Consider the following 288,358-nt stretch of genomic DNA (forward strand, 5'->3'; position numbering starts at 1 on the left):
TGAGTTTGTAATTAATCTATTACATCTGATGAATACACAATGGCACATGGTTAGCACTGCTGCTTCATAGCTCCAGAATTCTAGTCTACACATTGCCTGTGCTGAACTTGCACATCTTCCCTGTTTCTGTGTGAATTTTTTCTTTGGTTGCTCCAGTTTTACTCCCACATGCCAAAGACATGTCAATATAAATTAGTGTGTGTATGACCTACAAAGGATTGGCATTTTGTCCAGTGTTGGTTCCTGCTTTATGACAAATTCTTCTGAGATTGGCAACAGGAGTCAGATTTATAAAACTTCTCTGCACACAAATAGAAGCCTGAATCATGCTAATGCAACTTTCCATGCCAATTGGGGATTAATGAAAGAAAACTTGACATGGGAGAACTTGTGTATATTTATGGCAACCCTGTCCCAATCTTACACAGTATTTTGGAGAACAGCACCTTTGACCAAGTAGGTAAGATGTAGCTAAAAGGGCTAAATGATGCATGCACAATAATTCATATCATCAAGCCGTTATTGTAATGTGCGATGATGTGACAAACATATTAAACCTTAAAAGTAATGAAAATAACGTTCAGACTTTATTTTACTTTCCTTGTAAGAGGGCAAATTGTGTGTATCTGCACTAAAGAACATTGTTGGTTTCTCATCTGTTTATATCGGCTACCTGTTGTCATTTCTCACAGAACTGGCCAAAAAGTCAGAGATATCTCAGCCAAGCTTCAGTCCATCCTGCACACTGAGCTAGAAGTCATTAATCAGCCAAAGTGGTGCTATGTTTTATTTTCATACTGTGTGAGTGTACATACATAAAACATAAAATGATTTTGCCAACACAAAAAGGAAATTTGAAGCAGTATCCAGTTTTCCTAATGTAATTGGAGTGAATGAGTGCACTGTCATAAGGGCTGCTTGTGAGAAAGAAGCTGCTTTTGTTTACATTCTATTAATGCACAGGTAATCTGTTATGTCAAGATGAGACTAACAAACATCATGGCTCATGGTGGCCTGGGTCAACATACGATTCAATGATTTGAAGAAATAGTAGCTTTGACAGATGTGATGATACTGTACTTGATGGCTGGCTTGTTGGTAAGGTAACTGCCTGAACCCTGTGTTTTTCATATGGCCTATATTTATTATAACAGAAATAATTTCATTATATGTACCAGGTGAAAGTGGGTAACTGCTTAGATACTGGTGCCTTACGGCATTATCTAACTGTGCATGTTAATGACGTGCTCAGTTCACCTTAGATGCAAGTGGCGCTGACTTGATACAGGGTGGCAACCAGGCGGAGTTCAAGGCACATTCACTTACACACATTTACAAGATGATTATAATTTATAAAGGTAAATTGCATCGAAATATGCATATCTCAGGTTTTTTAAATCAGATTTTTTTGTTGGTGAATGCTTATTTTTGCGCTGAGATCCACCCATAAGACCTCAAAGTAATTGAAGTAGATAAGTGAGTTAGAAAAAGGATTGATATATAGATGTTTTAATTTGGGGGAAACTGTAACTGTGCATTGGAAAAAGGAGCTCTGTGTGATCTGCTTGTTGTGTTTCAGGCCATAGCACTAATAATCACATTTAAAAAGTTCTTTTGTGTATTAATGAAATGAGAAAATTAAGTGGTGTCTCAAACTGCCACTGCACAACCCCTGTCAATTCTGATACAAATCTATGTAGAGATTTTTAAAGCTGTGGTCTGAGGGTGTGTATAGTCTGGTCTGTTTTCTGCACAGCACTTCAGTTTTACCTAGTTGTATGTATATTACAGTGTCCATTACTTTCAGCTAACAATCGCCTTTTTCTTGATCCATTCTCACTCAGATGTTCAACGCTACTAAAAGTCAGACAGACTTTTGCTTGCTTCATGAATATATTAATCAATTTTGAAGTCCAACTGATTGCAATTTAAAGAAACACCATAACTGTTGCTCCCCATGGAGTCTATTTCCCTGCAAGCTGCTGTAACCTGTCTCAGCATAGTTGCCTTCAACTACATGTGGTAGCATGATGTGTTCTCCTGCAAGTGAGATTAATCTGTGGTTAGTGGGATTGCTTGTTTCCTTTAAGTAAATTTTATTGGACTCTTTTCAAATAAAGTTTTATTTGATTAATTTAAATTCAAAAACACTGATATGTTCCTGATGCATAAGGCCCATGTACTTGTAGTAATGCATTCTGTTTCAGTAAAGAATCTTTTACCAGATAGATAGATAGATAGATTTGTACAGAAGCTTTTACACTGTAATGACTATAAAGCAAGAAAATTAAAAAAGGAAGAAAACTTCTGACAGTCAAAAGGTCTTTTCAGACAAGATTCAAGATAGAACTTGCAAAGATGGTGGAGCTTCAGGTTTTTCAGCAATCCTGGTGTGAAGAGGCGGGTCAAGGTGTATGAACACCAGAAGTGATGTCAGAGATGCTACAGCCGCCAGTCATCTGGTTTGCAGAGAGAGGAAAAGAGAATAGCATTAAAACACAGCGCCAACCCCAGGTGTGGCTGTATAATTACAGTCACCAGAGCCCTTCAGCTGTCCCTATGCACACATAATAAATGCAGGTAAAATTCCGTTACAACGAATATCTTTACAACGAACTTTTCATCACAACGAAGTATTTTTGTGGTCCCAACAGTTTCCCCATATGACACGAGTCTGTAGAAATCTCGTTACTACGAAGTAGATTCAGCAGATACTTTCATTACAACGAAGTGCCCAAAACACCTTAAAATGCCTGAATGAATCATCCACAGAGCAATTAGTTCTGTGGTCACAGCTCAGTTGTGCACAACGATCCCCAAACAGAAACATTGTACATTTTTTTTCTTTGTTTGAACTTTCCTCATGCTGTTTTTTTTGCTGTGTTTGTTTTGTATGGTTTTCAGTGATACCTTTTACTTTTTGTTCGTCAACATTTGAAAAACATCCATTGGAATTTAACTCATTGTCACCCTCCTATAGAAATGGTAGACATGAAAAAATGACAACAGTTCACATTAGAAAAAAAAAAACTTTAAATTTTTGCGGCTCTTGATTCTGGCAAAAAGTAAAAAGATGTTGCCAGTGAATTCGGAATTTTGCCATTGACACTGTCAACTTTCTTGAAAGACCGAGCAAAAAAAGAAGAAAAATCTCGGGTTGCAAATGTATGCAAACTGTCAAAAAAAGCAGTTTTTATGTGGTTCAGTGATGCTCATTCAAGAAACATTCCTATTAATGCACCACTCATTCAATAAAAAGCAAAGTCACTGTTGTGAGGTTTCTAAACTCTCTTGGGACCTCCCTCAACTGGGCAACACACCGAAGAGCGTCCCAAAGTGCGATCACTGCATCTGTGGAAGACAGCTTATCCATTGCCGGGGCAACAGCAGGCTCACAGCTCTGCTGCAGTTCGCTGCTAAAGCAAACAGAAAAGATCTCGATGGGTGATGCAAGGAACATTATAAATGCAGGGAACAGTATTACTTGGCCATGACCCTGCCTGACTGCTGTGTCTGTGTATAGGAGAGTGGCAGATCCCGCTACAATAAATAACCTTGTTGTTCCTGTTTCAAGCTGAATAAAGTTGGTTTTGCTAAAGTACTAAGACTCAGCCTCGTGTTTGGGGTGTAAGACAGGGACTTATAGCACGATCCTGATCTTTTAGGATTTGCTTCTGTGGCGCTTTGCTGCAGAGCTGTGAGCCTGCTGTTGTTCATTGCCCCAGAAATGGACAAACAATCTTTCACAGACACGACAGAAGCGCTTCGGGGAGCACTTTGGCGTGTCAGGTGTCTTCACATGAAAAACATGGCTCATGTCATATTTTTAAAAAATCTATTGCACTACTCTACAATGATATGAATGAGAGGCATAAATAGGATTGATTTTACTGATTTGGTACAGATTACATGCTTTACAGTAATCCCTCGCTATATCGCGCTTCGCTTTTCGCAGCTTCACTCCATCGCGGATTTTATATGTAAGCATATTTAAATATATATCGTGGATTTTTTGCTGGTTCGTGGATTTCTGTGGACAATGGATCTCTTAATTTCTGGTACGTGCTTCCTCAGTTGGTTTGCCCAGTTGATTTCATACAAGGGACGCTATTGGCAGATGGCTGAGAAGCTATCCAGCTTACTTTTCTCCGTCTCTGTCTTGCGCTGACTTTCTCTGATCCTGATGTAGGGGGATTGAGCAGGGGGGCTGTTCGCAAACCTAGACGATACGGACGCTCGTCTAAAAATGCTGAAAGATTATCTTCACGTTGCTACCTTCTGTGCAAACTGCTTTCTGAAGCGACATGCTGCACAGTGCTTCGCATACTTAAAAGCTCGAAGGGCACGTATTGATTTGTGCTTGTTTGTTTTTCTCTGGCTCTCTATCTCTCTCTCTCTCTCTCTCTCTCTCTCTGCTCCTGACGGTGGGGGTGTGAGCTGCCGCCTTCAACAGCTTTGTGTCGCGGTGCTTCGCATACTTAAAAGCTAAACAGCCCTATTGATTTGTTTGCTTTTTTTCTCTGTCTCTCTGACATCTGCTCCTGACTTGAAGAGGAAGATATGTTTGCATTCTTTTAATTGTGAGACGGAACTGTCATCTCTGTCTTGTCATGGAGCACAGTTTAAACTTTTGAAAAAGAGACAAATGTTTGTTTGCAGTGTTTGAATAACGTTCCTGTCTCTCTACAACCTCCTGTGTTTCTGCGCAAATCTGTGACCCAAGCATGACAATATAAAAATAACCATATAAACATATGGTTTCTACTTCGTGGATTTTCTTATTTCGCGGGTGGCTCTGGAACGCAACCCCCGCGATGGAGGAGGGATTACTGTACTCAGCTGCAAAAACGAGCACAGGAGAACAGAGAAGTATGAACAAGGCTATAGGAGGAAGTATTCCTTGTTTTTCAATCAAAAATGCCTTTTTAAACACCCAAAAAAACTATTTTTCTCTTTTTTTTTCTCATTTTGCAATTATGAAATCATCTGTGAAAGGAATTTTAGTGTTAGTTTTACGAAACAGTATGTGAATTGAAGCTTGCCTGTTTTGCTCATCATTGGTTACAACTGAATATTCATGTAGATGTTTGAACATTTTTTGGGAATTTTCAAAAACTAACTTCATAGTTTGCTAACACCTTATTGAATGAACCTTCATATTTCCATCAAACTAATTTTTTCATACTGTGTCCATTTTCACTGAAAATAACAGTCTTTGCTAAATCTAACTGTAAATTCTAGCGCAGACTCCAAGTATTACATCCAACATTGATTCCTTAAAAAAAATTGTTTCAGAAGAATATACAGTATTTGACTATTTTTGCTAATATTCTGCATTTACCTCAGATTACTTGACTCAATGGTCAAGTTATCTCAATCAAAGGCATGTTGTTTGTTGCTGCCATATCTACAGTCTGCTCCACAGATACACAAACAAGTGGGCTCTTATGCGTTGGTTCAGCATGCATCTAAAATGTCACTGTACTCATGACAATACCATTATAGCTACTGCTACTACTCCTGCTACTACTACTACTACTACTACAACTTATACTGCCACCTGGAACTTAACATCTAAAACAACACATAAAACAGGAGAAAACTTCATGGTGTGCTAGTACAGTTAAAATAAATTGTAACATGTAAATTCTTGCAGGTCTCACATAGAAAGGTGAGGCTACCCAAAAAGGGAATGGAAAGCATGATAAAGATTAAAAAAGCAAAGTGCTTGCATATTTTCCTTCGTTACACTTTTCATGTAATACTTATTATAGGTTGTCTCAAAAACCTCTACTGTTCTTCTGTTATTAAATAACACAGTTTTCTCTTTTTGCAGCTGAAACATCATGCCTTCATTAGTAAGGTGTGCCTCCTTCAGTCATCTACTTTGCTATGCTCTAGATAGAGTTAACAATTGCCAGATGCTCATGCTTTTTAGGTTTATCCCCCAAAACCATAAGACTCAGCCCAAGAACCATGTTAAAATAAATAGTATTGGAACAGAAAGGCAAAATAAATATGTATGAATTACAATACTTTCAAAGAAATTTTTTTTGTTTTTTGAAAACACATACATTACTAATAAAATAGAGTTAATGTAGTTGGCTATGACTAAAATGAAACCCCTATTTTTTACTCATGTTGACATATAGATCATTATCTACACAAGGGAATGAATAATTCAGGAGCTTTTATTTTAAAATTGTGCTGTATAAGGTAGCAGTCCCATGGCATTTTCAAATAGTTTGCAGCCCTTTTCTAAGAACAGCATTATACCGAAAATAAGACACTAGGTGATTTAATTAGGTTTTTTTTTTCAAAGTTGGTAATCACTAAATAATTACCTTGAATAGCATTTGGCTTTACTGATAATTTAACTCACTTTTAATTATCCTGTGATAATCCTATCTCAAATAACTGCTGCCTAGACAACCTACTTAGCTATTTGAAGTGTAGTGGGTGATACTCACGTCTGTATGTGGTCTACTGTACCTTTAATGTCTAGACTGCTTTTTGCAGGATCAGCCATACATAGCTGGAGACAAAATATCAAGATAATGCACAGCAGAGTATTACGTTACTACCTAATACTAACTTGGCCAGACACATTTTCACCTGTGTTATGAAGGCTAAAAAGTTGGTAAAATGAACAAATGAACCTTAGTCCTAAAACTACCTGATTCTTTATTTTCACTCTTTAGCTTATTTACTCTGTTGTCTTGATATTTTAATTCTGAAATCTAATTTCAGCACAACATTAATTGGTTTAGCATCTTCATATATGTACTATATATTCTTTTTTCTAAAGTACTCTTTTTAACATTTATAACTTGATAGTATGTTTACTTAAATTATTAAATAGATAGATAGATAGATAGATAGATAGATAGATAGATAGATAGATAGATAGATAGATAGATAGATAGATAGATAGATAGATAGATAGATAGATAGATAGATACTTTATTAATCCCAAAAATACTGCAGTACTTACATACCTTTATCTTTAATCTTTATTAAAGTAATTAGATTTGTATATAAGAACTTTATAATCACATCTCTAACTTTATATTATAAATGATTATTTGTATTATTTAATATTGGGATAGTAAATTTGAGCATGTACTTTTCGGTCTTAAATCTTAATCACTAACAGACTTATACCTTTGCATGTGTTTTTCCATTAGAAGGTCAAGAGGAGCCAAGGTTTATTTTGGACACAACAAGAAAACAGCATGAAACAACCCTAGTTGAGGGACCAGTATATCACTAGCAGACACACTTGTCAGTTTGTCAGTTACTGTAATTAAATTTCTTAGATGTCACGGACAGAACATACAAACTCTATATAGGCTACATTTCTGTTGGCAATCAAACTATGATTTGGAGCTTTGCATCATCTTGGCATCTCACCAATGCACAATATTATGCATATTAAGGTTTTATATCTGGTATGGGGACAGACTTTAAATAATTGTTTGGTGTATCTGCCTTCATGTTGTAATAGGCTATTTCACTGGTTTAGTGACAAAGTATGTGCTAAAGAAAAACATTTAAGTTGTAAAAGAAAACTTTGCCTGTATCTTTTTAGTCAATATATAAGAAGAACTTCTTTGCTTGCTCTGCTCACCACTTAACAGGTAAGAAACAATTAAAAGAGGAAAATGGGGTTATCTGAATTGGAACATTAACCACAGGTTGGGGGCTGCAAGACAAAAGGAAACATTTACCTTAGACTAGAGCCATGGTAAAAGGTAGATGGTTCAAGAAAACAGCTTGCGCCTGGCCAGGATTGATCTAGAGGCATGTGGCCAGAACCTGGGAAGAGAGCTAGCCCCTAAACTACAACACCCCATTGGTCCAACGAGTAAAGGAAGCAAGAACACGGCTGGCATAGTTATAAGGCATGCCAATAACTGGTTAACTCTCTCCCTCTTTCTCCCTCTTTCTCCCTTTCTCTCTCTCTCTCTCAATATTTATCCATAGATTAGTCCAAGACCTGTCAGCTCAGAAACACAACACAAGGTTGAAAGAGCGGCCTGCTCTCTAGGCACATTGGGTGTCTAGACTTCTAGCAAGAAAAGGTGCTATCTATCCAGGTAGTAAGATTATGAATTGTCACATTCATTTGCTTTGCTTCTGCATTTGGTATATTAAGAACCGTAGTTTGGAGAATGTTATTTTTTACTCAGTGAATTATAAATTTGAACATAGTTCTCTGCTTTGCTTTGCACTCTTTGTAATAAACTGCCTTGGGTCTAAAGATAAGACAAGGGACGAAGTATATTAACCATACACAAAGTCACCCCAGTTCATCCTAACAGTTACCACAAGTGGAGCTGCAAACTATAGCTGCATCCCCACAACAAGCTGGTAGATGTGACTTAATAGAGCAGGAGTCAAAAATTTAGGATGCTCAAGTCTACATAGAAAGGCCTAAGGCAACAATAGGGTCATCATCGGACCCTACTATGATAAAACATTAGTATTAGATATTAATATTACTCGATATCAAGTTTTTTGTTTTGTGTGCATAGTACAATGAAATTTTTACTTGCATGTATCCACAAAATACTGACATTAATACAATACCAGCAAATGACACAATAAATAAATAAAACAGCATATGAAGAATGTAATTCATATGGTAGTAGAATGAAATTCTTACTTGCATGTATCGTGAAAATAGGGACAATAATACAATACCAGCAAAAGACACCAAAAATAAATACAAGATCATGCAAGGAATGTTTTTATATATAATATATATATATATATCTTATATATATTTCTCTTCTGGTTTGTCCTGCTTCCACTTCAAAACCGGTCCCGCCCACACGCAGCTGACACAGTATATCTCGATTCCTATTCGTCCTCTTTCATGTCATGCACTATACTGGCCTGCTGAGCGTAATACATCCAACAAGTACTCGAGGTGCTGCCACTATGGTAAAGTAGCTTTACCACCTTTGCGGGAGCCACCTGTGTCTTTACAACAGCTTCTTACACAGCAAACATCAGAAGCTAAAAATTATCGTGAACACATTCAAGAATACAACTCTTCTCTAGCGTTTGCTTCCATGGCTGCACAGGTAACTCAACCTCCTGGCCACGGACCATACTGTTTTAAAATACATGGGCAAATTTATCACCAAATCTTTCCACTATACGCTAACACTTCTACCTCTCCAGGATATGGACAGTTGTATGTTTTGGACACAGCGCAAACTACTGAAGTACGCTTACAAAATAAAGCAAACTCTGCATGCAGCGAAAATGTACTTCTCCAGCTAGATTCCATGCTCAGAACCATCAACCCCTTTGCTAAATCATACAAACACATGCAAGAAATCGGCTCAGTCCAATCCAACAGCATCTCTATGAATGGTTTTCAAGGAAAACACTAGGCAGGATTTACGACGATACAATGCCCCGACATGTCACAGCGATGTTGCAGCGATTTTCGTCGGAGAAGATGGCAAAACGCCTGCAGAAAGGGACATTTGCCTCTATGCCATAGGCAACTCCTGTAAACAGTTTCCACGCTCAATGTGAATTGCGATCCTATGGTTTACCCACTTTTATTCCTTACGGAGACATTGGCTGGCACAAAGATATTGATATTACAAGGATTCATTTTATAACAAAGGGAGGTGAACTACAGTATACCAAACTTTACTTGTACTTGTATTATTAGAGTTATTGCATTACAACGGACTAGTATTTGTCCAGAAGTTAAAGAATATTTACAAAAACTGTATTGTTTTGATATGTTTTATGTTTCAGTTAACCAAATAGTATTATTAGCATTTTCACAAATGAACATCTACAATATATTTTACTCATTCCATTCAAGCTGGGCAGGCTTTGGTTACAACGTGAAATATTGTAGATTTAGTGACACCACAGCAAAAATGTAACTCTACAGAATAACAAGAAACAATGTCAAAGAAGCAAACATGTGGAAGAACTTTCAATGTACAATGCAGTATTTTTTCTCACAAGACTTTGCTGCTTGTCAAAAAATAAGAAGATGAATGCTTGGAACCTTGAGAAACCCAGTCTTAAGACAGACGTTTAGACAGACATGGTGAAACAAAAACAGTCAAACTGTGATAATGAAGGCTACAGCTGTATTAATATCTTTCACATCCTGACACCAAATGTGAAAAATCATCCCACAGCTGTTGCAAGGAAGTTTAGTGTACAAGCACAAGGCAGTCTTTTCTCTCACTTTCACATAGTCATTATGTTAGGACACTGTTTGCTGACTAAATCTAAAATTTTCACATGCTAAAGTGAAAAGTGGGGGAGTGTAAAAATATAGCCCTCTGGACGCTACCTAAATTATGATTACTAGTCCCTTTGAGAAGGTAATGTCAATTAAAGCCTATGGAGTATAGCATAATATTTAGTATTTGGCTCACTACCCAAAGATCAGATGGCAGTAATTAACTTTGTAGTTTTATAACCATAACTGAAAGATGTGCATAGTGTAGGTAAATACTTCATAAGGAAATTAGTTCTTTCATAATGTGGCAAACCTGGCTTGAAAAATACTTCTAGACATTAACTTTCCAGAAACTCTCTTGATTGGTAGGTAATTTGTGGTTCACATTTTCTAATATCCTAGCCTTAATGAAATTTCTTATTTTATTGAGTTTATGACTGTCTCAAGAAAAGCACATGTTTAACACTACTGTCTCACAGCTCAAGAGTCCCATGTTCCACATGGTTATTTGGGTCATAACTGTCTTCATTTAGCTCTGTGTGACTTAGTCTGGCTTACTGTATGAGCATGCCCTAGTGCACCTTCCATGGGTAGCTCTTACTTTGCACTTCACAAATAAACTCAGGCACCTGCGACCCTGAACTGAATTGAGTCAGATCGACAAAGGACAGATGAATGTTTCAGATTCTTCTTATTATTGTATCTTTGACTGATCTCTTTATTCAAAGTGACTTACGTTGTACAACATGAAAATGCATTCTAAATATTTACAGATATTTTTTACAGTAGGAGTGTCAAGGTCGTAAAGTGAGGTAGGTAAAGGTGTGAACTGAAATAGCAACTCTGTGGTTTAAAGTTCAGGGCCTTAGCCACTACGCCATTGATGTTAAATAGATCTTAGAAAGTAATTATTGTATTTTGCATTTGTGATTATATGCTAAAACTCTTTGTAGTCTAACCAGCTAGAAGAAATAGTCACATAATATAAGCACCCCAATAAAGTATATTGAAAATTGTCAAGGTGGTATAATATGTATGTAATGGACAATCTGTTAGAAGTAAGTGGCAGAGATCTGTCAGGATCTTTCTTTTATGGATTGTTAGAAGGTGGCATATGTGAGGGCTTGGTGTGACTACTATACTCAGGTGCACACTGTGGGAAGAAGTTGAGTGTGTCACAGCCACATACATATCTTCATCTTCTGTTCTAGATCTGATGAAAAGGTCCAGGATAACAAGCTTCTATCTCCACCTCCTCCAGTTCTCCACTGTAGGAACTCCTAGGAAACAGAACACAGGCGTTCATTTGGAGACAGAGTGCTGAAGGGAAAGCTTTTTTGAAGACTCTGGATGCTGAATTTAACTTAATCTGTTAGACTGCAAAATGGGGCTATTAAATATAGATTCCTTTAGGATCTCCAACCCTTTTTTATATCCTGTTGTGGAATTTTCTTTTCAAATGATAGTCAAGAATCTTGGCAAGGGTCCAAACACACAAAATGACAAAATTTAGAAGACAGAACCAGCAGCTGAAGTCAACATTTTAGAAAAGTCATGAACAAAATATTTTCCTAAACAATTTGTTTTCATTTATTTTTTTGCTTAAGTGCACAACACTCGACAAGATACTGCTTGTGGCCAAGTTTTATAACACAGCCACAATTACATCATACATTGAATAGTGCAGTTTTTCTCAACCACTGGGTTACAACCCACTTTTGGGTCATGAGTTGCTGTGCTCATTGAATAAAACATTATGTAATCCCCTGCTGTTTATGCATGCTGCTCATACAATAATTAACATAATTATCCCAAGTATGGGTCATCAATGAACATATGTAGGTAAAACAATGCCAAAGAGTTTTAGAATATCAGGCATACTAGGCACATAAGAAGCCAAACAACCTTCAAAATAGTTGTACCTACAAAAAACATTTAAAATATAAATTAAAAGTGTGGGGCGGCACGGTGGCGCAGTGGGTAGCGCTGCTGCCTCGCAGTTGGGAGATCTGGGGACCTGGGTTCGATTCCCGAGTCCTCCCTGTGTGGAGTTTGCATGTTCTCCCCGTGTCTGCGTGGGTTTCCTCCTGGCGCTCCGGTTTACTCCCACATTCCAAAGACATGCAGGTTAGGTGGATTGGCGATTCTAAATTGGCCCTAGTGTGTGCTTGGTGTGTGGGTGTGTTTGTGTGTGTCCTGCGGTGGGTTGGCACCCTGCCCAGGATTGTTTCCTGCCCTGTGTTGGCTGGGATTGGCTCCAGCAGACCCCCGTGACCCTGTGTTCGGATTCAGCGGGTTGGAAAATGGATGGATGGATTAAAAGTGTGACCAAAATAAACATAAAGCTTTTGGTAGTGAATTGAACTTTCTGGTTTGTGTCATCTTTCAAGGTTACCTGATCTAAAGGGGTGTGCCATGATTTCCTATATATGAGCTCATTAGGCCAAACAAACACTTTTGGACTTCCAGTTTACTTCTGGGAAAAGTCTTTCTCTAAAATGTTCGTAGTACTAGGGTGTTGTACCGTGTTAGCCATTATGAATGTAGAGAAAAGCCAAGCAAAATGACACCTTTTATTGGCTAACTAAAAAGATTACAATATGCAAGCTTTCGAGGCAACTCAGGCCCTTTCTTCAGGCACCTGCCGCTAATACAGCAGCGAGGCCAGCACATCGGCAAAATGGTATTCCTTTTACTGTTCCTCCCGCTGCTAATACACAAGCAAGGTGAGCACGCCGGCTAAACGAAACCTCCTAAGAGAGAGATGCCCAGAGTAGTTCCTTTCAATTACCTTACATCTCTACATTTCATTTTTTTTTCTGACGACTTCAATAGTTTCTAGGATCCTGGGCTTTTTACAGCACGGGCTTACACAGTTAGTGTATGTATGTATGTATATATATATATATATATTATAAGATAAATTAAACCTTTTCCCCACAAATAAAGGACAGTTACTTTGGCATCCATGTCTCTTAGGAAAGCACTTTTTTGTACCCATCTATTTACAGACTTTGCTTGTTCCCTTACCGTTGGTTACTATGCTCTTACCACTGTCTGTTGCTTACATCAAAATGCCAGCTTCTGAGTTAAGCAATTTATATTAAACAATGAAGTTAGTGTGCTTGATATAAAGTGGTTAGATTAGTAAATTCATTCCAGAGATCTTATTTAAAATTATATTATAATTATCTAATTATATGGGAGTGAAAATAAACTGAAGTGACTGACAAGTTGGGAAATGAACTTGGTAGAGGGATAGCATCAAAAGCTAGAAGAGATGGGTATGTGCTTGAAAATTAGCTGAATCGTTAAAATGTTTGAAATTAATATTTGTTTTCTACCACATAAAAAAGCAAAATGCTAATAAAAGAATGTTGCAGACACAAGTGAACAATTTTTATGAAACACATATACAACATACAAGTGTTTACAAGTTACAAGTTATTTCAGTGCCATGTGTCCTGTTAAAACAAGTTAATTTAGATCTTGGGACAACATATTAGTTGACTATCCAATTGTGTGTGTCGGAGTGAATGGTGTTCTCTTGTTTGTCAGGCCTTTATGTTCTTAAGAGTGTTTATTAAGTTTTGACTGAGTTCAATTTACTTATTTATTTTGGCTCCCTTGTCATAACTTCTTGTGACATGTACTTTTAAAGGTTTGAAATGCAGTTCAGAATGATTATACCAACATTCCTTGATTGTGTTTCCTTTCAATACTTGACTCTATCCATTCACCCATCCATTGATCCATCCATCAATCCATCCATTCATCCATTTTCCAAATCCGCTTATCCTTAGCAGGTCGCTGGAAGCTGGAGCTCCCAATACCTCATTCTGCTTATATCTTGCTGAAATAGTAGGAAGTTAACTATTAAATTGCATCTTGAATTTGTTAGAAATGTACATTTTACAGTTTTTCATACCACATTTATAGGGTAACCAAGAAAAAATACAATTTATGTTTTCACAATTTTCACTATTCATATAAAATCTTTTCACTTCATTTATCTAATATACATCTGCGCAACAGCTAAAACCAGATTTCCCAGATTATTTTTCTGAAAAGGAAGTTAGCAGTTATTTCTTCATGTACCCTTTCAAATGAATCTGCATTGTCTCTTGCACACCTCGGTAAGAATGATTTAATAGGAGAAAAGTCTGACGAGCCATCAACCTTATTTAATTTTATGTTGCATAAAACTGTATTGTTTAAAAAATGTAGGGGCCTTTTAAAAAATTGTAATTATTGAATTTAAAAAAATAATGATGATAAAAAATGATAACATTAGGAATGAAACATGCAAAGGTATTTATTTAGAATGTATTTTATGGTTTTGACAAAGCAAAACATAATCTTGATTTTTTTAACATTCATACCAATGTTTCCAAGGCAACCAATTCAGTTAATATAACACTAACAAAACTAAATTGTACTACACTGTATTCAACGCAATAAGTAAAATGTAGATAAAACATTAGAACATTAGGAAAATGACACAACAAAAACTATGAATATGACATTGATCTAGATAGATTGTTACACTTGTTCTTTTAAATAACTAAGGAAAACTGGGGCAAAATATAGTATCTGAAAATGAACCTCCTAATTTTGCTTACCATAGTTGATAGTTACAGATTTATACAATGTTACTCCTATCTACTCTGTTGGGCCCTTGAGCAAGGCCTTTAACCTGAAAATTTCTCCAGGGGTGCTGTACAGTGGCTAATCCTGCACTCTGACCCCCAAATGTCATGCAAAAAGATAGTTTCCCGTCGGGGATTAATAAATTATATCAAATCAAAACCAAACTATCTCTTGACATTGGTGCAGTCTTGCGTATCACGTACTGTAAATGGACCAAACCATTCCCAGTCTCATTTTAAAAAATTTTGTGACTAACCTTTAGTTTCATGGCTTGGTGTATACAAAAGGTTGTATAACTAGATTTATCATGTCTTTGCAGGTTTTAAAATTAAAGTGAAAAAAACCCTAATGCTCTTAAGCTCAGGTAGCATGGGGTACACTGCTGTCTTGTGGATTTAGATTTCTGGGTTGAAATGAAATGCCTGGGCATTGTCTGTGTGGAATTTTCATGTTCTACCCATGCGTGTGTGTTGTTTTTCCTCTGGGTACTCAGATTTTGTTTCCCCAACCTAAAATGTGTTTGTTAGGTAAATTGGTGAATATAAATGATCTGTGTGTGTGACTGCTCTGTGGCTTTTTCCCGCCTTGCCCCCATTGTTGCTTGGATAGGCTCTGTTTCCTCCTTCAGGTTAGACAATGTTATGTATTAAAATCCATTAATGTCTTAACTCTTTTTGGAAATCTTGGCTTGTCTGTGTTTCCTGTTGATCTTATGTTAAAAGGTTGAGTTATTTAACAGCATTTTTTGAGTGTTTCCCTCTATCAGAATGTTCCTGTTAATGTCTAGTGTATACTTTACCCTTTGTATACATGATCAGTGCTGGCACCAGGGAAAAATCTTTTGTGGGGACAACTAACATTATACAGGTGATGGTGACTTTTAGGTTGAAACTGAGCTGTTGCAATTACCCAAATGAAGCTTTACTTTGAGTTTCAACCACAATAAGAAGTTAAGTAACAACTGATAATCACTACCAAAATGTTTATATTATAAAATCATATTTTTATTTAATTAAATTATCTCTTTTATCATATTAATAACTATCCTGAGAAAATAAAACATGGTTGGTGCTCTGACTTCCTCCAACATATACCTGCCTTAAAAAATTCAATGATCCTCAGGACAATTAATTTTTAAGTGTTAATGAAAGAGAAGCACACTACTCACTTACTAAAAAACAATACATACCATCCATCCATCCATTTTCCAACCCGCTGAATCCGAAGACAGAGTCACGGGGGTATGCTGGACCCAATCCCAGCCAACACAGGGCATAAGGCAGGAACCAATCCCGGGCATGACACACACAAACACACGCACACACACACACACACACACACCAAGCACACACTTGGGACAATTTAGAATCGCCAATGCACCTAACCTGCATGTCTTTGGACTGTGGGAGGAAACCGGAGCACCCGGAGGAAACCCAAGCAGACACGGGGAGAACATGCAAACTCCATGCTGGGAGGAAACAATACATACTTAAAATCAAAATAAAGTTGCCTGAAATGCAATTTACCTCATAACTGATTCACAAATGTTGAGAAATTACTGCAAACGAACATTGAAAAAGTACAGTTGGATGGTTTTATTCTAACTTGCACCAGTTCAATTTACAATGTGTGAACTGGACAGATTAGCACTAACATTGTGCTGTGTCATTTTTGGTGTGAATTAAAGGTCGATGTAATTATATGACCACTAACAACTGTTTTTAAGGCACCCCACAAGCCTGGTAAAGGGAAAAAAGGTTTAATAAAATCCACAGTACCAAATAGTAAAAAGATAAATCCCTGGCAGAAGGATCAAAAAACTCTTAGAGCATCCATTAAATAGCCCCCATTCTTACTGCAGTCATCTTTTGACAGGAAGTGCTGCACTTGCAGTGTGGTGCAGTCGTTGAGGGGTTTGTTCCTGCCTTGCGCCCTGTGTTGGCTCCAGCAGACCCCCATGACCCTGTGTTAGCATATAGCGGGTTGGAAAATGACTGACTGGTTTTAAGAAAGTGATTATTATATTACTGGGCCTACAGCCTAAGTTTTTACTGGGTTATAATTTCCAAAATAGTGTTAGCTTTTGTCCAGCAGATTTGTGCAAATTCACTTTTGGTTTGGTGTCATGTTAAATTCTTTTTTTTCTGTAGAATTTGAAATCAAACCACAACAGACATTATACAGCTGTTTTTGTTTATGGGCACTAACAACTAAGGGTGTGGATAATGGCTGGGATTTAGGAGTCATATAAACATTTTTCTGGTTTCAAGAGCTGGTTGCAAATGAATACTTCAAATAAATATAATTTCAGACAGAGATGTCACATTAATCATGCAATAATGTTATGGCATTACTACTGCAAATCTTAACTATTTACACAATTGTTAAGCTTACTCTTCAAACTTAGCAGTAAGAAGAGATTTTCTTCCTAGGAAATGATGTGGTTACCTAATCATAGGCACTCCTCTATGGGTAGGTAAAATCCTTGGCATCAGAGGCGTAGTTAGGGTTTTCAGCGCCCAGAGAAAACTGAAGATTTCGTGCCCTCTCCTGTTTGCCAAAATGGGGAAGGAAAATTTGGCGCCCCCTGGATGCTGCGCCCGGGGAAAGATGCCACTGCTTGGCATAGGCTGATTTTGGGGGGTTGAGACTGAGGACTTTCTGATCTTTTTCTGTTTTTGATTTACACAAGGTTATATTTTAACGCATACTTTCAATTTCAATCAGGTACTGTATTCTTAAAGGAAAAGCAGCAAGAACACTTGAATTTACCAATAGTATTAACAAGATAGAATATATATACATACATATATATATATATATATATATATATATATATATATATATATATATATATATATATATATATATATATATATACTGCGGTGGGCTGGAGCCCTGCCTGGGGTTTGTTTCCTGCCTTGCGCCCTGTGTTGGCTGGGATTGGCTCCAGCAGACCCCTGTGTCCCCGCAGTTAGGATATAGCGGGTTGGATAATGGATGAATGACTGGATATATATATATATATATTGTCGCAGTAGAGGCGTGGAGCCACCTCTAACACCCTCAGGTACCACTCCAGACACTGGATAAAAGTACAAGACTTCTTTATTTTCTTCAAGTACAGTGCACAAAGCACCCTCCACTCCACACTCATAAATCACAATTCTCTCTCTCTCAAACCAATCCTCCTCGCCCAGACACTTCGCCACCCTACCTCCCAGCTCAGCTCAGTGTCTGGGCTTTCCCACAGTCCTTTTATACACCCTGACCCGGAGGTGTTCCTGCCCAATCAGTCCACAGTTCCTTATCCCTTCCGGGTCAGAGTAAACAGTACTTTTCTTCAACCCGGGAGCACGTCGTTCCTTCCTGTCACGTCCTGTCCTGTTTAAAAATTGGTACATTTGCAGCCAGGATACATTATACAGGTGGCTACCCTAAACCTTCATGATGTCTGGTGTGTTTATTTGTGGCAATATATATATATATACTAGCCAACCCGCAGCGTAGCATACACTGCATAATTTTGTATTGATGGGTTAACACTTCCTGAAAGACACAGTTGTCCAAATGGGGTTGGTTTTGAGGATATGACTGTAGGTGAATGAAAAGATGTAACTCTGGAGAGGGCAACATACAATACAGTGTTTTACACGCTGCATACAGCGATTTATATCGAAGTATAGACACTGCTAAGACCATGGAATACCCCTCGCAAACTGTTTTACACGCTGCATACAGCGATTCACATCTGCGACAAACAAATTGTTTTACACGCTGCATACAGCGATTCACATCCGCGACAAATATGATTCTTCTTAGATGGTGCTGGCACGTCCACCCTCGCTCTCGAAGCATACACACTGCCTGATCATGTGCCTGCTCGCAAGAGCAACTAACAGAGACCCGCCCACCAACTGTAAGACCATGGGATACCCCTCGCAAACTGTTCTATACGCTGCATACAGTGATTCACATCTGTGACAAACAAACTGTTTTACACTCTGCATACAGCGATTCACATCCGCGACATGATTTTTCTTAGATGGTCCTGTCGCGTCCACCCTCGCACTTGAAGCATACACACTGCCTGGTCATGTGCCTGGTCGCAAGAGCAACTGACAGAGACCTGCCCACTAACTCTAAGACCATGGGATACCCCTCGGAAACTGTTTTACACGCTGCATACAGCGATTCACATCCATGACAAACAAACTGTTTTACACGCCGCATACAGCAATTCACATCCGTGACAAGCATGCCTCTTCTTAGATAGTCCTGTCGCGCCCACCCTCGTTCTCGAAGCATACACACCGCCTGGTCATGTGCCCGCTCGCAAGAGAAACTCACGGAGACCCGCCAACCAACTCTAAGACCATGGCGTGTAAAACAGTTTGCGATGGTGGACGCGGTCGTGCGTCATAACCGAAAAGAATACAGTGGAACCTTGAACCGAAGGTTCTACCTTATGAGTCCAGCCCCCTCTCTCTGGCGCTGCCTGTGTGTGTGTGTCTGTCTCTCTCTCGAGCTGCCTGTGTGTGTGCCTCTGTCTCTCTCTGGCTCTGCCTGTGTGTGTGCGCGGCTCTCTCTCTCAGGCTCCCTGTGTGTGTGCGTCTGTCTCTCTCTGGCGCAGCCTGTGTGTGTGCGCGGCTCTCTCTCTGGCGCTGCCTGTGTGTGTGCCTCTGTCTCTCTCTGGCGCTGCCTGTGTGTGTGCGCGGCTCTCTCTCTCGCGCTGCCTGTGTGTGTGCCTCTGTCTCTCTCTGGCGCTGCCTGTGTGTGTGCGCGGCTCTCTCTCTCGGGCTGCCTGTGTGTGTGCGTCTGTCTCTCTCTGGCGCTGCCTATGTGTGTGCGCGGCTCTCCCTCTGGCGCTGCCTGTGTGTGTGCCTCTGTCTCTCTCTGGCGCTGCCTGTGTGTGTGCGCAGCTCTCTCTCGCGCTGCCTGTGTGTGCGCAGCTCTCTCTCTCGGGCTGCCTGTGTGTGTGCGCGGCTCTCTCTCTCGCGCTGCCTATGTGTGTGCCTCTGTCTCTCTCTGGCGCTGCCTGTGTGTGTTCGCGGCTCTCTCTCTCGGGCTGCCTGTGTGTGTGCGTCTGTCTCTCTCTGGCGCTGCCTGTGTGTGTGCGCGGCTTTCTCTCTGGCGCTGCCTATGTGTGTGCGCGGCTCTCTCTCTGGCGCTGCCTGTGTGTGTGCCTCTGTCTCTCTCTGGCGCTGCCTGTGTGTGTGCGCAGCTCTCTCTCGCGCTGCCTGTGTGTGCGCAGCTCTCTCTCTCGGGCTGCCTGTGTGTGTGCGCGGCTCTCTCTCTCGCGCTGCCTATGTGTGTGCCTCTGTCTCTCTCTGGCGCTGCCTGTGTGTGTTCGCAGCTCTCCCTCTCGGGCTGCCTGTGTGTGTGCGTCTGTCTCTCTCTGGCGCTGCCTGTGTGTGTGCGCGGCTTTCTCTCTGGCGCTGCCTGTGTGTGTGCCTCTGTCTCTCTCTGGCGCTGCCTGTGTGTGTGCGTGGCTCTCTCTCGGGCTGCCTGTGTGTGCGCGGCTTTCTCTCTCGGGGTGCCTGTGTGCCTCTGTCTCTCTCTGGTGCTGCCTATGTGTGTGCGCGGCTCTCTCTCGCGCTGTCTCTGTGTGAACCTCCACTGAGGTTGACTAATGAAAAGTCAACGTGGCTCAGAGGTGCATGTGGAGTCTAGCAGAGACGAACGTGAATGACGCCCGGTGTTGTGTCGTCGTATCCAATGGTCTTAGAGTTGGTGGGCGTGGCTGTCTTGCGTGCTTTCCATGGGTGGCTACTTGTCGGCGGCTTAGTGAATTATATACAGTGGGCATGGCTGTCTTGCGTGCTTTCCATGGGTGGCTACTTGTCGGCGGCTTAGTGAATTACATACGGTGGGCGTGGCTGTCTTGCTTGCTTTCCATGGGTGGCTACATGTCGGCGGCTTAGTGAATTATATACGGTGGGCGTGGCTGTCTTGCGTGCTTTCCATGGGTGGCTACTTGTCGGTGCATGCTTTCCATGGGTGGCTACTTGTCGGCGGCTTAGTGAATTATATATATAGATATATATATATATACCCCGTGTCTGCGTGGGTTTCCTCCGGGCGATCCGGTTTCCTCCCACAGTCCAAAGACATGCTGGTTAGGTGGATTGGCGATTCTAAATTGGCCCTAGTGTGTGCTTGGTGTGTGGGTGTGTTTGTGTGTGTCCTGCGGTGGGTTGGCACCCTGCCCAGGATGGGTTCCCTGCCTTGTGCCCTGTGTTGGCTGGGATTGGCTCCAGCAGACCCCCGTGACCCTGTGTTCGGATTCAGCGGGTTGGAAAATGGATGGATGGATGGATATATATATATATATATACAGTATATATATATATACAGTATATATATATATATATATATATATATATATATATATATACAGTAAATCCTTGCTATCTGTGGGTTCTGTTCCCACTGATTTGCTCTGTTATTATAAAAATGTTACCTATTTTGTGACACAATTAGTCTAATCGCACCTATTCAAGAATAAGGTTCCCACTGTGGGCTGAGGGATGGGGTGGGTACAGACATCAGACCACAGCATGAGAAAAAAATTCTGAGAGACCTATTGTGCATAAATGACACTTGAGATTGAGCAATGGCAGATCTCTGATGACCTTAGATGTCCATGTGTGTGCCACACTGAATATATCATGGTGTGTCAACAGTGTGGACAAGCCATTGAACTCCATTTATGATGGGGACCGGGGCTTGCAATTGTTCCTCACAAACAAAGAATTCCCAGTAAATGTGGGTCATAACCTCGCACTGATCAAGTCCCTGCCCAATGTACACAACACCAGTTGCTACTAACAATTAGATGGTTTAGTGAGGTCCTTGGATGGACTTGTGGAGCAACTAGAAGACGATTGAACTTGACTATAGAGGAGGTAACAATGTTTCCAGAGGTGAACCTGTGGAAGAATTATTGCCAAGCAGCCCCCCCACTCAATATCATTGATATTGGCTGACAGCAGAAAGTGCCAACAGATTTGGAAGCATTTCACTTTAAAAGAAAATGCAGTTGTCTGCTAACACCATAAGACTAAAGTAGCTTATCATCTCAGCACTGCAGCAACATCTTAAATTGAGACATCTAGGTTTCACCCAAGATTTGCCTGAGTTCACAAGCTATGGATTGTATGTAATTTTAGTGTGGTACTTAACTAAGAGATGTGTCAGATTATTATACTGGCTTTGGATTCATAATGCCCCTAGATATTTCCAGCTGTGTTTCTTTCTCCTATTTTAAAAGGATCACAAACGCCTTCTGTCAGTCATTTTGGCTAGCCAAGCATATAACATAGTAGCTTGCATGCAAAATGCTGCAGTCTAATAGCACACAGGGCATTTAGCATGGCTGCACCTACTGTATATGCATAAGATTATGCTTATGACCACAGATTAATTTTATCACACTTTTCTGGATCTGTCATTTCCACTTAAAGAATACTTGTTCTCTTCTGAGTTTACAGTGAGTAATGTGTGTGGGGTTTCCATATAGACAAATTGGCATATGAAAAGAGAGTAATGACCCAATTGGAAAACTGCCCTTCATTTTCTCTAAACTCTTCCACTAGCTCAATGTGTTACACAAGACTTTGGTGATATTTTTCATGTGATCTACATATCTAAAATATAAATTCCTGATAATGTTATGACAGCATAACTATTTAAACACAGAGGCCATTTCAGCTTTCAATGATCAAGCGTATAAAACAAATGGAAATAAAAATAAACTAATCAGTCAATATTTACATTTATGAAAACAGGAAAAAAAAAACAATTTGTTCAATCTGCAAAAAAAAAAAAGAAAAAGGGCATTTTTTAGTAAATTAATGAAATGAATCAAAATTAATAATAAATTCAGCATAATGTCATTTATATTGGTTAGTTAATGGCTAAGTTTTCCCATTATCTTATCCAGATGCTTTTTAATGGGTGCTAAGGATTTGGCCTCGGCTATGTTACTTAATGGTTTGTTGACGACTCTTTGTATAAAGAACTGCTATCTAGCTTCAGTATTAAATGGAATTTCTTCTACTTCTTCTTCTTCTTCTTCTAAGACTAATGAGGCTTAATTCCCTTTAGCCTGTCAGAGTAGAACATGTCCTTTATTCCCAGGATGCATTAGGATGTTCTTCTCTGCCCGGCTTCTAGTGCTGCTGTCATATATATGGTGCATTGCAGTAAGGAGACCAGGGTTTGCATCCCAGGTCTTGCCTTTGTGGAGTTTGCATGTTCTCCCCATGTTGGTGAAGGCTGCCTCCTGATGCTCCAGTCCAAAGACATGCATGTTAGGTGGATTGGTGACACTGGCCGTGTGTATGTGTGGTGTGGGCACATGTGTGTTCACTCTGCGAGTGGCTAGTGCCCAGTCCAGGGATTGTTCCTGCCTTGTGCTCTGTGTTTGCTGTTAAAAGGTCCTCCAGCGACTCTGCTTAGGATTAAGTGGGCTTTGAAAATGGTATAGTATGATATATATTTAAAAGCTTCTGCAAATAGCCTAGACCGGGGTCTGTAAATTCAGTCCTGAGGGGCTGTAGTGGCTGCAGGCTTTTGTTCCAGCCTGACTGATTAATTAGAAACCAGTCCTTACCAATAATATATCTTATTTAATTTTATAACTTGTTTGTAGGAGGGCGGCACCGTGGCGCAGTGGTAGCGCTGCTGCCTCGCAGTAAGGAGATCTGGGTTCACTTCCCGGGTCCTCCTTGTGTGGAGTTTGCATGTTCTCCCCGTGTCTGCGTGGGTTTCCTCCAGGTGCTCCGGTTTCCTCCCACAGTCCAAAGACATGCAGGTTAGGTGCATTGGCGATCCTAAATTGTCCTTAGTGTGTGCTTGGTGTGTGTGTGTGTGTGCCCTGCGGTGGACTGGTACTCTGCCCAGGATTTGTTCCTGCCTTGCACCCTGTGTTGGCTGAGATTGGCTCCAGCAGACCCCCATGACCCTGTAGTTAGGATATAGCAGGTTGGATAATGGATGGATGAATGGCTGGAACTTCTTTGTATTTTCAGTCAACCATGTCAGATCATTCTTATATCATAGAGTTTTTTCCTTTCTAAAGTACCATCCAAATGATTTACGGCCTGAAGAGGGTGAAGAATTTTTAGTTTTGAACTGTTTTCTCTTCCAAATATTTTATTAAACTAGATGGTTCATTAAGAATAAACAGGTGTAAACAGAACCAAGTTATATAGAGAACTACTGGTTCCTTTGTATCTTATTGCTCACTAGCCACATTACCTGTCGAGGACATTTAATAAAATAAATGTAAAAATATTTAATATCGTCTTGCCAACATTTATCCTATGCCTTTCTTCTGTATCCGTGTGTGTCTCAGTCTGCCTTGGTTGGTGCTTCCTCTTATGATTGCGTTCACATAAAGTCTACTTCTCAGGCTTTGCCATTTCAGATATGTTGTTTGTCTCATGTCTTTGTTTTGACAATGACCAATAGTAGACAAGCCCCCATTACCTGGTGTGAAAATATTAGCGTTTTCTTGTGAGTAGTTCCCACCTTGAAGATGACTCTCAGCATTCCTTTTAAGCCTTTCCTTGATATCCTTATATATGTCAGCCTCTCTTATCTGCTGCTTCTCATCTTGGTTGTGTTTGACTGAGCAACCAAAATCAAACTGACCAATCAATTTTCTCAAAGGGACTGGGCATACATGCACACACACAGTAGCATTTTATCATATAGTAGATAAGGAGCAATTAAAAACAGTCAATGCAGCTGCTTAAAAATTAAATAAGCAAATAACAGGTGGAGGATCTTAACAAACGAGACCGCTAAGATGAAGTACAAAATGTACGTGGCTTCAGCAGCAATAACTGACTTCTCATTAAGAATGTGGACTGGAACAAAAACCTGCAGCTACTACAGCCCTCGGGGGCTGATTCTGTATACTCCTGGCCTAGACAATACCATGGGACTGGAAAGTGCATCAGCAGAATAAGCCCTTAAAACACTTTTCAGAGGTTGTTTCCACTGTGACTTCAGCAAACATAAGGAATTATTTATTATTTTAACATTTGTTGCTAATGTACTGTAGGTGCATCCATATGGATGATTATCTACAGTGGCCTGCTGACAAAAAATGATTTAGGCTAGAGAAGGATCAGATTTATGGAGCGATATCATTGCTGTTACTACAGATAATGTTGTCCATCTCAGGATTTTTTTCCTTATAGTATCTAAGGCTATCATTATCATTCTCTTATTTCATAAAATGTTTATAAAAGGCATTTACTGGAGCACTGTGCTTTCTTTGTTCTTGTAGTTATAAATATTGGTGTGAATATTTCTGTGCTTATTCTGTTTTTGCACATGTTTGCATTATGTGTATGAAGACCTTCATGTATATTTTGGTGCATTGCTTGGGAGAATTCTTCCACATGGCAAATAAGAAAGATGGCAACAGGTCCAAAATTCACACATGCAGTAAAGAAACACTCTTAATTCTTAATCATGTATAATCTCTTGTGAACTCAACATAGGGTCTTTGTAATTATCTTCCTCTTTATATTTGAGAAAGGTCTGTCGGGGCTTTTAAACAAATCGTGAAGTTTACTTTGTCACCCTTTTGCTGCTAAACTTTTTGTAGATCCAGTAGTGCATATTAATATTATTATTTTTATGTACCTACTGTGTTCAGCAATCTAGCATCAGGTACAGTTGAGCAAAAACCTCAAGGATTGCAAATGATGCAGTAGAAGTTTTAGACAATGGCTACAACTAATATTTAGTGAATCTGGTTTTTCAATTGATATAAACTTGTAAAAGATGCTCCTTATCATAGAACTTCAAAAATCATTGCAAAAATATATATATATTGTAGATGCCATACGGGCTGGACGGACATGCTGGCCAGGAAAGGAAGCAGACCCGGAAGGAAGAGATGGACGGACAGCCCCTACAGAAGTAGAGAGATCACTAGGGAGCATGCTAGATGGCAGCAGTCCCGGATATCCCCACCCAGTGGGAAGCCAGCAGGGCATGCCGGGAAATGTAGTCTGGCAGGGCAGCTCTGCTGGGGTCACGGGGTGCCGCAAGAGGGCATACCAGGGAAACAATATATATAATAATGTATATGTATAGATAAATAGATACACACATGCACATGCATACACTCACACAAATTTATTTATACAATATATACAGTATATTAATGACACAACATAACCATGCATTAAAAGATGCTGTAACATCTGACAATAAAATGCCTATATTTACGATTATAGTCCAGTTACTGACAATTAATACGTTGGGATGCCTAAAGCAGAAAATGCTGTAAGCAAAAAGAGATTCATTCAGAATTGTTTTATAACATGACTGTTTAAGTTTGTTTTCACATTTCTCTGTAACTGATTGTTATTTGGAGTGTGAATTTTACTTTAAAAAAGAAAAACAGATTAAACATCCATGAAATTTTTAACAAAGAAAACACATGCAAAATGTCTGAAAAAACATCAGATTTTTGTCTTGACATTATTATTAAATTCTTGCAACTAAATTGCATTTAGTTTACATGTTAATTATTTGATTGGTCACAGTCTTCTAATACTAACCTTCCACAGCTTTACTTTACAAATGTAATATTTATATAAAATGGCAATACTGGATTTCTGTGTCCATAACTTATCTATCATTTCCACAAATAACAGTCGATGGTTTGTGCTCCCTGTTATAGAACAACATATGAGGTCAATGAATTCAGTGGTCCAGGATTTTACGCATTTATATCACTTCATGAGTGATCAATAAATCTGTATACTTCAAGTTCTCCAAATCAGCTGTGCCTGAGATTTATGAAGACAAATTCTGTGGTGTACAAAACAACTTTTTTATTTTTAATGAAACAAACATTATTATAAACGATAAGTAAAAAAAATCCTAATTTAATGTACCATGACAATAACAAAAGCAGTTCTTAACCACATATATTTATACAACAAATGACACCAACAACAATTCATTGGACATACTAAGAGTGTAGTCGTAATAATAATAATAATAATAATAATAATATTAATGACATTATACATTATAACATATAAAAGTTTTCTTAGCCTATAAAGCCAAGTGTCAGAAAGGATCCTCACATCTTGCAAAAGATGCTGTTCTCTTTACAATTTATTAAAATATTTACATTTTTAATAACAAACATGTGTGAACATACCACTACCTTTACAATGCAGAAAAAATCATATGAAGTGTCCTACCTTGTATTACTTGCAATTAATCCTGTCTAGTAACACATTTTTGAGTATGATTTTTATGCCTCTGCTGAAGGGAACTACACAAAAAATTAGATTAATTTTTAGAAAGAATAAAACATCTAAATTTTATGTATCTGTACCCTCTCCATTCTTTGTTGAGTATTGGCTGTGATGTCTCCGATTTCTGCTTTTCTTCATTTCCTGCATGTGTTTCCATTTGCCGGCTGATCCCTTATTTTTCTGCCGTCGTTTCTCTCTGTGCCACATTTGCTCACAGTAATCATCCAAGGTGAATGAAGGGCTGCTGACAAGCTGGAGATAGTCCTTGTATCTGTAACGGAATTCAGGAGTAAGATCTCTGTGGCGCCCTTCTTCATCTTCTGCTTTACTCTGTGTGTTTTCCATTTGCTCATTTTCAATTACTTTTAAATTAATTTTAATTATAGTATGTGTAAATGTGTGATCTTGGGCTTTGCAGTAATACACCCCGGCATCTTTTTTTTGCAATGTTCGAATCAATAGGCCCAGTTCTACTTTTATAACTCGGTCATCAAGTTTTACCTGGAAGACAAAGAGATAAAAGTAAAAAAAAAACTAAATGCAATAAAATATGTCCTATTTCAAACTTTGACAAAGATTTATTCACTAACAAATAATTTTACAAAATTAGAATGTAATAAGATAAAAGTGAAAAATAAACCAATGTTACATGCACATGCCATAATCTCCAGTATATCATTAAATATCAATTCATTCCTTATACCTGGTTTGCAGTGGCCAGTGATGCACGCAACCACAGCCAGATTCAGAAAAACAATGGTTCAATGTATGATGTAGCTGCACAATAGATTGGAAATTCATCACAGGGCAAAACTACCCAGACATACTCAAATCACTTTGGGGTCACCAGTCAGCCTAACAGTATGTACCTGGACTGGTAAAGGAAACTAGAGAAAAAAAATATCTAAAAGGCATCCTAGCTTTAAAGTGAAGTTCTATGTGCTGTCATTTTTCTCCATATCACTGTGCAACTTTTTTTTTATCTTCTGAACACACTTTATGCAGTGCTGGACAATGACAAATCCAAGCTTGTTTGGCACCATAGGACCGAAACACCCTCAGCAATGCAATTGGGCTTGGGTGCCAACCTTGCTGGTATTTTGATAAAAGAATCTGAACAACATATAAGAAGTGTATAAATTATTAAACAGTAAAACATTAACATTTAAGAAGTAAAGTTACATTAAGTACTACTGCAGTGCCTTCGGGTATACCTCATTTTTTGTTTGCCCATTACATGCTTAAATGTATACATTTTTTGGTGTACCTACCCGAGAACACGCAACATATAACCGACCGTGGGAGAAGCATGGATTTTAAACACGCGTTGAGTTCATCTGCTGGTCTCTCTCGTGGAATAACTGGTAATGTTTGACTAAAATCTACAGCGAGTAAAACGGCATTATCTCCTATTTTTTTTTTTTACGATCTCCGAGATCTTGCTTTCTTCGGTTCAAGGATTCATAAGCTCTTTTATGTTCCATGGTGTACTTATCCCAAACCATCATCTTTGAATGTTGCAAGACTTTCGCCTTGTATGTAGATCGGGGTAATTACATTCATTGCATTCCTAGTCTGAATCACAATCTGATTGTATGGGTGGTTACCTGGCAGGTAACGCTTATGCTTGGTCATCAAGTCGTCTAACATCCGCCACGTGCCCTCTTTTAATTGCGAGAAGCAGATATATATAGCCAAATTCTCGGGCTTCGTTGCGGCGAAGTACTGCTTGTAATTTTTTATTAAGAAGAAAAGAAAACCTTTTTAAACAGATCGAAAATATACCAATAAGTATTTGTTAAGGATTTGTTTTTTTGTGAACCTCCCTTTTCACAGCTGTCGCGCTACGGCGTGTGCTTCGTTTATTTGACAGTATGTGGATCGTGGTAATTACATTCATGGCATTCGTTTTCTGAATCACAATCTGATTGTATGGGTGGTTACCTGCCAGGTTACGCTTGTGGTTGGTCAGCAAGTCGCCTTACGTCCGCACGTGCCCTCTTTCTGTTCCCAGAAGCAGATCATAGAATGGTTTTAATAGTTTACTTTCAAATAATGCAAAGAGTATGCGACACGTGTTTCTCCCTAATTCTGGGCTCATCAGGCATACACACTCACTGCATCCCCTCTCGGGAATCGTTTTAATAGTTTACTTTCAAATAATGCAAAGAGTATGCAACACGTGTTTCTCCCTAATTCTGGGCTCATCAGGCGTACATACTCACTGCATCCCCTCTCGGGAATCGAATCTCTATCGTCAGCGCCAGAGTTGAAGCCCCTAACGTTGCGGTCAGCAAGTCGGCTAACATCCGCCATGTGCCGTCTTTCAGTTGCGAGAAGCAGATCATAGAATGGTTGAAATTGTTTACTTTCAAATTATGCAAAGAGTACGCGACACATGTTTCGCCCTAATTCTGTGCTCTTCATGCGTACACACTCATTGCATCCCCTCTCGGGAATCGAATCTCGAATGTCAGCGCCAGAGGTGAAGCCCCTAACGTTGCGCTACGGCGTGTGGTTCGTTTATACCTCGTGTCTTCTCATTAAACTTTTATCTCGCGAATATGTTATTGCAATCCGCAGCGGGAGCGTTTCTATAAACTTAATTTAAACTTACGTTTTATACCGTGCTTTGTTTCCCTTATGAAGATGCTTGTATGCTTCAGTCGCTCGCTTCTTATTGTTTCGCTCCCTTCTCAATTGTTTAATGAATTTTTTGTTCTTCGCTGTTTGCGGCTCTTCCTTCATTTCTCCCTACTGCGTTCACAGTCTTTTCACGTGATTACGTGGGAGGCGTGATGACGTGAAACTCAACTCCGCCTCCCACGGCCATCGAGCTGCCGTCCATTACAGTATATTGTCAAAAAAGAGGTTCCAGTTATGACCATTACGCGTTGAATTTCGAAATGAAACCTGCCTAACTTTTGTAAGTAAGCTGTAAGGAATGAGCCTGCCAAATTTCAGCCTTCTACCTACACGGGAAGTTGGAGAATTAGTGATGAGTCAGTCAGTCAGTCAGTCAGTGAGTCAGTGAGGGCTTTGCCTTTTATTATTATTATTATATATATATATATATATATATATATATATATATATATATATATATATATATATATATATATATATATATACATACAGTATATATATATAAGATTACTCACTCACTCAGTTTATCACTCACTCACCCATGAACAAAAACACTATTTCCAAATGCTTGAATTTGTACTGGAGAAATGCTCTGCACTCTTTGCTCACAGTAACACATTGGGTACGAGCACTTATGTAAATCCACTTCAAGCACTGCTTCACATATACATTCACATCTGTGGACTTTAAAGGGGAACTACATACTGCCAAAAAAAAAACATGAAAAGAAAAACTGGACTTCATTGCACACCGTAAGCAAATAATAATTGTAAACATCTAATAATGATAGTAACATATATTCAAATTTCACATTATTCCTACTAATTACCCATTTAAATCAAAAGAATACACATTTTCCAGTATAGTTGTGTTTTGCAATGACCATCAACAAAAGTCAACTCATTAGGAAAAGCAGAAAAAAAGCTGGAGTTGATCTAAAGCCGGAATCTTTTACTCACAGACCATTGTGTATAGCTTGTTCAAGAGTAAGTAGCTCCACTGACCTAACCATAATATTATTACTTAACTGACACCTTTATCCATGGTGATTTACAACATACAATCAGTTACATTTCTTTTGTTTTTCCAATTGGAACACAGGCAGGTGAAGTGTCTTGCTCTTAGTCACATAGTGTCAGTAACAAGATTTGAACCCATAACCTCAGGTGTTGAAGTCTAAAGGCTTAACCACAGTACCAAACGGTACTTTGGTATAAAGGATATATATATTGCATGGTACTTCTGCAGACCAAGTTAACCGATGGCTCTATAAACTGATATCCATTGTCTTCTGAAATTTTCTGGACGAAGCCAGGTTACACAGCGACTTTGCAATAAAAGGTTTAAATAATCAGAATATTAAAAAAGAGCAAAATCTTTAAACAAAGCAATAAAGTGAGAAATAATTCACCCAATTTTAGTATACTCAAATGCTTATTTCCTCAAAACATTACAATTTCTGGCTTCATATAAAGATGGCAGAAACTGGGAAATATCTGATTGAGGCAGGTGTCCAGTTTAAAGTAGTAGTAGGTTGGGAAGGAAACCTGCAGTTAAGGTGCTCCACGAGACTGAACCTGAAAACCACTAATTTAAGCCTTTGCTGATTAATTAGCACGCAAATAAGTAAAACAATGAACTTCTGGTTCTGCTTTAGCACTGTGTGTTATACACAGCCGTGTCTGTACTGCTTTTCACTAATCATCAGTATCTGAATACGATTAAAGGAGCAAAGTCCACAGGAAAAAAAATAGTAAACAAAAGTTAGGCTTTTAAAGTAATGGCAAAAAAATTTCAAATTTCTTGTACACCTTTCTGAATGCTAAACTACAGAAGAAAAAATGCCAGATAATCAAACAATAATATCAGTTAGGCACAAGCTGGACACACGTATTTGTGAAACTGGTTGGAATAAAAAAAAAAAAAAAAACTGCAAGAACAGAGGTGCTCCATGACTTCCTAAATTTAAGAACCACTGACTTAGATAACAAATGTGTTTTATAACAGGGAATTTTTTCCATGAAAGCTGTGGGTTTCTGAATGCATGCAAGTAAACTGCTTAAATAAGCCACACACTTTTTGTATGTTCAAGAAAGAAGATGTGATTATAGAGGCCGTCACAAATGCTAAGGAGAAGTGAAACGTGAAACAAATTGAGGAAGCACATCTAATTGCTTTAAGAAGTTCATAGGTTAAAATTAGAGACAAAAATGCCTTTACTTTATCATGGCAGAAGATAGTTGATAAGACAGTGATAGACTTCAGGTGAAGGTCAGAACCTTATGGCCTAAATGAATGACCTGTTTAGATGGCTTCCTCCTTACAGAATGAATTGCATGTCACGGTACTGTCAAAACTAAAATAATACAGCTGTACTGCATGAAAGCAAAAGTCTTCAAAGCATACTTTAGTTTATTATCTGCAGTGAAAAGCTGGGCATAGAAAAAAACTGGAAACAGATAAAAAGATGCATTCCATTTTGAGTCAAAAGATTTCTTTTGTTTGACATAAAATGTAGACACGTTTTTAATAGCAAACACTAATTTTTTTTGTACTAAGAATGAGTGATTTTCCCCATGTCAATTCAGCATCTACTGTATAAAGTTCCAATAGTAGTAGTTTTATTGTCATATGTACAGTGAAATTATTTCTTATACTGTATATCCAACCAACAGGCAACACATCGTGACTCTCTCATGTCATGACAAACAATTATAATTCAAAAAGATGCACCACCTTGGCTTATGTCCAGTCAGCCTCACAAAATGTCATGATGGCTTGCATAAGACACACTGATAATACTGTATTATATTGAAATTGATAAAATAAATTACATTTATGTGATAAATTCTATTAAATGTAAAATAAAACTCACATTTTAAATTTCAAATTTACTAAAAAAATCAGTTTAAACTGTATGGCAATTTTAAAAATGTGGTATGATTTATCCTAAGATTTTTTTATTATTTTAAAATGCAAGACAGTGCAAAAGAATTCAATGAAAGCAGGGAACTGCAATATATGAAGATGCCAGGGTGTTAGGTTTCATGAATATTTTTGTTGTATTAACCAGACTCCAAAATTAAAATTTATTAAGCTTTATTAAAGCTACCTAGACCATGATGGGTTAGCACAGATCTGAGACCCTCAATATTATTATTTCATTATGCAAAACAATGCACAGTATACACTGTATACAAATTAACAGTATATGAAGATTTTAAGTGGTTACACAATTAAGAAACTGGAGCACCCAGAGGAAACCCACGCAGACACGGGGAGAACATGCAAACTCCACACAGGGAGGACCTGGGAAGTGAACCCAGGTGTCCTTACTGCAAGGTCTCTGCACTTTGTCACCGTGCCTCCCCTAATAGCATAGTCAGTTATATAAATGTGAGCTATGCTTTATAATAAGAGATGAACACAAAAGCAACCTCTGCCTAGCTACTTATTGGGTGTCACCAGTGAGAAATCAGTAAGAGCCCTCACCAGCTCTATTTAGCATTCTGACTTGGAGAAGCTGGCTGGCTGCTTGGGTCCTTAGAATCAGAAAGCATCCCTTTACCCAATTGTGCTATATGATGTTCTGGTCAAGGAATGGAACCATAAAATGAAATCAAAAACCAAAAAACAAGTGAAAGTCATAACCAGGAGGTCAACACCATGCTTTTGAGCCTAAACAACAAACAAAACTCATAATTAAGAAAACTTTGAAAACAGGTCCAAATAAAATGAACAAAAACAAAGAGGCACATGCAAAAAGATTTTTAGAATTAAATTCACAATCTTTTTTTACAGGAAAATGGCAATTAAAAAGAGCCATGCTGATACGTCACATGCCATGACTTCCAGGAGCTTGACTCTATTACCTGACGATAGAATAACAAAAATTACAGCACCTATGAAAATTAGAAATGACGTCGCAGGAAAAACAAAAACAAACAAGACATTTTATCTGTTCATTTTTTGTGAATATTCGTTTTGGAACATAACCGTATGTGTGTTTGGGAGGAACTCTTTTGGTTCAGAAAGATATTAATATTGTTATTTAATTTAAAGTGTGTCACACTGATATTTCAGCTTATTTTTTAGTGTTTTGCTAGGACATACTGCACCATTACTACTGAATGCATCATGTTGCAATCCAAGATTATGGATTTATCCCTTGAACAGTGTTAGTCTTGAGCTAAGAGTATTTGGCATTCTGGTAAATGAATGATATTTTTTAGCTTCTTAATATGGTTAATAATGTTACCATTTTTGGTGATATTCTAGTATTCTTACATTTTCTGGTTTTGGTGATATTCTAGTAATGTTGGTAATGACTCTTGGCAACTCTCATTTTGACTTCACTTATAGTTTAACCCTCTGGATTTTGTTTTTGATATCAACACTTCGGTATTCTAGAAAACTTTTTTTACAGCTTCCCAAAAATGTGCACATCTTCCAGTCTATTTTAACAGCATTTTTGTAGTAGCGTATAATCCACTGTGCCAGCAGATTATATGAAGAATTAAAAAAGCAGGAGAAGAAAGTCTGTGCTGTGTAGCTGCTTTGAGAGTTAATGACTGGCATAACAAAACAACAAAACAAATACAAAAAATAATGATATAACTGAAGTGAAAAAAGTTTCCGGGATAAAATAAATAGTTGTACATCAAATACAGGAAACAATTACTAAATCCACATAGAAAACTTCTTTTGCTCAATTAAGCAACCAGGCTTCTGACCTCTAACTGTAACAGCAAGAGTGTAACATTATGCAGCAAGCTCTCTTTTCAGCCTAACAGCCATCATTATATTGGGTCTCCAGAAGGTCCTAAACAAGTCTACATTTTTCTGATTTTAAAAGTTGGATTAGTTTAAAAGAGAACAAATAATTTTATTATTTACCCATACATTTTTAATCCTCTAATTTCAAATCACAAATGTAATCTCAAAAACAGTTCCTGAATAAGCCCCTTATATATAGTCTGTCAGTTCACCGCACAGCTCAGCCCCTTATAGTCTGTGAGTTCATTGCACAGTTCATTCACTTATCCTGGGTAAATTTAAAGCTGCCAATCCACCTAAACTGTATGTCTTTGGAATACATTAGGAAACCTTACAAACTGCACTCATATAGCGATTGGGAAAGTGTTAGGACTTTGCTGGGGACTTATTTGTGCCTTTAGGTTTTCTTTATTAGCACTATTATATTTTCTCTTTCTTTATTAATTATACAGATCACACGTACGTGATAGTCCAGGTCGTCTGCAGCTGCCATGTCCCTTTTGAACTCTTGAACCAGTAACTGTCAATAGCCATGTCTGAGATAAGTCAGGCAATGAGGAAACAAACAAGCAATAGAGTATATTTCATCACAGTGCTTAGTGCTTGTATTTAAACAAAACAAAGTGTTCAAAAAGTGCATTGCAGAAACATCTTCTTATAAATAAACAATAAGTAATTCGATAAAAACAGGTGTGCTGGTGGAGGTACAATCTCCAATAAATTAACAATAATATATTATATATATAATATTTATAAAAATGGTGTTTAAATCACTGGCAGACTCCTGCCCTTTAAAACAACCTCATCTGCATACCCTTTAAGGTGTCTCCGCAAAAAGAGGTGATGTCCACCAACAAGCGCAGTCAACATTTAACCTGCACGGCTCCCTGCCACCATCCCAGACACTCAGTGTAGGTGCTGCACTGAGCCCTGCCCCAATATCCTGCCAATGTTCTTCGGCCTTCAGCCTGGAGATGACCGAAGCAGGCTCTAGTATTGCATTATTTGCAATTCATATTGAGTTTTCAAATCATGTTTCCAAATATGTAAAATAATGATAATGTGAATGCAGGTACAGCCCTGTACAGGAGAAACTTGTGAGGTCCTACGCTCCTCCTTGCCTACTCAGGTCTGCTAATGATATGGTATCTAGTGATGCCACCTCTGTGTGGTATTAAATCTTATGTGTAGCTCCTGTCTGGTGGAACAACCTTCCCACCTCTATTCGAAATGCTCACTCCCTGAATGTGTTTAAGAAGCATTTTAAGACTCTCTTGTTTCATGACTTTCTGTCTAACTGATACTAGCTATTACATAACCTAGGACTTTTAAATTAGCTTGTCTTTTGTTCAGAGGCTCTTAACTTGTGACAATCAATTTTGAATCCTTGTCCTATAACACTAGTTCCTGAACAGTGCCCCAGACTGATGTTTTGTTGATTATATTGACTTCTTTTGTAAGTCACTTTGGATAAAAGTGTCGGCTAAGCAAAAATGTAAATGTACTGTTAGGAATGAAACACATAGCAAGTCAAGAAGATGTGCCAAAAAAGTGAACAAAGAAATTATAGTATTTTAAATCGTTAGTGTTAGGAGTTATCTGTAGTCTCCGATAAAGACAGGGCATTAATGACTTCTTCTCCAGGAATAATTCATTGATTTAGTTCACGAATCAAATGAATGAAAATTGTGTTACTCATTTGTAAATGAAATGAATGAAATTTGTGTAATTTGTTCTTGTTCAAACTAGAAAGAATCGGTTCTTTCAATAAGCCATAAAAAAGTGGGTGCTAAAGTAAAGTTGAAAGCAAATAATTGGTAGAAATTACAATATAATTCTCATATGGTTCAGTTTTGTGTGTATAATTTGTTGAATGTACAAAGAGACATGAATGCATCAGTTTAACATATGATCTATTTAACACAATACCAATAACAAATTTTACAAAAAACATTTAAAATATTCCAATATAAGTGAGTTGTTAATGTAGTTTATTTTTTTAAGGAACGAGAGAATAATCAATTAAGGAGTTCTTGTTCACCAATAATGATTTAGTTCTAACTAGAAAGAAACAAGAATTATTGTGAATGACAATTATTAATCATCTTAACGAATACAGCTGATGGCATCACACATAAGCTTCAGCACTCCTGTTGAGCTCTACTAAATCAATTTCAATGTGTTTGTGAATCGATTCCCATGATTCATTAAAAAGAGCTTCTTCAAAAATAACAAATTGTTTGCATATCGCCCATAACTGTTTACTGTAGACCACCCTTATCTTCCATTATTTTAGTGATACTCTTAATCCTCATTACCTTTTCACAGCCAGTCACTCCATTTTATTAAAAATAATAATCTCAGCACTAAAACTTTGGGGTTGGTGGCAGGTTTGGCACTCCAGCCATCGTAAAAAACCTCACACTGTTCCAGTGTGGTGCTGAGGAGTCTCGTGCTGTACTTGGGTTCAATCAGCAAATATATACCTATACCTTTTTTTATGAATAAACTAATCTAGCTCAAGGTGGTGAGGAGCCAAAGACTATGCAAACAGCAACAGATGGAGGGAAGAAATAAACCCCAAACAGCCATTCACAAAGCACACTCACATATACACCCATACAGTTGCAATTTGGTCTCAGCAGTTAGCCTTATGCACAGTAAATATCTTTGAAGTGTGGCAGGAAAGCTCTCACAGCCACAGAGAACACGTGGACTATGATTTACATGCCATCTCCAGGATGTGTAAGGCAGCATTACTAACCACTGCACCAAAATGCTACCCTCAGCAATAAATAGCAAGATATAATTAATAATCATAATAATTTATCCTGGTATCTTGTTTGAATTAATTTGCAACACATGCAAAATCTATTGGAGATCCTAAGGGATTTACATTCTGGCAAAGGAATCTTCCCAGTACTGCCATGAAAAATGAAACTATGTTATTCCAGAAAGGAAGCTTGTTCATTCAGAGGTTTTAAAGGGCGCTGAAAATAATTTTTTTAACAAAAGAACAAAGCTACTGACCGAATGATGACCTTTATTACAAAAAAAAATCTTTGATGTTTGACGTCCGTTTCATAAATAGTGGGTGGAGGGTACAGTGCCAGTGTTCCAGAGGTGACAGGAAGAAGCCACCCCACTGAGCCAACTGCTTTCAATCCAGCCTTGTGGTTTCCTTCATTTTTTCCGTGAGGAAACACTCCTAAATTTTATGATGAATTTGAGAAATTACATAATTTCATCAGGTCATAAAACTGTGTTAAAAAAATTTCCAAAATAATCTTCACTGAATATGAAAAAAAGATCTTTGCGCTCTGAAGCTTATTTTCCAGTTGGATACATATATTTTCATGCAACTATCTAATAATATGAAATATATTATCACAATTTGTATTTCATTTCAAAGTTGTTAGAATGGAAATGATGTTATAATGTAAGAAGAAATCAGTAGATTCATGGTATTACTAATGAACCATATTTAATAAGTCATATACAGTATTTTGTTGTTTGAACCTAAATTCAGGTAGCAGCATACACAGGCAGCACTGAGTGAAAAACAAAGAGCCACTCTGAATAATCAATGACGAGATGCTCTGATAAGCAATGAATTATTCTGAGAATGAAAGTTCCAGATTTCAAAACAAAAGCAGCAATCTTCATTCTCAGTTTGCTCTCCATCCCTATAGAAAAGCATGAACCAGTTTGATGGATTGTGCAGGTCCATGTTAACTGATAGTTTAAATGGCTAAATATGGCCTACCACCTGTGAATCAGAAATATGCTCAAATGTAGCTGCATAACAATATCCCTGATGCAGCCATTCAGTTGGGTGGACTGAACACTTTTCAAATGGACTAAGTTGCTTCAGCAATGGGTAAGGTGCACAGAGGTGGTCTATTTCTTTATGTGAAAAGCAAATGATGAAAAAACGTTGCAGCAGTGTCAAGCCAGCAGTGCTGGAACATTTAATGGGAAGGTGCCATCCTTTTTACTTGGCACGTTTACCTGTTATTTTTATTCTGACCATTTACATCGCTCGGGGAGTTAATTCTGGTAATTGTAATATACAGAAATGTTACAGAGCTACAAACACTGCATCCTGGTGGTTTAATTATTGTGGTTGGAGATTTTAATCACATGAACTTGAAATCTGTTCTCCCCAGCAATTATCAATATATGAACTTTCCAACCAGGGGAGGGAACAAACTGAAATTTGTGTTTACAAAAGTCTTGTGATGCTTAAATTGCCGTACCTGGCCAATACTTTTGTTTTTCTAGTCATGTTTCCATTGTGCTACTGCCTGCATACAGAACACTTCTCAAATGCTCAAAACAATTGAGACTGTGGCCAGTGGATGCTGTTTCAAATTATCATTATATATTCATTTGCCTATTATTTATTTAGCGTTCTTTACCTCTCTTGCACTTGTCCTGTGTTTATGTATATGTTGCCACGAGGTCCTGGAGAATGTTATTTCGTGACACTGTGTGCTGCAATGCATATGTATGGATAACAGGACAATAAATCCACTTGATTCTACTTGAGTTAATCTTCTATGTCTCTATGTACAACACTTCTGAAATACAAAGATTTCTAAACTAAGTTATATACAGTATATACATACAAACATTTGTAATACACACACTCAGTTTCTCAGGTTCATGGAGAACCAGGTACTATAGCAGTAACATTAAATGGAATGAGGGGATGTGATGGTCTGGGTGAGCTTCATGCTTCATGTCAGGTTTGGGAGCCTCTTGAACCCAAATGGTCAAGAGTCATAACCAAGTTAAGCCAGGCAAATGAGGACATACACTTGCAGCAAGGGGTAGGTGCAAAAACTGGTTCAAGTCCTTTTATTAAAAATCAAATAAAAACCAAACCAGTGTTCAAACAGTGCAGTGTATTCAATTCTTTAATAAATAAATAATCCAATAAAAACACAGTGTCCGTGTGGAGGTTAACCAAGTTCAAATAAATATATCCAGTAAAACTTGGTTAAAAAGAATTAGTTCTAAAATCTCAGTCCCCGGTGCATCTTTTCTAAAACAGACGACTCTTCTGCTTATCCCGTAGCATTAGCCTTACACTTCTCTGAGGGACTCTCCTCCCGGCTGCCTGCTTCCTCTCCTCCGCACCCTAGCATCTCACAATCCTGCCATCATCTCCATCATCCATCCGTTTTTAACCCCTGTCTCTCCTTCTCTCTTTCTTGTTTTTTCTCATGTTCTCTATACTTTTCTGTGTATCCTTTCCTCTCTGCCATGCAGGCTCCTTTTATCATCTGACCTTATTGGGTGCAGGTATGATGTGCCGCTCCTCCGAGATTTGAAGGAGGCACCTGAGTGACGCTCACATTCATATGCACATGCACAACCAGCCAGGTACTCCAACCATCCCCGAAGTAGAGCGCTCACACGTGATTCTGAGCCTGCACATTCTTGGGTGAGATTATTTAAAACCCACACAACACCATGGACCACTTATCACACACCTCCTTGCACAAGTCCGCCAGTCAGCACAGCGCCACGGACCATTTATCACAGGGGACCACCCTAAATGAGGTGCACACACTCACTCACATCAAACAAATTTAAAGTCACCAATAAACCTAACAGGTTGGCTTTGGAATGTGAATGATAAACCTGGGTAATTTAAAATAAACCCATATAGACACCCAGAAATGCAATGTAAACTCCATACGGGCGGTACCTAAGGTTAGTACTCAAAAATGGCTTAGTCAGCAAGGTGGCAGGGCATCTGGACTTGCTGTGGAAACCAGAGAACATTAAAAAAAGAAACTCCATAAAATGCAACTTTTTAAAATGGTATGAGAAGTACAGTATACTGTATACTGTCACAGAAAATTCAGCTATGAAATGGTTATTTCAACACAAATCTACAAGTAGTAAGGTGGTTCTTGGCATTGTAGGTAAACCTCTTCACCTTTTAAAAATGGGAAGGTAAGCTCTGTGGCAATGTAGGTGTTCTCTCTCTTAGTTTTATGGCCTCACTGCATGGTCATCTCTGACCATGAGCTCACAGATTGGAAGAGGGTTGATGTTACAGATTGCTATCGTTCCAAACACTAATCATCCTGGGGGTTGACAAAGCAACACTGAAAATTAGATGAGAACATTAGATGCCTTAAGGACTGTCCTCTTCACATTGCAGGAAGACACAGTGCCAGGACACAGCCAAGAAAGAAAACTGAAAACCTGACAGGTCCAACAGCACAGCCCAGAAAGTTCCATTAAAATATTTTACAGCCACCCATTCTGGTTACACTCCTGATGGGAAATGTAAAAAGCCAAACGTTGAGGTGGATGGCAGTTCACTTGATGTTCACCCTAGGAAAAAACACTCTTTCTGAGAGCTATCTCTGAGTATCCCAGAAGGGAAGACAAATAATATTCCAGAAAAACAAAAACAACAGCATCACAAACCCATTTGTTTTGTGTTTAAATAATGAGACAGTATGTCTGTGATCAAACAAATGTTAAAAAGTCATGTCTGTTGATTTCCAAGTGCCCCTATGTGTATGTGTGTGTCTGGTAGCAGCTGTGCACCAGCGGTAAAAGGAGTCAACAGTTTCAGGATGACATCATAAAACAGATAAATATGGGTGGCATGGCACACAGAAGTAATCTTAAGTGGGAATAAACAACATAAACTGTTTCACCGAAGGAAAGAAGAGATGGCAATAAATTCTATGAGGGTAAACGAATTTCTGGAAATGTATATAATGTGAATGCTTATGAGAAGCAAGCTTGAACAGATTAAGCACAATTGCGTTTCCAACAAAAGTCAAAAGGTTTTGATTATGTGTAATGGAATGGGACAATAAATTGGTGAATATATCTGATATTATCTGAAACAGGTCTGTTTGTTGTCTTATTCCTGGAAACGTTTGGTTAACCTTTACTGAACTCACTCTTGATGACTTTCTGTCCCAAAAAGGTTCTTTGACTCAAATATTTAAAATCAGCAAACATATAAAGTATGGTGCTTTTTTATTGCATTTTTAAAATTAAAATTTTGTATGATTCTGTTTTATTAATGTTATTCTGTATATCACAATTCTGTACCTCTAATTTACTGTTTGTGTTTTGAAGTAGTATGTAGTATGCAGCATAAAATCAAAATTGAGAGATTTTGTGAGATCACTTTGGCATCACATGGATACTGTTCTCTAGCCTGAGACCAATGAAAACAGATTTACCTACACAGTAGAGTAGAATAAACAAAATAATGTTCTCTTTCCATACAGAATGGGGTGCTGTACAATTACCAAGAGACAGAAAGACAAGTTATCCTCTTAAGCCTTACTAGAAGAAGAAATGGGTTTCTGCATTTTTTTACTTTACGAGACCACACATTTACTACAATTTATCTGTACTTTCAATGTATTTTTTTCTTACATAAGGCACCAAGATAGATTAGAAAATTAACAAAGAGAACAAAGAGTACAGAGATGGCTTAAAAAGTTGTCTTGGTTACTAGAAGCAAACATAAAGTACTTACTCGGCAATTGCTGCTTTGTTTGCAATCTTTTTTGTAACCAATATTTTTGTGAAATCCTTTTAAAGAACATTCATCTAAGAGCACACCTTGGCTTACCACACACATACCTCAGAGATAATGAATGTAACACTAATGGCAAGAGTCATTTGAACTTTCTGCCAATATAGTAAATTATTATGCCATACGTTGAAATTACAGGACAAGATCCAAGAATCTAGTAAATAAACACACTGGTGTGATAAGCAGTGCACATACAGTATTAGCTCTTTTTTTGCTTCTAATTGTGGATGGATTGATCCTAAACCACAACAACACTCCTTAGATACAGTAGTTTGATCCCTACAGGAAAGCACACAGTCACTATTAATTAGTTTAGCAATCAATAAAATTGACAACATTTTCTGCAGAAAAAAAAACTTGAACAGGGAGGAAGCTGTTCGACCTCAGGGCTATTTATCATACATGACTGCAGGTCTGCTAGTGCCTCTGTACTCCCCTTTAAATTTGAAGTAGAAGCACATTAATTAAAACATACGAAGCAATATGATTTAGGAGAAGTCATGAAAAAAAAACACCTGGGGGCAAACAACACTCACATACACAACACACACTTCTGTGCCAATACTATGCGGGGAACTTCCAATTGATTCTTACTTTTCATTATTTATGACTCCTCTTTGCCTGAGAAACAAAAATCAAAACATAAAATTTGACACAAACTATTTTTTTTCATTGATTGCCCAATTGATTTATGGGCAATTTTTATGTATGCTTATTTTGTGACATTTTGTCGGCATGCTTCTTTTATCAATGTGTTACAGTGGTTACCCCTGGGCTCAAAACCCACATTTGGTCACTGGTTGTGTTGGGTAGTCATTTTATACCATTGTTCATAAAGCCCAACAATATAGAAATCATTGGAGTAGTATTACAGACACAGGTCTAGATTAAAAAAAGAAGACACTGAATAAAAGCAAAACTGTTTGTGTTAAATGTGTAGTACATATCCATCCAACTGCCTGTAAAATAAGATGTCAGAAGCAAACTTACACTCATTATAGAATAATACAGTTTTATAACTTTAAAAGTTTAAATTTAAAATATTTAATACGCCCCTTTCAGCCAATAAAGTACAACCACCACCTGTCTTTGTTTTCACATTCTTGCAATGCTGTGATTCAGCTGTCATAACAGACCTGTTGACTTCAAGCTGTCATTTTCAAGCAATTGGAAGGAAGCATCTCTGACCTCCAATCAATCATTATTTGTGAGTGAACGCCTGTTTGCTTTTAACACTCTGAATTTAACATGATGTGTAAAAATTTAAGAAAATAGTATTTGTTCTTCTTTTAAGTGGTGAGTAAAAGCAGAAGGAATGCATGTTGGTATCACAAAATACTGTTAGCTGCATTAAACGTGGCTGTACGTCAGGGAGTCCTGTTAATCTGAAAGATGCGAACTTCATCTTTTCCATTTCTGACATGATATACTCTGTCAATTAATATATTTTTTAAGAGAAAATGCTGTTTAAATGTAGGGCAACCTTCTCATCACACAGCCTTGAACAACAAATAATTTTTACGTCATTAACATTTTCACCATATTTTTTACTTTTTTTAATTATTATACAACATTTTTCATGCATCTTCTTAAAAAATAATATTATATTAACTTGAAAAAACAATGATGGATTTTAAACACGTATACTAAAAAATAAGCGTGTTTGACCTACCTGACATGTTTTCTCATCTTATGCGCTGTAATAAGTTTTTTTTGTTCTTTATTTCGCCTTATACAATTTCTTATATTAGGAATTTGTTAGTTTTCGCATACCCCTTGGGGTTAGAACGCAAGGTCAGCCATTGTACAGCGCCCCTGGAGCAATTACAGGTTAAAGGCCTTGCTCAAGGGCCCAGCAGAGTAGGATCTCTGTTGGCAGTGATGGGGATTTGAACTGGCAACCTTCTGGATACCTGCGCAGATCCTTAGCCTCAGAGCCACCACTCCGCATTGAGCAATACATCGCTAAGATTTTCACCTCATAGCTTTTCTAGATATTTTTATCAAATAACTCTCTTGTTGCCAGTTTAGACAAATTGATGAAAACAATGCTGTGTTTACATTTTACATAAACATTCTGAGGCTATCTGAGCCCCTTGGAACAGTCAAATTGATTAGGAGAGATGTTCCAGAAATAACTTTAGATGAGCAGTACATGAGATGCTGAATTTGAAATGCTGTAGTTACTACAAGATTTTGTTCCAATATTTTTATAAATTAGAACCAAATGTATTGTTGGTGATGGGAAATGTCACTTGATTAGATCAATTGGTTCTACTTTCATTCAAAGCAGACTGTATCTGGCATGTATTTCACATTCCCGAGGAGGCAGTAAGACTAAATTTTTATTATATCTGAATGAACTGGAACTTCTGCAACATTTATTTCAAAATACTGTACTTAATTATATCATTTTTTTCACTAAATATTTAGCGACTTGCACTAAAAGGTGTAAAGGCAATATAAATCCTTCAGAATTTCCAATTTGAAATATTGATAATTTCTGCAGTTGCGTATTGAGAGCTAAGACACAGACATCAAATGAATAAAGTACTTGAAAACAAAGTGTACAATAACTGTCACCCAGGGGACCAGGAATGCTTACCCTTATTTGACAAATATATAAAATTTTATCATGTGCCACCAAACAGTGTCTATTTGAAGTATTTTGGACCCTAGATAGCACTTCTTCAGTGAATAGCTGTAGTGGGAGATCACTTGTCATCCACAAAAACAAATAATGACCCAAGAGGCAAAAATTATAAAAAAGGGAGTTTATTAAAAAGAAGGAATAATTAAAAATGGGAGCAAAACAATGTAATGGATAAAGGATAAAATAAATAAGATCTAAGCCATTATTGGCCAATCTATACAAGTATCAATCCTGGACTGCCACATGAGTGGCTGGTCCACTAACCTACTGTTATCAAACTGTACTGCCTGTCCACCATCATTAATCACACACCTTCTCCTACCTTCACTTCTTTTTGCCAATTGTTGAAACTTGCTTTCTAAATTCAAGGTGGCCAGGTACATGGCTGGAAGGGGACAAATAAACTATAATCTAATCTAATCTAATCTGATCTGATCTAAGGGGCTTTTAAATCATTGCCTATTGCCAAGACTGGTGTTTGAAAACTGGTGTCTGGTGTGAGTGAGGGTAATTTTGTGTATGAGTGTACTGTGTGGTTTGTTGGCATCCCACCTAGGGATGTCCTTTCTTATGATATCACTTCTGACAGACTATAACCCTGTATTAGAATAAGCTGCCAATGAAAATGGATAGAGATCTAGCATATCCTAATAAATATAACTATTTTTTATACCATGTAAAATGACAACTGGGTGATTTAACATACATATTAAAAAAGATGCGTCAAGATCAACTATAAAATTCTTGAGAGCATTATGTTTGCCTAAATGAAGCTTGATATTTTAAACAGTTTTCATTAACTTGCACTTCTAGAGGCCAAAAGACCTTAAGCTTTCAAAAATCAAGCTACCACTTAAGCTAATACAAATTAGTACTTCAAACTGTGATGAAATCACATTTTTGACATCCCTTATCCGATTTCATTTTTGTCATTTTTGTACACGTCTTTCAACTGTTTTATTCATTTTATCATTATTCTGGTGATGACATTTTGTGTTCTGTTTTTCTATGGTCTCATCGCTATTTTGTGATTGTCTTTGCAGGGCCATGGACCTGTTGTTTGATAGCTGCTATTCCCGTCGCTTATCATAACACAGAGATCACTTGACATGCTTGTCATAACACTCTGACTATTTAACATGGTGGCACACATGTTCTGTTATTTGAGTTGGGGATTGATTAAAAAAATAATAAATAAACTGCAATATCTTCTAGAGTAAGTTAGAGGCAAGAATTATAAGGTAGTGGCAGAACTTTGAATTTTTTTTTACCTTGATTGTGCCTTTGCATTTTGGTTTTGATGCACGGTTTCTGTAGAATTCTTCTCTCAGAGCATGGTGTTTACTTTTTGGCTAAGATTCTGTCTCGCCCCTTTGTAATATTCCATCTCGGTTATATTTTTTTGCTTCAGGATGTTCATAATATAAACCACATATATAAGTCGATAGAATCTATACGGATGAAGAAAGTTTTCAAAGGATGATTTGCAATTTCAACGTGATAGTGTGTCAACTGTGAGTTTTAGATCAGATTATTAAAGAAATGGTCTTGGTTTTAAAAAGAGAAGTGTTTGAATGTTTGTATCTACAGTATCATAGTCACCTCTGTAACAGTAGATTAATCCACTTCTCAGAGGATAGGCAAGATAATCTCCTGACTTCCCTAGAAACTGCTGTCTGTCCAGTAAACATCTCACTGACATGAAATGAATGCTCAAGCTCAAACATGTTATTTGCTGTCAAACCTGACAGGAGGGTGTCTGCTACTCCTAGTATATTCAGAACATATAGAGTGCATTTATTTAAAAAAATAATGAAAGGAACACTATAGAGTGCCTAACTTGAATAAGAGTTGCAGATAAAAATAATATTTCATGCATGTGTCTATACCAAAACTGAAAGTGGTTGATTACACTAATTCTAACCATATACAGATCCAAGAAACATACCAACAGAGCCAAGAAAATGTACATTTTATATGAAAAAGATTTATTCCAACTACTGTGATTGTATAAAAACTTCTACATTTCTGCAAATTAGTTTACATTCTGTGTTGAGCATTATGGGACTGGCAAAAGGATGCCCACTTACTATATATGTGGAATTACATAAAGACATTATTTTAATATCAAAGGGCTTTGCATGGATTGTGTTCTAATTATGCAATATGTGTTTTGAGATAGAAAAAATATAATTTTATTCATATGAATACTCCAAACCTTTGTAAAATATTGCTGTCTTTGTCAGTTAGTATGTCTGTCCTCTTCTTTAGTATATGTCTAAATTCATTGATCTTGTGAGAAACATAAACCTTATCTTTGAAACCAGTATAAATAAGATTGAACTTATTTATAACAATTAAAACTAGCTTCACGTACAGGTACAATTAAAACAAAAAACTGGATACCTACAGTAAATCCCCATAATTCAATGATATCAGAAAATGTCTTAAATGAGTCAGTCAGTCATTTTCTAACCCACTTAATCTTGAACAGGGCTGCCACATACAGTGCAAGGCAGGAACAAACCTTGGAGAATGTGCCAGTCCTTTCGTCTTTGGACTATGAAAGGAAATTGAAGCAAGCGGAGAAAACACAGGCAGACCCAGGGAGAACATGCAAACTCCATGTGAGTTGAAACATTTATCTGACATGAAGTGTACTAAATAATCATTGACCTATTCTAGAAATATATTTTCTTTTTTTAAGGAACAGCAGTCAAGAAAGTAGTCCCACCAGCTGCAAACTTTTACCAATCTATCTATCATCTTCACCAAAGTGCAGAAACACACTTGACTTTTGTTGTTAACTATATTGTGTTTAATCCATGTATCACTAGAATGCATAATGCTGAGCACTGAATGCCATTACATTGATGAGGATGATTTTGAGCTGTCAGGCACTATTTTTACATGGTTTAGCTCGTACATTGCAAATTGCTTTTAATTTGTACAGAAGCATATTCTTCCCTTATTCCTTAAAGAAGTTGAAAGTGGCATCTATCAAGGCTAATTTCTGGGGTCAGTATTATTTTCATTCTTATACTAGAAGATAAGATCTGAAAGCATACGATACTCACTTATCAAATCAAAGAATGTTTCAACTATTTTGCCATTAGCTATTTTAATGAACAGCAGAATGGTAACTTTTGTAAAACAGAAAATCTTTTAGCTAACAGACATTCTTTAAAATGTAATGCGATACAATCATAGTTAAATGGAGTGAGCCTGAATTAAACTATTGGATCCATATGCAGTTTAGGTATCATCTTTTATACTGAACTTGGCCTTTAGTGCTTCAATTTCGGTCCTCTCTAAAATCTGCTTTTAACAAGAAGAAATAGAGGAAATGTAATACAGGTTTTGGGATTCATTTACAAATATGAATTCAGACCTCAGCTTAAACTGCATCATGTGAAAAAAATATTTATAAAATAATTTTCTGCTTTAATACTTTAAAGTAAATGAATAAATAAAATGAGTATTAAAAGGAAACATTTTAAAATGGCTGGCTCCCACTTCCACTCGCCTAAGGCATCTTTGCAAGTTGCACTGTAGCAGACATTTTAGCACAGCTTTAGTCTCAAACATTAATAGAATATGTGTGAGCTGTTTATGATATAGTGTTTTCTGGAAATCTTACAGTACCTCTTCTTGATGATCAGAACCTGTCTTTTGAAGGAACCACCTTATGTTGGCTTGCTGTGATTTAGGAATGCACTCCAGAAAGGTTGAGTTATATTCTACAGCGAAGAGCAGTTTTTCTTCTGCTTGCTCGTTTTTCAAATCTTAGGAGAAAAACACAGAAACATGCATGTGAATTTTGCTGTATATCCATCTACAACACAGCATCCTTGGGTAGATTTTTAATTCAATTAAGCTACAGCACATAACATACAGGGAAATGATTCAGAATGTGAGCAAGATGGTTATCATGTGTTTTTCTGCCAAAGTCTATAAGGTCAACACATTTTATTCCAGTTAAAGTCAGAATCAGATTCCTAGGGAGAGGCAGAGGGAGAGACAGAGAGAAGGAAACATTTCCTGTTGGCAACTTCTACCATTGACGCATCAGCTGCAATGTTTAGGAAGTAAAGCAGAAAGTCTGCTTAAGAGAAAAACCATTCAATACCAATCATTTTAATGAAGCACATTTTTTAGTGTTCATAAGCATGCTACCATAAATAGTGGTAATTTCTACTTACTTTTGGATTATGAAGTTTTGAACTTTGAAAGTAATTACAATAGTATGATCAATTGTGCACAATCATTTAATCTGTACAGCGTTCACAATGAAACATTTTTCAAACAGTATGTTAATTTCCAAAGATATCACTAGTTCATACTTACTTTCTTCAAAATCCCAGCACTGACTTTCAGGATCTCCATACTTTATGTCTTGCCTTCTTGCTCTTCTAAAAACCCATATTAAAAGAAGACAAACAATAGGTAAAACATGCCTTTGTTATACAAAATGAGCAACCTCATGAGTGTCTTCTTAGAGAGAGTACAAGGTATGACTTTAGGAATTAATAGGAATTCAAATAATTCTTTTACAGAACAAAAGGTGTAAAAGGAATACTCTGCTCTAGTTTGTTATTTTTATATTTTCCTTATCCTGCTAGAGTTGACCCAGAAAAATGTTTAAAGTCATGTGTTAATGGAGAACAAAGATAAAAAAGTTTAAAATATACAGTAATTAAAGCCAATGGTGTCCCATGGCAAATGAGGTTAAAAATGTCAATGGGAGAAAAAAATGATCTCATGTTACTTGTGTTGCATAACGTACTTGAATTGAATATCCACCTCTTTTCCTCATTTATTGGTCAAAAGTCCTGACTTCATTTGGACTCCAAGACAGAGGAACTAGATAACTATATAATAAAGGGCAGAACAGCCCGCAAATTATTAAGCAGAAGTTATCAAGAAATGCTACTTCATACTAATAGTAATACACCTGCATAATACCTCACTGATCTTTTCAATTTTCTTGCTTTTTAGTCATTCTGGGGTGTGTTCAGGCCATAGTGTATGTATTTATTTATTTGTTTGTTTGTTTATCTATCTACCTATTTATGTATTTTTATTTATTTAAATAGCTTCTTTTAAAATTTCCACCAGTAGACAAATAAAGTTCTATCTATCTATCTATCTATCTATCTATCTATCTATCTATCTATCTATCTATCTATCTATCTATCTATCTATCTATCTATCTATCTATCTATCTATCTATCTATCTATCTATCTATCTATCTATCTAGCAATACTTTAGCAAAAGATGCAAGTGTTTTGCACATTGTAAACCTATGACTGGATAACTGAAATGTAGGTAATATAAAAAAGCCTGCTGACAGGATGTAGAAAAATAAAGTTCTAAGAAAATATACTAACTGACTTATAGTCCCTCAACCTTCTATGTTTGATGTTAGAAATACTCTTTTATATAATGTGTTAATTTATTAAAAATATATAAATAAATCTGACGTCTCACACAAGACTTTTTGGACAGGTAATATTAAATTTGTTGTCTTTTGTACTATTGTGAGAGGTGAGGTAATTTTGAGATTCAGTGAGGCAAGCTGATAGTACTTATAATCTGATGAAATAAGAAATGACAGAACAAAAATGTTGAGAGCAAAGGAAAAATGGAGTAACTAAATAGGAAATAAGAGAAATGCCAGAAAGGAAGAAAGTGAGAAGTAAAGACAAGCTATGAGCCTATTCATACGATGGTAAACCAAAAAGTAAAGGCAATTTGAAAAGTATGCAGTAACTACAACAAACAGAAGGTGACACTATAAAAAACATTTGTGTTGGCCTACAAGTAGTTTGAACATGTACAGTACAGCATTCTGCCATTAGTCTAGTTGAGGCCAAGGTCAAATGATGCCGTGCTTTGGGACTGCATCATTTTTGAAGAACGTTCTAAAATAAGATTTTTTCAAGCAGAGGGAGTGAAACCTGCTAAAATTCACAAACGAATGTTGGCTTTTGCAGATCAGTAAGCTGTTTGGGTACCCATTGTGCACAATCTTTACAGTACCCTAAGTCACCATGCACCATGGCATGTGTAGATCCAGAGCTGACATCCAGATAGGCAGCAACAGTGTCAGTGTCTTCTCTGATGAAGGCATTCTTCATGTTGATGTTGTCTTGTGTGCATGATGTTGATGGTCGACCAGACTGAGTCTTTCGATTACATTTGTTCTTCCTACTTTAAACATTTCCACTCATTCATAAAATTTTGTTAAGCCATGCTGTTTACTGAAAATGAGCCAACACCCGTCAGTGAATTTCAGTAGATCAGGTAGATATGGAGAAGCCGTGGACTACTATGCTTTAATTGAATAAAAAACAGCTTTGGAATCACAATGAAACAATACATAAAACAGCTCTGGTACCTTTTGATTTAAGTGGTAGTTAACATATTAAATAGCATACTATAGCATTCTCAAACCCATTTAATACAATTCATGGTCATAAGCAAATGTGGGGTTTTGTTTTAAAATTATACATCCCTATAAACTTCTCAAACTATAACAATTCCAACACAGGTCAACCATTTGGTGGCCTTCTGTTCAGCTAGTGGCACGTCTTAGCATTTTAAATGGCTACATTCTGCTGGAACAGGCTGTAAGTAATTAATGACTCCAATAACTGACAAGATGCAAAAATATCAAACATGGGCCCATAAAGTTTTGTGGTTGCAAGCACTCCTACTAACTGTACAAATATTTCTTTATATGTTAGGTCTAAAGAACATACACAAATTCTTAAAAGAGTTTAATTAAAGGAATACTTGTATTACGTTTAAAAAATGTTTCCTAGCCAGATATATAACAGTACACAGTATATGCACATTCAAGTACTCAGAAAGCTTATTTATACTCTATCTATCTATCTTAGATAGATAGATAGATAGATAGATAGATAGATAGATAGATAGATAGATAGATAGATAGATAGATAGATAGATAGATAGATAGATAGATAGATAGATAGATAGATAGATAGATAGATAGATAGAGTATCTATAAGCTTTCTGTGTACAAGGGGGCAGTTGCTTTCCTCTACTCTATAAAGTACCAGTACAGAGCTCTAGGGTGGAAGGATAGCCCAGACGATACCTAAACGACTTAGCAAAAGAAGACAAAGGGATACCATAGTCTTGAAGTTTCCCAATGGGCACTGTGGCTTGGTTTCCTTTAGAATTTATAGAGTCACACTGGCCACACAATTAATTCTAAATAGAAAATAAATTGCTCAGAACTTTCAGTTTATAATTGACTAAACTATGTTTTATTCACTCACTCAAATCTGAACTGAAGTTTGTACCTAGTGAATGGTATTAAATATTTTTTAATTAGATATAAACACAGCAAACAAAATAGGTTCAAATCTATTACTTTCATATTTTTATACTGATAAAATGATCACAGCCATTAACATAAAGAAAGATACACATGGAAAAATGCTGTGGACATCAAAATATCAGCTTAATTTCAATATGGTTCTTACAAAGGCTCATAAATACCATAAAAATCATGTAGTTAACAAAGAGCAGATGCTGAATCAGTTCCTATTAATGATCGAAGAATCACTGAAGCTGAACAAAACCGTAAGGCATAAAGCAAAGAAAAGAATACATTTAGAGCTTATAAAACTGAAACCAGAAGAATTCCAACAGAATATTGAGGAAGGGTTTGAAAGCAAAGCAGACAGCAGACACAACCAATGTATTAGGTGTAGAAAACTAAAAGAAGTGGAAGGAGCAATATACTGTCGCTATGAGTAAATAAAAAAAGAAAAAAGCAAAAAGAAAGAGAAGACTATGCAATGGAAATAGCAAAAAAAGATATAGTTGACTTGCAAACACCCTTTTCAATAAAAACTCTTTTTAATAAAACCCTTATAATTCCAAACCAAATTGTAATCCTGAGGCTAGGAGCCAATGAGATTGGCAGTAGCTTATGAAACTGTAATGAAAATGAAGCATGCAGCAAGTACTGTAAACTCATTAATTAGTATATGGCTATGATTTACATTTTAGATGGTTAAGCATGGCTGTATACAGAATGTGAGAGGAAATATAAGGTCATAAATAAAGTTTGAATTAATAATGAAAAATACCACTGTGACCCACCACACTTAGCTGCTCTCTTGTTTGACTTGCTTGATTGGTGTCTATCACAATGGTTTAATATTTGAGTACAGTTTCCCTGAACCAATCCACCTGGACAAATTTGAAAAGCCACATCCTCAGCCACAAAAAAGACATTTGCACATGGTCCTGTTGTACCCGAGACTCAAATCTGAGGATGTGCTACTTTCTTGTGAATTAAAAGTCAAGTTAAGTGGTACCTTTTGTAATATTTGAGTGTTTTCTATTTTACTGAATATTTTAAAGTGTTGGTTTGTGCTTTTGGACTAGCACTAGGCTGTAAAAATCCTGTAGCAAGATAATGAACATGATAAAGAGAACAGGTAATGAGAGAACGCTCCACATTGGCCCTAGGTGTCCCTCCTGGATCTGTAATTTTTAAATTTATATTAATTACAAAGATTCAAATATACTGAACAGACAAAGATGTTACAGATTTTGTTTTTGCCAAAGCCAAAATGTACATGAAAAAAAGATGTGTCAATGATTGCTAAGGCAAAAAGCTGTGTTTAAAACTTTGAAAAATCTGTGCTAGATTGAATTATGATACTTGTACATAATAAAGAATTTCTCAGTTTATAGATCTTTTTATTTATTTAATTCTACAGTCACCTGCACCAGTGCTCTCTGGTGGAAAGTGGATTTTATTTGCTTGGAAATTGAAAGGCAGTTTAAGTCAGTAAATTGTTTCCAGCTATATATGAGCTTTACTTTGAGTTCTGCTTTTAGTTTTAGTCACCTCACCACAAGAAACAAAAGGCTCCTATCCCTAGTGAACCATGAAAAAATAAATAAGCCCAGACTGTGAAAGGAAAAATCTGTAAGGAAACATTAAAGCAAGGTATGGCAAAAGAATAAAGAATTGCCTCCCATTTATAAAAGAATATATATTTTTTTAGAGTCTAAATGAATAAGATTGTTGTTTATGAATACTGCAGTGTAAAATAAGAAAGTTAAGTAAATATTGTATGGCACTTCGGGAGTGGTAGGATAAATCACTTGTTAATTATTGCCATTAGCCAGGTAAACTGTGACACAGGAATCGAGAGAGGCACCAATCAAATGTTGTCCACATTTCTGTTTCCTACAGCTCACCATTTCAGAAAGTAATCTGATAAAGCTGGGAGAATTCCTGACCATCCTGAAGTGAGGTCGCACTCAATCACTTAACCAGGACATAACTTTGAATTCATATTACAAAGACAAAAAACCTGCATAATGAACATGTGTCAGCTTATGTCACACCAAATAAATATTTCTGCACATCATTTTAAAATGACATGTGCAAGATAACAAGACTGCCAGAGTGATCCAACTCCAGCAAGCAGCTTGCCTTGAGATCTTAGTCATTTTTTTCTTGCACGTTTCCTGGAAATTCTTCTATTTTATCATTTAAACATTGCTGAGCTGTTTTTCATTCATGTGTTCTTTAGATTTAATCTATTTTCCTTTCTTTTGCATTTACTTTTCCCATGTAAACTTCATGGACAATTGTTTCTTTTAAGAAAATCTCTGAGCTGCAATACTGTAAAGGTGTGCACTGTTGTTAGAGTTTTACTACAGTGTTAGCATGTTCCCTCTAAGATACCACTGAAAGGGCGGAGTGGTGGCTCTGACGCTAAGGATCTGTGCTGGTATCCAGAAGGTTGCCGGTTCGAATCCCCGTCACTGTCAAAAGAGATCCTACTCTATTGGGCCCTTCAGCAAGACCCTTAACCTGTAATTGCTCCAGGGGCACTGTACAATGGCTGACCCTGCGCTCTGACCCCAAGGGGTATGCGAAAACTAACAAATTCCTAATACAAGAAATTGTATAAGGCGAAATAAAGAACAAAAAAAAATGTTGGCGCATAAAGCAATAAACCATTATCAGTTAATTCTGTTTGCTTTGTATAAAGAAAAAACTTTACATCAGTGCCGGATTAACCAATAGTGTAGCATTGAAAAACTGGTTTTTAAAAATATTATCTTTATGTTTTTAAACTGTAAATTTCTTACACAACAAAACTTTAGGGGCCCAACACATAAAATTCACATAAATATTATAAGATTCTTATTATAATCGAGAGTAAAATAATTATTTAGTCCGGTTTGAACTGTTCAGAATCTAAACTTCAGATGATGCAGACCAAAAGGGCCCCCAAATTTGAAATGTGCTACGGGCCCCCAAAGCTCTTAATCCGGCCCTGCTTTACATCCAACTTAATTGTGTATTTAAACACAAGACGTCCAGGTAATTCAAAAGAACATTACCTCATTAAATGTTTCTGTATTTCCCTTACATTGTCACATATGGATTGCCTTGTAAAAATGATGCATTTAAAACAAAAGTCATGTTGTGCCTAGGGCACCATGGTTCTAAACAGAAGGTGCCTGGACTAAGTTAACTGCAGTGTTTAGATGTGTTGCCTTATATTTTCTGCTTTCTGATTTTTAACTCTGAATTCTGACCTTGTTTTTTCATTTTGCACTAAAAAGAAGGCATTTGACCTTGGCTTGCCTGATGATGATTATTCTGTCTCAGCGTAAGTACAATCTTAAGATATTTCATAGTCCTCAGTGAGCACAAAAGGATTAAAACTAATACTAATATCCGCAGCGTCTTATTGATCCATCTTTGGCACAGTTTATAGGTGTGGGTCTGCCACTGAAAACAGATGTACTAAGTGTCACCCTTACTCCTTACATATGAATTTAAATATTTGTTGCCTGGTAGTTCAGAGATATGCTACTTGCTGTACATACTGAACTTGAAGTTAAATTCTATGAACTCTGATGAAATTTCTAACGAGTGACTAGTTTCACTAAACACACAACACAATGTTTAATTAATATGAATCAAATAAAACAGATTATGTTTACCCGACAGAATCTACATTATACAATAATTTTTTGAGAATAGTCCTACATGTCTACCTTCATTCCATCTACTCTCCTTGTGTCGGTACACATCATTTTTTAAACCAAATTGTTTAAAAAATTTTTAAGCCAAATTACCTCTTTTATTTTGGTAATCGTCTTCTCATGATGTTGACGTGTACATCAAGACTTGCAATTTAAGTGGTAAAGTAGACACCTGTGAGTGGGATATTGCTTTGAAGACCCAACTATCCCTAATGCTGTCACTTAAGAATCTCCAAAGAGGTGCCTGAGTCTACTTTGTGTTGAAAGATTCACTTCGGATAAGGCTGGATACTATGCTCCATCTAATAGTTTTTTTTAGACTTTGAAATTGTTTATGAACAAAACAGTTTTCCATTTCAGTGGGAAATACCTGACTAAAGGTTGGCAAGAAACGTAGAGTAGAGGGGGATGTTATAATGTTAAAATTGTCAAAATAGTCTCGGGATAAGATACAGTATATTGGAAGCAAATCACTTACAGTTTAACCTGATGTGATCCCAAAATGTATTTATTTGCAAGTGAAAAAAGAAATACAGAACGAAACAATGCATTCATTGAGTTCATACACAGCAGCCAAACAAAGATGGACATGCTTTTTGTGGTGATGATACAGTTTAAGTGTTGGAAGAGCAGGGGAGTATTGCTAGCAATGTATACAACCTATAACATCATTATTTGTTTTACTTTAAATGAAATGCACAGATTAAGGAATATACAAAAAGATTATTCAAACAAGCATTTATCTAGGTACACAACAAAAGAAAATGTTATCTGTTTCCCTTGGGTTGATATTAGCGTTTGGTTTTGTAATCTGGTAATTGTAAGAAGCTCATAATTTGCTCTAAGCGCTTCACTTGTCGTAATCAATTTTATATCCTTGTTCTGTAATACTTGTTCTCCAAATTGATGTTACTCGATTATGTTGAACTCTTTTGTAAGTAGCTTTAGATAAAAGTGTCTGATAAACAAATAAATGTAAATTTAATGGGTTAAAGCAAGCAACCCAGTCTCTTTTCCCCCATGATCATCTCTGCTTTTATACTAATTTAGCCACACTGGTCCTAAATACGATAATGGTCCTGAGATGTTAGGTTTTGTTTTTTAAAGTCTGATGTATTGTGCTGTGGAAAGTAATGAAACTGCAAACAATGTGAGACCTGGAACTATTGGAATTTTCTACAATGACTATGTGTGTTAATTGACATTAACTTTGGTTTAAAAATATTTAAAGGTAGTAAGAGAAAAAAATTAAGACCAGAGAATCATTTCATGAATCGCTGAGCGATACTGAAATGGCGAGATTTTTGGGAGTAAAAATTTAGTAGACCTAAAGACTATACATGTTGTTTCTCAGGATATTACTTGCTGAAACAAATATAGAAAATAGTAAGTCTTTTTAATCAAGAATTGTTTGGGATCATTGCTAAAGGACAGCATGGGAAAATGTGACTTTTTTCATTGTCGTCTTCTAAAATAATTTAATAAGTGGTGCAATTCTTTCTACTCATGTAGTCTCACTATACCTTTTAGAAGCTGGTATGTATCTTGAACAAGAATATCCATCCCATGCACAATATGGGTCTCGTGCTAAACAGCATTCTGCGCAAACTTTTCCGTAAATATTACATCTGTGAAGTGAAAGTTGTACCAGTCCATCTCTGGAGCCAATGTATAACTGTTGCTACAAAAAAAAAAAAAGTATATTTTCAATATATTTTACTAAGAAACCAGAACAGAGAGAAGGAAATTTGTGCCCACCAAATGCACAGTCTGATATCATACTCAGCTTTTTAAAACTGAAATAACATTTAGAATAGTTGCTCAGCTGATTTTTTAAAAATAGTTTCTATGACAATTTATACTACTTGCTTTGTTAGAATATATTCATTGGCAAAACTGTTAACTGATGACAAAGTTCAGCATTTAACCTTGGCATTTTTTCAAGTATATACCTGAAATACATTTATATCAATGTTTTTCACCATCAATATTCTGATGTAATATACATTACATAAAAATATGCACGCCATGTCTCTAAAAACTCATGTAAAACTCATGAACATCACATTAATATCTGATAGCAGATGGCTATAATAATGGATGGCAAGAGCATGTCTGCAAACCATAAATGCAACCAAAAGTGTGGATGACCTTTGTCTGAACCACAAGATTGCTAATTATCTTGTCCATGTGAAAGATCAATCTGAAGGACTGATGTAGTAGCCTCTGTTGGCCTCTTGAAGCTATCTGTGTATTCTAAATTATGTCTGTTTTTAGAAAGCTTTGATCTGCTGTGCATGTTATTATATTATCAATTAGACACCAAACATGCTTCTAGGAAGGATGTAGTTAATTATATGGCACAGCTTTGCCTTGCTTAGATGGTGACATGTGTTAAAGTTATTTGTCTGAATAAAAGCTAATGAGGAAACCGCCCTTGTGCTCTGTGACCATAAGGTAGAACAAGTGTCAAATATCTGTGAAAAAACAAGATGCTCAGCTATTCATTCTATTAATCTAATACACCATTTCTGTGCATTTTATGTCACAGCAATTCTTATTATTTTTAAATAGACTTAAGCCCCCACAACCCTGAATCAGATTGTCAGTGTTTTGGTTTGGTTCAGTATAGGTATTTTAGGTAAAAAAATCATAAAAATATATATTTATTAAAATACAATGCTGGCTTTTTTTTGAATTTAGTAATTGTTATGACAATTTCATTATCAATATATAATTTTCTATATATTGCATATACTGAAAGTGTTCAATGTGTGTCCTGTTTTGAACCAGTGTCTGCACTACTCCGTACAATAAGAAAGATGCTAGAACACAGAGACATAGATGATTTTCTTTGGTTGAGCCAATGAGAGTATTTTTATCTCTGGTCCGTAGTAGGGCTGGTTTCATTCTTTGGTATAGACAAGCCATAGCAGGTTCTACATTTGTAGTTAACCTTGTACAAAAATTGAACTTCTAAGCATCAATACATACATTTAACACAGATACTGTGAGACAAAATCATTTTACAGTTTTTAGCTATTTTAACTAAATTATTGTATTTCAAAGAGCATATGAGATAGTATACTCTATGATAATGTGTATAAATCTAGGAATTTACCTGTTTAGATGAAATTTCCATTTTGAAAATAGGAGAAGGTGTCTAAAACAGAAACAATTAAAAACAATATTAAAAAATTATACTGTAACAGGAAAAGTTATCTCCTTTAGTTCATTGAATTTCAACTAATTATATAATTATCTGAATCCATTTTTACTCGTATAATAATCATCCCTGTGAAATACTTTCCCTGTGCAGTATTGCAACTACAGTATATTTTAATGAGTGTCATTAACAGGAGATTCTGCAATGAGAGGAGCCAATTGAGGTGGTTCGGGCATCTGATATAGATACCTCTCCGTGGAAGTTTTATGGGCAGAGCATGCTTGGAGGAGAGTCCCGGGGAAAATCCAGGGCTCTCTGGGAGGACTATATCTTCTAGAAGGCTTTGGAATGCCTTGGCATCTCACAGTATGAATTGGCAAGTGTGGCTGGAGAAAGGGATGTGTGGGCCTCATTGCTAAGACTGTTGCCCCCAAGGCCTTGGATAAGAGGTGGAAAATGAATGAATAAATGAATGAATAACCGTAGATGGCTAATGCAATAATCAAATGAATGATTCAACTGCAGTTGAAACAAAAAAAAGAATCCAGTAGCAGAATTATTCCAGTTTCATTATTAAATATCTGTATGCGTTCTGCTGCTATGAAATTAAAATACACTATGTATATATTCAACAATTCTGTATTAAGTCCTTTTAAAAAAAATAGGTACTGTTTTATTGCAGGTATCTGCAACATCAATCCTAGGGGACGTCGTGATTCAAGGTACATCCCTTGTCAATATAATTTTCTGACTTGTTAGTGTGTTCATTTTGCCAATCCAGGTCATTCTTATATCTGAGATTTTTCCCTTTCCATGGATATCTACATGATTTATGCCTGAAATGCTTTGCTGCATTGCATAAAATTCTTCTGCAGCTTCACTGAAGTATATGTTTCTTAGATGAATGAGATATCATTAGGACAACACACATATTTGTTTACCAAGTGAGTCTAATACACAAAATGGTCACCACTTTAATTTGTAAGATGTTCTACACTCTAATGTCTTTATAAAGATTATAAAAGACACATATTATATACTAGGCTTATATCAATGGAGGTTAACAAATACTTTTATGAAGGTTAGGGTGATATTTACAATTGATAAATTTCATAATTTCAGTGTATTTCACTTTAAAGTAAAATTGTGAGAGGAGCATTAATGCTGAGTTAAGAGAAAAGACTTAGTGAGGAGGCAGTGGGTGTTGTGCTGAAGAGAAACAAACTAATGTGGTGTAGGCATATGAAGCAAAAGGTAAGTAGAGAATGATTGGGTGAAGAGGTGTAGCAAGATGCAGGTGGACAGAAAAAGGCCCAGAAGGACACCAAAAACAAAGCGGTTGGAGGTGTTGTTATGCGATAAAAAAATGAGTCTAACTGCAGAGGATGCCTGGATTCATGGACAAAGATTTGGGGGGAAACAATCTAATCTGGGTAAACCCAAAAAATGTCATATAAATTGAGGATAATACAATACATACTTATTAAATGTTTACCGGCATCATTTTCAGCGTCACATTTATTCTTTTAACATCCTCAGAACTTATTTTCATATTGTTGTACACTTCAAAAATAGGCATATGTAGCAACATATTCACCTTGGTATGCCATGTTTATGCACTGAGCACGGTGTAATGCTCATAGTAGTATGCACAGTTCCAATAAAAATTGGAGAACTTTCCCAGCAGACAACATCCAAAGTTTGCAGGAAAAGGAAAGAGTGTTTCACAATATATTTAAGTTCATTATTAAACACCTCAGTAGCCGAATTGGCCTGCAGACGATAGTCCGTACACTCAATACTTTGAATATCTCTTTTCTGCATTGATGAAGACAGCATAGATTAAATGAAGTGAAAGCTATTATCAGAAACCAAGTATTGATGGTTTCCATGATAACTAAAGAAAAGCACTCAGAAAAGAAACTGCAATAGATGAAGTAACTAATGAGGTAAATGGGCCTCTGGCTATGTAGGACACAGGTCTACATACAGTGGATAAGAAAATGCAGAGTCTGAAGAAGGATTTTTGTTGCTTCGGTGTACAAATGTAATTTTATTGAAAGAATTTGCTCCTAAAATTATGTTTTTTGTTGCCACTAAAGGGTTCATGGGGCACTTTTCCCACTTATTCCTCTATACAAGCTTTATTTTGTTTTCTTTTATCTGAACAGAAATAAATTTGGTTTTAACCAGTGTAGAGCATTTGCATGAGTCGGTGGTGCATCTTAAAGAAATAACACCACACAAACGAAGGAAACTAAAACAGAAAAGACAATAGAAAGCAGACAAAGCAAAACACGCTTAAAAGTATTGTTATTAGTGGGTTCATGTGCTTAGAGGGGGTCAGGTGTAAAACAACTGCATTAACTTTCATATCAAGTAAAAAGTGATAATGATTCACAGACGCTTGCTTTTAGGAGGAATACATCTGCTGAAGATGCCAGCTAATCCAGGTAAACTTGTATAGGATGTAGTTGGCCTACTCTGAGGCTAAGGATCTGCTTCTGGTATCCCGAAGGTTGCCGGTTTGAATTCCCGTCACTGCCAAAAGAGATCCTACTCTGCTGGGCCCTTGAGCAAGACCCTTAACCTGTAATTGCTCCAGGGGCGCTGTACAATGGCTGACCCTGCGCTCTGACCCCAAGGGGTATGCGAAAACTAACAAATTCCTAATACGAGAAATCGTATAAGGCGAAATAAAGAACAAAAAAAAAAGTGCCATGAAAGGACTCCAACTGAAGCTGAAACAGTGTAATGGTTGAGCCTAAACAAGTAAGATGTAAACAGTATCCCAGAGGTGACGCAGGAATAATATGTCCCAGCAAATCCAACCCCAAGTAAGAGGAAAGCAGTGATAATCAGGGACTAAATTATGATAGATGCACAGGCTTGTCTTGTGTCTTGTGGTGTGTACCTTTCCTGGTTTGTGTTACTAAGCTCCTGAGCAGAGCTTGGGTGGATCCAACTGCCACTATGTATTATTAGAAGAAATTACATAGATAAGGGTAATTTGACACTTCTTCGGAGCAAATTCAAAAAACTCTGTGCTATGCTTGTGAGTAAAACTGGTAAGGCATCTTCTTTGATGTTTTACCTGTTCTTTGTTCCAATTCAGTTAGATTATGATGAATAAAGAAGTAAAATCCAAAAAAATCTAAAATATAACTCTGTAATTACTTGACACTAGGGAATAAAGCTATGGAGGGTCAGTAATAAACCCAAAAACTGAATTTCTTAATGATAATAAATGTTATGGCATGTCAAACACCAGTATGGGAAAATGCTTGTCTAGCTTTAATTATTCTATAATAATCAAGATAGAATTCATAGTATAGAGTCTGAGAAACCATTAGGATCAATCCATCAATCTCAGAAAATAACCAAATTGTAATAAAAAAACATTTATGGTTTTAGAGAGCCATGATTGTGTACATGGTAGTAACCATCCATGGACAGCGCCACACTAACAATATAGGATATAGTTATCATAATATAATATGTTTCACACTATACACTAATCGGCCACTTCATTAGGTACACCTTGCTAATACTGGATTGGACCCCATTTTGCCTTAAAAACTGTTGTAATTCTTTGTGGCACTAGATTCAACAAGCTTCTGGAAACATTTCTCAGGAATTTTGGTCCATATTGACATGATAGAATCACACAGTTGCAAAAGCTTTTTCAGCTATGTATCCATTATGCAAATCTCCTATTCCACCACGTCCCAAAGGTGCTGCATTCAACTGAGATCTGGTGACTGTGGAGGCCATTTGAGTACAGTGAACTCATTGTCATGTTGAAGAAACCTGTTTGAGATGATTTGAGCTTTGTGACATGGCATGTTATCCTGCTGGAAGTAGCCATTAGAAGATAGATACACTGTGGTCATAAAGGGATGGACATGGTCAGCAACAATACTCAGGTAGGCTGTGGCATTTAAACGATGCTCCGTTGGTATTAAGAGGTCCAACGCTTGCCAAGAAAATGTCCTCAACACCATTGCATCACCAACACCAGCCTGAGCCATTGATACAAGGCAGGATGGATCAATGCTTTCAAATTCTGAACCAATCATTCGAATGTTGCAGCTGAAATCAAAACTCATCAGACTAGGCAACGTTTCTCCAATCTTCTATTGTCCAATTTAGGTGAGCCTGTTAGAATTTTAGCCTGTTCTTAGCTGATAGGAGTGGCACCTGGTGTGGTCTCCTGCTGCTCTAGTCCATCTGCTTCAAGGTTTGACATGTTGTGCATTCAGAGATGTTCTTCGACATACTTTGCTTGTAATGAGGGATTTTTTGATTTAGTGTTGCCTTCCTATCAGCTCAAACCAGTCTGACCATTCTCCTCTGACCTCTGCATCAACAAGGCATTTTCGCCCGGAGAACTGCCACTCACTGGATATTTTCACTTTTCAAGACCATTCTCTGTAAACCCTAGAGATGGATGAACATAATATTCCCAGTAGATTCAGTAGTTTCTGAAAAACTCAGACCAGCCCATCTGGCACCAACAACTATACCACATTCAAAGTCACATAAATTATGTTTTTTCCCCATTCTGATGCTCAGTTTGAACTTGAGCAGGTCATCTTGACAATGTCTACATGCCTAAATGCACTGAGTCTCTGCCATGTGATTGGCTGATTAGATATTCACATTAACAAACAGTTGAACAGGTGTACCTAATACAGTGGCCATTGAGTGTATATACATAAAATTAAAATTAATGATTTCAATTTCAGCAAGCAAATTTTGACTAATGCACCAATGTCTTAAAGAAGCAAACTAAGAAGAACCTTTTGATTCAATGACTGCTGAAGAGCAATGAAGCAGTTGTAATGTATATGTCACACAATACAACAAAGTGAAAGTGTTTGGTAAGTTTTAAGGCTTTTTCTACCATGTATGAATGTGGTGTTCCATAGATCCCAATTGTAAGATGCAATACATACAAAGGAATATAAAAATGTATTCAAAAAGCTTCACATTTGAACACAAGTTTATGTGGCAAAATTCATTTATAGCATGATTGCGAAGAAATAATGTGGGCTTCAAAAATACCAAACTTATCCTTTAAGCATGGAAAGCAATAGCTTATGGTGAGATGAACATTTGCTGAATTAAGCATTGTACTGTGGTTTGTGATCTTTTCAATCTGTATAAAAATATTGCATGAAATTGTAGTTGACAAGCTGGTTAGGTATAAAAACGAAATTAGAGAAATTATCTTAGACAGAATAAGAAATATCCTTGAGTCAGCAAAATTATTACCTATGAGGCTGGATTTGGCGGAAATGTGGCAAACGATTTTTTTTTTAATATACTGTATAGTATAGAAAGTTGGTAAAAAGTTTAATATAGGTAAGCAAAAGGGTTTTGAAACTTAGAAGGCCATCCTATAAGAAAGACACAGACACATGTAAGGAAGTGATATACTATTAGGACTAACTGGCTGTTGTGTTTCTTAATACATTATGTGGAGTACAATTCAAGCAAAGATACACTTAACATGTGCAACACACTTGTAATGCCTCATCTTGAATATTGTGAGCAGCATTTGTTTCCATATTATAAAAATAACATATTGGCACATCACAACGTCCACAGAACTAGACTTAGTCTACAGCTGCAGAATACACTGCAAAATACTTTCTGACCCAGTCTACAATAAATCATAGAATGTCAGTCTACTTCTTCAATCTAAGTGCAGAAATGTCATCTGATTGAAATGAACTCAACAGAATATAACTGCAGTCTACAACGCCGTTTGTGAAACACTCACTCAATGGTGGCATTCTCAACAAGCTCATTCCAAGGCATGTGTACTAAAATGATTTGCATTCCAACAGATGGCATATACTATCCAATCAACACAATAACATAACACAGGAAAATTTAAAATAGAGAAAAATGATAGGGAATAAAAAGAAATGGTAGACAAGGAGTTCATTGGAGTTCATTGATTATCATACAGAGGGAAGTAGCTGATGGTGTGACTACATTGGTCTTATAAAGAGGGTATGCTGGCCTGAGTTTAACTGTTAATGGAATTTGTTGTTTATTTACATGATTTATTACTGCTACATTTGCTTCAATAATGAATGGATATCATCAGAATGTATAATGGATTTCAATTACATTAGCACTCACTCTGTCATTTTTTTTTTAATCCCCAAAGGCCCTTAACCTGTAACTGCTTCGTCCTGGGTATGACATTAATCTGCATCCAGCGCTGCAAGCAGGTCCTCCACTTACAGGGAAAACTTGGGGGCTGGTAGCAGGACTGGCACACTAGGCACTCTGAAAAACCTCACACTGTTCCAGTGTGGTGCTGAGGTGTCACCTGTTGCACGGCTGTACTCGGGTCCCAATCCAGGTGGTTTGTTGAGTGGTGGGTGCGGCAGCACATTATCAGCACTTGCTCCCAACCTTTCTCTCTCTATCTATATTTTTTTCCTATTTAAATTTTCCTTTATTAGGTTATAGTGTCAGTTTGTCATTTGTCATTTGGTATGGTATTCTCAACAGCAGTGCTAAAGTTGCAATGCTCCATTTATTGGAATGAATAATTCAATGCATTTTATTACTACATGCATTACAAGTTATATTGCAATTGATAGCAAGTTACAAATACACCCATATAATCACATCAACAACAACTGAAGTGGTAAAATATTTTTGCTATTAGATGAGAACTTCACGGTTCACGGTAACTGGTATTTGAAAATTAGTCCTTTAGCAAGAACATAGGGGCGTAGATTTAAGCTGGTAAATTTCTCAGAAAGTATTTCTTCATGCAGACATTCATAGTCTCTAAGCTGGAAGAACCAGGGAACAGAGCGTATCCAGAGCATTACCTCACCCGGAACGCTAGGTGGCAGTCCCCCTGGGTCGTAGTGGTGCCTCAGACTCCCACAGGGCTCCATGGGAGTTGGAGTTTGGTGCAGCCCTGTTAGGTTCCGTGGATGCCACCAGCGGGTGCTGCAGCTGCTGTTGAGCCCTTAATTGCAGCACTTCCATCACACCCGGCAGTGCTGCCAGATTTAGGTCAATGAGCATCTGGAGCACTTCCGAGTGCCTTATAAAAGGAGCCAGCAGCACCTACTCGGGGAGCCAGAGTCAGGAGGAGGGAGACGAAGCTTGCCAAGAGGAATGGAGGAAAAGAAAGAAGAAAAGAGAGGAAGAAGAGAAGTGTGCTCTGTGTTTGTGGCTGCGCTGTACATGTGGGAAACAGGTTCCCGTGTTAAAAAATAAAACCCGAACTTGTGTCCCACATCTGTCTGTGTCAGGTTTGGGCGACGGTGTGCCCCCTGGTGGTCCACAATAGATACATGGAGTTACTAAGTAGCATAGAAGATACTAATACTTCTGTTTTAGAATAGTATTATTTTAGGGGACATCAATCTCGACTCGATTTTTGCAAATGTTAGGTGAGTATATTGGACAGAATAACCCTATTCTTGACTAAAGCTTTCTTAATTTACTTGAGGTAATATTTGCAAATGGCTATGCTTTTTTCATTTATGCTCAAAACTAGTATTTCGTAAATGTCCAGGATACTCCTAGCATTATATCTTAAAAGGCAGAGTCACATCCAGAAACAAAATGTATATTTTTTAAAAATTTCTTGCATGTATCCAATGACACATGTAATTCAGGTGTATTTGTGAAGGTCAAGACAAAGGCACCAAGAAAGTACGATGCCTAGAAGTAAAAGTGGCTTTAGTGATATCGGGTAGCGTATGCAGCTTCCCTTGTCACTGCTGGAAAAAGAAATGAATCATGTGCATTGCCTCATCTGAAGTAAGCAGCAAAAACAACCTGTGGTTGATTCATAATGGTCATAGTCTTGAAGCCATCTTGATAGTAAGATCTTGTTTGATCAACTAACTTCTCAACAACACAAGCTTAGAATATTTTTTTCTACTATCTGGTTCAATTTCATTACCTTTACCTGCTAAATTATAGGCAAAAGCAAAGTTGTGGCCTATGGCACCATACTGTATTACTGTTTTGTAGCCTTTAGGTATTAATTGGGATTTTACTACTTTTACTAACTTGTCATGTGTCATCCCACTATTAGGTGAAGTTTAGAAAAGTCTACATCTGTCATTTTCTGGGCAATGCAGTAACAGCACTTTATTAATACCAAGTCCCCATATTAGTATTAATAAAGAAAAGGTAGTTAATTGAATGTTTTAGCCATATGTTAAATGACAGTTACAAGGAGAAAAATATAAATAAAAGTAGAACAGCATCTACAACAATTTTTGAATACAGTAGTTAATATTTAGTGTTACTTCAGTTGCCAAGTTAGCAAATAGCTGCCTGCAAGTCCCTACAGCCCCTTACAAATCAAATGTTACACTGCCATCTACTGGGCATCATTATTAATAAAAGATGATTCTAAAATTAAACTCTTGCTGTTACGAGTTACAGTATTTTTTCTGAGGCAAAGTGAGGTGCCTTATTGTCCCTAAATTATAAATTCTCTATCACAGTGCTGGTCAGCGAATTCCTTTTCATGTTTATTGTGACAACTTTGCTTTGATGTGCACTGGCAATATATATAACTTCACTTTTTCTTAAATAGTTTTTTATATGTAAAGTGCAGAACAACAGTTATGGTTGAAGATTTTGAGTGAATTTATAATATCATAGGAAAGGAAATGAATGCTTTTTAAAACATTCATTTTACAAATAATATTTAAAAAAACATTAATTTTAAAAGACATTATTGAGTAAATCGGGTGACAAAAAAGAAGCAAAGGAAGAAAATCTGAAAAGTATCAAAATAAATGGCTTATGCATGCGCACTAGAAAAGTTTAAATTCCTGCATTTTTTTTGGTGAATTAATTTTGAGAAATATGATGTTTGTTAATACAGCATGATAGGCTATGACTCATTGTGGTATATAATTTCTTGCACATGCTGCATTAAATTCTGACATTTGAGTGCTCTTTCTGTATAACTTGAAAGTCAGTCATCTTGTTAACAGGAAAAGGGGTCTTTATGCGTCAGTTTCACCGAAAAGTGCACCAGCATAAAAGTATATTGGCAGAGTGACAATTTAACAGAATCAGCCCTCCTTAGTTATAGATGGATTGCAACACAGATGGAATGCACAGCAAAAACCCCAGGAGACATAACAAGAATCTAGAAAATACCTAAAGACTTTCTCTGTGCTTTTAGTTAGCATGCCTGGAGGGAAGATGAGCGAATGAACTCTTTGGTCCAGATGAGGTTTATTTTTTATCCCGATTAAGTATTGATTTTTTTCTCTTCTCTGACTATATTTTTTGCCTCAGTATAAGTAAGTAGTGTAAAACTAATATTTGTATTATATTTTTGGACAGTTCATATAATGATATTTTATGTGCCTTCTTCATTATGAAGAGTAACACTGCATAGTATTAATTCTTTTTAAGAAATCTATCTGTCAACAATGCTTTTTGGGACAGTGAACTGAAATATTAATAGCATTTTCGTTTTACAGTGAAAGAGCTTTCTGTCATAAAAAAGAATTAACGAGTAGATGGTGACTGATGTAACACTCTTCTTAATTCCTGTTTATAGGAATTAAAGGAAGTCCGGTTTTAATGACACATACTGTAACTAAAGTGATCTCACATGTTGTATTGGAAGTAGATAAAAGGAAAGCAGTTAATTCTATACCTCCTCTGAAATACCTGTTGGCAAGCTTGTATCTCTTGATACAGGAAAAGATAATCTGGATTTTTTTTTTTTTGCAACGTTTTATTTTTTTCAATAAAAGAAAAAAAATCATGTTGTAACAGTTAAATGTGTTCTTATCCCATTGACAACCTTTTGTTTTAAGTGTAAAGCTTATTAATAGGTCTATTCTGCCAATTTCCTTCAAGAGCCTCTAATGTTTAATATCCTGAAATAAATTAGTTGTGAGTGATAGGTATAGATTCTTTCATCCTTGACAAACTTTATGATAAAATTTGGTTTATTAATATTTTTTGGCTTACCGCAAACACTTGGAGTTCCTCAAGTACAACTTCCTCTGTGACCCAGTTCTCTTTTGTTACACTCACTACCTTCAGAACAGTGCCCACATCTGTAAAATAAAGAATGCTGTATTCTTAGTTTCCAGTTTAAAGTATTACCACACATTTAGCATATACACATGTCTGCAAATGTATTATTATGTGCATAATTTGCTAGGAACTGATAACCAGTACTATATATTCTCTTTTAATGGATGGATCTAATAACTTGAAATACTATTTACTTTGCCTGAGCACTGAGTGAAGCTTAAATCATTAGACTTTTACAGTATATGTGAATATTATTGAAAAGTTTACTGTGTCTTGAGATTAGTAGTTCACAAATAAATTATAATATTAGTATTCCAGTCTCAAGTATACTGTAGGCCAAAGTAAAAACAAAATTATTACATTACCGATTTCACTTAGAACACTTAGAACCCTAACCCTAATTTCACCTAGAACACTTAGAACTTTAACCCTAACCCTAATTTCACTTAGAAATGGTACTGCTAGAGAATCTGGAAGCTGCTTGATTCCTTTTAAAAAACTATTCTAATGCTCAGATTACTAAGATCTTGACGCACCCTCTGCTGGTGAGAACATTATTCACTGTTACTCCATTGACCCTCTTATTATAAAATAGATATTTCAGTAGTAGTAACAGTAGTACTAATAATTATATTGTCGTGTACAGAGTAAAGTGGAATTCCTACTTACAAACAACATATCAACACACCCCTGTGCCATAATTAGCAAAAATGTGTTTACAAAAAAATAAATAAAAATAGGGATTCTCATACTTCATTACTTTCACATGAAATGTGTATTTTATATATTTTGTGATCTCACTTCAGTCTTCCATATTGTCATTTTAGAATTAGAAACTCAGCTATTCAGTTAAAACAAAGAATGCATGAATTGACTTACAAAACAGGCTGTCCTACTGAACAATATTATAACATGTACAGTATCTATTGTGCTGCTGTCTGCATTACTTTTCGTTTGCTTAACATTAAAACAAAATTTAAATCTTTTTTCCTGGTTACGCGGGTAGTGACTAAACAATTGTGTAATTTTAACATACACACTAATCCATTGTCTAAACCTTCTTAATACAATATAGAGTCTCAGTTCAAACCCAAGACGTGAAACCAGTCTGTCACAAACATGCCAAAATTCACTTGTACAGGGAAAACTAACTGATACTACTATTACTACTACTATCAAGTCTCTCTATAAGCTCTGACTTTTCAGGGTAATAGTTTGAAAAGACTGGTCAAGCTAAATATATGCTAGACCAATGCAGCAAAGTTTCAACACCAGAAATGTCATCATTCCTTTAATATTTCAATTAGACAAGGATATTTGTTTTCCTACATTAAAGCATAAAGCAAAGATCTGTAACCTTTTCATAACTTTAAATAACTGACATGTGTTTCATCTTACTACTAAATAATTCTTTTAATGAAGTTATTTTATCTTTCTATCTATCTATCTATCTACAGTATATAAAATGCAAACCTGACTGACGGACTCACTCACACTCAATCACTCATCAACAAAAACACTATTTCCCATGTAGTTCAAAGCTGACACTTGACAGGATGGTACATCTAAGCAAGTACAGAACTGCTTAGAATGGATATTTTGATAAATAAATATTTAGGGGTAACTACCCCCAGTAGAAACAAAAATCTCAAAAATGTTTTGACAGATTTAATTGAAATATGGTGACATTATAGAAAAAAGATATTTAGCTGACACGAGTTTTTTATTTGTTGATCATTTTTTTATTTGTCAATATGTAATAATATTATGCTAACTTACAAGCTTTGTGTTGAGAATAAGCTTTGTGCAAATGATGAACGAAATAGAAGTGACTGATGGGCTAGGCAAAAAACGCCACTAATCAATATGGTGGATGGATGACTGAAGACAGGGCAGTGCCCTGGACCAGCAAAAAGAGACATGGTCATGTTGATAAATAGAAAGAGAAAGTTCAGTGAAGCTCAAGGAAGATGCAAAGCTCAATGGTTAGCAAGCTCTGTTTTTTGCTGTTGGCTACAAGCACTCTTAGATGCATATCAGCTCTCATCTTGGTTATCTGTTTCATTCTGTCGATCTCCAGCCACTGAAAACTACATGGAGCGTCACCCCCTCTCATCTCCCCACTCTTCAATTGATGTGCTGCAAACATCAAGAGAGACCTTGCCCCACCACCCCGGCCCTTCGATTAATTGTGCTTACATAACACAATTTCCTCAACACTGGTCTTAGATTGTGCTACTTATGGGGAAACCACATTGTGTTGCAACCCTCAAAGCTACTGCTCTGCATTCCATGCACTTCACGTTAATACACCAGTGTTTTGCATATATATTTGCATCTGCAGACTTTAAAGGGGAACCACATAAAACTAACAAAGTAGACGAAAAGAAATACTGTACTTTTTGAGTGGAGGATTGAAACTGAAAACATCTAATAATTATAATATATACACGAATTTCACATTATTTCTACTTATTAAACATTTCAGTTCAAAAGAATACATTTTCCTGTAAAATTGTGTTTTTCAATGACCATCAACAAAAACCAAGTCACAAGGAAAAGCTGGAAAAATCAAGAATTTATCTATGGCAGAAATATTTCACTCATGAACATGTTCAAGAGTAAATATGTCCAGAGACCTAATAATTTAGCTAATGCTTTTGTCCAAGGTGGCGAGCAACATTTGAAATTGGTTACATTTCTTTTTTTCTCCAATTGGAGCAAAGGCAGTTGAGGTGACAGTGTCAGTAGCAGGATTTTAAACCGCAAAGTCAGGGTTTGAAGTCTAAAGCCTTAACCACTACACGCCACTGCTCGCCAATAATATTAGCCCTTGATAAAAAAAAATCTAAATATTTTATACAGAAAAGTACTTTGTTACATAGTACAGTGGAACCTCGGGTCACGAACGTCTCGGAACACATACAAATCGGGTTACGACCAAAAAGTTCGCCAAAGTTTTGAACAAGCCAGTTTCCCTTTCGGTTCGTACAGCCAATGATTTCCGCACGTGTTCAGTCTCTCCCTGCACATTCCCTGTGCAGCAAGCAAGAGAGAGAGCATGAGAGAGTGAGTGAGAGAGAGCGAGTGAGAGAGAACGCGAGGAAACGAGCAAGAGAGAGAGAGAGAGAGAGAGAGGGATGGCTGCGTAAGGCAGAGAAGGCAGTTAAAGAATGCACCAGGCTTGTTTTTAAAGAGACTGATTCGAGCATTGTTTTGACCTCGTTGTATTTAATGAAGACTTTTTTCTATTGGAATTTAACCTCCACTTCACTTCTGTTTACAGTGATCGGTTCGTAATGTGCATTGTTGCAATGTTACTTTTCTTGGTTGTTTATTAAATTACGGATTTTTCAAATGTTCATGTTTTTCCCTGTGCTTAAAACTCATTAAAAAAAACGTGTTTACAGTGAGCGGTTCGTAGCGCTATAGTGTGAATTCTTGCAATGTTACTTTTCTCTGTTCAAGGTTTTCTCAGTGTTATTCAATGTTTTTACATTTAGTTTACTATTACGCTGTGCATTCTATGGTGTAATTAACTATTTTTGTGCTTAACACTAGAATTACCAGAGCCTACGAAAAAACTCGTCGATCCGGCCCACCTTAAATCGCTTCTTAAAACCGTTCTCACCTCTCGCCAGCGTCTTTTGTCATCTAAATGTACTGATAAAGACATGCTGACAGCAGCCGGCTATTCCATCCCTCCACCGACGTAGAACGTAAACGAGCTTTTCCCAGCTCATGCCTTGATTGATTATCTGGGAGTGAGTGGAGTTTTAGAATGGAAAGTGTTTTTACTTGATCTTTGGACTTCAGGCTTCATACATTATATAGTGTATGCCTACATTTTGTCATTTACTACTAAAATATGAAAAACGTTTCTGTTTTAAAAATGTGTTTACACAGATTGCTGTAGAAATGGAACACACATGAACTGTGTGTGTTTCAAATAGTGATCTATTATTTCCACACTAAAACTCTAGCAGTTCAGTCACTCCCAGATAATCAAACAAGGCAAGAGCTGGGAAAACTTAGTGAACGCTCTGCGACGGTGGGGGATGGAATAGCCGGCTGCTTGCTGGCTCGTCTTAATCGGCACATTTAGAAGACAAAAGAGAGCTGCGAATGGTTTTAAGGTGGGCCGGATCTACGAGTTTTTTCTAGTGTTATAAAATCTTTAAAAAATATATTTATATACAGTTTGTACGGTCTGGAACGGATTAATTGTATTTACATACAATCCTATGGGGGTTACGACCACAGTTTTGGAATGAATTACGGTCGTGACCCGAGGTTCCACTGTACTTCTGATATATCTGATTAACCGATGGCACTATAACTAAATCCCACTGTCTTACGAAATTTCCTGGACATAGCCAGGTAACGTAGCTAACTTGTTTTTTTTTTATTAAAAAATGGTCACATTAGTCAAAAAATGTAAAAATTAAAAAAAAAAATGTAAACAAAGACAAAAAACACAAAATGTAACTTTCACTATCAAAGGTTTTTCTGTACCTCTAAATCAACCCCCCAAAAAACGATGTACTCTTTTTAGTAGTGTGACAAGTTAGGTAAAAAAAAAAAATGATATTTTTACTGTACACTCAAACATAATTTTTCAGATGGCTGAAAGGCAATAGTATAAAATTCCAGCTTTTGTTTGAGAATATTTCAATATATATAATCATTAACATTTTACAATGATATATTGTTTAGTCCAGAGTATTTCAGATTAGATGAATCGATTGAAATAAATTAAAGTAGTACACAATATAGTTCTATATATCTATTTATTTAGACTCTTCTCAACGGATTGCATATCCTCTGCACACAATAAAGCCACGAAATACATCACTAAAATGTTTACATTTCACAGAGGAACTGATTTTATACACACCCACAATAACAATTTTAATTTCTATGCCAAAATACTTACAGTATAAAGTATACTGCATATGTTTATGAAAAAATTGTATAGTTGAATTGTAATCTCATAAAAAATACACTATACAATTAGACTCATATTCCTTTTTTTCACCATGAAAGTAACTTTCAACTGTATTTTTCCAGATGCATTTTGATCCCTTCCTCTGATTATACATAAATATATTATATACAATATATACAATATACTAAACAACACTTACCTGTTCCCAAAAACATAACATTGTACTGCCCATCTTCTGCTCCAACTCGGTCCACAACAATTTGTGTAAACTTGTAGTCTACATTAGTCCTTGCAAACACAGGCTCTCCTCCCATTGGATAAACAGGTTTATACATCATTGGATGGTATTTTATAAAAGTGATAACATCGTCTGGAAAATCTTTAGTTGTCTTGATAAGTGGGTCATAGGTTCGACTGGGACACTAAAATACAATGAAATCATTGATGTATTGAACACTTAGATTAACAAATTGTAGAATCAATAACAGAAAAAATAAAATACACTCATATAATGCATTAGAAAGTGAGTCAAAAACACAGTTTAATGATCTTAGGTAAAAAAATAGAGGATATGAGCTGTAATGTCCTAAATATTGCACAAGAAAAGAGACTCATTTATGTAAGTCCAAGTAGACATGTGAAACACATTCTACAAAAGCAATGTTTCCCTCTAGTGGCAGCTTAGAATAATGGCACCAATAAACTGTACACTGAACATCATGACCAGTTTCATTGGCACTGTTGTACTTTGTGCATTATTGCTTTGATTCTGTATATATTTTTGTAAATTAGCTTGAGATGTAAAACTATTTAATATAATCAAATGCTTTATATTTATAAAAAAATGCAATTTATTTGCATGACTACCACAAAGGAAGTCTATTGGTACTGTTTAAAAAAATATTAAGTATTTTGTAATTAATTAAGCTTTTAAACCTAACATGATATAAAAATTTTGCCTGCCTACAACTTATACTATCTTGTTAACCTTTTATCATATTAATATTAAAAAGGTATGAATACCAGAGGTACACAGTCTGCCACTTACCCTAAACTGAATGAATGGTAATAAATGACTAAGAAAAGTATGCCAGAATGTGACATTTTTTCAAGAAAATATATGTAATTTACAAATACTCGATGTGCTATGTTGGTCACACAACTATATTTTATGCAATATATCAAAATACCAATAAGACAAACATTAATATATAAGTAGGGCATCCATACAAAATCAACTGAGAGCAAAATCCTTAGAATACTGAATGCTATTTTAATTTGCCCATAAATTGTTTCTCCTGAGTTGTACCTAGCAGTACAGCAAACATTCAAAACACAATTGGGGAGGATAATCCTAAAATTAAATTCATTGTAATGGAGAAATTGGATGCAATAATTATTTTACAAAACAAAACATAACCAAAGAAAGTTCTATCCAAGCATCTTTCTACCAGGCATCTAATAAAACTTGTCAAAATCCTGAGACACTTTTGTTAGCCCATAGAGCTCTCAGAGCACACACTCGTATTCTTCCTCTGTTATTTTCTTCATCAACTGTTGTGCGTGGCAATTTGGACCAGCAGGAAACAAATCAGGATTGCAGTATGCTAATGGTACGCGTGTCCTCGAGTACAGATTATTGCAATTTGGAAACAGTTAAAGACAAAGAATGAATCAATGTTTTCCCCATTAATGGGTCTTTTGTGATTAATTTGTTAATTACGCTGTTCCTGATAGGCACCATGGTGGCACATTAGTTAGCATCACTGCAGTGTTAGGAGACTAGTTTTCTGACCTAGAACTGCACAACAATGTCATTAAATGTGTTTTGTCTTTACCTTTTTCTCCTTGTCATTGTAAATTCTGATTTTCTGTTATAGCTTTTGTAGGTGGCATTGTGGCGCAAATTGTTGTCTCACAGTATGAAGAGGTTTGCATCCCAGGTCCTCACTGCATGGAGTTTGCATGTTCTCCTCGTATTCGTGTGAATTTCCTCTGGGTGTTTTGATTTCCTCCCACTGCCCAAAGACATTCAGGTAAAGTGAACTGGCTATGCTAAATTGGTCCTAGTGTGTGCATTCAACATGAGATGGAATAGTGTCCTGTCAAATGTTTGTTCTTGCCTTACCCCCTATGCCAACTGGGATAGGCTCCCCATGTTGAATAACACATGCAAGTAAGAATTTCACTGTGCTCTGATCCTATAAACCTATACATCCATATACAATATGTACATACTTGTGGTTTAAGTGTATAAGTGTATATTGCATGAAATGTACTGTGTGTTTGAATATGTACATTTTAAAATTTGCATCTATTTTATATCTAGTCATCAGGCATCCAAAGTCTATATTATTCATAAAAGTAAGAAACCAAAGATACTGGCCCCTTAAGCCAAAGGAAAACTCTGTCACCTCAAGCAACTGATCAGATTTCTGACTGCTAGGGTGTTTTCTTTTCCATAGCTGACTCATTTCAGTTGAGCCCTGCTACACACCCATTTAATGTTTCAGTCTTGTATTTTATGTTTGTTTCTTGTAGTGTTTGTGACAGAAGGGAAGCAATGTTAAGGAGGAAATAAAATAAATAACTATTCTTTTGTATTGTTTATTTAAATAAATATTCTTTTGCATTGTTCAATCTCAAAGGGTGACAGGGTCTATGCTTATAACTCTCTCTACAAAGTATCTTCATTTTCCACATACTGTACATAGATTTATTTTATGTATTTCTTCTTTACTCCCACAACCCAAAGTCATGTGCTGGCTTATAGTGTATAATGAGTCAAAACTACACCAGTTTGAGTGGGTGTGGATGTGTGAATCACGATAAAGACTAGCATTCTATTCAGGGAAAATATCTTGCCTCATGCCTGATGTTGCTGGGATAGCCCTGCCTAATGACCTAAACATTGGTCTAAAGTTGAATTAAGCTGTTAGAGTAATGAATGATATAGCACTATTTTTCACTGCTTTACAAATTAGTTGGTAGGTTTTTTCATTTCAGGTACAGAAATGCATTAGGTGTGTGTTAGGGTTGGTTGCATTTTATTAACTTAATTTTGGCTTAATATTTTGATTTAACAAACTTTTACATTCAATACATTCTTGTTTTGTAAATGCTACATTGCCATGTCCCTTACATTTTGGTCACCATTGTCAGGGTGCACTCCGCAGAAGTCGTGTTGTGTGCTGTCATTCCTGAGACGATTTCAAAGCTTGTGCCACAGGTAATCTAACATCCATGATTGTGAATAAAATTTTCAAAGATTACTCCCATGAAAAAATATATTTTACATTTCAGTTTGGAGTGATTTGTGTTCCCTTTGCTTTGATTACTGGATTACATTCTGGGTAAGATAAATTGGCTTTATGGCTTTCCTGGTATTGACTTTGGGTTTAAATACATTTAGGTTTCATTTCCTAGTCCCCTTCTCTTATGCCTTTGTGGCTTAACATTTTAGCATTGTGTGGCATAACAGAGTGTCCTTTGAATTTTATTCACTATTTCTTTACTAGTTTGAGGCACACATGGTAATGATGTTACAGTACTTGGCACAGAAGAAGGAGACTATCAATAGGCAATAGAAAACACTGTTTGGAAATTAGAACTTTTATATACAGTGATCCCTCGCTATATCGCGCTTCGCCTTTCGCAGCTTCACTCTATCGCGGATTTTATATGTAAGCATATTTAAATATATATCGCGGATTTTTTGCTGGTTCGCGGATTTCTGAGGACAATGGGTCTTTTAATTTCTGGTACATGCTTCCTCAGTTGGTTTGCCCAGTTGATTTCATACAAGGGACGCTATTGGCAGATGGCTGAGAAGCTACCCAACTTACTTTTCTTTCTCTCTCTCTTGCGCTGACTATCTGTGATCCTGACGTAGGGGGATTGAGCAGGGGGGCTGTTCGCACACCTAGACGATACGGAGGCTCGTCTAAAAATGCTGAAAGATTATCTTCACGTTGCTACCTTCTGTGTGCAGCTTTTAAGTATGCTGCACGGTGCTTCGCATACTTAAAAGCTCAAAGGGCACGTATTGATTTTTGACTTTGTTTTTCTCTGTCTCTCTCTCTCTCTCTCTCTCCCTGCTCCTGACAGAGGGGGTGTGAGCTGCCGCCTTCAACAGCTTTGTACCGGTGGTGCTTCGCATACTTAAAAGCCAAACAGCCCTATTGATTTGTTTGCTTTCCTCTCTGTTTCCTTTGAAGAGGAAGATATGTTTGCATTCTTTTAATTGTGAGACAGAACTGTCATCTCTGTCTTGTCATGGAGCACACTTTAAACTTTTGAAAAAGAGACAAATGTTTGTTTGCAGTGTTTGAATAACGTTCCTGTCTCTCTACAACCTCCTGTGTTTCTGCGCAAATCTGTGACCCAAGCATGACAATATAAAAATAACCATATAAACATATGATTTCTACTTCGCGGATTTTCTTATTTCGCGGGTGGCTCTGGAACGCAACCCCCGCGATGGAGGAGGGATTACTGTATACCCTGTACATATGTTATGTAGAAAAAACATATACAATACTTTTCAGGAACTGAGTTACTGTACAGTTCAGGTGACCATTCCAGAAAATAAAAAATAAAAAATTATTATATTGAACCTTGTAGCCTAAACCTAGAGCATATCTCTCTGATGGAGATCAGTTTCTTCATTTTTATCATTATGGTATCTTAACCTACATTGTTTCAAAAAAATTAATGAAATTAAATTATTCTACCTAATAAAATATGAACCCAAGGCAAACAATAGAAATAAAAGCTGTGAACTGATATTTGTTCACCTGGAAGCTGATAGATATAAAATAGTAGCTTAATCTTCTGCACTTTAATAGAAAAACTTCTTGAAATCGTGATTTTAATTAATAACTCTGACTCAGATCTAATCCATTTTATCTAAAAGTATTATTTTTTTTCTTTCAGTAAACTGAGCCATTGGAAGTACATGTGAATTATTCTGTCTAAGTGATTCCTTAGATGGAGTGGTGCCCCCTGAAGCTTTCTGGACAGACTCTGTTGCCCCGGAACTGAATGGAATAAGTGAAATCATTAAATGGATGACTAGATCCATTCTACATCTACAAAAAAGATAAATGTTAAGTTGATTGTCGATTCCAAATTGGTGGCATATTCTCTTTATATCTATGTCTGTGTCTATGCCTATGTCAGCTATTTTCAGCTTTTCCTTTCACATCTACAAAAATAATTGGCAATTCCAAATTGATCCTGTTTGAGTGTGAGTGTATGCCCGTGTGGGCTGTATAACGAACTGACACCATGTCCAGAGCTTCTTCCCACCTTGAACTCACTGATGCCAGTTTAAGATCGAGACCTCTGTCACCCTGAATTGGAGTAAAAGTGTTTGAAAATGCTATGTCATGCTTGTCCAATAGTCCAGACCACAACTGTATGTTGTTTTTGTGTGTTTGAATATTTCTTGTCACATCTCTCCCGACTTCTTGTGATAAATGGGTTGGGAGCTCAGTGAAACCACTGGAAAAAAAAGAGAATCCCAGATGTTTCAAAGCCAGTTTTCCTTTTTCAGAAGGAAACTACAAATTTCTTGGAGACACCACAGGAAAGAGTCTAAAGTGCATTGGAATGTGCTCAGTCCAGTAAGGACAATCTAAACACAAAGGAAATGGTACCTGTCTACTGAGAACTGGACGCTATCAAGGAGAGACCAGCTGTGGAAATGCCAGTTCCATTATTTTTACCATGAAGGAAGAAACGTTTACCTGTAACAGGGGTCCAGATACCTTCATTTAAACCTGGCAGAAATATATTTTAGCTGCTATAATGAATCCCTTTCTAGTAACAGGGAAAAAGGCAAAGCAGTGTTCATTAAAAATAGAATTCAAAAGCACTACTCAAAACTATTATTAAGCTCTTTGCATTTTGGTTCCTTTAGTGTCTCTAACAGTCACATTCTTTATCAGCCTCATTAATGAAATGTGCATTTTGGTACAAGGGAGAAATATAAAATGTTTTCTAGAAATTCATTTTTCAAGTATTATATTAATATCTTTTCACTCTACATCATAATGTAGTATTTTCTTTATAATTTACTTACCATACATTCAATCACATCAGTAGTTTGTGAATGCATGACAAAGTACTTGTCAGATAATGGGTGTATAGTATTTGTTATGGTCCAGTAAATTTTAATCAGTATAGTGAACACTTTATGCTACAGTAATCTCTAAAATTAATTAATTTAATGGAGGGGGTTACCTTAAGACAAATGACTTCTTTTCTTTTAAGTTAACATAGCCTAAGTAAAATTTAACATTATCTACTTTAGACATGTCATATCCCATTGACAGCTGCTCTATTTCGAAAACAAGATTTAAAAGGGAAAAAACTGTTCTTCAGTTTTAGAATACTTTGCTGAGCGAAAGGTTCAATAGTAGAATAGATAACATTTTTAACAATTTTATACTAACAGAATTTATTACATGAAAATAAAAATTCTGAAAGAGTTTTCATACTTAATATTGTAAACTTGAAAATGATAAGGATGTGCAAAATACAAATTAAAAAGTGATCTAACTGTCAATGTTATGAAAAAAATATTTATTAAATTAAAATTCTAAAGACTTGCAATAAGCAACGTCTCTTTTAACAACTTACTCGTAGTCTTAATGATATAGCAAAAAAAACAAATTATTCATTCACTTTATTGGAAATCCTATGTTCTACAATATGAAGACAGTAAAAAGTCTATTTTTGGTGCATCTCTCACATTATCTTTTTAGAATAATAATCACAATGAAAAAAGTTTAATAGATTTATGATTATTTGGGGTTTATTTAAAAGGCATTAAATAGTAATAATAGGTTGAAAAGATTTTTAAAAATGTACTATTACTGGGAGTTTCCAATTCATGTACATTTAACATTATTGCATGAGGAAATAAACTTATAATGGGAAAATAAATGGTACTTATAATGCATGACTGATCTGAGCATAAACAGATGACACATTACATTACAATAATTCCCCTGTAATTTTGAAATTTTAATCATAAAACAAATTGCTCTTTGGGAAGAGTCTAAGGTCCACTAGTCAAAGAAGGAGCTTTGAACTCATTTTTCTTTCAGTACTGTTTGAAGTTTAGTCAGTGATTTATTATTATAACAGATTTTTCTGTGGCTTTGAATAAAAAAATAAAATGACTCTGCTCATTCAAATTCCTTAAACAGTTATCAAGCTCACCTAAAGATGTGATCCATCTCTTTAAACTGGAGCCATTTTCATTCTGTGAGTTCCCAGTGCAACACTTATACACTTTAAGAGGAAAATTAACTCCATTAGCTAATGTGGCTAAATTGATTGTTTTCCAATGACAATCCAGTGATGCAACACAACAATTTATTCACAATGTACTCTAAAGCCTAACCGTCCCTTAAGTTTTTCCCACTCATTTAAACACATTTAGCTTCTTCAGCCTTAAATCACCATGACAGGCATGGGTGACCTGAAAGCACAGGGTAAGAACATTGTGTTCTGCACAACACAGTATAAGACTGGGATAGGTAGTCACAACTATCCTAACAAAACTCCACTCCATGGTACAAGGGAAGCACAAATGAGTTTGGTTATTCACCTTCAGCACTTCTATGGATCGCTTGTCACCTTTGTTGTTGTTGTGTATGCCTTTTCTGTCAGTCTTTTATATCTAAGCTAAGGTCCTACATTGTGCTTTCCATTAACCTCATCTAACTATGTTGTAACCCATTTAGCTTTTTGGCACTGTCTCCATTTACAAAACATATGTGAATTGTCTGAATGCTATGCATTGTAAAGATGAAATATTTTACATAAGACTTCTGCCTATAACATCACATATTACCACATTGTACCACTGTGTTATTATTCTGCTTATGAGTGCACTTCTGCTTTGTTGATCTTTTCATTGTGCTAAAAAACTACAATTTCCCATCACTCCAGTCAATGTGGTATTATTGTGAAATCTTTTTCAGCATGCTAAAATTTCTCACAATAAACTTAGTAACTTTATATTGCACATAAAACAATTTAATTAAAAAATACTAATAATAATAAAAATGAAAATAATGCATAATTTTATGAGGTGAAAAATGTGTTTTGTTTTTTTTCTCTTTCATTCACAATAACATGAAGAGCTTATTTAATTCTAATACATTTATTGCATATATAGAAACTGCATAAAAAAGGAAAGAAAATTATATGTTGTGGAATGAATTCTCTGATATTATTATTTCATTTTAAATTTTCTAATAAAATGAATACTTACTGTTCCAGGACGTGGATATGGTATCTTCCCTTCATATTCAATCCATCGATGATTTGGTCCTTCTTTATGAGCATATGGACCATTAAATGCAGCACGAATGTCAGCCATACTATATACACAGACTGCAGAGCCTTTGAAAATAGAGCTGAAAAAGAGACATATTATGTTCATGTGTGAACAAAAAAAAATCCAAAACAAACTATCAGTAAAGCCCCTTTTTGAACATTTGAAAATATAACCAAGCCATTGGGCATATTCAGGTTATTTGAACCCCTGGTATAGTAGTTAAGACACAGTGCAAGTTCAATAAAACAGTTGGCACCTATATAGCTATTGAGCTATTTTCTAAGCCTTCAAATGCAACGCCTGTGCTAAACTGATGATATAAAAGGTAAGCTCTGTGTCTTCTCATAGAAGCTATAAATGTGCTCTGTTAAAAACAGTCAAGTTTCTTATTACAAAGAGTTTTAATATTCTTAACCACTGGGGGGCGTGAAATAACTAAAAGAATAATTTGCAGGCTGCATTATGCAAGCCATTTGGGGTCTGAGCACCCTTATCTTGCAGATCTCCTTTATTTTAATAAAACACAAACTTTAAATAATAGTTTTATTTTATTAACTAAACTTTTTAAATTACCAGACAGACCCTAAAAAGTGAATGTATTCATATTAGCATGATTTTTCTAAAGATCAATTAAATTGTATATGTCTCAACAAACTCTAAATAGACATGAAAATCAGAACATAGAATGCCCTTTGGAATTTTACTTGTCATTCTCTAAGAGATCCCATACAAGCCTTTATTGGATTAAGTGGATTTTGAAGAGAATGGATGTTTAACAGATGATTTAAATTTTATAAAGTTCTGAGTAAATGAATGGTGTTCTGTTGGCTGTTCATGTATCTCTTCCATAATGATGTAATATTTACAAAGTCAATTCAGGCAATTTAATAAATAACTTTAACCGGTTAATTGTCTAATCTATTGTAAACTACTAACTATACTATACTATATACTGTATATATTTATTTATTGTAGGAGGAGACTGGGCACCCTGCCTGAATTGAAGGCTGTTCCATAACCCGGACAGGATGCCAGCACAGCGACACAAGCAGATAGCCTGGAAAATAAATTTGTACCTGGCCAGTATGTTTTAATAAATAAGGATTGGGATACCCCCAGAGGTACTTGGGACTAGGAGATCTGAAGTAAAGCCTTTGTTGGAGTCACTGGGGATCGATATGACCCTGAATTTCTTACTCAAGGGTGCAGCATGACCCTGGAAGAATTCCTGGGTTTGTCATGAAAGGAATTGACTGCCTCACATCAGGGAGTCAGAGTCAGGAGGAAGTGGGCAACAATCAGTGCAGGTAGAGAAGGATGAAGAATTGGTTATTATTGTTATTGTATTGTTTATTGTGGCTGATTACTATAGAAGTGCCTAGTAAGAAGAAAAGTCCTTTATTTTATTCATATAATGTGTGCTGTATTGCTGTGTCTTTGGATTGGGGCTCAATGGTGCCCCCTTGTGGTCACGATAGATAGATAGATAGATAGATAGATAGATAGATAGATAGATAGATAGATAGATAGATAGATAGATAGATAGATAGATAGATAGATATCAGTCAAAAGATTCTGAACACCTCGGTTTTTCTTTAAATTTATTCAGTTGAGATGTATGCATTGAATGACCTAAAATGGTAAAAAGATAAACAGTAAACTGCCAGTGGTTTAAGTTTAGGTTACAGTAGCAAAAGCTGAAAACAAGAAAAGTTCAGAACATTACAAATGGACCTTCTTTAAGGAACAAATAATAAGTTACAACTACAGATGTTCTGCAGCATTTAAAGTAAAGTAAGACTTGCAAGTTGAAGAAACCATTTGCACAAGGGTCCCAACTTCTGTTGATTATTTAAAAGCCCCCTGTCTGTCTTAAAGCAGAGTCGGAACAGACTATGTTACTGCAACCTTTGAAGTACTGCTTACACAATATTCCAGTGATAATGACAAGAAAACAGCAATTAACAAATGAAATGAGACACAGCATTATTAACCTTAGAAGTGTAGGCCTTTCATTTTGAGAAATTGAAAAAAAATCAAAGTATCAGAGAGTACGGTGTCCTTCACAATCCAAAGGCAATTAGAAACTGGAGGGATCTGTCAGATTCAAAGTCACAACCCATTCAGAAGATAAGTTTCTGAGGATCACCAGCTTGCGTGATAGGCACCTCACAGCACAGCACTTCAAGCACAGTTTAACAGTGATAAAAAAGTAAGTCTCCAGTTTCTACTGTAAAGAGGAGACTTTGTCCATTCTGCAGTAGTCCATAGCCAGTACTTCAAGGCCCTATTTTGTCCTTTAGGTAATGGATTTCTTACTGCCATTCACCTTGTCAAACATTCAGCACAAAGTCTTTTTGACAACTTTATACTACTACTTCTGAAAATCAGTTTGCTTTTAATATATGTGTAAACATGATGCAAGTATTCTCTCTATCCTCTCAGAATATTTAGTGTTCTAATTAGTTCGCTGCTCGAACCAATTCTGTTTTCTTTCGATATGTTGACATTAGAAGATATCTTTGGGAATCTTAACTTTTATTTTCACTTCATGATGGTAACTCTCAGCTCTGTCTACTAATAATAGAATATAATGATACATCTTCTCAAAATGTTTATCAAAGAGCTAATTGTCCTAAGGATCAGTGTATGGAAATTTTGCAAAAAGCACTACAATGCAGTCAGTTCTTGTTTTTCATAATCTGCTCAGAATTACAATTTGACCTGAAATGTTCTTCTATGTAGTCATATAACTCCAGTTCTTGCCTGAAAACAATTTATTTCTAACAGGATATCCAACATCTTTGTACTCACCACTGTTATCAAATAATCTTACCTAACCTCATCTGACTTGAAATTACAGGATTAACAATGACCACAAGAAACTGAAAAATGTATTAATGTTTGTATGTATTTTATGTATATCAACATAATTTGCATAATTTTGTCTATGTTATTCCATCAATGCATTAGTTGTATTTCATATTTCAGACAGAGGGTGTCATTGTTGGGTGGAAATTAAACGATTTTTATAAATATTCTACCAAAAAAGCTCTAAAGCTGTAACAATGATGTCAGTGAAATATATCATTGTACTCGAGAATTGCTGTCAATTAAAATGAGTATAGACAGACATCCTGGCTCATCATGTTTGAAATGTAAATATCAGATAACGAAAGAAATGACCAAATGGAACAGTAGAATAAGAGCAAGAGCTCAAAGAATGAGGGAACATCACCAGTTATCTACAAGAAGAAGTTCCTGTAGCATTGGCACAAGCAGCTGCTCAGCAAAACTGTCTCTCATGAGTGTCAGAAACTATGAAACCATCCTCATTTACATTTTCAAAGTTATTCCAATTCAAAACGCAGGAAATATATCCTTCATTGTATTTTTTTTAAGCCTGTCATTTCTTGATGGGTTTTGTACCAGTATGTAGGTGTATGTTATCATATTTTCTTTGTAAATCTGAGCTCTCAACCTCACTAATCAGAATTATACTATAAAAATACATTTAACTAACATTAACTTACCTTGTTGTAGTAAACAATCCATAAACTATAGGATTTCTTTCATCTTTTGTTGACAGAAGAAAAATGTCCTCTGTAAATGGAACAGAAAACATTTATTCAAATTTTTATGAAAAGAACAAAAAAAGGCATTGGCATAACTTGGTATATGCTTACGTAGTTCATCAAAATGTGTATCAACACCGTTTGGTCCAGGAATTGAGCAGATTAATCTAGCTTTTAGAAATGTGGTCCATTTCTGAGTTAGGCTTCTTAGACCTCCTATGTCATTCTGGAAATGAAAACAAGGAAGGAGAAGTAATGTAACTCTGCAAGTTTATAAAATACTGACAAACCAATAGCAGGTTTTCATCATTTCTTTTCAGTGACCATATTGATCCATCTTAGAGCAACTTAAAAAACTGTTATACCCAAATTAACAGTTTATTTTTTGCAATTTATTTTAAATTGTAGCAATTTTTGACATTTTCATAATTGTTACTGAGATTAGTACCATATACTATAAATGCAAAATATTTATTTTTTCCACCCAAAAACACGCAGTGAGACTTAGAAAGATTGCATGATTAAGTTTTTAAATTTTCACTTTGGAGTGATTACTAAATAAGTGCCTAACTGGTAAACCATTGTATATCAGTGCAGGTTTACAGTATACAGACAAAAGAAGTCTGAATAATATGCCATATCGTTTTAACTGTATTGTTGCTTTATACGGTGGAGCCACATTTGATTTTTAAAGTAAGAATAGTCAAAAAATATTGGTAAAAATAAGAAAGCATTGTGAATAATATATGAGAAACAGAACATTTGAACTGTTGGACCAAACAGCATATTGGTAGAAGTAATAAGCACAAAGCAAAAGTAATTAAACAGTTTTTTTGACTTCACTAATTTCAGTTCAGGATTGTGTTGGACCAGATTCTATCCCTGGAGCATCAGACACAAGGTTCTGCCTCAGACTCGATAATCATAACTAATATTTGTACACACATCCTCACTCATCCAAGACTCAATTAAATCAAATCAAATCAAATGTTATTTGTCACATACAAATTATACATACAGGGTACATCACAATATGTATTGAAATGCATAGTTGTTTAACTCAAATGACTGTGACTTTCTGAGGAATATAAAATGACCATAACAATATTACATGGCTTTAAAATATCAAAATTAATTAACAGAATTTTAAATATGTGGTAGTAATACATAGTAACTAAATAAATAGCTTAAAAACTTAAACTAAGAGAGTTAACAATAGGACATCATGTAATTCTAGACACTTTCCTTATTCAAGATGCGTGTGGATTTTGGAAAAAAAGCTCCTCTTCAGTTTCTCTAAACTGGACTTTAGACAGAGTTAATGTTTACCTGATCGCAGTACTAAAAAGAGGCCATTGTTAAGATGGCTAGTTTTGTTGATAATTTTATTTGCTCTGGTCTGGCATCGCTTGGTGTAGATATCCTGGAAGTGTGAGAGTGCACACCCAGTGATGGGTTCAGCTGACCTCACCATCTGTACAGAGCCTTGCGGACTTGCTGCATTCTTTTCCTAAACCAGGCATTAATACTTTCTGTCTGAATACTTTCAATGGTGGATGTGTTTTTAATGGTTGAAAAATGGTGTAAAAGTTCCTTTCTAGCTGATAGTGAAGCCTGAAATCCCTGAGGCATCTGAGGTGGTAAAGATGGTGTTGTGCCTTCTTCACCAAGGTGTCAGTGTGTTAAGATCAGTTTAGGTCCACTGTGATGTGAACAATTAGGTATCTGAAACTGTCCACCCTCCCCACCTGAGTCTTGTTAATACCGATGGGCTTCTTTGTCCTGCTGACATCCAACAACAAACTGTTGTCCTGATACCAGTGTGACAGACTCTCCACTTCATCCAGGTATTCTGCTCACAGCAGTTAGATATCAGCATGGCTCTGACAATGAGTGTGTTCTGCAATAGAACTGTCACCACTTTCACAGCTGTTTGTTGCATTGCTTCTTTCTTCTTTCTGCTGTACCTATGACTAGTAACTGCATTAAGGAAGATTCTAAAATAAAATATCACACAGTACAGTTTTACGCGAAAGTCTGAGCACACTTCCAGGAAACTAGGTTTATTTAAAAATTAAAATACTTTCCTTATATAAGTTTCTTAAATTCCTGTCAATAAAAAAAAGAAAAGAAAAAAGAACTGAGGATACTCACCCGCAACCAGCATTTGGTGACAAAAATGTAATCTTAGTTAACTGTAAGATTACCTAACAATAACAATTTTAAACTTATTTTAGCATGTTTTATACATTTCTGACTTTAACTACTCTGGGTTTCAGACTAAAAATCTGTTTTCTTTGGGTATTCATTTTATTGAAAATGAAAAGTTAACATTATCAATGTAGTTCATTTTTAGTTGCTATATACAGTATGAATAATCATAACATGAAGTGTTTTAGGTATATTTTAACAATTTAAGCTACAGTCAATCACAAAAACATGGATAATCGGGTATGCTCAAACTTTTAACAGGTAGTGAATAATAAATGCAATAATAATTTCAAGTATTCTTGGTATTAGCTTTATTAAACAAAAACCAGGAGTGATGTCCCATAGACTTTCTTGTATACTCAGATATGGGGATCGATATTTGAGGAGTAAACCGCAAGACAAAGATTATATTTTTATGTTATGTACATTAAAGAACCATCAACAACAAATCAAATCAAATTAATAATATATTGAACAATTATTATAAAAATAAACTTGAATAAATTGGACTTGCATGAATAAAAGGTAAAGTACCACTTCCAGTTAACAGAAATAGCCACAAAGTTGATAGAAATCTATGTTTTGTACCTAATACTTGTATGCAAAATTTGGCTGACCTAAGTGAAAGCGTACTCAAGTTATCGTGTTTACATACCAATACACACACACATAGACAGACACACGGGCATGATTCCAAAAATAGTATTTTCGGACTCAGGGAGGTCTAAAACATAGAGATTTGTCTAAATTTTAAAATGGAATTTTTGGAGGATTCTAATAATTTCCCTATAGTTCATATATGAGAACGTCAGGGAGGTCTAAAACGTCGAGATTCATCAAAATATCAACATCAAATCTTTGGACGATTACAATACTTTCCTTATACTTCGTATACCATCCATCCATCCATCCATTGTCTCCCGCTTATCCGAGGTCGGGTCGCGGGGGCAGCAGCTTGAGCAGAGATGCCCAGACTTCCCTCTCCCCGGCCACTTCTTCTAGCTCTTCCGGGAGAATCCCAAGGCGTTCCCAGGCCAGTCGAGAGACATAGTCCCTCCAGCGTGTCCTGGGTCTTCCCCGGGGCCTCCTCCCGGTTAGACGTGCCCGGAACACTTCACCAGGGAGGTGTCCAGGAGGCATCCTGATCAGATGCCCGAGCCACCTCATCTGACTCCTCTCAATGCAGAGGAACAGCGGCTCTACTCTGAGCCCCTCCCGGATGACTGAGCTTCTCACCCTATCTTTAAGGGAAAGCCCAGACACCCTGCGGAGGAAACTCATTTCAGCCGCTTGTATTCGCGATCTCGTTCTTTCGGTCACTACCCATAGCTCATGACCATAGGTGAGGGTAGGAACATAGATCGACTGGTAAATTGAGAGCTTCGCCTTGCAGCTCAACTCCTTTTTCTCCACGACAGACCGATGCAGCGCCCGCATTACTGCGGATGCTGCACCGATCCGCCTGTCGATCTCACGCTCCATTCTTCCCTCACTCGTGAACAAGACCCCGAGATACTTGAACTCCTCCACTTGGGGCAGGATCTCGCTACCAACCCTGAGAGGGCACTCCACCCTTTTCCGGCTGAGGACCATGGTCTCGGATTTGGAGGTGCTGATTCTCATCCCAGCCGCTTCACACTCGGCTGCGAACCGATCCAGAGAGAGCTGAAGACCGCGGCCTGATGAGCAAACAGGACAACATCATCTGCAAAAAGCAGTGACCCAATCCTGAGCCCACCAAACCGGACCCCCTCAACGCCCTGGCTGCGCCTAGAAATTCTGTCCATAAAAGTTATGAACAGAATCGGTGACAAAGGGCAGCCCTGGTGGAGTCCAACTCTCACTGGAAACGGGTTTGACTTACCGCCGGCAATGCGGACCAAGCTCTGGCACCAATCGTACAGGGACCGAACAGCCCTTATCAGGGGGGCCGGTACCCCATACTCTTGGAGTACCCCCCACAGGATTCCCCGAGGGACATGGTCGAATGCCTTTTCCAAGTCCACAAAAGACATGTAGACTGGTTGGGCAAACTCCCATGCACCCTCCAGGACCCTGCTAAGGGTATAGAGCTGGTCCACTGTTCCATGACCAGGACGAAAACCACACTGTTCCTCCTGAATCCGAGGCTCGACTATCCGACGGACCCTCGTCTCCAGGACCCCTGAATAGACTTTTCCAGGGAGGCTGAGGAGTGTGATCCCTCTGAAGTTGGAACACACCCTCCGATTCCCCTTCTTAAAGAGGGGGACCACCACCCCAGTCTGCCAATCCAGAGGCACTGTCCCTGATGTCCATGCGATGTTGCAGAGGTGTGTCAACCAAGACAGTCCTACAACATCCAGTGCCTTGAGGAACTCCGGGCGTATCTCATCCACCACTTCGTATACAAGAAAGTAAAAAAGTTAAACTGTTAATGATCTATGTTCAAGAAATTTTAACTGATCAAGTTAAAAATATTATGACAAAAATCTGAAAAATAATTTGCTAAGGTAAAATTGGGGGAAATGCAAAGTCTAAAGAATGAGGGTGAGCAGAAAAAAAAACAGCAATAAGGAGGAGATAAAGAAACATGGACAAATAAACTGTGTTTATTTTCTTTTATACAAAGCATAAAACAACTGGCCACATGTATTTGGCAGTGGTTGCTTTAGTGGTGTTTCTGATTGTGTCTTACTTGGTTTTGTACCACTGGAGTTAAAGAGTTACTGATAAGTTTTAAAAATATAAAAAGAGGGGCAAGTGGCCTGGGGGCACTGAATTTTAATTCCTGGAAATGTATTTGGTCATGTAACTTTATAATTACTTGGAACTATATGAATACCTCCCTTACTCTAATAATCCATGCACCAAATTAAAGTCAAGTTAATCATTATCATGAAAGAATTCATGGTTGTTGTTAGGATAAGTAATAATATACACTTTCAAGATGTTGGAAAGCCTCTTTTCTTATGAATAAATACTCAGTATTGCTAGATGACCTGATATTGAGTAGATTGCCAAGATAAACTAATTAGTAAATAATTTTGGTGGGTATGATTCTTGTTGAATGCTTAATCAAAACTGCTAACACTACTCCTAACTCTAATTTTACATGTAATGTACTAATATTTTGGTAGTTAAAGAATTGTGAGATTTAAATAAAAGGGAAAAACTAGAAATGCATTAAACAAAGAGTGTATTTCTGTCACTGGTACAAAATGTTTATTTAAAATATCGGGCCAAGTAAATGATAACCAAAAAACATATGGCTTATTCTTTCTTGCTGTTTTTCATTTTATATTTAAAAGAAAAGATGTCATCTTCTGAAAAGTATTAACAGGTGCAGTGTTGAAGATCTGTGTGTGTTCTGCACCAAATTTTATCTTTCATGCTGAAAAGGGTAAAAGAGAGAAATGACCTATTAGAGAGACAAAGAAATCACCCGGCAAACAGTTGACACAATCTTGGATTTCAAACCAGTTATTGTAAGACACTTTCAAGTAGTATATTCAGTTACATATTCTATGCATGTCTTCACATGACAAATGTTATTCTCGTGTAGGCTGCATTTTTTTCTTATGTGTGTAATTTTTAATGCTGTATAATACTGCTTCCAAGTTCTTGTGGTTCAAAACAACATTTCATCAGACATGTATGTACATATATGTAAATAGCTAAAAAATTTAACAGTGAATGTTATGGCCTGTAATCAGTTTTTCTCAGAAAAATGTCTGTAGAATTATTAGTCATAGCATCTGAATTTAAAGGTCAGAAAAGTATATTAAATGTTTTTTGTATGACTATGTTGAAAAAACTATGTGTCGATTTTAATCTTTAATAATTTTAAATTATGAGCTTCTCACATTGACACACTTGAGTGACTTATTTTGGAAAACATGAATTCAGGCCAAGTGAATAACTAAACAATATTTATTTATTTTTTATTATTATTTAATAGTCCTCATTTGTTACAGTAGTAGTAGTGATGGCAATAATAGTAGTAGTATTGTCATGTGTACAGAACACAATAAAATATTTACTTGCACGAAGCTGCAACATATCACCACTCCCTGGCATCATGATAAACACAGCAAACAATAAATTAAGTTTTAGTCTTAGTTTGCAGTAAAATCAACAATCATAAATGTCACTATAATATACATACTCCAATGTGCCTGGCTATGCTTTACAGTTAGAAATGGACCACACTTGTAGTTCACAATACACCATATGCCTTTGTGTGAGGCAGTAATATGTCTGCAGCTCACCGTCACTCAACAAATATTGCCCAGCATTGTGACTTAGTTGATTTTAATTAATCTATTTATTTTTGTTCCCCTGCTTCATTATTTCCTGTCATTGACAGAAATCGTAAAATTATATTTGTGTTATAAAGTTATTATGCTTAACATGTTTTCGTTAGTAAACTCCAGGCAAGTTCTTAAATGAACTTAAATTGTTTCATCACATACTTCACTTTTTTGTCCTATGCTTAACTTCTTCTTTAATAAAAATATATATTACAATATTCTAGTGAAGCACAGAGGGACAACAGTTTTCCAGCTTTGCTGCCTGAAAATATCTAACGTGCACTTCTCATATCTCTCATATGATGTTACATTTAATATATTCTGTTATATTCATTGAGTAAACTGAGTAAACATGGTCAGTAAACTTGAAGTTTAACAAATGCCTGTCAACTCCATTGTAACAAATGCCCCATTAGCCTTCCTTATAAAACACTAGTGAGGGAATGCTGTTTTTAAAAAAATATAGAAAACACTTAATTTTAGAACACAACTTCCCATGGCAACACCATAGTTATGAAGTAATACTAAACATATTCTTTTAAAGGCCAAGCTTCCAAGGCAGCACCTCAGCTGACTGGACTAAAAAGGGCTCCTATATGTTCCCTTCTGGTACCTCTGCAATCATGAGATATTGCCAACTCTGGTGTCCCCCTCTTGGTCTTACTTTGAGAATCAGAAATCTTTACAAGGAGCTGGGTTGCCTGTCTAGTAGCATCCTGGGGGAGTGTTACTTAGTTTGCTCCAGGATTCTTCTCTTGTTCCCTCAGGGTTCTCTCCCTGCTTAAATGCCACCTGCTGGGCAATAGCTTTGTCCTTAGCCTGGAAGGACTAGCTTGGCAGTATTTTCTTCCAGGATCAATGTAATTTATTTCTTGGGAATGAAATATCAGCCATGATAAATATTGACCAGTTAATGTGAAGTGAATCATGAGAAAGCAGAATGAAAGAATTTTAAAATAAAAGTTTAGGACAGAGACAAATGTTTTCAACCGAACAGATTTCATATTACTAATGTTGACTCTTCACTTGTTTATTTACCAGTTTAATTAATGATCATGGATAGCTAAAGCTGCAGCTCTGGGCACAAGATAATAACCAGCCCTTGACGGTGGACACAATCAGGAACACTTGAGTTACCAATTAACTTGGAGAATCATGTTATAGAAGGATTACCATGAGAAGCTAGTTATGAAATTACAAGATGGGGTCCAGGGATCAGAACTGATTATAACAATGAAAACTGCAGGCTCTGGTACAGGAATTTTTTAATTATCTGAGGTTAAAAATTGGATTGTGCAGGAAGTAGTGCTGGTGCTGCTGCTGCTGCACTTGTTAATTTATATAAATGATATATCTAAAAATGCTACTAACAAGTTAGTGCCTTGACAGCACTTTTACACCTTATTCTCTCTTTTCTAAATTCAGGAGTCTTGTGTCTGGGGCTTGATGTATTACATTGGGAAATTTCATTTATCTAGCTATGAAGCAAGGAGGAAGATATTTATCTCTATAGTTATCTTTAAAGGTAAATTAGTAACTGAACAAAACTACAGTCTATTAAAAACTAATGTAATTGTTTAAAGTAAAAATTTTGATGTGAGGAAAATTTAAAAATAGAATTACAAACTTTTAATGATATCATTATTTTACTTAATTTAAACTGTTGTTTTTTTTTTTATTTTCAGTTTGAACATAAGAAAGGATTGCTTGATACCAACCAGTCCGGCTTCAAGAGGAACCACTTGACTGCGACGGCTCTACTAACTGTGGTTAACCAGCTGCAATTTGATAGAGCTACCAACATGTCATTGGTCCTGTTCCTTCTAGAACTCTCCTCGGTCTTTGACACAGTCAACCACGACATTCTTCCCACTCTCTCTGACCTTAGCGTCACTGGGACTGCTCCCAGATGGTTTGAGTCCTACATCTCGGGTAGATCCTACAGTGTGTCCAGGTGAGAAGAGTTGTCAAAGGCGAATCAGATATGAACAGTGGTGCCCCTAGGATCTGCGCTGCTTCCTCTGCTTCTCTTTCTGTACACCACCTCGCTAGGCTCTTATCAGTGCTGTGCTGAATTTACACAGCTATACCTGTCGTTCCGTCCTGAGGACAACACGATATCAGCTACAGTCTCTTTATTTATTACTGATATCTCAACCTGGATGAAAGACCACCATCTACAGCTCAACAAAGCAAGCTTCTTGTGATCCTGACCAGCCAGACTATTCAACTCCCCATCTCTAGACAGCTTGGCTCACTGTCGCTAACACCGGCCAAGTCAGTACACAACTGTGGGGTGGTAATTGATGAGCAGCTGTCTTTATCTGAACACATTTCTACTGTCTCTCATTCATGAAGGTTCAACATCCACAAGATCAGAACTTATCTGACAGAGTATACATTATCTGATAGAGAAATTCTGGTCCAGGCTTTGGTATTGTACTGCAACTCACTTCTGGCAGGAGAATCTGCTGCAGATGGTCCGGAATGTAGCGGCTCATCTTGTATTTAACCAGCTGAGGCAGGCACACATCATTCCTCTCTGTTTAGGTCACTACAGCTTCATGTAGCAGTACACATTAAGTTCAAGTCACTGATGGTTTACTACAGAGTAGTCAGTGGGTCAGCACCGGTGTATATGGAGACACCGGTGGGGTGCTATGCTCCTATTCACCCACTCAGGTCTGCCAGTGGACAGTGTCTGGTGATGTATGGTGATCCTTTGTATGACATCAAGTCTCAATTCAGACTGTTTTCCTGTGTAGTTCCTAGTTGGTGGAATGAGCTGCCTACCTTTATCCAAACTGTTGACTCCCTCAATGTATTTAAGAAGCGTTTGAAGATCCATCTGTTCTGTGAATATTTGTCTAATTGATTAAAAAAATTAACTTCTCTCTGTGATCTTTCGTATTGTTGGTCGACTTGTTGTTACATTGAATTAAATTGCTTTATCGATTGTTAATTTATGCTTGTAATTGTATTAAATATTACATCTTGTTTTTGCTTTGTTGTATTTAATTATCTTTTTTATAAAAAGAAAAATAACTTACATATATGACTGGGATATAAAATAAGATCAAAAATCATATTAGGCAGACCAATAATGCTAACAAATTATAAAACTTGTAAATGTATAGAAGATGGAAGGAACTCAAATAGTAACTTAGAGCAGAACTGAATTTTCTTTAAATCAAAAATAGAAAGCATGACTCAAAGTCTGGAAGAGGTTTGACTTAAAAAAGTAACTATACCAAAAAACACAATTTTATTCATATAAACATATCCAATTCTGATGAAACATAAAAGCCAGAAACATACAATGATTTTACTATACTGCAGAAAAAATCCAGAACATTAAAGTTTTTCCTGGCAAATATTATATGTAATAAAACTAAACCGAGTCCAGGCTCTTCTGACATCTGGGAATGATGCCTGCAAGTTATAACTATGAAATTCTCCAAGAATTTGGTCTGAATTTTTAAAAATGTTTTCCTGTGTTTTAACTTAGTGCTTGTACCTGATATATTTTTAAGTTCAACCTGTACTCAGTAACTTCATGCATCTGAAAGTAATTTGGCTTCTGAGTATTTTTGTTTGAGACAGTGCACATTTGTATAAATACTGAAAGCCTGTAAGTAGATATCACTGTGGTTTGTGCAATTTGAGATTCCCAAATAATTTGACTATTGTAAATAAGTGTCCATCTATCCATCTCTATTCCACACCTGTTAATCCTAATATAGGGTCCATATAGGGAAAATCACTTTCTCCTTGGATAGACTGTAGATCTATTCATATCCTCTTCTCAGTGTCTAATGAATACAGTAATCAGAACTGCTAAATTACACTCACAAGATTATACATACTATGCAATACACTACTGATTTATCTAGTATAATTAACATTTTTTCCAGGACAGCCCTTCATATACTCAGATATATATCAGTTATTACATTACTGAAAATTAATCTGTGAAAAGTTGAGGTGTGCGACATGTCCATTTTGCTCCCTTTTAATGATACAATACAGGTATAAACTTACCTTGCATACTCGACCCACTCTTGAAAAAACAGTCTTGTCAGTTGTACCATCATCTTTGTTGGCTTCCCGAAAAAAGAAGTAGATTTTATCATCATCTGGATTGTATGTGTCTGGTATTGAATATGCCTCAATAAATTTAGCCTCTGTGTAAACAACATAAAACATTTTAAAATAAGGCAACAGTCTTATCTTCTTTAAATTACAATACAGTACAACCTTTCTATAGAAGAAATCATCTTGGGCACCTTTAAAATAGAGATTCACGTTCAAATTATCTACATGTTTTGTTTTACAGGCAGTTTAAGTGACATGTTCATTGTCTCACAATGAGTTAGAAATGGGAGTTGAACTAGCCTGTCTTAGCCTCTCAGCCATATCTGATGCAGTTTGAGATCACAATTTTCTATGACAGTATTAGGTTTTTACTATCAGATAGTCTACAAGTGTTGCAGTTAACATGAAATGTAAAAACAGCAGTCAAGGAGAATCCCATCTATTTCCAAATTAAGATGCTAATTTTTTACTCCCTACAAGGGCTAGAATGTGTGATTTTAAAGGTTCAAGTCCCAGAAGAGAATGATTCACAGTTCATATATTTCAGGCTTAGTAAAATTCAATACTTTAGTGTTTTTTTCAGTTTTTTAATGCAATTCCTTCAGTAGAATAATACATTATTTCATTCTTGTTTTATAATAATTTTTTCAGTGATTAATGGTTAACATAAAAATCTTAACACTGAAATTTCAATACACATACATCATTCAAACAATCAGAAGGAACTGCTTTCTTATATTGTGCCCATATAAACTATATACTATGAATAAAATGTGATGTCTGGCTCTTTGTCACACAATTTTGAAAATAACCAATGGCTGCCTCTTATTAACTGATGTGAGAATCAAAGTCCTAGAGCAATACAATAATTATAAGTTGTTGTCATTATTACTAGAAATGTGGTGAATAAAAAAGGATAAAAGTTTCATTCTTAAACTGCAATACCTTAAAAAATTTAAAACTAAATTTAAATTGTGAAAAAAAGACATTAAATATCTAAAATAAACAAATCACTAAGAAATAAACATAGTTATTTCTAAGACCACATTTGGCAAAGTGTAATTAAGGGTTTATATTCCAAAAAGTAAACTTTGTTACCATAAGCTCTAATTAAAATATTGTATAGCTGCAGCCCTTCATTAAGATCACTCCATGGATTAGAACATGGGTTGTTAAACTTTTTAATTTGAGGACCCAAACAAGAATACTGGGACCCAAGAAGAGGATTCTTGCTATAAGATCAGCAGAGCCATAAATAAAAAATAACAAAGGCCATATAATAATAATAATAATGTTACAAAAACAATACAGTAAAATGTTTTTAACTGCTATTTAAGCGTATTAATCATGTGAATATTACTAAAAAAAAAGTAGAAAGCAAATATTTTGTTAATTAAACAATAATTAAAATTCAAAATGAAATAAATTCCCGAAGTGTATTACTGCCAGTGTAAATGCTTAGTGTAAGCTTTAGTAAAGCTAGGAAAAAAAATTCTTTATAAGGAGAGTGGCACAAGGATATGATAATCTTAATGAATCTGCAGATTTTTCCTCATATCCTGGTTTTTATTTAACAATTCAGCAGACATAAAGTATAAAAAGTGTAAAGTATAAAAGTGGAGTCGTGTAGCTAAATTATTCCTGCAACATTTGTGCACTATTTAAATTTTGTACAAGTGATAGGATAAATATATACTGTGCAAAGAATTTGGCGAATAGTGCAATGTGAAATGTTTAGTGATACTGACTGACCATGTGGTGAATGCAGAGGTCTGCACTCTTCAGCCTGTCTCACCCTTTTTTCTGGTGTTCCCAGTCTTCAATGGTCCAAGAAATACATCCTTCACACTACTGGCAAATTGAAATTTATCGAATTTTATTTTAAAAAAAATATTATAAGATGGAATTCTCCCTTGCTGATAAATCATAAATTTGATACAAAATCTCTGCACCTCAGTTACAGAGGTAGATACACATTCAATGTATACCAAAATGGTGAACAAGAGATGAGGCTCTGAACAGTTCTCTGACTACTTGTCCATTGTTACTGAAACTGCACTTAGCATATAACACTGCTATAACATTATAAATACCTCCACCCTATTGACTAGCCCCTCATAACGCATCCTTGTGCCGCACTCATTATTTTTATTTCAACATTTCAAACTACCACCATCGTACCTTTCAACTCTCTTGCCCTTTCTTATACATGTCTATGTTTGTCAGTCATCTCAGTTTGATTGTTTTACACGTTGTGAGTAGGGATGTGAGGTCACAGGGAATAGTTATTATATTTTCATACCAAAGAAATAAAAGTTCTCTGTGTTGTTTACGGGCTGCATCTCGGATCATGTAATACAACAGTAAACAGTTTGCCAAATAGAGGCCGTGTATTATTCACCACAGAATTTGTACTTGTATGAACCCTGTTAATTTTACTACACCATCATGTGGCAACCAGTCACAAAAATGTCAGCCACCCATAGTTTAAGAAACACTAAGTTAGAGGTAAGAAGTAAAGCAGCAGCCTTGAGGCTTACAATCCATTAGTCATAGCCACAGCCATAGCCATACAGCATACAAAAGACTCAAAGCAGTAATTACTGACAAAGATGCTTCTACAGAGTACTGATTTAAGGACCTCAATACTTATATGAATGAGTGATTTCAGTTTTTTTATTTTTTTTATGTTTGCAAACCTATTTGGTAACATTCTTTCATTTTCACATTATGAGTTATTGAATGTAGATTAATGAGAGCAAATGTATCTGTTTAAAAATAAATCACACTTTTTGAATCTACTGTACAATACCCTCCATAATTTTAACTTTAGTTTTGACCAAATGAAAATGACACTTTTTCTTCTTCTTCTTCATCATGTCCCTGTCTTTCTGTTACATTGTACATAATGACAACTGCATGCCTTTATGGAACAGTGCAAATCATAATGCAGTTTAATGTGAACTATACTGTGTGCTGATTAATGGTCATCATATATGAAGTGTTAACAATCCATCAAGTGTTGAAAAATGGACTTCTGTTGTCTAAATAATGCAGACTTTCTTCATACCATTTATCCAGTTATGTTCAGAAACATCAGTTTTAATATAATGTTGCTGCTGTTGCTGACTTCCTAGAGAGCGGGTAAATGCAGAATCCTTGCCTAAGAAGTCAAATGCTGTTCCAGCGTAAAGAAACTCATCTAAAATACAAAAAACAAAGCAGTTATTCAAGTAAGTGCTAACATTAATAATGATTCAGCCCCCACTGAGTTCAATTGAAAAATACATTGAAAAAACATGCAATATTCTGCTCAATGAGAATAGAACAACAGTTTTTTAATCTTGTGTGAAAAACAGTTGTCACCTGGTGAAGAGTACTTAATTAGTTTGGTTATCCATGTCACAGATTAACCCTGAGCCACCCTTTTTTCAATTTTAAGCTTCCTTGGTATTTCAGCTATTGTTGCAGCTCAAACATAAATCGATTTTAGCCTGAAATCCTCAGTGCTGAAAACATCAGAAACAAAAAGATAATATTGCACTGAAATAAACCCAACAGGAATTGTGACCTTAATCACTGAAGGTCTTGCTTGAGCAAGTCTCACTCATCCTCAGCAACACAAACTCTGGAGAAACCTTTTGATTTAGGATATGCATACTCAATCATACTGGTTCTAGTCTGTCAGCTCTTTGTCATAGGAAACCTTTGCAGGATGTTTTAAAGACATGCTAGGCTTTATGTGGCAGGTATTCAAAAAGAACTGTGATATTTAGCAAAACAAAATGCATGAATATTTAACTTTAATACATTATTACATAAATAATATCCATCCATCCATCCATTTTCCAACCCGCTGAATCCGAACACAGGGTCACGGGGGTCTGCTGGAGCCAATCCCAGCCAACACAGGGCACAAGGCAGGAAACAATCCTGGGCAGGGTGCCAACCCACCGCAGATAAATAATATTAATTATACAAATACAAAAAAGGAACATACAGAGAGAGACACGCACACAAACATATTTATTTATGCTGTATATACAGGGTATCTTCAAAATAATCACATTATGTATATAGGCCTTCATATATAAGTCTACACAAACTTAGAAGAGGATACTGTCCTGTCAGACCTGTTTAAAAACTGTTTTTCATTCCTTTGTTACATATGGGGTGCCCACCACCGAAGCATTAACCAGCTAAGATCCCAGTCTCTCTCTTCCAAGTTAATCAGACATCTCTGCCCCCTTGCCAGTGAAGTCTTACCCCAACTTTCCTTCCAACTTTCAGAGTCAGAGTGTAAAATTACTACACCATTAAAGAGTAATAAAGTTATTTTTGGCCATTTGCCTATCACACTCGTTACCCTGTGTCTGTGCTATGTGCCCTGGGAGACACCACTTAAGGGCAGGCAACTCAGTTACTTATAAGGAGAATAAGACCAAGAAGCAAACGGCAGTGGTGGAAACACCTCCTGGTCAATGGAGGGCACATGTTCCAAAATTTGGGAATGTGTTCTTCCTCGTACAGTGCAGGCAGCTAGGGTTTTTCTTCCATGGATAGCTGTCTCTTGAAGACCAATAGAAAGCTCTGGAAAAAAGGGAGTTCTAACCTTGTATCTCTGACGCAACTGCAGTGAATGAATACTGGAACTTGTCCTGAAGTAAGGGTATTTAAATCTTTCTGCATGCTACCATTCATTTGAGTGCTGAGTTGGAGGAACAGTCGGTGAACACCCAACTGCTGGGAAGAACAGACATCTCTGTCAGAAACAGGTGAATGTGAGAGAGGGAGGTCTTAGAGGTGGTACTGTGGTGGGCAAAGGGTCATGCTACCTCACCAGATAGACAGCAATCTATTTGACAGAAACAGGGGAGCAGCGGGTTTTGCTCTTTCTTAGATTTACTCCCTTTTTTCTTTTTTCTACCTTCCGGAAGAATTTATTTATTCTGCTAATAAAGACTGCACTTTTACTAACATTTTTATCACTGTGTATTGTTGTGGGAGGTGTTTTTTTTCAGATGTTCCTCTTTTTTGTTTGAGCAACATCTTTCCAATAAAACTGCTAGATTTCTGTCACTTCTCCTGTTGTTTTGATATGTCCTGGTGGCTAGATGTCACCAAGTGCACACAGCAAAAGTAGCAAAAAGACCAAGGTAATCAGAGAAATCAAAAGGTGGAAATAGTGGTGTCCATAAAGCTTCACTTATAGTCTTTATGAACTTACAAAAAGCAGTGAACAACTACAATATAAACATGCATGCAAGGTCTGTACCAAAAACAATTTCTAAATCATTATTATAATAAGCAATTATTTAATTGGCCATAGCTTTAGCTCCATATGTTGTGAATATTCTATAAACATAAACAAATATGCTTATAGTAATCGATTTCATCTACATATTAATCTCCAAACAGGCTCAATTTGTTCTCATAAGTTGTTCCAAAAAACATGACACACTTAAAGTCAGAGTGTGGTCCTCATCAAACAGTTACACAAAGCATCAGCAGATTTGGACAGTTTCCAAATGCATCTGCCAGTTTCCTCACACACGCTAAACTTAATAATCACACTGCCCCACAAATGGCTTAAGTATTTTTGCTTTCTGTCTGACGCAGAAGTAGTTTCAATACTTTGCTATCAATCTTCAAAACTGCAATTGCCAAAATTCCAGAATGCTTGTTGCTCCTCACTTTATATAAACCAATTAGATATTTGCTAATGCCAGTATTCTTGCTGCACCAAGGCTCTGGTATGCAACTCTTGGCAAAACAACACTTTTGTGCCTCCAGATTTGTAAAATAATCTCAATTTCATTTAAGTTCATTTTAGAATTACCAATATGCTTAGCATCACATCTTTGGTATGTGAAATGAAGTCAGAGTACTGGGAGAAAGTCAACAGTGGGAGATCATTCAGTCTCCACACAGAGGTGACAAGGCTAGAAAATGAACTGAGGTTTCAAGCACTATGAGGCATTAGTAATAGATGGTGTATTATTATTCTGACATATTCACACTGTATATGCATGATACTCCACTACTGACCACATCTTCCAAGGAAACTGTTTCATACAGTAGAAATTAAAAAGAATTTCATACCATCAAAAATGTATCATTCGGTAACTATGTACATATACATATACATGTACATATAGTATACACCAAACAGTAGCTATCCCTAATTTTTTTTACAGATTTTGGTGATTGAAATTGATATGCATTGCCATGTCAACCATGTGATACAATTATGAATTAAACTACAAGTTTGACCATTTATATGATTAAAAGAAACCGTGAGAGTTCATTTACAAACTGATTTATTCTTTAACATGGCACTACTGAATGTTTGTTTTATAATTTATTTTATATTTTATATTTATTATATTATGCTCTAAAATCATAAGCAATATCTGTAGCATCTGTAATTTAATAAATGAGAGAATCTACTAAAAGAATGATATTTAGTTGGTCAAGTTGAAGCTTATTGTCTTGTGTATATTTTATTAACTACATATGTTAATTTCGATTAGGTTTTTGCAATTTCAGTGTTAAGCACTTCATAATTTTGAATCTTTTTTAGTTTCAAACCCTCTTATCTGGTTTAGGGTCATCGAGGGCCAATGTTCAACCCAAATTGAACACATTGATTGCAAGGCAGGAGCTTGCCTTGTATTGGGCTGCAGTCCATCACAGGGTACATCTACACATCCCAGGCCAATTTAGACATAGCAGATAGACAAACCTGGACACCTCTGAGATGTTTAAGGAAACTCCACATGGGCAGTGGTGGGCTAGATTGAAACCCAGGACTCTGCAGCAGCAATGCTAACCACTGATCTATTGTGTTACCACAATTTGCTATTTTCTGAATTATTTGTGAGAGGAGTTTATAAGAACGAAAAAATGAACTTTTAGAACTTTGGTAATTCTACTTTTCCATAAAAATATTTAAAGGAGTTTAGAAGAAAGGAAAAAAATGAACTTTTAAGACTTTGGTATTTCTATTTTTCCATAAAAATATGTTAGATGTATGAAAAAGTTACTTTTAGTTACAGTTTAATATTAAATATTAAAAATAGCAATATTATATTTTTAAAGATTGCTTTATATATATGGAAGTGGTTAAGTGATCAATTAGTTAACTTTCATCTGAATCTATGGGCACTTAGTTACTGTCCTAGTGTGACTATTTTTGACTTTGACAAAATGCCACTTCTGTTTACAAAGGAATGAACTTGTGCACTACACTGTATAACCCAATACGAGATTAGTAAAAAAAGTACAAATCTATTAATTGTGTCTGTTTTCATTTTTTTTTTTTTTTTGTTTTCAGGTAAATGATTTAACAAAGAACCTTTCAGTAAGAAATGAATTCCAGCTTATTGGTAACATAACATCCTTCAGCCAGCTATTACTAGAAGCATTTATAAATGCATCAATCACTGAGTGACCATGTTCTTCATGGAAGTGACAATAGCACTGACACAGAGCAGGGTGCCATAATGAAGAATGGGCAGTGTAATTAGTATTTGTTTTACTGACAGACAGACAAATGAACATGAACTATCTTAAAGTATCCTCTAGTGAAAGAATTGACTTTCTTCAAGCAGTGTCAGATCTTAAAGTGAGACCTTCAGAGTCACTTTGAGTATCATTTTACATAACTGGAATTTTACCATTAATAATTCTGCTGAAATTGTAACATTATTTTCATATACTTATCTCTTTTCTGTACCTGTCTTCATTGGTTGGAGTTGCAGGAATCTGAAACTAGGCTAAGCAGCAATGAGTGTAAATTATGAAAAAGCCCTGAATGGAATACTACTCTGTAGGAGATAAGTAATTCTCCCTATTAAAAAAAAATATAATATACATTTTCCTCTATAGACATGTATTTATGAGCAAAACTTTGCAGTATGTCTTTAAAATTTATGGAGAAATTTCTGTTTTGTTTTATTTCTGTGCTATTTTTTTGATTTTATGGGGAATCATGATACTGCAGTGGGCTAGCACCCTGTCCAGGGCTGGTTCTTTTCTTGTAACCCGTGGTGCCAGGGTTGGCTTCATTCACAATGACTCTGAACTGGATTAGAAGTTTAAAAGACAAATGAACTGATATACTAAGTATTAATCCATTAATTTTATATTATTAAGGGGAAATTGTGAGACATGCTGCAACTATGTAAAACTCTCTGCCATCCTTGAAACAATGAACCAGCATGGACAGTTTTGTGTGCATACATGGCCATAAATAAAACACATTCACGAGGGGCAATGAAATCCATCAAGGGTACCTCATGTTCACTGTCCTAATTGTGATTTTCACAGATGGTGTCCTCTTACATGTATTTGACTGCGATCCACTGAAGTGGTTCCCAACATTATATGGTACAAATTGGATGAGAATCTGATGTTCCACTCTAGATAAAAGTGTGACTTGCTCTATTCTTAGGGATGATAGAGAACTGCTTTAGATGATGGGGTTCAACTACCTCTTTGAAAGTCAAAAGTGAGGATTAGGTGATCATGAGGCTGGCCAAAAGATATTTAGTGTATCAGGAAGTGGTGTTAAAACAGAAGGTAAGTCCTCAGACAAAGCTTGCCTCATCTTTGGTCATAGGCTTTGGAAATTAACTTAAAATGTTATGTAGGTCATAGGCTTTGGAAATTAACTTAAAATGTTATGTACCTGGGTTTCAAAAACAGTTTTATACATAGGATTGTTTGGCTAACTGACATTCCAGAAGAATGTCAGAGGGCAGCCACTATTTCTCTAAATCAGAGCTTGCATTGTTGCAATGCAGCTTAAAGGGTGTTGTGAATGTAATGCTCTAATCTGTTTTAACCTTTAAATTTCAATTTTGACCTTCAATACAGAAGAATGGGTAGGGCTGTCAAATGACCTAATCATTAAGATTTGACAACATATATCAAAGAAAGTATATATTCAGATATGTTAAAGCATATCTTAAATATTCTTGGTGCTATATGTTTGAACAAAATGTGCTTTAAAATATTTCTTATTATTAATATGTTAATCTTCTTTGCTTGAGGTGCATCTGCAAAGCATGACAGACTTATGACTCATGCAGCCTTTAAATGAATGTGACACTTGAAAGCAGTACTTCACAATAATACTGTGCACAGAAAATAATAAATTTAAAGAGAAAACAGAATGGGCCACAGTTTGCATACATAAAATTCAGACAAAGCCACTCCCGATTGTCCAAACATGTTAAACACAATAAAAACACACGCAACCTGTGAACAATAGATTGGGTGTGTCGGCACAACCTGATTAAATACTTTGCAGCACTGGATGCTAGTTGAGTTCACTAGCAGCTCAACACTGCCATAAACACAGTCTGCACACACAATAAAGCATTGGAACACTGGCCTCAAAGTGGAAACCTGTTTGAAAGACTTAGCACTCAAGCAAACAATAACCTCTTAGGGAAAGATGCTTCTAATTTTAGCTTTTGTTTTTGTGTTGAATTTTATTCTATTAATGTGTTAAAAAATCAAATGACTTCTCTATATCAAATCCTGCAACATATTTGATTACTGTTCTGCTCTGTTGTTAAAGAAAGACCTTTATAATCTCTGCCATAAAAAATAAATACCTCTGTTTGTACGTATACGCTTTGTCCGCCGAGTATCACGTGGGGATTGTGGGTTGATCGTCTCCCATACTCGTTCTCAGTCAGCATGCCTCACTCATATAGTCAACATCCGTATGAGTGTATACTGCTTACTATAGCATTGTGACCACGTGTGTGTGTTGTAACGTGCAAGTCCCTGTCATGCACCCCAAAACACGAGGCTGAGACTCAGTACTTTAGTAAAACCAGCTTTATTCAGCGTGAAACAGGAACAGCACAGTCATTTATTGTAGTGGGATCTACCGCTCTCCTATACAGAGACACAGCAATCAGGCAGGATCGTGACCAAGTAATACTGTGCTCTTGCATTTATAATGTTCCTTGCATCACCCATCGACAGCAGGTGCTTATAGCTTGACTGCAATCTTTTCTGATTCACTTTTACGGCAAACTGCTATAGCGCTGGAAGCTTGCGGTTGCTTGCTTTGGGACGCTTTTACGTGTGTTGTCCCGTTGAGGGGGGGATCCCAAAAGAGTTTAGAAACCTTACAGTGCATAAAGCATTTTTTTTAATTTTGTGTCCAAGTGTAGTGACTCTTCACGCAAAAGCAACAGTCATTGGATAGGTTTCCTTGTTAAAGTCGCAAAAAAAGAAAAAGATTCCAGTGAGCCAACAGATAGCAGTGATTCCATTAGTTAGAGTGAAGATTTTGTATTAATCATTTTTATATAAATATTTGTGGGTTGTGAAACAAATTATCTGAGTTTCCATTATTTCTTATGGGGAAATTTGCTTTGATATACGAGTGCTTTGGATTACAAGCACGTTTCCAGAACAAATTATTATTACACGACCACACACTCGGTATATGAACAAGCCAGTTTCCCTTTCGGTTTGTACATGTTCAGTCTCTCCCTGTGCATTTCCTGTGCAGCGAGCAAGAGAGACAGCGCACGACACACACACACACACACAGAGGCAGCACAAGAGAGAGACAGCCGCGCGCACACAGGCAGCGCAAGAGAGAGACAGACGCACACACACATAGGCAGCGTGAGGCAGAAGGCTGGATGCATAAGGTAGGAAGGCTGTTAAAGAATGGGCTTCATTTTGTTTTCACTTCCGTTTACAGCGATCAGTTCGTAGTGTGCATTGTTGCAATGTTACTTTTCATGGTGGTTTATTAAATTATGGATTTTTTCAAATGTTCATTTTTTTCCCTGTGCTTAAAACTCATTAAAAAAAGTGTTTTTAGCCAGCGGTTGGTAGCGCTATAGCGCGAACTATTGCAGTGTTAGTTTTCTCTGTTGTTCAAGGTTTTCTCAGTGTTATTCAATGTTTTTACATTCAGTTTACTATTACGCTGTGCATTCTATGGTTTAATTAACTATATTTGTGCTTAAAAACTTAAAAAAAATATATATTTACATCTAGTTCGTATGGTCTGGAACGGATTAATTGTATTTACATACAATCTTATAAGGGAAATTGCTTCAGCTTGCGACCAGAGTTTTGGAACGAATTATGGTCGTGAACCGAGGTTCCACTGTATATATATATATGTTACGGCCAAAACCCGAAGTTCAGCCAGTTCCCGAATTGACTGGCCATTTCGCATTTTGGCCGCGAGGTGTGGCCAAAGTCCGAAGTACTAGAAATGACCGGCATATATGCTACTTTGGCCAGCCATTTCGCGAAGTGGCGAGAACTCCCTGGTCAAAATCCGATGTGCTGATATAAGACTGTCCGCTCAAGGTGCGAAGATGCTTAAAAATTGCGAAGATGCTTAAAAATATTCAGATGCAGATTCAGAAGTGAGTTTTCCATTCTGCACGAGAAACTGCTGAAGGCAGGTCTTGTTCAAAGCGGACGCCACTTGAGACGGCCTTCCCCTCGCCCAAACACTAACCTTAAGGTCAATAAAATAGGTCCCTGATGTTAAGTCACTATTTTATTGCTAAAATGATAAATGTGAAATCTACTTATATACCTGATCTTAATTATTGTAAAACAACCAAGTGGCGTCCGCTTTCTGAACATGAGCCGCCAAGGCTACACTCAACGCAATTGCACTACTAAGTGTGCAACAAATCGCTGCTCATGCCTTTTTCCTTCCGACTTTGGCTGATCGCCCCATGCCATTTCGCAAACTGGCTGGCCAAATCCCGAAATCGAGGAAAAGATCGGACATTGGCCGGTCAATTTACAGCGACATTGGCCATTTCCCGATTTGGCCAATTTTAGGTTTTGGCCGTAACATACACACATATATACATATATATATATATATATATATATATATATATATATATATATATATATATATATATATATATATATATATATATATATACACACATATATATATATATATATATATATATATATATATATATATATATATATATATATATATATATATATATATATATATATATATATTTACTATGAAGGGATATCTGGTGCTGCCAGGGTTTGGAGCAACAACTAAATTTTAGAATGAAACATAGCCTACGTCTTCTCCTGTATAAACTGGTAATCTGTGTCAGATATGTCAGAGATAGATTAAATGGTGTGGACTTGAAAACTGGACAAACACATCCACACAACTTTATATATTAGAAATCCATCCATCTTCTTAACCGCTTATCTAGGACAGGTGAGTAGGACAATTGCAGCCTATTCTATTAGGCATCGAGTGCAAGGCAGGAGTAATCCATGGTCAAGGTGCCTGTTCATTACAGGGTGAACTCACACACATGCTAGGGCTAATTTTGCATTTCCAGTTCACCTAACAAGTATGTCTTTTGACTGTGGGAACAAACGGCAGCACCTGGAGGAAACCCATATGGTCATGCAAATTCTATGCAGGGGGCACCTGGGACGTTAACCAGTCTCCTTGATGTGAGGCAGCACTATTAGGCATATACTGTATATACTGTATACAGATTTGGAAATTGCTGCAGTACTCTAACCATCTGAATGGAAGATGTGATTAGGTAGATTTAAATTAAATCATATATCAAGTCAATTCAATTTAATTTTGCTTATACATATACAATCTATATATATATATATATATATATATACACCACAGAAAATTAAATTAAAGTTCATCCATTGTTTTACTCTGTGACTGAATCTCTGGTATTCATAATATGGATAATTACAGCTTTCATTGAAAGTATCCCTTGCCGGTCACAGAGAACTGAAACATAATAAGTTGAACATGAAGATAGGAAAGTTTGGGACCAATGTGGAAAGAAGCACTTTTACTGTTGTAGTGAAACATATCTGGAACTGTTTACAAGCAGATGTTGAGTAAGAGACACTGGAATCTATTAGCAAGAATTTATTCAGTGGATAATATTTAACTTTCTGGGATCATTATAAACCCTCTTCTAGGTTGCCTAGGGGTGGAGTACTATTCAGTAGGTCAAGGACCCCCCAGATGGCATTTTTTTCAACTCTGTCATTTTCATTTACTCTCTTTCTCCCAAGTACTAATGGACTTATATTTCATTAAAGAGATTATACCCTGTAGGCATAAATGTTCCCATTATTCTCAGATCTTTTGAAGTTACTTCTTTAAGATATCCACAGAAATTAATCAAGCTCTAAAAAAAAACTGCCTTCCATTTTTTAAAGACGTGTACTAAACTGCATTTGTATTTAATTTAAATAGGTTTTTTGTTGCCTCTGTTATTGAAGTGGTCATCTTATTTTCAATTGGTTAATTTCATAATTGCATATAAAATAGCTGCATTTAAATTTTGTATTTCTTTACATTTGATTTTGCAGCTGAATAACATGAATGTGAAAACACTGTATATCATATTTTAACATAAATATTTCATTAATGGGTGGCATGGTAACACAAGGGTTAGTGCTTTTAGATCTCTGTGCCAGGCATAATACATTTTTATTGTAGTCCAGTTTTTCCTGGAGTGGAAATCACTTTTTTTTTTCATAATGCCAGTGTACACTTTTTTAGAGTTCATAAATATATCCTCTTAAATGTCAAGGCAGGTTTACTGGCAACCCTAAAATGGCTTTGAATAAGCTAGCATGGGAGTATGATTTTGTAATGAGTAAATTTCGGATTAGAAAAAGAATATGTTTGTTTCAATAATGTTTATTTTTTTAGATGTCTTCCTCTCTCTGCATATTGTACATATACTATATACACAAGCACCAATGGGAGACAACTTCATTGCTTATCTACTGATAATTCTAAGTTGAGGGGTGGCACTGTCATTTACTGCCTCTCCATGCCTTTTGCCCTCAGAGAAAAAGATTGGGATTGTGAGGAGCCCTAATGTAACTTCCACTTCCAGCTTTTGAACTTACCCTTTCCTCTGGAATCAACTTAAATAAGACACCATCACCAAAACAAGCCAGTCATTGAACTCGCGTCTGAGAAGACATCTCATCACAGCACTGGCTATATTTTGTATTTTTGAAAACTTTTCTATCCAGTTACATGGGGTTTATCATCTGATGTCCCAACATTTTATCATTGTCTGCCTTTTCATCTTAAAACTGTTTATAAATTTTGAATTAGTATTTGTGGACAAGCAATTTTTTTGATCAATATTATACTGGAACACTTGGAAAATTGTGTCTAAAATAAATAATGCAATATTTAAATATAATAATTATATTTACACATACGTATGTAATATTTTTATTAAAAACATTCTCACAAATCACAACGGTTTCTACAATTGCTTATTAATTTTAAAGGTAGCCTAGCTATGTGCTTTATAATCCAATAATGCAAACTGCCTTCTTATTATAACAAACTTTTAATTAGTTACAAATCAAAATCTATCATATTAAATCATAATAAAATGTATGCATCTCATTTTATTCTTAAGAGATTTTTAAGCTATTGAACCCATTAATGCACACACGATTTTTCAACATACTGTATGGTTTAACAAGTCTAATTGAATATACTTTTAAACTCATTAATGTAATTTTAAATTAGGAACATGGTAAGAAAAGGAACTTTATTTACCTATCAATACGGAGGCAAAAGGCTGCTTTGGATCGAAAGGACACTTCAGCCTACCAGACTCCAGACTTTCTGCATGTAGGCGAATTATGGATTCCTGCTGTGACAAAAATACAAAGGTTGAAGGTATCCTCTAAATACATATAAGTACATTTTTAATTTACATTGTACAGTATATAGTGAATTTGATGTGCATTTTGGAAGGTATTGGACTTTACTATTTCTTACGTTCAGCAGCAGTTTAATATGTTTAATATAAAAGATAGAAAAAGTTTTTGAAAAAGTCTAATAACTTTTTAAGTATAGCAAATTGAAGCAGATAAAAAACAGCCATTAGTGCATAAATGAAAATAACCAAGGTATTTTAGAATTGTAGTTGAGGTTTATCATTCTCAGTGATTTTTACAATTACTAAAATTATTTAGCATTGACATTTCATTTAAAAAAATACATTTCAAGTAAAACAAAGGGTGACACTATGTTTTTATACGTAGAATAACATCTGATCACAAGGCAGCTTCCTGCCATATTTTGCAAGGACTGGGTTTACTTTACCTCTCCGCGACTTCCAACCTGAACAAACCCACAAACTGGGTGAAATGCTCCTGTGCCACAAGCATAAACGTGAGTCTTGTTATAGTGGTGCAATACCCTGATGAAGTTAGCACATTCTGTCTGTAGAAGGAAAAAAATGGAATATAAAGTTTATATAGTAATGTTTAGTTTTATTGTCCTGCACATGTTGAGCTTGTGGAAATCAAGCTTTCAGTATGCTTAATATTATGTTTTAGTATTATCTTGTATAATAAAACTTGCTCTTATAAACAGATTTACACTCACAGAGAGTGGTACTATTAATTATGTATTTTATTATAAGAAGCCATAAAACACTCTTAAAGTTTGGTTAAAGCAATATTTTCCTAAGGACCTGTGATTTCAAGGCCTTAATGAGTGATGTTTGGCTCAGATGTTGTTTTCACCCAAAACCATCCAAACCACTTTAAATCTCTTTTGACATATAACCCAATGCAGAATATACAGTATATGTACTACAAGTCATTTATAATTTTACATATATATCACCTGAAATAAATCTCAACATACACTTTATTGTATAGTAATAACATCAAAATTTTAAACTTTTTATTCTAGCTCACAATGATGCTGATCAAGAAATGCTATCACACAAGAAATGCTTTCAGACAACTTCACAAATTTTGAGACAGTAATAATTATTTAACCTGGAATTTCTTTAAATTAAATATAAAAAGTTGGAAAGTAGAAATTAACATTCTATTTTCCTGCACTGATCATTTCTGTTTTTCATTACATCACATGTTCAGAGCTTAAGAACCCTAAATACAATAGGGTTTTAAATACAGTTGTATACTGTCAAGCATTTCTCTTTGCTATGTACTGCTTAGTTTTTCAATTGTTTCTGGAAAATATACTGTAGACCAAATAAAGCCTTTGGTCAAGTTTTACATGGCAGTATCTGACTAATACATGCATAAGAATTAGTTTCTATTTTGAAGAATTACTAAAACATTAATACACTAATATAAAATGTTTACTGTTGTGTTTCTTGCTGATGTAAGAAAAGGAAAAGACAAATTCAAAAATAGAAGACTGACGAGGCAGGCTTCAATCACAGTTTCAGTTGTTAAAGAAATGTAATATATGGTCGGTCTATGTAAAAATTTGAGCACTTGGCTGATTCCTTAAAGGAAAAACTTCTACATCAGCAGAATGTACATAATTTCTTTCACGGATAAAAATAACCTTGTTCATAAAAGCTTTTAAAAATCTACTTTTCAACACTTTATACTTACATGTGAATTTTTTCCAGCTAATTTGCACATTTCCACTCTTTCTTTTGATGCAGGCCAGTGTATCTGTAAAATCCATAAATTATTTTCAAGTTGGAATGTTTCACAGCATAAAATCAAAAGTAAAATAAGACATGTAAAGCATTTTTATTGAAAACTATTTCGGGGTGTTTTTGAACAAAATTAATTAAGGAAATGATAGACTAAATTTAAAGTGTATGTTGCTGACTGGTTTTAATAAATGGTTTGACTTTGTGGTTAGTGGCTTGCATCCTTTTCTTTTTCAGCTGTCATTGCTGGTGTCATGTGTGTATTGCATTGTTTATGCTACACTAGTACTTTAGCCTATATGATCTGAATGACTGCATAGGGCCTTTTTCTATTTAATTCTGTATAGCTGACCTATGTGGGTATTAATGTGTAATGTGTAATACAGTAGTGCATTACAATACTAGCATTATAGCAGAGAATTTCAAAATATGCAAATACCTGTATGTACTGCAATTACACATATGGCTTGTTTTGACTTCTTTCACTCAGTTAACAGCAGAAGTAGCCCAGAGTGGTTCTCCCTTCTGTCGTCCACACTGGGACATTAGCAGGTGAGATTTTAGATGGAGCTTACACCTATCAACCCTGTCCAGACAAAAGCAAAGGGAGGCCAAAAACTTCCCATGAAACAGAGTAGTAAACGCTTGCTTGATCTTGAGGTTCAGTATGAGTACACACCATGAAAGCAGGGTCTCATGATCCTTCTGGACATTTGTGTTTTATATAAGAAATATCAACTTATTCCATCCACAGAGAGAACAGCCTTTTGGATGTTAAGCATTCATAACAGCATTGCTTTTCGATCTTTTCAAAGTCAGTGTCCTCATGTCATTGTAAGGCAGAATTCACCACATGTTGGATTGTTCACCTACTAATAAGGAAAGTGAGCTGGGATTATACTGTTGTGAGACAGGTTAGTTTTATCATTTTGATGATGTTTTATAATAACTGTTATGCTCAGTATGTGAAGAATCTTGATCCAGACTGTTAACTTACTTTGAGGTTATGTAGGATTACAGGGGGAGAACCGGGTGTATGATTCAATCCAAAAACACCGTATTTGTGAAGCCATAATGTTAATGACTGCCCCCTCCCATTTTTATTTAGACTGTGGTAAAATACCATAGTTTCACAATAACCTTAGTGCAGGATTTCTCCAACCTGATCCAAACTATCTCTTAAATATATTTGTCTTACATTTATTTAATTAGGGGATGCTTTTATTCAACACATCTTACATATTACTATCCCATATTTGTTTATTTACAGTTTTTAAAGTTGACTTTCAGTCGCACAGTAAATCAGAAATGGGTAATAAACTCATAACTTCTTCCTTTGTGCAACTTACCTATCTAATTTTATTGTTTATGCTTTTCACTGAAAAAAGGTAATTTATTCATTCTCTTTAAATTACGCTGTTTGAGGAAAAAATCTTTCTAAAAATTGTAATTGTGTGAAGAAGGCAGTGATAAGAAAGATAAAGGGCAAAGTTCAAAAGCAGTATGAAATAATGGGCTAAGTACCCTTATAAAGAAAGCCTTAGTGTCTTTGTGTGGTCTGTTATTGTTCAGATATTGTTAGGTTGATTGTTAAAATGGATTAGGCTTTCACACCAGTTTACTCATCTAAATACTACAGGTTTACACCTTTAATCTGTAAGCTTACCAGTTCAACTTTATTTACAAGAAAATCAATATAGATATTTTATTAAATTTGTTTTTTTAATTAAATTACTATTACAGAAACATAAAATTGCCAATGCAATATCCCAATATGCCATTTTCTTAGTGTGTGTTCACAATGGAAATATTAAAACATCAATATACAGAAACTTCAATATAGTTAACTTAAAAAGCACTCCATAAATAATCATTCCTGTTAACAATGTTATATTTTAACTCTGGTAAATTGCTATGTCAACCACTGCCTTCAGATTTTGTAAAGCTAAGCCATGAGGAAAAAGGGACAAAGTAACACACTGGTGCAAATTAAACAGAAGAACATAAACTATTGTAGAACTTTGTGTGTCACCCTGTCAATTATTAAGTGTGAGAATGAGGTTAAAGTACTTTAATTTTGGATTTTGAGAATTAGACAGTTCACTGGGACTGTCACCTCCGATAATCTTATCAAGTATGAGAAAGTAATTGGAAATTGGATTTTAATCTTAGGGTTTAAAGGAATTAGGTTACCAGCTAAGTTTATTATACAATAAAAGTGGTATTGTTGTTCCCTTTATTTTCACTTAAACAAGTGAATAAAACGAAACCATTCAATCTGTAAGTATGGAATTCACAGACAACATTTGTAAATAACTACAGTAAATATATTTAACTTGTTATTTGTTTGAATAATGACATCGCTAAGACTGATTATGTGTCTGTGGCACTTTTTAACCACATGAAACATACTCTATATATGTGCATTCTGGCAAGATTCGGTATTAGTGTACAAGCTAACAGGATATACTGTATATTGAAATATGTGTAGTTTTTCTGGCTAAAAGTTTTAGTGTACATTATTACTAACTTTCTGCAGCTATAATTCATACAATAAAGTGTTTAGAGTGCTGGCATGCGAGCCATACTTTACAGATAAACTGTACTGTACAATTAAAAATACAATGCATTTGTGTTTGAACAAGCTAATTCCAATGTTTTCTTCTGTACTAAAAATGTTATCAAATGGTACCAAAAGAATGACTTGTTCTATTTCAACAAAACTATAATGCTAAGCAAATAACAATGAAGCTCTCAAATTGTAAAATTCACAGATTAATATCGGTAGATATTGAGTCTCTGAGTATTTTATGCTATGCTGTATGATTCCATTTTAGGAGCAGTGTTTTTCAGAATTTAAGGTATAAAAAATGAACAACTATAGAATGTTAACTTTTCTTGTTAAAAACATTCCATTATGATATGTCTAATGTGTTTATGATATGTTTATGTATCTAATTTTGTACTTTATTTGAATGAAAACACTACAAGAAAATACAATCAAATCCACACTTCAATTGTGCAAATAAGATTTTTAGGTTTACTGTGCATGATATCACAAAAAAGTGAGTATATAAAAGCTAAGCATGTTGTAGTGTAAGAACTTTAAATATATATTGGTTTTTAGATAACAAAAACCTGTAAGTAGTGAGTAGTAATGACTTTTAGCATGCTAGCTTCTCAAGGATAGCACTCTAAAGCCAGCATATCCATATTTGTTTCGCAGTTGTGAATGCTTGCGTGTGTTCGTGCATGGGTGACAATGTTTGTATTTCTCCAGAGTGAGGCTGAAATGGAATGGTTTGGAGCAAGGCCAAGACAAACAATGGAAGTATAAATACTACACAGACTCAACACCGCATTTTGTCACTAAATAGCTACTGCCAATTATCCAGCTATGCTGTGGGCTTTCTAAGAGACTGTGGTGTACTTTAATTTTTTCATTGTTATTAATTCAGCAGGCATCTTTATTCAAAGAAGCTTAAAGGCCATCATATACAGCCATATTTCCAAAAATGTTGAGACAGTATGTAAAATGGAAAGAAAACAGTGATTTAAATCTCTTTTTGCTCTTTTATCATATATAACTAAAAACAGTACAAAGTTCAGATATTACATATTTTAACATAAACTTAAATTTGTTAATATACGTTAATTCTGATTTGGATCATTTGAACACATTCTAAAAACATTGAGACAGGTTGCCTATGCATCTGTGTAATGTAATAAATAAAACCTGCTTGGAACCTTTCACAGGTAAAGAGGTGGTTATGCAACAGATGACACTATCGTGATTGGTTATAAAAGGAGCATCAATGAAAGACATTATTGTTCACAAGAAAGGATTGGTCATGGCTGAACTGCGTGACAAAATAGTTGATCAAGTTAGAAACAATATTCCTCAATATTGGATTGCAAACAATTTATAGATTTAACTATCTATGATCCAAAGCTCATGTCTCCTGCCTCTGTGTCTGATATGCCACAAGCAAAAAGTAGGCATCACCATCCAGCTCCTGTGATCCACCCAGAGGTCCTCCTTATGCAGGCTTCTCTTCACCATTAAAATACCAGACATCCTCACCTTCACAACACTCCTGTTTGAATAATCCTTCCCACAGGGTTATCAGTCCATAGACAGTGCTCCCTAGAAAGCCGTCTTCTGGCTGCTACAATCAGTGTTTTACACTTCATTTACTAATGATGTTTAATCTTAAACTCTTTTGACCTACACAAGCACTTTACAGGTGGCCTTTTAAAATTCTGAGATGAGGCTACACTGTACTCAGCTTCACAGAGGCCCTCTTTTTTTTTGAATGTGTTACAAGCATCAAATTTAGAATGAGAGTATATTTACCAAAATAAATTAATTAAATAAGGATAAAAGAACATTTACAAATCACTGCATTTACAAAGAAGATTTACAAATCATTTTACTGTCCCAAATTTTTTGGAAATGGGTTTGGATGTTCTGCTACAGTGATTCGAAAGTACAAAGTTAACATAAAACAGAATCCGAAATTGAAAGTTAAGAACAAGAAGTGTACTATTGTAGCTAGTAGCAAAATTAGATGAAAAACTGAAAATCAAACAGAGTTACTCAAAGTTTTATTGGCACACAGCTGCACATATACAGGAGAAGAGCGAAGGGTTGTAAAGTCTAAACAGTCCAGAAATGTTTTGTAAAGAGTTGTGTAATACTCCATGATGCAGAAATGTAGCTAGGGAGCTCATAGTGTTGTCGTGTATCACACATGTACAGTATAATATGCATTATACACTGAATTTTGTCATTTCATTTACACTAAGAAAAACAAACAATTTTAAATATAATTTGAAACTTACCTTGACACATTAGATACAAACTTAATTCTAAGTTTATTACTATCACATATTACTCCAAAAGGGCGGCACGGTGGCACAGTGGGCAGTTGGTTCACTTCCCGGGTCCTCCCTGCGTGGAGTTTGCATGTTTTCCCCGTGTCTGCGTGGGTTTCCTCCGGGCGCTCCGGTTTCCTCCCACAGTCCAAAGACATGCAGGTTAGGTGGATTGGCGATTCTAAATTGGCCCTAGTGTGTGCTTGGTGTGTGGGTGTGTTTGTGTGTGTGTCCTGCGGTGGGTTGGCACCCTGCCCGGGATTGGTTCCTGCCTTGTGCCCTGTGTTGGCTGGGATTTATCTCCAGCAGACCCCCGTGACCCTGTGTTCGGATTCAGCGGGTTGGAAAATGGATGGATGGATGGATTACTCCAAAAATTGTTCCTTTTTAATTTACATGGCAAAGGTAAAGGTATTACAAGTACATATAACATACTGTAAATGTACATGCCCTTATTGTTTTAAACATTATCAAATAAAAGAGATATTTTGGCCATGTTGACCTGAATTAAATAAGCATATACAGAAAATGCGTCGGTTGAAGAATAATTTCTTTTTTGATTTTTTTGCTAGGAACAGAAATCACTGATATTGTCAAAAAACTGGAATATGCATACCCCTTTTAAAAACCTATTACACTAAAAAACAATATTTAAGAAATGCAAAATAAATACATTTATACACCCTTCCAAACAGTTTAGGTGCGGTATGGAAGCACGGTGGTTAGTCCTGCTGCCTTATAGATCCAGCATTCTAGTCTCAAATTCCACACTTGGTACTTGCTTGTGTACACTTAGCACACTCTCCGCATTCTGAGTGACTTTTTTTCAGGTACTCCCGTATTCTTCTCAAAGACACACATACACACACATTAGGTTAATTGAGAACTACAAATTAGCCCTATGTGGGTCTGTGTGGACTCTGCAATGAACTGCTGCTTTGCCCACAGTTGTTTCCAGCTCTGTGCCCAATATTTGTTTTGAGAGTCTCAGCTTCTCCACAACCCTCTGCTAGATAAACAGGTTTGGAAGGTGGATGGATGGATGCAGGATTAAAAATTTTGTCTTACAAATAGTTTGAGGTTAAATCTTTTGTAAACTTTAATTAGCAGTTTTTTTTCTCTAGTAGATTGTCTTCACTTTGTACTTTGTATTCTCTCTATGATGATTTCTTTCAATGTGTTTCATTAGCACATCATTTTTAACACATATGATTTGGCACTATTCCAGGTTCAAAGAGATGCTGTTAAATAATTCTTGATTTACATATCTGCTGTATATGTGTTTTTTGCTTATCAAATGTTTTGTGTTTTTTTTTTCTAACACATTATAGTGCAGTGATCAGTGCTGTTGCCTCACGGGTCTGGGAGAGCAACAGCAGCAGCCCTGCAGTATTATACTACTCTTAAAAATGTGCTAATCTTCTTGTATGTGCATGGATTTTAGAAGTAGAATTTAGATATCTTCATTTGTCATTACTTGTGTACAACAAAATCTGGTATGACATATCTTAAATAAGCATCAAAATATCAAAGGCAAATAACTCAATTTTACATTTATACAAAATAAAGCAGTAAAATAATAACTAGCAGTAAAAACATTCAACCTTTGGGGGGCTGAATTGTCTGTGTGTATAATAAGAGTCCAATATGGGGTTCAAATCAGTTCTCAGTGGTTGTACAGGGGAGAGACAGAGGCGACAGCTCTGGGGAAAAAAAGCTATTTTTCACTCTGTTTGTGTGGGTTTGGATCACCCTATAGCGCCTACCAGATGTCAGTGAATCAAACAGGATATGCCCGGGGTCTACTGTGTCTGCGCTGATGCTGCTAGCCTTCTTCTTCAGTTGGCTGACATGGAAATTGTCCAAATGTAAGTTGCCCATCACAATAATTCACTGAGCCACCTTCACCACACGATGCAGACAACTCAGCCACACAGTCATACAATGGATGAGGATACTCTAAAATAAATAGATAGATAGATAGATAGATAGATAGATAGATAGATAGATAGATAGATAGATAGATAGATAGATAGATAGATAGATAGATAGATAGATAGATAGATAGATAGATAGATAGATAGATAGATAGATCCTACTGGGATTGTCTCTTAACTGGATTGAGTAGGTCAAAACATTTTTGAAAGGTTATACATTTTAAATTATATTGCATCCTGTAAAGTTAAATAAAATGAAACTGCTTTTTTCCTTGATATTCTTGAAACAAAAAAACATGGCATGATATTAAATTGTGACAGCTACTAATGCTATAGAACCCAGGGGTCTCTGGGGTATAGTTCTAATAATGTATAAGCCATAAATGAAGAGAGAAGCTAATAAAAAGGAAATGTGTTTTAAGTGTAGTATGTAATAATGCATTTCTTCCATTTTAGACAATGTAGTATTAGCACAAGAATCCACATTGTCTAACATAAGACTGATCGTAAATGTGTTTAACTAAATAAAATTGAAAAGAGGTAAACCAAGAAAGCCTACCTTCTGAGGGTTCTTGTTTAGATCATCCAAACTAAGCAAAAAAATGTGATCTTTGGCTCCTAGTAACACACGCCCCCTTTCCTCATCCAGCAGTAGGGTCTGGAAGTAAAGTCCTTCAGCTGATCCCAGAAATGGTACACAACTATTTGAAAACTGCAGTTCTGTGGGAGAAAAAGGAGATCTCTTATTAGATGAAAGCTGCAAATGACTTACCATACTTGTTTTAAAAATGTACTAACAAAGTGGAATGCTTACACTTGTGGAGTAAAATGTTCTTTTTAAATTTAATAAGGTGATTATTGTTAGAAAAGTTAACCAACATAATGAACCATTATACTTGACAAGCACTATAGGAATTCAGATTCTTTCTTTCTTTCTTTCTTTCTTTCTTTCTTTCTTTCTTTCTTTCTTTCTTTCTTTCTTTCTTTCTTTCTTTCTACTTTAAGATCAGAATACACATTTTGGCACTATACTTTTCAAAAACAAGATATTTACTAGAGAAGCCTGAGAGTTTGTGTACCTTAATCAGTCACTCTCCAAATTCGTTTGTCAGCATTTCAGGACAGATCATTTAAACTCAGAGCAACAAGCACAATGAAAGATGTGCCCCAGATGGATCTTCAGTTCACAGCAAAATGCACAAAAATTTTTATTTTCTTATCTGTTTCAATGTTCTTAGAGATATATTTAAATAGAAGTCATTTTAAAATATCAAGAACTGGAATCTCATATCTTTAAGTCTAAATTGTTTTCACCCAGGGGGCGAGGCAGAGATAGTTAAGCCCAGCTGGTCTAATCATGGGCCCCACATGGGAATGCAATTGGGAACAGGTAAGCAAGCACCAAGAGCACTCCCGGGAGGGCCATAAAAGAGGCCAGCAACCACCACTCAGGGCCAGAATCGGGAGGAAGAGGACGAGGTGCCTGAGAGGAGGAGGAGGAGGAGGAGGAGGAGGAGGAGTGGTGGTGGTGGTGCCAACGGAAGGATTGCTGTCTTGAGAAAGAGGTACTTTGGGACTGTGTTATACCTGTGGGGTTCATGGGGAAGACGTGCCCCACAGGTGAAGAAAAAGATTTATTTGTGTTGTGTTAAGTGCTTGTGGGACTGTGTTGGGCCTGTGGGACACAGGTAAGACGTGCCCCACGGCTGAAGAGAGAATAAAAAGATTTGTGTTCAATTTATACGTGCCTCAGTGTGAATCTGTGCCGGGTTGGACGCTTATATAGCGCCTTTATTCACAGTATGTATATATGACGAATTGATAGAAGTAAATTAATTTAGCTGTGCACTATTAAGTAATGATTTCACGTTGATTTTGCATGTTCTCCCCGTGTCTGCGTAGGTTCCAAAGACATTCAGGTTAGGTGCATTGGCAGAGTTATCTTGGCTCTAGTGTGTGTCTGGTGGGGCTGTGTATGTGTGTTCACTCTGCGATGAACTGGTGCTCTGCCTGGGATTTGTTCTTGCCTTGTGCCCTGTATTGGCTGGGATTGGCTCCCATAACCCTGTGTTAGGATATAGCAGGTTGGATAATGGATGGATGGATAATATCTGAACTTCTGTTGAAAGCAGATTGTTTAGGAAGAGAAAAACAATATTGAACAACCTGGAGAAAAAGTTAACTGCAATTCCAGATCTTTGTTTTGTTTGTATTGTACATTCTAGTTGTAGCTGCTGACAAGCAGGCCTGCACTAGGCCTAAGTGGGTAAATACTAGTCATACCATATGAGCAATGGAATTAAACATATTTAACTTTTAATGAATAGATGATTTCACAAGTTATAATTTTTTTAATAACATCTTTTAGTCACCAATGGAAGCAATGCTGCAAGCGATTATGCTTCATATCATTATTTAGAAATAGATAATGCATTAAATCATTAGAGTGACACAAGTGGAAATTAAAATGACAGCAGACGGATGCTTTCTCATCTAGAATAAGAGAAAGAATGAATACAAAATAGAAAATTTTGAAATAGGATTTGGAAAAACACCAATAATTCATTACTAAAACACAACACAAGTTAGTAAGCTCCTGAAAAATAAAAAGTGAAACAACTAAAACCATAAACTGCACATACGGGTTAACAAATACCTGGAACTTTGAGAGAGTAAGTGGAAAAATAATTGCAATGGAAGATAAAACAAACGGCAAAAATCCTTCAATGCTACCCAAGTAAAAATTTCAAGACAATTTAAATAGTCCCAGTGGTATACATGGAAAAAGGTCCCAGACAATCACCAGGAAATTAAGAATGAACTGAATAAACATTTCCCTCAGCCTTTTACAAAGGAAGAAATAAATAGAATGCCTCAGGCAGAATATAAAGAAAAAGCTCAGTGTTTTAAGGATTTTTAAATGCCAGTAATGGTACAAAATATGAATGGTATTATTTATATTATATTACCAGTACTCCGCTAGGTAGTGGAGCATTTATGGTATAGATATACAGTATAACAACAGAAAAAAATACAAGGTAATAAAGGTTTATCTCATTTTTGTAAAATATCGGACAATACAATAAAAATTAAGCAGGAGACTACTTACATAAAAAGAGTCAGTACTTGTTGAGAAGGAGAACCAAACTTGTCAAGATTATGAAATAGTCAACAAAAAAAGAAAAACTTTCATATCTTCTGAAGTCTGGTTAGTAAGCAGGTAAGATGAGAATGCACTTTATATGGCAAAGGTTATCAACAGTAGTTACACAAGGGCACCATTATCTTTTTTCATTTAATGCACAAAGAACAAAATTCTCTGTTTGCTTTACATGAAAAGAAGAATTACACTCCTACATAGAGCAGATTTATAATATTAAGAAGGAAAATACAAAAACTATGAATAGAAACCAACCAATATCTGTCACATGAAATGTAGAATAATCAATAAAGAAGAATGAACAATAAGTTAAAACAACAATATGTTACAGACTCAAAAGCAAAATTTCACCATAAATTACTATACAAAGAAAAAACAAAGAGATGATCCACATTGTCATGTTTGTTCAGTTATAATAACTAATGTGAAACTCATGTACCATAATGTTTCTGAATAGTTAACCATTCATTCATAATTCAGATGTGCATTTCATCTTGCCTGAAGAAGGGGTCTGAGTTGCCTCGAAAGCTTGCATATTGTAATATTTTTAGTTAGCCAATAAAAGGTTTCATTTTGCTTAACTTCTCACCACATCCACAATGGCTAACACGGTACAACACCCTAGTACTACACCCATAATTCAGAATAATATAACTCGCATTTCTTGTACACAGCTCAAGAGTAACTTGGAAAAACAATACACAGAGCAACTCCTCTGCAATGAAACATTCAGAAGATTACCATTGCATACAGATCTGACTGTCTCTGCCTCACCCACAAAAACCCAACAATGGTTTAAAGGCCATTGTGTGGGTTCAGTCAGATTGATTGGTCGCCCCCAAATTTTGTAAAGATTGGCCCAGAGGTTTTTATGCCTGGATGCCCTTTCTGACGCCATCCTCCTTTAGTTGCCTTTTATGACATGCAAGTGGAAAGGCCACCTTTTTCTAACTCCATGTGACAGGGACATTCCACATGGATCTGACTGTGTTAATAAAGCAATAAATAAAAAAAAATCATACACATTTTTTTTATATACACGTTTTTGCCCCTACCTTCTATTTTAGAAAGACATTAAGGCAGTTACAAACAGAATATCAGAAAATAAATCCCGTAGGAATTAAATATGTTTTTTTACAATTAAATATTAAAGCAGAAAGTGAGCAGTATAAAAATGTGTAAGTGAGCAGTCCTTGGAAATCAAAATGGTTTTGCATTCACCCTGGTATTGATGCACATTTAAGGAGAATTTCATTTTATGGGCATACACTGGTGAACTGCAAACAAATTGCTTGTCAAAGCAGCAAAGGCACCAGTAGCCAAACTTTTTTTATATAGTGAACACCATCCCAAGACGCTTCAAACAGCAGATCCTGAGTACTTCACTGTCCACACATTTTGTGCATTTGGAGTACAGGCAGGTTAAGGGACTTGTTCAGGGCTAGTCAAAGGTGGAAACTAAACATGTAGTCTTAGGGTTAAAATTCTAATTTCCTATTCACTATGCCACACTGTCTGCCTAGTAATAAATAGAAAAAGAACATTTGGAGACTTAAACTTGGATTACGGAATGTAAATAATAAAATTACCAATGCCAAAAGATTTATTGTGGCTTTTAAATGAAGAATGCCATGAGAGCAGTGTATGAAATTAACTTGAGGCAACAACAAAAAAGGAAGAATTGATTATCCAGCCTCAAATGAAATTTAGGGACAAAAGCAGCTCCTCTGACACATTAGGAGAGTCCCCACAACAGCTATCATGAAGAAAACTGAATAGCTGCAAAGAGCTAAAGTGCAGAGTCTGGAAATAATGAGGATGTCAGTTTATAGGACATGTTGTTTATGCAGCGGGTCAGCATGACTAAAATATTGAACATTGGGTATAGACGCTCTGGGTTTCTTGATTTCATTTATCTACCTATTTTCTGAACTTTCTTATTCCACTACAGGGTTGTGGATTTTCAGTGTAATTCTACACAATGTTGTCCACAAGATAGCCTGCAATAAATAAGTAATATAAACACGGTGGCGCAGTGGGTAGCGCTGCTGCCTCGCAGTTGGGAGACCTGGGGACCTGGGTTCGCTTCCCGGGTCCTCCCTGCGTGGAGTTTGCATGTTCTCCCCGTGTCTGCGTGGGTTTCCTCCGGGCGCTCCGGTTTCCTCCCACAGTCCAAAGACATGCAGGTTAGGTGGATTGGCGATTCTAAATTGGCCCTAGTGTGTGCTTGGTGTGTGGGTGTGTTTGTGTGTGTGTCCTGCGGTGGGTTGGCACCCTGCCTGGGGTTTGTTTCCTGCCTTGTGCCCTGGGATTGGCTCCAGCAGACCCCTGTGACCCTGTGTTCGGATTCAGCGGGTTGGAAAATGGATGGATGGATGGATGAAAAGTTTTACTACATGATAAAAATTAGCTAAATCTAAAACATACAATTTCAGGATGCTTCATGTGAATTTCCCCTTGGGATTAATAAAGTATCTATCTATCTATCTATCTATCTATCTATCTATCTATCTATCTATCTATCTATCTATCTATCTATCTATCTATCTATCTATCTAAAAAGTTAGTTATGGTAAAAATACTGTACAGCCTTTTGCTAGTGTACTTCGTAAGCTAGCTAAGAATATGTTAATAATATCTTGCAGTATATCTGACCATAAATGAACTGCAATGATAAATAATAATCAGTAAAACAGAAAAATAAAAAGTAGGTGAAAGTTTTAAGACCAACATATATACAAAAATACAGTTTTCATTTTTTTAGGCAAAAACAACATTTATAAAAGCATCAGTGTTAACACATATTAAACACTTTTAATTTCAAAGCACAGCATGACTACATCAAAAATAAGCACTGACCACTGACAGTGTTAAATAAGAAGTATTTGAAATTTAGAATTACTTCCAGGCACATCTATCAGAAGGAAAGGTCTCTGGTTATAATGTGCTGAAAGATTTGGCAGAAATTCAGAACAAAGTAAAATACATGAACCATTGTTTTTTTTTTTCAAAAACAGCCAGATACAAATGGTTCTCTATGAATAACACAAATTTGAATGTACTGAATCATTCGAGTGAAATGTTTTGAAAAGTGATATGAATGTTAACATATTTTAGATATGAGTGACAGAATTAATGAGCCTGTTAACAACAAAAAGAAAATTCTACATTTTTGTATATATAATCATGTTTCTCCTGAAGTAATTACACAAAAAGAAAGCTCTCTTTAAAAAGTGACCCTTTCAGCATTCTTAAAAGTTTGTGAAATACTCTACCGAAATGAATATAAAAATAATGACAATGTCACAACATACTTTACAAGTGTTGTGTCAAAATAAAGGAGAAAGCTAAAAAAGACCCCAACCATCCATTACCTATTCATTTTCAAGGCCTGTTTTCTGAAGTATAGTATAATGGCGTAAGGCAGAAGCAAACTCTGTATGAGGCAACGACCAACTATAGAACAAACATGTTTATACTTAACACTCAGAATCCGTACACGCATGCATCATGGATGCTGTGAGTTCCCAGTGTTCTTTTGATGTGTGCACTGAGCACATCCTCAGAAATTAATGCAACGTGTGCACAAGATGCAGTACCATCAAAAATATGGGTGGCATGCGTGTGCAAGTTTTGGTACGTGACATCAGCATTGTTGTTTACTATTAACATGTGACAAAAAGCCACATTGCCACTCCCACAGGATCAATCTCTGTGCTTCAACGTTTAATGAATGGTTTGATGCGATGAAGCAAATCATTAAACTTAAATGCTGACATGCAAATATCTTCATGGTGCTTTTCTTCATCCATTTCTTGCATAGGCAATGCAAGCGTCACATATTCCCCATCATAATGATGCGATACATTTAAAAGTATTGCACACATTCTTGACATTCATTTTCGCTGTTGCCATCTTTTTTATTTTTAACATCTTTCTTCCCTCAACTCACAGCACAGGGAAACCAGACCTTGTTTTCTCCCAATGATTTGTCACACTGATACCTGGTGGAATCTTCCAGATTTACTTAAAATACAAGTGCAAGTATATACAGTATGCTGCTTGCGTAGCAGCAGCATCCTCAAGCTCATGTGTCATGTAGCGTTAAGTGTACCCCCAGCCTAACACACCCTGGAGCCTCTTGGAGAAACTGAATCTTTTTTGTAAAATAGGATGAAATCAAAGTACCATATAAACTACCATATATAGTCGGGACTTGATTTTACTGTATAATTTCTGGTATTTTATAATGTTGGTTGTATAAGTCGAATGCAGGAAACTCATGCTATTGGTAAAAGGGATTATGATATGGTAGTGCCCACCTGAGAGAGTAACCACGGAGCACACCGCCTTTTTTTTCTATGTGGGTGTGGCAATGCTCTGTATTAGCGTGTGCTCCTAACCTCTCTCTCTCTATTGTGCCTATGTGACAAACACAGTAATACCCAAACTATTCTGAAGTGACGCTTGCACTGTTTTGTGTTTTTTGTATCTCACACGCTCATACTCCTTTATCATAAGAGCATCCCTTATCTACGATGGAGCGTTCGATCAGAAGAAAATATGAAGCTGGTTTTAAATTAAACATCATTGAAGTAGTGAAAGAAATTGGTAACTGTGCTGCTGCAACAAAATTTGATGCATCTGAGAAACTGGTGCGAGACAGGAGAGGGCAAGAAGATGTAAAAAAAAAAATTAAGTGTCGCATTTTTGAACGGGTGTTTAAGTCAGGGTATGATTTTATGAATGATTATTTGGTTTTCAAGACCCAACTTATATGTGATTATATATGGTACTAGTAAATGGGTGTGTGTAATGCATATAGGTATCCATCAAGCATACCTGGAACTGTTAGGGGACCACACTGTGTAACTGTACAAAATTGGTATGCGCAATTGCCATTTGCATACACTTGTTGGTGCAGCAAACCTCCAGATTTATTAGAAAAGGTAAAGTGAATATCAGTGTTAAGGAAAATCAAGAGGAATCACTCCTAGGACCAAGTTATGACCATGAATTGCCTCTCTAAAATACTAAAGATTCATCTTGATGGTTTGCTCATCATTTTCTATTTCTGTTGTTTCATTATTTCGATCTTCACTTGTCCCTATTACACCCCACTTCTTCCATCTCAACACATTATTTGTGGTCAGAGACCTGCTTTATTTTCCTTTGATAATCAATTAACCTTCTATCATAATTTACAAGTGCCTGAAATTAGAACATGCACACTTAATTTCTAAAATAGTTTTCTCTTATTTGTAAAATTTCCCAGTTTTTAAATGAAACAAAACATAAGTTAGTTTGCTAACTTAATTCTATCAGATTACTGTATGTTGCATACTTTTTGACTTTTCCAAATCATTCTCAGTAAAACACATCCTACAGAATTCATTATGTGTCAGTGCATTAACATTCATGTCATTTGTAGGTCCACATTAACAATCCATTTCTTAAATATGTTCAAAATGGATTGTCAATATTCAGTTTTTAACAATTTCAATTTTGCTTGTTTGAACTTGTGGTCATGTAGATGCTGTACAGCATGTTCGGCATATTGGAATTATGTATTTTTATATTTAATATGCAAATTACTAATGGTGGTACAGTGGTAGCAGTGGTGCCTTGCAGTAAGGAGATCAGGGTTCATGTCTTGTCTCCTTCCTGCATGGAGTTCACATGTTCTTCACATGTCTGTGTGGGTTTCCTAAGGGTGCCTCAGTTCCATCCCACTGTCTAAAGAAATTCAGGTGACTTGGCAGAGTTAACCTGGCCCTAGTGTGTGTTTGGTGGGGCTGTGTATGTGTGTTCACTCTACGATGGACTGGTGCTCTGTTCAGGGTTTGTTCCTGCCTTGTGCCCTGTACTAGCTGGAATAGGCTCATGCTCTCAACCCTTATGACCCAAGTCTGGATAAAGCAGGTGAGAAAATGCCATGACATGTCAAATGCTCACTAGGACATAACCTGCAGTCCACATACTGCAGATTAATTCGGTTTTGCTGATGTTTATTCTGCCTCTGCGTAGAAACATTTTGTGACAGTTTATTATGCTTTGTGGTAGTCATTTCTTAAATGTCAAATATCTGTGTTGGGTTCTCAGCAGACACTTTTGTGAAAACTGCTACTATAAATAAAATATACAATAAATTAAAATTAATTGAAAATTCAAAAGTCTTCAAAGTGCTCTAGTCAGTACTTTTTCCATCCACAGTAGTTAGGACTCAGCCTGAATTTTAGGCAGAAGTTCTCCACTTTGTGGTGTCTGCACAGTTCTGACTATGTTCAGAGTCCACTAATTTCCTTTTAAAAATTAAACTGAATCCTGTCAACTAGAATTATTTTATTTTAATAATAAAGAAAAAAAAAGAGTATGTGCTTTTCTGTATATGGTCATGTGTTTGTGCATTTTGGAAAATGATCATTGATCATGTAATCGTATGAAAGAACTATCTATCACATTATTTTTATTTTACTAATTTTACTGAATATTTGGAGGCAATCAGCAATAATACATTTTAGAACAAAAGCTTACATTTTGCTTTGGAGCTATTGACAAAATCTACCAGAATTTATAGATTGAATTAGCCAAGCTTTGCTGACTTTTTCTAGTAGGCAGATTCCTACTCTGTTTTTGCAATATATCATATATGTGTCTTATATAGATTATAATCATGATTAAACTGAATATAGGTTCCTCACCAAGAGATCTAAATTGATATGTAGTAGAAGTAGTATCAGTATTGTCACACGTACAGAGTACAGAAAAAGTCTGATTTGCATGTCTGACCAACAAGTGTAGCACCATGATGAACAAAAATGTATTAGTATACAGGACTCCATGCTATGAAACAGAAAACACAGCTGCTAATTCTGTGCTCCCATTACTTGACAGTATATAGTGCTTTCCAATATGATGTGGCCCTGATGGGGACAATGCACTTAACAAGATGGATAGCTGTCTACACCATACCTACACTACATTACCCCTGTATAAAAACACTGCTGTGCTCAGCTAGTCAACTCTGCGCCTTGAGCATGGAAAAGGCACTATATAAATAAAATGTATTATTATTATTATTATTATTACTATTACTATAAAGTGTGAAGAGCTTTTTCTCGAGATGGCCAATTGTGTAACATGAAAACTTTATCAACTAAACTAAAAGTTTTTTGTTTTTTTTTACCTTTTTGTGTTACTTGTATGAAATCAGTTCTAATCCCCTTGCTGTGTTTAAGAAGAGTCTGAAGACTCTTGTTTGGTGAATTTCGTTCTAACTGATATTAGCTGCTAGGTTTTTCATTATCTAGGCATTGTAAGTAGCTTGTATTTTGCTCTGAGCATTTCACTCGTGGTGATCAATTGTTTTACCCTTCTCCTATAACACTTGATCCTAAACAGTCCACAGATTGATGTTTACTCAGTTATGTTGAGATCTTTTGTAAGTTGCTTTGGATAAAAGTTGGCTAAGCAAAAGAAATACAAATGTAAATTTAAAATTTTTGTTGAACTGATCATTGCATCAAATGGCTAAACATGACATTTTATTCAGATTCAAGGGTTATTTTAATTTGCTTTTAATCAGCACTTCTATGATTTAGCTATTCCTATATTATCAAAAGCATTTTTCATTAATGGCAAAAAAGGAAAAAAATATGCATGATTGCTACATTTAAAACCTCAATTGGTGTACAAATGTTATTGCTGTTATTAAAAAAGTTACACTAATAATCAAGCACACTCAACATACTGCTTTCCTAACTAAAATATATTAAAAGTATTGCACTCTTTGGTGTAAAACATTGTAGTTTATTACATGTTGACAAACTAAGAGACAACACCTGTCAGTTCTTTCACAGTTTTAATGTTTTCAGGTTACACGGTTATTGTCTAGATAATAGTATACTGCTGCAACTTTCCTGTTTTCTTTCACACTGAAAAGGACATTCCCAAGAAAGAAATTGTGAGCATGAATTGTTTGCTCAAATGATCAAGAAGAGTAACATTTGTTTTTGAAGTAACACCCAAGTGTTGAAAATCAACATGGGCTTAATGTGTAACAAACAGACTTGCTTTTATCAGTGCAATGGGATTAACTCGTATGACCAGCACACTTGCATTGAGTTTTTGTTGTGCCAGTGGAGAACTCTCATCGCTCAAGTTATTAATCATGTTTTTAAATGGACATTATCTTTTTATTATCACATTATCAACTCTGTTATAGTATTTATGTTTTCTTTGAAAATATATTGTGGGTCCTGGCCGGGACGCCCCTTTGACATTGGATCTGGGGGAGCTGCCATGGGATGCACACTTTGTGGAACACTTGGTGGCAGCACCCTGGGTTGCATCGGGGCTACAATTGTGTTACACTGGAGCTCATCCCTGTTGGGCTCTGTGGCCACCACCAGGGAGAGCTGCACGGCTTCCTGAGCCCGTGTGAGCTGTAACGCAGCCACACCCGGAAGTGCAGCCTAATTAGACCAATTACCACCTGGAGCACTTCCGGGTGGGCTATAAAAGGAGCCTACAGCCACTACTTAGCCTGCCAGAGTCGGGAGGAGGAGGATGAAGCTGCCTGGGAGGAGTGGAGAAAGAAGAGTGTGGTTTTTGGGTGTTTTCTTTTGTGTGTGTTTTGGGGACTGTGCAGGGCCTGTGGGACACATGGAAGACGTGCCCCATGGCTGAAGAATACAAAAAATAAATCTTTTTGTTTATTTTTACCTGTGCCTCCATTGTCAGTCTGTGTCGGGTCAACACCTATATAGCGCCTTTGTGCCACAATATGTATTTATTAATACAAATATATTGTGATATCACATATACAGCACTTGTTTTATTTAAGGAAATGTTTACTTTGGAAACTTAAATACTTAAGGGTCCATTGAACATTTGTAGCATTTTAATTAAAATCTGCATGGCACCAGTTATCTACCTTCAGTAGGTGACAGAAATCAACAGGTCAGCAAAGCTGTATTTTAAAGTAAATGCAATATTTTGAAAAATGTATCTTGCTCCTGTTTTTGGCAGAGACAACTCTGAAACATATTGAAGCAATCTTACAATAATACATGTTGAGGAACCTACTTTCCTGCTATTTAAAAGATAAATTGGCCCATCGGCTTTTGTAAAATAAATGTTTTAATTAAGCCAAAGGAAAATTGGGTGAACATTAAAAAACAGTCCACTTCCACATGTAATTTTTAAAACGTATGTTTTATCTCATGCATTTACTCCTTAACGCATGCAATTTCCTTTGAGGAATGGTCAAAATGTTTTCGGAATGACAGACTATAATCATGGAAATCCAGATCAGTTACATGGAAAAAAAATGTGAAAGACATTTCACATTTCATAGTGCAATGTGATGAACAGCAGGATTTGCATATTTTGTCTGTAGGAGGTTTCCAGGATGAATCTTACAGGAAGTGAAAACATGCAGATACCTGGGGAAGTGTTTGAGTGTGAATTAAACTAATGGTGCATATGCGATGAAAGATAAACAAACCTTTATTTACAAAGTGCATTTCTGCAGTGAACACAATTGTAAGGCGCTATACAAGAACAGATACTGTAACTGTTTTTTTACACTTGAAGCACAGGCAAGTTAATTGTTGTGTCCGTGGTCACACAGTAATTTGGAGGCCGACGCCTGACCTTGTGGGAGAGTCCAGTTTCTTATCTACTGCAGCATACTGCCCACCATGTAGTCTAAGTTATAAAAATATGGTTAACATTTTGAAATATTTTGATGGATTGCTCAGTATTTTTCAAAACTAAAATCATTCCAAGACCCTTTCGCAATAGGTTTGAACCAAACCTGGGTCCTGGGAAACAGGACCTTTTGGAATGTCTATTATTAATTAAAAGAGCTGTAAATTCCAATGCTGAAAAATATGCAAGTTAAAATAAACCCCATGCTGGTCAGCTTGCTTTGTTCTGTCATTTACTCTAAGTATCATCGTTTTTTTTTGTAGTGATCCTTTTTTTGTGCATAAAGATACATTACCCCAGACATATAATTTATTGAAAAATGCTAATTTTTCTCTTTTTGTGTTTTTGATTGGTTATCTCTGTACTGAATTCTTTTAAATTGGACTGTCTAGATCAGGGGTGGGCAAAGTCATTCCTGGAGGGCCGCAGTGGCTGCAGGTTTTTGTTTCCAACCCAATTGCTTAATAAGAAGCCCTTATTACTCAAGTACTTCTGCTTCATTTTTATTGTGTCACTCGTTAGGATTTTGAACCTTTATTGCTTATTTTAGGCTTAAACAGCTGTAGTCTCGATTTTTAATTGCTCCTTATTAGCAATAAGATTCAAATGACAAAAGAAATCAACAATCCTCAATTTAGCTTTACACCTGTGTGCATTTATCATGTATTATTTGGTTTAATTAAATTAATTATTAAAAATTAATCAACTGGGTTGGAACAAAAACCCACAACCACTGCAGCCCTCCAGGACTGACTTTGCCCACCCCTGGTTTAGATCCACCACATTGATTTATTACTAGTAGTTAGCTACTTCAAGCATTCTTTTAATTCATTTAAAATTCACATGCACTCCTCAGCATCATTCCTCCCATAGTATATGTTGTATTCATCCATCCATCCATTATTAAATCCGCTATATCCTAACACAGGGTCATGGGGGTCTGCTGGAGCCAATCCCAGCCAACACAGGGCGCAAGGCAGGAAACAAACCCCGGACAGGGCGCCAGCCCACCGCAGGGCGCGCGCGCGCGCACACACACACACACACACCAAGCACACAATAGGGACAATTTAGAATCGCCAATGCACCTAAGCTGCATGTCTTTGGACTGTGGGAGGAAACTGGAGCACCCGGAGGAAACCCACGCAGACACTGGGAGAACATGCAAACTCCACACAGGGAGGACCCAGGAAGCAAACCCAGGTCTCCTAACTGTGAGGCAGCAGCGCTAATCATATTTTCAATAAACCTAATTGTAATTTTAATTGTAATCTTATTAGCAAATTTAACCTTCAAAATATTTTTTGTTTTCTTTAAAAGATAAGCTTAAAATGGCATCTATTACAAAATCTGAGCCATGGGTATTACATATTAATCAATTACACACTAGCATGCATTTAGTACACATATAACATACATTTATTTTAAAATATATGGAAATAATGTGATTTGCAAATTCAAAATTGTCATGAATTTTCATTTGATTTATTTGGTATATATTTGATAATTGTCCATATTTTATACAGTATAATGGGAAATAATTTGATGTTCAAAAATGTACATATTATCCAAACATTTTATGTAATTACATACATTTTCTTTCAAGCTAATGAGGTGTAAATAAATGTAGAAAATGTGGCTGAAAAGTCTGTAAAGAAAATCTCTTACATTGTACGTAAAATTTTAAAGGAAAATCTTGTCAGTTCAAAAAGCATCAGAGGATAGAGAAGACTAAGTACTTCATACTTCGAACAAAGGCGTTCATTGTAGCCAAATCAGGGCAGACATAAAGAACCACAAAGCAAGGATTTGAAGTAATTAATGATAATAAAGTTTTGAGAAATACAAGGGATGTTCAAAAAGTTTTCACATTTTTTAAAACTCTAATTATTAAGAATTTCAAAAACAAATTACATCACTTTTCTATGTAGTCACCTTCGTTTGCGATGCAATTTTCCCAGCATCGTACCAACTTTTTAATGCCCAATTACTACTCCTTCCACCTTCACCTTTTTAAAAGCGCAGAAAACTTCTCAACTTCCCTTGTAGTTTAAAATGTATTTGAATAACAACATATCACTTAATTGTATTCTGGAAATATGGTAGGATTATGAAACAGTTTAAGGTTTCAAAAAAGTCAGTGGCAACCAAATCAAATTTGACGTGAGAATGACAACTTGCCCTGTGATGGACTAGCACTCTGTCCAGAGTCAGTTTCAGTTTTGCCTCCAGTGCTACCAGATTTATTTTCTGACTTCTTACATCTATAATTTTGATTTGATAATAACATTATCCCCTTTAATGAACTACTGCTATGTCTGGAGTCAGTTTGTGTTTTGGAATTGTTCTGCCATGATATTCTCTGATTTCAGACAACTGAACACTGGATTATGTAGGTTTGGTAATAATACGGACAGATGTACTATTTTTATTTGTAAAGCATTTGTACATGCAGCGCTGTGTCATCCATCCATCTGTTTAGAGCTCCACTCACTTATTTCATTACATGGTTGTGAGGAGTCATTGCTTTTCTCACCAGCATCAGGTACAATGCAGAAACTGACAGGAGATGGTGTGCTAGTTACTCACTTACACAGAGATGATTTAGAATAGCCGATTAACTCAACTGACACATATTTAGAGCATAGGAGGAGCCAGAATACTTACTTAGAAGTGAGGACACTGCACAGACTGCATTTGAGTAGTGACCAGCCAGATAATCAAAGCCATACTGCAAAGCAGCAGTAGCCAAGACATGTCACTACGGTGCGATTTTGATAGAATATATAAATTGTTTTAATTTGAAGTTTCATTATATATGTGTGAACTGTGCACTGAAAAAATATTATTCAGCAAAAAGAGTAGAAATGCTATATGTGCTTTGTTTGCAATTGTAAAGGCTTTCAAAAATGTTCTTATTTACTTTAAGGCATACTTAAATACACTGTTGCGGCAATCTGTCATCTCTCCTCTTTACATGGGATTTAGATGAATAACATTGTGTACTTGCTTCTAAACAGGAAATATAAACAGCAAGAGAAAAAACACAAAGCAAGCTGATGATTGCTTAAGGAGTAGAAACTCTTAAAATGGTATTTCATTAGCCATGTTGCTTTAGTTTTTTATTCTTCATTTTTGCTACACTGCTTCTTAAAGGGGATCCACAGTTTATTTTTTTCCTGTCACATTTGATCAAAGCCTTGTAAGTCATGTGTTTCTCTCAATTTTGACTTCAGCTTTTGTATTGTTTGAGATAACACTTTGTGACATTTAACTTGTGGCAATCATGCTAACAACAGTGTGAAGGCTGACAGAAGTCAGAACCTCTCAGGATAAACCTTATTCAGGAATGGATTAGTGCATTTAAGCCGATGTCACATTTCCAACATCTAGTTGTTGGGGGGGTATTTCAGACTTGTTGACTGCAGTTGCTAATCTCATCTCCGGACTATGTTAATTTACATGACTGAAACTTGCTGGGCGCAGTTGTGCTCATCCCTTTATCTGACAGGCAATAGTGTGCTGACTGATGGAGCCGGTCTGTGCTGTAAAAAATAGTTAACAGGTACAGCAAGTTTGGCTACAACCTTCTTTTTTCCATTCTGTTGTGGTAAAACATGAGACATCAGACAGATTAGCTTCTCTTCTGTCTGTGAGATTCAAAGCATCCGTTCTCCTTATTCCTCATTGCTGTACTATATGAGCATTCATTGTTTGTCAGCTGTCATATACACAAAGCCAGCACCTATGACTAAATGGAAACCAATCCCGTTTGATTTTATCGGAATGAGTTGCGGACTGTTGGAGTGAGTAGCTGGTTATGTCACGTAATTATAATAATAATAAAACATTTTATTTATATAGCAACTTTTCAATGTTCAAGGCACTTAATATGTGACTGGCTTCATGGGAGGACAACGCCAACTGCCTCTGACAGTCTAAGGTTATGTAAAAAAAAGGCTACAACTGAAATTTGCTTCAGAAGTCATCTAATGGACATGGCCCATATATCTGAATCCTTAAATCCAATTTACAAATTGCATTTATATATACTGTACTTGCAATAAATTACAAATCTTAAAATTATATCTGCTTCTAAATATTTTATAAACAGAAGTATGTGTTCAGAAGTCTGAAGGAATTTAAGAAATTCATTAGGTTAGCTTTAGGCAATGCAATCATTATTGCCTTTCGCTCACCATTATCTAATAGTGAACTACAGATTTTATATGCCATGCTATAAAAGTATTACAATTTTTGATAAATTACAACTAAATACTGACACCAAAATAGAAATGTGTACAATTAGGCAATTTTTAAATAAATGATTAATCTAATATAAACCTTTTTCATTTTGTAACTGTGGCCACCAGGGGGCACACCAGCTCCCCAAACCCAACATAATCAGACACCAGGCACAAGTCCTGCAACACACAAGCTTTATTTAGTGGGAAATGCTTTTCAGTCATTCCCACTTGCTCAGCACAGTACAATAAAGCACAGCTGAACTACTTGTCTTCTCTATCCAATATCTGCAGTTAATGTCCTCAAATGAGTGTCCTCTGTCCTTCAAATGGAGGTACACAGCTGAGTCCGGCCCTGAGGTGTTACTCCTTCTGTGCTGGGCCATCCTGCTGTGTAGTGGCTGTTTGGTCTCTCCAGGACAGCCAGCCAATTATCTTTGGAGTCTTCCCTCGTGAACTGTATGTTGGTGTCCACTGAGTTACTGTGGTCTGTAAAGGCCTGTACCTTCCAGATCTTGATCTTTTCCCAGGTGTCATGAACATATCTGAACCAGTGGGTTGGTGTCGTCCTTGGATTGTGCAGTCATCATTGGGACTGAGGGAAAGCTAAAAATAGAAATCTACAGGAAACCCACCCACACTGACCAGTATCTTTTGTTTGACTCACATCACCCACTACAACACAAACTAGGCGTTATCAGGACTCTACACCAAAGAGCAGAGAACATTCCCACTTCCACAGAAGCTAAGAAGAAGGAAAACAGGCATCTGAAGACAGCCCTTAAGACCTGTGGATATCCCGAGTGGGTCTTTAACAAGGCAGTATCTTGTTCCAGAAGAAGGACAATGGTACAGTCGGTGTCACAGGACCAATGGAAGAACCTGATTATTCCATACATGGCCGGTGTGTCCGAAAAGTTAAAAAGGATTTTTTGAAAGCACCACATACCTGTCCACTTCAAACCCACTAACACACTGAGGCAGAGACTCATACACCCCAAAGACCAGATACCGAAACAGAAGAAGAACAATGTAATATATGCCATTCAATGCAGCGAAGAGTGTCCTGAACTGTACATTGGAGAGACCAAACAGCCGCTACACAGGAGGATGGCCCAGCACAGAAGGAGTAACACCTCGGGGCCGGAATTAGCTGTGTACCTCCATTTGAAGGACATAGGACACTCATTTGAGGACGTTAACGTCCAGATTGGATAGAGAAGACAAGTGGTTTGAGAGAGGGGTGAGGGAAGCTTTGCATGTGCAAATCAACAACCCCTCACTCAACAGAGGTGGAGGCCTTAGGCATAACTTGTCTTCAATTTATCATGCTTCCCTTTCATCCATCCCCAGGAAAATCAGACCCAATTCATACCTCCACCAGGTGGACCACTCTTAACAACCCACTCTATGGGGGTAGGAGGGCCTGTCAAAAGGTGTGACGGTTACATCTACCTACACCTCCCCCGTCCTTTGTTTTACTCAATGAGCCTAATCAGGGCAGGTATGAAGAAAAACTAACCTGGAGGATAAAATTGTGGTCTCTAACAATATTCCTCAGACTGATGAAGTTGCTTGGATGAGCAGTGAAACGTATCTACCTAACAAGAAAGAAGTCCATTTGCCATGACTCAGCTATCAGATAATTTCACCTGGATGACTGAGAATCTTCACAGACAATAAAGCACAGCAATTCATACAGCACTTAGTCTTCTTTGGGTTCTCTTTGTCTTTATGGCTGCTCTCCTCCTCCTCCTCGTCCTCGTCCTCCTCCTCTTCCTCTTCCTCCTGCAAGCGTCATCCTCTCTCTCCTGATTCTGGCTCTCTGAATGAAGGTAGGTAACTCCTTTTATGCTGCACCTGGGAGTACTCCAGGTGGCTTGTTAATGAGGTCCTGGCAGGTGTGGCGGAAGACCCGACAAAGTAGGGCTCTGCAGCTCCCCCTGGCTGTCCCCCCAGAACCTAATAGGGTTGTGCCAAACTCCAACTCCCATGGATCACTGGGATATTCAAGGCACCGCCACAACCCAGGGGGGCTGCCATCTAGCGCTATGGGGGAGGTAGTGCATGTGCATATCTGCTCCCCAGGTCCTTCCTTTAAAAAGGCATTCTGGACAGGTAAGGGCCCAAAGAAAAAAAAAATTAGGTTACAAAGAAACACATGCTTAAAACATTTCTAATAAAACATAATTTATGTTTTAACTTCTTCACAAAAAATATCAACTTGTAAATATAATTTTCTACCACATTTCATTATTGTTCTTGATCTGAGCAGTTATGTTGGAAGACTTTCCATGACCAGCCGAGCAGTGAGGATGAGTAAGGCACATGGCACAGCTCCGCTTGCAGAGTAAGCAGAGTAAAGTACGCAGAGGGACAGAAAATTTCACTTGTTCCTATCAAAAACAGTTTAAGAAGAAAAAAAAACTGCTGCTCACACACATTTTTCACTTTCTGTCCTCCTCTTCTTTCCATTGTGGTGGGAAGCATGAGAAGAAGAAGCAGTGACAGAGAAATGTATCAACACCACTCACTCTGAACCTAAAATAAGTGCTTACATAGAGCTTGCAGTTAACTGTCTCATATAAATACTGAGATTGAAAATATTAAATGTTTAAATCCCCTGCACATTCCGTAAAAACGATTACTAAGCTTTATTCTGTTTTTAAGAATTGTAATATTTTCAAATTCCTAAAATTTTTTTTTAAATGTCTGGTAAGTTCTTTAACATTTCAGCACTCCATTATCATAGTTTTTTGATGTCCCTTCATCTTGAAATAAACAGGGCCTGGACACTATGAATAAAAGCCATACATACTATAGAAAAGTTTTCTTAAGGAATCATGGCTAGTTTGTATAGCCTTCTCAATCACACTGAGCCTCCTTTGTACTAGCTCAGGATGGTGAAAGACTGACTAGGAAGACACCCTCAATTTCTATTCATCTCACTCTCCTGTTGAAAGTCAATTCCTTTCCATGTGATTGTTGCTTAACTTCTCAACTCTTCCTCAGAGTTTTGACATTCTGTGTGATGAAAGCTCAACAGATGCAGTTACACTTATTTATTTTGCTGATGCCTTTATCCAAGGTGACTTACAACATTTATGATACAACTGGTTACATTTCTTTTGGTTTTCCATTTGGAGCAGAGGCAGGTCAAGTGACTCACTCATGGTCACACAGTGTCAGTACCGGGATTTGATCCCACAGCCTCCAGGTTTGAAGTCCAAAGTCTTAACCACTACACCGCATTGCCTTATTGATGCAATATTATGTTTCTAAGTTCATTTTTTCTGGCATGGATTCAAGGTTTATGCTCTTCTTTTAACAGATAGTCAAGTCAAGTTGGGGAGCATGCACTGGTACAGTGCGTTGCCACACCCACTACATGACGAAACAACTCAGGATCCTGGTTGGCAACACCAAAGGCAGACATGTGGTCCAGTCCCACCCTCTGGAAATGACCCTCTATCTGCCGCAGCCAGATGTTACGTGGGCGACCCCTTGGCCTGGTCCAGCCACTCGGGTCCCCAACAATGAGGATCTTACCAGCTGGATCACCCTCGGGGAAACGCTCCACATGGCCGTAGTGCCGTAACTGACGCTCCCTCACAATGCAGGTAATGTGCCTCATTCGGGACTCCATGAGCAACTGCTCATTCAACACAAAGTCAAACCAACAGATACTGCGGTTCTAAAACTTCTGCTGATCACTGAACCTGTAAATAATCATGTTTTATATGTCATCAGTTACAATTGAAGGCAGTGTGGTGTAGTGGTTACAACTTTGAGCCGAGGTCTTCAAACCGTGAGGTTGTGGGTTCCGAGCCTGTTACTGACACAGACCATAAGCAAGACATTTCATCTGCCTGTGCTTCTGTTAGAAAACAAAAAGAAATGTAACCAATTAAATGTCATAACTTACATTATATCCATGTATACGTTCTTCATTTACCACATGCACACATTGACAAATAGAATGAAATTGTCTATTTAATCATTTACTGTGAACTAAGACATACAATATAGTGTGAACCAGAGTGATCGTATTTACTGGTCACAACAGACTAAAAAGCTTATTGAAAAGTGTAAGAAATAATGGCATGTTTAATGGGGTCACAACACAGCTGCTTGCTCTTTCAATGTTTTGTACAATAGCATTACACTGAAACTAATATTTATATGTGCTTGTACTTTCCAAAAACATGAAGAGCCATTCTGATTTATAATATAACCACAAATTTAGTGTCGTTGGTTTGAATTCAGTTCAGTGTCTTTCACTGTAGCAAGATAGAGTACTAATGTAATAAATAGACAGTGACAAAAAATATGGATGTGACATAATACAAATAAAATATATTTTTTTTCATGATAGTTTTATGCCTCGCAGTAAGGAGACCTGGGTTCGCTTCCCAGGTCCTCCCTGCGTGAAGTTTGCATGTTCTCCCTGTGTCTGCGTGGGTTTCCTCTGGGTGCTCTGGTTTCCTCCCACAGTCCAAAAGGCATGCAGTTTAGGTGGATTGACAATTCTAAATTGGCCTTGGTGTGTGTGTGTGTCCTGCGGTGGGTTGGCGCCCTGCCCGGGAATGGTTCCTGCCTTGCACCCTGTGTTGGCTGGGATTGGCTCCAGCAGACCCCCACGACCCTGTGTTCGGATTCAGCGGGTTGGAAAATGGATGGATGGATGATAGCTTTATATATGTCCTTGAGTGAATTATTTATTCTTAATTTGCCATTTTCTTTCATTATACCATGAAATGCCAAAAATTTACTATCTTTACTCACACCACATACATACTACAAAATGATGATCTATCATTCAAGAACATTATTAAAAAAAAAGCCACAATGTAATTTCCAAACATGGAGTGACTAATCTTGAATTTGTACTCAGAACTCAGGAGTTATCATGCAGATAAAAACACAATATCAAGTAAACACACATTTTATCCATTTACCCATTTTCTGAACTTGTTTATTGCAATTTCTGCTTGACAAGGATCACAAATAATCCTGGCTTCAATGGCCGTAAATTAACCTCACACAGGATGCACACACCCATAAAGTAAAATCCAATACATTTCATGGTTGCAGAGGGCAGAATCTAACTCAGCAGCATTGGGCACAAAGCAGGAAGCAACCCTGAATAGGCTGCCAGTCCATGATGGAGACCACTCACACTTACATTCACACAAAAACAACAAATACAAATATAAAAAAGAAACATAGCAATAAGAGAAACTGCCAGTTATTCCAAAAGGACTGAAACTGTGCAAATATACCTATACAATTAGACATCTTGCCTGAAGAAGGGGTCTGAGTTGCCTCGAAAGCTTGCATATAGTAATCTTTTTAGTTAGCCAATAAAAGGTGTCATTTTGCTTGCCTTCTCATTACCAACATAACACTAACAATTAAAATGATGTAAAGGTGGATAGGATGAAGTCTTTCTACAGCAGAGGGTAAGAGTTAGCCTGAAAATATTCTTTTAAAAATGTATCTCTTCGAAAACAGGAGCAAAACTGATCCCACTCAGATACTCACTGTTGTCTACAATGTGGGAAAGGACAGACCTTCACAACTGAGTTTGACAAGCTTCCAGCCTGAGCAACAGAGTCCAGTGGTGATTGTGCACATAAAATTGTAATTTACACTGCAGTGATTTCCAAAGTGAGCAACATCGCAGAGCGTGTTACATTTACGTTATAATTGTTAACATATGTCTGCCACTGGAGCACAGGGCAGGTTATGCCATTTACTCAGGGTCACAGTGAGTCAGGAGTGCAGATTGGACTAGTAACTCTTAGGTTTCCTGCGCAACTCCTTAGCCATGGAGTCACACTTCTCACCACCTAAGGAGGTCAGCATGCATAATAAACTCTAATACAGCATACAAAATTAAACGTTTTTCATCTAGAGATAGTGTGGGACCTGAGAGACAAACAGAACCTGGTAAGAATTGCAAAGAAAGGCACAACAAAGCAGGTGATGAGCAAAATGGAGCATCAAGAACAAATGGGAGAAGAATTTATTCATTTTGATTTATTTTGAAAATAAATACAAGCTTTAAGACGATAGGATTTTTTAGAGAAATATGATGTAACATTAAAAACAGAAATCTGTCTGAAGATGAAATCAGTTCAGCGTGGATTTTTTTGCTCCTTTCTTAATCTGGTAAACATTTGTTTATAAAGAATATTCCTGGCCTAAGATTAATGAATTTACAGTGAGTTGGATCTTTTATACATCCACCATAATAGAGGTTTCTGTGTACAGTAGTAGATATAAGTCTTATTTTAACTGTTACTTCATCTCTGGTATCGTTTTCTGCCATCATTTTATGCTTATTTGATGCTATAGTACTAGTTGATAATGAAGATATTAGAGGTTGCCTTGGCCTGACTAACTGGTGGACTAATTAATATGACTAATAATGCTGACACGTCAAATCTTTTCTTGCTTGGATGGTGGAAGAACTAAACATTGCATTATTTTGTGGATCTTTTTTATCAACTCCTGTTCTTGTATCTCCCTTTCTCTTGGTGGTTTCTTTTTCTATGCCAGGTTCTCCAACTTTCTGAACTCTTAACATTTTGCTAAAACAGTAAAAGCAGATTTGATACAGTGTCCAATCTATATTATAGTGAATGTTTCCAGAAGAATCCACAGCCGTGCCTATGTGGTGTAGGCAATGAAAATTTTAAAAGAAAAACATTTTTAAACCTAGCCAATTAGAGGTCCTTGATTGTTTGAGGTTCCTGGCCTGCAAATCAAATAGCTTGTGCGTGTGACATATTTTGAAGACAATAATGGAAAAATTTCCAGCCACTGAGTGGGCCTGGCTCATTTGGCATTAAATCTTTGGTGGTTGTAGACATGCACAAGACTTGGCAGCATCTTGCTCACCAATATATAATGAGTTCACTCTTTGCAATCAGACAAACAGTAGTACCACCAAATTACCCTAGTATTCACACCTTTGGAATGTGTGAGGAAAACACAGTGACCTGAGCAGACCCATGTAGATACAGAGTGAAAGTAAAAACTCTGCATAGACAATGACCCAGCTAGGAATAAAACATGCACTTCAAAGTTGTGAGGCAGTGACATTAACACTGCCCCCCAAGCTTACAGGATAGACTTACTCTTGTTAAATTGTTACCTGACTACACTAAAAAGATTTTAAGCTGATGTACTATGTATTGTTTTTCTGCTTGGACAAGAATGTAAAACACTCAGCAATTTAAATATCTTTCCTTAACTTAATCCTAAGAAAAATAGTGAAATGTTAGACAAAACCTACAAAACCTGTTCTTTTCAATCCTTCAATCCACTATTGGATTTTGTAGATAACTGTTTCTACTTTCCTGCGGTGGGTTGGCACCCTGCCCAGGATTGGTTCCCTGCCTTGTGCCCTGTGTTGGCTGGGATTGGCTCCAGCAGACCCCCGTGACCCTGTGTTCGGATTCAGCGGGTTGGAAAATGGATGGATGGATGTTTCTACTTTCAGATAATGCTATAATAGCTTTATTCTGTTTGCTAGCATCATACCATTTAGCAGGAATTACTTTAAAGCTGCTTGTCAAAGAAATTTTCAGTAGTCAGTTGACAATGATCTGACAGTATAGGCCCTATTATAATAAAAGGCATTTGGAAGAATACAGTCCTCCACACTTCAAACCATATCTTCATATCTCCAACAGCACCTGCTCTCAATTCCCACAAATAGCTACTATGTTGTCATTATTGAGGCTAAGTTATTTTCCTTAAAAACTTTTCATTTTTAAACAGGCTTTTGACAATGATTAATTTTCAGCACAATTTAGTCTAAAGCATTTCAAGAACACTTTAATTGTTGAAATCTAGATAAACAAAAAATATAAGAAGGAAGCATTTGATGCAGTGCATATAGATAAATCAAAAGGATAAAAATCAAACAATATTATAAAGATGGTTAAGAGTGAGAAATATTTAAAAGAAAAATATATTTTATTTGCTGTAGATTAGAAACATTAGAAACTAATCTAATAACCTCACTTTGAGTGGAAATTTCTCCTTTAATCACTTATCGTTGTCTCTGGCATATTACCCTACCTAGAATTTAATTCTGTAAGTTATCTCTGTTGTATAAAGGCTCCTGGTTTCAAAATTAACCTTCTGAACTGTTCAAGCATATCAAATGCTTTTTGAAGGTCAAAGTAAGTTGTATCACAGACTTTGTTTTGGTCTGACACTTTTGTTGCCATTTAAAAAAAATCTAAAACATTTGCTTTGTCAGGATCTTCCTTTAATGAAACCATCCTGGTTTTTATTTATGGTTCATCATAAGCGGCGTCTTCCGCATCGTCTTCGAAACGTAGTATCTGTGCTTCGCTTTATTGAGCTTTTCACGAGACAGCATCACAAATATCAGGTCGTTCCAGTCCCTTAAGAGGATCTGCTGTGGTAAAGCGGCAAGGCAAACGAATCTGAACACCAGTGACCCGAGATCGATCCCCACAGCTCCCACCCCAAATTTATGCGTAGCTTTTCGTGAGGCAGCAATTCGTGAATAAACAAAGATCAAGATCCAAATGAAGATTATATATAAAGATTGTTTCATAATTAATTTTGAATCTATTCAGATCAGTGGCGTAACTAGGAGCAGGTAGAGGGGGCTGTCTGCCCCAGGCGGCACATTTTTGGGGGCGCCATTATTGGCCAAAAGGCTCAGTACAATTTGTGTGTAAGCAGCAGGGTTTGGAAAGGTATCACTCATGAATGAAAAAAGTCAAAATTCTCTGATTTTTATCCACAAATGCTTCAAAGTAATTTTTAGACTGTCCTTCTGTGACGGCATCAGACACAACAGTAACAAAAATAAACATAAACATTACACCGATAATAATTTTTAGGAAGTTAAACAACTAATTTGCAATTTATAACTTTGTTTCGTTATCAATCCAAATGCGTTCTTGCTCTGCGCAGAAAACATCCCCACCTATCACTTGTACACTACACTGGTTCTGGTTTTCGCAGCATAATTATATTAAACTAATAATTAGAACATGGCTTATCAGTGCATCTATACTATATTCTTGTCTAGCTGATGCTTATAAATAATTATATTTGAAAAATTATTGCTGTTTCTCTATATATGAATAAATCTATGCAAAATTTATCTTAATTTTTCTCTATACGTCATTTTAATTTTCTATTTAAATAGGTTAACATATACAGATATGTTGGAGGGCGGCAAAACTGAAGCACTACCCCGCCCCAAGCGGCACGAATTCGAGGTACGCCACTGATGCAGATGTTCTTATTGTGGACTGAAGGCACATTTGCAAATTTTCAGGCTGCAGGTTCTTCCATAGTGGTATATACTGTACTTACTAAAGTTTTATGAAGAATTTCCTTTGTTTCTTTCTGTTCTTCTGGTAATATCCTGTTAGGCTGGGGGTTTATTTGTCTTAGAGCTCACAGTGTCCCCACATCTGACTCTGATCCTATTAAACTCTACATTTTATTTGACAGTTTAATTTCCTCTGTAAAATATTTATATCTAATAGTTTTCCCTTCTGCACAAAGTTTTAGATTTTTAATAAATTAAATTTAGTTTGCCACACACTATGCCCCTATTTCAGTATTCTGTGCAGTTTCATGCTTACCTGATTAGTCGGTTTAAGCTTATCTACTATATCACCCATACTTATTCATAAGGAGCCAAATTATTATTTTGTTCATTCAGTGAAGAGAATTTTTTCCTCCTTTTTTGGATTATGAAATTGGATTGATTGTTAGCTGAAAAATGAGTAACCTACAACAGTACTTTTTTTGCGAGTTTAAGTATAAACTCATAGGAAATACTTTATATAAAACTAGCCTATCATAAATAGGTATGGGTGTGTGCATAAATATGTCCTGTAATGGACTGACATTCAATTCAGGATTGACTTCAGCCTTATGCCCAGTGCTGCTAGTCTATTTTCAAATTCTTCAAGACTCCAAAAAAGTCTGTTGTGATAAAAAATGACTTCAGAAATTGATGGGAGGCATTCATCTGTGGCCTACTTTAAAAGATGGATGCAGGACTTACACCTTACAATTTACTTTCATTCCTTATTTATATGGATGTTTCACCATGACTGTCACTTTGAACAGACAAGTGACCAGAAACAAATCCTTACCGCAAGAAAAACAGAGCCAAGAATTTGTGATAAAGGTTTATTATGTAAAAACACAGAAGGCATGTTTTACTAAAATTTAAAGCTTTTGTTTTCATGTTTGAACAAGTGTCTATAAATGCTGTTTTAAAGGGCAAAAACAAGCTAAATAATACTTCACTTACAAGGTTGTGTTCAACTCATCTATGATTGTGAAAAAGTAACTTTGATCTGAAAAATACCTGAATATTCACTTAAAAGTTCAGTTTCCAGATCATTGTTGTACAGACTGTTTTATCTGCAAGTGTTTTTTACATCCTTTTCCAGTATTACATGCTGATGAAAGACAACTAATGATTTTTATTTTTGTTTTATTGTTTTTCATTACCATATATGTTGTACCATCTTGTTTTTACACTATACAAATTTAGCATATACACGGTTCAACAGCTTTCAAATACAGTAACAGCTCAGTTGATTTAAAACTGATAGTTCTGACTTGTAGCTTAGCTACAGAAATATATGAAATTGCCTCAAATACTGATAATTGAAAAAAGGTCATTTATAAATGTTGCTATCCTCCATACTAAATATTCCAATAAACATCATGGGCAGCAGTTGTAAAAGACAGTATCCAGACCTGGATGATGATGATGATGATGGTGCAATAAAGGGTCTACTCAGTCACCAAAATCCACATCAAAGTGTTCAGTCCACCTAACCTGCAAGTTGTAATGATGTGGTAGGCAGCCAAAGTAAACACATAAACACCAGGGGGAATGTGAAAAATCCTTGTGGGAAGTATCCCAGCCAAAATTCCAGCCTTCAGCAGCAATACTCACCCTTACTCCAATCTCTAAATGGTAAAGATAAAATAAATAAAATACTGAAATCGAACGAAATTGTTATTACTTCAGAAATTAAAGCTATCTTCTTTCACTTCTATAACTTATAATACAAATGAAAGCTGTAAAAGTAACTTTGCAAGCTTGAAAGTTACATAAATAAGTTGATGAATTAATACTCTGCCTCACAATTCGTTTATAGTTTCCCAACAAGAATTTTGTTCAACTTTTAACCTAATAGAAGGTGAATTTAAGTGCAATCAAGATAGGAGAATCTGAATTTAATCATTCTGTCCTCGCCTTGTGTCTTAAAAATATTTTAAGGATAAGAAGCAACTACCCATAGATATATTGTGTAAGTAAAAAGAAAATTGTAGATTACGTTGCTGTATACTCAGCATTGCTTAAAAGCATTTGATTCCTGTCATAGTATGTAGTACTGTGCTGTTGGTTGCAGATGGACAGAAATTAACCTCATGATCACCCAGGCTGTGCACCAGTGAAATATAAATTTATATTAATTAAGAAACATTTAAAGTGTTTTTTTAAGTAATGGCATTTTGACTTCACCCATGCCATTCTGGTGAGCTATAATACTTCTGTAATTCACAAAGTGTGTCAACTTATCCAGAACATCTTGATTAATATGTATTATTATTTACCTTTAATAAAAAATGCAGGGATATATGATAAATGGGTGTACCATACTGAACATGCAGGCCAGGCCAAATCACTGTACAAACAAGACACCAATATATTAAATAACAAAGAATTAACAGTTAGACAAGTAGCACTTCTGCCTCAATATTCCACTTGGAATCTTCACGACCACCCAATGTCTATGTGGGCTTTTCTCCAGTTACTCTGCCTGTCTTCAAAACCATGTGTGTTAGGCTAACTGGGGACTCTAAACTGGCTCTGTGTGATTGAATGTGTGTGTGTGTGTGTGTGTATCATGCTAGTGCACAATCTCAGGTTGATTGTTGAGTTTTACCTGATGTCACCTGAATAAGCAACTCTAATATTGAATTAAGCAGGTATAGAATGAATGAATAAATGTAGCACCAGAATAGAGGAAGTGAAGAAAAAGTTACAAGAATTGTGCTTTGGAAGATACAGAAGTGAAGATAAATAGGAAGAAGATGGAATATATGATGATCAAGATTCAGAAGCTGGCCTACAGGGAGAGCTATTGAAATGAGTGGATAAATTCAAATATCTAGGATCAGTGGCAGTCCAAGATGGAAATTAGATGCAGGGTAACCCATAAAGTGTTGTGTGGATTGAACAATTGGAAGAAGATATCAGGAGTATTGTGTGATCGAAGAATTAAGGTGATGATTTAAAGGTTGGGTAAGATCATCAGTGATGTATGGAACTGAGACATGGGCAGTAAAGGGAGTGCAGGAAAAAGAAGTTAACTGTGCCAGAAATGAGAATGTTAAGATGGATGTTTGGGACAGAGTAAGGACAGAGTAAGAAATGGAACAATCAGAGGTACAACAATAGTGATAAGAAAGTACATTAAAGTGGGTTGAAGTGGTATAGGTGTGTGATGAGAAGAGACAATGAATATGTGGGTAAAAAGGGTGATGGGAATGGAATTACAAGGGAAGAAAAAACAGGGGAGGCCAAAGTGGAGGTGGAGGAATAAAGTAAAAGAAGATCTGAAGGAAAAGGGTCTAACTGAGGAGGAGCTGCTGAACCGAGCTGAATAGACAAGATTGATCAGGTACATCAACCTTGCACAGAAGTGGAAAAAGATCAATAGAAAGAAGAAGAAGAAGTAAGCCTTATGTGTTGTGATGTACAAAGGTTTAAGTAATTACTATGCTTTAGTAATTGTCCTGGTCTTTTTAATGGTCTGATTATTTGTCTTGCCTGTACAGGCTCTATTTCATTTTTACTGTGCAGTCTTAATATATGCATTGATTCCTGGTCAAAAGAAATCTATTAACTGCTTTGCACAACATTTTCTGAAAGTAAAAGGAAATGTCAAGCATTGAGTGATTCAAATCTAAGGCTTCACACTGGTGGAGACATCTAATTGGCCATCAGGAGACTGTCTGCCTTGTGTGTACTGCTGCAGATTTAGACAATAACTTCCTGGAATCATAAATCAGGTAATTTGGTTGTTAAATCTGATGAATGGGCAAACAAGGCTAAAAACCTGAAGAAGCACATCAGTAGTTTTCATATTTATTTATTAATTCAGCAGATGCTTATATCCAAAATAACAAAGAAATCAAACAAAAACTATATAAAACAAATATTAGCAAAACCGTACAAATCAGTATTTGTTTGAAGGTAGAAGGTAGAATATTAATAATTGTGAAGTGGCTGTTAACTAAGTACTGTATATCACATATTAAACATATCATATTTTTAGGGCAAAATTAGGAAATGTAAATAAAAGGCCTAAACAGAAAACAGTTTTTATTTACTCTTAACACTTAAAATAAATAATAGTTGAACTCAGAGCCACAGATGCAGGATTCTGTAGTTCTAACTGCTATTAAAACAAAGTATTGCTCAAACAACCACCCACTCTTTGATAGTTAAATTCTTAACCTTTTCAACATTCCACCAAACTAACAATGAATTATATAACAGAAGTAGTTTCATATTTTATTATTTAAAAATTAAAGAATTAATTTTGTCATTTTTTGCTTTTCCAGCTTAAAAGCATGCTGATGGCATAAGATCTTTGAGTCATTAATGCATCAGTGTTAAAATACTATGAAAAGATTTAGAATAATGTATACAGTGTTCAATCATAATATTATAACACTGAATTTTAGCAGCAGAGGGTGGCCGCAACAAATGAAAACAGCAGAATTAAAAAGGCAGGAATAGAGAGCATTCTGAGCTGGTAGACTACTATTTAAAAAAGCAGGGGCATGTTCAATGGCAGCTGCTAGGGGAGCCTATAAATACGTAAACCTACAACAGTCATGCAGTACACATCTTAGCATGGTATTTTGAGCAGTCATTCTAAATTATTATCATTGCCTTTATCATATAACTGCATACAACAGACCGTAATATATCAAACATGATTTTACTTCAAGAAGGAAAGAATATTCTGAAGAAATGTGTTCCAAACAGTCTCTTCTCCAGGTAACAGTGGTATTGAATGCTTTTACTTTGTTTCTCTCCTTTATGACTACTGAAGGGTAGAGCAATTTTAAACTTCTGAATCTAGCAGTGGTTAAATGTACATGAATAAGCAGATCCATCCATAACTTCTGAGTATACTCCAAGAAGAGTTTTTGTTTTGTAAGGTGGCTCTATGTGACTAAGGACTTAGAGCTAGAACTTTGACATGAATTTTATGCACTCAGATATGGTTCTCACACTGCCATTGAGAACCATGTTCACTTTTTTGGTGTGTGGGCTGTTTAGCCATACTGCAGTGCAATATTCCGTTACTGAGTATATACTGTACTACTTAGGGCAGTTATAAGCAGAGTCTTTTGACAAATGCTCTTCATGACAGCCCTTCTACCTTTCAAAGAATTGTGTTCCTGGTCTTTAGCTTTGCAAAAATGTATGTATTATGTTTCTTGTTGGATAGTGTTCTATTGAGGGAGAAAAACTCCCTTAGAGGCTACGGTGATGGCTGTATTACCCAACTTATTTTTAAGATACAAGAAGCTTCTCACAGTTCTGGTAGCTCTCAGGGATCACTTGAAAGTTTTTCAAATACTGCCCTAAATTCTATAGATCTTTATTTTTCCAATTTGGCCATTAGAAATAATGGCTATAGTAACCATTATAGTAGTTATAATTGAAATAATGGCTGAGTCATCAAAATGCCAAAAATTTACATGTTGTTACAGCTATATCCAATATGTAGGCATTGAATAAAGTGGAGCAAGAAGTGATCCTTACCGAAGGCCATTATTGAGTACTGTTTGCAAGCTCAGTTGATTGTTAAGTAGAATCTGGAACATCCTACTAAAGAGCATGCCACTTATGAGCCTAACATGATCTTTACATTAGATGGCTTTCAGTAGTTTGTATATAACTCCTTCTCTCCCTACAGCTTGGTCTACTGGGAGATGGTCATTAATTATGTAACTGATTCCTTGGTAGATTAATTGCTCCTGCAATGTATACCCTCTACTTAAATGTACAATGGGCCGATAGCTTCTGGGTTTGTCATTGGCCTTTCGTGGTTTGAGGGTAGAATGCCTAGAAGTGTTTTGGAAGCTTTTTAGCTTTCAGAACATCTGAAAAAAACACAGCAAGCCTTTTTTTTTGCATTTTTACCCAGGTGAATTAGGAATTCATTACAGATTTTGTCAATTCCAGGAACTTATCCCACTTGTATTTAGTTCAGAATCTTGGGTGCAATTCTACCTTGCCTCCTTGTGGTACATCCTGGGTAACATTTAAGGGGCAGAACACCTGGCTGCCAAAAATGCATACATCAGCATCAACACAAGGGGGGAAGACACCCAAAAGACAATTCAATTTTTTGTACAACTTCACATAAGGAGGTATGCCTACCCAGATGCAATGATTAACTGTTGTGGGAGTCTTACCATGTGAAGCTGCACCTAACAGCTCGTTATAATCGATGGAATGAAGAGACAACAGCTGTGGAAATGGGGATTCGATTAGAGGGAGAAGTGGCAAATGCATTGTTAGATGTATGTCTAGAAGACAAGGGTGACTTGACTGCACTGGTGACAGTGCATGAGAATAAGATCGGGACGTGGAAAATACCACACCCAACATTTCACTCAAAAAGGGCTATGAGAAGCTTGGAGGACAACTGTAATTTACGGACACCAGGGATATTCCAAGTCTCATGACCTTCCTAAAAGTGATTGCAACACTGAATGTACAGCTGACATCAGCCTAAAAACTTCTGGGAGCTTCAGGGATGAACTTGTGAAAACTAAGAGGGCTAAAGTTGTCTTGTGCTTACCTGGCAAACCTTACCAGCCATGCTGGGCACTGAGTAAAGGATACATGACACCTAAGAAGGAACCAGAACACCCCAGGCTAAAGAGCTTGGATCTGTCCAGAATCACTACCATAGCCATGGGAATATTTCAGTGGGTCAGGTGAGTGAGGAAAACATCACCCTATTTCGCAAGTCTTTGCTAGAACAAGCATTTAAACTATTGGTCACCAATGTTCCCTATAATTTTTTGCATTGATGAGCACATGTGAATAACGCATGAGTTGTTACTTACTCCTTGTGAAAAATTTCTTTAAAACCCCTTTTGAATTTTGAGAAGGGGTACCATGACATAGGTGGGGACTGTCTCCCCTGTGAAGTATCAAGTGCTGTTAAGCACCAAGACACAAACAATAAGAATTCTAAATGAGATTCAGAAGCCATGGGTGGATGAAGAAATATCTGTGCAGCATTTCTAAATTGCTGCATGGGATGGGGAGTGAATGGCGCCAAAACACCTACCTGGCAGTTACTGAAATTACTGTGTGGCACCCACAAAAAAAGTGCGTTACCACACACTTGTTCAGCTTAAGGGGAACATACAGTAGTAGGTTGCTTGGGTCTTTCTGATTAGCTCCCATTTCTACTGCAAATTCAAGTCTGTTTTCTTTGAAACTCTGGTAGACACTGGTTCCATCTCTCTTGTGCTCGTGGGATATTGGATACTGCATATAACACTGGAGGGCTGGGGAGATGTGTTGGGCAAATTGAAAATGGCCACAGAAGCAGAAATTCAAATGTGGAGTATAAGGTATCCATATGGCACGTTCAGTTTAAACACAAGTTCTGTGCAATTCCATGCACCATAGAAGCAGAATTCTTAGCAGCACAAAAAGCTATCCTAGACATTGAAAAAGGAATAATGTGCAACCAGCAATAGAAAGAAGTGCATGTTGCTGGGATCAAGCTATACCCACATTACTCACATTAACAGGCTGTTAGCAAAAGGTTTTAGCAGCGAAAATCTTTATCTGATATGGGAAGGTTTGGAGATAACACCACTGATGGGCTGACTCCTAATGCCAATCTACACACTGGTAAAGGGCAACAAAAATGACTAAAAATCCATTGGATCACTGACAGCTAGAACTATTTGGTTGCAGTATAATAAAAGCTATTGTTTAACCTTGGGCATGCTATTATTTTACAAATATCTAAAAAAAATTAGAATGTATTCACATTTGCTCTTTAGAATCATGCAAGTATACTTTGTTATAACAACCAAAGGAAATAGCAATAAAAAGCAAAACATAAAAATCAGAATTAATTTGACATTTTATATTTGCCAAGATGGTAGTGCGTTACTTAGTGCTGATGCCAACAAGCTCAGAGTCTAGAGTTCACATCTCAGTCTGGGCACCACTGGTATGGAGTTTTCACATTCTTCCCTTGTTTGTGCACTTCTTCTCCAGGTATTCCAATTTCTGGTTACAGTCTCAAAAACATAGTTTAGGGAGAACTGTGATTTAAAGTAATGGTACAAGTCTGTATGTAGGATGGTATTTGCTTTGCATCCACTGCTGGGAGGAGAGGCTCTGGCTCTCCGCTATTCAATACTGGAATCATCAGGTTCAGAATATGCCTGGATTGATGTATATTTTTTAAAGAAGAAGCCTGAATGACTGTATACATTAAGACTAACATTTGATTTGTTTTGTTTTATGTTTATAGCCAACATCTGCTCAGACTAATAAAATAACCAAAAGAATGTCAAATGAAATGGTAGTACCAGTCATTTTAAACAGTGTGTCTGCTTACAAGCTGGAATGCATGCAGGCTGCATAAACTATGAATAAAACTAAAGACAATACTTTTTTCTGTTTGGCCGGCAATAAATTTCAGCCATTGGCTACACAAGATACCATTAGTAATTAGTAGTACCAGTAACCTTGTTACTACTGCTTGCTACAAATTAAACCAAAGTAGACATTTATTGGGGTCTTTTAGTTTTTTTCCTCATCCTACAAGTAGAAAGATGCTTAGCTGCTTGGCCCTTTTCAACCCTGGACATAAATCATAACCCTAGGAGGGTTCAAAAACCTAAGGTCTTCTTGAGTGTTTAGACATCCACTTATCTCAAAGACATATTTCCCTCTAACATCTCTATTGCAACATCTGTTTTGTGCAACCTCTATTTAACCAATTAACCCGATACCAACCTTTAGTTTAAAAAGCTGTGCTTCAGTAACTCATTGAGAGCTTTGTAATCAAATCCTCTACAACTGCCAACAACCTGAGGCATGAGAGAAAAGTACACCCTGAAGATGGAAGAAGTAATTTCCAAACAAAATGGCTTGAAGTCATTCTTTACCATGTTTGCTTTACATACTTGGGTGATGGAGATTTATTTCTCCTCAGATTAAATAACCAGTCTTTCTCAGGATCGTTAATCTTCTATGCATCCCATTAAGTACAGGTACGTAACCAGAGATTTCAAATTATAATTAAGCAAAGAAATTTGATTAATAAATCAGAGAATGTAAAACTGGTCACTTAACCAATAAACACAAAGTAAGAAAGTAATAAATTTTTTTAAGAAATTAGTAAATTATACATTATGTACTGTAACAATAATCAGCAATTTGAGCCATATCTTAAAAATTAACAGAAGCATTTATTATTTTCACTTACAGCTTAAAAAAATATTTAAAAAAATAAAGTTTATGATGTTTACATAAGAAAAATAAGAATAAAGTAATTGGTCCCCAAGAACAGGTATTTAGATGCTCAGCCCATAGAAAGGATAATCACTTAAAATCTGTTCTTGTATACTTCAGTTACCTTCCTGCATCTTTCAGTTAAAATGTTTCCCCACACTTTATCTGCAGCTTGTTTCAGTTCTTTAATATCTGAAGGATATCTTCAACCCCACTGCTGTTTTCAGATTTAACCATTAGTTGTCAATGAAATTCAGAATTACTGTATGCCCATATTTGTCAAGCGTCTCAGAATTATTCCTAGGAACTGCACTAAAATTCTGACTAGGACAAGAATTTGCCCTACCCCAGAGTAGAACATGAGAAGTAGTTATGAAGTGTCCTACACCCACAACCAGGTACGAGTAAGAATTCATGCTTGTGAATTAACAAAATCATGATTTTATGCCACCTTGAGCTGCAAAATGGCATTCAGGTGAATTTTTGTAGTTTTCTGATACTAATGCTAAGGCTTCACCACAAAGATAACAATAATAATAATCTATATATACAGTATAAAAGTCAATGTATGTGTGTATGTATGCATGTTCCAGCATCACTTCCAAAAAGCTGGAGCGATTTTCATGAAAATAGGTATACAAGTTTCTAATTGGTCAACTAAAAATACTGTAGGGTGAAATCAACCCTAACCCACCCCCTTCTGGGTAGTGTGGGGGTGATCTTGCAGTCTTGTATGCATGTTATCATCCACTTGACACTCAGAACAACCACCAGCGGGCGAACTGGAGGTGACTACCAGCATTCTTTATGTTTGAGCACCACCATGCCCCTGTTGCTTTTGAAATTAAATAGAGTTGGCCAATTCCAAGCTTCAACTGGATGATAACATACAGTACATACAAGACCGCAAGACAAGCAAATTAGTGAGTCTTCATTGTTTCTTCATTTATTCTTATCTTTAAAGTTGTGGGGGGTTTTTTTATTATATTTTTCTCAAACAATTAAAAAGAAAAAAACACTTTATTTTCCTCCCAGGCAACAACGAGTATTTCAGCTATGTTAACTAGTATTAATAATAACAATCAAAGTAGTAAGACAAGGAGAAAAAGGAGAAGGAAAACATAATAAGGTAGAATATTGTGTTAAACTGCATGTAATTGTTGTTGCCATGTCATAACAGCATCAAGAATAATACTGTAACAAGCACCAAGATGTAAAGACTGAGACACATACAATATAAATAAATATATTGTATATATACAATACAATATAAATAAGACAGTGGATCCATTGATGTGGATCATTCATTTATTTAACAATGAATGATCCACAGCCATACTTTCAGAAGAATCACCTTTCTGCTGTTATGAAACACCTTGTAAAATAACAGTTACTGAAACTATCCACAACTATTCTTGCGCTGTTACTGCAGTTGCATTCAGTCTTCCAGTGTGTTCCTGACTGTCATGTGGCATGTCTGTCTCTGTGATACCACATTTATTTTCTGTCAGGCACTGTTTATCTAATGCCCTGGAAGTCTCCGCCTGCCTTCTTGAGCCTTCCTGATCCTATAAATTGTAACGCAAATGTTCCTGGGGTTATTGGAATGTAGAGCTCAGTGTACCTGTGTAATTTTTCACTGCCAATGACAAATCCATTGCGGCCTAAGTTCATTAAAGTATGCTTGCTACTACAATACAGTCTGTATCACCTAGGGGTTGATACTGTGATATTTCTTGTGATTCACATATGTGTGCTCATCCACACCTAGGGCGATGATCTTTATTTGTGTGCCACCAATCACACCAACAACTTCAGGAAAACGAGTGATTTGCATGAATGAGATACTTGATAAATAAGGGCATCTGACACATTGCTGGCCATTTCAGAACAGTCTAGCCTCTTAAACCACTACTGGGTACTTTAGGATTTATGTTTGTATGATTATCCCTTTTGAGAATAGCTTTTATCAAAAGTGTTTGATCCTCCAGTCTAAGAGTTAGACATTGCTCTCATGTCTTCATAGACTCCAGATATGATGATGTCTTCAACAAATTTAAGCCCTTCTGACCATAAATCATCCCCATATTTTCATGCAACAAGCATTGTTTTTTGACTTTAATGAAAGTTTTCATATTTGTAAATTCCTAAATATATGTACTTTTTGTTTAATATGTTCACAGAACATTTTCTAAGAAAGGTTTAGGCCTATTTAAGTATGATTTTTTTTTCAAAGTTTACTGTGTCTGTTCAGGTTTGTGGCACCTGTTATTTTGGTTGGTTTGGTGTCCTATGTACAGGCATAATTGTTCCAGATCTCCTCAGGTCAACCTTTTGATCTTTGAAAGAGTTATTTTAAAATTTTTCACCAACTGACAGAAGATAGAGTGTAGTCAGTTTTCCTCCTACTTCCATTTCCAGTGGAGAGTCCAATACCATGGTGTAGACTGTGTTTTTAATGACATTTTGAACTGTAGGTTTTAGAAATACGTGTTTTGATTTAAAGCTTTAAACATTCATTGAAAATTCTTCTGTCTTTTTCACATTGGAAAGTTGGAGAAGAATAAGGCCTGTTTTGTCACTTTAAAAGTTGATGTACACAAATGGGTGTTTTAAAGCTGCCGACAACTTAACATAAAGTAAGGATGTGTACAGGATAAGGAGAATCAGCTCCTTCTCATCAATACCAACTGAATTCTTGTGAAATGTGCTAATTATTTTCTCAAAACCTTATTTAGAACTCTTTAACTAAAACGCTAAACTTTATAATTGTTTTCGTTATATTTTGTTTTTCTAAGTTAATGTAAGGGAAAGTAATAAAACTGATAAGACCATTATTTTTCTTTTTTCATCAAAGTTTTAAGACCTCTCTGGGACAGTGTAACTCTGTAATATAGGCTTTATGTATCCTGATGACACCCTAGGGAAGTGGAGGAGGCTAGGGAGCAGAAAATGTGTCATGAAATACTACAGTTTGATCATTTTATTACACTTTTGACCTATCACTACTCCTGAACTTTCTGTGTATTTAATTTACTTAAAGTTTGGAATCTATAATATTTTTTTCATCTCTTCAAAATTGTGTTTTGCATTGCAATTAACAATGAAACTGATCAAGACAATGATCTTTACAGGATTGTGATAAAGGAGGATCCATATTTAGTTGCAAATGTCTCTCATCTGGTTAATGTACCTCTTCCATTTTGAAGAGCTGCATGTGACACTGTGATTTGCCATGAAAATAAATAACTTACTAGGCCAGATGCTGTGAATGGCCATCTTACATCCCCAATCAAACAGCTTCTTTCAGTCACAACTGTATGGTGATTGCTCAAGGATTAGCAGCAGCACACATCTGTTTATTTCTGCCTTTGATATATTAAACAAAAATTACTCATTCTTTACAAAGTGGTAGATGGTATTAATGAGAACAAAATTGATAATTCCTAATTAATTCGTTTACCCACAGAGAACCATGAAAAATGATAGGATCTTTATTATATCCTGGACCTCAAAAAAATGTAAAACTTTGCTCCCAAAGGATGTTGGTAGTGGAATCTGAAACAGCTACATTACACGTGTAATTCTATTTATTTGTTTTTCTTTTTTCAGTTTTTAATTTGGTAGTCCAAAATAACATTTATAGCTATGTATAATCCATTTTCATATATATGATCCAGTAAGAATTTTAAGATAGCTTCTGTGCATTACTAGATATATTAAAATATCTTTTTGAGATATCTAAAATTGACTATGTTTTAAATGGGAGTTCCTGTCATTTTAAAGATATCTGGAAATAAATTGGAGATCTCTTTAATTTCACAGGTCATTATCTGAAGATATCTCAAAATGGATATCTTCACATTAACTCACATCTGAAACAGATAAAAATACTTCTTCAGATGTTTCAAATTTCCTTCCTGATATCTTAAAATATGTTTCTGTTCCATTTGAGATATTTGAAAATATATTTCAAGATATTAAATTTTTTTTAATATCTGAAATGCATTTTAAGATATATTGTAAAAGAAAGGAAGCTATTGCCAACTTTCTGATCATTTTCTGATTTCTGAGATACAATCAAAAATACCTGAAATGCATTTGAAGGTATGTAACAATGGATGGGAAGTCTCATTGAAAAAACAGGAAACTTTACATTAAGTGATTTTCAGATATTTTAAAATGAACTTCAGATATCTTAAAACGTATACTGCATTTTGAGTTATCTTATAATTAGTTTCTGATATTTGTAAACTGTATTTACTGTGGCATATATCTGAATTTCAGCAGTAGATATCCATAAATGGTCATTAGTTGTCCTATCTTTGCACAGCTTACATCTAAAGAATATATTTTAAACTATATAAAATCCTTATTGATAAATGAAATATTAAATACCTTTAATAAAAGTGGTGTGTTCTGTTGCAAAAAAATTGAATATTTGGACTTAAGTCTTCTTGCCCTTATTACAAATACATGACAGATAAAGTAGACTGGCCAAATTAACTAACCTGCCAACTTGAATCTACTACATCTTAAAAATCATTCATCCTTTTGACAACTGTAAGGATAACAAACAAATGTTTTACCTAATTGGGTGAATTAAACTAAAATTAACAGCTAGGTTTTCAATTAATACTTGAGCAACACAGGATTACACAACTAGTGATAATAATTATTCAGCTTTTGCAGACACAGTTAAGCCAACATTCCCTTTTTATTTAAACTAAGACATGTCTAACTTCCAAAATGTATTTATTAAATAGAATTTAGAAAAGCATTTTTAAATAGGCAACATTTAAGCATAGCCTACTTAGCTAGCTGGTGTTTATTATAGTGGTTGTATTCCACTTGAGTATAACAAGAAACATTTTAAACTTTCATTCTTTTATTATTAATGGAAGTCACTCATTAAAAGGAAAATCACTACTAATGAAAATAAAATAAAGCATTTAAGTGTTTGAAAATCAGCAGCATAATTAGTCTTGGTGAAGAAAAGAAGATTACAAAATTTTTGATTGCCTGTTGTGTTGCAAAATGTAATCCATTTTTAAGAATTTATCATGAATACTTTCAAGGGAGGCTAGCAGAAGTTAATGGTTTTTTGGACTTGAGCCAAGATAAGGGATAACGATTTATCCATTAGTATATTTATTGAAGTCAAGTCACTGAAGTCATTGAAGTTTAATCCAAATTTAGAGTGGCAAGATGTTTGAACACATCCTAGCAGCATCCAGTGCTTTGCAGAAAATAACCTTTGATGGGACACCCCAGACACTCATATTCACTTACACTGGGCCAATTTAGTACTGTTAATTAAGGTAATTTCTTCAAATAGTCTAATATGAGTATTTACAGACAAAAATGCTTATTAATAATTCTGACAAATTTAAATAGATTACTTAAAGGACAAGAAGCATAATTTTTCTAATTGTTTGCTACTATTTTCCTTTTCTACTGTTAAACAGAATTAGAACAGGCGCACACACTTTCTGACAACTTCAATAGGTAAATCTAATTGTTAACACGGATACAGTAGCTGGCTTCTGCTAATAGCCAATCAAGTGTGATCACTGACTATTTGAAGCGTGCTGGCATGATCAAGAATCTTAGCTATTGTGTGACTAAATATTACAATGGTCAAGATGCACAATTTTCTTTTTTTTAACATTTTATTAATTTTATTAGAATCAAACAACAATCCATACATAAGTCAAGTTTAACAAAACTAGATTCGAAAGTAATCAATCAAGTTACTTTGACTGTGATATGACTATTAGTGCTAGACATGGTGGTTCCAGCACCTCAGAAATATCTGCCCTCTTGGTATAGTATATTCATGCTCTACAGCATAATGAGTTTACAGAGAATAGTGCAGCAAACAAAAAATATCAAGTGAACTGCTGTTTTATGGGTAAAATCACCATATTAATGAGAGAGGTTAGGGTGAATGGTATGACTCAAGTAAAGACAATAATCAAACAATAGTTCTTTACAACAGGGATGTTAAGAAAGGCATCTCTGACAACATAACATGTTGAACCTTGAAGTAGATGGGCTACAGAAGCAGAAGACCATGTTCAGTTCCACTCCATTCAAATATGAATAGGAAAATGAAGGTGTAGTAGACCCAATACAGTATAGATGACTGAAGTTTGGAAAAATGTTTCCTGGTCTGATGAATTTCAGTTTCTGCTGTGACAGAATTTGGCATAAACAGCATGAATGCATGAATACATCCTACTTTGTGTCAAGTGTACTGTGTTTATCTTTCTTAATCTGGTGTATGATGTCTCAGTTCCCAGAACTTCTAATGTCCATGAAAGCATAATCATGAGTTAAATTAATTTCATAATTTTCACAGAACTAACCAAGGTTCCCCAATATTCAAATGCTGTTTTGGAGAACCAATCCCATTTAGTAGTTTTATTTTTGAAATGGCAGCATGGCTGGCAAAATATACCATCCTGCCAATCCAGCCAAGGATACCTATAGTACCGTTTTCAAGAGAAATATACACTTTTTTTAGTTAGCTGTGCTATAACTGGGAATGTGCCTAAATTAGGCCTACATGAAGGCATGTAAGTTTGTCTGTTGCAGAAAGATTCATAACAGTTGCAATGCCATGTAAACCATAGTAGGGGATTAGAAGAATGTCTTTTGGGTGAGAGGGTGCAGAAGTTTGCTTGGCACCAACTTCTGAATTATCATAGCTGGACAAGTCTGTTTTGTCTTCTGCTGTTCTCTCATTACCAAAATGCATGACCTCTTAAAAACCCATATAGAAAATTTTGCTTTGACATTTTTGTGTCCAGATCAGTCCTATATGATCATGAAAATACCAGTGAGCTACTTCCCTTTTTAGCCAGCTTGTGCTCAGTTAGCGTGTAACTACCAAGCTTATTGTGCAAACATATTAGATATGAACTTTATTTAATACATTTTTGATGCCATGCTACATTCATTGTGATGCATCATATTAATTAGCATACTCATTGTTTATTCACAATTAACTAATTAATCCTATGAACATAATTGGTTGTGCCAATAAGCTGTAGATTTAGGTGACAAAGGCACTCTTTGGTACACCTGTGGCTTAACCATTGCTACCCAGTACTAGATTGTCACACTTTGTGTTTACTATGAATACCATACATTTTAACTTGTGCAATTTATTTGAATACCCTTTAAAAATGCTTACTGTGAATGGAGTAAGAATAGACCGATCCTGAGAATGGAGGTTTGAATTCTTCCACTTCTGTCTTTCTTTTTATTATAGACAGAAGAATACTATAATCATTATACATTAGATATTACGTTAATAACCAATATAATAATATTCAAAGAGCAATGCTTAAGAAAAAGAAGCAAAGTCAGCAACATTGTAAACCATAAGACCCAGAAGACTGTTTGAGCTATCTACAGAATAATATCCTATTGCATTTTTTAACATAATACAAATAAGTAAATCAAAATACTGGTTTGCATTATACTCATAATAACTACATTACTGTATACTACAACAATAAGATATGGCTGGTCCTCACATCTTGAAATCTACTGCATTGTTTGTTTTGTTGTAATTAATTTATTACTGTGACATGCAGTAATATTAATAATAACATAAATATGTAGCTGGGCTGGTGTGTGTTGTACATTGCCATGAGGGCAGTTAAAACAGCAGCCCATTTCTTACAGTACAGTTTTGTACGGTTGCAAGTAAAGAGTTTATAGCTTCCTGCTTCTAACATATAAATCATTTGAGGAAGAGAACTGTCACCTACCGACAAGAACAATTCAATTAGCTCACCTTTGTAGGACAGCTTGAGCCTCGGGATGTTTTGCTTCAAGGTGTCTGTAGGCAGAGTGCTAACAAGCAGGAGTCCCAAAAGAAGTTGAAAAATGTGAAACAGCACAACGTGTTTGTTTCTTCCTGCTGCTCTCCTAATGTCTTTATCCATGATGGATTTTGTTTTTCTGCAATACAAAACAAAAATGTATATTTTTAATGTTATTATAATTATCAGTAAAATGACATGTTTTTCTTGTTTTAAATTATTGCAATAAATAGCCAAGAGTACAATCTAAACATTGTTTGATTATCTCTTTTAATTTGTGTCATTTTAAATAGATTATGTAAGAAAATGAAAGAAGGTTTATCGCTTTGTTTATTTATTTTATTTGGCATTGGATATTTAACCTTCAATAAATTCCCCTATCATTTTTTTCTTATTATTCTGCTGGTATTAGATTAATTAAACTGAAAATACTTTATTGAACAAACAAATGTACGTGTTTATATTTCAAGTCCCATGCATCTGATAACATGCACAAAATAGAAACAGATTATTTTTGTGATATAGGTAAGAAACATACAATAGCCAAAACGAAAAATATACAAAAATGTAAAAAAAAAAAAATAATAAGCATTGCAATTTTACATTGTTATATAGGACTGGTATACACAGCAGCACTTGGAACAATTAGCCTGCTTCTCCACACCCTCAGTCTTCTTTTCTTGGCTGATGTTTCTTACTTCACCAAGTTACTTATTATCTAGCAAATAAACTCCCAAGGAGATGTTTAGGCAGTGCCCAGGAGTTATGTAGTGATAAAATGATAGACTAACTTCACTCTAAAATACTATGTGGTGAACAGAAAACATAGCCTCCTGGCAACTCCTAATCTCCAATTACTCAAAGAGTTAGGTGGCTTCCATTTAGGCCTCTTACTTGAAAGCCTCCATCCCTGACCTTATAAAAAGACTTGCATAAGATTATGAGCTCTCTACTTCCCCTCCTAGACAAGATATCGGGACCCACCATTTTTTCAAATGCATGCTTTTTCCCTGATCTATTGGTTCTTTTCTATCTTGCAAGTTCAAACATACAGTAACAATACTTAAAGCATGTTGGTTATGTTAATTTAAAAAAATAGAAATCCAGAATTAGTTGATAAAGTTTTACAATGCACAACAATAAGCACAGCTTTGTAAAGAGTCAGTAAGTAAGACTGATATACTGTACACTAGGTTATATGTTTTTTCTTTTAAATCCTAGACTCCACCCTTCAGTATATTGATTTAAACAATTTCAGGTAGACCAGAAATAAAATTGGTTTATTCTAAACTATACCAATACAATAATAATTCTTGCAGTTGGTAATATATTGGAGACTCTAAATTTATTTAGACAAGAGAGACGGTTTTTAAATCCATAATCATATAAGTATTCAAGAATTTGATTTGGAATTGTTTGTGTTTAGATGAGAGGGAAATGCATCACCATTGTCAGGCTAAACAATTTGCTGCAGGGCATGGGTCATAAAACCCACAGAGGACAGCACAGGACTTAAAACATACAAAAAGTACTTATTGAGCCTACAGCTTGTGAGGTAGAAAATAAAACAAAATAAAGGAAGACAATCCTTGCCCGGGGCGTTATTAGAAGTTTGTGTTTATTAAACAATACATTTGTTTTTGTGTGAGCTTTAATGATCCCTAGACTCAAACTAATTACCTACTACAAAAACTTCAGCTAACTTATTGTTCACTTTCTTCATTTTACACAGACTCCTTTTCAGGCTTCTTCTGCTTTCTTTGCCGTCTCCTGCTTATCCACTTGAACGTATTTGGAGCCTAATTTGCCTTGATTGCAGACATGCCTTTTGAATATGATAACTAATGGGCCAAATAGGGTCATTTTAAACTCAATAGCACTTAACCCTGGAGACAGTGTCAATCTGTGGCAAGTTATAAATGCTCAAGACTTTCTTCTCAAGAAGCTTCAAGAAGAGATCAGGTCAGGAAAATCTCTAGCCATTAACTGTTTTTGAAATATCCATTATATCTTCTTATTCCTATTTTAAAGCTAAAATCTGTTACTGAATAAATAAGTTTAAGATTTTGAAATCAAAGCTTCGCAATTGCATAATCATTGACCCAGTTTGTTATGGTTGCCCTAATCAGTTTAAGATTAGCGTGAAAGGTCATAAGATTACTATTATGGTCTTTGTGTGTAATTTGACTTGACTTCAGGGTATATGCAGCCACCTCTTTGTAAATTTCCTCAAAAGATATTGAATGTCAAAGCATGTTTCCTTTACCCATATGCTTAACCAGCTAAGGCCAAAAGCTTGTTAAGTAAGTAAATGACAAAGAGGTAGTAAGTTATATAAGATAATAGGTTGGGTTTATGAATATTTAAAAGCCAGTGAGACCCTTTTAGGATGGCAATGTAGCACAGGGCCTGGTGTAATTATCTTGATTCCTGGTTTCAAATCATAGCTATGGAATTGTGTTCACTATCTCATTATTCACTATTGTTGTGTCATCAAAGGTACTGTAACCTGTATGGAGCGCCAGTGAGCCCTCAAACCTTCCATGACACCAACGCAAGTATAAATAATGATTTATTTTTACAAATACCTCTACCAGTGATGTACAAAGACCATGCAAACACAATTCCTCTTATTTTCTCTATCTTTTCCTCTCTTTCTCTCCTTTCACTCCTCCAGGCAAGCTTCGACCGCATCCATTCAACTCTGGCTCACCTGAGTGAGGTTGGGCAACTGTTTTAATGCCAAACTCAGAGATATTTCTGGTGTTACCCTGCTACAGGTAGGAGGTACTTCTGGGTTTGGTGGAGGTTCCTTGAAGTTGGGATGATTTGTTCCTGCAGATCCCCATGGTGGCACCCGTGGAACACTACAGGGTTGCACTACTGGACTGCAATTCCCAGCCTGCCTAGCAGGTATCCATGTAGGCACCATAGACAAGGAGGACTGCCAACTATTGTGTTGGGGGAGGGAATAGTCCGTAGAATTGGTCTCCAACTCTCCTTCCATTAAACTGGCCTCCCACCTGGGTAAGGGACATTGACCCATCCCGGCCGGAATGCCAGTCCAAGCCTGGTGACCATCATAGTGTGCATCTTAAGTTAATTTTCAATTCTATGTGGCACCTGTCGGTGAGTATGTGATGATATTTATCAACAAGGTACAATTCTGATAATTTTATGAGACTGAGCTCTGCTCCTAGAGATTGTCTAACAATAACAATGAAGTAACGATAGACTGATGAAATCACCAAAGTTTTATTAATTACTGGATTATTATATTCTCTGCAGTGGTTACTATATTAAGTGATTAATGCTGTACTTTTGTTGATAAATAAATCTTATGGAATCCACAGTGTCTGAAATAGTAATATAAATATTATTATAATATAATAATAAAAAAATTATAAACAATTTTTGTTTTTGACTTTGTGACATATAATAAAGTAACTTAATTATAAGTGCATACATATATATATATATATATATATATATATATATATATATATATATATATATATATATATATATATATATATATATATATACAGTATATATAGGCATGATCTAAAACAATATACAGAATATTTTAGGTATGTGAAATATTTCACCAATAGTCCCATTGAATATTAAAAATAATGGTGAAAACACATTTTTAATTTGGTCTTTATTGCTTTTTAAACTTTTACATTTACTTACAAGTGCTGGCATGGTTGTTTTCATAGTGTACTTCTATTAGATTGTTAAAATGGGTAAACTTAATTTTTTCCAGTTCCTACTCACTGCTTTTTCTTTTTCTATTTCTGGTGTCCTGTGACCAAAGTATGCTGCAGAATCTATAGCCACCTTCAGGGTTGAAAAGAATGAGGGATCCTATAACCAAGATGGCACCTGCTAAATGAAATCTCAAGGATGTTGCATCATATCTAGTTAGTAATGAATAACTTTGTTAAGTACTGTAGAATGCAGGGTGGGGTTGAGCATTCTTTCAGTCTTGGTACACCTAGAGGTTTATTTTCTCCAGCATCCATGCTAGGTGGAGATTTTGTTTTCCTCTTTTCCCTGGCCATTTAACCCTACTTTATATTTTCAAACTTGAAGTCACTAGAGTCATCAGAGGCATTTTTTCATGTTATTGTAATTCAAGTTTAATTTTGTTGTCATGTGTACAGAGTACATAGTGTAAATAGTAAAATGAAACTGTCTATTGTCATCCGTAAAACAATTTGACTCACAGTTCTATTTGAATAAGTAAGTGTTAAAATAAACTAACATTGCAGTTATTCATTTTGATAATTTCTGCAAAATGTACAGCTAATGAAATTCTTATAGTCTGGTAAATAACATGTTTCTAATGGATAACTAAACTAAATTCTTACAGTAAATTAGACATTTAAATTTTGCATGGAGTTTTCAGCAGGGCACATAAATTATACAGCATGTGGTGGACTATATTTATAATATAGTATATAATATTTATACTATTATTCTCAGCTCCACATTAGTGCAGCTAGTGCAGTGTCTATATGCGTAGTAGTCCTAACATAAAGTTTTAGTGGTACTTGTAAGATACTTATAAACCTTGTCAGGAACTAAGAAAAAATTATGCAAATTCCTGTAATGCTAAGAATGTACAATATACTGAATACTGGGACAAAGATTTTTTAATAATTTTATTTGTGTTTTATAACATCAAGAAAGGCTTGCTCTCCTCCAGCCAGCCAAGTTTCACTGCCTGTTTACAAACAGAGATTCTTTTGTAAGAGGGCTTAGAGGTCATAATAGCTATCAAACCTACAGCTCTACAGTAGGGCTTATCAGCTATAACATTCTTTAGACTGCTTGCAGAATTAAGTTAATTTCTTACTTTGCTGGAAACACGGTCAAATTGCATACAAAGACAAATCAATCTGTATGAGAAAGAAGTGAATACTGTAATGTGTTACTGTAAGGTACTTCAACATCTCTTTTCTAAACTCCAAAAATAATCCACAATACAAAAAAGAGCATTACAACAAATACATATGGTCCTGCTCATTAGATATTTGAGTTATAAAAGCTTCTTCTAATTTGTTAAGCTGATCAAAGTTTCACTTCTGAATTTACTTTGCCTATCATTATAATGGTTAAACACAAGTGCCTACCATGGAGTCTTAAGATGTGAAAAATGTAAATAGCATAGAACAGTTATTTCAAACTCTGAAACGATCTGCAATATCTTGGACTAATTATTTTGGTATTGGAATTTTAACTCCCAGAACTCCAGGTTCAATCCCATGCACCTTTGATACAATGTGTGACTCAGAGCAAGATACTTAACCTTCAGCAATTGTAAAGAATAGATGTAAAATTTTCTGCAGTTTTCTTATAAAACACTTAGTTTCAGATGGTAGTCACTATTGACAAGTTATATTTTTTTTATTATATGAAAATAACGTAACACAGTGTTCTCAAACCAGCACAAGCCTGTCCAAAATTGAGAGGGGCTGAGGCTACCTTGATAGCACTGGACACCTAGCAGAATGCGGCACATGTCAACAGTCACACAAGGGCCAGTTTAGAATTACCAGTTAACCAAACCTGCATGACTTTCATTGAGTGTCTGAAAAAAAAACCCTTGGAGGAATCTCCACAAGCACAATGACATGGCACTGAATTGAACCATTTGCACTGGATCCATGTGCCAGCAGTGCTAAGTGCTGTGCTACTATACCATCCTTATACAATAATGTGTTTGTTTAGAACAAAACTGAAGGCAAACCGTTTTACAATATACACTCATTCTATGATATGGCATTCCATGATCAATAACTTACTGTATTTCCTGTACTTTTGAATGTCTCATTTATCTTAATGTTAATGGTTATCATGTCAGTCAGCCTTGAAAATATTTTTTTCTTTGTTTCTTGGCCTCTTGGGTAAAACTTTAAACTTTGCCAATTTGACTTCTCCAAGCTTACCACAGGTAGAAAAGCACATTATTACAGTTTTTGACAATTGTCTTTAACTGACTTTTGATATTTTTTGCAGTATACATAGCTGTGTAATCCACATCTTTTGGAAGAGCACTATATAAAAAAGAATTACTTTATGGTCAATAATATAGTAGCCCACATGTGATAGTCAATTAAAAAGAGAGTTTTTTTATAAGGTAAGGCAATAAAACAGTCCATCAAGGTTGATTTTAAAGCTGAGCATTAGCACAATGCCTAAACATTGAGCAAAGCATTAACATGAAAATCTTATAATTTACATTGTGTACAGTACATTCTGTATTTTATTAATATAATTTGATTTATAATTATTAATTTCAGTCACAATGAATATCTAAACTGTTATGATTTTGATATCCTTGGATTTTGTTTTGTTATATATTCATGTGTTTATTAATTACGTTTCATTCTGATAAGACACCATTTTGAATTGTCGATAAACATTACCATTTTTTAACCCATTTGTTATGTTTCAGCCAGGATGTATTCCCTAGATTAGCTTTATTTTCTCTTTTATTGTTATTTTTGCTATTTTTTTACATTATCATTTCTCATATTTCTATGTAATTTCTGCTGTATTTATTAATAATTTAAAACATACATACTGTTTCTATAAATGTTCTGAAGTCCTATTTGCTTTGTGGGTTGGGGGTCACCCTGATGTCACTGCTGCTGGGTTCTCACTTTATATTTACTTATTATATTTACTTATTTGGCTGACACCTTTATCCAAGATGACTTACAATGTTTATGATACAAATTGGTTAGATTTGTTTTGGTTTTCCAAATGGAGCACAGGCAGGTCAAGTGACTTGCTCATGGTCACACAGTGTCAGTGTCAGTTCGTGTTTGGAGATTACTATAAGGATTATGACTGTAAGTATATTGTAAGTATATTATAACACATTTTTTCACTGTTTCCTGGATCTTGAATATTTGATTGTGTATTGGGACCTGTTTGATTTGGACTGCCTTTTAGGCACATCCTTTTTGCCCTTGCTTTTCTGTTTTGTGCTTCCCTTTGCTTTTCTGTCAATAAATTCTCAGTTAATGAAGATTTCCTGTTTTCTAAACAAGACAGATGTGCACGATGTCCTTCTTCTTGGTAAGTATATTTTGTATATTTCGGGACTCATACAGTCATTTTGATCTTTCAATGGTAGCTTCTCATATTGAGGCCTGTTGAGGCTGATGCCCACAGGGCTGGCCAGTGAGGTGTTTTTGGAGACATCACTCCCTTTTGTCGTGTTTGTGACTCCAATTCACAACACCATTGTTCATGGTTGTCTTCATTTTGTTTACAATTGTCACGGAAAATACTGATCATTTGACCAACATTATGTCATGGGTGACATCTTCATCTTGCTTCATCCTGGAATTGAGATGACAATTAAATATGTGTCTTCATGCTTGGTTTGTGTCTTTTGATTGTTTTGGTTTTTAACCTTTGCTTTGTACTTTTGACCTTGATTTCTGTTCAGTGCTTTTGGTTTGATACTTTGATGATTTTGCTTTCTAGCTCTGACCTTGCAATACATTTTTGACCACTCATTTGCTTGGTCCTTTCATCTCCTGATGTACTGTTTTCACCCCTATTCTTTCCAGACAAATGCTTTTTTGAAATCAGTAGAATATTCTTCTTCTTCTTCATTCTCTTTGTCTTTTCCCACTTCTACTTTTAGAATCTCTATCATTCAGTTTCTACAAAGGAATGATCTGATTTATTACCTCTTGCATTAATACCTCTGTGTATTAATTATACAGTTATGAATTAACACTAATGATTAATTAACAGTAGATTATTACCCTTAATCTGTATATACAGTATACTTCTTTTGAAGCTTTACCACTAAAAAAATAAAACAACTTTAGTAGCAAAAAAAAAAACATTTCTGGTCTAAAATAAATACATTCATTCATCCACTTTCTGAACTTACATTGTGAGGGGTCATAGTGAGAAGATCAGGAAAAAAATAATGAATAAAGTAACCCAGCACTTTTTGCTCAAACAACAAGATCCATTTAAAAGTAACATGCTTATCTTTGTGAAATGGGAGGAAGGCAGAGTATACAGGAGAAAAATATATTGCTCTTAAGACAGTACTGGGAGACACAGCAAACCCTCTGGTGATGACACGTATAGATGTCCATCCTGGAGTAGGTGGACTACCTGTGCAAACTGAATCTGCTTCAGTTATCACCTCATTCCACCAGTACTGACAAGGACACTTGCATAAAGCAAAACTAGAGAAGAATCAGTCTGGATAGCAATCATCTGTGGCCACCACCTGTAAAATGATCCCTTTTTTGGGGGGTGCCTTGCTGTTGCCTCTTCTGTTCACCTGTTGTCACTTTCATTTGCACCAAAGCAGGTGAAATTGATTCACAATCTTTTATGCTTCCTAATTGGACAGCTTGATATCCCTGGAGCTTAACCGATTTTGTGTTAGACAGTGATGATTTAGTGTGCCCTTATTTTTTTTTAGCAGAGTATTTGAACTCCACACAGGTCACAGTCAGATTGTATATTTGCCTCAGGTCCTGAAGCCAGGACTTCTAAACACGGTACCTTAGTACTTCCATCTTTTAAAATGTGCAGCGTTATTATTAATAATAATAATAATAATAATAAACTAATAAACCAAACTGTCATTTGTAACCAATATGTTGGACTTTTGACATTAAAGCATTCATAGTAAAATGCATGCATGGCTAACAAAAACAAATTAGAATTGCATGTTAGTTTATGTTATTCTTTTAAAGTATGCCTTGTATTTATCCATCCATCCATTTTCCAACCCACTGAATCCGAACACAGGGTCACGGGGGTCTGCTGGAGCCAATCCCAGCCAACACAGTGCACAAGGCAGGAACCAATCCTGGGCAGGGTGCCAACCCACCGCAGGACACACACAAACACACCCACACACCAAGCACACACTAGGGCCAATTTAGAATCACCAATCCACCTAACCTGCATGTCTTTGGACTGTGGGAGGAAACCGGAGCGCCCAGAGGAAACCCACACAGACACGGGGAGAACATGCAAACTCCACGCAGGGAGGACCCGGGAAGCGAACCCAGGTCCCCAGGTCTCCCAACTGCGAGGCAGCAGCACTACCCACTGCGCCACCGTGCCACCTGCCTTGTATTTATTTATATAAAATACATTTTCTATTTGTGCATTTACACTTTAAATTCACCAAAGTATTATAGGAAAGATGTATAAATACCGAAAAAGTTAATACCTGTATAATTATTAGATTATAGATGTTTTGTAAACATTTTATGGAACCACAGAAGTTCTTGGTAATGATTTAGCAGTCATAATAAATGATTGGAATTGTCTGGCGTTCCAGATATTAGCACCTCTCTTGAGCCTAATGATGCTCTGAAGTAGATAGATGGTTTGATGAACAGATAATTTATCTGCTTGCAAGTGCATGGATGACTAGATCATTTTAATTTACTTCCTGAACATACTTGTTCTAATTCAGGCACAGGGGAGACAGCAATGGACAGGTAGGAACCAACATGGAAAGGATGTGAGCTTGTTGCAGGTCACACTTATATAAGGCCAATGAAGCATCATCAATCAACCTAACGTTTAAGGCTTTTCAAGGTGGAAGCAAACTGAACCACCTTCAGTAAATCAAAGAAGGCACAGATAATTTTACATATTTCCCAAAAACAATAGCTAGACTGCAACCTGAAACCTGTCTACTGAATCTATAAAGTAGCATTATTAACAATGAAGCCCCTCTAATTAGGTAAAACTGTACAACAGAAAATTGATTAAATTCATCCTTTACTCTTTGAACAGAAAAAAGTAAGATATTAAAGACATTTTTTAATTTAATCTCAAAAATTAATAAATGATAATATAGAATACTTCTAAATACTTTTATTTTGTTACATTATCTTTATTTCTGCAAGGGATTTTATATTTTGATTTCAGTATGCTTGTAGAATATATTAACTTTTTAATTATTTTAACTACATGATAGCTGAATTTTCTTCTGTTGCACTCCAATTAAACAGACCATTCTAAAAAAGCAATAAATATTCACAAAACTCATATGTACTGTACATATATATCTGTGACTAAAATGAAGGTGCTATTCAGCATCCTGCTATGTACAGTCATTAATCTCAAGGCTGACTCAATGCAATTACTGTTACATTATGAGCCAACGTGTACCCCCAGGGTGAGGTGAGGTTTGAAACTTGATGAAACTTAGCTAATTTTGGGTATGTGTAAATGTGAGACCATTATTGACTTTAAATAAAAGTATAAATAACAGATTTTTCGCAAAGGCAGCACTGAAACCCTCCACCTGCATCCTTGACCCAATACCAACAAATTTTTTCAAAGAAGTATCGGGCATGCTAATTGGTAATGTTCTTGACATAGTAAATTCGTTATTAGATACGGGGGTCTTCCCAGACTGTCTTAAGACTGCTGTAGTTAAACCCCTACTTAAGAAACATAATCTCGACTCCTCGGCTCTTGAAAATTTTAGACCCATCTCTAACCTGCCTTTCTTAAGTAAAATTCTGGAGAAGGCAGTCATTATGCAGTTAACACTAGAATTACCAGAGCCTACGAAAAAACTCGTAGATCCGGCCCACCTTAAATCGCTTCTTAAAACCTTTCTCACCTCTCCGCCAGCGTCTTTTGTCATCTAAATGTACTGATAAAGACAAGCTGCCAGCAGCCGGCTATTCCATCCCCCCAACGACTTAGAACGTAAACAGGCTTTTCCCAGCTCTTGCCTTGATTGAATATCTAGGAGTGAAGTGGAGTTTTAGAGTAGAAATAATAAGATTGTTATTTAGAACACACGCATTTCATATGTGTTGCATTTCTACAGTAATCTGTGTAAACACATTGTTAAAACAGAAACGTGTTATATATTCTAGTAGCAATTGACAAAATGTAGGCATAAACTATATAATGTATGAAGCCTGAAGTCCAAATATCAAAGAAACACTTTCACAAAAGGTACAAAAAAAAGCCACCGCCAAAAAAACCCGCCTTAGTGTGAGACATTGACATGACTTAACTATCACTGCTTCTGTGGTGCAACAGTATCAGTCGCTGACTGGGAATCAAAAGGTCATGAGTTCGATCCTGCACAACTCCCTTTTGAAAAGTGTTCTTATTTTCACTATTTTAGAATAAAAAGATACATTTGATTTCAGTCTGTAACAGCTGGTGTAATTTATGATATTTGTAAAGGTTAGCTTTAGTTTTTTAAAATTCACTTTTCATTGTCTCAGTCGCGTTCAGGATCCATCCCTACCGCTGTTTTTACATAAAGACGCGCTATAGTTCTGCAGTGTATCACGATACATACGGCCGCGTGTTTTTTTCCCTCAGTATTGCCAGTCCCCATGTGTTGCCGTATGCTGTTTCTTTTGTACTCCAGGACATGCAGAGGAAAGCATAGTAAAGAGCAGTAACTTCAGCGCTATATGTTGATGTAAAAGTATAACAAAACAAGTGTACTTTTATTCAAGACTATAACCGAAGAAAAAAGAAAGCAAGTTACAGTAGGTGGAATGCTAAGAACTGCTGATTTCCATTCTGTGCTATATAACTGTTAACATTTGAATCTGATGATTGCATATAGCGCTGTCTGATTTAGTGTGCGCAAGAACATGCAGGTGGCCAGTTGCTGAGTGCTACAACGCACATTTTAAAAAAAGAAAGAGACAAATATATGTGACGTTTTGAAGAAATCATTTTATGACGCGAATAGTACCAATCAGAAAACATCGTCGAAGTAATGCAATATTATTTGAAAACGAACAGCGTCAGGTTGGGTGTGAAGTTATACTGGCTCTGTTTGAGTCAGATCAGAAGCTGAATAAGCTGAACAAGCTCATGTTCTGACTCTAAGTAAAAAATCATGAATTAATCAACAGAAATAACCGCGATTGACATTTTAAAGTTAACGATTTAGAGTGCATACCAATTTATAAATTCAATGTCCGTTTGAGGAAAAAAAAACACTTTCTTCAAAGCTGGGAATCGAACTCGCGTCTCTGTGTCACAGTAAGGCAGTGGTGCTCCAAGTCAGCAAACCGTCCTTATAACTTATTTTTTTTCAAGATCCATAACACACAGACAGACAGAGCACTGCGTAATACAGAGACAGACAGGCAGAGATATACAGATAAACAGGGAAGGCACATGTACTGAAAGAAAAAGCACTGAATAAGCTCACCCGCTCTAACATCACCCCTCCCCCCGATCTGACTCTCTAAGTAACAGCGCAAGTACAGACACAAATCAAGTGCATGTGTGTACTGTATAATATTAACAAAAGAGCAGCTTACTACTGAAAACGGCAAATATAGGAGTGAGTGGGGATCGAACCAGTACTCTTGATCACACTTGGTGATATCGATCGGGTTATTTCTGTTGATTAATTCATGCTTTTTTACTTAGAGTCAGAACATGAGCTTGTTCAGCTTATTCAGCTTCTGATCTGACTCAAACAGCGCCAGTATAACTTCACACCCAACCTGATGCTGTTCGTTTTCAAATAATATTGCATTACTTCGACGATGTTTTCTGATTGGTACTATTCGCGTCATAAAATGATTTCTTCAAAACGTCACATATATTTGTCTCTTTCTTTTTTTAAAATGTGCGTTGTAGCACTCAGCAACTGGCCACCTGCATGTTCTTGCGCACACTGAATAAGACAGCGCTATATGCAATCATCAGATTCAAATGTTAACAGTTATATAGCACGGAATGGAAATCAGCAGTTCTTAGCATTCCACCTACTGTAACTTGCTTTCTTTTTTCTTCGGTTATAGTCTTGAATAAAAGTGCACTTGTTTTGTTATACTTTTACATCAACATATAGCGCTGAAGTTACTGCTCTTTACTATGCTTTCCTCTGCATGTCCTGGAGTACAAAAGAAACAGCATACGGCAACACATGGGGACTGGCAATACTGAGGGAAAAAAAACACGCGGCCGTATGTATCGTGATACACTGCAGAGCTATAGCGCGTCTTTATGTAAAAACAGCAGTGTCAGGTGGGGGGCGGTAGGGATGGATCCTGAACGCGACTGAGACAATGAAAAGTGAATTTTAAAAAACTAAAGCTAACCTTTACAAATATCATAAATTACACCAGCTGTTACAGACTGAAATCAAATGTATCTTTTTATTCTAAAATAGTGAAAATAAGAACAATTTTCAAAAGGGAGTTGTGCAGGATCGCACTCATGATCTTCTGATGCCCAGTCAGCGACTGATACTGTTGCGCCACGGAAGCAGTGATAGTTAAGTCATGTCAATGTCTCACACTAAGGCGGGTTTTTTTGGCGGTGGCTTTTTTTTGTACCTTTTGTGAAAGTGTTTCTTTGATATTTGGACTTCAGGCTTCATACATTATATAGTTTATGCCTACATTTTGTCAATTGCTACTAGAATATATAACACGTTTCTGTTTTAACAATGTGTTTACACAGATTACTGTAGAAATGCAACACATATGAAATGCGTGTGTTCTAAATAACAATCTTATTATTTCTACTCTAAAACTCCACTTCACTCCTAGATATTCAATCAAGGCAAGAGCTGGGAAAAGCCTGTTTACGTTCTAAGTCGTTGGGGGGATGGAATAGCCGGCTGCTGGCAGCTTGTCTTTATCAGTACATTTAGATGACAAAAGACGCTGGCGGAGAGGTGAGAAAGGTTTTAAGAAGCGATTTAAGGTGGGCCGGATCTACGAGTTTTTTCGTAGGCTCTGGTAATTCTAGTGTTAAATGACCACCTCAATAAACATGCTATTCTTGATAAATTTCAGTTGGTTTTTAGAACAAATCACAGCACAGAAACTGCACTCGTTAAAGTAGTAAATGACTTGTGGGTAAATGCAGACAGAGGCCATTTATCTGTTCTCATCCTCTTAGATCTGAGTGCCGCATTTGACACCATTGATCATAATATTCTTAGAATTCGCCTTAGTCAATGGGTGGGCCTCTCTGGCAGTGTCTTAAATTGGTTTGAATCCTACCTGGCAGGGAGAAAATTCTTTGTTAGTTGTGGTAAGTACAACTCAAAGACACATGATATCCGATATGGTGTTCCACAAGGCTCTATCCTGGGTCCGCTGCTCTTCTCAATCTTCATGCTTCCGTTAGGTCAGACTATCTCAGGGCACAACGTGAGCTACCACAGCTATGCTGATGACATACAGCTGTATTTATCAATAGCACCTGATGACCCCGATTCTCTTGATTCACTAACACAATGTCTGACTTGTATCTCAGAATGGATGAATAGTAACTTTCTCAAGTTAAATAAAGAGAAAACTGAAATCTTAGTGATTGGCAAAAATGGATACAATGAGACTATTAGAAATAAACTGGATACATTAGGATTAAAAGTCAAGATGGAGGTAAAAAGCTTAGGGGTAACTGTTGACTGTAATCTAAATTTTAAATCGCATATTAATCAGTTCACTAGGACTGCATTTTTTCACTTAAGAAACATAGCAAAAGTTAGACCTCTTATATCATTGAAAGATGCTGAGAAATTAGTCCACGCGTTTGTTTTCAGTCGACTAGATTACTGTAACGCACTCTTCTCAGGTCTACCCAAAAAAGACATAAATCTTTTGCAACTAGTGCAGAATGCAGCTGCTAGAATCCTAACTAGGAAAAGAAAATCTGAGCACATCTCTCCAGTTTTGATGTCACTACACTGGTTACCTGTATCATTCAGGATTGACTTTAAAATTATGCTTATGGTTTATAAAGCCTTAAATAATCTCGCCCCATCTTATATATCGGAATGTCTGACACCTTATATTCCAAATTGTAACCTCAGATCCTCAAATGAGTGTCTCCTTAGAACAAAAAATTCCAAGAGCAAAACTTAAAAGAAGTGGTGAGGCGGCCTTCTGCTGTTATGCACCTAAAATCTGGAATAGCCTGCCAATAGGAATTCGCCAGGCTAATACAGTGGAGCACTTTAAAAACTGCTGAAAACACATTACTTTAACATGGCCTTCTCATAACTTCACTGTAATTTAAATCCTGATACTCTGTATATCCAATTCATTATAATAACTATTCATGGTGGCTCTAAAATCTGTACTAACCCCTACTCTCTCTTGTGTTTCCTTTTCCAGTGTCCTTTTGGTGGTGGCTTGTGCCACCACCATCCACTCAAAGCACCGTGATGTTCCAACAATGATGGATGGATTAAAAGCCAGAAGTCTGTATGACCATCAGCATCAAGTGATTCCGTGAGAACCCTAACTACAAAGAGGACTATTTCATTTATGTTAGGTAGAATGTCCAGAGGGGACTGGGCGGTCTCGTGGCCTGGAACCCCTGCAGATTTTATTTTTTTTCTCCAGCCGTCTGGATTTTTTTTGTTTTTTCTGTCCACCCTGGCCATCGGACCTTACTCCTTTTCTATGTTAACTAATGTTGTCTTATTTTAATTTCTTATTTTGTCTTTTATTTTTCTTTTCTTCATTATGTAAAGCACTTTGAGCTACTTTTTGTATGAAAATGTGCTATATAAATACATGTTGTTGTTGTTGTTGTGTTTGTTAGATTTTTATTATTGTATTCCTATATTTAGACTTAGTTGAGCTTTGTGTGCCTTATTATTTTTCTGATGTAATTATGCTGGTGCCAGTCAGTTGTTTGTTATTTAGAATGCCTGCTATTGTCCCTTGCAGCTTTTTCTTCGTGAAGTTTTTCTTTAGTTCAAAGAAACATCACAAAGCTGGAGGGCTTACAAGCAGCATATATTTAAATGATTTCTGGACAAATATACAAAACACAGTTCTTATTGTTGAAAATTTCATATATCACATCTGATTGTATTACTTTAGATCAAGGGTTCCCAAACTTTTTTCAGCCGCAGACCCCTTTACCAAAAACTTTTAAAACCGTCGACCCCCTAATTACATGTAATGGTTTTTCATATCCGCACTTGCTTTGATATGTTCGATAAGACAATGAACAGACATGTTTGTGCTACATGTATTTTCATGCATTCTTACGTGTGACTCTTTTAATGACACATTTTACCTTTTCGTTCGCAAATTTGGTATGTAATGTGCTTTTTTTAAATGATTTTACTTCTTAATTAGGTACCTATTGGAATAGATATTTTGAAGTAACAAACAAATAGCAGTAGTAAGGGGGTCTATTTTTGCTGTCGTTGACCCCCAAATTTTTTCATTGAAACTATCGACCCCTAGAAAGTTCAAATCGACCCCAGGGGGTCAATATCGACCACTTTGGGAACCCTTGCTTTAGATCTTATATGATAATATTTGGTCTGTAAAATAAAAGTAATACGTGGACATCTCAAAAATATTGTTAGTGTTGTAACTAACAAATATGTTCTAAATTGAAAAAACAAACCTCTTGAATAGTGGTCTGTGCTGCCAGGTCATTATCAATGCAATCACTCCTTAGCTGCCTATGATGCCATTGGGACCTCATCAGAAAGAATATGAATAGATATTGTACAGCATTCAACACAATGAATAAATAGTTTATGATATACTATATACAGTATAATGTTTAGGGCAAAGACACATTTTCCTTGATTTATCTCTCTGCTTCACGGTTTAAAATTACAAATCAAACAATTCAGACATAATTAAAGTGCACCTTGCAGACTTTCATTCAAGGGTATTTGCATACATTTCAATCACACGATGTACAAATGACACATTGTTTTCCACATGGTTCCCCATTTCAGGGCACTATAAGTCTCCAAGTATATTTAAACATACAAGGACAGGCATTAATGTGTTATATGCAGAAGGTATGAAACATGACATGAAAACGTCATAGCTGAGATCATAAAAGTACCACATCAAACACCAGTGAGCTAAAAGCAGTTTGCCTAACAATGGACAAAAAGAGTGTGTGTCAAAAAAGGGATAACACTTTAAAAACTGACAAAACAGTAATACCACCAAGTCCTGAATATGTGATCATCAGTTTAACTGGGGATTATTAATGAGATGACCACACACTCAACTGGAACAGGTTCATTATACGTTACTCAGGAGTTATTACTTTGTAAGTACACCCAAGCTGAAAAAATGTTATGTCCAAATCAAAACAAGGCCCATTTTCTCAAGTACCAGTAGCAAGACCGTACTCACTCTTTCTCAAAAAGAAGTGACACATGGTGTATCCTGGTGATAAGTGGTAAGAAGTTTTCAGGCAGTCGAATCTACACAGTTCTCATCATGTTGGCAGACAGAAAATGGTCGCTTTACTACCCACCATGTTCTTAAAAGAACAATGTATTCTAAAACAGAGACACCAATATAACACAGAAGGGAATAAATGTTGTAGAAGTATTTAAAATATATACTTACAGGGCACGTGAGGAGGAAATAATAAAACATTTAAATTCAAATAAGCCACTCACTTACCAGTATATGCAATATCCAAATTACCACTGTGTCACAGTATGTAACATAGTCCATGGACAGTAAAAGATAGAGTTCATTCAATTTGTTGATTGCCAGATATAATTGTTTTTATCCACAGCAAACATATTAGGATTAAAACCATCATTAAATAGTCTCAAAATTATGGTAGTAGAAAAATATATATTTCCCTAAATATACATTTCAACTGTGACAGAAAGCTCATCATAAGGAAGATGACGGCCAAGGTACCCAAGAAGCTACCCAAGATGTAGCAGTACAGACAGAATGCAATGCTAATCATCTGGCAGAAGTAGGTGACTCTGATGGTGGACAGTATCCCATATCTCCCCCTCTCTTTCTGTATCTCTATTTCTACTTGTTGATGCCAGTGAAACACACATCATCCTTGAAACACTTCATCCTTGGCAGAACAGGGAGTTATAGTAATGATTCTACATGCACAAGACAAGTCATTAATAAGTGCATTTCTCTGTTAAAAGGTTGCTTCAGAGCTTTGCGTCAGTCAGGTAGTGTCCTACAGTGTTCCCCAAATTGTGATGGCACTGAGATAGTCCATATTTTTAATTTGTTTTCACTAGTGTAGAAAATACACAATCCCCATACAGTTGCCTTTGTGACAATTTATTTATATTATGTTTTTAACAATGTGTTACAATCATCAACAATATCATCACCAACATACTATATATTTTTTATTTGGTGCAATTCATGTTATTTCATTTATTACATTACTTCCTGTATTGATATGTTAAATGCTTTTTATGATTTAATTTGTATTGCTTCACATAAGGGCCCTATTTTAAATTGCATCTTTCGTCAAAGCTTTAAGAGGCCAGGTTTTTTGGGGATGGTTTCATTTCACTGGCATGAGGTTCTCTCTTCTTTCTCACAAACCTTTGAGAAATGAACTCAAGAGCTTCGCGAGAAACTGTGGGGGAAAAGTCAGTGAACCTCTCACCATTCATTACTAAGACATTGAGGCCAAATCTCAAACACAGGACATGCACCCATGTAAAAACTAGTGAAGATATGACCTTTACGTTTTATAGAGCACACAGCAAAATTGTTAGTTTTAAATGAACTGAAATAATTTTAATGTAACCTTTCAAAGTGTATTAATGGAAAGAAGAGTGTTTCTATACTTTTTATACTTTTCATTTAAAGAGTTAAGTGATTTTGCTTTGCAGTATGTGTGGTTTACTGGCTCCATTATTCAGAATCTACTGAAAGACTGCTTTAAGAAACGTATATGTAAAAAGATTTTATGAAATGCCTGTAGTAAATGTTGCTAATACATAGTAATTACATATTTTGTCATTTTTTTCCTTAATTGATTCCCTATATAATAATAAATGTTGGCTAAGAAGCTTACAGCAAAAGCTTTATGATTTGTTTGCATTTAGTTAACTTGCAGCAACAAACTTTATAGTTTGTTTCTTTTTGTTTATAATGTTTACATTTTTAAAATATACCTTGAAACCTGCTTAATCCAGGTAAGGGCTTCCAAGGAGAGCAGTCTATTCTGATATTATTGGACTTGAAATTCCTGAAACCATTGTATGATTTTTCTTAATTTATGTTTATTCTTTAATTTATCATATGATTTAACTAATTAAAACCATACTTTAAAGGAATTGTATTAATAGAATAAAAGAGGTGACAAGTTCTGAAAATCTGATTAAGTAGCTAATGAAAAAAGCAACTGGTATCATTAATATCCATGCTGTTGTGATTTACATCCTACTTCCCCACATCACAATCTGATCTTATTAGTACGAAAAATGTGCAGCAACTACTGTATACAGCGGAATGATATTCCCACAGCACTTAATCTAGCAATAAATCATGCATGCTGAAGGCAGATACTATATCCTATTGTACCTCCATAGCTAATTGAAAACTTAGATGCTCTCACTGCCTTTACCTGTTCTATATTCTATTTCTTTCTTGTACTACATAAGTTTATAATGGAACTGAGATGCAGTGTTTAGCACAGCTCTTTCACTGTTGTGGAGCTACAGGTTCCAACCATGCAGATGAAGCATGCAATTCTCAAGTCACTGCTATTTTTCACACTATAGTAATAAAATAAGTTTCTTTAAAATGAGGTATTAAAATGAATTGCTCACAATAAGATTACAGTCATTCTATGTTGTTGTAGTGCAGCTGATACAAGTAAAATTATCTGGCCTTTTTGCTTGTCATAATGTTTGAATTGACATAAAGAGGTACAGGGGACAAAAGAAATTAAAAAAAGACTGCAAGCTCCAAAAAGTAGTTTGGAGATATACTTATTCACCCGATGAACAAAATAAACAGAAGGTCAAATACACCTTCCCTGGTATGTGAACAGGAAACAAGTCACATTGTCCCTGGGTAAGGAAAGACAACAAGCTACATCATTGCTGATATATGAATGGCAAATAATTCAAAGAACCAATTCAGGAAGACATAATGGACTCTGGCTGTTAATTTACTAATTGAAACAAGAATCTAACTAATTTAAATTACTATAAATCAGAATGATATTGCCATTTTGAGCATATTTTAAATACTAGTCTGCACAGGTACTCTTTAAGAAGACATTTGCTGCATCATTAAGGCTTGCCTACAGCCTTCAAGACTATGAGATATCTAACCAAGGCCTAGGATAGGCAAAAAGAAAGAGACAGAGAGATAGAATAAAAGGGTTATGTTGTTGAGACATCCAAGGTACCTGCAACTCCCTTGGTCATTGTAAATTCTTTTGAGAAGTATACGGAAACTTTTGAATGCACTGCAAAATATGCTGATGATCTGATGAAACCATTTCTGTTGGTAATTTTAGTCTGATGTACAGTATTAGTAGAGCCAACTGATTTGGAGTAAAGACAAAGGAAATATGGCATTGAACTGATTCTGAAATTAAGAACTATACTATTAAATGCCCAGAAGGAGTTGTATTGCGTCTTTGTGGACCTGGAGAAAGCATATGACAGGGTGCATCGATAGGAGCTGTGGTATTGTATGAGGAAGTCGGGAGTGGCAGCGAAGTTTATAAGAGTTGTACCGGATATGTACGAGGGAAGTGTGACAGTGGTGAGAACTGCAGTAGGAGTGACGGATGCATTCAACATTAAGGTGGGATTACATCAGGGATCGGCTCTGAGCCCTTTCTTATTTGCAATGGTGGTGGACAGATTGACAGATGAGATTATACAGGGAGCATTAGAGTAGGGAGCAGGTTGAGGAGACCCTGGATAGTTAGAGGTTTGCTCTAGAGACGAGAGGAATGAAGGTCAGTAAGAACAAGACAGAATACATGTGTATAAATGAGAGGGATGTCAGAGGAATGGTAAGGAGTAGAGTTGGTGAACGTGGATGAGTTTAAATACTTGGGACCAACAATTCAGAGTAACGGGGATTGTGGAAGAGAGACAAAAAAGAGAGTGCAGGCAGGGTGGAATGGGTGGAGAAGAATGTCAGGAGTGATTTGTGACAGACAGGTATCAGCAAGAGTGAAAGGAAAGGTCTGCAGGACAGTAGTGAGATCACCTGTGTTTTATGGGTTGGAGATAGTGGCACTGATCAGAAAGCAGGAGACACAGCTGGAGGTGGCAGAGTTAAAGATGTTAAGATTTGCATTGGGTGTGACAAGGATGGACAGGATTAGAAACAAGGACATTAGAGGGTCAGCTCAGGTTGGAAGGTTGGGAGACAAAGTCAGAGAGGTGAGATTGTGTTGGTTTGGACATGTGCAGAGGAGAGATGCTGGGTATACTGTATTAGGAAAAGGATGTTAACGATAGAGCTGCCAGGAAAGAGGAAAGCTTAAGAGAAGGTTTATGGATGTGGTGAGAGAGGACATGCAGGTGCTGGGTGTGACAGAGCAAGATGTAGAGGGCAGGAAGATATGGAAAAAGATGATCCGCTGTGGCAACCCCTAATGGGAGCAGCCGAAAGAAGAAGAACAAGACTGTTAAATGTCAATAATAACAGAAATAACCAAATGCAATGTGTAAGAACTATATCATTCAACATATTCAGCATAAGTGTGCATACACTGTAAAGTAGTGTTTAAGTGGTAGTCAGAAACATGAGCTCTTGCCTATCATTGCTCCATTCGGATGTATGTTGGGGGTACAGTAGTGAGTGTGTTGAAAAGTACAAACACAGAAGAGGGTTGGGGCTTCAGGCCAGTGGGTTGGGGAGCTTTGCATGTGCAAGGACTTACAGAGGTGTAGATAACATTTAGGTTTGTACCAACATTTCAATGGGTCAGCAGCTCTTCAGGGAAAGTCATAGAAAACTATTGTTGTGACTCAATTATTCATGATCAGAATAAAAAAAAAAATAGATACACAATCCCATGGTTTTCAACCAGGAATGTCAAAAACAGTCTAAACTGATCACCAAAGCAAACAAAAATATTACAGTGAAAACAAATAAAGTATAAAATCCTACAGACTCACTGAAGGTTCTCAGGTTATGTGCACCTCACTGTCAGGTGGGATGGCTTCACAGTGTTTCTTTTTCCAAGTACTAGAAAAGACCTCTGCGTCTCATGTCATGTTGACTCTTCCCTTCAAAACACAAATTTTAGTTGTACCTGAACAATTAAAAAAATAAGCTCATCAAACAAAAAATGAGTCACTACCTGTGTAAGAGATGACACATACTTCAGACACCAACAGAGGGCACTCCAGTATGAAAACCATCCTACAAAGAGCAGTACCACGTTCTCCGGGGTTCATAGAGTGATGAGGAGTAATGGAGTACCTCACCTGTTTTATTCTCACTGTGAAAAATGTGTCACACTACAAATGTGATTGATTGGGGAAAAATTGGTTATTGCATTCAACTGTCAAAGAGTTCAGTGTACAGGAAGTTGGTGACTTTGCAGGTGTGTCAAAGTGTACTGTCAAATGGGTCTTTCAGCAATGGTATACATTGCAGTCCACTGCTAATCATCACCAGAACTGCAGTTGAAAGATGGTGCTCACATTCATTCAGCTCAGGAGCGTAGGGGGCCTTGAGTCTGTCAATATTGGGCAATAGTCTGGAACCAACCCTTGGATAGCAAAAGTACTGTCATGCACACCGCCCACACTCATACTGACATGGAGCCAATGTAGAACCACCAGCTAACGTAGAAGGATCACTTTTATGGATGTGAGAGCGAAAATGAGAGGGAAAAACTAACACAGATATTAGATAACATATCAAGTCCATGCAGACAGCAACCTGGCAGACTTTTTGAGTTGGTATAAACAAAACATTGAGATAACCTTTATGTTTATTTACTCCATTTTAATACTTTAATAAGTATAACAGAAAACTCTTCATGACAGTGGGTATTATTTTCAGGTGACTGAACGGTATTATATCCTTAAAATATTTCCATCTTGTGTGCAGTCAGAACAAATTCCCGAAAGGATTAAGGACACATTTTACAAAGTGATGTATAAATGAAGAAACAGGAATTCACAGGAAAACTTAGTAATGGAATGTTTTTGTTTTGTTTTGTTTTTTTGACATTTCTCTTTAACATTAATTTGGTAGCCTTCTGCCTTGACATGTCTTTCTTTTACAAACTAGCTGCCTTTTTGGTGTAGAGTTTTCATGCTAAGATTATTGCTCAAGGGTAAAAGAGTTCATTTACTGTAAACTATGTGACATGGCCTTTACATTAAATGCTGTCATCATTTTACACTTTTTTGGAACAGATCATCTGGGGATAAAGACTGTGAAATAAAGAAACTATAATTATTGCCATTACTTCCATGAATTGGAGTAAGCAGGTTTAATATATTGGTAAGTTATTTGACCCTGAATACTCATTTTCAAACCAGTACTCCACTTTTGTTTATTGCCTAATTCAGCTTGAATAACCAACTATAATGACTTCATTATTATTTTGAACTACAATAACATTTTCTGTATAAGTATGTCTATAAATCTACTGTTAAAATCGTTCAATTCAGGTTGCAGTTACACAGGATCTCATCTGAATCATTTGGCGATAAGTCAGAATTAATTCCCTGGACCTATAGGAATGTTATTATAATTAATATAGTATAGAAGAGCTACAACAAAAATAATATACATAACTATATAACTGATAAGTGTTGTTTACATTAAGTAAAGACAAAATGGCAATATATACAAACAATAAATGCATTAGACGCAAGTAGCTGATGAAGATATTTGGTGACTGACAAATGGCAGAACTATGTATACAAAATGCTTCAAAAATTAAAAAAATACTGTAGTTTCCAATGGTAAGTGCTGCTGCTGATTCATAGTTCTGGGTTTCTATGTGAGAATCGAGGCCCACACCCGTGTCCATGTTTTCATCATCTCATAGTTGCGGGTTTTCTCCTAGATCTCAGGTTCTCTCTTACATCGAAAGACCTGCATGTTAGGTTATTTAAGGTAATGTAAATGGTTCTGTTATGTGCAAGAGTGCCTGAATGTTTAAAGCAGGATGGCTTCTTGGCTTCATTCCAGTTATAATGGCACAACCTTTAAGTCTCTGCAGTCATATAGAAGAAAGATGAATACATTGATTAAAGTATTACAAATAGAAATCTCTAACAACAGTGAATTTTACCGGAAGAACATTTTTCTTATGGTTTGTTGCTTTGTTCCAAAAATCAAAGAGCTTTCAGTATAGATTTCACAGATGAACTTCTTTTATAAATGGGCAGTAAAAGAAATCGTATAAAAATTAAAAATGATTCAGTTTAAAAATTAAAAAGAATGAAAAAATTATATTATTATAATTATTATTAATGAAAAGACAATTGTTTTGTAAAGTACTTTCTGAGTAATCATCAATAGGATTATTTATTTTACTATTATTTTGCTGCACCTTTAAAATAATTCTGCACAGGACTTATTTCTTCTTATTTATTGTGACCTATAACATTTCAATTGGTACGGAACTTAAACAGCGTTTCATATTATGTTCATTTTCTGCATTTGTTTTTGAACAATGCTCATTCTGCATTGGAACTTACTGCATCAATTTTAATTCTCTTAAAAGTGCATCTTTACTAAAATGCACAGAAAATAGATATTTAAAACTAATACATATAATTGTGACTTTATTATAGAAGAGTGCAGTCCTTAAACTACAGTTTATAAATTCAAGGTTATTGCAAGACTATTGATCCTTTTTCTTTTTTCTTCTAAAATTTCCCAAACTGAATCCTGCATCCATCTCTAATTACTTGGTCTGCAAGAGGATACTTAATGGGTCAAATAGGATGCCAGTGCATAGCAGGGCAGCCCTGAAGGGTCTTAGGACAGTGGAAAGAGAAGCTGAATATCTAGGCAAACATGAAAAGAATGTGCAAGCTGCACACAGACAGACCCTTAAGGCTGGAAACAACCATAGATCCTTTAAGTTTCAAGCACTTTCTTTGTCAATAAAAACATCACAACCAAATGCAAGCCATTGTCTCACTAGTCTATAATAAGGAATGAATATAAAAGTGGAGCACAGAACAAATGGAACACTTTCAAAGCCATCTGCTTGTGTTCTATGACCATGAAATCAAAGCTTAGGGTAAATGTAGGCCCTATAAATCTCTCGGTACTGAATGAATGACACCAAAGACAATAATGGAAATTACTCCAGTTGCACAAAAACAAAACAAAAAGAAAGAATAATACTGTACACAGTAATAAGCAGTCAGACCAAATAATACACATGTTAAAATATATGAAAAATAAAAACAATACAATAAATAATATGTATGGTACCATTTTATAGCTTTGGGAAGCTGTAAAGATGAAGCTCATTTAAATTTTTAAATCAGTACACTTAGTTCAAATATTGTGTGAGAAACGTAGTTGTAATTATAGACTTGGACTGTAAACTAAGACATGAGCATTATTTATCATTATAATTTGGCAGGAGGAAAAGAGCAACTAAATTAGTGCCACTTGAGTATTTCTAATAGGGATACAATAGAAGAATGGTGTAAGACTTTAATGAAATAGATCCTGTGTGGTTCCAATTACTATCCGCAAGAAAAAAGCAGCAGAACAACTACAAAAAAAATACTCCTTTTGGTGCAATTGACCTATAAGTATCACATTCCTCTTCTCTTGGGACCCTACAAAAGTAGAAAAGTATTTAATTATGATGTATACAAGTTTGTGGAAACTGATCATTTGACATGGCTGCAAACTTGAAAAAGGTAATTTATTATATTTTGTCCTTAAATTTTTAAAGCACAGTTAGTTTCCATTAAGAAAGAATGTATTTGAAGGGTTTAGATTTGTGTTTATTTTTAGGAAAAGCGTTATTGTTTCCTAGATAGAAACTATAAATAAATCCTAGTGTTATTTATGTACAAAAGTTCAAAAACTATTTCTGTGAAACTATGCATTAAAGAAAAAGCGTGTTATTTAATCAATAATTTAACTGTTCCATAACTAAACTTTAAATCTGTTTTAATAATAAGATGGCTTGCACAATCTACCAATTGTGATTTATGTCTGTATGTTACTTCATTATTTTTAAATAAAATAACAGCTTTCTAATCATAATCAGTGTTACCATCTAGAAATAATTAATGTCACACAGCTATAGAATGCGGCTGGAGTTTAGCCAAACCATAAACTACATAAAACACAAGGGTTTAAAAAGTTAAACAGTCTGTATATCTGCATTCTTTTTAAAACTATGTAATTGGGTGTTGACTTATAGAATAATAATAAAAAGTATAACTCATTGTTATTAACATAGTTAAAGACAAACTAAAGATAAAATAGTTTTGCCTAAACTTAGCATTACGTGTTATTCATTCAAGATTTACTCTACTTATTGTAAATTTAAATACAAATTTTCTCATATGATTAGATTAAAGTCTTGAAGGTTCTCTACCTCAAGAAACCGACTCAATAGCAAAAGGTGGCAGGCAATGAAAAAAATGAAAAATAAAAATCTATTGCTTATTAATTAAGACATAATAATAATAATAATTGGTAATTGGGTGATTATAGTATAACATCTTAAAGAAATGCCTATGAGCAAAATTAACATGCAGTTTAGGAGTCAACACACGCCTTTCCAATTCTTATAATAAAGATATATGTTTTATTACACACCTTTAATCTTTTAAATCCTTATAATTACAGCCTTTAGTATAAAAGTGAACCATGATTAATAGAAAAACAGTCAAAAATCAGTGTTACAATAATACAACTAATGCTAGAGATTATACTAAAGCATTTATACTTTAATTAGCACATTAATTTTACAAGGAAATAACACATAAGCACATTTGATAGGGGAACATATATTATAAAAAGAATTATTGTATTATGATTACACTACAGTTTAGCAGAAGAAAGAACAAAAAGAGTTTGCTGCCAAGTAAATGTGCAAGATGTGTAGGTTTTGAAAGGGTACCTTCAAGTATTTACAGTATGTTGTGCACTTCACTTGACAATTATCACGTACTGTATATACACAGGTACACTGCCCAGTTTGTGTAAATGTGATACCATTGATATGCTGAATGTGATACACATGAATGTGGAAAACGTGCATTTGGAAAGGGGTGGCACAGTGGTGCAGAGGTCAGTGATGCTGCCTCACTGCTCTGAATCTCAGCCTGGTCACTACTGTATGCCTATTTTTGGCATATTCTCCAGGTTTTCCCAATTTTCCCCCATATCTCAAAGACATACATCTTTGTTTAACAAGCAAATCTAAATTGTGTAGCTGTGTGTGTTCAGTAAGTATGTCCTTGTGACTAGAATTTTCTTTTCTTGTACAGTGCAGCAGGTTGGGAAACCTACCAGTAGCCACAGAACTAAACTTAGCACTGCGTGGAAAAAAGGGCATCAGTGCCATGGCTGGTTCTAGCATTTTTGCTGCCCTAGGCAAAGCTGTAAATGGCGCCCACATACCAAGCCCAATTATTGCTTTTTACCTTTTGATATAATATTATCAATATAACATTTTGCTTGGAATGCCATGGTGCCACAGCAGTATTCCTGCTACTTCGGAATAAGGAGACCAGGATTTGCATCCTGGGTCCTCCCTGCATGGAATTTGCATGTCCTCCCCATGTGTGCGTGGGTTTCCTCTGGGTGCTCCAGTTTCCTCCAGTCCAAAAACATATAGGTTAGGTGAACTGGCTATACTAAACGAGCTGAACTCAAGTGAAAAAGACAAAAGAACTGCGTAGTGGCAGCAGTCAGGTAAACTGCAGGAGGATGATCACCACTACAACTGTGTAGCTTTAAAAAGTGAGTGGAGCTGCACCAGTGGTGTGTGTCGAGCTACATCATATTTAGGGTCATGTTAACATACTATAGATCTTTATGGCAGTATGGCAGGTCACCTTCTTTTCACTTTTTCTTGTTGTGTCATTACGAGGAGCCTGTTTCCATTCTAACCAGAGATTGGCTCTCCCAATGTTTATGATGGGCCAGCGCACATGCAAATTGCAATGTATATATACAATTATGCCATTTTGTAAAATTCTATACATTTCAAAAACTACTTAAGGTGTCAATCACAATATCTGTTAAAAATTTCTTAAGCTCACACCTCATGTGTTAGGATTACAGTAGCCTCCTGGAGGAACAATACTGCTGAGTTTTGTTTCACAAACTGTTTCAGATTATATATTGACACTGATTTTAATGCCTATTTTCTGTTTTATTGTTTTAAAGCTAATATTTATCACTGTTTCACATTTTTTTCAAAAATGTACAGTATATATTAATTTTTTTATTTGTTTTGTTTAATGTTTAGAGAATGCACTGCATCATGAGTCCTGTATAGCAATACATATTGTATGTGAATTAAGTACATTGTCCCATACCTAGTTGGGACATATATGAGTCTGGGGGAAATGGACAGCAAAAATACATTATGCCCCATTATTTAATGTGAAAACACGTGCAACCATTTGTATAACATTTGTAGTACTCAGTCCACTGACTAATGTAACTATGGCTTTAAGAGGATTCACAGAACAGCCTTAAAAAACTTTGGCTTTGGTTATTTTTTACAGACATGAAAACTTTGTATGCGCCCTGCGGTGGGCTGGTGCCCTGCCCAGGGTTTGCTTCCTGCCTTGCACCCTGTGTTGGCTGGGATTGGCTTCAGCAGACACCCCTTGACCCTATAGTTAGGATATAGTGGGTTGGATAATGGATGGATGGATGAAACTTTGTAACATCCCCAACTGCCTGATAATATCAAGAAAAGTCTAATTTGAAAATTTTTTCATATTATAGTCTAAAATAATAATTATACAAAGGCTTTGGTGGGGTCACTACCATAGAAGAAAATAAATTGAATTTTGGCACACTTACATAAATAGGAAGATGCAGCCATACCACATAAATTATTGCCAAAACTATTAAATAACACTTAAGCTTTCACTTAACACACCATACTTGCAAATTACCGATTTTAAAGTGAACCTCTGATCTTGGTAATAATTTATAACATATAGCAAATCAGAGTAGTACAGTGTGTTTAACATATTCATGTTTGTACATTAGGCTGATTCCAAATTGGCCCTGCGAGAGTATGATTTTGGATGTGTATATGAGCAGGCTCTGGTGTTCAAGGGCTGATTCCTGCCTTGTGCCCAATAATGCCAAGAAGGGATATGGCCTTCCGCAAGCATGAATATTACTGAGCAGGTCTGAATGTTATTTTGTTTTAGGTTGTGTAGTAAATTGTTATATGGTGCACACTTTTGACACAAAATCAACAGAAAGCAAACTTAAATTAGTTAAACAAGAAGGCATGATTATCTATTCACTGTCAAAAGAATTTTGATGGACCTATTATACACTGAAAGTATTTTTGATCATAATATAAAAGAGCATCATTTTTAAAACTAAAAGGCCAAGTAAGGGATTTTTTACATTTTATTATAAATCATTTTAGCTGAATATACTTTTGTTTTTTGCATGTTTTGAATGAACAGAGAAAGTCATTTGGTAAAAAATGTGTATATGTACAAGCACTATCCAAAAATTCCTGTCTCCTGTGAAAACAAAGTAGTGCTATTGTTGTCCAAATGTGAAAAAAGCAATGAATAAAAGTGGCTGTGTAGCCCATCTGGGCACATTTTGCTTCTAAAGGTTAATCCTTGGCTCTGAAAACCCTAGAGCAGTGTCTGGTTCTTTCTTAGAATCCCCATGTATTTTGACTCATAATGTGCACCTTACAAAGTACTGCATGAATGCAAAACCCACATTGCAGTTTATACAGCTTTCGTTTAAATGTTAATTTGATCCTATTGTTCGCTTATGACTAGTAATGTACATTTACTGCCGATAATTTCGGTTTTTTTTTTTTAATTTAACACATAGTGTTTTGTCAATATTTAGATTTTTTTCATACTGCTAAAATTAGATATTTTACTTGTTAATTCCAGAATTACAAGCAATGCCTTTAATAACGCTAAAACACCTCATTCACAGTTTCACATCTTTTACACGATAATTGCTCTTGGAATAGGTCTCTACGTATTTAGACAATAAATGCTTATATTTTAAAAACCTGAGCTGAAAACAATCAGCTCAGGTTTTTAAAAAGAAAGAGGGTGGGTGTCTGCAACTGACAAGAACAAGAGTGGATTCAGGTAATTGTTGCTGCTTGTGGTATTTATATACAGTATATATACTGTATATATATATATATATATATATATATATATATATATATATATACACAGTACAGTGGTGTGAAAAACTATTTGCCCCCTTCCTGATTTCTTATTCTTTTGCATGTTTGACACACAAAATGTTTCTGATCATCAAACACATTTAACCATTAGTCAAATATAACACAAGTAAACACAAAATGCAGTTTTTAAATGATGGTGTTTATTATTTAGGGAGAAAAAAAATCCAAACCTACATGGCCCTGTGTGAAAAACTAATTGCCCCCTTGTTAAAAAATAACCTAACTGTGGTGTATCACACCTGAGTTCAATTTCCATAGCCACCCCCAGGCCTGATTACTGCCACACCTGTTTCAATCAAGAAATCACTTAAATAGGAGCTGCCTGACACAGAGAAGTAGACCAAAAGCACCTCAAAAGCTAGACATCATGCCAAGATCCAAAGAAATTCAGGAACAAATGAGAACAGAAGTAATTGAGATCTATCAGTCTGGTAAAGGTTATAAAGCCATTTCTAAAGCTTTGGGACTCCAGCGAACCACAGTGAGAGCCATTATCCACAAATGGCAAAAACATGGAACAGTGGTGAACCTTCCCAGGAGTGGCCGGCCGACCAAAATTACCCCAAGAGCGCAGAGACGACTCATCCGAGAGGTCACAAAAGACCCCAGGACAACGTCTAAAGAACTGCAGGCCTCACTTGCCTCAATTAAGGTCAGTGTTCACGACTCCACCATAAGAAAGAGACTGGGCAAAAACGGCCTGCATGGCAGATTTCCAAGACGCAAACCACTGTTAAGCAAAAAGAACATTAGGGCTCGTCTCAATTTTGCTAAGAAACATCTCAATGATTGCCAAGACTTTTGGGAAAATACCTTGTGGACTGATGAGTCAAAAGTTGAACTTTTTGGAAGGCAAATGTCCCGTTACATCTGGCGTAAAAGGAACACAGCATTTCAGAAAAAGAACATCATACCAACAGTAAAATATGGTGGTGGTAGTGTGATGGTCTGGGGTTGTTTTGCTGCTTCAGGACCTGGAAGGCTTGCTGTGATAGATGGAACCATGAATTCTACTGTCTACCAAAAAATCCTGAAGGAGAATGTCCGGCCATCTGTTCGTCAACTCAAGCTGAAGCGATCTTGGGTGCTGCAACAGGACAATGACCCAAAACACACCAGCAAATCCACCTCTGAATGGCTGAAGAAAAACAAAATGAAGACTTTGGAGTGGCCTAGTCAAAGTCCTGACCTGAATCCAATTGAGATGCTATGGCATGACCTTAAAAAGGCGGTTCATGCTAGAAAACCCTCAAATAAAGCTGAATTACAACAATTTTGCAAAGATGAGTGGGCCAAAATTCCTCCAGAGCGCTGTAAAAGACTCATTGCAAGTTATCGCAAACGCTTGATTGCAGTTATTGCTGCTAAGGGTGGCCCAACCAGTTATTAGGTTCAGGGGGCAATTACTTTTTCACACAGGGCCATGTAGGTTTGGATTTTTTTTTCTCCCTAAATAATAAAAACCACCATTTACAAACTGCATTTTGTGTTTACTTGTGTTATATTTGACTAATGGTTAAATGTGTTTGATGATCAGAAACATTTTGTGTGACAAACATGCAAAAGAATAAGAAATCAGGAAGGGGGCAAATAGTTTTTCACACCACTGTATATATATGGTATTTTTCTGGCAATTTAGAATTAAGAGAAAGATGGAGAATGATGGTGACACTAAGAGAAAGACATAGACCTAGAAATACAACAATTTTACTGGGGGAACAAGTAGGAATAACATTTTTTAAGCTGACAGTGTATTTTGGAGCAAATATAATCAATAATCAGCATGTCACTCTGATTTATGCATACTTCTATATTTAAGTATTTGCTCACAGGCTTGACCTTCATTTATATTCATATTTAAAAAACATATATTATACTAAGGAAAGCACATTGCTTAATGAGTAACATCTACATCTAACATCCCACAAACTAAAAAAGCAAGGTAGAGTCAAAGGTTAAGCATCAGATCTTTTATATAACTAATGGGTGCCACCGAGCCCCAAACCACAGATACAATTATGCCCAAACACCATTCCAGTTCAAATAAAAGGGTTAATTCACCTCCAACATCTTCTTTACAAGAGTAGCAGCCACAATTCACAAATACAAATTCTCTTTATCCACCTCCTGTAGAGTGTTGCCCAATGCCTCCCACCTCTGACTCAAACAAGTGAGGCTGTGGGATTTCTTTTAAATCCAACCTAGAAAGTGTTTCCCATGCCATGCCCAATTCGTCCAGAGCACTTCTGGGTCGTATGGAAACAAGGGCAGTCCTCCCCTGGTAGCGTTCTCCCAAAGAGCCCGACAGGGCTAACTTCTGGACTGCAACTCCCATGTCTCCCTGGGGGTGTCTTAATCGGGTTCAGCCCTGAGGTACACTGCCACCTGTTGTGTGGGGGAATGAACTGCTACTAGTATGCCTGTTCACCCAGTCCATCCATTATGGCCTTCTGGCCAGGTAAGAATCCATTCTTTATCCCCGCCAGGATAACTGTCTTTCTTCCATGGTACCTACACCAAGAACTTACCAGAATATTTTGATTATAGAAAAAATATAAGGAGGAAGGGATGGCTGAGCCAACTAAACTGTATGTTGGAATTATGTTTGTAAATGGTATTTGGAAAAAATGATGAAAAAGGCCTTCTCCTCCTCATTTCTAATTGTTATAAATTAGACTGTCTTGTTGAGACACTTAGCTTTTAAAACTTTACCAAATCAAATCACCTAGACACATTCACAGATACAAGACTTCGAAAACAGACAAGAACTGTGCCCATTACTCTGCTGTATCAGAGCTGTTTGTTTCAAGAAATTAAAATCAGCGCATTATATGTCAATCTTTGCATTATTTTTCTTCTATTGAGTTTTTGAGTTGTGTGTTTTTGTAGAAGAATTATGTAATTAATGGAGACTGCAAGATAAAAGAACCTATTTTTGAGTAAGTGTGTGTGCAGTCCCTTCAAAATACATCTGGTCATTATCATACTGTACTAGTGTGTATGTCTCCTACATATGCTACAGTGTTGCATAAGACCAAGTATAACACTGATTTGGTGCTTTATTTCTAAATAACTTCCCTTAAACCAATATTTAACCTACTCTGGGTCTAGATCTGCTGCCTCTTTGTAGCTTTTATAAAAGAAAATGATTTCAGGAAAACAAGGCAATTAATCTGTAATTCCATTAAGATGATTAAGGACAAATGTGCATGAAGAGCAAAATGGACACCCATGTTTGAATACAGATTTTAGAGCAGACATTACTCTGGTTAAAAAAAAATATGTTTTCTCAAATTGCCAAGTCAAGTAAAATGGTGAACATATTGTAGCCATATGTAGGTTGTTGCTGATTGGCTTCTTAAAAAACAAGTAAAAACATCTGAGATCAGTAGACTGACATTGTGGTGAGAATGAGAAGCTACAATTAGTAAAGAAATTGTTTTTGATATAAATTAAGAAAAATCAGGCTAATTTTAAAACCAGTGAAAATGCTCAAATAACAGGATGCAGGATGTCTTCATTGAACTGGTTCCTTCTGCCATAGTGCAGAGTGGGTTAGTCAGCATAATTTATTTGACTAAAATATCACTGATGTTCAGGTAGGAGTCACCTCTTCCAGTGCATTTCATAAGTAAGATATACAGAAAAATGGCACTGAGAAGGCCATAAACACAGTTTTGTTCCTGTCTCATATGTATGCTGAAGCAGTGCATAGGAAGTTCAGAGTCAAATCTAAATCTTGCTTTTACTTTATGAAAACCATACCATAAATTATGGTATGGTCCATAATTGAATTCTGAGCCTCTTAAAGCAATAATTGACCACAGCTATAACTAAATATTTCACACTTCTGGTGTGAAACTAAAGATAAATATTACACTCATTTGTTCCTCATGTAATGGAAAACTGAATCCCAAAAACTCTTGTCAGTCACAAGCAGTTGTAGTCTCAAATCTTAAATCCATGAGACTTTGGTGGAACCAAAAGGATATACAAGTAAAGAGGGCTACGGGGTTCTCCACAACCTATTACCACTCTACTCTGCAAGAACTAAAAAGAACTAAAAGAATCAAGCAAATATTCAAGAAGATATGCAAATACATGTCTGGTTATTCATACAGTAAATCAGCATAGGTTGCTGTACACATTTGTTTTCTTTTCTGAACAAAACATTTGGTTTAACGCATAACCCAATAGTAATCTGCCCATGCCATAATAATGTATGACACAAATCACTTGTTACCACAGCTGTGACTTTTCTTATATTAAATCAGTCATTTGGTCTGTAAATATTGCATATTGAGTTGATTCAGTATAAGTAATATTTAGCTAGCTTGGATCACTTAAGCAGCAACAAAATTATATTTCATTCACCCTACTTTATAGGCACTACAAGTGCATATTTCTGACATATCGGAATGATTTAGGAGCAACAGTACATTCAAAGCGATCATTCAGGAAATCAACTTTCACATACTGTATCTTGGATTTAAAAAAGAAGACACAAGTGTCACAATAGAGCCTAGTAGTCTGCATTTTGAATGACAGGATGTGTTCTGCTTTGCACCTTTTGCTGCCAGAATAGGAACCTGCTCCCTGTAATGCTGGATTGAATTTAATGGGTTGAAGATTACATATGTGTACTGTTTGTAATGTATATATTTTTATTTTAATCTTGACAGAATTATGAGAAAAAAACTAAAACTATATACATTTCTAAAGTAATTTAAAACAATTTTATATGAGAGTCCTTTCAATCAGAATGGTAACTTTAGGTTGCAGTTTTACAGTCCATTTAATGCATTCTAGGCTGCCATCTTCATTGCTCAGCTCTTCTGAAACAGATAAAAACGGAAATGAAATGGATATGTTTATGCGTGACTTAATGCCACTGCATGGATGGAAGGGATGTGGGTACGGCACATAGTCTCAGAGGAAGAAACGAGTGGGAATCAGGCAAAGAGCAGGAACTGGGCCAGGAAAAGAGGGCAGAGAAGATTTAGTGGGAGCAGCATACTTGCGAAGTCTATGTCAAACTGGCAAGAGACAGAGGTGTAACAGGAAATTGTTAGACAGACACGACTAAGTCAGTTATCTTTATTGTTGTTTTACTGCTTTGCAATGTGCCCAGGACCTCTCAGCAGCAGGCTGATGAAAGATTCCTTTGTTGAATAGAAATAAACCAATCTGATTGACTGTTTGTTGGAACAGAATATGCGTAGTTTATAGATTACATATACTGTATGCACTTTGCTTTACAGACTTTCCATTCAGCTGCATAGTTTGTGGTTTCTGAACACTTCACAATGACACTGTTTATAATGAGCTTGTTATCACTAATGATCTTCAGCCAAGGAAGGTTAACCCTTTTGAGAAACAAAGTGATGTGACTCACAGACAGGTGAATGAAATGTTTGCAATTAAAGCCTTTTTCTGTCACAGAGTCCTAATAATAAATAAAAAATTCAGTACAATAGCATAATGTTAAAGAATGCCTCCATCTCAGAGCAGCTTGCCTCATTTCCAGCTGCTCAGAGCTTCAGTTCATCTTACATAGGGCACCTCTGGGGCTTCTCTTTATCCCCAAGTGAAAAAACATGCTGTTAAGATGACTGCTGCCTGAAAACTCGCTCAATGGGAGTAAGCTTGGGAGGGGCTGGTGCTAAATGATGCAATTGCACCAAGGACTAAACTTTGGGAGGGTGCATAGATGTCAAACGATGTAAGAATCAAAGTCATATTCCATTTACAAATAAAACACTGAACAGACTTTTGCTCCAAGTGGGTAGGCCTTATCCTTCCTATTAGTAATTTGGACAGTTTGAAGTGATTGGGTATTATTTATCTGTTTCAGTTAAAGTATAGGTATTTCATTAAGTTTATGTTGTTATTCATTAATCTGGTTAATTTAACACTTCATATAATAATGTGGCATTATTTAGCTGGCTACTTGATTGGCTTATGTAGTTCTTTAACTAGTTAACTGAATCTGGCAGCAAGAATATGCAGGGAAACTGGAAAATGTATAGAAAAAAGCATCTAATCCTAAAGGAACATATGAGTCAAGGGTGAAGACATTGCCAAACCCAACATAATATTAAAACTCCCCAGAGACTGGTCATGCTTTTAAAAGCAAACCATGCATGGCTGATGATGACAGAGAGGCCAATCCTAATGCTCTAGAGATATTAACAGCTCTGAGGATTGATGTCACTCATTCAGGCCACCCTAAAATATTAGGTTTTAAAAGTTGGTTAAAACCGTTTCATCAGTGTCAAGGAGATACATTGATTACTTTGGAATAACATCATGGCCTGATATAATGCCAGACAATCTTTCAAATGGTACAATGTACAGATCTGAAAGAAACACTGTTTTCCATATATATATATATATACAAAGTGTAGATTGTGAGACTGTAACTTAAGTTTTAACTTCTTTTTAATGACAAAAGGGCGATATTTATAATGTGTACATTTTTAGAAACAACACTTGTGAATAATTTCCATTATATACTGTATATATCTTTGAGAAGCACATGAAAAAGAAGTCATTGTTTACAATGATTGGCAAAATTCTGGACAATGTTGTATCCTCTTGGGACTTAACAATTAACTTTTTGTCACCTTTTTGCTCAGGTAAATCATATGAATTTTGAAAACGTTAAGAGACATCAGGATAAATAGGATTCAGTTTTGCCTACTCATTCAAGAAAGTGTTCGGTAAAGCAGCAATGGTCACTGTCTCAACAAAGTAAGTCAAAATTAAATTAAACATCAGGCTGGGCCTGATACAAGCAGAAATCAGAGAAATATTAAAACTTCCCAAAACTGGGCTACACAACTGATATTTTACATAAAAGACAACTGTCACTAATTGATTGACAGATAAATAGTTATAGAAGCATATACTTCTAAAAATAAAAGATGCAAAAGTGGTTCTTCAAAGCGATGCTATGGATGTGTGGGGCAATTTTCATAAAGGTTTCAGAAAGAATCTTTATTTAATTAAATTTGTAACAGGTTCCATAAATGACCACAAACAGATGATAACAGATTTGTGAAATATCAATGAGTTCCTGAATATAAATGACTGTTGCATTTCAATCACACAGGCTAAGCTCAGGATTTTCTTGATCTTTTGGGATCCCTCTTGGTCACCAATCACACTTTAAAGATTTCTGTTTTTTCCACATATTAAGAACATTTTCAAAGCCCAAAGACCCAATTTCATATTCAAGAAGCTCTACCCAGAATGAAATGATTCTTTGTCAGGCAATGGTTCAATATAGAACCATATAACCCAGTGACGTGCCATGTAGCAACCATTATTTTTAAGAGTGTAGCCAAGTTTCACAAAGGTTTAATGGAGTTTATGTAGGTTGAAAACACTTTAGAACTAATACTAAGAAAAGTGTTATTTAAATGATTAACTGAATTTGGTATTAATACAGATAACTATAGGGATCAATGCTATTACGATGGCTCTAAAATGCAGGAAGCCTATTATACGTGTCAAAAAAGAATACAGCATGAAAGCAAAATTTGCACAATACAGAATAAACCTTATTGCCTATAAAACTAGAATCTTCCTTTGAAATACAATGACCTCTACGGTATCAGAGGAAGCCAAGCATTTTGGCTATGTGCTGGACAGCTTAAAATAATTTTTGTGAAATTTCACCATTTAAAAAAAAAACACAATGTATGAGCATTACCATAGACTCAAGAGTGTAATTTTTTAAATATAGTAGAGTGAAAGGTGCAGCCATTGCACACTATCTGAGATCATGGTATTTGTTAAAATGATTGTGACATTCAACTTTGTTAGCTGGGGAATTTTCAATTGTGAGCAGAGTATTATTGACAAATCAGCATCTCAACTAAACTGAACAAATTCCATTGCTGTGGTAGTATTATCCATCCATTGTGGGATATGGCCAGCCATTCATCCTGGCCAATATCCCCAGGCCGCCAGGTGGAGCCCTTCTTGCAACATAGAGGTGCCCGAGTTCCAGCAGGGCATCATGGACATTGGAGTTTTACATCACAGCCCTGCTGGACACCATGGGGGCCTCCAGGGGATGCTGCAGGAAGGAGCAAGGCTTCTATTTCCCCTATAACCCGGAAGTACGTCTTAATCACAGCGACAGAGGAAATGACGTACTTCCGGGATGAAAAAGAAGAGTTTTCGATCTGACCTGGAAGTGCTAGGAAGTCACATGGACTGAGGGTTCAGAAGCACTTCCGGGTCAAGGACTATAAAGGACTCTGGGAAATCCCAGACGGAGGAGCTGAGTCGGGAGGAAGGGTGGTAACGCGTCTGGGAGTGGAGGATTGTTTATTGATTGTGTATTTGTGTTGATTTGTGAGTATAGTGGAGTGGAGGGTGCTTTGCGCACATTACAGTCTGAATAAAATAATAATTTGGACTTTTATCTGGTGTCTGGCATCTGATCAGAGGGTTCAAGGGGACGACAGCACCCCCTATCTGTCACACCATCCATTATCCAACCCGCTATATCCTAACTGCAGGGTCACAGTGGTCTGCCGGAGTCAATCCCAGCCAACATAGGACGCAAGGCAGGAAACAAACCCCTGGGCAGGGCGCCAGCCCACCGCAGGGCACACATACACCCACACATCAAGCACACACTAGGGACAATTTAGGATCGCCAATGCACCTAACCTGCATGTCTTTGGACTGTGGGAGGAAACTGGAGCACCCAGAGGAAACCCACACAGACACGGGTAGAACATGCAGACTCCACACAGGGAGGACCTGGGAAGCAAACCCAGGTCTCCTAACTGCGAGACATCAGCGCTACCGCTGCGCCACCATGCTGCCCGTGGTATTATTAGTATAATAATATTCTTTAATATAAAAGTTTCAATAAATATTGATAAAGGACTCTGTAGTATATATATTAATGAATCTATACTAATAAAAGGCAAAGCCCTCACTGACTCACTCACTCACTCACTCACTGACTGACTGACTCACTCATCACTAATTCTCCAACTTCATGTGTAGGTGGAAGGCTGAAATTTGGCAGGCTCATTCCTTACAGCTTACTTACAAAAGTTAGGCAGGTTTCATTTCGAAATTCTACGCGTAATGGTCATAACTGGAGCCTCTTTTTTGTCCATATACTGTAATAGACTACAGCTCGATGGCCGTGGGAGGCGGAGTTGCGTATCGCGTCATCACGCCTCCCACGTAATCACGAGAACTGACTGTGAACGCAGTACGTAGAAAACAAGGAAGAGCCCCAAAGAGCACTGAAGAAAACATTCATTACACAATTGAGAAGGCAGCAAAACAATAAGAAGCGAGCGAGTGACGCATACAAGCATATTCATAAGTGCAGCTACTGCGGAAACAAAGCACGGTGTAAACCGTAAGTTGAAATTAAGTTTATAGAAACGCTCCCGCTGCTGTTTGCAATACCATATTCGCGACATACAAGTTTAATTGAGAAGACACGAGGTATAAACGAGACTTTGGATCACTTTGTAACAGAGTTAAAATTGCTGTAGCGAGAAACTTTTAAGTGCCGGGTCTTAGCTAACATTAAATAAAGCCGTGGACATCGAAACATCACACAAGAGAGCAGCTCACGTGAACTGACTGAATGCAGCACGAGTGATCATTTCGATGAATCAAACCTGTTCAAAAAACACATTACACAATTGATAATGTAGGAAAAGAATATGAAGCGACTGACGCATACAGACATATTCATGAGTGCAGGTACTTCGGAAACAAAGCACCGTGTAAACCTAAAGTTTAAATTAAGTTCATAGACCTACAAAAGGTTGCTTTTCTCCTGTACAACTATACGTTGCATTCTCAACAGTAAGCTTGCACGGCTTGGTCATTTTACAACCGGAGTGCTGAACTGACAACATGGTATACAAAGAGAACTACAGTAATCCCTCCTCCATCGCGGGGGTTGCGTTCCAGAGCCACCCGCGAAATAAGAAAATCCGCGAAGTAGAAACCATATGTTTATATGGTTATTATTATATTGTCATGCTTGGGTCACAGATTTGCGCAGAAACACAGGAGGTTGTAGAGAGACAGGAACGTTATTCAAACACTGCAAACAAACATTTGCCTCTTTTTCAAAAGTTTAAACTGTGCTCCATGACAAGACAGAGATGACAGTTCTGTCTCACAATTAAAAGAATGCAAACATATCTTCCTCTTCAAAGGAAACAGAGAGTAAAGCAAACAAATCAATAGGTCCGTTTGGCTCTTAAGTATGCGAAGCACCGCCGGTACAAAGCTGTTGAAGGCGGCAGCTCACACCCCCTCCGTCAGGAGCAGACAAAGAGAGAGAGAGAAACAAAGTCAAAAATCAATACGTGCCCTTTGAGCTTTTAAGTATGCGAAGCACCGTGCAGCATACTTAAAAGCTGCACACAGAAGGTAGCAACGTGAAGATAATCTTTCAGCATTTTTAGACGAGCGTCCGTATCTTCTAGGTGTGCGAACAGCCCCCCTGCTCACACCCCCTACGTCAGGATCACAGATAGTCAGCGCAAGAGAGAGAGAAAGAAAAGTAAGTTGGGTAGCTTCTCAACCATCTGCCAATAGCGTCCCTTATATGAAATCAACTGGGCAAACCAACTGAGGAAGCATGTACCAGAAATTAAAAGACCTATTGTCCGCAGAAATCCGCGAACCAGCAAAAAATCCGCGATATATATTTAAATATGCTTACATATAAAATCCGCGATAGAGTGAAGCCGCGAAAGGCGAAGCGCGATATAGCGAGGGATCACTGTATAACAATCGTAATAAACGAACAATAAAACAGCAGAGAACCCATGGATTAAATAAAAAGGCTACTTCCTTGGCGAAGCAAGGAAAAAGGATGGGCTTATATGGCGTTCGTTTATAAAACAGCGGAGAAACTGTGTAAAGGCTGCTTCACAAAAACACAGCAGAGCGCCTTATATGAGCATGCAGTCAGCTAAAGAAGGGAATCAATAAATAGCTATAATCGTAATAAACGAACAAAGTAGCGGAGAATCCGCGGATTACATAAAGGAAATGGGTACCTGAACAGAAAAGTGAGTCTCGAATAGCTACACAATAACTATAACAAGCGTAATAAACGAACAATAAAACAATACAGAACCTCTAAGCAAGGAGAAAGGACGGCCTTATATGGCGTTCGTTTATAAAACAACGGGGATATATATGTGAATGTATGTATGTATATATGTATGTCTATATATATATATATATATGTGTGTATGTCTATATATATATATATGTAGATATGTATATATATATATGTGTATATATATGTATAAATATATGTAGATATGTAAATATGTATATGTATATATATGTGTCTGTATGTGTATATATATATATATGTGTGTATGTATGTATGTGTGTATATATATATATATGTATGTGTATGTATGTATGTGTATATGTATATATGTATATGTGTGTGTGTATGTATATGTGTATATGTATGTGTATATATATATATGTTGATATGTGTATATATATATGTATATATATGTGGATGTGTATATATATATGTGTATATATATATATGTATATATATGTGGATGTGTATATATATATATATGTATATATGTATATATATGTATATGTAGATATGTGTATATGTAGATATGTATATATATGTATATATGTATATGTATATATATGTTTACATAACCTCTTTAACACACTACTTCTCCGCTGCGAAGCGTGGGTATTTTGCTAGTATAAAATAAATACAAATTCAAAGGAACAAACCCCCAGTGGACTCTTTCTGCGAAAGATGCTTTTGTGTGCTCCCATCCCGTGATGACACTTTTTAGGTATTTCCTGCATTTAAACCTTACTGGACTAAATTGTGCACGTAAATTCCATGCTGTTTCAGGGTCGTCATTAAACTCACAGGTCCAAGAAACCAAGTGTCTATCCTAACCCATTTATTGTCTACCTAGAATTTGTTTGCTCTCTCTTTACTTGTGTAAGTTTTCCTTGGGTACACTTGTTTTCCTTCTATATCCCAAAAATGTTAAGGTTACTGGAGGGTCTGATTTACTCCAGTGCAAGGAAATGTGTACTGCAATGCACTGATGTCTTGTCAGTGATTTATTAGTGGCTCACACTCAATGCTTTTGGGATAGGCTATTCCCCAATGTGACAGCCCGGGTTGGCTCCACTTTCCCTGTTGCGGTCTGGAGCCATCCATAGTCATGAACCAAGATGAGCCAGGCAAATGAGGACACATATTGTACTTACAGCAAGAGGTAGGTGCAAAAGTGATCATGTGCTTTTATTAAAACCAAATCTAAAAACCAAACAGTGTTCAAAAAGAGCAGTGATCAAAAATCATCAATAAATAAATAAATTCATAACCCATAAAACCTTTGAAAATTTGGAGGTTAAAAACAATCCATAAATACATATCCTCTCAAAACAGGGTTAAAATCCTACCCTTTGCAATTCTAAAAAACTCCCAGGTACATCTTTTCTAAAACTAACATCTCCTCTGCTTACCCCACATGGGATCCTGCAGACAGAGTAGACGTCCTGCTGACAGGCACAGCCAACCTTTTCTCATAGGCTCAGGTCCCTGCTGTTCCACGGGCTCCCAGCAGGGCCTCGCACCTCCTGCTCTTGCTGCCACTCCTCTACCTTACACGAGAATGACTAGTGGGCCACACCAGCTACGCTAAAAAATGCTTAGCCGATTGGCCTAATTCAGACACCGAGCATCGGCCCTACACTCCTCCTGGCTGCCTGTCTCTTTCTTTCAGGACCCTGGTGGCTTTCAATCCAGCCTTCTTTCTCCCATATTTAACCTCTGTATCTTTCTTTTCTTCTTTCTTTCTGTTCTGCCCCACTCAGCTGTGCAGGATCCTCTTTATATCTGCCTGATTGGGTGCAGATGCGAATCTCTGCCCAATCCGCAGTGTGAATGCAGCACCTGACTGATCCACTCACTTTTGTACGTGAGTGCGCGATCAGCCTAACACCGAAATCAACCCCGGAGCAGCACCATCATGTAAACATCTGCACCCACTCTGAAACTGCATGCTCTTGGAACGTTGATTATTTATTTAAAACCTGTCCATCGCCACAGACCACTTCTAACAGCCAAACCCACACTAATTACCCTACAAAGGATTAAGCAATTTCTTTTAGTGAATGAATTGATATTTTCATATGAAAAAAGGCAGTGCAAGCAGTGCCCCCTCATTTTTGCTAGGAGGATGATGGAAAAGTGGTTGAAGCTATGATATTTTTTTTCCAGACAGCCAAGCAGGCTCCAGACAGAACATTTTTGCTGTACTTTTCCACCTTATTCTAAAAGCCTTGTGGAAAGAGCATTGGTCAATGAAAAACTCAACAAGTTTCCTATAAAACAAGTTTTGCGTGAGAAGACATTCACATAAGAGTGAAGCTATTACCAACTGATAATTCATGTACTTTATGTAACACTAATGGTGTGGATTCAAGGGACTATAATGAAGCAAGCTGAAGGCTTGACAGTACCAGCTCTCCATGATACTAACCCTAAAAATAAACCTCAGTTTTAACCCAATAAGAAAACAATGCACCACACTAGAGTTTCGAAAAATTACCTTTCAGGGTACCTAATGGCTTCTTATCATTTGAAATTCTTTATAGTACTGGCCAGTGCAGTGAAGTTAACCCTAAAAATACCTCCCTTGAGCAAAGCAGTGAAATACACGGTGGTGTCCAAAGTGAAACATTACATAAGAGTTAAGGAAATAAAAAAGATTTGCAAAATGTATATAAGAACAAATAAAAGAAATAAAGCACAAAAACTCCAGTACAGTAAAATAAAAATGTAATTGACAAGTTTGTATTTGCAAAAATAGTACAATGCATTGTGGCGGATGGCCGGGATGCCCCTACGACACTGGATCCATGGGATGCACGCTACGTCCCCCGGAACATTTGGTGGCAGCACCCCTGGGTTGCATCGGGGCCACAATGGTGGAACACTGGAGCTCATCCCTGTTGGGCTCCATGGCCACCGCCCGGGGGAGCTGCAAGGCTTAACGAGCCAGTCTGGGCGGGAGCGCAGCCACACCTGGAAGTGCAGCTAGAAGCAGGTCAACGAGCACCTGCAGCACTTCTGGGTGGGCTATAAAAGGAGCCTGCCTGCACTACTTAGGGCGCCAGAGTCGGGAGGAGGACGACTGCCCAGGGAGGAGTGGAAGAAAGAAGAGTGTGGTTTGGTGTTTTTATTTGTGATTTGGGACAGTGTTGTGCCTGTGGGGTTCACGGGGAAGACATGCCCCACAGGTGAAGAAAAATAAACATTTTGTTTATATGCCTCTTGTGTCAGTCAGTGTTGGGTTGGCGCCAACCAAGCGCCTTTATCACAGCATCCATTTTGGAGATACTACCAATTGAATAAAGAATATGATGATAAATCACGTAACAGAGCAAAGACCTATAAGTGGGATTTGTACGGAATAAAATATTGTCATCTCAAGACATCTTAAGTGATACTACAGATGCACAGTGACAAACAGAAAAAATAACATCACTGGTATCACCAGCTGTTTTTTGGCCTGAATATAGGTAGGACATTGTGGCACCACTTCAGTGAGTTTATTCAGTGTCACAAAAGTGCTAATGGGAGACAGCTTCAGGGGTTATTATATGGCAATTCACACCATGAGTCAAGGATTGGCACTTTTATTTACTGCCTCTCCTTTCCTTCCACCTGCAGACCAGAAGATCATCAACAGGAAGACTGCTGATGTCACTTCCAGGTCTGGAGACCTAGAACCCACATGTTCTTTATGGAACTCCTCAAATTGCGCATCATCACCATAATTTGGCATTCACAACTTGTACTCATGTCTGCAAAGATGTCACTCAATAGCCTTGCTTTTTTTCAAAAGTGTCAAAATATATAGGTTCACCATTTAATGACCCAACTTTTCATCTTGTCTATTTTTCTATTTGCAACAGCTTAGTTTAGCAAAAAAATGGGGTTGACTTTACATTTATTCAAATGAGTATCCATTTGTTTGGTTTTTTTTCAGTTATGGCATATCCTTTGTTGGTCCTCTTTACATTTAGGAATAATTTCTTGCAAATTTCAAAAGCAAAACTGTGGGCAAAAGCACACAGCAGTTTTTTTTTAACTACTTACAACAATTTAGGGATGCATTCTCAATTGAGTTTATGCTCATAGTCCACTCCTTCTCCTTTTATGACATATGCCCACTTTTTTTAAATTTATCCATTCACTCAGTTTTTTTTCTTGCAAAAACAAGAAGAAAACAGCCATCATCTAATCATTAAAACTGATAATTTTGGCATGTTGGGAAAGAATATTGAAGAACCTTAGTATAAAGGCAACAGATCAGGAAAACATCTGGAAAGGACTTTCTTCAGGGTTCTCCTGATATCCATGTGGGTTTCCTCTGTATTTGTGCTATGGTTTCTTACCACAGTCCAAACACATAATGGTGATGCTAAACTGGCCCATGATATGTGTGTGAGTGTGTGTTCACCCTACATGGACTGGTGCTCTGTCCAGGGTTCTTTCCTGTCTTGTATCTGATAATTCCTAGGATTGGCACCAGCTTCTGTGCAGCCCTACTCAGGATAAACAATGGATGGATGTATGGATGGATGATTGCAGGGAGCTAAAGCTAAGCCCAACAAAATGGAGAACAGGACAGGGACTAATCCAGGACAAATCCATTGCATGACACATTCATACACACACCCACACTTTCTGATAGAGAGGAAATGTAGGTCTGTTAGTCAACCTTACAAGCAGATCTTCAGAATGTACGAGGTAAATCAGGGTACATCGAGAAAAACATATGTAAATATATCCATCCATCCATCCTAACTACAGGGTCACGGGGATCTGCTGGAGCCAATCCCAGCCAACACAGGGCACAAGGCAGGAAACAAACCACGGGCAGGGCGCCAGCCCACCATAGTATGTAAATATATGGAAAATTCAAACTTATTCCTAGAAAAAGTACCTTTTAACTCTTTCAAGGCAGATGTTGACTTTTGTCAGTAGAAGGGGTTAATGGTGGTAATCAACTGTAAACGGTGACAAAACCCACTGTTCTGTCTGGGTTGGATTCTCTTTACCAGAAGGAAAGATAGCTTCATCGGTTTGACCAAGATTCCCTGTGCTTGTGTGAGTACCGAGACGCAAACAACGGCAAAAATGTCATCGACATCTGGCAGGAGATCAAAGCGACTGCATAAAGCAAAATACTCTGTGGACAACGTTTCACAAACTATTGCTGAATTGAAATCTGGGTTGTCGAACATGGATTTTGATGCCAGTGATCGACAACAAATGTAAGATACCAGCATCATCTGATCGTGGTGCTGAGTGGGTTTGTAAAGCTGATGCCGCCGATAGGAGGACCGCCACTTACAGTGACAAGAGATTGCAATGCACTGCAACCGCCACCGCCACTCCCCCAACCCCACGCCATATGAAGACAGCCTGCCAACCAGCCTGCCGCACTTTTCCTGGCAAACTTGTTGCCACAGCACACAGCAACAGATGTTTTATGTTGCTTTCTGTGAGAAACCATTGCTTGGTGTGCTTTTCAGAAAACTGCTTTTTTTTTTTTGGAAAAAATATTCAGCCCTCAAAGAGTTAAATAGAAACTATTTAAAATAATTAACAAATATGGTCATATATAATCTGTTTAAAATATTTATTTATATATTTTTCGACAGTATATTTTCTAGGCTAAAGTGTCCTTTACAAAATGGTCTGGATACTAAAAACTATATATATATACTATATGGAAAACTATATATATATATATACTATATGGAAAACTATTGCAACTGTGAAGCACTTAAGTGCCGCTCACACATAAACTAATTCGTCTCCTGCCATTTGTTTTGTGAAGTTAATATTTTTGTGCTCTCTGTTGGAGTGGTGGCCCATTCTGGGATGGCTTGGATTGCTTGTACTAAATGCTGAGATTTCTCCTAATCATAAAATTGGATTACGTGGGTTCAGTGAATAGATGGATGTTAATTCCTGGCTACTTAACCTTATTTATTTAATGGTACTGTCATTTGCTGCTGTGTTTCATAATCTATGTGGTGTATCTTGAATAGTATTTTAAAATGGTTGCTTTTTCAATAATTGGTAATGCAAACTGAAATTGTTAATCTTGAATCTTAAATAGAGCATCATCCTGTTTCTGAATGGTGATTTAAATAAGTGACTTATTATGATTTACATGGGATTTACAAGGGTACAATGGCAGCAGGCTGCTGGTACTTACCCTGTTAGGCACTGAATGTAAGCCAAGAAACAACCCCAGCTAAGAGTCCAGTTCATCACAGGACTCATCCATGCACAAACCCACACTCACTGATCCCAGTGCTGTTTAGAGTTGCAATCTGATGAAGAATGTGCAAACCACAAAAACAGACTGGGGCCAGAGCAGCAAGAAAACTTGTATTTGTCCAAATCTATAATAAAGTCTGTCTTCAGAAAACAAATAACCCAAATAAACAGAAGAATCTATGTCTATTTCAATGGTGTTATTCCACTTGCCCATTTTTTCTAAAATGTTAAGGCACATTTTATCTCAGAACCTTTTTTTTTTCATGTAGTGTCCCCTTCAGACATTAAATAATGATTTCGGGAAGGTCTTCTTATATAGCAATGCTACACCTCACTCCATGCAGTATACCCTGTATGACTTGTGCTGCACATTAAAGTAAAGCATGGGAAAGCAGCAACATAAATACATTTTGTAAACTGTGACGCTTTCAGTTTAAATATAAATGTGTATTTTTCATTTTGGATTATTTACACATACTTTCAAATGTAGTATATTTAATTAATGGGTGACATATGATATCAATAAGGTTATTGTTTGGTTACTGTATATGCAGTATTTTTTTGTTTCTTATTCATAAGTCATGTGTGATTATCTCCTGGGCTCTTTTCTGATCTAAACTGCATGTAGCTTGAGGGATATCTGATATACAGCTGCAACTCTATAAAGCTTAAGGAGTCAGCAGAGGTTAAGCTGTGAGACTAAACAGTTAAGTATTTGCAGCATGCAAAAAATATATTAGTTTAGTCATAAGTACCTATCATATATTAAAAGTTCTATCTTAGCATAAATGCATGTATGGATTAGATTGAAATAATACTAAATATACTGTATAGAATTATTTTAAAATGAGATTATTATTAACAATGTGACATAGTATTTGCACTGAAATAGCCTGTAAAATTTAAATTAGATAAAGGAATCTATAGAGATCAGACCTTCAGATAGTTTCTGGTAATTTCCCCTATAATCTCCCAATACATCTTTCAGTATGGAATTGGCACTACTTAAATCTAGAAATGCAAAGTATTTAGCTCAACAGAATTCTTATTTATATTCTGCGCTGCTATCCACCTTGCAGCCAATGCTGATGGGACAGGCTCCAACACTCCAAAAATTGGCTAAGCGGTTTAGAAAATGGAAAATGCTATACTACAGATAATATCCACAGAAACACAACTGTTTTATGACCTTTTTGTGCCTTTGTTGTACTAAATAAAAATCAGCATCATAAATTTACCACGTTTATTATTAGAGACATATATCCGGCATGTCTAAGTAATGGAGAAAGACTGAATGCTATGCATGGATATCATCCAAGCCAAGGTCTTAACAAAACTTTATCATGCCATGCTTTCATCGTCTCTGAGAGTGAAATATTGTCTGTAGGGTATGCACATGTATGCACATAGCTATTATGTGGTCAGGTATCATCAATCACGTCCACAATTAAAACACTTCAAAACTGTCTCGGTTAGCATTTCTGTCTTTTTCAGACTGTCAAATTTCCATCGTCAAAATGAAATGTCATCTTGAATATCTAGTAACAATATATTTCGAAATACATCTAAAGTTCATCTCAATAAAATATCCCAAAAATACATTTTCCTAAAATTCTCTCTATATTCTAGGAAAGAATCAGGTTAGAACGCACCCTGTATACCGAGGTTGCCCTGAGAGAGGTGATGCTGTGCTATGTCAGATCACCCTCGAATACAAATCGTCCTTAATAAAATAAAACGATCAAGGGACATGAATTTTAAATAAAGCTCATGCTACAATAAAATCTGTGCATAAGGCGCATCTGTCTATCCATCTGTTCTTGAACATAAGGATCGTGTCAAATAAGTACCTATAGAAGTATGTGTACATAGGTGTACCATGTATATTTGAAAACAATTACATTCAAATACTAATATATAACACAATGTCCTGTGTAGACTGGTTCCTGGCATGCTTCCGAAGCTGCAGGGATTGGTTTCAGCTTCCCGCGGCTACTGGATTAACATAGAAGATTTCGAATATCAATGGATATAAATATATAATACCTATATAATTTACTTATTTTTATTTTAGAGTCATAATGTGTTTAAATACAGTAAAAGCAGACAGATAGATAGATAGATAGATAGATAGATAGATAGATAGATAGATAGATAGATAGATAGATAGATAGATACTAAGTATGTAGTCCTGTAATAAGTGACTCAGCAATACGCTTGCGATTAACAGACGTTAAATTTTTACAGACAATTCAAGGCTAGCGAAAATAGCACAGCTACAGGTTAAAGTAATAAAAGCTTGTAAACACAGATTAGGACAATCTGAATAGATGTCAGATTATTCGTCAATAGTACTCTTGAATGCCACGAGCTGCACAAACAGAATGAAATCAGAAAGAGACAAGAGGCTATATACCTGATTGTTTTGCTTCAACTTGCTGCGATGATTGTATCTGAGGAAGATAAGAAATCGCTTCCGAGATAAGAAATCCTCCAGTCGTAAGCAGAGACAGCGGCTGCGAGATAAACTCCGCTTGCTCCTCGGCACTTTTTCACAGAGGGCGCTGCACTTTGCTTGTGATCATAACGTCAGGTTTCCTTGAAATTTTCTGTCTACTTCCCGGTCCCTTTTTTAAATAATATTATAAAGTGTAGGAAGCAACCGAAGTATTCTTTAACGTCTTCTTATCCATCTTAGCACTTGCGCGTCATTTAATAATACTGTCAGTTAACTACTCGCACTGAAACTCTCCGACTCGCTCGCTCGCTCTCCCTCCTTCTGTCTCTCCCTCTATTTCTCTCACCCATTTGACTTCTGTCAACAAAAAAGCCTTGGAAGTATACGAACCTACAATTAGCGCTCCGGTTTTCGCAGGGAGTGGTTAGACACACGCCAGGCGGAGATGAGTCGAGCCAAAGATCAGGATTCCTTCAGTCTGCACATTTATCATCGAGGTGTGCTTCCCAAATTCAAATATTTTAAAATACACCCTTAAAATATAACCAGATGTATCATTTTCAGCACATTTTCGTAGTGGAAATATTCTGCTGGAATTTTCTTTATTACGTTTACCAAGTATCCCTCTTTCTTAAAGGTTGTTTATTGGTTAAAAAAAAAAAAAAAAAAAAGAGCCCTTTGGTACAAAATGAAAGCTTCAAAGCAGTAAATCGAATTGTAACACGCTTAAAAAAACTTTCTAACGACTCGAATATTTCTTAATATGAGTATATTGATACATTCACCCCTCTTCCTAACCTGTTAAACCAGGGCAGGATTGCGAGGGAGCTGGAGCCTGTCCAACTAATTATAGGGCGCAAGTAAGGACCAATACTTGAATGCCAGTCCAACGCAGGGTGAACACAGACACACACGCACCCACACACACACACACAACAGGGTCAATTTAGCATCACCAGTCCACCTTGCTTCCGTGTTTTTAGACTGTGGGAGGATATCGGAGCACCAGGAGAAAACCCATGCGGAGACATGCTGAACATGCAGACTCCAGACAGTCCGCAGCTGGAACGTGAACCCTGATCTCCTTTACTGTAAAGCGTCACCATACTATCAGTATATGTTTTCCAATCAGCAATGTGTCAAACACATTACTGAATTAAATAGTTCTCATTTGATAAAGCAGAAGCATGCAGCACCCTGACAAGAAGTGGCATCTAGTCCAAGGCTGGTGCCCACCTTACTCCCAATGGATAGGCTCCGCCCCCGTGCAATTATTTATTGAATAATGAAGGTTTAGAAATAGATGGATACATTTCTATGGGGGATCTTTAGTACCTTCTCTGGCCAAACGAATATTTCCAGTCTTTATAAAAACAACATGGTAATATATTCACTTTGATGAAGACATTTTGAAATACTTGTTTAGCATGAATATGCTTAAACAGTAGAAAACACTAAATAAAAAGTACATTAAAGCATTGCAGAAAAAGTTCCTAAGTACATAACGACTACTAAAAAATAAAGTTATATTTATTTCTGAAACATTATTTAACTGTGTTGTCTGCTTATTCTTTAAAAAAATCCCTGAAATTATTGTGTCTGAAAATGGGAAAACATTCAGATCTCTTCATTAAACAAAATGCATGTTAATTTTACATACAAAACCAATTTATTTTATACAACATGTTTCTATAGCAAATACTGTCACCTTGTGTTTTAAAAGAACAGAGCTGTAGTGAGGTTGGCTGTACACACATTTTTATTTCTGTTCAATATATACTAGGCAGACATGTATATATTTATACACACCAGGAGTGCAGGGGTGGAGATACGAACTGAACTCCCTTCCTTGTAATTATAAGAGTGGTGTGTAGTCTTTACCAGTGTTCTCCATGTACTTTAGTCTCCTCAAGGTTCCCAAAGACTGAAATATTTAACTGTGCCCTGTGATCCTGTCCAAAATTGGTGTCTATCTATGCGTATGTGGAAACCTTATAGTTGATACTGTAAAACAGGTTCAGAAAATGTACGGAGTGCGTGTAGGTGTGGTGAGTTATTCAAGATTACAATGTGCCTACAATGTGGGATTTTTAATCCAGAACCTTAAATATTTGCTCTTAGTGCCCTCTACATTAAATATCTATTCAAATGGAGAGCAAAATATTGTACTGGTAGGCAAGCTGGGTAAAGTTAACTGTTTTTTGAATTGAGGCATGGAATGATATACAGCAAGTGAGAAGCTTATATAACATCATTATACAGTTCTCAAATTAATTTAATCCAACTCAGTTTCATGGGGAATACGGCACAAGGCAGGGAACAGCCCTAGACAAAGTTCCAGTCTAGCCCCGGGTTCAATCATGCTTACACACACATGAACACAGGGGCAAATTTGGAATGGCCAGTCAGTCTAATCTGCACGTCTCTAAGGTTGTTGGAGGAAACCAGAATGTAGTTGTTATTCTGCATTGCTTTGAACTCAAATGTTGCATGATTTCTTTTATTTATTGTACTTTTTCAGTGTTATAATACACTAGTAAGGTAAATGGCTTACCAAAAATCTCTACTACGGGGACTGTGGACAAGGCCCCTAGATCATGGGCACAGTAAAGGATCTGTATGTTGGCATTAAATGCAATTGATGTTATTCATGGAGAAAACAATAGATGAGAATTATTAAAAATATAGCTGGAGTACAGAAACATATTTAAAATAACAGCACAATATTTGATCTCATAAAGCTCTAAGAATCAGATAAACTATCAGGAAAATTCATTATCTTCAACTAGATGGAATTAGAAAGCACAGGTTTAAAGCAGTGGCTGAAGAGGTTGAAAAATCCCAGTTGCATGGCACCAGTGGAGCCACACTTGAGCTAAATGAGCCCGATGAACCCTTGATAACAGGATGGTGCTGAAAATATCCCAAGAGCACAGGAAAGAATCTAGCCTCCAAAAAGGACTGGCTATGGTGAAGCAGCAGACATTCTGGCCTCTAACAGCTTTGTCCAACATCTTAAATAGCAACTTCAAGCAAGCATCTTTACTGAAAAACTTCAAGAACCCTCTTAGCCACCACTATGATGGATACAGCAACTAGGATGCCTGGTATCTACGGTTCAAAATAACTGCAGCTGCTTTCAGTTGATTACACAATAGAAATTCATCAGGCCACTACATTCAAGAGTGACATATTTCAGGCCCCCCTGGGCCTTTGCATTGATCTTTCTGGAACATTCCTTTTCCTTTGCTCTTGTGGCATGGCTTTCTTGCAAAACTCACATACAAAATTAGTCTAAAAGAGTAAATGTATGTAACTTGAAAAAATACAAAGTGATAAATACTGTCCCATATTAGGTCCTTAACCTTCGTTTTGGCTCTGTTTGGTTAACACACAAGTCTTTGGACTGCACTCCACTTTTGTTTCAGAATTAATGATATACCAAGGGACATTGGATGCACACACAAATATAGAAATGTATATTTTTTTACATGGTACAAACATCTAGTCCATATGGAAAAGTCACTTGTCAGTTCAGCTGGGTATACTTCATGAGCCTAAAGACAAAGTTAGTGCCAGCTTGCTCAGCAGTGACTTTCTGTAACAATGCAGCAACACTTCTTCATGTCCAAGGCATTCTACGGACTGGAGTTTGTGACGTGCTGTCAGCAAAATGCTGTTCATTTAGTTAATCCAGAGCATGCTTGGCACTCAGTCTTTCTTGAAGCATTCCTAAATCAACATCTACCAGGTATGCCTAATATTTATACTATAGAATCATCTATTTGCATGTCACCTTAAGACTTTAATATCAACGCTAGTGTCCTTTCCTAAAAAAATGTAAAAAGTGCAAAACTCATCAAAATGAGTATCAAAATAAATTACAGAAAAGATACTGAAAAAAAAACAAGTTTAACAAAAGTTTCAATATGACAGATGGGCGGGCTCGGGGCATTATCTTCCACAGAGCAATAGATGGCAGCCCCCCTGGGTTGCCACGGTGCCTCGGATTCCCACAGGACTCCATGGGAGCTGGAGATCGGCACAGCCGCCTGGGGGTGCTGCAGGGGCTGCAGAGCCCTACTACATTGGGCTTCCGCCTAACCTGGAAGTATTTCTGAATCATGCTAATGGGCCACCGGAAGTGCTCTTGGGTGTGGCATAAAGGGAGCCCTCTGCCACTGCTCCAGGAACCATAGTCAGGAGGAGGTGGACAAAGCTTGCTGGAGAATAAGTGGAGGTGGAACAAAAAAAAGAGAGAGAGAAAAGAAGAAAAGACAAAGTGCTTGAAACTATTAAGTGGGAAACGATTTGGGAAGCATTTACCACGGGAAAAATAAAAACGTGTGCTGCTGAATTTGTGTTCTGTGTCTGTCTGTGTCCGGTTTGGGGAGCAGAGCACCCCTTGCAGGCCACAAAAGTCAATAAAAACATGTAAAAAATTTTCATTGAATTAAAATAAAACTCAGATCCATCAGCTGCTTCTTTCTCATACTGTCTCTCTTGCAGACACCAGCTAATCCAAACCTAAGCTGCTAACAACTGGATGAGGTAATTTCAAATGGGTGCTGCACACCCACTGAGAATCCACAGCCTGAACTACTCTGCATTCCTCAGTAAAAAGGAAAAAAAGGTAGTTAATGAGTGTGTTTGCTGAAAACATTAAAAGAGTTTCAGACAATCAAGGGATGGTGGTGACAGGTGAGGTAACTACTGATTTTTGAAAGACAGTTACAAATCCAGAAACTGTGCATAAGGTGCAAAGATTCCTGCACCACTACTCTTTTCAACCAACATTTGTGATGGGATTAACACACAATGAATAGCCTCTTCAAAAACTGACAAAAAATTTCAGCTCTTAGAATAGAGACAGTACAGGCAAACTTCATTTGGTAAGCTGAGGAATGTGGTTGTAAGTACTTCTGTTCTACCATTACTGTACACAAACAATGAGAAAGTTTCCATATCAACATCATAAAAAATACACTGTCGATCCTTAAGTAAGAAGGAAGGAGGCTGACCTACATCAGCATGTTGCACTAGCGTGTGAGGAATTATTACATGTCTTGCTGAAAGATCCTGGCTGTGGTACAAATAAGCATACATTCTGTTGCCAAAATCCATTGTCAGGGGGTGCTCAGTTGGCAAGAGACTACCAGGAGTGAGGATAGCACCAGGATGGCATAGGGCAACACCATTTCCCACAGGATGATGCAAGGAGACACAGCCACACTGTGCAAGCAGGTCAAGTTCTTTGAAATGGTATTGTGGGAAAGGGACCAGTAGAGGGCAGTACACCCTGAATGTGTGCTGCACAAACATGAGAAATGAGAGAGAGTAGGTAGAAAGCTGCCTTGGGGACTTCGCTATTTCAGGTTCAGGGGTGTAGGGACACCAGGAATCATTTTAAGGAGTTCTAGCTTGGTACCCCTGGAGCAAATGGAAAGCTGCCCCATCCTAGGGGAGATGCTCAGGGATAATCTGAGGTAGTTTAAAGCTACTTTATGGCCGGAGGTCAGTAGATTACAGATTTGAAAGGAGATCAGAGCAAACACTTTACTGGCTGAAAGAAGAGAAGCCAGGATCTGAAGAAAAGGAGGAATGGAGAAACCAGTACTTTCATGCATGATTATATTATAGATGGTGAGTTAGTGGACTGCTGAAAGCTTTTTAACAGAATTGGTATTGTATGTGGGCATGGAAACATGACGTTAATGTATAGTAAAAGAAAAAATATAAGTGTAGCAAGACTGAAGGAGAGATATAAGGATTTTGAGAGGATGTTGTGGGGACTGAAGTAGCACAATTAGTCAGATACATCAGAGAAAAAGAGGCGAAAAACCGTGGAGTGTGCAGTACGGGAGGAGTTAAAAGGTGGTACAAAGATAAAAAGTTCAAAGAAGAGTTTCATTTTAGAACAAACCTATAAAATGATTTCACCTCAAAAAAAGAGAAGGAAATTTCCAGCTCTCTTTGCTGTAAGGCTCAAGAAAATGTTTTCTTAATCCACTTTTATGACCCTAGATTTTGACTGTTCTCTTTTTACAAAGTTAAAAGAAAGATATTTGATTTCTATTTATCATGTCATCATAAAATATTACTCCCATGGGGAGGAATTGCAAGCAGCCAGTAATGCTTTGTTCTGGGTCAGTGTACTCTGGAATATGCACCTTTCCTTTCAGTGAATGACTCAGATTGTTATCTTTTTAACTGGTTTAAACTCATTTCCTACAATGGTCTGTTCTTTATAGAACTGAGGAGATTGGAGTTATCATCCTGCAAACTGTTTATATGTTAATAACCATCCATCCATCCATTATCTAACCAACTATATCCCAACTACAGGGTCCCAGCCAACACAGGGCACAAGGCAGGAAACAAACCCCGGGCAGGGTGCCAGCCCACTGCAGACACACCAAGCACACACTAGGGACAATTTAGGATCGCCAATGCAGCTAAGCTGCATGTCTTTGGACTGTGGGAGGAAACCAGAGCACCCGGAGGAAACCCACGCAGACACGGGGAGAACATGCAAACTCCACGCAGGGCGAACCCAGGTCTCCTTACTGCGAGGCAGCAGCACTACCCATTGCGCCACCGTGCTGCCCGTGTTAATAACCAATTTAATTTCATTTCAGTTCATTTCTTCCAGTACTTAAATGTGACAATCCTTTAAATAATGAGTTAAAATAACTTCTGCTTTGTCTTTGATGTATTGAGTGGAGCTGTGAGTGAAACTTTACACTTATGAACTTGCCATCCTACTTCTTTGATGGTTTGCTACATTTCTAGACAGTTCATTGGTATCTGGCATTCCAGATTTAATAATTAATAATAATTCTTTATATTTATACAGCACTTTTCTCACTACTCAAAGCGCTTCAGTGAGTGGGGAGCTGCTTGAACCACCACTAATGTTTAGCATCCACCTCATGATGTGACAGCACCCATTTTTGCACCAGTATGCTCACCACACATTAGCTGTTAGGCGGTGAAGTGGTGAGAATGATAGTTATTTAGAGACAGGGGGGTGATTATGGGGCCAGAATGACTAAGACATGCTGGGTAATTTAGGATACCCCCTACTCTTTACAAAGGATGTCCAGGGATCTTTAATGACCACAGAGCATGTGTGGATCATGGAGCAATTTTACAGCATAGTGTCCCTATCACTTCACTGGGGCATTGGGATCCACATTCAGACTACAGGGTAAGTCCTCCCTGCTGGCCTCACCAACACCTCTTCCAGCAGCAACCCAAACCTTTCCTAGATGATCTCCCATTCAAGTACTGGCCAGGCCTGAACATGCTTAACCTCAGGTGGATGACCTGTTCTTAAGTGCATATGGTCACATTTTTCATTGTATTCTCTTAGTTGATTATTTTGAGGTACTAAGGGGTCTTTATCTTTAGCTAGTTTCAGTAACTATTCATCCCAGATCAGTGGTTCCCAACCTTTTCTAGGTATCACAACCCCCTTAGAAAATGTTTGATGTATGTTCTCACCCCCTATAAAAGTAATATCACATTTCAAGATGAAGAAGAAAAAATGTCTAAGTTTTGAACCACAAATTGACCTTAAGCCTTTTAACTCATTGCATAAAATTTAAATGCAAATTTAGCAATTCACATTTATAAATCTCAATTATCTTGTAAATGTGTCCCTCGTGAAGCTTAGACATTAAATTGATGATCTAGAGGCTGGGGTATCCTGCGAAGCATCAAGCAGCATGAGGAAATGACACACGATCAGTGATGGAGTGGTCTGGGGGATTGGTGATCCCCACGAAGCAATGGGTACCGAACAACCGCTAAGTAATGAAACATAGTTGATGAGTTTTGTCCCTCAAAAACACATGCACTGCGGTTCAAAATTAAAGCTGAAATTGCTGAGTTACTGCCAGGATCACCAGCAGGAGAGATGGGATAAATGTAAGCAGTTGGTGTTGCATCTAATACAGTCCCCCTTGACCCAATCACCAGTGAAAATGTCAATCAAATCTGTGACATTTCACGATCAGGGCTTGCACAGAAATTGATACTAGGCCTCAGTTTTCTCTACGGCTCATTGCAAAGTCCAAAATCCATTCTCTTAAAAAAGTTACACTATTTGCCTTTACGAAAGCTCCACCTGGAGCAAGGAAACCATGAGAATACGCATTTCTGCAGTTCATTCCCAGGTGGCAATTGCGTGTGCAACTCTTGATACTTTTCATATCATAGAACAGTATCACTAATAAATGCCCAACAAATGACTGCACACTGCAAGACACCAATTGTGCCACGATAAAGTCAAACAACGCACCTCACTCAGTTTTGATGAATTGTGATTCAGCCTTCTTCTTTGTTGCACCCCATGAAATGCCTCAAATAGTAGTTTAAAGACATGTTATTACATATCACCTTTGATTCTAAATTTTTAGTAAGGTCTTGAAGTTGACATGGCATCAGAATCTCTATAGGTAATATCTGCATTAAATACATTTGTTTAATAACTGTGCTATTCTGTTATTTGACATACATTAGAAGAACTCATCTATAGAAATATCTCAGGGCACTGTTTTCTTTATGATGTAGACAAGCTTAGAGGGCTGGACCACAATAGTAGGTTTAGTGTGAAGCTGACAGCAGGTACTTTGATGGCCAAATAAGCCTCTCTATAGTGTAGTGTCTGTAAACATCCTCCAATACCAGGCAGCATTCCATTACAGCTTAATGTATGTTTCTGCCCTTCCTTGACAAATGCTACAGCATGTGTTTCATTAGCACACAAGAGAATCTTAAGACCTCGGAGACATTGTTGTAGACACAGAGCTTATGAAGGCTTTGATGCTTGAAGTGTATAGCAGAAAATTGTATGTTTTTATTTAAATACTAAATGTAATGAGTACTAAATATCACTATTATGTATTAAAATATTAAATAATTATAGAATAGTTGTTTGTGAAAATAAAAATTTCACTGTCTATTCTTTATGTTCAATGATTTCACTCTATGTTTATTTTATTTGTGGCTTTCAGAATTGTTCTTGCTATCAACAAGTAGCTTCCAGCGAGTATATGAAAAAAATACATTAACTCTGATGCTGTAGAGTGGAAACTTGAAATCATTTGATCCTGTAATCAACATAAAGATGTAAGGAACTTTGAATAAAAATCTTATCAGACAAAATCTGCATTCCAAAAGACTAGAACTTGGAAAATGACTCAGGAATCTACAAATATTTGTATTATTAACGTAAGTTTATTTTACAGATAGAGCCTCTGTTTTATTAATTTGCTTCTCTGCTGATCAGTTTTCAGAAATGTTATTTCTTAACTCACTCCAGCTGTGCTGTTGACAGGTTTATATTGCCTGTAAAGCTACAAAAGGGCAGGAACATACCACAAAAGTGATCGCTTTGCAGTCTGCAGTATCATTCTGCTCAGTCACTATTGTCTGTGCGTTTTAAATAAAGGTCAGAGTTACAGAATTCACACTGGCATGCTTATTATACTCAAACCTTGAGCTAATATTTTGTATCGTGTCTCAAGGATCCTGGTATTCAAAGAATTCATTAAAGAAAAGGAAAAAAGTGTAGGAGGTTTCAAAGACAGAACTCATTGTCTGTTTAGTCTCTCATCTTTTGATTGAAAATAACAAAGGATCTGCAGCACATATTTTTGTTACTTGTCATTTTAGTAAAGGACTAGTTTAAAAGGGCAAGCCGTTCCTCCAAAGTGAAAGCTATGCTAATAGGAAATGCATGGTAACATAAACTGAGCTTTTCAGGTTACATCTCTGCTAATTTTCATACCATTATATACAGTAGCCTACATATATTTGGAAAAAAAAAAAAAAAAAAACTGCCAAATTCTAAGATCACTTTGCCCTGTAGTCAATTAGTGCATTTCAGGGTCAGGAACATTAGCCAGAAGAGAAATGGACTCATCATAGCACCCACTTACACACACCAATGGGGCCAATTTTGAAGTGTGAAATTGCCCATCATCCACATCTTCAGTGTGGCCGGAGTAAAACTGTAGAACCAAGACAAAAATCAACAGAAATGGAAGAAAGTACACATTTCATACAGACAATGAGGAAGCATGGGACTTTCACTCAGGAAAGTGGATCCATGAAACAGCCCTGACTAGCCACTGCAGTACCAATCTCTCTGGTTAAGGTGAATCACAAACAATTGTACATTATATACTACTAGCAGAGATATTAAAGAGAGAACAAACATCTAGTTTTTCACATGCCATGAACCTACCATTCTTTGTCATAAGCAATGAAAAATATAATATCTCCTGCAACAATTTTCAAAGAGGTACCAACATATATAAACTAGTTGTTAACATAGATAACAAACTTTACAGTAATTATAATTTATATACAGACATCTAAACCAGTCAGACATTTTGAAGATATACACAAAATGTTCTCTCTTCTCCTCCACAGTGCTGAGAAATCGCCCAGTAAGGGCAAATGACTCCACCTCTTCCGGTCCCTGGGCCATAAAAACACGACCTTCCGGAAGGAGACATCACTTCATGACTGAGTGACTAGAGAGATGGAGCTCTTCTGTAACCTGAAGAAATCTTTAAATTATTTGGCCCACATTAATTGGAGGCTATTGTTTTGTTCTGTTTTGATGCCATCGAGTGTTTGTTTTTCACTTTTTTGATTTGAAGTAGACGGGGATGGCTGGGTTGGTGCCCTAAAATGCATTTTGTCAAGACTATTATTCCCTCAGATGACTACTATATAAATATATATAGTAGTCAGGCTGAGCCAAAAAGAAGTACCACATTGCAAACGTCTATTCTACAAAAACGCTACAAGATAAAATAAATTTCATTACGACACAAGAAAGGGTACACAAAACAGATTTTTTTCACTGTGTTTTAAAAATGTGAAGGCCACCCGACATCGCCGTACAGAGAGATCAGCTTCCCCGGAAACTTCTCCTGCAAAACTTGAATCGTTCTCTGCACCATATGAGGCATCCACCACATCCATTTCTTCCAGTTGAGACCGCAAAAAGTTCTTTAGCATTTCAATGTAACATTCTGACCATTGCTCCCCCTTCCTCAAAAAAGTAAGGGCCTACAATGCTAAATTCTGCACCAAACTGTAACACGCTCACTGTGCAGGGTCTCTGAAACTCACGAGGGTTGGTTTCAGCCCAATAGCGAAAGTTTTACTTATTTACGCAACCATTCAAATGGAAATGTGCTTCGTCGCTGCACATGACAATGACATCTCGAGGAACAATTTGCAATGTTCGCACACAACTCTCTATGGCTCTCCCAGTCTCTCTCAATGAGTTCTTGCATGCCATCATTTTGTATAGATGGAAATTAAGGTCCTCATGCAAAATCCTCCTCAAAGACATGTTGGAAAACCCTAAGGCAGAAGCATGTTTTGCGTATTAAACGTCTAGGAGACTGCAAAATTGATGCCCTTACAGCTTGGATAATTTCAGTCGTTCACACAGTCCAAGGACGGCCTAGGGATTTTCTGTTCAATGTTGTACTCGTCTGCCTAAATTTAGGTACCCAGTGAAGAATTAATTTTCTAATTAGGGACATCATCATTAGGCAGAATGCTGAAGTGCGTTTGGAAGGCGTGTTTCATAGTGATGATGGATTCGTTCTTTTTGAAGAAAGCTTCGACAGTGAAAGCACAGTGTGCATCAGACCAAGCATGTTGCTGACTGAAAACTACAAGGGATCGCCTATCAAAGGACCCCCACCCCAACCCATTTGGCTGCCTCTACCTCTACCTTGAGAAATGTGGTACTTCATTTAGGCTCACGCTGAAATATATATATATATATTTTATATACAGTCATAAGGTACCTCACAGTAATCAGATGGGGTTCTTCCTGTGTGGAATTTCCATATTGTTTCTGTTTTTGCACAGGTGTGCTTTGGTTTCCCAAACACATGCAAATTAGGTTAATTAGCATTGTTAAATTGTTAAATTGACCCTAGTGTGTTTTGATAGGCTGGCACCCTGTCCAAGTGGTGGTTCTAATCTCAAGAGGAACTTTAGAGACATACAGCACCAGAAACATAAAAAACAAGGGTACAGACAAACAGGACAAAAAGTACTACCAATCAATCGAATAATAATTTATTATTGTATAGAAATTTCAAAATGAAAGAGTACATTGGGAGGAAGCATTGAATTGCAGTTGGCAGAAAAGACCCCCAGAGATGCTTCTTAGCACTTAGTAGTGGAATGAGCCTATGGCTTAAAGTGCTCCAAGGAAACATTTTTCATGATAGCATGTAATTTGCCACCATCTTCTTTTGCACAGCTTCCAGTGTGTCAAGGGTTATCCTGGTGATGGAGCAGGATGGATATACAGTAGTGTGTATAAAAGTTGCACATTCCTCTCCTTTAAAATTGTGTTTGCTCCCAAATTGCCAAAAATATGAAACTTAGTTTAATTGATTTCAAATTGACCCTGTTTAACAGCACATTACAACATTAATAGTAGCACTAGTAGTTTTGTGACTTGTGCTGTGAGTGTGGGCTCTGCAATAGACTCCTGCCTTGTGCTCAGTGCTCAAGGGATATTCTCTGGCACCCTGTGACCATGAATTGAATTAAATGGGTTGACAAGTGTTACATTGTGTTGATTTATTTTTATTTATTCCTGTGGTGAGTGTACTACAGTTTAATTTTATATACCAAGGACCATTGAATATTCAGGTTAGTTTACCAGCTATCTTTAAACTATTCTGCTATAAAAGAAAGTGAGTGTGGGCATGTGTGTTTTTGTGTGTGTGTGTGTGTGTGAATTAGCATACTGGTGTCCTATAAACTACAGAACTATAAGAGAGGTGATAAAATCTGGCCACTTAACTGGAGGGCTACAGTAAGTGGTTTTCTTTCTAAGCAACTTCTGCTTTTAATTGGACTCATAGTTATAAATAGTGCAATGTCCCATTTCAGGAACTGGCCAGAAGAGATTATTCACTTTTATATAAATTTTCAGAATTATGACCAAGTCCACTAAAAGTAGGAATAGTTGGATCGAAAACCTACACTGATTGAGACCAATTATAGAGATGAGTAGAATGGGTTAAAAGCCTGCTTTGCCAACGTACAAATATATAGTCTACAGTTTTGGAGAAAGTGAAATCAAAGTAGAATAAATAAAATGGAGAATGATCTGTAATTGAACTAATTGAACTGTATTATGAAGTTAAAAAAATGTTCAATGTCTTTAATTGCAATGAGCAGTTTGTTTATTACTATATACACAGTATATGTGTATATTCACTATGAGCTACTTTTCTTGGCACTCTTTCTAGCATTAGCTGAAGCTTCTGAGGTTTTCAAACATATTTTATACTGACCTCAGAAAGAGACAACTGTCACAGAAGTTAGTGTCAAATTTATATACTGTATTTAAGTCAAACCTTAATTTCAATAAAAGTCTCTACCATAATTATTAATGCAATTTATTCTGTTGCTGTGGTTTGGAAAAAAAAATTCTTATTGTGGTGAGGAAGTCTGTGTAAATCAACACATGGATATTATTTTCCTGTTTTTTAAAGTAAAACATTTAAAACCACTTAAATGTTACCAAAAACTAAAACTGTTTTTTTTTTGCCATAATGCTATTGCTTTTTACCATAATGGGGATCCAGGATCACTGTGAAAGGAAGGTGAAGTTTCTATATACTGTAACTTTAAAGTCTTAGGTACAGCATAATAAAAATTCTGTATGCATAATGTACTGTACATTGGAGACATGCCAGATTACTGAAATCAAAAGAGATGTATGTCATTAATATGTGGTACTGTAATCAGTGGCGTAGCTAGGGGCAGGCAGAGGGGGCAGTCCACCCCAGCCAGCCCATTTTTGGGGCGGCATTATTGGCCAAAAGGCTCAGAACACTTCACGTGTAAGCAGCAGGGATCAGAAAAATATCACTCATGAATGAAAAAAAGTCAAATTCTCTCATTTTCATCCACAAATGCTTCAAAAATCATTTTCAGACGGTCCTTCTGTGACGGCATCAGACACGGCAGAAGCATTACACCGATAATAATTTCTAGGAAGATAAACAACTAATTCACAATGTATAATTTCGTTTCGCTATCAATACGAATGCATTCTTGCTCATCCCCACCTATCACTTGTACACCACACCGGTTCTGGTTTTCGCAGCGTAATTATATTAAACTAATAATCAGAACACGGTTTATCAGTGCGTCTATACTACTGTATATTCTTGTCTAGTTGATGCTTAAAAATAATTATATGTGAAAAAAATATTGCTGTTTCTCTGTATATAAATAAATCTATGCAAAATGTATCTTAATTTTTCTGTATACATCATTTTAAATTTCTATTTAAATAGGTTAACATACTGTATTCAGATACGTTGAAGGGCGGCAAATTGAAGCCCTGCCCCGCCCTGAGTGGCGCGAACTCGAGCTACGCCACTGACTGTAATTCTGAGGTGGCAATGACAGAATGACAATCTAGCTCTGTGAAGAAGATTTCTGTTTTGTGTATTGTATTTACTTTATTTTTTGACACCCATTGCATGACCATCCTACCTGGAAGGAGGGTTCTCTTTCTGAATTACTTTTCCGAAGATTTCTTACATATTTTATCCATACAAGGGTTTTGTCTTTTTCTCCTATTCTTCTTGACTCCAATGCTCGGGGGCTATCAGAAAACAGGACCTAATAAAACCCATTGAGGTATTCCTTGTGTGATTTTGGATTATACAAGAAATAAATTGTTGCTTTTGTTGTTATTAAAGTTGATTCATTCAGGAAGGCTTTTGACCAGTGTGGATTAATTTATAGATGCCACAAGGGGGCTACTCTTACATAGAAAAATGTGAAAAATAATAATGACAAAATGACAATATTTACAAAAAATACTGCAACATCTCTGTTACAGAACTCATTACTTTTTTTTTTTTGCAAAGGGTGCTAGTTTTACATTTTGCTTTCACAAGAGACTTCTACCTATTTGCAATGTTGGAATAGGTGTGATGCTCAAATCCAGACAGTTGATTCCATAGAAGTACCAATTAAACATATGAACCTACTTTCTTCATTACTGGGTCACAAAGACTAGTATACGCAAGGTAGCAGCCATTCCTGCATCCCTAAATGAGACTGCATTCCATATTGAGATGCCCTCACGCATCTGTAGACATACTATACCAGGCTCATTTAGAGTCACCACTTACCATATCATGAACACTACAGGAATATGGGAAAAGTAGGAGTACCTAGCGGAAATAAAGTAATCAAGTAAAGTTCACACAGACAGGGTTTTACACCAAGGATAGCAGGAGTTGTTATGTACCAATGCTGACCACTGTACCCCCACAGGTGCTCAGTGAGTCAGTATTGAGAACCTGCAGTTTTTGAATGTGCAGAGAGTTAAGAAACATGTGGTGGCTTTAGTTTCTTTAGATAAAAATAACTCCCATAGGAGTAATACAAATGGCCTCCAGGAGGTAGTCCTCCTTTGATGTGACAATATTTATATAGGCTCATAGCTGTAAAACATTAACGTTTGTGACAGATTCGATGTATCTTCCACTTTTACATTCTCGAGTGGTTTATGTATCAAATGCATGACATTACAACCTATAAAAATCTTAACCTGTAACAGTTTATTTTGTTAATTTAAAAAAGGCATGAACATCTACAAGGCATATTATTATTACTGACACTTTTAAAAGTAGTCCAAACTTGTGCTATGCTGTCTGTTATTACTTATGTTTGCATGTACTGTGATCCTATAAGTCATGCTATAACAAGAAAAAAGAAGTAAAGCATTGTGGCAGGCCGCTGGGGGTGGTAGCCAGCCGGGATGCCCAAGAGGACCGGAGGAGGGCTTGCGCCTCCTCCAGACCACGAGGGGGCGACTGCCCTGGTTGCGTTGGGGACCATGGGTACAGGGCTTGGAAGCCCAACCCTGTAGGGGCCAGTGGTCACCGCCAGGGGGCGCCCCAGTGCCTAGAGAGCCCTGGACCTCAGCACTTCCACCACACCCGGAAGTGCTGGGGGGAAGAAGAACGGCGGAGGAGTGTCGGGGAGCACCTGGAGCCCATCCAGGTCTGCATAAAAGAGGCCACCTCCCTTCAGACAGTGACTGGAGTCGGGTGGAAGTGGACAAGAGTCGTGTTGGAGAGGAGTGGAGGCGGCCTGAAGAAGGCAGGCACTGGAGAGAGAGGCCTGGACTTTGGGGGATTGGTGCTGGAGGCACTGGGTTTGTGCAACATAAACTGTGTAAATATTGTAAATAAATGTGTGTTGGGTGCAAGATACGATGTCCATCTGTCTGTGTCCGGGCTGCTTCTCACAGCATTTATAATAAATCAACATTGTTGAATTACATTTTTTTTTGATTCTACAGATAGATATGGTACATTAATGTGTCTGTGTGAAGTAAACACTTTATCCAAACTTTAATGAATAGGTGACTGTGGTAATTGGACAATGCGCCGAACTGTAAACAGTTGAACTGAAGAGTACAGAACAACTATTTCTAAAACGATGAGGTGTGAGAAGATTACATTTTTGAGTAGTGCATGATTAATGCTTGTGATTTTTGCTGCAATGTTTAAACAAGTTCATAATATAAAACACCACAAAGGAGTTCACTAATGAAATGGGATATGTAATGTCATTAATGACAACAATAAGAATGTTTTCATGACAGCAAGAATCCTGTGAAAGTATCTTAAGAGATAACACAAGCAAAAATAAGAAGTGAGCATCCTTTGTATGTCACAATATATTTCTAGTCACAAATAATTCTAGTGTAGTTCATCAAATGCACATGTTACTTCATATGTAGGGTTGTATCATTAATATAAATAATGTGGCACATGAATTCTAAAAGTTAATGTCCACTTTACTAATAGCTTAATATATGTTGTGACAAATCAGGGTTTGCTCTCACACTTCCCCAGAAATGAAAACTTGTAGGTAAGTGCAGAGGTCAACCACAATCATTTATTAAGCCTTTAAGTAGTTGAGTACAAACATAAATTCCCACCCAGGTTAACAGTAGGATCGACAACAGCTGTACCCACTTTAATGGCTTACCTTAGCCCTAGACTTGTATTTCAGCTTTCCTTCAGGTTTTGCTCATATCCTGTGATCTTTTATACTTGCATTACCTCCTTGCCCTCTACTTCTACCCTACTCTAAACTCTCACAATAGTGGTTCAAAGGGGTTCTTAAGAACTAACCCAGAAGTACATCTGGTATCTGTTGCCATATTTTAACCCAGAAGAGCTGTACAAATTTAATCCAAGTCTTCCATTATTCTTTCACTCTGTTGCCCTCACATCCAGTGTTCATTCTTAATAAACTTCTAAAATGGCTTTCAGCATACTGTCCATAGAGTGTTCTTGACAACCTCTACCATGGGATACCAAACTCCTTTTAGTTTATTCCGCATCCAGTTGTCAGTTACAAAGTATTTATAAAGTACAAGGTCTATAACTGTTATGCAATATAATGCAGCATAACTTCCAACTTTTATCAGTAAGAAAAATAAAGCAAAGACTTGGTCAATTTGTGCAAATGGGAAACAAACACCAGAATAATTGGGGCCAGAAGGCAGCTAATAATTTAGGATGTGTATCATCAGCTTTAGGGACAAGGTGTCTGAACACCTGCAAGTCAACTAGTCAATCTGTAGAAAATAATGGGAAAGAACAGGAAGGTCAAAGCTCTTTGTGAACACTCTGACTTTGAAGGAGATCATGAAGAATAATTATAGACTTATTAAAGAAATTGTTACTTCTAAATAAACTAATTGCAGAAACTATAGTTTACTCTGGAGAAGACTCTATCCAAGTAAATAATTGAGGTTGACATTAATATATATGAGATTTATGTTTTTTTAATATTGATTTAAGTTACATTCATATAATGGAAACCTGCCTTAGAAATGTACTTCTGAAATCAGACCATTCTTTTCTAGAAAGAAAAAAAAATGTATTTTCCAGGTTCTGTGTGCTACAAATATTACATAATTTAGTACTGTCAAAATGGTATACTAATGAAATTACATTATCTCTGTGCATCACAACAACAATAACAACATGTTTATATATAGCACATTTTCATAGAAATGGTGTTGCTCAAAGTTTTTTACAAGATGAAGAAAGAAAACTTTATATGAAACAAAAATAAGATTAAGCAATACTAAGTAACAAAGAATAAAGTAAGGTCAAATGGCCAGGAGAACAGAAAAAAACAAAAACTCCAGATGGGCTTGACAAAAAAAAAAAATCTGCAGGGGTTCCAAGGCCACAGGACGGCCCAGCTCCCACTGGGCTTTCTGCCTAATATAAATGACCTAAATCACTCCTCGTGGTTTTCAGGCTTCACTACATAAACCAGCGTTTCTCAACCTGTAAGTATTTGCGACCCGAGTTTTCATAACAGTTTTAATCGCGCCCCCCCCCCTAACGTTTTTTTGAAAGGAGCCCACTAATACCAATTTTTTCTTTTTTAATTAATGATATATCATAGATGCATATTTTATTATACCTACTTAACTTTTATCGACATTTATCTAACTCTATATTTATTTTTCTAGTATCAGAATGTAGTTTAAGTTAATTTGTTTTGGTTTCAATAGATGTATTTTTCATATTTTCAATTCTTTTTTCTTTTTTCACTTCTTCGCGCCCCCCTTTTTGTTACTTCGCGCCACCCCACAGTTTGAGAACCACTAACATAAACAAAGGACCAGAAACTGAAATAATCAACATTTATAGCAATTAAATGTATTCAGTTTAGAAGAAATCAAAGTATTTGTATTTGAAGAAGGATGTTTCACATGTTCATTTTTGTGCATAGGGTAAACAGACTTCAATTTTGCATGATGCACACATGCTTTAAGCCTTTTTAGAAAAAATAAAGAGACTTTGGCTCACCTTTACTAAAACATAAGCTATTGTATATATCCATCCATCCATCCATTCTCTTCCGCTTATCCGAGATTTGGGTCGTGGGGGTAGCAGCTTGAGCAGAGATGCACAGACTTCCCTCTCCCTGGCCACTTCTACTAGCTCTTCCGGGGGAATTCTGAGGTGTTCCCAGGCCAGCCGAGTGACATAATCCCTCCGGCGTGTCCTGGGTCTTCCCCGGGGCCTCCTCCTGGTTAGACATGCTCGGAACACCTCACCAGGGTAGCGTCCAGGAGGCATCCTGATCAGATGCCCGAGCCACCTCATCTGACTCCTCTTGATGTGGAGTAGCAGTGGTTCTACTCTGAGCTCCTCCCGGATGATAAATATAAATAAAAAGACTGGGACAGGGAGTAGAGAAATACTCTTACAACTGCAATTAGGTACTGTATATACGCCGATATCCTTACCATGTTCAATAACATTTGTAGTGATTAACTGATTTCTTCAGTTATAAAACTATATTTAATGAACTAATGCACAGAATTTGTTTCACAAACATAAACACTATTGACATCTTGACAGTAATTGTGCAATATAAGGTTTATGGATTCAATGTTAATATCAGGTTTTTGAAATGTAATGTTAAGGTTTTGGAATAACTTGATACCAGAGCAGTACCAAAGATAATTGAATATTAAATTTTAAATTATTAAAATTATTTATTATCACATTAGACAATAATTATTCACCTCAGATAATGCTGAAAGACTGATTACTGTGTTTCTTCACAATGTGTTCCATCACTTTCATAGTCAGGATCACCAATCTAAAGCAGTTTCTATTGCCTGTTAGTGATCCTCTCTGCACAGAGGGTTAGATATCTCTGTCACCTGCTTGGGCTCTACCTGTGCAGTCTTCTCAGGGAGAACTGTATATTTCTACCCAGACCACATTTGACCCTCTACTCTACTGGGTATCTACTGCTGCCTAATGGCCTTTGCATTTTAACACTGGCATAAGCACTGACTTCTCCCATTCATTCTTGTTCTCTCCCCTGGAAGTCTCCTGCCTGGCTTTCAGCTGCCCTGTGTCATCCTTGCAGTGCCCTTGTCTATGGCAACATTTTGTTGAGCAACAACAGTAAACATTTTTATGTAGGAATGAGACAATCAGTTTCTAGAATTTTGATCCATTGTTTGCAAAATACCATTGATTTCAAAAGTTGTCAAAGTTTGACAATCAAAATAAATAATAGTACATTTTATTTTATGAAGTTCATTGTTTTGCCTGTTACAAATAATACAACAGAAACAATTTTACATCTGTGTCATTCTGAGTCATTATTTATTTATTTAATTAATTCTTCTATTCTTTTTTATTTACAATGCTTGCACACTGTAGGAAGGCAGGGAAAAACTACAAGGAAACACAAGTTCTTTGGAGATATAAATAATAAATTGGCTTAACTGGCACAGTATCACTATCCTCTTCAATGCATTCTGGACAGTACAGCACAACACTGAAAGGTACATTATGTACAAAGTTTAAAAAAAATAATAAAAAGGTTACAATTAAACAAATGTGACAAAAATGATTCTGTAAATGATATTTTGAGTTCTGTGCAATTATAATTTAGAATATGAGAAAAGGAAACTTAATAACCCAACATAGACACTCACACCTTCTGTAAAAGAATGAAAGGGCTTTAAACTAATATCACGTTTATTTTAGACAGAGAAGATAAATTAAAAATGTTGTCAAAAATAAACCCATATAAATTTCTCCTTTAAGATGAGGGTCTATTTTATAAAATCCTGGATAATTTCATCACGGTGCTCTTGGATAACCTTTAAGCTAACTGTGACCCTGTTCCTGGTGTGCATGACAAGCATCAGGCACTTGGAGCAGCTCTCCCTCCATACTTAGCAGAGTCCCAGTGCCTTTTTCCTGAATCCCCGAGGTTCTTATCTACCCGTTGTAAGAAACAGGAGTGAGCCACTGCAAGGTGGTGAAAGCCTTTACATCAGTAATTTTCTTTTAACTTTCTTGCAATGCAGTTCTTACAGGCCTATCACTTGCCCATATTGTCTTCTAACGAAGTCTGTGTCCAGTAAGGTCTCTGTCAAGACATTTTCCGTTTCATTCCACCTTTCCACACATTCTAGGTTTATGGCAATATTTTGGTCTGTAATGAGTAATCCATTGCGGCACGGTGGCGCAGTGGTAGCGCTGCTGCCTCGCAGTTAGGAGACCCGGGTCCTCCCTGTGTGGAGTTTGCATGTTCTCCCCGTGTCTGCGTGGGTTTCCTCCGGGCGCTCCGGTTTCCTCCCACAGTCCAAAGACATGCAGGTTAGGTGGATTGGCGATTCTAAATTGGCCCTAGTGTGTGCTTGGTGTGTGGGTGTGTTTGTGTGTGTCCTGCGGTGGGTTGGCACCCTGCCCAGGATTGGTTCCCTGCCTTGTGCCCTGTGTTGGCTGGGATTGGCTCCAGCAGACCCCCGTGACCCTGTGTTCGGATTCAGCGGGTTGGAAAATGGATGGATGGATGAGTAATCCTAATGTGAAACTGTTCTACAATAGATTAATCCCAATGACCGTGTACTGGATCAGCCCACTAATGAATGAATGATATATTCTTAAAAACACCTTCCCAAAATGTGTTCACTCTGTGCTACAATGGCTTACTCTGCCTTTTTCAAGCAGTGGAACAGATGCAAAATTATAAGAACTGCAAGGGTTTAAACCAGCAGCTCTGATTATGTTCAATGACCAACTCATTATATACAGAGTCACATTGTCTGCCAGATTTAGAGCTCTCTCTAATAAATATAAGGAATTACAGGACAATAGGAGGCCTTGTAGGGGTGAGGATAGAATAAAAAATGAAAGACAAAAAAAATGTTTTTGTCAGCCCATAGATAGACAGACAGACAAATAGGAAAGGTACTATGATAGATAGATAGATAGATAGATAGATAGATAGATAGATAGATAGATAGATAGATAGATAGATAGATAGATAGATAGATAGATAGATAGATAGATAGATAGATAGATAGATAGATTGCATGCTGGTTAAATGTGTGAGTTAAAATGTCGCTGTATTCTGTACAGGTGACAATACCAATACTATTACTAACACTACTACTAATCTTTGCCTAAAATTGTTCCAACAGTTACAGGTATGTGGTGTATTAAAGGATTTCAAATCTGATGCAGCTAATTATTTAAATTTGAACAGATATCGCAGTGACTTCATGTGGCCAAATCTGGCTGCCTTTCTGTCTAAGTTTAGTTTAAAAACAACATTGAAACCATGTGTCTCAGTTTAACATATTCTTGCTTTGAAAATGATGCAAGTGTTAGGTTATGGCTACTGGACGTAATTCCACAAGCTCTATTAAATGCATGTCATATTGGAGAGAAAGCTATCAATTATGGTTTTGGAAAAAAACATAGTCTTTTCCATTTGTTTATGCATCATAGCATATTCTTGCACTTGCCTATACTTTTTTGGCAAAGAAGACATATGCTGAAGTTGCAAAATTATTTTATTTTTCTTTTCTTTTATATCTTCATATGTTTAGCTTCATGGAAAGGTTATAGATATAATAGTAAACAGAAACTATAGTGACATTCTTTAATAGAACTAGTTCCATATGCCTGTAACTTTTGTAGTGTTTTACTGAAGTGGAAATTCTGTAAAACAATTTTGAGCTATGTGAAACTGTACATAAATAAACATTTAAATTAGAACTGGAAAATAATAAAAGATATACCACATATTTATTTTTAACACAGTCACACTTACAATGATCACAGTAAATAGCATCTTTATATCTATCTAATGCAAAAGATGTCAGAGGGGTGATGTTTGTTTAGAATTCTTTACCTGTGAAAAATACTTTTACAAAAGTATTACGTGAATCACATATAATAAAGTGTTTAAATGAAAATTACACAGAAAACAAACCTTTTCCAGAGTAGTTAATTAAACTTTTGCTATCCTTACTTCACATATAGTAGTAATAGCTGTCGTACTGTGTCATGTATAGAGTACAGTAACATTCCAACATGCATCACATCACCACTCTCTGGTGCCATGATAAGCAATATGATTCAGTGATATTTACCTTCTTGGCTCATGTCAAGCACACGAATGTTTTGATGGCTTTGCATATGATCTGCTGATTTCAGTACAAATAAATCAATTAGAAGACTTTCAAGAAATGCTTTATGCATAGCCTGAAGCATTTTCAAAAACAAGTGCTTAGTATGGTTTATTTGTTTGTTCTGCAAGGTTAGCATTTTCAAAAATGTGTACAAATTGAAACGGTTTTTAAAAATAGGAGCTGTGTTATCAAAGCCAAGGGCAACAATACAATGGGCAAATAAATATCTAATGCTTGGCAGTCTGTTCTTCAATAAAATAACATGTCTCCTCGATTAAAGCCTCCTCCACAAAAGTATAAGAAGCTGAACTCTCAGTTCATCATGTTTGCTCTTTAGGCAATACCCGAGCTCTCCCATATCTCATCCACTTTTTAAAAGATTTTCAGGCTCCCATTTCAACTATATGACTCAGGTCTTTACCAAAGATTCCTATTACATTTTGTGCTTTCTGATTTCTTTCCCGAATGCTCTTCTCTTTAATTTCCACTGGTTCCATTGATTCACTATTTTGCAAGAATGATATTAGTCAACTTTATTGAAGCCTTTGAAAGTTTTGAAGACATGAAGTAGATCATTAAGCAACCATTTCTGCTCAAGACTAGCCATCATCCTGTACTGTATGTGTACTTGTTTTCATTAAATATATAAAAAGAAGATTATTTTTGTTCATTTATGTAACGCAGTTTAATACAACATTATATGAAGGAAAGTTATTGATTACTTTTCTAAAATGTAACTAAGCTACTGCATGCCAGTTACAGCTGTCAACCACATGATCTGTTTTAACACAAAGATAAGCACTTCCCTATGGCTTTAACAGTGTGTTGAGATATCTTTTCACACCTGCTCTTTATTACAATTCACCACCTTTCATAAGATGGCTACAGTCACAGACCCTCCATTGTTGCTTAAAACAGGCGCAATTAAGTTAGTTGTCCTGAAAGGAAAAAAACAGGATAAGTAAAAGCTACCTTTGATTTACTTTAATTTAATCTCCGGGAAGAACACTACGGTTCTGACCAGCACTGGCTCTTCTGAAGAAAATAATAATAATAATAATATAGCGCTTTCCTCAGTACTCAAAGTGCTATCTACACAGGGAGGAACCGGGACGCAAACCCACAGTCTTCCACAGTCTCCTTACTGCAAAGCAGCAGCACTACCACTGCCAATTGCCTGTAAGGTTCCTTTCATAACTTGACTGGTTAGGAATTGAAGGTACATTGAGAGAATGATGGCATTTGATGGCAGAATGATGTTTTCAGACTATAATGTTTAAAAGTATCTGTATATATAATTCAAATTGACTTGTGGGAATTTCTGCCTGAGAAATATTTTTGGCTTCTATCCATCCTGAATGAAATGCCACATTGCAACAATTTAGTACAGAAATGGAGATGCAAGATGTACAAACTATTAAAAAAGACAGGAGCTAAATGAGACTATGAAGTGTTGTAGCATCCATCTCTTTTTATAAAGAGAACAAATACATTGGAGTAGGGGGAATGTATTTAAGGCGCTTCAATTGTTATTATGTGTTACACAATATGCAACATACTCTGGTTTTTTTTTTGTATTTTTAAAGGCATCCTTTCTTATCACAATTACTGCATTACAGTTGTTATAGTTGTTATAAGATTTAAAATAATTTTGGGTAATATTTGATTTGTTTAAGGTTGCTCTCAGTTTTTTTTACTAACATTCAAATGATAAGGATAATAATGCTTAGAACACATTTTGGTAATTGTATAGGTGGTAAATCATCTAAAGAATGAAATTATAAAGTTTTAAAATGTTGAAAGCAGACAATACAGGGAGGAAGTGGACATTTTTCATGTTTTAAGCTAGCACAATACAAACATGAATATCCCATTAGAATTCTGTGAATAATATCTCCAGATGTGAAAAAATGTTCTTTCAATGGTGCCTTTAGAAACACGACTAGCTGATATAGTCTTAGTGCTGGTAACATGAACTATCCTATTGTAAAGTGGATTTTGCAGCAGAATTCAATATAGTATATATGAATGGTCCATTTCATTCAGTTGGACCAGTTTTTTAGCATGAAGTATCCATTAATATGTAATCATCTTGTAAAAACTATTTTCCAATTATTTATTTTCAAGATTATAGGTTTATATCATGCTCAACAAATAATTTATTACTTCAATGACAAAAAATAAAATTATGATAAAGTTAAGTGAGTGTAATCAGAGATCTAAATAGCTATGCATTATCATGATGTGTGAGTTTGATTTTCAATGAATATACTTATGTTGCTCACGTATACATACATTGGCTAACATGTAACCAAGCTGACAGATCTTTCAGGCAGTTATGACAATGTGATGATCATAAAAAGGGGCTTTAATGAAGGTTAGTTATTCAATTTGACAGAAGAAGGTTAAAGCATGTAAGCAGAATGCGCTAAATTAATGAAAGAGAGTTGAATCCATATTTATCATTGGTAATAAGAAACTGCAAATTGGTACTAATCTTTATATCGTAGTGGTCAGTTCAAAGTGTGGCTATGAAGCATTTCACAGCCTTACTAACCCTGGACCATCCATGTATAGACAGAAGACGCCTGTGTATAACAGAATGCCTCCAACAATTGATGCATAAGAAATGCAAAACAATTGTTTTGTTCCATGACTTCTCTTCAGCTTTATGATATATATTATATATATTATGTATATATATATATATATATATATATATATATATATATATATATATATATATATATATATATATATATATATATATATATATATATATATATATATATATATATATATATATATATATATATAAAAATTATGTTATATACTGTAATGTATGTTAGGAGTGATAGCTCATAAAAAAAATGTTAAATATGTACTTTCCTTTGTACCATGTTCTTTTGTCTTAATATCTCCTCCATAGTTAATGGAAGTGATACGTGTAGGTTCAAGTATGAGCTACTATTCTAAAACAACACATTCCCAAGGAACATATGCTCCTGTTGGATACAGCTGTATTATGTATTTGATGAAGGTGATGGGAGAAATTTAAAAAAAATACATGGTTTGTCAAAAGTGGGTGCACCAAAGTCATAGTGGTGTAAAGTGTAGTCTGTAGGTTACTAGTGTGGCCTTTGTAGACAGTGTGAAACTCTGATATAATATGTGTAAATTTTGTTATCAGTTGTAGAGTTATTTTGAAGAAAGTAGGGAGGGTCTGCTACTTGGGTGACATGTTGAGCGCAGAATAGGGTGTGGGCACAAAGGTAACAACCAAGATGAGAGGTGTATGGAAGCAATTCCATGCACTTCTGTATCCCGACTTCTAAATTAGTCTTAATAGCACTGAAGACTACAAATCTTCAAGGGTCTTATAAGTTGTAATTAATTACAAACTGTGTAATTGATTTTGCAGTGTTAAATGTTATCCAGGTCTGGATTTAAAACACAATTAAAATTGTGCTCAATTTAGGAATGAATGCAAATATGTTTTGGATGAAGTCTCTATAATCCACATTGGGTGCATAGAAATTTATCAAAATAATTTACAATTAAATAAATTACCCATGATGATAACATATCGCCCTTCAGAATCAGATACTTCATCTGGCACTACAAATGAAATTGTTCTATGTATTAAAATTGTCACACCTCTAGTTTTCTTTGTATAGCTGGAGTGGAATATTTGGCCAGTCCAATCTTTTGCAACCGAAACTGATCCTTGCTTAACAAGCGGGTCTCCAGTAAAAATACTATCTTGGCATTTAGACCTGTTGGATGAGAGAATATTTTCTTTCTCTTTAATTCATAATTGAGAACTTTGACATTCCCGCTAACAAAATTCACTGTTTGGTCATAGAGACATTTCTTCTGATCTGTTGTTGACATTTTTTAGTCTTAAATGAAGGTGCGACATTATTACATAAGATAGCTTTAACCTTAATTTCCAATTTTGCCAGGAGTTATTGCTATTAAGCCTGTTGTTGTATTGGCACTTACAATTGTAAGGATTAAAATGATTAAAATTAACTTACTCTCTTTCTCCCTCCCCAAAACCCCCATTTTTCCTCCCCACGTGAGGCTAGGCTACACTTCACAAAGTCCCAGTCCTCTGACATACCTAAAGAGAGAGCATGTCTAAACCAAAACAAGCACCCCAGCAATGGTGTAGAAGGATTAATGCAGAGATATCTATTGGCAATACATTCCAAATATCATAAACTTAAAATATAATCTGAAACAGTCCCAAAAGAGTAAACCCAGGGAAAGATGTTAAACAGTGCCCATGGATAAGCAGATAATGTATGATAGTACAGTCCTAATACAATAAACCAAGGGTATCATGTTAAACAGTCCCCTTTGGGAAGAAAAAAAAACAAAAATTATAATAGGAATTAAAACATAAAAATATCTGAATTCAAAATAGAATGTATAATTATGGCAAAAGTCTCATTGCGAATTGATCAAATAGCAGGTAAAATCTTCTTTGCCTTGCCAGGACACTATTTGACTCATGATTGTATTTCAAAAATTTCAATACTCCTTCTCATCAGTACATCACTGTTAATCAAGAACTGATTATTTTTTTACAGATAGCAATTTTTTTCCCATGATCAAGTCTTGTAAGTATGACGCTATTGTTATCTCTGACCACACCCCTCTGATCATGGAGCTTAATTTGCCCCACGTACTCATCTTGCAGCTGGCATCTTGACCCATTTTTATTAGCTGACAAGAACTGTACAGAGTTTATATCCAAGCAAATTGATGTTTTTTAGTGACAAATACATCCTCAGAGGTATCTGCAGGAATACTCTAGGAAACTCTGAAGGCATTTTTAAGAGGCCGAATTATTTTGTATCTCTCCTACAAAAATAAATCGTAACCATCAGAGTTAATCAGGGAAATCACCAGAAAAAATCAAGAACATGCCAGGTTCCCAAATGAGGCACTTTTCAGGAAGGATATTGTTGGGCTACTGCCCAAGAGTAAAAATATGTACCAGTTGTAACAGTAGGGGGCGCTAGAGCTCCCTTGAACCCTCAGGTACCACACCAAACACCAGGTAAAAGTCCAAGACTTTTTATTTTTATAATAATAATGCGCACTAAGCACCCTCCACTCCACACTAAACATACAATAATCAATAATCAAATAATCCAACACCAATCCTCCTGTCCCAGACACTTAGCCACCCTTTCTCCCAGCTCAGCTCAGTGTCTGGGCTTTCCCACAGTCATTCCAACCCTGCAGTCCATGATTCACTATCACTTCCGGGTCAGATTAAAAGTCCTTTTCTTCATCCCGGACGTGCGTCCTGATCACATGACCAGAAGGAACGTCGTGCTTCCGGGTTATAGGGCACGTATAAGTCCTTGAGCCTCCCTGCAGCGTCCTCTGGTGGGCCCCACGGTGTCCAGCAGGGTCGGAAATAAAAACTCCATTGTCCATGATTCCCTGCTGGTCTTCGGGGCATTTCCATGCTACAGAGAGGGCTCCATCTAGCAGCTTGGGGGTATTGGCCGGGATGAACAGCCATCTCCCACACAGTATATACAGGTACTTGTGTTCATTGATTATACTACCAGGTATCTCAAAATTGCAGCTTTGCTAAGGACGAATTTGCAAAGTTTGGTGATAGCACTGACTAAATTTTTTACTTGTATAAGCATACCTTCCAAGATTTTGACAGATCAGGGCATGTCTTTTACTTCTAGGCTCATGATGGAATTGTGTAATAGCCTTGCCATACAGTAAACAAGTTAAGCACAACTGTTTATCGTTCACAGATAAATGAGTTAACTAAAAGAATTAATTAAACACTGAAGAAAATGATTAGACATATGCTTATGATGACCTGACATCTTGGCAAACGGTGTTACAATTTCTCATTTATGCTGTGAGGAAATCGCCTTGGGTGTCTGCCAGTTTAAATCAATTTGAATTGCTTTTTTGGCAGACAGACGCACGGAGTGTTAAATATTTGAAAAGAAGAGTGGCTAGACGATCAAACTGAGGATCACAAGTTTAAATTAGTAGTATTTCTTTGCAAGAAACAATTTCTAAATTGTCCTTAATTGCAACTGGACATCTACAGTGTGAACAGGAAGCACAGAAACGTTTATATGATAGAAAGTGTAAGCTTCATGAATTCTACAAAAGCAATCACATGCTTGTTATGGTCCTGACTCATCCTCATAAGTTTCTGATGAAATGGTAGGATCTAGATGTGATCTAAGAACAAATAAATCCTGTTAATTGTAAAGTAGGATACCTGGACATTGCAAGCTATTTCAAATACTACATGTTAATCTTCTGAAGAAGTGGCATGGTCCAGTAAAGGCGCTTGTGACAGTGACTGCTGTTTTTGTTCAACAGAAGTTGCTATTGGAGATGATCTGAATGATACCCAGGAACATGAGTTGATTTTTCTAATAAAAAATAACAAGGAAGCTTTTCATCTCCACCTAGACAGGCTAAATTAGTTTCATAATCATGGAACCTGATGATAAATTAGAAAATGTGCCCTTACAGAATACTAAAAGAGAAGTAGTATGAGAGGAAGTGAAACAAATCCTTGAATTGGCCGTAATTCAGGAAAATAAGAGTGAATGGTGTAGCTTGATTATATTAGTTCCAAACCGAATGGGCCCATAGGTTCTGTGTAGAATTTAGGTGATTGAATAAGGGTTTGAAATTTGATGCCTACTCAGTGCCACATGTTGATGAATTGTTAGGAAAGCCCAGTCAAGCGTTGTATATCTTTGTCTTGCATTTGCCTAAGGTATACTGGCGGGTACCTCTTGAGGAATTTAACTGTGAAAAAATATGTTCACCACCCAGGTTTGTTTGAATTTGTTAGGCTCCCATTTGGACTTCATGGGGTCTTTCACATTTCAAAGTATGATGAATCAAATATTACGCTCTCATTTTAAGTATGCAGGGATACATCTGAATGACGTTGTCATTTTCAATAACTCCTGAGAAACACACTTGACATGCCTTCAGGCAGTCCTCAACAGTTTAAAGGGAGGCTGGTTTAACAGCTAATCCAAAGAGATCTAAATTAGGTATGTTAGAAACTCACTACCTTGGTTTCTCCATGGTAAAGACAAATAATCAAACCACAAATGAATAAGACTAGTGAGGTGCATATCATGAGACACAAAATCAAGTCTGTGCTTTCTTAGATCTGACAGGTTAATATAGATGGTTTATTTCTAATTTTTTCACAGTATTGTCTGGTAAGATGATTGTGAGAAAGCTTTTACTGAGTTAAAGGGTACTGTTTCTTCTTACCCTGTTCTGCAAAATTCTAATTTTACAAAAGATTTTATCCTGCAAAAGGATGCCAGCACATATGGATTGGGAGCTGGGCTATATCAGATTGTTGTATCTGATCCATAAATTGTTGCCCAGGCAATGTGATTATTCAACAATTGAAAATAAATGTCTGGGAATTAAATGTGCTGTTGAAGCACTCCATTATTTCTTATAAGGTAAAAAGTTTACTTCGGTAACCAATAATGCATCACTACAATATATATAATATATAGAAAAAGTAAGTATTTTTATTTAAAATGCAAAGAAGCCCAGGATTTAAACAGTCTGTGTTAAGAATTCCTACAACAAAGGCTGGCAGAGCACTACCTATCTTTCAATTTTACTACTTGGTCACAAATATAGATATTCTAAGATGTTTCGTTTGGAAGTAGGGAAGGTCTGCTACTTAGGTGACATGTTGAGTGTGGAATATTCTAAGATGATTTGTTTAGAAAGGAGATCATGTTCCAGCATAATAGTTATCTTTTTCAACCATTGTTAACATGGTTGAAAACATGTAACATATAACATTTTCAATTACTGCATGGTTTTAGTTGGGGTTCTTAATGAGTTTTCTGCTGATAATATTTTTGTATCCTTTGACTATCTATGTCTTAAATATTATTTCCCAGAAACACATTTCTTTTATTGTTTGCAAGTCAGAATTAATGCTAAAAGGTACTCACCAGGGCCCTCATGTATAAACGGTGTGTACGCACAAAAATATTGTGTGAGAACGTTTCCACATTCAAATCGCGATGTATAAAACCTAAACTTGGTGTAAAGCTACGCACATTTTCACGGTAGCTCAAACCCTGGTGTACGCAAGTTCTCTGCTCTGTTTTGCAGACTGGCTGCACCCAGCATCAAAGCAGTGCTACTGTTCCTGTATTGTTACCCATTCTTTTTTAGATCCACATCCCTGACGTGGCTTTATAAATACACTGAAATTAACCACATATTGTTTATTAGTTTAATGCATCTGATTGTAATTAACCTGTAAAAATATAATGGTCCACAGAATGGTCAAACTATTCCAAATACCATAACTGCTTTAGCGTTGTTACTCTCACTGCACCTTCTTCTTCTTCTTTCAGCTGCTCCCGTTAAGTGTTGTCACATCGAATCATATTTTTCCATATTACTCTCACTGCACCATTCGGAGTATTTATAACACTGTATCTAAGTATAAATCACAGCTGTATGCAGCAGCTGATCGGAAAGAGAATTATCGGTATACAGCATCAAGCACACACTGCCTCAGCCATGCTGTCTATTGAACTGCTCTCATATGACAAACACTTCAGAGCCTTTCCTGTACTGACCTCTCGGTTCAGAAACAGTTTCAGCCCAAGAACTATAAATGCACTCAATCAGACCATGAAGTGCTCCTTGTAGAACTGTTTGTACTTATAAGTACAGTTACCTCACTGTAAACTTGCGATACAGTTATAATATTGCACAACCTGAGCCACTGTATAAAGCGCGTATTTACATATGATGACGATATCATTTTTAAGATAAAATGCAGCAAAATATGTTTAGTATATTATCCAGATAAAACTTTAACTTTAACTACACGGTGCCGCAGCACTAGTGAGCCACTGGCTCTCCGTTCACAGATTCTTGCTGGTGATGATGCAACACTGGAAGGACAGATGGATAGGATAATTAAACACATACTACGAAGATATTTCGATGTTCCTTAAAAGATTTGAAGAATCGGCGTTCTAAGCTTACAGATGTCTTAACGTCTATTACAGAGCTGATTATGTGGTGATTGGGTATTTGGAGAAAGAAAAATAAGGACAGGAATAGGAGGTTAGTACGTTTGAAAGAGACAGTACTGCTACAATAAAGTATTTCATCGAAGGTTGCGCACGGCACAGCAAGCATCTTGTGTGAGACATGAACAATCACTGCGCCACCGTGTTCCTATGTTTAATAACATGCTTTAACTTCTATCATCATGAAAAAGATATCATGTATACATCTCAGTATTTTAATTATTCAGAGAGCTGTAATATTACGAATGTCATGGATTCTGTGTCCTGTCAGAGGAATAGAAAGCCCGGAAGCACATAGTGATTCACACACATAGAGCACATAGAAGATCAAATACAAAACAAAGCATTTAACATGCTACTTTAGTTACGATGGGATTGAGAAACTAGTAAATTAAATGATTTAGGATGAAGTTTATAATGTTCTACTTTAATGACAAAATAAACTACATGATTAAACTGGACATTTAGAGATTATAGTTGACATTTCATGCTTTTTTGCCACTGTGTGCCTTTTTTTTCTCCGTACCCTAATAAGCTTTCATATGACACTCAGCTGGTGGGCTACGACTCGCCTTTTCACGGGGACTTTGATATGTGACAACTTCTTTTTTTATTTTGGGCACTGTGCAACTTTGTGAACTTGAGCTTTCGAGTTGCTCCAACACGCTATGTCACTCGATCAACTTCCTTTTGTTGATTATATCACTGTTTAAACCAACAAATTGTAAGTTTTTCCTTGCCTCCACTTGGTATTCGCTGAAATTCTTCTATTTTCCCCCTTGCTTTTGCCATTGTCTTTTCACAGAAGGCTGAGCTTAAGGGCTATTTATATTGATTTGCATATTCAAAGAGGCATAATTCTGGGAGGAGCTGGGGCGGGACAGAAGATGCATGCATGTGCGTTACTTTTCACTCTGACCGGGATTTATGAAGCGGAAGAACGTGGAAGTTGGCGTTCACACAGATTTATGCATCTGAATTTTTTTGTGTGTAAGCACATTTCCGCTTTTGTGTTTACATCATGTTATAGTGCGAATTCTACGCATGGCGTTATGCATGTTGCCCCTGGATTTTTTAATCTTAATTTACTGGTAGTATCTGTAGGCAGCATTGGGAAAGGAATCTTTCTTTTAGAATTTCAGATAAAGAATGGAAATTAGCCATTGACTAGACACCCTTCTCAGCAATCTGTGTTAAGCTTGATGCAATTCCACAGTTGTACACTGTACACACTTATCTCAGCTAAGGTTATCTAAATGTTGCCAGGCCAAGGCCCTCATTTTAAGGAATGTTGTCAGGCACCCATTCTGCCACACTCTGGGGATGTCGCTCACTTAGGCTATCCTGGGAAGAAATCTTTGCCCACTTATCAAGCAGTATTGGTGGCTATAATTAAATTAAGCAGTTTTTGTAGCAATAAAAAACAGGATAATAGTGTGAAACAGTGTTAACTATCTACTGTGATATCTTACATTATATTTCTTGAATCACCTTATCTTATTAAAAAAATGTTAATCCACCCAGTATAACACAGTTGGAAAAAATAACTTTTTAGAAACTCTCTGTTTTTTTTTCTTTTAGTATTTGGCAAGAATATATTGTTTCTTTTAAGTAAGCATGCTGAGCCCTCTGTTGAGATATTTCACTATTTAGAGTGACAAATATTGGCTAAGTTATCTGATTTCTTAGCTCTCCAGATCATTTGGGGGGTAGCATTGCAACTTAATTTGAATTCAGTATTAAATAATGCGTAATGTTTTGTGTGCTCAGTTTTTGTAAATTATACTTGTTGTAATGTGTTCTTTTACATTTTATAAAGGAAGATAAAATGTCTGTAGATTGGTTTTCAATTCATGATAATGATGATGATGATTACTCCAAAATAGTAAGATGTACAAGCTCACATTCTCTTTAAACTATTTCACAAAAAATTACCCATTTGGTGTTGATGGGGAAATTGGTGGAGACCACATTCATGTGCAGATATGCATGTTTTTTCTGATTTCCTCATTAGTGCTTCAGGGTGCATAATTAGGAACCTGCCCCCAATGAGACATAAAAAAGCCTGAGTAAGACAAAGAGGAAAATCAAGAGAATGCGGCCCAGAGTAAGAGATCCAAAAAGTGAGAGAGAGAAGTCCAGAGGTCAATAAAAGTGGAAGATTGAATGAAATGAAATCAAAGAGAGGCAGGATCATGTCTGAGCTGGTGCAATAGTGTGGAAGCAAACAGTTGTAAAGTGGCTCTGGGGGGAGTGGCACTAATGGGGAAGGGTCGCACTTGTTCAGCACTCAAGAAGAAGGAGTGACCAACCACTCTGCATAAGCTCCCATTGAAGGCCGAGGGATGGCAGCAGGAGAAAGGAGCAGGGCTTGTGAATTTTATTGTTGTATTGAAACAACATTCTTTATTCTAAGAAAGTAAAATTCATTACAAACACCACAGGCTGATATAACAATGAAGCACAGTTTATCATTCTGTAAAAGCACAGACAGACCACAATAAAGAGCTGGGGCATTACCCGTATAATTGGAATGCAATTATGCAAAAGAGAGAAGCAATAACTGCAAAAAATGTCTTTTCAGATGCAAGTTCCAAAGCGAACTGCTTCAAGATGCTGGATTTTCCAGGCTTAATTCCTTCTGGCAGGAAGAGGCACGTCTAGGCAGACAGACACTGGAAGTGATGTTAGAGGGTTTACAGCTGTCAATCATCCAGTCTGCGGAGCAAGGAAGAGAAGAGGCATTAGAACAGAGCACCAACCCCTGGAGCAGCAGGATATTACAATCTCCAGAGCCTTTAAGCTGTCCCCTATGTGTGCACGTGTGTCACACTGGGTTCTCACTCTTAAATATAAATTGTATTAATGTGACGTTTACTTTTCCACAAAACTCACATACAACTACTATTAATACTCCAGGCTAACAAATAGTATGTATGACATTAAATTGGGTGTTTATGAACCCTTGCAATACTGTTGAAAAGAGCTGGCAAAACCCCTAGAGGCTTTCTTAGGGGGTAGTGAGAAGTATTTAAATCTGTATGGTTTTAAATGTGTTGGTAGATGGAAAATGACTGTTTTACTACATGCTATACCCTTAAGACACCACAGAAGCAAATGAAAGATGACAAAGGAGTAAGTTTGGAAGAAATAGTAAAAAAAAAAAAATTGAAAAGCGCAACCTTATTCACCTCTGTGCACTGACCAGAGAAGTTTCAAGTCCTGGTCACCCAAAGATGCCTTACTAGCAGGTCTTTCAAGAATGTTCATGGAACATTAGGAATGAGCAGTTCCCAGTCAGTCAACTGCTCAGCTACCTGTTTGTGCACCATCCTGACAGACATTTCACCACAGATGGAGAATTGCAGATAGTCAAAGTAGGTTTTCTTGCAATTTGTGGGTTTCCAAAAGTAATTTGTGCTATTGATGACACTCATACTAGGATTAAATCACTCCAAGCAATACCTGTGGAAAAGTGGCCAAGTGGCCAGAAGATACAAATGATGCACAGATATTGTGAACTGAAATGCTAAGCATCTGGCAGAAGTTTGGTACCATGGTGTGTGGCTCTTCGAAATCATGGGAGACATAAGAGATACCTGAAATGCCTGTAACTCACCCATCATCCTTGGCAGAAGAGAGACATAATATGGGCTATAACTGGCAACATTTCTGACATTAAGATGTTAGTGGGACCACACAGACCCGAAGGAAATATATGCTGTCAGAGGGGGCAGAGCTATACTAAGAAGCTGCACAGATGGGGTGTGTGTATGTGAGTAAATGAATGTTTGAGACCTGTTTATGAGACCTGCTATTCTGCATAAAACTTTTGGCCTGGATATGTGGCCACAGGATGAGTCTTAGATTAAATCAGCTGATGGAGTTCTGGAGCTCTGACCCCAAATGAGCAATGTGTGGTAGAACAGGTAGCATAATTATACAGATAGTGGACTCAACAGAAAAAAGATCTTTGAAACTGCATGGGAAAAGTTGTAGATGAATGAAGTGGTAGAAGCAGCCATGGAGGTCAGCCAAGGAAAGCAACATCTTCTAGTAAACCTCATGTGAGTGAACAAGGGAGAAAAAACTGCATTTCACAATGTACTGCATTTCAATGCCAGAGAAGAGCAAAATGGCTGATTCCAGGGCTATGGGGAATAAGTTGTGAGAAAAGATTAAAGAACTGAGCCTTTTTAAGTTTAAGCAAAAGAAGATTAAGAGGAGACATGATTGAGTGTTCAAAATTCTGAAAGGAATTAGTACAGTGGATCAAGACATAGTCAGAAACTTATGTTTAAATTTCGCACAAACATTTGGAGTTCTTTCTTAACACAGAAAACCATAAACACATGAAATAAGAAAGCATGTGGTATAGTAGAAAGTAGGACTATCAAAACTTGACTTGATGTTATTTTGGAAGTATTAAGTGGATAGGATTGGCAAGCTTTGTTGGGGTGAATGGTTTGTTCCAATATTCTAATCTATTTCTGGTTACCAGTACCTATGATGGTAAATTGCCAGCAGAATAACGCCACAAAAATTACACAAAATGGACATCTATCAACATATAATCATACAGTACAATCGCAGAGAACAGTATTAAAAGATATTGCAACATCAAATACTCTTCACTGAAGCAAAAATGCAAATATTCATAAATTTCCAATTTTTACTCAATGGGCAGATTGTATTGTACATAACTAATCTATGTGATTCATGATAATAATGATGATTATTCCAAAATAGAAAGATGTCCAAGCTCACATTTTCTTTAAACTATGTCACAAAAAATGAACATTTGGTCACTTAACTGGGCTGTAGTCTTCAGGCATCAACTTGGAAGTTCATTTTGTACATGCTCACACATGAGCAAAGGTAAGCCTACAAAACTATAGGGTCAACGGGCCTGCCCAAACAACCTGGAACTAAGCTAATGGCACAAAGCAAAAAGAAAATTTCATATCTTCTATAAAGAAATATTTTTCTGATAAAAAAGTGCATTGAGCATATCATGGAAAATTGAAAGTTGAGTATAAACATTTTAATAATACTGTTCGATAAATGATTGAGGTGACTTTGCTACTTGATTCATTATTGCACATCATTACCATCTGCTGAGTGATGAAGGTTAATGTAGAGCTGTGACTGTGCACAAAACAAATCAATAAGAGGTTTAAAAGGCCATTTCCGAGTTTTGCATCAGTTAGGTGGTGGCCTATAGTATTCTTTTGAAAAATGTATGAAGATAAATCACTGTAGTCTGTGTACTACAGAATGTTGTTTGACTTGAGGAAATGGACTTAGAAGATCGTGAGGATGATCAGCTTGACAAAACTGAACTGGAAAAAATATACTCGGATGTGCAATCAGAATAACGATATAATGATAATAATAATAATAATAAATGTGGTTCATTTTAAACCACCCCAAATAACTGTTATGAATAAACACACTCTCTTCCTAGTCTAAGAGCCTGCGCCTTAGATGTAACCCACAATCTACTTTCCCCATCTTTTTCCCATTTTCTACATTTCTTGTAAAGGCACAGCTCTAGTCTACCCATTTATTTTTTGCCTGATGGTGCCAACTAACAAAGTCTGCCACTATCTGCCACAATTACTTACTGGGCTATTTCTACCCAGAACCACAGTCTCTGTTAACATTTTAGCACCTATACCTAGTAACTATCTTAAATGATTATGTAAAATTTTTACCGCAAAAGGCATCTGTTAATAAATTAAGTGTTTCTTTTATAATTCAGTTAAGGCAGATGCTTTAAGAAAATTATGGAGTATCCAACTGTTCTCCAATTAATTGAACTTACTTAATCCAATAATGCATTGCAAGATGCCACAGCCTAGACCTACAGCATAAGGCACAGGGCTGGTCCAACTGCTCTGTTATATCTCTTTACTCTCATAATTTGGAATGTTTTGACAGTTAACATTTATGCATGATTTTGTAGGATGTTAATTTACATTCAGATTTCCAATAACAATTATAAGAAGCACCAAGGTTACCTCTTAATAATGTCTACATTATGTAATACAGAATGTACTGTAACAGTGTGGAAGACAGAGGTTTTAAACAATTACTGTCTGTGATTTGCTGGCACAGATAAAAAGGGAGACGATGGGGTTGTAAGGAGGCACCTCCCTGGAATGTGACAAGCATAGTACAGAAATGGTAATCAAGTACATTTGTTTGCACTTCACAAAATAACTTGAATAACTCACTGTCTCTGATCGGCTAAGAGTCTAGCAGAACCCTGCTACCTTCTTCCATGATCAGAATCAGAAAGTAAACATTAGCTTTTACTTGAACTGTTTTTGCTTCCTGAAAATTCACAACAAATTAGGAGGTCTTTGACTGGAAATAATTTATATCAAAGGGCTTGAATACTTTTAATTTGTATACCTTTGAGGCCCTAGTCATTTTGCTTTCATTTTGGGGCAAAAATCTTAATGATATTGCTAAAAGGAAATTCCATAATGTATGGATGTTTTTGAAGTGAAAACTAAAAAACAGGCAAATTTGAAATACAGTATGAAGTTTGCATCAGATCATTTATTTGAAATTTTGTAACATTTAGCATTATCTATCAGAGGAATCAAGTAAAAAGTATTTAATTCTACATTTTAAATTTAACAATAATACAATAAATACTAACAGGTATTTTGCATTAAAACACACCATACAGCATATCATGTGTTGATTGTCAACTCAACATAGTAAATAAAGTATTGCATGTTTGTACCAGCCATTTTTAATTACCATCTTACATAATGCCATGTGCTTTTATTGAGAGTCAGTGCTCATGGCACCCATCAAATAAAATCACAGAGATGAAAGTTCAAGCACGTGTACTGCAAATCTAATATATTTAATTTAGTAAGGATTGCTATATTATTTTTATTTTCCCACTCATATCCAAGGTTAAGTTAAGAAATGCAAAATGTATTTTCTGCAATTAACTTTTCCCATAAAGTTGAATGGATGAGAGCAGTACCAGACAAAGCAGAGAGATTTTTTTTTCTGCTCACTTCTTCCTGTTTACCATATACATTTTTTCCTGGCCAAATAAATAGTAATTCAGCTAGGGAAACTACAGCCTTTTGAGTCAGCATAGGGTGAATTTATGGAAATACTCAGGATGGGGCATCAGTTCTTTGCAAGGCACACTAAACCATACCAGGTCTATTTAGACTAATGTGTATCACAGGAATGTGGAAGGAAGAAGAAGCATCACGAAGACACCAACACAATTTGCCTTATTTAATATTATGGCTGGTGTGGATCAATTTAGTACAAAAAATGAAAAAGTAAAGCAAAGCTTTGAACAAACAGATCTACCAGGACAGGCTCCAGCTTCCATACAGTTCAGTTAGATTAAGTGTTTCTGAAAAATCACCCAGTTTATATATATGTCTATCTATTATATAAAAAAATTTTGGGTTGAGACGTGATCATCTTAGGGAGACACTTTGAAGTCCCGTGAGACAAGGAAGTAAGACAAAAGGACAGCTGCTCTACAGGCTTTTAAATGATCGTTAAGCAGCGCAACATGCAGAACACACAGCTCGGTAGCAGCCGCGCTGTAAAGGCTTTTAAATGATCATCGCACAGCGTGACATGCAGATCACGCAGCTTGGTAGCAGCTCTTCACAATGCGAGCAGCAAAGATGCGAAGTGGCGATATAACAGGAGAAGGTTTAGTGCACCCTGCCGCCACCTGGCCTGGCGTGGAATTACCTTTGCTTGGTCCATACAACGTCCTCCTACTCGCATGTGTGTGGTGTGACAATATAATATATATATATATATATATATATATTGTCAGAAACTCGACTCAGAGTCATGAAAAGGTTTGGGGCAGCCACCTGTATAATTGGTTTCCTGGTTGCAAAGTTGTGTAAATAAATACAGCACTGCTGTGCACAAAACCGAGTCCAAAACAGAACTGAGGGAATAGGGAAAAGGTGCAGGCTTTTAAAGGGGAAGACAGGAAGTGAGATCATAGGGGTCTGGCTCATGAAGGTCTTCAGCCATTGGTTCGAGCCTGGATGTGACATCACAGGGGCCGGAGCCGGCAAGGTCTCCTTCCATAGGCTCGGTCCTGGAAGTGACGTCGAGAGAGCCAGGAGGAATCTCCCGTGAATGATCTACAGGAAAGGGAGAAAAAGAGTCAGTGCACTGTGCCACAACCCGGTATGCCTCAGAACTGCCCTTACTCAAGCCCTTTAGCTGCCTCCCATGCGCATGTGTGTGACTATATATATATATATATATATCTTGTTTTATTCAATTTGTTTGTGAATAATTATAAAAAATGAGATTTTAAGAAATAAAAAATATTCCTCTTGAAAAAAAAATGCAAACTTTTAAATTTTTTAAATAAATGTCAAAAACTCTGCACAAAGTAGCATCCATCAATCATGGAGTTTGCTGGCTGAAAAGTAATGCAAGATAGCACCTTTAGTCTTTTTTTAGTTGCGTTCAGTTATAAATCAAAAAACACCTACTGAGACATCCATGTCTGCCTGCCATTATGTCTGTCTGTCTGTCCACATGAAATAATTCATCTCTCAGTGGACCAATTTTGGTGAAATTTGACACACTTATTCTTTAAAGAAATGTATTGTGACTGTTCAACCTTCATTGTGGCAGACTACACTGTACAAAGTTTTGAAATGTGAAACTCTTACTTTCTGCGGTGGGTTGGCACCCTGCCTAGGATTGGTTCCTGCCTTGTGCCCTGTGTTGGCTGGGACTGGCTCCAGCAGACCCCCGTGACCCTGTAGTTAGGATTCAGTGGGTTGGAAAATGGATGGATGGAACTCTTACTTTGAAAAGTATTGGCAATATTGTGAACTCATCTGTCTTAAAACAGAGACACAGTTCATACAACAATTTCAAATTGACCTTGAGAGAAATTACTTCAGGTTGTATATTTTATATAGTTTCCTCTTTTTCTAGTTTGACACGTGGCTCAGATCCCCATTTCAACGTAGTCAAAACCCTAGGGTAAAGACAAGCATGCACAAGCCACTCGTACACCAGCCCACATCTCCTTCAGCTTGTGGTGAGAGAAATGTAAATGTTAAATAAAAAGGTTCTTACCTGGAAGTGAAGGGAAGAGGAAAGGAATTTTGCAACAGTTTCTCTATCAGCACACAGTGAAAAAATGTGTGCTCAGTGTTTAAATTACACTAAAAACAGCCTCATGGCCACAGTATCTGAATATAATTATTGTAAAGAAAGGACATTATCAACCCACAGTTAAAAGGTGTTTGAACTAATGAATTACATGGGAAAGGCGCAGCTTCTCTAATTAATATAAACATCCATGTAATTTCATGCTATATGAATAAGACTTACTGTTAAGTTAATACATTGAATTGTGGGAGCTAACCCTTTGATGAAATGACTAAAAAAATTTAAAATGTGCTAATTTTTAGTTAACTAAGTATCTGAATGCTACGCCATACGTACATTTTCTAACTTGTTTTAATTCTACCATAACTCTTGTAATCTATTTAATAGACCTTAAAAAGACATGAATGCACTTGAAAAAAATATAATTTGGAGACAGCCCAACTGCTCATATGCAATTCATTAACTGCTTATTCATCCTTTTCATCTCTTCACATATACTCCTAAAATATTTGCAGAGGATATGACTGTACATATTGTAGCAGTTGAAGTCTTTGTCTCGGACCCTCAGGTACCACTCCAGACACTGGATAAAAGTCCAAGACTTCTTTATTAAATAACAATAACATGCACAAAGCACTCTACACACCACACTACTCATATAAATCACACTACTCTCAATACTCTTTCCTCCTCGCCCAGACACTTCGCCCTCCTACCTCCCAGCTCAGCTCAGTGTCTGGGCTTTCCCATAATCCCTTTATACACCCTGACCATACATCCTGTTCAATCAGTCCACAGTTCCTTATTCCTTCCGGGTCAGGGTAAACAGTCCTTTTCTTCAACCTGGGAGCATGTCGTTTCTTCCTGTCACGTGACCGTGACATACTCCCGGGTTATAGGGCACATAAGAGCCCACGAGCCCCCCTACAGCGACTCCCGGTGGTCCCCAAGGTATCCAGCAGGGCTGTGTATAAACACTACATAGTCCATGAGGCCCTGCTGGAACTCGGGGCATGATCATGCTGTCGGGAGAGCTCCTCCTGGCGGCATGGGGGTGAGGGCCGGAATGGGAAACCGGCAATCCACCACAATATATAAACCTTATATATATTAACCAATGCTAAAGGCATATTTTTTTGTTAAAACGATCCTTTGATACATGCAAAGTACTACATAGATTCAGTCTCTAATAAATGGATATTTCACCTCAAACCTTAATGCCATATCTGGAAACAAAAAATGTAATTTAGGCATCCTCCTGCATTTTGCTTTGGGAGTATTACACCTGACTCTTTAAATACTTTACTGCTTTCACATTTGAGTTTTATTGCAAAGAAAAATGCCACAGAGAGAAATAAAAATTTGAAGCATGCATTAAAAAAGAATGATTCCTAATCTACTCATTCAGAGCTATAGCTTTACATTGCCCACTGGGGATGTCTTTAATATTGTCCTTATTTCATAAATAGTGAAGCATTTATTTATTGTATATTGACTGTCTGAGGTAAGTTTCCACTATATGTATTGTTAATAGAGAAAAAAAAATGAATTTCTTGAAGCAGTATTTTGTGTATAGGTTATATGATACATGAAAAAATCAACCAAAGGGGCAATGAAAAAGATCTATCAATAACAGATTCTATACTTTTGTATACAGTAGTTCTCTAAACTGAGCTAAGGATTATCATATACAATATGACTGTAATGCCACATGACACACTGTTCTACATAAGGTATATTTAGTCAGGATTTAACATAACATCAGAGTATTTTGAGAAAATCCATGTGAACCAAAAGTGAACACCACATAAACAGTTACCTGGGTAGCTATTAAATCCTGGTTCCTGGAGTTGTGATGCAATAGCTGTAATCTCTGAATTGACCACTTTGGTAAATAAAATTATACATAATTAAAGTTAATTAAACAAGTAATTCAAAAATTAAGCAAAATGCATTAAAGTTAATTAAATACATTTTTGGCACTTTTGGCTTTTAACCTGTTCTGTCAGAATTATGGAGGTCATCAATCAGTTGCTTGTTAGTCTGCTGCCTTAATTAAAATGCCATTGGTTTGAGGGAGCTAAATGAAGATATATCACTTTATTTTGTGACTCATGGGCTCAAGTTATTAATTAATTTTAGTATTTTTAATACTTACATATAGTTTCTTTTTTTTCAGAAGGTAAGCAGAGAGTGCTTATTGAGACTGAGAGATAAAAACAACAACAAACAGAACACCATGCAGTATTTTCATCCATCCATATTGTCATCATTCATGCCTATTGGGGCCATGGGCTTGGAGCTTGGAAGCTCAACCCTCCTGGGGCCCATGGCTACCACCAGGGGGTGCCAGGACAGTTCTGGAGCCCTGGACTGCATTACTTCTTCCACAGTCGGAAGTGCTGCCAGAAAAGGATTCAGGTGCACCGGGAGTACTTCTGGGTGCCTATGTAGCACTTCCGCTACACTCTGAAGTGTTGCCAGACTAGGATCGGAGAGCACGTAGAGCACTTCCAGGTGCGCTATAAAAGAGGCCACCTCACTCCATTCGAGGAGCCAGAGTCGGGTGGAAAGTGGACAGAGGCGGCAGAAGAGAGAGAAAGGAGAAAAGAGAAGGATTGAGCTGCATTATTGTGGTGTTTTGTGCACTTTGTGCTGGAAAGAAAAGAATGGAAAATAAATCATGTGTTGTTGGCATTTTTGTGTGTCTCTGTGCCTGTCTGTGTCGGGGTTGAGTTCCACAATAGAAATAAAACTGGAAACTGTTTAATGTTGTTTTTTTTTGATAAATGCAGATTATAGATTTCTTTTCATTCTCTCACATGTATAGTAATTTGTGGATGACATGGAAAAGTAGCACTGGGCATACAAAGTGTATACAATCACATACACAGGCTAATACTAATTCTAATACTGATACTACTACTAATATCATATCACATAACTTTGGATAAAAACAAAAAACAAACAAAAACACCAACACATTTCAAAGTTTAACTGAATAATACCATTAACAACTCTCTGCAATAAATAAGCATATCTATTTATGTGGAGTTCATCTTTTCCAGACTTCTTTATGTTTTTTAATTTTATTGCTAAGACATGTCTGCTCTGATTTATAATGCTGAAGCGATGTATTCAAAGTAATGTGATGTACTGCTTAAGTAGCTGGACTTTAAACTTTTAGGTTAAAAGCACTTGGATTAATTTGTCTTGGCTTCAGCTTTTAGAAAATCTAAAATTTCAATAATAAAGTGAAGACTTTTGAGGATATTGTAAACTGTACATTTATAATATAAAATGAGGAAAATGTTAATACTGAAGTTCTATTTATTTTTTCAATTATCCCTTCATTTTTTTCCACTGACTCTTTTCTTTAATCCAGTAATATGTGATACACTAAGGCTGGCGCCACCATTAAGGCAAATTAGGCATTCGCCTAGGGTGCATATCATAAGGGGGAGGAGGGATACCCAGCCACACGGGTTAGATTCCGAACAATCAGTTGGCACACTAATAAGCTTGGCCTAGGGCGCAAAATAACCTAGCACTGGCACTGGTGATACATCTATCCATTTTCAAAACCACTTAATCTAGTTCAGGGTTGTGGGGTGATTGAGTTTGTTCCCTCAGCAATAAACAGCCAACCATTGATGGGATGCCAGAACACACAAAAGCAACCACAAACGGTCATACTGGACCATTTTAGAGATTCCAACAGCCTACAAGCATGCCTTTAATAAGAATGGAGAGGCTCAGTGAAAGCTCATATACACCTGGCTAGGTCATGCAGATTCTGTACAATTTGGCATACCAGATTTTGAAGAAGTGTCAAAAAGCCATGAGACAGCAATGCTACTTACACAGTGATGCTGTACTTACAATTATTGCTTCTTAAGGTAATTCAATCTTTTAATGAATTTTTAACAACAAAATGTAAAACAATAAATCCATGAACAGATTAGTTGTGATCTTTATTACTCTAAAGGTAAGACTATGTTGTATTTATGAATTAACAATGTAGATTTCACAAAGTTTAACTGAGCTGCAAAATTTGTCATTAACTTTCAAACACAAATAAATAAAGACATGCACATTGACCACAACAAATCTGCACACAACAATTTGTTACAGATATGTGAAAAATTACACATGAATGGAGCAGCTCATTTCCATGGTAACATATTATTAAAATCACAAGGAATTCTATGAGCTATACAAGCATTATTATGACTGATTGAATAATAATTTAACAGCTGTGCAACAAACCCTACTAAAGTGTTAAAGATTTCTTTGCAAAACATTCATATTATATCATTTTATAATTTGTGACACTGATTTTTTAAAACACTTGAAAAATAAAGGATAGAAAGCAATTAAATGTCCACATCACCTGAAGTCTACTTGAATATTTTTGGTGACACCGACTGCACCATTATATGATGGAAAACAAATAAATGTCACAGAAATGTACTCCGTTTTTATGATTTTACAACTTGGATTTTCCAGCTTGCTATGTGGGAAAATAACTTCTTTTTATAAAGACTTATGTGTTTAGAATACAGCAGTAAACCATAATCCGTATTTTCCAATCCCAGGAGCACTGTCTGACACTTTAGTTTGGAAAGTCTAACAGACTGGTTTAATTTTCTGTAGAGTGGCTTCAGTTTGACATCAATTTTAATTAACAAACACATGAGCAAAAATAAAAATTATAGTTAGACACAATAAATCATAACTGCAACACAAACTATATGAAACATAAATTATATGCTGTCATTTTTTTGATGTATAAATTGAGCACAGAGCAACACAGACAATCAAATGGTGATCTGATACAGTTTTTCCAAAATATTCATAATGTTAGTAGCATACTTTTACTATATTAATCAACAAAAAGTAATTTAAAAATGGATAAAGCATGACATGTTTTTTTTATATTAGAAAACCCCAAATGTTAGGATTTTAGGAATGCTAGACACAATTTTGTAATATATTTATGCCTCATTTCTGTGAATTATTTTGTTTGTATTGATGTGCACTGATAATTTCTTCAGTATGGTTGACTTTCATTCTCATGGATGAGATCTTTAGCATTACTATTTTTACCTGTGGCATTCTGGAAACATTTTGCAAGTCATTTTGCTTTTATGTGGGGCTATCATTTAATTGTGTTTTCTAGGCATGGAGACCTGAGGCCTCATGTATAAAAACCTTGCTTAGATTCCATACTAAGATTAGTATTTTGCAATCGAAAGGCAAAAACGATGTATGCACAAAAAAATTGCATTTATAAAATCGTACACACACACACTGTGTGCGATGCTAAGATCCTCTATAAATTTCACATCCCTGGAAGGATCATCCTCCATGTTCCCGGTTGTGGCAGAAGTAGATGTTTCCCGGGCTCTCTGATACTCGGGGCGCCCCCTGGCAGTGGCCACGGGCCCCCATTGGCTTGGGCCTCCTCGCTCCTCACCCGTGGTCCTCTCCAGATCCAGGGCAGTTGCCCCCTCGTGGCCCGGAGGATGAATACACCACCTCCCGGTCCTTCCAGGCGTCCCAGCTGTGTCTGTCCCCCAGCCGCTTGTGACACCAGAAAAGGCCTACCGCTAACTGACTGTTAATCTCTCAGAAGCAATGTGCTGTCTTTACTGAAGGATCGCTAAGAGTATGACCTTCCTTTCCCAGAAGTAATACTCCCTGAGATGACATGGTTGTGAAATGAACTTAGGATGTTGGGAATTGGAAGCATCAGTTTCTATTGCTCAGTTAAACAGCCACCTGCCAAATGAAGTACTTACATGACATGGAGCTTATTACACAAATATATGTGCAGAAGTTACATTTAGTAACACATACACATGAATGCACTAAGGAATTGAAAATGGTAGTAAAATCTGTAGTGTGTAGTACTACCCTTTACTCTTAGTGACGATTATACATATTCATGTGAAAGCTACAACGTACTTCAGAAGTAAAAAATGGAAATAGCTAGTATCACAGATGTCCAGGGTTTTTGTCCGGCCGGGATGCCTCTTCATTCTATGGACTGGGGGAGCAAGCCTGGTCAGGACAGTACCTCCCCCGGAACGCTAGATGGCAGCCCCCCGGGTTGCATCAGGGCATGGAATTTTGAAACTCAAGCCTGTTGGAGTCTGTGGGCACAATCAGGGGGTGCTGAAGTGGTTCCTGAGCCCATGTGGGCGGACATTCCTCCACACCCGGAAGTGTAGCCAGAAATGGGTTATCAAACACCTGGGCTATAAAAAGAGCCAGCAGCCACCACTCTGGGAGCCAGAGTCAGGAGGAGGGAGGCAAAGATTGCCGGAGAGGAGTGGAGGAGAAAAAGAGAAGACAGTATTGGTTTTGTGTTGTACTTATTGGAACTGTGTTGTGCTTGTGGGAACGGCGAAAGCGTTGTACACAGGCAGAAGAAAAGAAAAATATAACATTTATTTGTGAGTGTGCCTCCCATGTCTGTCTGTGTCACGTGAGGCATTGGTATAGCGCCTTTGTAGATGAAACCTGATTGAAATTTAATTGAAGTGAAAAAAATATGTTTTTATGTTCATATCTGAAGAAATTTTGTAACCAAGACTGCAGTAACCCAAGACCCTTCCACCTTATAATGAATATTAAAAAAATAAGCAGAAAAGCAGAACAAAATGCAATGCAGAACCAAAACACCATGCAATTTTTCTATACAAATAAAGAAATATACACTTACATATTTACATCTTTTGCAAGTAAATTAGATCCTTAACACTCTTAATATTGTAAATTAAATGAGATAGTGTGACTAAACTAAAGCAAGACCTGCACTGATGATGACAAAGCTTAAACTCCAGCTGGCAGCTAGACTTTTAATCTATTAGAACAATATGACACAGTACAGACAAAGGCCAATGATGCTTGTTCAACAAAACATTTTTAACATTGACTTTCAGTGGTGACGACATGGTCACTCTAAGTTTCCATAAAAACAGCAAATGAAATAGCTTTTTCAAAATAATGATGTCAAGAATTACCACAAGACATTGATCAGAGAAGGAGAATGGGAACTACTCAGTATCTGCTAAACACAAAAACTACCATGATTATTAAAAAGCCATTTGAACACTCTTACAATTAGTCTTATCAATAAAAAGAATGTAACACTGCAAGAATGGCTCGTCAGCCTTAATTTAAACTATGGAGGTGATGGAGATGTTCCAAAACTGGCAGGCAGGTAATTCCACACTTTAGACCATAAAATTTACATGACCCACCTCCCTTCACACTCCTCCCAGTGGGAGCTGTTAAAAGTTAAGGTCACAAGGCACCAAATTAAGAAGTCACCTAGGGTGACAGCTACAGTGGAGAAAGGCCTACTGAAGGTCACAGTGCACAAAAAACATTCTCTGTGATTTGTTCTCATGTTGGCAATATTTGACATTATTCAGTTTCAGCTATATTTTGAGGTCACTGCAATTTTAGTTGTGGTAGGTTAGTTTTTATTAGGGTGGTTCTCATTTTAATATTTCCAAGGTGGATTAAATGGCCAGTTCTCATTGTATATTGTTCCAACCAGGACCAAAACCCCTTTTTTCTGCATGTTGTTTGTTCTTGTATTTGGAACCTGGCAAAAAATGTAGTCTTGGAAAATAAAATGGAGTGAGTGGGTGGGATTGCTTTGGTTAGTTTTGTCTCTTAAAACCTGTCAGCTTCATTCAACAAATCAATTGCTTGAAAAAATGGACAAATCTGCTTTAGACAAATACAAGACCATGAAGAATGTTTATTATTCTATCTCAAAAGAAATTCCCATTTTTTAAGAGGTGCCCTTCCTCACTGCAGGTGGAGCTTGAACACTGAGTGATTGATATTCCAGGCATTAGCTATATTACAATGAACTGCTAACTAAATAGAAATAAATCTATTTTTGATTATGTGGTCGATGCAATCACTATGACTGCTGCATTGCCATTAAATTACTGTATTATTAAAGAGAAAGATTAAAATTTCCTATAAACTGAATAGGTGCTGAGACTGCATTCATTCCATCTTTATATAATACATCATCTTAGTAGTGAAGAAAGTAAACCTGTTTTGTGTAATATTTGCACAGTTTTGTAACCTTTTGGCTTCTCAAAATGTAACAATGGTTTTATCAAAAAACTAAGTAGTGGACAAATAAACATTTTATTTACACGGGTTGCAGAGGAATCGTCTGAGACAGAGAATAAAGAAAATAAGAAGAAATTACACAAATAATTACTTTATTAATTAAGTAAATCTTGAAAACATATTGAAATTAAAAAAAAAACACAATAAAAATCTTTCCCCTTTTCACCTTTGCTCGCTTCCAGATACCCTGTATTTTTTGATGAGCCATTACTCTCTTCTAGACAAATCATTCTATATATTACTGATTTCAGCCAAAGATCAGTCTTCTAAACCTGTATTTCAGAGAAAACCCTCTAAGATATCTACCACTCTCTCATCAGCACTGGCAGATTTGCAATGCTGGACCTAACACATTTAACTAAATAGCCACAAAGAACACCATTGACATTTTAATGTTGTATGTTACTATCTGGCATTTAAACTGGTCACCATGCATTTCCATCTGAGAAAAGTTTTGTTTCAGCATTAAGTCTTCTTGACCATTAGTTTTTCTGTTTGCAAAAAAAGCAGGTTTCTCCACTGAGACATAGATCACTCGAAAAGCTGCAAGTACCCAATGTAGTAGCCCTTTGTGAGAGATTTCATGTGCAATGACACTGGTTGCTTGTGAAACAAAAGTAAAAATAAATTTTGCTAAAGTAAACTTTTGTATACTTTTAAAAAACTTTAGACAGTGGTAAATAGCACTTAAAATTCCTTATATATTTACTGTTTCACTCTTTACATAAATGCTTACATTATGTTATTATTATAGGTAATTAATACATTATTTATGAGTTCTTTAGATTTATCTTTTGCTGTGCTTCTGATACTGTAAGTAGCCCTATCCTGAATATAAAATGTGTAAACATTTATAAGACAGCCAGCCAAAGCTGGCTATGGAAGCCCTTATGCTTGCATGGATTAGACCAGAGACACATGTTAGCTATGTCTTGCAGTAGATGGTTGTACCTTTCAGTGTGCATTCTTAGAAAATATGTGTTTAGAAAATAGATTGGTGAGTAGGCAAAATAGTGTTGTTTACAAAATTTAAAAAATAACAATAAAATATCAATTCCTAAACCTAACCTGCTACATGTTTAAGTACAATGCAAATCATAACAGCAAATACATGCCATAATTTGCGTTTTATGCTCAAACAAATGTTGCTCCATTTTGGAACTATTTCAATCAAGTGATCTTACAGCTGTTTTAATTTATGAAGATGAGGTTGTTGTGGTGCTACCTTGTTGTTATATTCTCATTGTTGTGATGTGAAATTTTGCATATAAGTTGATAAATATTTTGTATGTCTTTATTTGTAACTTAGACAAAGCAATGTAATATTAGTGTTACATTATAGATAATAACAGCAATGGTTGATGGTTTAAGAACCCCTTCCTCCCTTTAGGACTGAGTCTCTTTGTAATTTTACGACAGGGTTGGGGGAAGTGGCTCAAACAAGTTTTACCAATATTTCTCTGCTGAAGTCTCAGTCAACCCCCACAGGAAAGCCAGGCTGCCTAACTGCCAAGCTTTACCTTAACATCTGGTTTGGAGGGTAGGTGTGAAGGTGTTCTATTCCCCCCATTGATCTGAAATATGGCTGTTTGGAACTGGCTTGTATCAAAAGCCTTTAAGTATTGTGACACCCTATTGGCTGTAGAGGTTGGACAGAGAGTCTATAAATTTGCTTGCTTTACCTCACCCTCTCTCTTTTACCAAACTGATGAAAGACCATCTCACACCATGAACTGAAAAGGACAACACAATGAAGAGCGCAGCTCGGCAGCCATATTGAAACAGGCATGCGGCCTGTTCTGAAGAAAGCTGACCACAAATGATGCCTTAACTAGAGCCATTTTAAGTAACTAACAAGTCTGTGTGCCGCCTGAAACTACACATCAACATTTATAAGGTTGTATGGTTGCCAATATTCAAATATACTTTGCAAATTGTTATTATTTATGAATATTACCAATAATACATTGTTTAAATTGTAACTTAACTCCTGCTTGCCTTTTACTACACCTAAATGCCTGAGGTTATAAATGTAGAAGGTGGGGAGAAGTTATATGGTACAATACCTTATAAACAGTGGTAAGTCTGGGAGATTTGAGGAATTCTGACAAAGGCTACACAAAAGGGGAAAGTAGAGTAATATATTACTCTACCAAGACAAAACACTCATGGTCATGGCCATATTGTTGAGGGTAACACCATCCATTGCTTGTCATGTGATTCAATGCTAACATTGCAAGTGTTCTCATTGGCTGCATGCATCACTCAGAAACAAAGCTCTTGACTGCCTTCCTTTTTTCAAATGACTCTCAGTGAATCAAAAGATAAAATTTGTTTCCATGTCAAATCTAGTGTTAGGATTGTCTTCTATGTCCTTCTGACTGAGACACTGATTTCTGTTTTTTTTGCGATATATCCTCACATGGTCTTTCTAGTATTTTGACCACCTGCTAGACTTCTTACCATAATTCTTTCCTCTTCCTCCTAAAATTTATTACATTCCACTGCCTAATAATTTCCTACCCTGCTTCTGGGTACTTACTCATTACACTCGCTATAGCAAATTACCAACAAAACTCAATATGTATTAGCCCATACACAATCAAATTATAGGCTATGGGAAAAGGTAGCAATCACATAGTCTCTGTTTAGATTAGACTTTGGTCATGTTCTGGTAAATATAGGATCTGTGAGGTTACTTTCTAGCTTCAAAGATGGTGAAAGTGTTATAAACATATTCTTAAGCTCTGTACATAATACAGCTAAATGCAGGGCAAGAATTTAAACAACTCCAGTGGTTCTTTTGAAACTGGTATTTCCTTTGGTTCTGAAGGCTAAGATAGCTAAGAGAAATGCAAAAATTATAACTACTGCCTGTTGTGGAAACACATATAGACTTATCCAGTTAGTAGCTTCTCACACAACCTTTCACAATGGTTATGCCTCTAAGGCTTCCCCTGCCAAATTGTTCTCTTTGTCACATCTATTGCAACATCCATGGCTATGCGTCTTTATTTGTTTATAAGTCATAGACAGGACACACAAGTGAAACATTCCTGGATCCTACTACTCTGTTTACAAGTAGTACAATTTTTGTTATTTCCCTATGTATATGACAAGTATAGCAGCCTTGCTTTAGATAGTGTATGTCTATTCAACTATAGTAATAATATCTGTATTTTTATTACTTTCAAGTGACATACTGCAATATTGAATAACTTACATATTAAATTGATTTCTTTATCATTAAAAAAATATTCGTTTTTGTCTGTCCCATTATTATACAGTTAGGAAACAAAAAATACTGGATAAAATGTTTCTATACTTTCTTACAACACATTTACATTTAAACTACAGCAACATTTGTGTTTTTAAGATAACATTAAGATGACATTACATTCTAAAACTCATTATTTCAGTTTATAATGGTGGGGAACTAGAGCCTACACTGGCAGTATCAGGCATAAAGCAGGAGACAGCACCCAAAAGGGCAACAGTTCTTCATTCGCAGAAACACACATACTCACACTAACACAGGGCTAATTTGTAACGGCAAATTAACATCTTTAGGCATGCAGGAGAAAATTGGGCTTTGATGGTATAAACTGAAGGAATGAACATTATAGTTTTATTGAGTATAATGAGAAAGAAAAAGAAAAAGAGAAGAAAATACTTTTCAGTTATGTGGCAAACAAATTGTGATGGCAGTAAGTTAAATAAAACAGAAAACACCAATTATGTGTTCTTTTTATTGGCCACAGTCAATGCTTAGTGGTGTAGGTTTTTGTTTATTTACAATAAAGTTACTTTTCACAACATTTTCCACTGTTGTAAACAAAGGTCTGTTTTTAATAATAATTCCTTCCTTTGAACTGTTTGATGTTAAGAGTTTATAGCTCAAGTCATTACAAAAAACTTTCTTTAATGTAGTGTCCTTGAATTATCTAATATATGTATAATGGTTGCAGTGTTCATTGCTTTATTGCAAATTAAAATGTAATGCATTTTCAATGCTTCCTCAAGAAATAAATGTTAAAGAGAGCATATGGCAATGCTGTTTAATGCAAAGCTACCAAAATCATTATACTCTACAAAAAGATATTTTTTTCTGCACTAAAGATAACAAAAGCAACGTGTTTCAATGGCTTCAGATCAGTGGCCCTCACTCCCAACACGACAAAATGCTTTGAGAGAATGTTACTAGGATAAAGTAGATCCAGCAAAATTCGTTTGGTTTAAGGGTGAATCACGTACTCAAGGACATCACTGGAAATTAAGGAGAAGTGCATTTAAGACAGAAGCCAAGAAGAACTTCTTTACACAAAGAGTTGTGGGACTCTATTGCATCATGAAGTTGAAACAGAAACCTTGACAACCTTTAAGAAGAATCTGGATGAGATATTATGACAGCTTAGCTACTAGCTAAACAAACAGGCTTGATGGACTGAATGGTCTACTCTAATTTGTCAAATTCCTTATGTTCGTATGATACATTAAACAGAATATTCCAGATGGTTTGAACCATCTCTAGTTTCACTTTGATCATACCCCAACCAGTCCACAGAGAATGCCATATCCTTCAAACTATAAGGACAATTACTATGCCAAAGAATATCTAATGAGTAGAGCTCAGCACTTAACACTGTTCAAAGCTGACCATCAGACTCCTAGACCTGGAACTTACTGCTAGCCTCTGCAGCTACATTTGGTACTTACTAAATATCAAACCCTGCAGCATCACTTTCTCTGTGTTGATCCTTAACACAGGTACCCCAGAGGGTAATGTCCTGAGTCCCCCACTGTATTCCTTCACACATGATTGCATGAAGGGCTGTTCACTATCAATGATGAGATGGCTTATAGAAGAAAGATTTGCTTCTGATATAGGACAATAGCCTCACAACCATGGAGCTAGTCATAAACTTAAAAAGCAGACTCTAAAACTTAATTTAGAAGTAAACAAATTTGAGATGAATACATTTCCAGCTGGATCTTAAAATATTTTGTTTTTTAAATAAAAATGTTACAATTTTAAAAGACATGACAAAAATGTGGAAGAATATACAAAGCAAGGTGAAAGGTGAAATTTGGTAAGGCTAATGCTGCCTCTTTTATAACATTTAACTTATTTCTAAACAAACTTCTCAGATCATTGTATTAATACTTCTAAATTAGGCAGTAACACTTAATTTTTTAAGTATTTTTTAGACTGTAATGTTTTATCTTCCATGACAAAAAATGGAAAAGAGGCTAAATATAAGAGTTATGGCCAAGTTACCCCACCCTAACATAAAACACTAAACTCAGTTTATTGACTTATTATTTTTTAAAAGGCTGCTTTAACTGGCAGGGCAAAATATACACATTTAGGATATTTAACCTCACCATGGCAAATATTTGTACTAAACATACTGACTCATTCTTCTTACAAATCCCCATAACTTCAAATGACCAGAAAAATAAAGAAACTTGATCAGCTTGCTGTTCAGTGAAGGTTTAGTTACAAGAACTAAGGTGAAGGTTCATACAGATTCGTTATTTTATATAACATCAAATAGTCCTGACATTTCTACACGATCTCCCTTCTGGTGTTTTCAAAAGAATTTATTTTGCAAACCAATCTTATACACCTAAATCCGCCAGAGTGTTTAACTCTAAGAGATGTACATTTAATTTATGAGGACTGACCAAACATTAAAATAATGGCAGTTGCCACAAATACAAATGTGTTTTTTGCATTCTAAGTAGTGTCAGAGTCTGCTGTAATTGTGGCATTCATATATTTGTTTTATACAATAATAATTTAACTCTGTGGTCTAAGAAAAACAAATAAAGCATACATAACAGTTTCAAGGGTGGCATGGTGGTGCAGTGGTAGCTCTGCTGCCTTGCAGTAAAGAGTCCAGGGTACATCCCAGGTCTTCCCTGTGTGAAGTTTGCATGTTGTCCCTGTGACTGTGTGGGTTTCCTCTGGGTGCTCCAGTTTCCTCCCACAGTCCAAAGACATGCAAGTTAGGTTGATCGGTGATACTAAATCGACCCTAGTGTGTGGTTGGGGAATGTGTGTGTGTGTGTATGATCGACTGACAATGGACTGGTGCTCTGTCTAGGGTTTGTTCCAGCCTTGTGCCCTATGCTGGCTGGGATAGGATTCAGCACCTCCAGTGACCCTGTTCAGGACTAAGGGGGTTAGACAATGAATGAATGAATAACAGCAAAACATTGTCATTATGTGTTTTGGCTTGGATAGTCCAGTTTTTCTTTCATATCCCTAAGACATGCGTGCTGAATTAATTGCCATTTGTAAATTGGCCCTGTATAAGTACTGGTTAAATTAGAAATTTTTAAAAGAGCAAACTTCCCTCATTGTTCATCAATATCTAACCGTGAGGTGAGCCTGCCTGTTTTGGATCAAGATCCAGACATCATCTCGAGAGTATATAAAAAATTCAAGTAATTTACCTTTTGATGATCTTAGGCAATGATGGGAAAGGCATCTTTCATTTAAAATTTCAGGAAAGGAGTGGAATTCAGCCATTCACAAAATGCATTCTAGTGAAATATCCTCCAAGCACGCCAAAATTGAAGGAACAATTGTTAACAGCTGCTGTCTTAGACATGAATATAAACATCAGAAGCTACATCTACAAACTTTAAATTACCTAAGATAACCTGAAAAACTAAGGTGTTTATTGTACTAGGCAGGTTATAAAAATGCTCATTTGTTTACTCATCTATCCATCAGTTTCTGAACAAGATTAGATAATTTCAGACACAACAGGCATCAGAGTCTATCTTGGCAGCACTGGAAGCATAGGCACTAACCTTAGATGGGATGCCAGCCCTTCAAAGGTCACAATAGTACACACACCCTCACTCATTTATTTTAAGCAGGATTAACTTTTGTAAATCGTTATTGTTTGGCTGTTCAAGTATGAGAATAATTTATAATATAATAAAAAAAAAAGTATCATAATTAGAATTTAGAAGAACAACTGTGTACTTTCTGCTTTGCAGGCTGCTAGACTGGCTTCAAGTTAAATTCAGGAGGGACTTAGAAATCATTTTGACAGAGGACTTATTAATGCCTACTGTATACCCCAAAGACTACAACTGCAATCACAAATGACAGATCTTTCAAAAAAATGTAATGATATATAAAACTATTGAAATGGGCCCAGGCTCTGAAATGATACAAATATCAGCATTAAAGATGCCCCTTATATCTCAGCATTTTAATAAAATTTGAACTGTAAATACATGTGCTAGACCTGCTGTTGTGGTAGTTTATAATGTTTTTAATAATTTTATTATTTTTATTGTTTGTTGCTCTATCATTCACCATGTTGTTTATCTTCTTGCTCTCATGTAATAGCACTTGATGTCACTGCTATTTACATAATTCTTGGTGGTTGAAATGGAACCTTGAGGTGGATGTTTTGGTAGGCCAGGGTCAGACTTTTTCAGCTTATTCTGCAATTCTCCCCTTATTTACCGTAGAGTGTCTATAGAACGGGGAGGAATATGATTAGCTTAGGGAATTTTGTTTTATCGAATTGGATGGTCACTTTTTTAGGATAAATTAAACAACTTTTTCTAAAGAAAGAATACTAACATATTGTTGTACATTTTTAATTCCTTCCTTAAATGCAGGTATTTGTGCGTGTAGAGATTATATAGCACATCACATTCAAGTTTAAATGATGTCCATATGAATTTTAATTAATGGGTCACTGAGCAAAGTGCGCAGCATGATTTGAGTCTGCAGTGAACTGTCCAAATTACAAGTTGTTTCCTTCTTTTGCAGAGTTCATCATCAGCCCAGACGTGACATTTTCAACACAAAGACAGCTTTAACTGTTTAATTCAAAACATTTTAGTAACCTTCGTGCTGGGTCATTTCTCAGCTGGAAGTCCAAAGGTTACAGTCACCTTTACATTCAAGCCAGCTATAATGGTTTGTTTAAGATTTTCTTTCTACTTTATGCCGTTTTTTCCAAACTGAAAAAAACTTTAAACAATTATTTTAATACAATATATTTGAATTTTATTACTATTTTACATCTGTATTTTGTTGTTAATGGAGTATTTAAACATTTAGATGAAATATTCATTTATATTATCATTATAACTGATTGAATTAATCAGTATATACATTTTATGCCTTATATCATTTCAATACTATTTATCCATTCAGTTTCTAACCAGATTGCACAGTTCTATCAATATTAAATTATCATTAATATGCCTTCATAATTATGAACATATTCAGATTTGTAAAATAACAAGTCATCCCCAGAGTAAAATAAGCACTTTTAATAAAACAAATCCATGGCTGATAATTAATATCACTAGATGTATAAACTTTGTTTAAAAGTGATTTTTACCAATAATTGTAACACATTTTCTCAAATAAATTCTACATAAAATGAATAGTATGTTTCATTTTTTCATCTTTCTTAGGATCATGCTTTTGATTATTGTTAGATTGTCCGACAAATTGGTGCGTCAGCAAAAGTTTTTCCAAACTGTGGTGATGAAATGGAAGTTTAGTCCTTGGAAATTGTTTAGATTTATCAAATACTCTGCATTCCCATCCTCGCTTATATTCACAAGCCTTAGGTATGGACTGAAAGAATGACACTCTAGTACAAGTGGCCACACTGAAGTTCTTTCATAGTGTTGCTGAATATAATAAACTGAGAAGTTCACAATATAGCTTTTCTTGAAATGAAGTCACCACCACATGAGGTATACAGTAAATATTTGCAGTAACAATAGTTGAGTCAAACACCTCTTCCTTACCATTTTCAATGGCTCTTTTTTCAATACAGCACCAGCTTATGAATCCCAGTTGAGTGGTATTAAAATTGATTCAAAAAGCCAATACTTGGACATAAAGATACTACTCCTTGCCAAGTGGTGAGGGAATTTTAACTGAACATTGACAGAGCTGAGAAGATTCTGAGGAAGGGTAAATAGAGCAAGGCAAGCATTACTCAGCCACAAGGCAGAAACAATTCATTAGACATAAATAAAACAATTTTGCTGATAAATGTGACATAGACCACTTCAATGGAGCTGTCCACTCAGCCTCAACACATAAAATGTAGAGATCTACATGTAGTGTACATAATCCATGTGATCATAGTGACCTCATAGGAAACCACACAGGTAGTCCACACAGCAGTTGAGGAAAGGGATGAAGCTGTGACTGATAAAATGGGAATGTTACTTGGCAATTTCCACTTGAAGAGCGTCAGCTAAGGAGAAACTGTGTGATTGGAGCTGCACTGCTGGACAACGCTCGACATGCAAACCCTCTTTCATCTCTGGCAGTGGTCATACAATGTGAGATCGAAGTGGTAGTTCAACCTCAGCTGCGGGGCAAACAATAAAGCAATCATTAGCAATTATTGGTGTCTCTTCTGCAGTCTTCCTTACCGTCTACACATTAAACTACACATTTCACAAAATTGAATATTTTTGCTGATGCGTTAATGTTTTTTAGATCCATTCAATTGGTAACAGTAGTTTGCATACATTATATGCTGTCAGTGGGTTATTTTCATTGTACTAAATGTTGTAGATTATTGAATGGATTTAACTGTACAGTATATATTGCATCTGTCCTTTATTGTGTCTTGTGTTGTATTTCACTTTGTTGTCTTCTTATTCTAAATAGTATTCTTGCCCATTCTCTAAAAAAGCCTTGTAATGATTTATAATATTAAACATACATCATAAAAAGAGCATAACTGAGTGATTAATTGATTCAAAGCTCTTCCACAATAGATAGCTGGAAAATTGAAGTAATATGTTATACTGTATTTAAATGTTAAATAAGACATGAGATCTTGAGATCATTATCATCCAAAATGCAAATATAAACTGCCCTCTCTGCTGAAGCTATAAAGACTGCTGCAATGTGGTTGTATCAAAAGGAAAAAAAACTCTGGCAGATTCCATGTGTGCCAAAATGTTCAAAGCTCAGGTGAGTTAACTTCCTATTAACTGACTCCACATATCATAGGAAATATTCTGTTCTGACACTCCACAGCAAAAATGCCCATTTTTAAAGTGCAGACAGCATGTCACTGTATTGAGACTCCAGTGGTAGGACAAGGAGAAGTATGGATCTCATTAGTAAACAAGTAATCTATTCACAATTGAGTAAATAACAGTGACTGACACACAGAGAAGAAAATTTAATAATATAGTGGGCTGGAATGGGAAACGATGGGTCTATACATTTTAGAAAGCAGGGTAAAAGTTGATTCTCAATGTAGATATTGTAAAAGTACACTTTAGCACTTGAAAGAGTATTGTCTATGATGTTTATAGCTCCCTAGTTATTGAATGAATTTACAGTTTAATAATGCTTACATAAAAAATTGCTATAAATGCAACAAACCACAATATCTACAATTCTTTACAACTCAGAATCATGTTGATTAAAGGAATACTCCACCCAAAATAATATTTTTTTAGCATACAAACATGTGGATTATGTAACATGAGAATTGTTTTCCTTTTTCCATAGCCACTTTTCACATTATATGATGTTGTATATTGCTCTTCACTATTAGGTTCTATTATATCATAAGCTTTTTTCCCTTGTTGTGCATGAATACAATTTACTTAGCTATCCCTACAAATTACATGAGATAAGTAACATATAAACAAAATATAAGTATTCCTTTAATGCTTTTAACTTTGGACTTCAAATCCTGCCTCTGTGTGCCCATGAGTAAATGTGGTCCACTTGAAAAAACAAGAGAAATGTAACCAGTTGTATCTCTCAAATATTTGGATAAAGGTTCCAACCAAATAATAATAATAATAATAATCTTCTTCTTTTGGCTGCTCCCGTTAGGGGTTGCCACAGCAGATCGTCTTTTTCCATATCTTTCTGTCCTCTGCATCTTGCTCTGTTACACTCATCACCTGCATGTCCTCTCTCACCACATCCATAAACCTTCGCTTAGGCCTTACTCTTTTCCTCTTCCCTGGCAGCTCTATCCTTAGTATCCTTCTCCCAATATACCCAGCATCTCTCCTCTGCACATGTCCAAACGAACACAATCTTGTGCCAACAATAATATTAATAATAATAATAATTATAATAGCAGCAATATTAATGGACATGAAAAGTACTAAATACTTAACAGTTGCATTTCTAAAGGTTGAGGTAGCTAGCCTGTACGACTGAACTGCTGTATATGTTATTATCAGCAGTCTAGGTTAAACAAAACAGCTAATGAGTTATCACTAATTACTGTACATTTTAAGAAAACTTAGAAAATTAACAATGAAATTACAATAGGTAAAAAGGGATGTACAAACTGGGGATAAATAGAACTAATGTTCATTAAACAATTAAATTGAAAAGATTACATGTAAAGAGGTAACTTTAATTTCTGAAATGAAAAAGAAGCCTAAAGACTTTTTAGAAAAAGTTTTGACTCAAAGTAATATTACATGTTATTCTTCCAAATTCTTGAGTGTAGTGGTATGACTACAGTAACACGATAAGCGGATGTACTCTGAAAGCAAGCACAGTGTAATTATTATGGTATAAAATAATAAAATATGGCTGCTGCCATAACCTGAGAATGTATTGATGAATTTTCAAAAGCTTTCTGCAGCCTGCGGGATCAGTAAGATAAAGAGTTTCAAATATTACACACAGATTCCTAGTGTTTGTTATAAATTGTGCCTCAACAGGACTGGGACAAGTCTCCAAAAAAAAAAAAATACTATGTACTTTTTCACCATCAGTAATGTGGGTATGAAGTCTATAACTTCATTTTAAGTAACTTAAGTTAATTACTGTGACAGACGACCGGCTATGGACTCCGGTCACCACCCCCAGGCCGCTAGGAGGAGCCCTCCGGACAGCATATTTGTGCCCTGAGTTCCAGCAGGGCCTCATGGACTTTGTAGTGTTGTGACACAGCCCTGCTGGATACCTTGGGGGCTGCCAGGAGTCACTGTAGGGGGGCTAGTGGGCTCTGGCATGCCCTATAACCCGGGAGTGCATCTTAGTCACGTGACTGGAAGAAGCGACGTGCTCCCGGGATGAAGAAAAGGACTGTTTGCCCTGACCCGGAAGGAAAACGGACTTGTGGGTTTGGCTTGGAGCCACTTCTGGGTCAGGGGCTATAAAAGGACTCTGGGTAAGCCCAGACACCGAGCTGAGCTGGGAGGAAGGTGGGCTAAGTGTCTGGGAGTGGAGGATTGTTTATTGTAGAGAGGATTATTGTGTATATGAGTGTGGTGAGGAGAGTGCTTGGTGCACTGTACAATAATAAAAAGAATTATAGTTGTACTTTTACCTCGTGTCAAGAGTGGTACCTGAGGGTTCAAGAGGTGGACAAACGCTACATCTGCTACATACTTAACTTTGAGCTACACATTGGGTCTCTTTCCAAAATTTAATTCTATCATCTCCGTAACATTGCCCGCCTCCGTCCATTTCTGTCCTTGTCTGATGCTCAAACTCTGGTTCATTGTTTCATAATGTCTCGTATTGATTACTGTAATTCCCTCTTCATTGGCCTCCCTGCATAATCTATACAGAAGCTCCAGTATATTCAGAACTCTTCAGCTAGAGTCCTCACCCACACAAAGCGTTTTGCTCACATCTCCCCTGTTCTCTCCTAGCTTCACTGGTTACCGGTTCCATCAAGGGTTAAATTCAAGATTCTGCTTCTCACCTTCAAAGCCCTACATAACCTTGCCCCCCTGTACCTCACTCAGCCACTAGCTCCTTACACTCCTTGTCGCTCTCTCAGATCCTCAAGCAGTAATCTCCTTACTGTCCCACGCACCAGACTCTCCACCTTGGGAGGCAGGTCCTTCAGTGCTATAGCACCTCAACTCTGGGACTTTCTTCCTCAGTCTCTCCAAGATTGCTCCTGTTTCTGCACTTTTAAATCACAACTGAAAACTTTCCTCTTTTACAAACTTTTGTCATCTGTTTAATTTTTTTTTTTTTTTTTACTCTGTATGTAAAGCGACCTTGGGTTTGTGAAAGGCACTCAATAAATGTAACCTATTATTATTAATATTATTATTATAATGTAATGAATTAATTATGTTACTCTTATCATGTTTGAAAAATAAATATATTCAACTATTTTTATCTGACAGTTAATAAACAAAAAATGAAACATTCAGGTACTATTACTTAAGGAAATAAGATTCAACAGAATAGAACTGCAGACGTAGATATGGGTAAAAATGTATTACGGCAATATTCTGACAATTATTTTCTATGGTAGTAACATGTTGGATATTAAATATAAGCTTCATCATGAAAAAGTAAACTTCAAACAGCTCTGCAGTTTCACATTCAGGGCTTAATGCTGTTAATTCCATCCTCCTTCACAGCATATTTAGGAGAGCATCGTACTTTTCAGCTGGTCTGCAGCATGATTTGGTCAAAACAGTGGATTCCTTACTATGTAATCCATCATGTTGTAAGTAATGTTTACATGAAGTCGAGAGAGGACAGTTTACTACTTTAAATCTAAAATAATACAAAAAGAGGGGAAGCCATTTTCCAGGTTTAGTGCATATATCATGTTTCCCATAACAATTCCACGACAAACTGCTCCCTCTTACTATCCATCCATCCATTTTTTTTTACCTGTTCGGGGTCACAGGACCTGCTGCCTACTCTGATAGCATTAGATTCAAGGCTATATGTGTAGCATACTGCTCATTAATAAACAAAAGGATTATAGATTGATCTTATAACTTAATTCAGAAACCAGAAACTTCTGGCTTCTTATGCACAGCATTCCTATGACTATCCATCTTTTTCAGTTCAGACGTGCTGGAGTCATGCCATTAGCTCAGCTCTGCTTGTGAGTAAAAATGTGCGTTTATTATTTTGGTACAAAGCAGGTATTGTCTGAGGAGCAGGAGAAGAATGCTGCTCATGCTTGCAATAATATGCAACTTTTCACCTCACTTTTTTTCAATTATGTTTTTGGAAAAAGGCACTCAAACCTTGTTCTATTTAAATTACATAATGGCATTAGAAGAATCCTTTGAAGTGACGAAAAGCATTTGCTCAGTATAATCAAAGACAATGGCATATAATCATTAAACAACCAACTTTAAAATGCAGAACATTTTTGTAAAATCTAGCATACTGACATGTCAGGCAAGGCAAAATTGAATAGTAGTCTAACTATTTTTTGTTTGTTTTCTTTATAATGTTTAATTAGTTGACTCTTCAAGTTGAAAAAAAGCTAAATTCATTCCATGTATACAAATTAAGAAGGATGGCAGATGCTTACTCAAACTTGCCTAATGCATAATATGTTGTAATTATATTGTAAACTGTTTTAGTCTTAAACGGCCCCCAATTGTTTGAAAAGGCATAGGGGAAGTTTAAAGTTTCCTTTGGGACTTTCCCTCTAACAGTAGCCCTTGGTTTATGACATCCACTTTAATGATCTTTAATGGCCTAGCTAAATTGCTTTAGTTATAAAGGGTAATTTAGCTTCTTTGCCAACCAAAGTATCAAATGAAATTCTCACAAAAAGCTATGCATACAGATTCTAGGAAAAACAGACCAAAAAATAACAATATTGTCAGAATCCATGTAAGTAAATATAATTCAGTGAAAAGTGTTATATACATCTTATAGAATGAATAATAGTAACATTTTAATTTGTTTTTCTTTTTTTTAATTGTAGCTGTTTATTATATATGAGATTGCTTTATTTACGATGAAAGAACACAGTGTACTGAAAAAGTTTTAATTATAAAGTTGTCAGAATAAAAATTAACATGTAATGTTGGTGCATGTAATTCTTCCAGCAATATGCACGGTCTAAAGAAAAGGTCCATATATTTGATTCACCTCCAATGCTAAGTCACCTAGATTACAAGAAAATCTTAATCCTTCAATTTGATTAATTGATGACTTGTTCAAATGATTCTGTTTTTAGTATGATTTATACATAAAATATGAAGTAAATTGTATTTCTAGAGTTTTGGCCAACATGTAAATGATTCTGATATACTGTAAGTCATAGTTACGTTGATAAGGGGCTTCATAGCCTCTTTTAGAATAATAGACTGCAGACACTGCAGTTCTTGAGCAGTAAAATCCAGAAATCATTGACCTAAAGTTTTAAAAACACAGAAAATGTATTTGAAAACAGATTATGCTTGGTGTGATTTATGTTGAGGCATGATATTCAACACAGACAAATTGATAGAATGCTTGTTAGCCTTTTTAGATCTTTTGAATTTGTAGATTATAAGGTCAAAGGGCATATGGTCATCATGTAAAGGTGGCTAATGACATAAATCTACTATACAACTCCCACTCCCTATTTAAATAGACTGCCTCTAGTTTCATTAATGCCATCTATAAATAATTTACATGCATGTATAAAGCCTTGATTGTTTATTATGTGGCTAAAATAATGTTATAAGGTAATATTTTTTTTTTTACTTATAGGCATTTCTAGACTCATAACACCATATTTGAAGTTTGTTGTGTAAATGTATAAAGATAACATTTGAGAATGTTGAGGATTACCGGCGATTCTAGTTTTTTTCTTTTAATTGTTGCCATTGTGCTAATTTTTTTTTAAGTGAGAAAGTAAGATGTAATGTCCTTCACTAACTAAGTCATGTGGACAAAAGGCCCACTCATAGAATGCACCACGGCACAGAGGTAACACTTTATGCCACACAGCAACATGAGGTAGTATTCACATCTCGGCCTGTGCACTATATGGATTTTACACATTCTCCATGTGTCTTTAGGGGTTTTAGTTTGATTTTCCTCCCAAAACCTATAGACACTGTGGAACTTGAATCCCAGACACAGACAGACACGGCACCAGATGTCCACAAAGACACGCTTTTATTCTCCTCTTCACAACACAGCACAAACATAGTGCCCAAAGACTCTCAGTCCTTTTCCACTCCTTTCTCTTTTCCTTCTCTTCTGCCGCCTCCACTCCTCCCGTCACAAGCTCTGTGCCCTGCCTCCCGACTGCGGCTGTCCGAATGGAGTGAGGCGGCCCCTTTTATGGCACAACCAGATGTGCTCCAGGTGCTCCCTCTCCTGGTGTGGCGGAAGTGCTGCATGGACACCCGGAAGCACTCCAGGTTTGGTTGGTCCCTCTTCCGGCAGCACTTCCTGGTGTGGCAGAAGTGCTGCCGTCCAGGGCTCTGAGATTGTCCAGGTGCCCCCTGGCAGTGGCCACGGACTCCAACAGGGTTGAGCTTCCAAGCTCTCCATCCATGACCCTGAAGTAATCCAAGGTGGCTGTCCTCTTGTGCCCCGGGGAAGATATTGCTCCTCTCCCGGTCCTCCCCTTCTCCAGGCGTCCCGGTGGGGCCAGGTCCCCGGTCGTCTGCCACAACCCATATTCTAAGTGGTGCAGCAGGTGTTTGTGTGTTATGTTTCTTGATGTGAAAAATATTATTATTACATTTTATCTAGGAGGTTCAAAAATAGTTACATTAAAATGTGTAGTCTACATTCAGATTCTGTTACCATATTGAAAATGTATTTTGTATATAAATGATTTACTGGCATACAGAGAAGTAAATTCATGCTACTGATCACAGTTACAGAATGCAAATCACATGTAAAGAGACACATACTGTATGGTGCAAGTGCATGCTAGCACACAGAGGGTAGTCACATGAATGGCTCTTGGAAATATTCAGTCCAATGACACCTTCAGACATTGGAAAAAGTAAATTCCAACAAAATGCTTTTTAAGTACATCAGTCTAATCATAAACTTCAAATGAAGTAGTTTCTTACTGATATCTTAACACATTTGCAAGAAGATAAATTAATGCCATCTGATTTTGTAAATTATTTTTTTTTATTTTTTTGCCCCAAGTGGTGCAGGTCTGAAACCAAGTGCTGAGATGATCACCAGAGGATGGTCCTTTACTCCATAAAAAAAGAGCAGAATGGCCTAACTCCATTCTTATCGTGTCCTCTAAGCAGAGGAACTGACTTTAACTGCGCATCAAAAGGTTCTTCAAAAATTTTAATACAATTAACCATATGCTATCCATAACCAACAACTAACAATAATACAAAAATGCAATCTTGACATCACTTCAGTTGGAGTGTGGTGTCGATGAAAGCTATTTTAGAAACCGCAAACCCTGCTTTTAACTACATAATATTGCAAAATGCTATAAATAACTTATTTTATGTACTCTATTATTACCATCCATCCATTATCCAACCTGCTACATCTTAACTACAGGGTCACGGGGATCTTCAGGAGCCAATCCCAACCAACACAGGGTGCAAGGCAGGAAACAAACCCAGGACAGGGCGTCAGCCCACCGCAGACTCTATTATTACATGTAATTCAATTCTGTTATCACTGTTATTTTTGAATATTATTCATTGTTACAAAATCATAGGTTTAAATAAATAAAAATAAGCAATATCTGACTCATTCATGAAATAAATAAAAAAAAGTAAAACGCTTTCATAATAGTTAACTAAGTCTCTGAATTTTAAGCCATACATGCATTTCCTAGTTTGTTCTTTCTGTGCCATTTATATAATTTTTAATTCAATTAAATGTTATGCTTATGAATCTGACCACATAAAATTAACCAAATGAATTAAAAGAACTGCTATGTGTATTATTTAGATTTTAGTAAAAACAAACACAACTGAATGTTCACTTGGTAATGAATAAGAAATAATGCTTAATAGACAGGATCTGGGTACATTTAAGTGTATTTACACACATTGTTCAAAGTTTTTGGAACAATCTAAATAATCGTTTTTGCCTTTTTCTTTTTTGAATCCCTTTTGTATTATGGTGCTTGTGACATTGTGTTTTGGCAAGTTTCGCAGTACATGCCTGAGACAGTCCTGTGTAACAGGCATAGAATAATTTTGTTACTGATTTGTGTGGTTTGTTTTTGCTATTTGCCAGCAGAGGGTAGCCTCTGTGACTTCTAGAACAAAAAGCAAAGAAAAAACAAAACAAAGATCTACATTTAAAAAAGAACAAAGAAAAAGCTAGCACTTAGCACATGGTAAAAACAAACAGCTATCTATCATATAGTTGAACAAAGTAGCATCTGAAATTACATATGGTGCAAGGAAAAGGAAAAACTACTTAGAGAAAGTGTAAATCTAGTGTGTATAAAATGAAAAAGAAAATGAATAATCTTATGTTTTAGTATTTTGGCTTTGATTATGCCATACCTATATAAATTTCATTATTCCTTCATTCTGATGCCTTGATCTGTCTAATTTTATATGACAAATATTTTAACACTGACTTTGCGTAGCAGATGGGAAATTCAGTCTCTGACAATCAATTTGACACAGTAATGTAGTAACCAAGAAGAAAAAAATAGTCACTCCGTCTATTCATCAAGTCCTCCAATTTTTATTTACTCGAATCAAATTAGGATCATGGCAGCTCTGAGCTCAAGACAGGAAGAAACAATGGATGAGACAACAGTCATTTCAGGACATGCTGATGCACACTCTACGTGCACTTACCCGGGCCAATTCAGAGTTTGCAATTAACCTAACCGCATGTCTTTGAGATGTTGGAAGAAAGCCGGAGAGAAACCAGCGCAGACTTGGGAAGAATGTACAAACTCCACGCAGACAGTGACCAGGCCAGGATTTCAACCCAGACTTCTTGATCTGTAAGTAAGCAGTACTAACCACTGTACGTTATTATTTTTTTTAATTCTTCTAGTTTTCAAGATCATAACAGCTTTGTAAGCTCCATTTTCACTTATTGTACAAACCAACCACTGGTACTACATTGGCATGCACTGGATTTTAAACCACAGTGCTACCAGCTCAATTCCCACTTGTGATTTACTATGTAGTCCTGATCACATTATTTAAATTGAAAAAAAAAAACATCTGTAAACAGCTGTTAACTTTCTTGATCTTGAAGTTAAGCTATAATAAAGGTTTCAACCAAATATATAAATAACAATAATAATAAAAGGATTTAGTTAGGTTCACTCTGAATACTGTAATGCATAATACTTGCTTCTGGCCATAGGCAGATAAATGTTGATAGTTCAAGTTTAATATCAACTTTATTATTTTTAACATCTCAACAGGGATATGCTCTATTATATTTATAAAGTGCATACATTCTGAGGATGTAAATGTAGAGAGCTTCTTATAAATTAATCAAATTCCATCAGTCTTTGTTTTATCATAACATTGTTTACAAGTCTATCACAAGCCAAATTCACAAATAGAATCTTCTTTTAACATACAATACATTACAAAAAAACATAATTCCATGACAAATAAAACTTTGTAAATAATCTGCAGAAGCTCAGACTGAATGTAGTAAGTAAAGATAATCTGGAATTACACGCAAATAGTTAGATTAAAAAAAGCAGAATAAGCATTCAAAGACTGAAATTAGACATTTTACTAAAACATACAACTAATTAAAAGTGAATATTTATAACTAGGCATGGTGGCGCAGTAGGAGACACATAATGAAATTACCACTGGGTCAACAACTGAATAATGAGAGTTTTCTAATAATGAGAAGATCTGTCACAGAGGTTGTCTCAGGTCCCTGAAAGGTGGGTTTAAGGCAAGCAACAATGGTAGGTAATCTTTGGTTTTGTACTTAATATCTTTGTACTTTTGTAACAGAGCTTTGAACATAAAGATTAATTGTAAATAATATGTTAAGGTAGTTAAGAAAGTAAAACCAGAAAAAGAAAGTTAGGAGCTTTTTCTACTTTTTGCCTTTCTGATAGAAGCTTAACTTAAAGGTCTGCTCATGTAACACAGACCAAACAGTGAGTTAATAGAGTGAATTGTAAGAACGGTATACACAGCATACAGAATTTTACCATTTTTTAGAATGATATGTTTCTGATTTTGAATGTGTGTAAGTATTTCAACCATTAAGTAAGACATTAAGACATAATGACTAAAATGCCTACAGCACTGCAGCTGACTTAACTAGCAGAGGAGACCATAATGAAGCTAAGATAGGAGGAATGGAGTACTGGTGCAGAGAACTTCCTGGTGTCAGATCCCTGCATGATCATTCAGGATATGTGGTACTTTTCAAATGCCAGTCATGAGTATCCTGAGCATCTCAACTCGTCCACAGAATAGGCTAGGTCCACATACTTTTTCAATTCTAACTAGCCTCTCTGAATTGCCTGCTGGCAATAGAGATTTTGGGGAACTGCTTGAGTATGTTCATAAACACCATTGTCAAAAAGCAGAATTCAAGTCTAAATGAGAATTGGCAGTAGTTATTAACCAAAAGACAAGTTTATCCCCAGTGTTATGATTGCTCTGGCAGCACAAAATAACAAAAGGGCGAGGCCTCCAAAATAGCTCACCAAACAAATCTGACCCCAAGGCAAGCCTGTATCTCAGAAATCAGGAGGCTTAAGATCTGACTAGGCCTCAGAAGGGATGTCAGGTTTTAAATTCGAAACGATGGAAAAAGAGTCTCAAAAAACCTTGAAGTATGTCTCACCAGAGGGAGAACCATCAAACTTTGGCTGGAGAAAAGTCCACATTTTTTTTTTTTAATAGGCTGTTTATAACCACCATATATACTCACGTATAGACCCGAGAAATTGATCATAAAATCAAAAATGCGATGCTTAATTTTTTTTTTTTTTGCATCTTCTTGCATCCTCCAAACTCATCCCAGTTTCTCAGGCACATCAAAGTTTGTTTCAGCAGCGCACTTACCAATTTCATTCGCTACTTCAACGACGTTTAATTTAAAACCAGTTTCATATTTTCGTCCGATCTAACACTCCATCATAGATAAGGGATGCTCTTACGATAAAGATGTATGAGGGTGTGAGATACAAAAAAAACACAAAACAGTGCAAACATTGCTTCGGAATAGTTTGTGTATTACCGTGTGGTCACAAAGGCACAATACATAGAATAAAGAGGCAGTGTGCTCCGTGGTTACTCTCTCAGGTGGGCTTTAGCATATCATAATCTCTTGGACCAATAGCGTCAGTTTTCCGCATTCGACTTATACGACCGACATTATAAAATACCAGAAATCAACTCCCGACTTATCCACGGACAACTTATCTGCGAGTATATAAAAAATAACAAAATACGCAAAAAATATTAAAAACTATGCAGAAGGTTTTTCCTAAAAGGCAATTTGCAGCCACAAGTCCCAAAACAAATCCAGAAATCGAAAACAACAAACAGAAGCAGAAATTCAGATAATTCAGTAAGGCAAAATAGCACAATACTTACAATGCCACTAAACACCAGAGCACATTCAAATGAACTGCAGGGACTTGCTGTTACAGCCTGAATGTAAAAGTAGTCCTCTAATCGATGAGGTCAGGGTAGTCCACCACAAAATACATCAAACATGGAACTAAATAATTGCGAAATAAAAAATATTGATATATATAGTAGAACCTCAGGTCACGACTGTAATTTGTTCCAACCTGATTTGGTCGTGACCCGAAGTAATTTCCCCCATACGATTGAATGTAAATACAATTAATTCGTTCTGGACCGTACGAGCTGTATATAAATATATATATTTTTAAAGACTTTTAAGCACAAAAATAGTTAATTATACCATAGAATGCACAGTGTAATAGTAAACTAAATGTTTACTTACTTCTTCTGGTCACTCCAGCTCCTTGATCGCTCAGCTGGAGTGACCGCTTCCTTCTGCCCCACCGAGTGTCAGCTAAAACAGCCCTGCTAGGGCTTTCTCTCTCTCTCTCTCAATCTTGCTTGTGTTCTCGTGCTCTCTCTCGCTCGCTGTCTCTGTCTCGCTCGTTCGCTGCACAGGGAGAGACTGAACACATGCGGAAATCATCGGTGCATACGAACCGGAAGGAAAACTGGCTTGTTCATCACCCGAGTGTGTGGTCATGAACAGATGCAAAAGTTTGGTGAACTTTTTGGTCGTAACCCGATTTATACATGGTCCGAGACGTTTGTGACCCAAGGTTCCACTGTAGTACCAATACCTAATAGCTAATGTGTGGTGAGTGTACTGGACAATCCAAGTGAATGCTTTGTTCATAATAGTTCAGGTGGTTTTCCATTATCCATGTATAGTGCTTTGAACAGATTAGGAAACTGCTGTATAATATGTAATACTACACAACAAGACAAATAATAAAAATATATAACAATATTAACATAAATACATAACAATATTCACATAAACAAAATGTAACTAAAGCTGCAACTAAAACATACAAATGGAATTGACACATACATCTGGGAGGAACCCTGAATTATATTGCAACCAGGCCTAAGATGCTAAAGCTGTGAACCAAATTGATACAAGGAATGCTGTGAATCATTAACCAGAAAACCAGACACTAAAGTTTAGACAATCCATAATCTCAAAGAGCTTGAATACTGCACTGCGTTAATTAGTGGAGACTTTGTAACATGGCATAGTACTGTATACTGTATAGTGCCACCTGAGAGGCAGCCCTTAACAACAATGCAGCAGGCCCTAGCAACCTACGGACAAAATCTTGAAGCTACAAAATACCATTATAATACCTATACAATCAGATAAAATATGCACATTTTTCTGAAACTATTTAGAACAAACATATACAGTATATGGTCGTATTCAATGAGTTTTAAGCTTTGAAAGGCATCCCAATTCTTGAAGACAGTACTGCTTAAGGCTTTGTGCAGAGAATATGTGACCATTCATGTTCACATTTTTATTTGCACATTGATGACTTGATCAGCACACACTGTCTGATCTATCACCCAGTAGGGCAGCAGCCACCTTGTATCTATCTACTGGACCATATGCCAAAGCACTTCTTATTTATTTTTGTTTATGTAGATGTAATTCATAATCAAAGAGACAGCTCTTGTGCCCGTTTTGGGTTTTTGCAGCAACCATCCTACCCAATGGAATATCCACCTCATTTATGTGTCAATGATGCCTTCCAATGAGATGAAGTGACACTGACAGGTGATCTCCAGTAAGAGAAGGCCAACCGTTTGTCAGCAATAGTTGCCAGAGTGATTACATTCTGCTGCAGTAAGGGAAAGAGTAGAGAATTCCAAGAGAAGTCAAATATATTTTTAATTTTTGATAATAATTCAGCATAATGAGCAGTGTATAGTAAGAATGGGACTAGATAGCATTCAAAATATTTTTCCTCCACAAAAAAGTTTTGGGCAAGGTATTTTGTATTTTGTAATTTTGTTTACAAAGCACATTTATTGTATTGTCAGCAAATAACAAATAATAGCCTACAGCCATAAAGACAAAACACACACAATGTGGAATTTACATGTTTGTGAGTAAGCTTCATGACTAAATTAAAGAAGTGAATGTTTAACATTTCTGATTTTGATCTAGAGTTTGTTGTTACAGAAACAGATATAAGATGATTAAGTGAAGATTGAGAGATAATTCATAGAGCATTAAATGCTGTAACTCAAAAAAAAGTGGTAATGAGTTATAGTATATAGATTGTTGGATATTAATTAAATGATATTGCTTTGTCATTGATTGAATTACAATGATAGAGTAACACTCATTTTTAATTTTAATGTTGATTTATGCTCAAAATTATTAGATATGTGCCCTCTACTGCATCCATGAGAAGACAAATAGAAATTTGTCTGCTTCTTTGTCAAGTGTGCTCTGCTTTCAAGGTGCTAGTAGTTTGGGACAGATCCTAAACAGAAACTGGAGTATGAAAGATCATTGTTATAGGATTCTTAATTAAAAAAGAAGAAAAAAAAATTTGTTTATGTCAAATCTAGAAAAATCTACATACAGTCTAGTGCCATCTTTATTACTTTTCTACCAGCATTGTTAAGTCCACTGAAGTAACCTGTAATGAAAAAGGCATCATTCATAACAGTAACCTTTCCCAGTGAAATGGTAACTTGAGGTTAAAATTATGCTTTACTAAGTTTTTGTATAACGGTTTTATTTATTTAAAATATGTATTTGCCCTTTTTACTAGAAATTCTTCTGTGATCTGATAAATGTTTGTTTCTGTCTAATTAAGTGTCATAATAATGGCTATGCCATTCTGGAAAATTAGACACAAATGTGGAAGTAATTATTAACATTTCTTTTGTGAAGTTCATAAAAAAAATTTTTTAGCAGTTAGCAGTACAATTTCCTTCACAATTAGTTGTAAACATTCAATAAATTTCAATGACAATAAATTAATATATTCTTTAAAGTCACAATGGAAATATAAATTGAGATGTGATCTTTAATAATTAATTAAAATATAGCTTATATGTTTACACCTGGCACAGAAGTGAGTAAATGTCTTTTATTAAGTATGCCAGCAAAGATTTTTAACAGGTGATTATTTCAAGATTTATAATAAGTTTAAAACCTTTTTTTGAAATTTACTGCTTTGGTATTTTTATGTAATTTATTGTAACTTCTTTAATATTACAGCTAATGTATTCATTCTCTTGTCTTAAAGAGTACTGATGCGTACAGACATTTAAAGAATCAAATAACAAGTGAAAGATGCCATTCTTCACAATTGGTAATGTTATTCATTTTTATGATAGCAGGACGAGTGAAATATTGCCATTATTTTCAAGGGCCAGCCCTGAGTGAAATGATGCCCTACTTTAGTGAACTACTGTCCCCTGGCAGTCTGTTATCAGTCACTGTCCTTTTTCAGTACACACAACCTTGTAATTTTCACTTTAATGGTTATTCAATTAATTTCTGAAAACAACTTCATTAAAAATTACCCTTTGGTAAGGCATCATGATGCCAATATAGCAATACTTCATTTATGTGAATTAAGTTTATTGGTTCATGCCTAGGGCGGCACGGTGGTGCAGTGGGTAGCGTTGCTGCCTCGCAGTTGGGAGACCTGGGGACCCGGGTTCGCTTCCTGGGTCCTCCCTGTGTTGAGTTTGCATGTTCTCCCCGTGTCTGCGTGGGTTTCCTCCGGGCGCTCCGGTTTCCTCCCACAGTCCAAAGACATGCAGGTTAGGTGGATTGGCGATTCTAAATTGGCCCTAGTGTGTGCTTGGTGTGTGGGTGTGTTTGTGTGTGTCCTGCGGTGGGTTGGCACCCTGCCCAGGATTGGTTCCCTGCCTTGTGTCCTGTGTTGGCTGGGATTGGCTCCAGCAGACCCCCGTGACCCTGTGTTCGGATTCAGCGGGTTGGAAAATGGATGGATGGATGGATGGATGGGTTCATGCCTAATAAGGATTAACCTGTGGTGTTTATAGTAGGGGTGGGGGGGTGGGGGGAGG

The 288,358-nt window shown here is 36.4% G+C and overlaps 1 protein-coding gene across 2 annotated transcripts; it reads right to left on the reverse strand.

Annotated features, from left to right (window-relative positions):
- Positions 1 to 26,723: 26,723 nt before the first annotated feature.
- Positions 26,724 to 214,034, reverse strand: sema3d (sema domain, immunoglobulin domain (Ig), short basic domain, secreted, (semaphorin) 3D). Of its 2 annotated transcripts, none has more exons than XM_028814985.2 (18): positions 213,506 to 214,034; positions 163,499 to 163,665; positions 120,508 to 120,668; positions 113,087 to 113,149; positions 111,810 to 111,929; positions 111,258 to 111,354; positions 99,699 to 99,830; positions 96,575 to 96,717; positions 86,142 to 86,256; positions 85,989 to 86,058; positions 82,390 to 82,534; positions 74,299 to 74,521; positions 69,083 to 69,171; positions 59,036 to 59,077; positions 57,438 to 57,595; positions 49,197 to 49,261; positions 48,495 to 48,634; positions 26,724 to 27,684 (listed from the first exon to the last, which is right to left on the reverse strand). In XM_028814985.2, exons 2-18 carry the CDS (start codon positions 163,647 to 163,649, stop codon positions 27,250 to 27,252), a joined length of 2,349 nt encoding a protein of 782 aa, XP_028670818.2. In that variant the 5' UTR covers positions 163,650 to 163,665; positions 213,506 to 214,034; the 3' UTR covers positions 26,724 to 27,249. The 2 variants fall into 2 exon arrangements, with proteins under 2 accessions (XP_028670818.2, XP_028670823.2); XM_028814990.2 differs by having other exon boundaries at positions 111,258 to 111,351; positions 213,506 to 214,033.
- Positions 214,035 to 288,358: the final 74,324 nt, after the last annotated feature.

This window comes from Erpetoichthys calabaricus, chromosome 1 (genome assembly GCF_900747795.2).
Source record: "Erpetoichthys calabaricus chromosome 1, fErpCal1.3, whole genome shotgun sequence".
In the NCBI taxonomy this organism is placed as follows: Eukaryota; Metazoa; Chordata; class Cladistia; order Polypteriformes; family Polypteridae; genus Erpetoichthys; species Erpetoichthys calabaricus.

Excerpts from the sequence above, each read along its gene's own strand:
- sema3d (XM_028814985.2), bottom strand. The coding sequence starts at position 163,649 with ATGGATAAAGACATTAGGAGAGCAGCAGGAAGAAACAAACACGTTGTG. Across the intron at positions 74,522-82,389 it reads CATATCCACGTCCTGGAACA|TGTCCCAGTCGAACCTATGA; the intron begins GTAAGTATTCAT and ends ATTGTATTTTAG. Across the intron at positions 69,172-74,298 it reads TGTTATGTTTTTGGGAACAG|ATGTGGGCACTGTTCTGAAG; the intron begins GTAAGTGTTGTT and ends TTTATTTTACAG.